This window comes from Pecten maximus, chromosome 11 (assembly GCF_902652985.1).
Source record: "Pecten maximus chromosome 11, xPecMax1.1, whole genome shotgun sequence".
In the NCBI taxonomy this organism is placed as follows: domain Eukaryota; kingdom Metazoa; phylum Mollusca; class Bivalvia; order Pectinida; family Pectinidae; genus Pecten; species Pecten maximus.
The window spans coordinates 8,204,431-8,492,788 of record NC_047025.1 but is presented as its reverse complement, the minus strand read 5'-3'; the positions used below and the strand labels follow the sequence as shown (position 1 = coordinate 8,492,788).

The 288,358-nt window shown below is 37.0% G+C and overlaps 9 protein-coding genes across 12 annotated transcripts; 3 read left to right on the top strand and 6 right to left on the bottom strand.

The window, feature by feature from the left end:
• Positions 1–4,829: 4,829 nt before the first annotated feature.
• LOC117337838 lies at positions 4,830–5,933 on the bottom strand. Its single transcript, XM_033898964.1, has one exon. The coding sequence runs from the start codon at positions 5,931–5,933 to the stop codon at positions 4,830–4,832; it is 1,104 nt and encodes a 367-aa protein (XP_033754855.1).
• Positions 5,934–13,961: 8,028 nt separating this feature from the next.
• Positions 13,962–18,269, bottom strand: LOC117337619. 2 transcript variants are annotated; one of them, XM_033898684.1, is made up of 3 exons: positions 18,188–18,269; positions 15,915–15,974; positions 13,962–15,269 (listed from the first exon to the last, which is right to left on the bottom strand). In XM_033898684.1, the coding sequence occupies exons 2-3, from the start codon at positions 15,915–15,917 to the stop codon at positions 14,070–14,072; spliced, it is 1,203 nt and encodes a 400-aa protein (XP_033754575.1). In that variant the 5' UTR covers positions 15,918–15,974; positions 18,188–18,269; the 3' UTR covers positions 13,962–14,069. The 2 variants fall into 2 exon arrangements, with proteins under 2 accessions (XP_033754575.1, XP_033754576.1); XM_033898685.1 differs by lacking the exon at positions 18,188–18,269 and having other exon boundaries at positions 15,915–16,016.
• Positions 18,270–42,833: 24,564 nt separating this feature from the next.
• Positions 42,834–43,460, bottom strand: LOC117337835 (zinc finger MYM-type protein 1-like). Its single transcript, XM_033898961.1, has one exon. The coding sequence runs from the start codon at positions 43,458–43,460 to the stop codon at positions 42,834–42,836; it is 627 nt and encodes a 208-aa protein (XP_033754852.1).
• Positions 43,461–69,674: 26,214 nt separating this feature from the next.
• LOC117338228 (sodium- and chloride-dependent creatine transporter 1-like) lies at positions 69,675–99,938 on the top strand. 2 transcript variants are annotated; one of them, XM_033899490.1, is made up of 14 exons: positions 69,675–69,822; positions 75,690–75,821; positions 84,309–84,453; positions 84,959–85,105; positions 85,654–85,786; positions 87,677–87,811; positions 93,233–93,336; positions 94,108–94,232; positions 95,444–95,556; positions 97,040–97,177; positions 97,494–97,596; positions 98,160–98,260; positions 98,459–98,629; positions 99,000–99,938. In XM_033899490.1, exons 1-14 carry the CDS (start codon positions 69,708–69,710, stop codon positions 99,123–99,125), a joined length of 1,788 nt encoding a protein of 595 aa, XP_033755381.1. In that variant the 5' UTR covers positions 69,675–69,707; the 3' UTR covers positions 99,126–99,938. The 2 variants fall into 2 exon arrangements, with proteins under 2 accessions (XP_033755381.1, XP_033755382.1); XM_033899491.1 differs by lacking the exons at positions 69,675–69,822; positions 75,690–75,821 and adding an exon at positions 83,995–84,146.
• Positions 99,686–192,421, bottom strand: LOC117337832. The gene is given in 78 exon segments (XM_033898960.1): positions 99,686–99,893; positions 100,330–100,444; positions 100,786–100,904; positions 101,679–101,796; positions 102,128–102,166; positions 102,984–103,028; positions 103,630–103,799; positions 104,046–104,200; positions 104,679–104,869; positions 105,128–105,163; positions 106,085–106,246; positions 107,690–107,830; positions 108,704–108,978; positions 109,865–109,979; positions 110,486–110,706; positions 111,430–111,544; positions 112,035–112,333; positions 113,053–113,167; positions 113,638–113,867; positions 114,310–114,427; positions 114,940–115,121; positions 115,760–115,874; positions 116,410–116,639; positions 116,956–117,070; positions 117,834–118,268; positions 122,685–122,941; positions 123,301–123,418; positions 124,106–124,278; positions 124,878–124,992; positions 125,460–125,647; positions 126,039–126,156; positions 126,488–126,736; positions 127,499–127,731; positions 128,150–128,264; positions 129,304–129,491; positions 129,838–129,952; positions 131,571–131,809; positions 132,288–132,402; positions 132,816–132,973; positions 134,101–134,215; positions 134,802–135,064; positions 136,518–136,632; positions 136,818–136,999; positions 137,850–137,964; positions 138,319–139,126; positions 139,128–144,567; positions 144,918–145,202; positions 145,807–145,921; positions 147,050–147,321; positions 158,403–158,517; positions 159,350–159,564; positions 160,320–160,434; positions 160,963–161,192; positions 162,100–162,214; positions 162,671–162,849; positions 163,145–163,259; positions 163,992–164,158; positions 164,503–164,617; positions 167,180–167,325; positions 167,574–167,688; positions 168,330–168,610; positions 169,379–169,493; positions 170,289–170,539; positions 171,380–171,494; positions 173,778–173,804; positions 174,340–174,468; positions 175,000–175,139; positions 175,617–175,731; positions 176,570–176,712; positions 177,536–177,653; positions 179,460–179,483; positions 180,137–180,265; positions 180,639–180,767; positions 181,365–181,403; positions 181,813–182,379; positions 183,644–183,682; positions 185,716–186,267; positions 192,346–192,421. Coding segments are annotated over 78 exon segments (18,690 nt in total). The 3' UTR covers positions 99,686–99,766.
• Positions 192,422–205,089: 12,668 nt separating this feature from the next.
• On the bottom strand, positions 205,090–260,852 carry LOC117338660 (pre-mRNA-splicing factor ATP-dependent RNA helicase PRP16-like). Its single transcript, XM_033900030.1, has 25 exons — positions 260,187–260,852; positions 258,460–258,653; positions 257,580–257,735; positions 256,183–256,324; positions 255,500–255,615; positions 254,624–254,844; positions 253,624–253,809; positions 252,464–252,622; positions 249,350–249,508; positions 248,032–248,112; positions 246,739–246,900; positions 244,301–244,447; positions 242,361–242,634; positions 241,519–241,674; positions 240,849–240,949; positions 238,985–239,031; positions 238,332–238,494; positions 235,439–235,603; positions 210,258–210,406; positions 209,647–209,701; positions 208,971–209,105; positions 207,941–208,066; positions 207,510–207,605; positions 206,827–206,945; positions 205,090–206,099 (listed from the first exon to the last, which is right to left on the bottom strand). Exons 1-25 carry the CDS (start codon positions 260,516–260,518, stop codon positions 206,015–206,017), a joined length of 3,726 nt encoding a protein of 1,241 aa, XP_033755921.1. The 5' UTR covers positions 260,519–260,852; the 3' UTR covers positions 205,090–206,014.
• LOC117338662 lies at positions 225,949–235,015 on the top strand. The gene is made up of 2 exons (XM_033900031.1): positions 225,949–226,134; positions 229,907–235,015. Exon 2 carries the CDS (start codon positions 229,917–229,919, stop codon positions 231,585–231,587), a length of 1,671 nt encoding a protein of 556 aa, XP_033755922.1. The 5' UTR covers positions 225,949–226,134; positions 229,907–229,916; the 3' UTR covers positions 231,588–235,015.
• Positions 260,853–261,022: 170 nt separating the features above from the next.
• Positions 261,023–269,671, top strand: LOC117338664 (leucine-rich repeat-containing protein 69-like). The gene is made up of 9 exons (XM_033900035.1): positions 261,023–261,228; positions 261,814–261,940; positions 262,220–262,292; positions 263,491–263,686; positions 264,089–264,160; positions 264,565–264,666; positions 265,475–265,515; positions 267,712–267,850; positions 268,339–269,671. Exons 1-9 carry the CDS (start codon positions 261,052–261,054, stop codon positions 268,447–268,449), a joined length of 1,038 nt encoding a protein of 345 aa, XP_033755926.1. The 5' UTR covers positions 261,023–261,051; the 3' UTR covers positions 268,450–269,671.
• A 2-nt stretch (positions 269,672–269,673) lies between these two features.
• LOC117338663 (T-cell activation inhibitor, mitochondrial-like) lies at positions 269,674–285,047 on the bottom strand. Of its 2 annotated transcripts, none has more exons than XM_033900032.1 (9): positions 284,944–285,047; positions 282,968–283,100; positions 281,660–281,774; positions 281,005–281,224; positions 275,460–275,683; positions 274,610–274,701; positions 274,065–274,300; positions 272,819–272,950; positions 269,674–272,338 (listed from the first exon to the last, which is right to left on the bottom strand). In XM_033900032.1, the coding sequence occupies exons 1-9, from the start codon at positions 285,000–285,002 to the stop codon at positions 272,098–272,100; spliced, it is 1,452 nt and encodes a 483-aa protein (XP_033755923.1). In that variant the 5' UTR covers positions 285,003–285,047; the 3' UTR covers positions 269,674–272,097. The 2 variants fall into 2 exon arrangements, with proteins under 2 accessions (XP_033755923.1, XP_033755924.1); XM_033900033.1 differs by having other exon boundaries at positions 281,005–281,191.
• Between the last annotated feature and the right edge of the window lie 3,311 nt (positions 285,048–288,358).

Below are 288,358 nucleotides of genomic sequence, written 5' to 3'. Positions count from 1 at the left end.
TTTTTAACAGAAAATGATGGTCCAGACAACTTTCATTGGCGATCCTCTTCGAAATCTCCCTAGATCTTACTCTTTAAATCCAGTAGGTATTTGTATATCCACAAGAACGATGTATGATTTATAAAATTTAACACTTTAATCCGAATAGAATTTGTGAATAGATCAATAATTCAACACATTAATCCGAATGGAATTTGTGAATTCCCACATAATTTTTTTTCCTTTTAATTCCTCAAGAATGACTTCACCATACTAAAATCAGAAACTTTTACATTCCACGTCTATAAGGGCACTGGTAACACAAATTCTATCGAAAAAACACAATATTACTTTTAACAATAATTATAATCACACCAATAGAATTTTACCACAAATTCTATAACACACGCGGATTTTACTATAAAATCACATACTGAACTGATAAATCCAAGAATATAGGACCACTGATAGAATTTCACTACAAATTCTATAACACACGCGGATTTTACTATAAAATCACATACTGAACTGATAAATCCAAGAATATAGGACCACTGATAGAATTTCACTACAAATTCTATAACACACGCGGATTTTACTATAAAATCACATACTGAACGCAAAATATTAAACAAATAATATTCACACTACCACAAATTCTATAACACACTTCAATATGACCTTCTGGAGTATCAAACACACCTAAATATCTCCTCAGAAATTCAGAATAGACTTTAATAATCCTAACATTATTCCATCCAGTTAAACACGTTTACACTAATTGGTTGAGTTGTTGATCTCTGGACACTCTCTTGTGACTTGGGCAGATGATTTGGGTCTTCCCCCAAGTTGATTGAGGTGGGCCGTTGTTTGATCCACCATGCTCCACAGATGTGTCATTAATTCTGGTGAGACGGGAGGCTTCATGGGTATCTTTTTAACATTGCTGGATACTTTGTGCAAATCTTTCAATATGGTGTTTGTAACCACCTGCTGATAATTCAGGATACGATTTTCTGAAGTTTTCCCTTGCTGCAACAACTCAGTCTGGGTAGTCTCAATTTGCACTATTTTTGTCTCCAGTGCTGTCATCCGGAGTGAAAACCCCTCCAAGAACTTTGCTAGCGTCACCACTGGCATATCAGGTGCTGGTACTGTTACCTGTGGTTCGCTAGCAAATGTTGGTTCTGGAGCCACACAAAAGTTGCTGTCAGTGTCTGACACTGGTGAAAAGGGACACACAATTTCATCCTGAACTGGAGTTCCCAAAGACTGTTGTAATATATCCATACTAACAGTTAAGTTCCACAACACTTTGGAATTAAGGAGAAAGAAATGTTAAGTTAATTTCACTAATTTTGGTATACTATTTAAGTTTTAGGTTCCAGGTCCAAAAAAAAAAAAAAAAATACTACAAGTTACTCCTAGGCCGAATGTTTCTAAACTCACTCTACCAAAGTCGACTAGTGTATATCTCTTCCCAATAATTCTCCGTTTAACCAATCAAATCACAAATGACATCATTTTTAACCAATGAAAATCACAGTACCTACAATGTCTACATATCCCCCATGACCTGTGCATGTACCTTAGCTTTGATAGCAAAGGGACTCATAAACACAATTAATTGTTTTCAGTGCTTGATGGATTTCAAACAGAATATGGCACATCAAGGAATGGACCAAACACCATCCTGTCATGTACCCTGAAATTCTCATTAAACATTTCTTTGGTTATCTACTTGTCCACTCCTAATCTATCAGGTTGTCGCCGATTTCTAGTTCCCCTTCTCAAGTCCTCACCACCAGGTCCTCTCAATGGCCCATTGACCACATCTGGTGTTTTTCTAACACCTTTGGTTGAACGGGCTGTCTGCCCATCATTCCTAATGTTCCTTTTGATGGGCTTCTCAACCCAACTTAAATCGCTCAGTTTTCCACGGATTGCTGATATCCAGTCAGGAATGGTGTCTCCCCGATAAGGCTTAAGTCTGTCATGATGAATGACTTTTGCCGGTTTTGATGCAGCAAATTGTACCTTATACAATATATCTGACAATTTTTCTGTTATTACGAGAGGTCCCTTCCAAATTGTGGGCAAAAGTTTTTTACTCTTTCCTACTGCAGCCAGACCACTATAACAGTACACTAAATCCCCTGGTTTATACAGATGTTGGGTAATCCTTGTGTCATAGTCACGTTTCTGCCTTTTTGCGCTGTTACCTAAGTGCTGTCGTACAAGTTCATATACGAATGTTAGGTTTTCTTTTAAAGTTATAACATACTCCGTCTCATCCCCACAGGAATCGGGTGGTAAAAATCCTACTGACATTTGTATAGGGAGATTAACCTCTCTCCCAAACATTAACATGTTAGGGGTATAACCTGTAGTGTCATGAACAGAACTTCGATAAGCTGAGGTAACAAATGGTAAATATACATCCCAGTTATTCTGTTCCTCGTTAACATATGTTGCCAACATATCCACCAGAGATTTGTTAAACCTCTCAACCATCCCGTTTGAGGAAGGATGATATGGAGTTGTCCTTGTTTTGTTAATTTCTAATAATCGGCAAACTTCTTGGAATAAATGTGACTCATAATTCCTGCCTTGGTCAGAATGTAGCTCCCATGGGATTCCATAACGGGATATAAAATCAAAGACTATCCTGTTTGCTGTTGTCTCCGCGGTTTGGTCAGGTATAGCATAGGCCTCCACAAACTTAGTAAACTGATCCATTACCACAAGAATGTACTTATTCCCATTTTCTGTCACAGGAAATGGCCCTAGTATGTCAGTAGCTACCCTATCCATAGGTGCTCCCACTACATAGCTACCTAACTTCGCTTTTGGTTTTGCCTTTGGTCGTTTTCTAGCACCACAAAATTCACATTTCTTTACAAAATCCCTGATATCTTGTTTCATTTTATACCAAAAGAAATAAGTTCCAGCTTTCTTCAGTGTTTTCTTGAATCCTAAATGTCCTGACATAATAGATCCATGAATAGATTTAATTACTCGTGATACTAATATTCGGGGCAGCACTAATTGTAATTTCACTTGTTTATCTTTGCCTATCCATTTCTTATAGAGTACACCTTCTCTGAGTTGTAAAAGGTCCCATAATAACCACAGATTTCTAGTGACTGGACTTGCAGCAGTTACAACATTCCTCTCAGGTCGTTCTCCCTTATTGATACCATCTAGAATAAGTGCAATACCTGGATCTTCACTCTGCATCTTTCTCATATCAGCATTTGTATATCCTCCAACCCACTCTAAGGGTGTAAAACATTCTACATTTGTTTTGGGTGTCAGATCAGTAAGAGTTTTGTCTAAGGATCTCCCGCTAAGATTAGTCCCACCGGGGTCCCACTGCTGGTGTATATCCGTCACCTCTGGTTCATCCGTAACATTGTCCCTACATCCATATCTTAATCTCCGCACACCCACCACTTGATGACACAATGCAACATGTTTTCCCACATACATAAAAAGGTAACTAAAAATGGTACCAGCCACCAGGATTAACCACCAGGGTTTAAACCATGTTTGAGTGGCATCGTCACTAGATTGGCTGTTAATATCAATATTCCTAACTGGTTTTGTCAGCAATGGGACGACCACACTGTCCTCCATATAACTAGACCATTGTCCATGTTTTTTTAAACATTTGTCACAACCACCACAGGGTAGATTCTCCAGTATTGTTTCACCGTCATAACAGTCACACTCCTCAGGATCACAAGGATACCTAGACAATGCGTCAGCATTTTGATGTTTAATCCCAGCACGATGTTCAATTACAAAGTCAAACTGGGCCAATATTTCTAGCCACCTTGCTGTCTGGTCTGTAGGATCCTTAAATGACATAATCCATCGTAATGAACTGTGGTCAGTGCGTATGAGGAATTTACGTCCCAACAGATAATGACGAAACTGTTGGGCAAAAGTTATTACAGCTAAGAGTTCACGTTTCGTTACACAATAGCGACGCTGTGACTTGGTGAGTGATTTACTAGCGAATATTATGGGGCGCTCAACATCTTTCCCTGCACGAGATGACCACTGCATCTGACTAAGTGTTGCTCCGATTCCCTTATCTGAAGCATCAGTATCTAGGATATACAATCCATCATCGCTGGGATATGCCATTACCTCATCCCCTGTCAATGCAGCTTTTAAATCTTGATACGAATTTTCACATTCATCACTCCAAACGAATTCCTGTCCGGCCTCCAACAGGCGATTCATTGGACTAGCTTTGTTAGAAAATCCCTTAATGAACCGTCGATAATATGAACACAAACCAAGGAATGAACGAATATCTGTCTGGGACTTTGGTGTTGGCCAGTTCTTTATTGCTTCTATCTTTTTGGGATCAGGTTTAACACCCTCCCCCGTAACTATATGTCCTAAAAATTTCACTTCCGTCTGAAATAGGTGACACTTACTCGGCTTAAGTTTCAATCCCGCACTACCAAGTTTTGTAAAAACCTGGCCAAGTCGATCAAAGTGTGAATCAACACTATCACTGAAAATGATAATATCATCCAAATATATCAGTAATGTGTGAAACTGTAGCCCTCGAAGTATAAGCTCAATACCTCGTTGACAGGTGGCAGGGGCATTGCATAACCCAAATGGCATCTTTTGATATTCAAACAATCCCCTTTTTGTCACAAATGCTGTTTTAGGTCTATCTTCGGGAGCCACCGGAAACTGCCAGTAACCCGATTGTAAATCCAAACTGGAAAATACACAAGCCTTACTTAAACTATCCAAACAATCGTCCATTCTTGGTAGAGGGTAGGCATCTTTTCTGGTCAGCTCATGTAATCTACGATAATCTACACAAGGACGAGTGGTACCATCAGACTTTCGGACATAAACCATAGGGCTGGCCCAGGGGGATTTGGATTCCTTAATAAACCCTGTTTTAATTGCTTCTCTAAGATTATCTCCTCGTCTTTAGCAAAGGCCATAGGAGGTCGCCGAGGGGCTTGTTTCACAGGGGCAGCTGTACCAGTGTCAATTTTGTGTTCCACTACATTAGTAAATCCCAAGTCCTCAGATGAACTGGCGAATACAGACACATGATTCTTTAACAGTCTCTTAAGTTTCAGTATGTGGTCTGCTGTCAAGGTCACACTAGATTCGTCACATAACTTTTGTACACCTTCTGGCCAGGTCTCTGTACTGGACACATTGTTCACCTGTCTATTGAACTGAGCATTGTCGCAAGGGTCTAACGGTCTAAAGTCAACAATTTCCTGAACACTAGCTATTGACTGTCCGGAATGTATGATAATATCCTCATCCGATAAATTCATCACCGGGATAGGAATATTATCCCCAGGGGTCACAAGGGCATGCCCTATAAGTAAACCATCATTATCTTTTAGTAATGGTCCCACAACACACGGTTTCAAAAATGTTAGACTAGAATCTACCTGTCCATAAAGAACACGCTCACAGTTTGCTGGTATAATAGTCTCTGTAACACATGAAACCCTTGACACACCAAAGGGAGCTCGGTGAATGAAAGTTTCATATTTCTTTCCATTTAACCGTAGACCAGTATCAGTTCCACACATATATTGATTATTATATAAGAAATCTAGTCCTAGAAGCCCATCCTCTCGAATGTCTGTAACATACATGTCCCACTCGAATTTGGTGTTTTTCAATATGAATTTGAAAGTAGCTATCCCCTCTACAGATAGGAGACCATCATTGGCTACTTCTAGTTTTAGCCTAGGATCTGACTTATTAAGTTCCGGTCTAAATTCCATGGGAATACTATAGTAAAATCCAACAGACATGAGTGTCACTGCTGCACCTGTATCAACGACAAAATTACCTTTGACACCATAAAAATTCATAGGTAAAAACATGGTAACACCATCACGAATGTGTCTTATTGTCTCACAAGCTAACTTGTTCTCTTTCATGACCGAGGCAGGGCCGTTTGTCTCGGTCAATCCTAGTTTTCCACCTGTGGTGCTTCTGAAGACCCGTCCTTCTTACGAGGACACTCCCTTGCGAAGTGACCCATCTCATGACAATTGTAACACTCAACTTCTGCCATGTTGCGTTTTTGCTTAGGACGATTGTTTTTCTGAGCTTTGTCTCTGTCTGACTTAATCTCCTCAACAACACTTGTTATCTTATCCAATTTAGATGTCATACATGCCATGATTGAATCACTGACCATGTTAAGTTCCTCTACAGTAACAAACCGACTTTCACCATTGTTACCGTTCCCGACAGACCTAACTTTTCCCTTACTGGATATTTCATCCTGCAGACTTCTATATGTCTCCAGGTCTTGCCGTGCTTCCTCTATAGTTTTGGGATTTTTCATTCCCACAGCCACTGCCATTTGTTGATCACTTAGGCCTTTAAGGAAGTACCTCAAATTAATTGTCTCGCGAGTGCGTTCATCTGCTGTGGGGAAACTCTTGAGGACCAGACGCTTAATATCGGACACATACTCTGCCAGTTTTTCCCGGTCACGTAATTTTCTCCCCTCCAACTCACCCAAGTATGAAGCTAAGGTCCTCTGGTCTTTAAACCGTACCTCGAGGGCATTCAACAACTGCTGGAAAGAAGCTGTAGACTCGGGTCCGAGTTGAGTGAAAGCGTATTCCGCTGCAATACCACGAAGTGAATTAGTAAGTCGGAACAACTTTTCATCCTCTCCCCAGTGGCAGGCCCCTGCCATTGAAAGAAATGGTTGAATAAATCCTTCCCAAGAGGACTGTCCATCAAACATACTTGGAGCAGGCATTGGCACAGAATATCGCTGATATAATTGTGGACTTGATGCCTGTGACCTTGGTTGAAACCCATGGTTACCTTGTAATGGACGCGATAATGAAGGGTTAAACATAGGATGTTGGCCATTAGGAGGTCTCCGTCCGCCACCAAAACCTGGGCTTATGAACATACCTGGGTTTGGTGGAGATCTCACATGAGGACCATCCAAGTCAACAACTGGGCGTGTATGGAGCCTTGAGAGTTCGTCCCTCAAGTGTTGAATTTCATCATCCTTTTCCTCAATTCGTTTCTTTGCTCGAATTTCAACTCTATCTTTTTCCCTCTCCGCATCCTCGGCAAGACGTTGTAGCCGATCACCCTGATGCTTAACATCATCTGCATTTAAGAGTGCATGCTGTAGTTCTTCCTTCAAACGAATTATTTCCTCCATTCCCTGTGGTGATGGGGTACCTCCATCTGTCCGAATGACAACCTCTTCGTCCTCAGACATTCTGTCATCCATATCTTCCATTAAAAACTTAATTAATGGATGTAGGTGAAACTGCTTGATTCACACACAAAAACAACAAAATTAATCAACTTAATTTGACAGCTCGTGGAGTGGTTCCAAGACTGGGCAATTATGGGACACCTGTCCAATTTTCACAAATGAATAACAATGCTCACATTCAAAATACTCACTGATGTTCACGTATTTTATAACAACATTATTTCCAGAATTATCAAATCCATAAACAGGAACCAGCTTAGCTTCCTCCGTCATAGTGAAATGCAAATGATAAGGTGAGGGCTAAACCTCCAGAGATGGTTTTGCTTTAACACGATGTAATCCAGTCATAAACAAGGCACATGTATAAGTTTAAATCCCACTTCTGACACCAATTTGTTGCGTTTCTGCTAACTCTTTATTTCTTCTGACACCACACCGTTACGTTAATCGATGAAATTCAAAACAAAACATACACAGGTATGTAAAATTCCTTCAGTTTTATTAAGATATGACTTTCATTCAAAGTATTTGCCAATCAAGATATATCAAATTCCAATCCAATATGTACTCCAGGAGTAGAACGTATAAATTCACAAATAATTCACAAAGTAAATAAGAAAGCCTGAAGTTGAATAAATTCCAGCAGTATCTAAATAAAATCCACTCCAATTCCTTTTAGAAGTAACCAAGATGAAGAAAATAATTGCACAATAAAAGGTTCTGTAAAGTTCCTAATTACATATCACTAAACTATGACTCAAAACCATAAACTAAACTACTCTACACATTTCTATACTTTCTATCTAAAACTAAGATAATAAAATCCAAAGTCTCTCTGTTAATAAGACCAACTCCAAACACTAGCCCTAAAAACTCTCTAAAACTAACTCCTTGTTCCAGACTCACTCTGAAAACTCCTCTAACCACTCGATGTCCAAAAAGCCCCTACTCTAAGTTAACAGCCCTTTATATATGGCCAGCAAACTATTCTTGACCAGTGACATCACTTACTTAACCCCACTACCCTACACAATAGATGCTAAACTTAAACACCAACACAGTCTAATAAAAGAATGACATCATGGTCAAGTTCTAAATATACAACCTCTAGGAACCGACTATAAACAGATCATAACCTCATACCTATTTATACCTCAGCATGCATATCTATTTTAAGGCAGTCCACCCAATGACCACATACCTATTTATACCACAGCCTGGGAAGCTATTTTAAGGCAGTCCACCCAATGACCACATACCTATTTATATACCAGAGCTGAGAATCTATTTCAATGTAGCCCCGCCCCCTGGATGATCGCATACCTATTTATAAACCAGTCCTCCAGACTGACCAGGCGGCAATGCATATACCAGTCCTGGAGACTGACCACGAGTCTATTTATAAACCACCCATACGGACCTAACCCAGCCTCTGATAATATATACACACCAGCCTCTGAGAATGACCACCAAGGTACAATATATCATCCCCAGAAGGGACTGACAACTATTCACATCTAACATACTTAAGACCTAATAATTACACTACAGGCTTAAACAACCTCGACTGGTGTTAACTCTATCAATTACTACTTTAAACCTTATCTCTGATCTTCACAGTCGCCAAGGCTAATTAGAGGCCAATTCCCTACTACCACTAAACTGACCATCTACAATTAACCACTTACTCACCTTAAAAATAAGAAACCAAGAAAAATCCAAATAAATGAAAATGAGAACCTCACATAGGTCTCAAAATGTAATATGCATAATAGGCACCAAGGGGAACCTACATATGAAATTTGAGAAAGATTCCTTCAGTACTTTCTCAGAAATAGCGATAACAAACTTCAATTGTCAAAATCCAAGATGGCTGCCTGTCGGCCATGTTGTTTTCCGATAGGTCTCAAAATGCAATATGCATAACTAGGCACCAAGGGAATCCTACATATGAAATTTGAGAAAGATCCCTTCAGTACCTTCTCAGAAATAGCGATAACAAACTTCAATTGTCAAAATCCAAGATGGCTGCCTGTCGGCCATGTTGTTTTCTGATTGGTCTCAAAATGGAATATGCATAACTAGGCACCAAGGGGAATCTAAATATGAAATTTGAGAAAGATTCCTTCAGTACATTCTCAGAAATAGCGATAACAAACTTCAATTGTCAAAATCCAAGATGGCTACCTGTCGGCCATGTTGTTTTCCGATAGGTCTCAAAATGTAATATGCATAACTAGGCACCAAGGGAAACATACATATGAAATTTGAGAAAGATCCCTTCAGTACTTTCTCAGAAATAGCAATAACAAACTTCAATTGTCAAAATCCAAGATGGCTGCCTGTCGGCCATGTTGTTTTCCGATTGGTCTCAAAATGCAATATGCATAACTAGGCACCAAGGGGAATCTACAAATGAAATTTGAGAAAGATCCCTTTAGTACTTTCTAAGAAATAGCGATAACAAACTTCAATTGTCAAAATCCAAGATGGCTGCCTGTCGGCCATGTTGTTTTCCGATTGGTCTCAAAATGCAATATGCATAACTAGGCACCAAGGGGAGCCTACATATGAAATTTCAGAAAGATCCCTTCAGTACTTTCTCAGAAATAGCGATAACAAACTTCAATTGTCAAAATCCAAGATGGCTGCCTGTCGGCCATGTTGTTTTCCTATTGGTCTCAAAATGCAATATGCATAACTAGACACCAAGGGGAGCCTACATATGAAATTTGAGAAAGATCCCTTCAGTACTTTCTCAGAAATAGCGATAACAAACTTCAATTGTCAAAATCCAAGATGGCTGCCTGTCGGCCATGTTGTTTTCCGATTGGTCTCAAAATGCAATATGCATAACTAGACACCAAGGGGAACCCACATATGAAATTTGAGAAAGATCCCTTCAGTACTTTCTGAGGATTAGCGATAACAAGAATTGTTTACGGACGGACGGACGGACGACGGACCTCGGACGCAGGGCGATTTGAATAGCCCACCATCTGATGATGGTGGGCTAAAAATCGAGCAAAAATGCCTAAATTTGTTTCAGCTCCTTCATATAGAACATACAGACTTGATATTTGGCACAACCATAGAACGTAAGAGTGGCTACAAAAGAAGTTATTTTTCACTGACCTTGAATAATCAAAAAAAAAAAATTAAACAAAAGTTCTTTTGAATCAGGTTCTTGATTCGTTCGTTTTTCCCTTAAACAATCAATGCATGTTGTAGTTCATTGGCGGGGCTCACTTTTCTCCGCGATATGTTATCAGAAAATATGTCAAGGTCAAGGTCTAAGCGCGAGGTCAAATCAAGGTCCAAAATTCAAAATGAGTTAATTTTTTGACTGCATTGCAAAGTGCATTAATAATAAAGACGAACGGTGCAAGTTTTATGGTCGTGCGATAAAAAATGTTTGTTTTCCCGCCAAAATTCAAAGTTTCCCCAAAATGCACTTAATTACCCTCTGCTCCAAAATCGTTACATACACAGATATTATATTTGGCACAGTGATAACATGTACGGATGCCTACAAACTTGATTGCTTTTCAATGACCTTGACCTTCGTTCAAGGTCACAGAGGTCAAATGATCAAAAATCGAAAATTTCAAATTCTCTTTCAAACGGTTAATTTTTATTAAGAAAACGTTTGTTTGAAGATTTTTGCAACGTTTCCAGGTCAAAACGTCAACTTTGTCTCAGAAAAAATACATAGGAAAACATTTAACTGCCAAAATTAACTATTATCCTACAATTACACTTGAAATGTTTTTCCTCCAATACTCTGACACCAACAGACATGATAATTGGCACATATAAAGCATTAATGACTGGCTACAAAAGGTATGCACATATTTGACTTTGTCCTTCGAAGTTCAAGGTCACAGAGAGGGTTGAAAGTCAATTGATCGGTTAAAGAAGGGAAACGAAGAGAAAACGAAGAGAAATCGTAGGTAAAACGTACAAAAGCGTTCGTCAGAACGAGAGCACGTCTGCAATCATTTTCTAGTTGGAAATCCCGTGTTTTGATCTTGATCAAATCTAGTTTTGTTTGTTGTTCTGTCTATTTGTCAGCCAATGTCTTCATCCACTTGTGAAGTAGCCATCTTGGATTTTTTTTTATGAAAAGTGTTTCTCTCACTTTTTTCATATCTGTGTACATATTCTCAACATACCGAGCAAATACTCTTGTGTTTTTGTTAATTATCTAAAGAAAGTCGAAAATCGGCAATTCAACCATAGGCTAATTCAACCCAAGATTTGAAAATGTTCCACCACTTACATGTTGATGATTTTTTCCTCTCATCAATAGCATATTACGTACTGTTTAATAGGATAAAAATAAAAGGGTATATTCTCTAAAAAAAACACAGTTTTTGTGTCTAAAATGTTATCATCAAAAATGGCATTTTTGAGATTGTTTCTTCCATAAAACAGCCAAATGGCGCGATGGAAACATGGTTTTTTGTCACAATCATGCCATGAATGTATTCTTTACGGTGACCATCATTTGATTAGATTTTCATTAATATTTTACATAACATGCACATTTTATCAACACTTAGACAGCTTCTGAAAGGTACAACTTTGAGGAGCCATAAAAAACAAACCAAGTGACCTAAATCTTTATACTTTATAGATTTGTGACCACAACGGCATGGGCAATGCACCACCAACAGGAAATTTGAATCAGAGAAGGGGCCATTTTGGAAACAGGCCCTTTTACTTTTTTTCGTTTCCGTACTATAAATACATTGCATCACCACACACTCACACTTACACCTGCCCTGCAGGTAGAGCGTACGAATTTTACCTGCTGCCCCATTGCATGATCGTAAGAGGCGACTAAATTTGGGATCTTATCTTTTCTCTTCTTTCTGAACAACTTTCTTCTTCCTAATGTCTCCCTTGACAATGCCTCACTTTTTGCCTTTAGTTGAGCGTTCGCCCCTGTGAGGAAGGCTTTGGGTTCTGTCCCCTATCCGAGACATACCATTTTTTTTAAACTCTTAGTTGCTACTCCTGCTAAGCGCTGAGCATATTTGGAGTTGGACGACTAGTTCGCCCGTTGTCAGTATAATGTGACTGGGTGGGGTGTGCTGCTGGGTGTCTTCGCAAGTATGCTTCAGTGAGGTAGCACTCTAAATCGGCAAAAGTTCCGGCCTATCACAAAGAGACTTAACACGAACATACCACAGCCTCCCAAAACACACATACGCACTCACCACACGCATGCATGTCGCACGCACGGGAGGCCGTCCTTAAATGACCTTAGCTGTTAATAGGACGTTAAACAAAATAAACCAAACCAAACCCAATCACACTTACACATGTATCATTTCTGTACTATATATGTTTCTTTTCTTATTTTCAATTTTTAAATTTTAAACACATTTTTAATACATAAATACACACACAAAAACACATATCACCAACAAAATATCCTCCTCCTCCTCCTCCTCATCATCATCTTCATCTTCATCATCATCATCATCATCATCTTTTCGTCATACTACTAATAATAATAATCATCATCATCATCTTCAATTAATCTACAACAATAAGTACATAGAAAACCATACATATATACACCCTCACTCACACATACATACATATGTATTCAGATTCCTGGTAGCCTGATCAATCCTGTCGAGGGCTCAGTTTCCGTGTTGGTCAAATCAACTCTAGCCACGTCAACTGAGTCATTGGCACGATTACCCACGCTCCACTCTGATAAATACCAGTTACATCTAGCATATACAAAAAACAAACATACATACACATTCAAAACAATCTCATGCATCATCATCATTATCATCATCCGCATTTTTAAGCAACATAGTTTTTTCAGTAATAAATTATTAGACTTGTTTTTTTTTAATATAACAGGGAAGAAAATAAAGTTATCAGAAATATAACTTTGAGATGATTTCTTTTTTCTCTTTTTGATCCTAAGACTAAAACGTTTAAAACAATATAACGGAAAATATGTAAACCAAAATTATAGAATTTGGATGTGCGAATAGTGTAAATTACATAATGTAAATAAAAGAACAACAAAAATATAGCAGTAGAGCTAATACTGAAATTAGCTGGTATGTATTGCATATAATGCACAAAATAACCACGCCATTCTGCCAAATGTCTGTGCCTCCCTTTATGCCATACCATGTAAAATTATTCAAAGCCGCCATGTTCATGTCAAGGCCAAAACATAATAATTGTTCATATGTACGTAAAATGAAATCCGGTCAAACAAATGCTCCTATTTTGTGCTATAGATACTTGTGAGCATAACGGCAAGGCTATTTTGGGGGTTTGATTATCTGTGTAACTGGCGATTACTCCCTGCTATATCTTACCGTTACAGCTCCACAAAAGAAACTTTTAGCATCTATAGCAAATAATTTTGAGGAACTACATATAGCAGACAAAGCTTTTGGTATAATACATGACTCGATTTGCATAAATTTTGAGATATTAATTCGTTTTTAAAATTCCTCATTATTTTCCTATATAGATGACCATTAATTATGCACCGATGGCAAGCGTGTCATCAGAGATGACCACATGTGAAATTTACACTAATAATGATTTACATAAATATGATAAGTGATTGCAATGAAATCATGGATAAACATTTTCACTTGCGATTGTTCTTCATAAATAATGCAATATAATGATCTGAAATCATTGACTGACAAATACATTCGATACGGTGTTTTTTATTTTTCTCCTTTTTCTTTTTTTTTCTTTCTTTTTTTCTGTTTCTTTTTTTCTCTCTTTTTTTTAATGCTTCCTTTGTTACCCGCCTACGTTAATTTAGTTTTAATCGAGTAGGTGCAAGCATGTTGCCCGGATATACATCTTCCAGCGTGTTTCGTGAACAAGGAAATATGTCAAGCTTCCCCGTGCAATATAGGTTGTCAGAGGTACCCCTAACATATGCCGATATCATACTGAATCCACTGTCTGTGATTACCAGTAGATCACACTTGGTTAGAGTGTAAAAGTCCACCATACTCGTCATAAAGGCGTCACACCCGACCTCACTGAAGTCTATGTTCCCTAATCGGCCCGACATGGTTATGACGTCATATCCATGGAGATATTTAATGCCAGCATCACGAACATATTGTTGGTCTGATGCTAGGTAAATATCATATTTTGAACTGTCCAAGTTCGATAAAAACTTCCAAATCCTTGTAAAATCTGCATTACGATTATCCCCGGCACGTGCATGAGAACATGCTAAAAGTCCGTGCTTTCTTCTTTTTTCAATGTCGGCGAATTTGTCTAAAACTATTTTACCGGGCTTGAAAAGGTAGTGATATAATTCGGAATATATATCAGCATACTGGAGTTTTGTGATCCATGGAAAATCATCTGTGATATTCGGTCGCAACCTAAAGTCCTGCGTCATATCCCAATTCATCCGTATCAGTGTGACGTCATTACGAAAAACATTGTCAAGATGATTAGTTTTAACAGCACTGACCCTGAGATGGTATGAGTTGTTGTCAATCAAATTCATGAATTGAGCAGTTATAGGTATTATAGACTCGTTTAGCTTCCAGTCATATTTGTGAGGTTCAAGGTAGTTGTCAAGCGCACACGGTTTGTCATGTCTGATTTTAAAATGGCGACGCGATATGATTGCTAAGCCAAATGTACTCAGTATGCCGGATAATCTGTCTGCCAATCCGCCACACATCCCAGCATATTTTATGCTACAGTCGTACACTATATACCCACTCAGAGGGCGATTCTCCGGGAACATAATTTGTCCTCCATTCACATTAGCCGACTTTGAATCTTCTTTTGCCGAATCTATTTTGATCACCAAATTGTTTTGAGGAATCCCAGCTTTTTTGTCATGGAATGAAGTTCTTTGAAACGGAGTTATATTGTTTGTCTTTAAGAACATATTAACACTTCTCGAGATGTTTAGTAGAACTACCACAACGATAATGAGGATTATAATATTAAATATCCGCAACATCCATTGTCGAAGAAACTAAATAAAAAAAAACAAATTAAACTACAAAGCATATTCTTAACCAAAAATTATCATTATTTTCTCAATCTAATTAAAATTTAGATGATCCTTCACACTACGTTACATGAACATCTAACAACATCCCATGAGGGGTCATGTTCTGATGACCTTTGAGATGTGTTTATTTCACTTTCAGGGCGAATTGTCAATTTGTCTTGGAAGCAAACGATTTCGCCACAGCATGCATCTGAAGCAAACCATTTCGGCACATGTATATAGCTATATCCTATGTAGGACGAAATGACTTGAAACAAATTGACATATAATTCAATGTGTGTACTCTAGTCATGCCAATTCGGACATATGAAATTCACTTCCAAGATTCTGGAAGAAGTCATTTGATTGGCGAATCCAAAAGGTCACCTCGACGTGACCCCTCATGGGATGTTGTTAGATGTATATGTAACGTAGTGTGAATGACCATCTAGATTTTAATTAGATTGTTATTTTCTATGCATATGTCAGATAAGAAAGAATATCAAATTATGCAAAATAAATGAGATATCTAGGAAAATAAATCTTGTTTTAAGGTAGCAGTCATTGAATATTTTCCCGAAACGTTCCCTGTGTTATCATGCCCCTTTGTCACTCGATCAAACTTACCATGATTATTGTTTAGGCTTTTGTGCGATGTGGTCGTAACAGCGTAGCACTTGTTCTTATCTTAAAAAAAACGTACACTGTTTAATCAAAATGATAATTGATGAACGAATAATTAAATACAGAGAGAAATAAAGAGAAATAGCAAATAAAAGTCTCGGAAAAAATTAATGCTATTCAACGAGCAGAATAAGGAACAAAAGTCTCAGAAAGCTAGTCAACAAGCAAAATAACAAACAAAGGTCTCAGAAGGCTATTCAACTAGCAAAATAACAAACAAAAGTCTCGGAATGATATTCAACAAGCAAAATAACAAACAAAAGTCTAAGAAGGCTATTCAACAAGCAAAATAACAAACAAAAGTCTCAGAAAGCTATTAAACAAGCAAAATAACAAACAAAAGTCTCAGAAGGCTATTCAACAAGCAAAATAAGGAACAAAAGTCACAGAAGGCTATTCAACAAGCAGAATAACAAACAAAAGTCTCAAAAGGCTATTCAACAGGCAAAATAACAAACAAAAGTCTCAGAAGGCTATTCAACAAGCAAAATAACAAACAAAAGTCTCAGAAGGCTATTCAACAAGCAGAATTAGGAACAAAAGTCCCAAATGGCTATTAAACAAGCAAAATAACAAACAAAAGTCTAAGAAGGCTATTCAACAAGCAGAATAACAAACAAACGTCTCAGAAAGCTACTCAACAAGCAAACTAACAAACAAAAGTCTCTGAAGGCTATTAAACAAGCAAAATAAGGAACAAAAATCTGAAGGCTATTCAACAAGCAAAATAACAAATAAAAGTCTTTGAAGGCTATTAAACAAGGAAATTAAAAAAGTCTCGGGAACCATTCAAAATCATCTTTACACATTTTGCTTTTAGTATATGTACATTTACTATATATTCAAACCAATAACATCACTTTTCATAGAAATAGTGCTAGATTGTTCATAATTTGAACATTGTAAATTAAGATTCAGCAGACGGTCTCATTTGAGAGCGGTTGGATTATTCAGAAAGTAGTGAGCCATATATGTTTTTATCTAATACCAGTGGATTTCTTCATTTTGACATTTAACCAAATAGTGAAATTCGTCCCCGAGACCATTAAAACATACATTCCACTGGCAAAAATACAATAAATATATATATGTACACAGGTATAGTCAAACCAGAATGACCTGTCGCGTTGGCCTTTTCGTGGACTATTCAAAGTGGGTAGTCCATTTGTGCACAGGTGTGTTAACAAAGCATATTGATTAGGAATACTACTGTGTCCAGCAGGGTGCTGTTTTGGACCATTCGTTTTTGTTACAATTTTATATTGACAACACAGGGAATGATTTTTTTTTTTTTTTTGATGCATGGTTTAAACATATTCAAGTAACTATGTTCACATGCGAACTGTTTTGTCACTAAATCTAAACCAGTATACATACAAATGATGCAGCTGATGATTAAGGTTTGTTACATTATAAACAACTAACATATATACTTATATATACAAAGCACATATTTCCCCTAAATTACTATAGACTCGTCTGTAATCAATATGCTAATTAAAGTTCAACACGACGGGTTATTCTTGCCGGGACTATAGTTACTTGTGTTTTGCTTATTGCAAGCTTTTTTTCTTTTGTTTGTCAAAAATGTTCTCATGTAACACATTTTCATGTGTGTGAGTGAACAATAAAAAAACTTGAAACTTGATAACTAAAATGCACTGTGTTGACAAAGCGCGATAGACGATAATGTAATGACGTAATTCTTATTGTGTGTAAAATAGAACATTACCCTTCTCTGAAAATAGATAGATCGAAACGAGGATAATACAATATAATACAATCGGGTAGGCGTGTATGTGACACAGCAACACACCCTGGTCTCACGATTTAGCTATACGGGTAAAACATGTGTATGTCACTCTATAAATAGAGAATCCTTCCTCACTTGCCATTATCATTATCAGTAAACTCACCTGATATCAACCACTGTGTACTCCATACCCTTATGTTTCCAATGCCAAAAGTTTCCCATTTAACCCCTAACAGTGTAATAATTAACATTCCACATAATTCAGTTATATAATATCATAGCTACTGTTGAAGTGGGGGGAAACCACTTAACATTTATCAAATGTCAAGTGCTTTCCCGCTACAACAGTTGTTGAGATTTATTTCATAATCTATGTACATGGGTACATACACATTCTGGCTTCTACATATTAAAATTAGCTTGTGATAGGTCAAGGGAACAAGTCAATGACAAAGACACTCACCTGTAATTTAGCATTAGCTGTGCTTAACTGTTCCCCGAGTACATACGAGTACTACACGCACTCTTGCAAATTAGACTTGAGGTGTACGCCACTGCACGGGTTAGATGCAATATATACATGTACGTATATATATGCTACTACGGCAGCCCGTATGGTCACTTCAGCATTTTTAGCCCACTACCTGTATGATGGACTTTTCAAATTGCCTCGTAATCGCGATATCTTGAAAAGTACTGGAATGATTTTTCCCAAACTTCACATGTAGGTTTCTCTTGCTCTGTAGTTGTGACCATTTGATTTTAAGTCTGATCGCGTATATAAATGGCCGACAGGCAGCCATCTTTGATTTTGACAGTTGAAATGTCTTGAGAATCGCTTGAAGGATTTTTCTCAAACATCATACGTACCCTTTGGTCCCTAGTTTTACACATTTGATTTTGAGTCGGATCCAGAAAACAAAATATCCGCCAGGCGGCCATCTTTGATTTTAACAGTTGAAGTAAAAAAGTTAAAATCGCTATTTCTTGAGAAGTACTGGAAAGATTTTTCCCAAACTTAATATGTAGGTTTCCCATGACCCATAATTATATTCATTTGATTTTGAATATGAAAGAAAATAAAATGGCTGACCGTTGAAGTTTAGTTTTTTGCTTTTTGTTTTGTTTGTTTTGTTGTTGTTTTGTTTTTCTATATTTCACAGAAAATTCTTCTTAAGATCTCAAAATATTTCATATGTAGGTTTTCCTTGATTGAATCTTTAAAGTGGAACATACCACCAATAAAGATCACTCAATAGTGAGATCCCATTTTGATCTCTTGCACAGATTTGAATGGAGTGGTCTAGCTCCAAATGTACAGTAAAGGAGTTACTCCCCTTCATTGTAATTCTTTTTTTATAAATAACATGAAACTGAACATACAATGTTCCTCCTTAAACTCCAAACCACTGTACAATACTAAAAAAAAATGCACTGAGCTCCAGGATGACCTAAACAATATGTGCAACTGGACCGATACATGGCTTCTTAAAATGCACCCAGACAAATGTAAGCACATGAGAATAGGTAAAGGAATAACAAAGGATCAAGATCACCAAGATGTCACATACAACCTTAAAGGAAACCCACTTCAAACAACAACACAGGAAAAAGATATTGGCGTTATAATAGATTCTGATCTCTCATTTGAAGCCCACATCAGCGAAAAAGTTAAAAAAAGCAAATTCCATGTTTCCTCTCCTAAGAAGAACATTCCAATTTATGGATACAAAAAACATTTGTTCCTCTTTACAAATGCCTTGTACGTTCCCACCTTGATTATGCTAGCCCAGTATGGTATGCATACCGAAGCAAACATATACATATGATAGAGGGCGTCCAACGCAGGGTGTCTTCCGAGTGTCTTCCGAGGATGAAAAACCTCAGCTACAGCGAAAGATTGGAAAAACTTAAACTTCCAACACTGTCCTATCGACGAGTTAGAGGAGATATGATTGAGTTATACAAAATACTCAATGGTACATACAACAAGGAATGTTGTAATACCGTGGTGTTATGGGAAGACGCGTCACAGAGACACAGCGGAAGAGGAAACTCTAAGAAAATCAACCGAAGCGAGTAACATCAGCACCTAGGAAAAGTACTTTCTCAATAAGTAAACTATTGGAACAGTCTACCTGAAATAATCGTATCCGCGCCCAGTATAAACGCTTTCAAAAACGCTTCGGACAATCACTGGAAAAAAAAAATCTTCTATAGCTATACAGCTGAAATAACCATATAAAACATAATGTAATATACTGGACTGAAATTCAATCTTAATGTATTTTTGTGCATGTTTTTGATATGTGTTATGCATATATGTATATTAATATCGGGATTTTTTTTTTGAGTCTGGTATTAAGGACTATAAAATGTCCTGAACCAGAAATAAACTTATCTTATCTTATCTTATCTCAAATACACCGACACGAAAACATATATATATTGGGAAATCCATGTCTCTTACATCAAAGTGTATTATATATACAAAGCGAAAGTAGGAAATCCAACCCGTACAAATAATGATGTCGTTAAAACTGTAATACAGTACGAGTATATATATATATGTATCAATGACTGTCAGTAGACAGTTCATAGGAGAGCCAATGTGTACAGGGACAATGTCTGTCTGTCGATCGTGTTTATTTACAACAGGACAATAGCAAAAACAAGACAATGGTATTTGTTGTAAACCTTTTAAACGTCTTATTCCAAAAGTAGTTATAATCGGCCTACCCGAGAAAAACCAACTATTAGACGGTTTTGATATTCAAGAGACAATGTCCGGAATAATCATACGACAACAAACGTGACAAAGACATATTCCGACAACATCCATAGTGTACAAAGCAAAAGTAGGAAAGCCGAATTTTCGGACTGGATACATAGGAATCTAGCCCGAGTTTCCTCTGACCCTGTCACCATGTCTGGTGTAGAGGCAGAGCGCACTACTATATGAAAACGTGGAATTATCCGACACCGTTTGGTGTCGGGCCGAATTTGGTGCAAATACAATAAAATCGGGTGTGACATAACACCTACCTTACATATGTAGATAAATTAGATATCTATTTACCCCAGAACACCCATTTAGTCCCATCTAGGTGTTTTATTCTGTCCGTATAGACCCTCGCAGTGGTCATTTTAATGTCAGGAGAGCATGAATGAGCATCTTGGATTGCCATTCATACACGTGTGCAAAAAGACTTTTAGGTTGTTTAGGGGTAGATGGCTTTAAGATTGCAACGAAGAAAGAAGCGTTATATCGTAGGCAAGTATGGACTAGGGCAAACGGGAATGCAAAGTAACAACAAATATTACGTTAGAATAAATATAAATTAGAATGATATATAAGCATAAGGAATTAAAAATAGCCGGTAAGAATAAGAAATTAGGAATTGGACTGAAATATAAGCATTAGGAATGCAGAATAGCAAACAAGGATAAAAAAAAAAGAATAAACAGTTCGCATTTTGACCCTGTCGGCGTTCCATACAAGTTACCGGTTTACTTTTCAAGGTTCTGCTTGAGTGAGGTTTCCACAGGGAAGATGCATTTATGCAATACTAGGTTCAATACTAGATCTATACCGGTAGCAGATGTTTTGCACCCCGCTCATATTGATTTTACGAGTCGTATAAACGATTATTTATATGAAAGCACAAAATGTTTTGATTCAAATTTCAAGTTTTATTCAAAACTTCAGGCCATTGCCACATCAGTATAACAGAGCAAAAATACAGCAGAGATTCAATGCAGAATAATTTAAAGAGAACGAATCCCTTATGACATACAACATACAATACACAATTATATAAGATCAAAACATATTCAAGCAGTTCTTAACTTATTTGATTCGAAAATTTATTTACCTAATGCACATAGTTCATTAATACTTTGCTAATTTAGAAGCTGGATAATCTTAAAAGCTAAAGCATTCTTCCAGTAATATTTTTTTTATATTCAACTCTAAGAGTCTGAAATTTGCTACAAATTAGTAAAAGTGATATTCATCTTCCACATCAAAGGAGTTACATTCGAAATGTTTCTGTATCTTTCTGTCTCAATATCCAGTGAATGAGCTGAAATACGTTATTAAATAAGACATATTCTATATTTGACAGACTTGAAATTCCAAGTGTTGTAAAATGTAAAGTTGTGACCACGGCGAACAAATATCTTCATTGCTTCCATGTGTCCGTCTGCCCTGCAGGTAGGGCGTAAGAATTGTACCTGCTGCCCCCATTGCATGATCGTAAGAGGCGACTGAATTTGGGATCTTATCTTTTTTTCTTTCTGAACAACTTTCTTCTTCCTAATGTGTCCCTTGACAATGCCTCACTTTTGGCCTTTTGATCAGCGTTCGCCGCTGTGAGGAAGGCTTTGGGTTCTGTCCCCCTAGCCGAGACATACCAGAGTCTTTAAAAATGGTAGTTGCTGCTCCTGCTTAGCGCTCAGCATATTAGGAGTGGGACGACTGGTTCGCCCGTTGTCAGTATAATGTGACCGGGTGGGGTGTCCTGCTGGGTGTCTTCGGCAGTATGCTTCAGTGAGGTAGCACTATAAATCGGCAAATGTTCCGGCCTATCACAAGGAGACTGAACACGAACATACCGCAGCCTCCAAAAACACACATACGCACTCACCACACGCATACATGTCGCACACACAGGAGGCCATCCTTAAATGACCTTAGCTGTTAATAGGACGTTAAACAAAATAAACCAAACCAAACCAAACCATGTGTCCGTTATTGTTTTGAACTTGATGTTAATAAGACAGGTCAGTGGTAATCCGCTATAATAGCTATATATAAATATGTAAACACTCGCAAATCGCGTTACTTCCGCCGGAAAAGGTATACGCGAGTAAAAGTGAGAGTCATGGTGAGTATATGCATGATCCAAGTACTCGGTTGTTTCGAGAACGACGTTTAATTGAAAATGTCACCTGTGCATTTTGCTGTAAAATCACCCTTTTTCTAACGGGAAATTGCTATTTTTGTTTCTTTGGCTTATTCTTTAATGTTTAACTCACCTTAGCCAAGCAACCGCCTCACCACCCTCTACCCGTCACTTCTCCTAATGCAAAATGGTCGCTGCAGCCGGAAATTGAGTAACACAGTACCTGAAACCAACCGTTTTCTTGGGATTCCGGAGAGATGCTAACTACGGTAGCCCGTACTAATCATACCTAATTTGTTTTGGCGGGACAATTCAAAATTTCTTACCGCTATCATATAATATTTAATGTTACATATTCATTTTTATCAACAATTCCACATATATTTCAAACATACCAAATTCTTTTCTATTTGTACTTAATGAATTGAAAATTTGTCAATTTCTTCTATGGATCTTCCGAACCTGACATTATCCAGACGTTCTTTCAAAAGTACATGGTAACATTTATGGAATATAATTATCATAGTACTCACTTTACTCATCATCAGATTCCTCGTTATCTGGCAACGGAAAAAAAAACGTACGAAAAGTAAGTACATTTTGCTATTAAATATTTCCTTGTGTACCATTTGATTAATGCTGCGTTTCGGCATGAACAAAAGTCGGACAGCAGATAATCTTACACCATTTACTCAGAGCTTACTAATAGGTATCAGGCTTCAAACATCAAAGAACATGATAAGGGCCACAATCCTGGAAATAACATTAAAGGCCAACAATGTAGAGGACGGAGACAAGGCAGTGTATTAATGGAATACGTCCAGGACCCACAAAAACGGTCACAGACACTGAGGAACAGGCGATTGGGTATTGTAAAACAGGTATATTTGTTATTCGACAGATGGGTTCTCATTTCAATTCGCTAGACCATGAGCAGTGATGGTCTTGCAAAAGAAACTGCAAGCATGATACTTCCTGCAAAGCTACTACAACCTCCTTGTAAAAAGATAGGATATTGTCCTTTTTAGCTGTCGCGAGCTTTTCCCTTCTCCGTGTATCCTGGAGCATGTCGGCAATATCTTCCGAACCCATATTCCTTATTTCATCGATGGAAGAGGTGATCATCTGAATTGGATCTGATTTGGTTTTCCTCTCCACCGAATGAAATAATGTACGGTCTTCGGGAAGAACAAAAACTGGAATGAGCTTTGTTCATTTCCCTTGGAATACAAATTGGAAAATGGAATAATTTGCAACCAACAATCTAAAGTATATTTAAGCATTGAACTGCTTTTAGTTGGAAGTTATGGGCTGATGAATGCCAACCGGACAAAGGCAAATTTAATGAAACGCGCTAGCGCTTTATGTTGAATTTGCCTTTTTCCAGTTGGCATTCATCAGCCAATAACATTCCAATGGACATCGCCAGTATTTCCTCCTCCTTGCTAGCTCCCCAGCCTCTGGTCCTCGTAGTGGCGAAGTATTTCCCCTCTTGGTCCCTATGATAACGGATCTCATGGTCCCTACTCTGGTGCACCGGAGGAGCTTGGGGCACCCCTAGGCCAGATGACGCAGCCATACGCCTTTGGCGCGACACACTCTCCCTATAGGCTGCCACCCGCTCAGTCACGGGCCTCAGGGGGATCAAAATCCTCCGGTGGGGACATATTTGTTGTTGGGTCCCGCCACTCCCTCTGTATCACTGACCAGGCCCTTGGCCTCCTGTAGGTTTACTTTGTGTCTCCTCACATAATGCCTGGTGAGCTGTTGCTTACAGTATTGCCCAAATGAGCACACCTGACACCGGTACTTGACCACTTCTTCTCTGTGCACCTCTACCCAATGGGTTCGCACCTGTTTGTATGTCTCATAAACCTTGTCTGAACATGCCTGGACCGGACATGGCATCCCTCCCTCTGTCCATCATACTCGCATATCGCTGTCCAGTTCCTCCCTCTCCTCCTTGTCTTCAAACAATTGGACAACATCCATCTTTGATGGCAAAGTGACAAAACTGTGTTACATACAATGACAAAATCCAATGTAATATTATGTATTTAATTAAGTATTTAGCTCTAACCAAAAGTTTTTTTTTATTCCGGTGTAAATATTTTCTTTGGTTTAATAATCCTTCCAGCCCTGGTCCTCAAAAGTGTAGTTACCTCCCCTGGACTATGGTACTCATACTCTCCTCCTCCCTCATAATCTGTACCTCCTCCTAATGGTTCCTTCTCATTCTGCTCTACATCACTTTGTAGCCATACATCTGGTGTTTTATTGCCTTGATAGGGTTTAGCATGGTCTACATGAATTGTTATTGGATTGTGACCTGGGGCTTTCTGAATCTGGTATGCTACTTCTAACAGTTTTTTAACTATTTTATAGGGTCCTGACCAACCAAGCCCAAGTTTGTTCTGTAGCCCTGGGGGGTACCATCTCCAGATATAATCCCCTTCCTTATACTGACGGGCCTTTAGACCTCTATCATAATAATTTTTCTGCCGAGATGCAGCTATTCCTAGATTTTCTCTAGCTGTCATAAAAGCCTCTCTCATTGCACTCTGGAGCCAGTCCACATGCAGGTTATGACACCGGACTTCAGCTTCCCCAGGGGGCATCCCTACTATTACATCTATGGGAAGATTTATCTCCCTTCCTAACATTAGGAGATTTGGGCTACACCCAATGCTAACAGGCGGAGTTGCTGTGTATGCTGTTAGAATATAAGGGAGATGATCGTCCCAATCGTTATAGTGGTCATTCACATACATAGATAGCATTTGTAAGAGGGTTCTAATCAGGCATTCAACTAGACCATCAGACTGCGGACGATAAGGGGTTGTTCTCGTTTTTTCTATTCCCAGCTTTTCACAAACTAGTTTGAATAATTCACTCTTAAATTCTCTACCCTGGTCTGAGTGTACTTGCTTTGATACCCCAATTCTACTGAATAATTCTGAACATAACTTGCCCGCAACCGTGAGGGCAGTATGGTCTCTTACTGGATATGCTTCCGCCCATTTGGTGAAATAGTCACCAGCTGTTTTCGAGTCATGTAACTGTAACAGGATTTGCCTTCTGATCTTCTCAGGTGCTACTACCCTATATATTTCATGATGAGTTAAGGTACTATCCCTGACACACAATACTCCCTCCCTAGTAGTGAGCCTATCCCATAGCTGGCAATATACCCTAACCTCATAGGGGTATGTATGCATGCTTCGTCTACTTGGGATGTGAGTAAGGTGAGCCTTAAGATTCTTAACCTGTCCTATATACTGGTCTTCGTCCTGCCATTCTCTGATCTGGTCTGTACCCCAACTATCTACCCAGTTACTTGTTGTAACCTGTTCATCCCTTTCTACGTCTACTGTATTCACTTCAACAGATGGGCAAACCATAAAGATTTGGAAGTTATGGACTCGTAACCTTCAAGTGAGCTTGGTTAAGTTATATAGTGGGGCTGCAGTGTAAATGTAAATATTAATCAATACTCATGCAAACAGCTCTACAAAATAATGATTACATACTATAATTAATGCTGACGCGGTTGTTATATCTGTTTCATTGATTTTTCACAAGCAATTTGGCCGTTAAGGATACTTGTACATTATTTTACGCAAAATATATACATTGTACATCATATTACTATTTATTCACCTGGCGTTCCCCCAGTGGCAATGTGGTCCAAGTATTTCTGTCGGTTGGCCTTACAATGGCCACTGAAGTTTACCAGCGTGGCATCCAGAACGCAACCACCCAACGCTGTATGCTTTCCGGGAACGTTCGCAGAGGAAAGATACCCAGACTGTCGGAGTTTGCGGCGCCATTGCAAAATGTCTTGACTCAGGTCAACCTCCTCGACTCGGGTCAACCTCTTCGACTCGGGTCAACCTCCTCGACTCGGGTCAACTTCCTCGACTCGGGTCAACTTCCTCGACTCGGGTCAACCTCCTCGACTCAGGTCAGCCTCCTTCGTGACTTCAGATACTTCTTTACTGATGAAGTTGTCTCGGATCTGATGTAAATATAATGTTTTATCGTTACATACATTGCTAATATACTTAACTGTTTTAGTTGCGGGAGTTGAATACGCTCGCGAAAACTGACTATTGGCTGAAGATGCAAACAGAGTTGGGAAGGTCCTTTGAGGAGGTTAGTGAGAATTTTCCAAGGGTAAACACTGTTTATTAGATCGTCATCATAACTCAATCGAGTTTTATTTAATTTGTTTTTCATGTATTATTTTGGTTATTTTTGTGTGGTTTTGTTGTGATTTGTATTTTTTCGGTGGATACCTTTTTATATAGCATTGTAATATCATTTAAGCTCTACCAGAGAAACCATTACCCGAGAGTGAACCCCAAACTTTGGCGGGCTCGTCAACTCTATTTCCTAAAACACAAAGGGGACCAGGGAAATGAGGTGTGGGTCGGCTGAAGTAGAGCTGGATGCCAACATTGGTACCATGCACGCTGTACTGGGTACAATGTGCCGGATTCTAAATTGTTAAAAAAAAATACTATTGCCCGGACCATCGTACTTTTAGAAAATAAATAAATGTCCTTGAATCATTCTACTTGTTTGTATTATATAAGGAACATGTTTGTAGTGTGTTTGCATGTAAAGTGTAGGTCTTGTCGCTATTTGCCGTATAAGAATGTCTATCATCGGATCGGTGATTAGTGTGACATAGTAAGAATTATGGGTAATAAAAGCACACGTTCACTCACATGTTGAGACCGCCATATTTGTGTTTGTCAGTCATGATGTTGTTAGATTTGCAACAATGATGTGACTATTTAAGGTAGCTGGCTCATCAATTTTGAAATAACTTACTTTTTTTCGTTTGTACTTTTTCATGTCCGTATGGATGCCTAGTGTCCATAAATGATGAAAAAACCATAGGTCATTGAGCTTATTTTTTCGCTAGCGCCAGTTAAAAAGCGTCTCCTTGACAACGACCCTGGCAAAAAATTGCACAGATATTTAGCATACTGGGATAACCAGTCGGTCATTAAAGACGAAGAAAAATGAATGGAATGATACTTTATTTTTTTTTCTGGTTGATACATTTTTGTATCCATATGTAATATACAGCAAAATAAAATATCAAATTAAACATGATAGGAAATAATGAAGGAATAACTAACTTTTCTCCGTTCATGTTTTTTTGCACCTTAATGGATCAATTGTATCAATAAATGAACAAAAAACCATAGGTCATTGAGCTTATTTTTTCGCTAGGCTTAGTTTAAAAAGTGTCTCCTTGATAACGGGCCCTAAAATACCAGAATAGATGTACAGCGAAATGAGATACATACTCGCTGACTAAACATAATCAAAAATAATGCAATAATAGCTAATTTGTTTTCATTGGTGTTTTTTTGTGCACCTATGGATGTCTTTTGTCAAAATATTAACAAAAACACATAGGTCATTGAGCTTATTTTGGTTCTAGACTTAGTTCAAAAATTATCTCCTTGACAACGATTTTCCAAAATATTTGTACAAGTATACATGTAATTAGCCTTATTATATGTCAATTTAAAAGTGATATAAAAAAGGGATATATAATTTGTTTCTAAAAGATTCGTAGAGGAGATTCAAATCTTCATGAAAATACAAATGGAAGGTATGTCAGTTGTCAAACAAAACAGAAAATGATATTTACTTCAGAAGCCATAGCAACATTATGCCTTAGCAACATTTTTGTAAAGTATTTGTAAAGGAACCAATTTTCTATGTTTAGTAACAGTGACCTTGACAAATGACCTTTAAACAAGAAAAGCAATCTCAATCAAGCACTTTTGGTAAGGAAGCACCTATGAAGTTTGAGTTTAATTCTACTTTTCAAACTTTCAAATGTTTTTTTCAAGCTCGAAATATGAAGTTTACTACATGGAAAATGGTAAATATTCAGCAGAATTTTGCCATTATATCACTGATAGCCATCTAATGTAGGCATTAATAAAATAAGAATGGTGTTGATTGTATAATTTGTATTTAGCTAGCTTATCCAAATACTTAGTGAGTTTGTAGAAAAATTGCAACAAGTATATATTGACACATTATTCTGCCATAATATCACTTCCACTTTTAGATTTATAAGGTTTCCAAAAACTTGCACAAAGCTAAAAACTTGTTGATTGGCATATCAAAGAATGACAGACATATTTTTTTTTAACAGCATATATCTAGAGCTATAAATCAAAACATTTTGAATTGATCTTTGATCATACATTGTCAGTTTTGCTTATACTTCATTTACACACACTTGCAGCTCTGAAAAATATCGCCCAACAGTGTCAGCAATTTTTGAAGATCAGGTCACTCTTACCCCTTTCATACCTCACTTCTCTCCAAAAACATTTCTTATAACATCCACTCCATTCCTCGTGTATGCTAATTTCAAACAACTATAGTTCAGTCCACTGCCTGCAGCTTTCCTAGCCATAGCTTCGCTTAAAATCTTTCTCCCTACCAAACCTTTCAAAGAAGGTAGGTTCACTCGTACTCTCTTTGCATATCCATGACTCTCTTTTGCTGAATCAACTGAAAATGTAGCATTAGCATAACTCTCATCAGATACTTCTAATTTACTCTCACGCACCAGCTTTTGTAAAAAAATAACATCTTGTACAGCCTCATGAGCTTCGTAGTTAGATTTGGTTATTACTTTGAACAGATTTGGTTGTGAATATGAAGAAAGGCCAGGCATCCCAATCTTAAACAGTAATTTAGTATCAAGAAATCCTGACACACATTCTAGAAATTCGTCTGTTTTACCAACAGCCTCCAATGCATTCAAAAGCAGTGGACAATAAAATATTTTAATATTGTGTCCTGCAAGAAACACGGGTGGCGTTTGTTTCTTCAAATATGTAATGAAATGTTGTATGGCTACAGAAATTGAAACAGAATTAACAGGATGGCCTTTATAAAAAAAAGTGTCCTGTTGATGCTGTAGGCGATATCTGGATACGTGGCATCACATAGGTGTCAAAGCTTTCCTCACCAAATACTGCTGCAATTTGAGTGATGTGAGAAGTCCTAGCTGCAAAAAATAGGAGTGTTATTCATTTAAATGCATATTAATAAAGTCTTACACCAGATAAAGTGTATATAGGATATAGGATGTGTTTATGAGTTTATATCACAAAAAAGTCAAAATGATAACTTCAGTGCAATAGACACACAAGTATGGCAGAAACTGTCTATATCACTGTATAATCAATAGGGTGGGAAATTATAATGCCTGCATGTAGCATACCTTTAAATTGAAGAATAAATTTGGGAATTGCTTAAATTGTGTCAAATTATAATTGTATGATAAATGTAGAACTTGAAATGACAGCTAGTGCATGCATCATGTATTGTTGGTATAAAATTGCAATACCCAGGTATTCACTTTTTATTTTTGAGTTTTTTTCAGTTTTCAATAATAATGTATAACTAGAAAGTATCACTACACTATACTGTTTTACATATTGTATATTAGATACTACAATACAGTTAAAAAATTGTGCAACAGCTCCACAGCACACCGTACATTATAAACTTTTATATACATGTGCATGTATTTACTGAATATGACACTAAGTTAAACTTTAAGTGAACAATATGTATTGATATATATGTACATGTAGCTCAGAGGTTTATCTATAAAGAGTGTCCTACTGCAAATTGCCATGTAGACTGTAAGCATCATATAGTTAAAAAATGAACACTAAGAATATTTTAATGTGATTTAAAATTTTGTTCATACTTTAGTTTATTTATTATTTATACATGTAAAAGTTCAAGGAATAGTAGAGAGCAGCCAGTCTGGACCAAACATGTGACCCTCAATTTACTGGCCCATGACTGAGCTAAGGGAAACTCCTCTAAAGTCAAATTAGAAAGTGACCGTACCATTATGTACAGTATCTACAATTACAACCTGCTACATATAAAATATAGTGAATGTTTTTGTTTCCAAAATAGAGGAATAATATAATATTACCAGCTATATATATCCTGGTCTAAAGAGATAACATTATGCAAATTCTTTAAAATCCTTCTTCTTCTGTAGAAATGAAGGGATTTGATTCATATTTGGTCTGAAGCATCCTTGGGTGAAGGGGAACCAATTTTGTATAAACGGTGGGTCTGGCCCCTCAGGGGCCTTAGGGGCGGGGCCCGATAGGAGAAATATAGCAAATTCTTTAAAATCCTTCTTCTTCTGTAGAAATAAAGGGATTTGATTCATATTTGGTTTGAAGCATCCTTGGGTGAAGGGGAACCAATTTTGTATAAACGGTGGGTCTGGCCCCCCAGGGGCCTTAGGGGCGGGGCCCAATAGGGGAAATATAGCAAATTCTTTAAAATCCTTCTTCTTCTGTAGAAATGAAGGGATTTGATTCATATTTGGTCTGAAGCATCCTTGGGTGAAGGGGAACCAATTTTGTATAAACGGTGGGTCTGGCCCCCCAGGGGCCTTAGGGGCGGGGCCCAATAGGAGAAATATAGCAAATTCTTTAAAATCCTTCTTCTTCTGTAGAAATGAAGGGATTTGATTCATATTTGGTTTGAAGCATCCTTGGGTGAAGGGGAACCATTTTTTTATAAACGGTGGGTCTGGCCCCCCAGGGGCCTGGGGGGTGGGGCCCAATAGGGGAACATAGCATATTCTTTAAAATCCTTCTTCTTCTGCAGGAATAAAAGGATTTGATCCATGTTTGGTCTGAAGCATCCTTGGGTGAAGGGGAACCAATTTTGTATAAACGGTGGGTCTGGCCCCCCAGGGGCCTGGGGGGGTGGGGCCCAATAGGGGAACATAGCATATTCTTTAAAATCCTTCTTCTTCTGTAGAATTGAAGGGATTTGATTCATATTTGGTTTGAAGCATCCTTGGGTGAAGGGGAACCAATTTTGTATAAACGGTGGGTCTGGCCCCCCAGGGGCCTGAGGGGCGGGGCCCAATAGGGGAAATACAGCAAATTCTTTGAAATCCTTCTTCTTCTGTAGGAATAAAGGGATTTGATCCACGTTTAATCTGAAGCATCCTTGGGTGAAGGGGAACCAATTTTGTATAAACGGTGGGTCTGGCCCCCCAGGGGCCTGGGGGGGGGGGGTAGGGGGGGGGGGGCCCAATAGGGGAACATAGCATATTCTTTAAAATCCTTCTTCTTCTGCAGGAATAAAAGGATTTGATCCACGTTTAATCTGAAGCATCCTTGGGTGAAGGGGAACCAATTTTGTATAAACGGTGGGTCTGGCCCCCCAGGGGCCTGGGGGGGGGGGGGGGGGGGTAGGGGGGGGGGGGGGCCCAATAGGGGAACATAGCATATTCTTTAAAATCCTTCTTCTTCTGCAGGAATAAAAGGATTTGATCCATGTTTGGTCTGAAGCATCCTTGGGTGAAGGGAAACCAATTTTGTATAAACGGTTGGTCTGGCCCCCAGGGGCCTGAGGGGTGGGGCCCGATAGGGGAAATAGGGTTAATCCTTTAAATCGCTACTAGTCATAAAGTTATAAATGAATTTGAACCAAATTTGGTCAGTAACATTCTTGGGAGAAGGGGAACAGAGTTTGTATACATTTTTACTCTGAATCCCCAGGGGCCTGAGGGGTGGAGCCAAATAGGGAAAATAGATATTAGTCTTTAAATCGCTACTAGTCATAAAGTTTTTAATGGATTTTAACTAGATTTGGTCAGGAACATCCTTGGGGGAAGGGGAACAGAGTTTGTATAAATTTTTACTCTGAACCCCCAGGGGCCTGAGGGGCGGGGCCAAATAGGGGAAATAGGGTTAATCCTTTAAATCGCTACTAGTTATAAAGTTATGAATGAATTTGAACCAAATTTGGTCAGGAACATCATTGGGAGAGGGGAACAGAGTTTGTATAATTTTTTACTCTGAATCTCCAGGGGCCTGAGGGGCGGGGCCAAATAGAGGAAATAGGGTTAATCATTTAAATCGCTACTAGTCATAAAGTTATGGATGAATTTGAACCAAATTTGATCAGGAACATCCTTGGGAGAAGGGGGAACAGAGTTTCAACTTGCATTATAGATATTATATGGTTCAATAATTCTAAGCTTATACTGCTAGACTAAATTAAGAGGGATTTTTTTTCAAATGATGAAATTTAATTTTAAAAAATCCAATATTCAATTCAATTACCTAATTTATTTGATAAATTCTACTGTTCGAAATTGAATTGTAACGTGCCCCTATGTAGTCTACACATGCTTCCTGACCTACGTAGAAACTTCTCAAACCCCAAAACTTACAGATCGCATATTCAACTACACTGTAGCTAGATTATCCGACTGGTGATAAACGTTAGGTGTCTGTTTTGATATGTCAGTTTTGCAAGAATCAGACATATAGTGTAAAATAGGCACTTGGCAGCAAATTATTTGAAAATCAATATATGTTCAGGTGAAATTAAAATAAAAAAATGAAAATTTTCTTGAGCTAATGAAATCATCGTAAATAGTCTGCAGTATAAGCTAGATATGAGATTAGTCTTAATTAAGCCTCGTGTATATGTAATACATGTATATGGATGGTAATCTGCAGGCTAACCCCTACTGCAGGTTGCTGTTATGAAAAAAATACACACACACACACACTTACCTGTGGCTAATTTTGTATGCATGTCAAACACTTGATGGTCGTGTCTTTTCCCTGTTGGAATAGTATTCACAGCTCTACACAAAGTGTTGTCGCAGGGAATTTTTAATAAAGCTCCGAGTTCATAGTTCAATATGTGCGTCGTATGTTATAGAGTTAGGGGTATTCCACACGGCTTACAACCAGACAAACCATCGGCAAGTGCCCCTAACTCCACAACACGTCTCCCGTCCCTCCACCTATCATCATCACCGACATCGATTACCTGTCCAACACACGACGTCGACAGGTCCGGTGAAATTACGCCAGCACAGTAACTATGGTCTTCTTTGACTCTCTCCGCGTACAATCGCCTTCTTTGTCCCGTCAAAATCTTCTCTCGTCTACTTTTAAAACTTGACGAACGATAATGTCCTAACTTGCGTCCCATACCTACATGCTATCTTTACCTTTACGTAAATGATTCCAAACTGCAGACCGTTGCTAGCATCTGTCAGCGCAGCTGTCAACAAGCCCAGAGTGTAACCGGAAGTGCATCCGGTTGTCGTGAAATATTATTATTTAACTTAAATTACGTGATTAAACCCATGTTGCTCAAAAACCGAAAATTTCAACAACTATGTTAATTTAAATACAAACCTTTTTTTTTTATCCCGAGAAGATATGACAACAACGTTTTTTTACGATGCGCAGGCGCATTCAAAAACGGCCGAGCCAGCTACCTTGATATTTATATTTAGGAACACATATTACCTTGGCAAGCCTGTCGATGTTACACACCGAACGGAGCCAGCGTCTTTCGTCTGGAATTCCAGAAGGCATCCTGTTCTTGGTTTTCCTGTTGTAGGATTCGAGAACGAAGTCTCCGCCTTCTCCACGCAAGTGATTCCCTGACACTGAAAACGACTCGTTTGCCTTCATGAGCGCACTGACACTGTCGGGTGCAAGTACATGTACCCTTGTTCGTAAGTCTCTGAATTCTATTTCCTGATAATAGAGCTGATTGAGACCATAAAACAAAGGTTTCGACGAATTCCACAGCGAAATAACATGAACGCAAAGCAGTACGTGAAAATAACATCTTTGAGGAAACAATAATTTGGGTTGGTTGCAGACGCGAGGAAATTATAAAATTCATGAAGTGAAGGCTGGTTTGATTTAAGAATGTACGTTCTAGCATACGGTATGATGAGTTCGTCTATTGTTCCAAAAAAGAAAATACAAAGTGCCTGAAAGGATTTATGATGGTCAAAAGCATTTTTAAATGAAGACATGGCTTTCGCAGACTTGAAATTTCAAGGATTGACAACGTCGACCAAGATGACATCAAACAACAATTTAAAAATACCTAATCATGTTAATCTCATTATGCCCTAATTCGGAAACCATGAGTATGTTATGCAATATAGTGTCGGTCTGAATGACACGGGACCCTAACACATACGGAAGACCATCACAGCCTACAATGGTCCACATTCTGTCCTCAGCGATGCACGTTTGCTGTATATCATGGAGAACTGTCTTAACGGCACTGTATGAACAGGGATTAACGAACGAGGGTTCCCCCATTATCACAGGAGGAGAGGGATCAGAATGGCCACCGGGGATCGTACTATACAGACCAAGTAACGAGTTACGGTTCATTTTCACGTTGGATTCCTTGTCGACAAAATCGTTTATCATTTCGCCGTCCAAAACTTGATCCTCAAACACAGACACGAGTCTTTTCGATATAAAATCGTCTCTGAACTTGTCAAACAAGTTTGAGCAGCTGTGAAGGAGACTGTTAATGAGATTAACCTGTTCCTCATCTGACAGTTTGGTATTGTACAGCCAATTTTCGGGAGAAAGGGGTTTCTGTCGCTGAAGGTCAAAATTGCTCGTTGGGAAGATGTGTATTAATGTGGTGATAACACTAACAAAAAGTTTTGACTCAAACCGCACCCTCCAATTCCTGCACAGCACCTGATTGTTGTCAAAAAACGGTATAGTATCGAACTTCTGTGGACAACGAATCTTTGTGCAACTGTTAGAGTCGAGTCATTTTAGAACAGTTGAATATGACCCAGCCGGTGCCATTTCGTTGAAAAGATCGCATATCACCCGGCTACCAGACACATGGTAATTGATAACATTTTTTGCGAATGCCAGGGTAGTTATCAGGCCAACAAATCTTGCTTTGTATAAGGAATCGACGCTAGATACTAGGGCCAACAGGTTGTTGTTTTTTTTATTTCCGACGAAGACGAAACGCCAGCTGCCGCTTTCAGAAAATTTACAACGACTTTATTTCGGTTGTTTAACCAACAGTCCAGTTTGAAATTCACCAAGCTGTCCTCACTTGCATAAACGTTGGAAATATCGCATGAATCTTGGTAGATGCAATCTGTGACAGTTCACATTGGTCGAAACAACCCGTTTGGATAGAGTGAATAATGTCCTGAACACTGGGACTAGTCCTAAATGATTTTGGTATTTTAGATGGTTTTAATGAATCTATACACGCAGTACAGAGAAAATGACCACGTTTCTGGCCCACTAAACGCTCAACAGTGTCTTTGGGAATTTTTTATGCCGAATGTCTTTTAAATTGAAAGTTTTGCCTTGCGAGTTCTTATCGTGGTTGTCACACACGGGACAAATTGGGACGCCTGAAAAATTACGATTTAGGAAATCATTATTCTAATTAACTTTCATGTTAAACTTGGCTATTATTATGAAATATAATTGAGGTATTGATATTTCGGGTGTAAACAAATTGTTTAAATAAAAATGAATTAATAAGTATTCCCACGTTAAATAGACCTTAAGATGTACATTTGTATATAAGGTTCATGCGATTAAAACACTCATTGAAATATAATTTATCATATGTACAGTTGTAATATTCAATTTGAAATTATATTTAATAAAAAAAGGTTTTGTTAATGAAAAAAAATAATATTTTGTGTTTTACTTTCATAAATTTAAACCTTCCCACCAAAACAAATTAGGTATGATTAGTATGGGCTACCGTAGTTGGCATCTCTCCGGAATCACAAGGAAACGGGTGGTTTCAGGTACTGTGTTACTCAACTTCCGGCTGCAGCGACCATTTTGCATTGGGAGAAGTGGCGGGTAGAGGGTGGTGAGGCAGTTGCTTGGCTAAGGCACAGGGGCTAGTAACGATATGAATGGGAAAAAAATGAAAAATAAGAAAAAAAACGTACGCAATACATATAACATAACACAAGGGAAGACACAGACAATCCTACCGGGTTTTTTTTAAATCTCTCGTCATTTTCTTATGCGTCGACCAATTTTACGCTGGTTTTCTCAGAAATGTCAATAAATAGCTATATTTAACGCTTACCGACATAGATTGGCGATTGCGTCCAGTCTTTAGCTATCACAAGTCCTTAAAGCAGACGAATGCAAGAGTCCGCCATTTCTTTACAACTAGTCTACGGCTTCTAATGGCGGTTTCCGGAAGTAGAGTGCAGGCGAGAAGTCTACTCGGAAACTTTTGTTTACATGTTCCCGTAACCTCTCGGATGTCATCCAATCACAGGTAAGTGAAACGGCGCCAATTTTCAAAAAAGATATCTCAACGTGCTCTACGATAAGTTCAAAAATATTTTTTTCAACATCGCCTTACGACAAATGACTCAATATCTTCCAATTAGCAACAATCGTCAAGTCAGTAATGGAGAACCAATAGTAACATGGTATGTTAGTAATTTTTCATAATTTAAAAAACTTCTTGTAGATTTGAAAGACATCAAACTTGTTAGTGGCAGAGAGATCACTGACATGTAGACTCCACAGGACGTCTTGTACACACAGTGACATATAGTTATAGTGCAACAATGTTCCTTATATAGGCCTATGTCTTAGTTTTTTGTGATGTAGGCGGACAATGCAACTAGTTTCAGTACCCTAAAAACTATATTTATATTGTAATAGCGAGACAGTTAAGGCGAACTTAAATTTTCACAATTTGTTTATGTAACTACTGAACAAGTTTATTTATACATTATAAGTATGGAATTAAATGTAAGTTCCCCTTTGTATTCTTGCTCGGTTCTATTAGTTGACATCATTTAAACTTTCTTTAATATCATCAGTAATTTAATAATCATAAGTTAAATTATGATCATTTTATTACTTATGAACTTAAAACTAACAATGACAGCTGCGCCCATTTACACATATTAAATTCATATTTTCAATTGCAACACTAAGATAAAAGGCATGATTTTAAAGCATATACTTTATCATAATTATTGGTATTATGAATACATGGAATAAGAGGCATGCTTTTCAAGTGTAGCCTACTGTATAATCTGTATTGCATTCACCAGGTCAGGTTCCTGCTGTCGGTGGATGCTTGTCAAGTTGACATGATGAAAGCATGTCTTCACTAAAAGGTGTGAGTGGACATATTTCCCCTCGTCATCATACTCAGGGGATGGCACAGGTGGCAACTGGAAGAAGTCTCCAGTGAGAATCACTTGAACCCCAGCAGCACCACTTCAACTTTATCCAAAATTCTAGCGCTGATCATACTGACTTCGTCAATAACAAGTACATCAATAGACTTAATACTAGATCGCTGCTTATACTCATCCCCATTGTTTAAAGTAATGAGCTCTTCTTTTGAAAACCGCCCATCCATAAGTCCAAAACAACTATGTAGTGTTGAACACCTCATTGGGACATTCAGTTTGTTATGCAGTACAAGGGCTGCCTTTCCTGTTGATGCCGTTAACATTACTTTCTTATATCAACGAGCATGCAATCTATCATTTTCCCTAATAAAAATGTTTTTCCTGTCCCTGGCATACCTGTGATGAGACAGTTATGTCAAGTTCTTGCGATTTTTAAGGCTGACAGTTGCGAGTCGTCCATATTGTTTACAAAATGTAAGCACGTGGTTACAATGACATCCGAGAGGTTACGGGAACATTTAAACAAAAGTTTCCGAGTAGACTTCTCGCTTGCACTCTACTTCCGGAAACCGCCATTAGAAGCCTAGACTAGTTGTAAAGAAATGGCGGACTCTTGCATTCGTCTGCTTTAAGGACTTGTGATAGCTAAAGACTGGACGCAATCGCCAATCTATGTCGGTAAGCGTTAAATATAGCTATGTATTGACAGTTCTGAGAAGACCAGTGTAAAATTGGTCGACGCATCAGAAAATGACGAGAGATTTAAAAAAAAAAAAAACCGGTAGGATTGTCTGTGTCTTCCCTTGTGTTATGTTATATGTATTGCGTACGTTTTTTCTTATTTTCATTTTTTCCCATTTATATCGTTACTAGCCCCTGTGGCTAAGGTGAGTTAAACATTAAAGAATAAGCCAAAGAAACAAAAATAGCAATTTCCCGTTAGAAAAGTGTGATTTTACAGCAAAATGCACAGGTGACATTTTCAATTAAACGTCGTTCTCGAAACAACCGAGTACTTGGATCACGCATGTACTCGCCATGACTCTCACTTTTACTCGCGTATACCTTTTCCGGCGGAAGTAACGCGATTTGCGAGTGTTTACAAAGTTATATATAGCTATTATAGCGGAATACCGCTATAATAGTGAAATCAGGACTTATCTTCAACCTGTAAGATCCAGTTCTATTTGTATGACATATGACGTTTTATTTGTTCATTACGTGACAATGACCAGTCATCTGTAAGTAAACATGAGTACAATTATTAATGTTGACAAGCAATGGAAATTTACATAATTAAGAGTTAAAATGTCTACACGAACACATGATCACATAACAATTGATACGAATGTCTACACGAACACATGATCACAGAACAATTGATACGAATGTCTACACGAACACGTGATCACAGAACAATTGATACGAATGTCTACACGAACACATGATCACAGAACAATTGATACGAATGTCTACACGAACACATGATCACAGAACAATTGATACGAATGTCTACACGAACACATGATCACATAACAATTGATACGAATGTCTACATGATCACATAACAATTGATACGAATGTCTACACGAACACATGATCACATAACAATTGATACGAATGTCTACACGAACACATGATCACAGAACAATTGATACGAATGTCTACACGAACACATTATCACATAACAATTGATACGACGTACCTACGAGTCTTAATTGAATAAGCCGGATGTTATCTGACATATCCTAGTAACCAAAACGGCACACTAATAAAGTCCGGAATTAACTGATCGCTCAGTCTAAGGGCGATAATCCTCTAGATGTGTATAGTTTTGTTTAAATTATTTTGCTGCGTGGCATATCGGTGTATTTTATTTATATCGGGTGGTGAGACTACTTTGCTATGTAGCAAATCGCGAGATTGATACATGTTTACACTGCATTACGAGATAGATAAACGTTCAGGCAACATGTCGAGATAGATATGCATGTATATTTACATTTACACTGCAGCCCCACTATATCACTTTACCAGGCTCAGTAAGAAGCTATGAGTCCATAACTTCCAAATCTTTATTATGACGTCATTCATATAGTGACGTCATAATTGTCACGTCGGCGATAACGAAAGATGGCTGTTGAAAAGGCTGTTCCGTCTTTGACGATAATAATTTGTTCATTTATCGTCGGAGCAAAATTCATGGATATAGTCTTTAAAAATCGTTGTCAAATGTAAATATAAGCATCGAACTGCTTTTAGTTGGAAGTTACGGGCTGATGAATGCCAACTGGACAAAGGCAAATTCAACATGAAGGGCTAGCGCGCTTCATTAAATTTGCCTTTGTCCAGTTGGCATTCATCAGCCCATAACTTCCAACTGAAAGAAGTTCAATGCTTAAATGTCGCGTGACGAGATTGATACATGTTTATGCAACATCGTGATATTGATAACTTTTCATGCCACGTGGCGAGATAGATACATTTTTATGTCACATGGTGAGATTGATAAATGTTCATACGGAAACGTAAATGGACCTCTACTTGATGTGTTAAGTATCTTGCGATTGATAAATGTTAACGCCACATGACGATAAAGATACATGTATACATGCCGCATGATGAGATTGGTAAATAGAATAGTTTACCCCTTGGGTGTGAGACAGGGGAATCTCACCCCGAGGGGGAAGATTCTTAAGTTGCCAAACACGAGGCTTGCCGAGTGTTTGGCAGCTTAAGTATCTTACCCTCAGGGTTGAGATTCCCCTGTCTCATGTCCATGGGGTTGAATGATATTTTTTTCTCTTACCCTGTTTACCCTCTTATGTATCTAATATGGACATTACGTCAATGCAAGGAAATTTTGACGTGACGTCATTGAATTGTCGCCGTGTAGTCATGGTATTGTTGACGTGACGAAATGCAATTGTTGTAGCTTGTCTTAACCTTGGGTGAGACAAGAAATTTTCTTTCTTTTTTCAGTTTTAAAATTTTTGTATTCATCCATGCATATTATAAGTACATGAAATACATAGAAAAAACATCAATTATAGATACAGTTTTACAGTAACACAATATCATTTTTTGAGAAGAGCATCAAGGGTGACAATGACTTGGTATACATAATAGTAACATTTTAGAAAATGCGTACATGTATATATATTGAAACAATGTTTAATGGCTAATAGAAATAAAGTATGTATTGAACAATTAAGATTAAGATGTACCATTGTTGAATTATATAAAGCTTACAGTATTAAGAGGTTGATATGTGTACATATATAATATTGAAGAGTTATGACATATATATGTATAGTAAGTTGACCATCACTTGCATAAACTGGCGATGTTGCATGATTGTATAGTATAGAATATATATAATGGTTTTAAGAAACCTCAGAAATGCAAGCTACCTCACTATTATATTCAGACTTGTCTCCCTTTGATTAAAAGCTATATCTGGATCTGCATATAATATAAAAAGGCTATTGAAAGTAGCTATTGTTAATTATTGATTTTATGGCATGTACTTATATAAGGCAAGTAGCGAATAGAGTAATTAAACAAGAAATAAAGGATTTTTTTTCTTATTATTTACAACATTTAATACAGCTTTCACACTCACTTTCACAATTTACTGAATGCATATATATATATATATATATACTTCTACAAATAAAAGGTGTATAAGAAATTTTCTTACCCTGGACAAGGATATCCGCAGTTTTACCGAGTTAAGATTTTCTTATCTCACCCTAGGAAAAAGACAAGCTACGCGTGCCCTTTTCACGTTCTCAACAATTGTATTTCGTCACGTCAACAGTACAATGACGTCACGTCGACAATTCAATCACGTCACGTTAACATTTCCTTGCATTGATGTAACGTCCATATTAGATACATAAGAGGGTAAACAGGGTAAGGGAAAAATAATCATTCACCCCCATGGAAGTGAGACAGGGGAATCTTAACCCTCAGGGTAAGATAATTAAGCTGCCAAACACTCGGCAAGCCTCGTGTTTGGCAACTTCAGAATCTTCCCCTCGGGTTGAGATTCCCCTGTCTCACCCCCAAGTATCAATGACTCAAACTGCTCATAAAACCGTAGTTTAAAGTGATTTCATGATTTGTATATAGACTCTCCTACCAATTTTAGATTGGTAACGAAACGTATAAGAGGCTTCCGTGTGAAGATTGGCTAAACCGGATATAAAAATTAAACGTATGACTGTATGACTGTTCATGTACAAAAGTAAGTTCATTTTGGGTAATTTGAAAAAATGGAGAATTATTTGCGCGTGTTTCGATATGGTGGAGTTTTGAGAAGTTATAAGCTACGTCTACGTATCAGATTTTCATATTCAGATTTTGATTTCAAATGTATTCATTCAATCGGTCACGCGTATATTAAACATGGCTGACAAAAGATTTGACTTAAATTTGTGACAAGCACATTATCAACTATCCAGCTATAGCGCTGTTTGTTTATGTGTACATAAGTTATACAGTTCATTATGTTACAATACTGCTTTACTTCCGTGTTTTGATACAACTGTCAATAATAAGCTTGTAGCATGGCGTGATTAGCGCGCATACCTTTCAAACAGTATATAGACAAAGATGTAAGATCGGAAAGTTCCGGCGGGAACATAGACGGCGCTACCTTCGGTCTTCAGACGGTATATAAAGCCGTCTGTTAGCATGTCAGCTGGACCAGATTTAGATTACTGGCCAAGAAACAGCGTAGGTCAGGTACGGTATATACTACGAGACGAAGTGAGTAAGCAGACTGTAGATGTAGCTGAAATAGTGCTTTCCTAAGTCGGGCTCTCTTCACGTTTATTTAGTAGGTTAGGGTGGTCGTATAGAGATATACGGGCTCTGCTGTGGTGAGGAGACGCTGTAACGCGTGCTCTGGAGTGTTCTTTGTTGAGCACTGGTACCTGAAGCTGGACTGTGACAGGCGCGTAGGCTAGGCCTGTTTGGATGTGTACGCCGACTTGATGCCTGCGAGGGGGTGGGCACGGGAGGGGGATACTTTGATTTATAGAAGGCCTAAGGAGTAATCTCCAGTATTCTGGTGGCAGTTTCATTAGTCCAACTAAACAAGAAATACGTCTATTTTGTGAGTGATAATCGGTTTTTATTCAACTTTCAATTTCCATGAGATATTGCTTGATGGACAATGCATATCCTCTAGCTTTGGAGTCGCCGTCACCTCCTAATTCCTCTAATGACTCAACAACAACTGCGAAACATTTCAAAAAGGTGTTAAGTGCGTCAACTCGGCTGAACCAGCGTGTTTCACAAAGTGTTTTTAGTTTGGTCTTCCTGTTCATGGCCATCCTTGCTTCATCATCATTTGCCAGGCATTCTTCGAAGTTCAGGAGACGCTTTGCTGAATAGTCAAAGGCGAAAGCAGCAGTCTGAACAGTGTCCATCATGTTCCTGACAATGGTCTCTTTGCATGAATGTGCTCTGCAATGTGTGTATAGAGCCAACGGAACGCGTTCTCGAATCCGTGCCTGCACACCACGATGGACCCCTGCCATATTGGCGGCACCATCATACCCTTGACCTCGCATTTGGTCGATATTGATACCATATTCGTCCAATGCTTCTAAAAATGTTTCTGCTAGTGCTTGTCCGGTTGTACTTGACGCCTCTCTGTAACCAAGGAACTCTTCACAGACCTCTCCCTGCTGACGGTTGAAGTAGCGGACATACAACGCGATCTGCTCCTTTGTCGAACAATCGGTCGCTTCGTCTGCCATAAATGCAAACACCCCGCGTTGTTGCAGGCATCGACTAACGATTTCCTAATCTGATCCGTGCACAACTCAATCAACTCGTTTTGTATATGTGACGATGTATATTTCGCTCTTGGGTCAGAGTTGGCCAAATGCTCAGTCAGGATATGGTCATTCTTTGCACTAAATCGTAAAAGAGCATGGAAATTTCCTTTTTGGTCTTCATGACCACGGAGGGCAATATTTTGTTTGCCACAAAATAAGATCACTTTTAAAATGGCTTTCAGAATATGCTTATTTTTTTCAACGTTGTCACGATTATGAGATAAGACATGGCTGAGGATGTCGGGTTTCCCGTCCTTTGCAATACGCACAAACTCCTCGCCGACAGAGACATTGTGGTGGTGGACGGAATTGCCAGAAGTGTGCCGAGCCACAAACTTACTGATGTTACTCCAATCGGTAACTGGCGATGTCTTACCAAACGTTGTGCGTTCTTGTGCATCCTCTCGTTGACTTCTAAAAAATACACAGTATGCACAGTATACTGAATCCTGTGACAGAGAATACCGCATCCATGGATATTTTTTAGCCAAATTTCTTGGAATTGCCTTTTTTTCCCATGAATGTCCCTACAAAAAATATCGGTAACTAATGATCTATCAGATTATCCCTTTCCCGAGGGAACTTATTCTTTATTATAATAGTTCTTGTCTGATACTACCCGAGCCGTTATACCTCCCCAGACAACACAATAAGATTATAAGACTCTTTCATATGTGTATATGTAGGATAGGGATATTCAACCCGAGGGGTCACAAAATGTGGTGAAACCCGAGGCTTGCCGAGGGTTTTACCACATTTTGTGATCCCGAGGGTGGAGTATCCCTATCCTACATACACACATAATGAAAGAGTCTTTTTCTCTCATATCATTACCGAATTTCTGGCGAAAGTGTCCCTCAGCCATCCATTTTCTTCAATTTTTTAATTTCTTTATTTGACGTTTTTACTAAATATACTTGTGATATTCTGAAAGATCATACCCTATTTTGACAAACTATGTTTGAACACAAATTTCATGCATTTTGTGGTTAAGTGATGAACGAATGAACTATTCGCCGATAAAAATTACCGTAACTTGACCGACTTTTACGTGGCCGTGATCAAATTGTCAACATCCGAGAAAAAGAAGTTCTATCAACAATACTGAAAGCCAACGCTGAAATGAGTTTTCCAACTTCACATATAATTTGATTTGCACCTCGACATATTTAATCATTTCACAGAACACACTACTTTTAAATGTCAAGTCAATTTTTTTTTTATAAAATACTACCTCACTGCATGACGTCACGACTGTCATTGGAATTCCATTCATAGTTCAAGGATATTGAGAGTGATGTCGATCTCGATCGCCATGACGCGGCGATGTTTCGTGGCTGGTAATTTTAAATTCACTGTGATTTTGGCAACTTCGTGTGTGAACCAGCGAACAGTGACTCTATACGAGTATTCGATCTTTTCTGTGACATAGGATTATATGTGTTTAACCGGTTGTCTTGATGGAATGACGAAGGTAGGTCAGTCGATAGGCTAACGATGATCATATTGAAAGGCTAGGATGGCAGTTAGTTTCATGGTTACTCTACACAAATATAGACTCTGAGTTACAATTAAAATAAATATTTTTATATGAACATCGAGGGGTGTCATTTTTACCGAATGTTCGTTCATTTAAGAGCCAATTCCCAACTTCCAAATACACAGGTTACTGAGTAGGCCTAACAGTTACTGACAGTACAGTACAGTAGGCCTAGAGTAAACAAATTCCAGGGCCCCCTGCTGACGCAAACGGAATCATTTCATAGGTTGTGACGTTTGACATTTTCTTTTTTATATTTTTTTATGTATGGCTTTTATTTTACTTCCTGTCTTTGCCAGGTGATTGTGTGTGTTTACATGTTTTTAATGACAAATGACAATTCTGGCGGGTAGGCAAGTCTGTATTGTACTGTACTGTAACTGTTACAACAGGCCTGTAGGCGTAGTCTAACTGTTTGTTACAGTAACGGAGTTATATGTTCGCTCAGATGAAATGTCTAATCGTTTAACCGTGTAGCCCTATTGATTTACTGCTGATATGATATATATTTATCTAAGAATGTATATATTTTTATAGTTAAGTCCAACGTTTCAAAACCGACACCGACGAAAAGGACTGTCGGATGTGAACACAAGCAGACGACGTTGTGAGAGTTGTCCCCCTTGAACGCAGATTAATCCGCGCGCGTGAAATGCTATGTAAGATAGATTTATCTTACATAGCTATCTTACATGGGCAAACTCTATCCAACATGGCGAGATATGAGAGAAAATTGTTTCTTCGGGAAAAGGGACAAAATTATTTTAGTACATCATATGACTGTCGTTTGACAATAAAAAGACAACAAACTTATATGTTGTGTTGCTGATATAGAGAATCTAGCACCAGATCTAGCAATATTGAATTTTTTTAACGAGTTTATCAAAGAGACATTCTTTCGTTTTAATAGAGTTTATGTCGTCAAAATGAAACAAAATAAAAAAAAAATGCGTATTTTTCCCTTGGAGTACATTAACACGGCAGTTAATTCTCAAGGTAAACCGGAGTTTTTTAAGTAGCAAGTCTCGAAAATTTATAATTCGCCCCGAAGTATCACAAATACCGCAAAGACAGACGATATTTGTGTATGACTTATCATTTTTCGGTACATTTCGGCGTTAATTCCATTACTATTGGACACAAACACTCATATAATCCTAATTCGGACATACATATGTATGTTTATTTCATCAATAGAAATTTTGCATGTTTCTGATGTCCGAACGAAGGAATGTCCCTTTAATTCTTTGACGACTATATTCTATTTATCATAAATGTAACTCGAGAAACATGCTTACTAAAGGTTTTTCAATGATACTCCTCTATATACCGACGTTTAAGGAAGCCATAGTTTTCACTACAGCGAAGTCCACTAAAAAAAAATTTTTTCAATAGATGTTAAATATGATAACAACAACCCCCCTGTAGTTTTTTCTATGACTGGACTGTCATTTACAAAATCAGTGATCTTTTTTTTGCTTCGACATTTCGTTATAACCATGTGGACTGACGTCACGGAAGTATATAATTGCTGAATCGGAATGCCTGGCAGGGATTTCAACAATCCGGAAGAAATAAAAACAAAAAAAACAAAAACAAAACAAAAAAATAAATAAATAAACGGGATACACGCTTGACCCGGAGATTAAAAAGACTATTTCGAAAAAAAAATGAGGTGGACGCCCGGGCGTACGAGCGTACGCCTGGCTACGCGCCTGAGTGAGCAGCGGTGCTTTCTAGCTGCTGTGCGTGTGTTGGTCGGTGTTGTAGGAGTTATGTCCCTTTGAGCGGGCAGGCGTACAGGCATAGTAGTCCGGTGTTGAGAGTACTCGTAGAGTACTGGGTCCCTAAGAGAGCTGTACATTACATGCTCCTATATACTTTATATATTGATAGTTGATATCTAGTGTTGCTTAAGTAGTGAGCAGATATAGGTAGAGACGTTTTGTCCCTTGCTCTACATTAGGCCTAGTTGGTATCTGTAATCATTGTTAGTCAGCTCTGCTCAGTAAGGGTGTGTATATATATTATTGCTACCATTCTTTGAGCAAGGCATGCTCAGAATATATTTTTGTAAATATCGGCACTTTTGAGAACCCGGTTGGAGCACCTATCAAGGATCCCAAGAAGTAACTTGGGTACGGACCCCCGACACGTTACATATATTATACAATACATGCATGGGTGATATAGTAATGTAATATAAAATAAATTCATAATTAGATATGGTTCCTTGAATTTTTGATGACAATAGACTTTATGAAATATTATATCACATATTATATCTTTCTGATTAAAAATGTTGGCCCAGAAATGTTCAGTCGAAGGGGAGTAACTCAATGCAAGGTTCATCTTTATATAGGACTGAGACCACAATTAAGTACTTCCGGGTTCAGGCCCCACGAATGAAATCCCCTCAAAAATGTATGTATTTCAGGAAAACAAATCAAATGCCTCTTTGAACTTGATTTTTGTTGATGAATTTAATGTGGATTTATAGTAGAGATGTCAATCTAGGTTTTGTGATGTAAAATAGTAATATTGATCATTTATTATGTGCGCCAGGACCCTGTGTGATGATTCTTGATTTGACCTCTACCCCTGACCCGGATGTATATAATCCATATACATCCACGTTGGTGACACATTTTGACAGCTATCTCCAGAAAATGCCCAACATGCTGGGTTGAAACTTTCATATTTTGCTTCTCAGATGTTGGTCTTGGCCAGGTGAGATGGAAAGTTGCATATGAGATTTTGGGAATTTATTATGAATTTAATGTTACAATGAAACATATAGCGAAGCTAATTGTGGTCTCGGTCCATATAGACAGTATTTGTAAGAAAGGGGAGTAACTCTGATCAATAGAAGCATTTTGTGTTATAAATTATGTTGTAACACAGAAAGACACTATCAATGAATCCCTTAATAAGTTCAACTTTTTTCTAGAAATCTACAAACTTATATAAAGTTAAATGCAAATTGAAAATAGCAAATATTAAATATTCTTTCATCTTGATAAAACTTGGATACTTTTGTATGTCATTACATTTGTATAGATAATAACTTCGCTGGTACATTATGTACACACCTTTTTGACGTGCAATACCTTTCTAGCGTGCTGTTTCTACAGGAAATTTCATATTGGAAGTTCGAAAAGTCATCGGCAAACATCCAATCTCTCCATTTACAAAGATATGTTGAATATCATTTTTATAACACCTAATAATTGTTTGCAAAACCTAAATATAACTTTTCAACTGGTAAGGCTGTGTTATATTTCACAGCTTTCAATATCCATTTTTGTTGTTTTTAACTATACATATGGATGTGTTTTTTTTTTATTTCAGTCATACATGTATTAAGGGAATTGGATCCCATCGGAGTAGGTTTCCAGCATAGAATCTCTGATCTGCCGGATAATGTTTCATACATTATAAATTACAAAAGGCCGTTTGAATTATTTCACAAGTGTAGATGATGAGTAATTTGAATCAAAATTTTTTTTGGTAGTGAAATGGCTTTTGAAAGCGATAAAGTTGATTAATTATCACATTAATTTAATACCAATATAGACACACCATCTTGTTCATAATAAAATTGTACAAATTCAATTTGGGAAAGGGCTATATATAAGTTGGATAACTTGTGCCCAATCCTATTGTATACATGGATACAAATAGAATATGTTTGAATCAATTAAACACACCAGTTTTGTTTCTCTAACGACATTTAAGCGGTTCTAAAGATCTGCCGTATTGGAATACTAAACATATTTCCATGAAACGACACTTCGCCCAAAATGATGTGTTTCTTTCTATCATTACACTCTAGTGTATCATAACACCAGAGATTTTCGTGTGATGCTCTTTATTGTAAAACAGTGTGCAAAACTTTCTTTTGTGTAGAATTTTGCGTCGTGATGTTTTGTACAAATATCAGGACTCGTTTACTTTACAAAAGATTTTTCTATCAGGATGTTTTGTACAAAATATAGGGACGAATTTTCTTTTGGGGAGGTTTTTGTGTCATGATGTTTTGTACAAAATATCGGGACATATTTTCTTTTGTGGACAGTTTTGTAGCATCTTTTGTTCAAAATATCGTGACACATTTTATTTTTAGGAGATGTATGAGTCCTGATGTTTTGTACAAAGTATCGTGACATATTTAATTTACTTAAGATTTCTGTGTCATGATAGTGCTGTTAAACACCTTGACACATTCACTTTACTATAAATTTGTGTCAGGCTATTAGCGGTCATCGTAGTTTATGATGTCTATGTACAGACCAGCATTTGTTGACCCGAAAGACCTTTTTCGTGTTGATCGCCCGTCAAGACTTCAATATTAATACTTTTCCTACTAATATTTCTTTCTGATCCCTTTATCTTCGGTTGTTGTCTCCTTGTGACATGTATCATATAACCGTGGATGTTGTAAGGACACTAATCCCGTAAAAAAAAATACAAAGGAAAAATACTATGTTCAACTTTTTGTGCAATTTGCATTAAAGCGACTTAATCTGGTTAAAACACTATATAAGATATTATTAAACTTATATCACCATAATGACTATGATATTATGATAGTGATAACTGATGATGATTGATAACATCTCTCTGTACGGAAGGAAAGAAGGGACGAGTGAGCATGAGTGATGCTTCCTTTTGTATTTGTCTAATATTAAAATGATTAAAAAAATTAAACTGTATATCATAAATTCCCCTTTTTGTTTCGAATTTTTAAAATGTACAGGATCATGTTTGAGAGTAACTAAAAAGAAAACAAAATATTGAGGTAAGTCCTACTTTTTGCATCAATAACTGCTATTAAGTGTCTCTCGGGAAAGAATCATGATCTTGGTCTAAACAAGAAAGAGAGGAAAAGGTAATTCCCGACGGGCACTCTATATACATGTAGTTACTGTCGCTTTAAATCCCAGAGTAGTCCGCCTTATCGGCGCCGAGGGAGTAAGCTGATAGGTGCGCAAACTAAACTTCTTGTGTATCAAAATGACATCATTAAAGATGACATATATGATCTCTGCGTGACAGGAATGCAGCGTTAGGTTATCCTGTCACCAAATCTTTTTTTATATTGACACACATGCTTCGGGTACAGCAATTATATCTCAAATCTCAACTGGCAATAGTATGGTGTTCCGTTAGGGCCAAATTTCCAATACCGCTTCCTCGCTCCCTCGACCTTAAACGTGAAGGAACGAAAACACGATGGTGAAGGAGCGAAGGAGAGGAGGAGAGAAGAAGCGAAGGAGCGAAAACACGACAGCCATCGCGTTTTTGTTCCTTGGCTCCTTCGCGTTTAGATCGACGGAGCGAAGGAGCAATTTTGCAAATTTGGCCCTAACGGAACACCATACAATAGGCTGTTGATGTTATTGTAAACCATGACGCATTTTAAGATATCGTCTACAAAACGAAGGTGAGGACCAAAGTCATTCCCGACGGAAACTGTATATAGAGTAATCACAGGGCAGGGAGTATGCTGTTACATATATGTTTGTGTTACACTACTATCGCATCCCAGATTTATTTTGACAATATTAAATAAGGCTAGCAACGTGACATACACATATTTATTCCTGTGTATGAATCCGAGCATGGCGTTGGGGAAAAAATTACAAAAACGATATCCAAATTCAACGTCGCTTCTTAAGTTCATGTCGCTTTAAACCCTACAGGTAAGGGTGCACGGACAAAGACTTCTTGTGTTATCTAATTGCGTTATAAAAAAAATAATATATACAATCTCTTCGAGGGAGGACTGTAACGTTGAATAAACATACTCCATTATGGCATTGTTCAGGCAATGAATTCTGTCGCCAAAAAAATTGTTTGTAAGGTTTTCGCACATGCTTCCGGTTACAGTTATTATGATTTAAAATCTCAAAGTACAAAAGGCGACGGGCTGTTGATATTTAAGCAAAGCGCGACGCATTTTAAGATATTATGTAATCAGTAATGATAAGGGTTGTTCCCTGTCAAATATTGTTCTGTGTTGTATACAACTTATTGTAAGTACGGTGGCAAATGTTCAAAGCACTTCAAACTCAATAAGTTGAAATTAACTTGAAGTCGTGTCCCTGTATTCTGTGAACGTGATTTAATGTAATTCCATTGAATGTATTAAAGCCCGTTTCCAAAACAGGAGTGTAGCGAATGGCTCTCTTGGTAGCATAGATTCCGCTACCCTTAATCTATGCTATCGGAACACCTCGCCTCCGTAAGATATAGGGTAGCGGAATCTGCCGAGGTGTGCAGAATGCATATTATGCTGTTGCAACTTATCATTTTGTATTCATTGCGCGATCAGTTGTTAATTGTATCCATAGCTTACGTTTTATTATCTTGACTGGTAGGCAGTGCCAGGATTGATTAGTCCCCTACCGGTGAAACCAGGGGTGGGGGTGGGGGAGGGGGGTAATGTACGTAGCACCGAAGTTTGTCAGCACTCCTGTGGTTTCATTCCTTGAGGGATTTTGATCAATCTTCTCACAGTTATAAAGAATCATAATAACTAGAGCACTTTTGACTTTCAAGATTGTTAAGTCAAGGTCACCGTTCCTATTTTTAGAAAACCCATTACCAGCACTCTTTATTCATCGAGAGATTCTTATCAAACTTCACACAACTACAATAGGTCATAATATCTCGGACAGGTCCGGGTTTTAGGGTTGTTTGAGAGCTCGGAACTTTAAGTGTTTACAGGAAAAATAATTAGCAATCATAGCATAACATTAATGATATCCGAATACAAAAATTAGATATATAAAAACAAAAACGGAAAATGGTGTTGCTAATAAGACGTAGCTAGTAGCATTAACCTGCAAACACTTATGATAGGTTTAAGCGATTATAATGTTAAAAACAACTTGCAGAAAAAGATATGAATCGTGATATTTTCCTAGCGTTTCTTACAAAATTAACACTGTCTATTTATTACTGAAATTAAAAGTGACTGCAACAATCCTTGGTTGATATCTGAAATATTAAAAAAACATAAACAGAGTGGTCTTGATATAATTCATATATTATTGATCTTAACCCAATCGGAAAACTACTCGTGCTATTCCGTCATATCTTCTGAAAAAAACACGTATGTCCTTTTTAACGAAAGTAAATGACCTCGTTACGTGACGAACCATATGGCTATCTATAGGGAGTAATTTCAATAATCAAAAATGCCCTTATTAGATACCTCAAACTCTGCGATTGAACTATTATTCCTAAAACAGTCTTCTTGCTTTATGCAGAATTTGTCATATTGTCTAATAAGAACATTTTTGATGATTGAAATGCCTCCCAGATTCTATATGCCATATTTGTTTGATATTATTCACAGCCACCGTTTGCATTTCAAAGACAAAATCGGCAAGGGTTAGTGTTAGGGTGAAAGAGTCTGTTACTGTCATGTGTGTATTTATTGAGCATCCGCCTTACTCACCTGATCTTGCTCCATCAGACTTTCATCTATTTCCAAAACTGAAAACATCTATTTCAGACACCCTAACCATAACCCTAACATGCAGTGGATGACTTTCTGAACAGCCAAGAAAAGGAGTTCTATAAAAGTGGCATTGAGGCCCTTAAACACTGCTGGCACAAGTGTATAGATACTGAAGGGGATTATGTTGAAAAATAATGCATATGTCCCGACAAAATTCAAATCCTTCAATATGAGGCTCACAACTTATCAATCAGTCCTCGTATATCGTATCTGTGACAAAATAATGCTATTTTTTCGTTTATTTTCAAATTTATTTTATTTTTAAAAGTAAAACCATAATAAAGCAAACAAACAGACAAGCATATTCAGTTTTCTATATGGATTTTCCCCTTCCGTTAGAAGAAACATGGTTGGAATTATGGAAATATTTCATTTTGATGTATTTGTGAAAAATGTATGGAAAGTGAATTACTATAAGCATTATCATGTCGTCGTCGTCACCATCACCACCACCACCACCGCCACCACCATCATCATCATCACCATCACCATCATCATCATCATCATCATCGGAAACGAAATAGTGAGAAGACCAAAGGAATTATTCTAGTTACACCCTCGCCTCGCTCGGTTGTTATACGTCCTGAGTGACGAGAAATCGTGCAATACCTGATTTTAGCGAGTGAGAAGAAATCACTCAGCTAGTCCCCATACCTCACTTCTTCATTGTGTTCTGAAAACGTTACCTGTACCCGTATACGTACCAGGGATTTTTGACTAACAACGTTAACACAGTCGGCCAGTATGCATCCTGAAGGACACAAGAATTTTCATTAGTGCTAATTGAACATTAAGTATGACGAGAGGTTTGGGAGAAATTCAACGTTAGGGAAGTTTTGGATTACTATCCAGATCCGGGGTCCGGGAAGGTAAGGAGTGTCTGTTATGGCAAGCATAGATCACATAGAGTAAAATCCATTGTAAATTTACACTCTACAGCATTATTGACGTCACACAGTATGCTTCAGTGAGGTAGCACTATAAATCGGCAAAAGTTCCGGCCTATCACAAGGAGACTTATCACGATCAAACAGCAGCCTCCCAAAACACACATATACACTCATCACACGCATGCATGTCGCAGGCACGGGGGGCGTCCTTAAATGACCTTAACTGTTAATAGGACGTTAAACAAAATAAACCAAACCAAACCAGTCACATATCATGATTAATTTCAATTTGAGATATTTATCCTTTCAACTAATCATTTAAGATATTTATCCTTTCCACTTACTCTTGCTTAGCGCTCAGCATATTAGGAGTGGGACGACTGGTTCGCCCATTGTCAGTAAAATGTGACCAGGTGGGGTGGCCTGCTGGGTGTCTTCGACAGTATGCTTCAGTGAGGTAGCACTATAAATCGGCAAAAGGTCCGGCCTATCACAAGGAGACTTAACACGTACATACCGCAGCCTCCAAATATACACATACGCACTCAACACACGCATGCATATCGCACGCACGGGAGGCCGTCCTTAAATGACCTTTGATGTTGATAGGACGTTAAACAAATAAAACCAAACCTTTCCACTTTATTGACTAATTATTGACTATCTCCCCTTTCTCACATTGCCACTGCACATACATCATCACTGGCCATGAAAGGGGTTGTGTGTTCAGCGAAGTGCGGTAGTAAGAGATGTATTAGCCGCACTTGTCCATTGTCTGGTGTAGGAAGTATTCAGTAACAGGGTGTATTAAGACTTTTCTATTTCCGACAATTCAGCTCGAGCTCACCAACAGATGATCGCGAGGTGTAATCTAAATCTGAGTAGGTGAGTCGGAACAGTAAGTCACACATCATGTACCGCCATAAAATGTTAATATCTTTATAACTGTTATTGTGAAATATATATAGACAGATATAAGAAAAACACTTCCTTGATAGTATCCAGTCCTGATATTTGTCTCATTCTCCCTTTCCCTCTTCTCGTACTCTCTCTCAATCAAGAGAGCCTCCTATTTATACCTCATGTGAACGTGCCGCCAGAACTTAAGAAACCCCAGCCCGTCACAAAACTGTCAAAACTTTCCATTTTTGTCTCTAAAACCGGACTCATTGGCGTCTCCTCGAATCAAATGAAAATACCATTATTTTATTTGACCACAGGTGTTGACAGATAACTTAGTCCATTCTGGTTCTAACCGGAACATCCTAACTGAGACCAGCTTCGATATCTGATTATTTAACCATGACTTTACGTTATTTAAATGATGACATAAGCCTTTCAAAATATGTAAATTCGGTCAAAATACAAAGACGAGACTATGAAATACCAATGATGTCTAATTATAACTTCAGCTGACAACTTATGTCAACGATGATGTTATGCGCTGACTTTCAAATCATGCAAACTTCATCATATATTGTGGCATGATGACAATGACGACGACGACGACGATTATTATTATTATTATTATTATTACAAGCTAACCGGTAATAAGTATTTATATATTAAAGTATTTAAAAGGTAAAAATTGTAGTAATCCAGACGATTCTGCCGTTGATACATTTATTATGAGTGTTTAGGCGTATAATTCCCTATGGCGTATTTTAGTGTGGCCCGTGGTCGGGGTCAGCTGAGGGAGTCAGATCAGACCTGTAGACCAGTCAATTTTAAACAAAGATGCACTGTACATGAGAAGTACAAATATTCTTAATAGAAAAATCCCGCGGATAAGTAATTAGATCGACTATCGTTGAGAAGATGAATTATTTAATATGACCATATCTGTAAACTGGAAAACGAAAGTAGGTCTAGCCCAACTAGGTGAAGCAAATACTGCTATTTCCGCAATAACTGTTCGTTTTACTTGATATGATAACTATGAACAAAATCAGTGTTACCTTCAGTTGTATTTTAGCACATTGGTGTCTCAAAAAAATGCGAAAATAATCCGGTAATGTTCAAGATGTTCTGTTTTTATTATCGTCATGTTTTCCGGGTCACGTTCTAATAGCATGTGAGCTTCCGGTTACGTCATCAAATTCATTTCCCGCGAATTTATTGGGAAATCTAAATCAACACTTAAAATGAAATGAAGTGAAAGAAATAAAAAATGCATGAATAAAAATATTGGGATCAGTTTAAAGTGCAACATTAAATTTTCATCGTAAATAATTGCTACGATTTGCTAACCTAAAGCATAAGTAATTGAAATCAAATTATTTTAAAATTCATATTTCGTTTCTATTATAATCTTAAAATTTGCATCACAAGATCGTTTAGAAGCTTTGCAATACTGACTCTTTCAAACGCACAGATGCTTTGATTTGAACAAAGATGGCGACCTGAAGCTGTGAGGCGGTTTGGATTGGAATTAAATTGCGTATATTTCGGCAAGTAAACATCGTACAATGTTCCCGTGTGGTCAGATCATCTAGTTTTTCCAATATGTATTCAGAACAGTTGTTGTTTAGTCGCTACGGTCATTAACATAAAAATTCGGATTATTATATAAATACTTATTTAATTACTTCTATCATCTAATTTCTTAAGTTATTTCGTTTCCTCAATTTACCTAGCGTGAATATTCCATCACTTGTTGTATAGGTTTGAAATTAAGCTACCCACCTGCTAGCCCCTATGAGGTTACGTGTGTATCGGACATCGCTATATATTCGTGCACACCCCCTCCCCGTATATACTTATACCTACACATGTATACCCTGGGGCAAGAGCGATGTCAATTCCCATACTTGTGAAATCACCCCTATGTCTACCTGGGAAATATGTCTTGATACTGTTGTTATGTAAGATAGGTGTATGATATAGATCGACCAATGTGTTACACTCGCAATAACATTTTTTTTGTACGTTCTAGACCTAATTAAGCCCTTGTCCCCACAGGTATATGTCTGCCAAACTATTAGAGTCGTGTTGCCAAAATCTAGGCCTAAACTGTTTGCACAAAACCTGGTTTTCAGAGTCTCGGTAATGTGTATAGGTTCCGGACTAGATTTCAGAGTCTCGGTAATGTGTATAGGTTCCGGACTAGATTTCAGAGTCTCGGTAATGTGTATAGGTTCCGGACTAGATTTCAGAGTCTCGGTAATGTGTAAAAGTTCCGGACTAAATTTCAGAGTCTCGGTAACGTGTATAGGTTCCGGACTAAATTTCAGAGTCTCGGTAATGTGTATAGGTTCAAGACTAGACTTCAGAGTCTCGGTAATGTGTATAGGTTCCGGACTAGACTTCAGAGTCTCGGTAATGTGTATAGTTTTCGGACTAGATTTCAGAGTCTCGGTAATGTGTATAGGTTCCGGACTAGATTTCAGAGTCTCGGTAAAGTGTATAGGTTCCGGACAAGATTTCAGAGTCTCGGTAATGTGTATAGGTTCCTGACTAGATTTCAGGGTCTCGGTAATGTGTAAAGGTTCCGGACTAGATTTCAGAGTCTCGGTAATGTGTAAAGGTTCCGGACTAGATTTCAGAGTCTCGGTAATGTGTATTGGTTCCGGACTAGATTTCAGAGTCTCGGTAATGTGTATATGTTCCGGACTAGATTTCAGAGTCTCGGTAATGTGTATAGGCTCCGGACTAGATTTCAGAGTCTCGGTAATGTGTATAGCTTCCCGACTAGATTTCAGAGTCTCGGTAATGTGTATATGTTCCGGACTAGATTTCAGAGTCTCGGTAATGTGTGTAGCTTCCGGACTAGATTTCAGAGTCTCGGTAATGTGTATAGGTTCCGGACTAGATTTCAGAGTCTCGGTAATGTGTGTAGGTTCCAGACCAGATTTCAGAGTCTCGGTAATGTGTATAGGCTCCGGACTAGATTTCAGAGTCTCGGTAATGTGTATAGGTTCCGGACTAGATTTCAGAGTCTCGGTAATGTGTATATGTTCCGGACTAGATTTCAGAGTCTCGGTAATGTGTATAGGTTCCGGACTAGATTTCAGAGTCTCGGTAATGTGTATAGGCTCCGGACTAGATTTCAGAGTCTCGGTAATGTGTATAGGTTATGGACTAGATTTCAGAGTCTCGGTAATGTGTATAGGTTCCTGACTAGATTTCAGAGTCTCGGTAATGTGTATAGATTCCCGACTAGATTTCAGAGTCTCGGTAATGTGTATAGGTTCCTGACTAGATTTCAGGGTCTCGGTAATGTGTATAGGTTCCGGACTAGATTTCAGAGTCTCGGTAATGTGTATAGGTTCCGGACTAGATTTCAGAGTCTCGGTAATGTGTATAGGTTCCGGACTAGATTTCAGAGTCTCGGTAATGTGTATAGGCTCCGGACTAGATTTCAGAGTCTCGGTAATGTGTATAGGTTATGGACTAGATTTCAGAGTCTCGGTAATGTGTATAGGTTCCTGACTAGATTTCAGAGTCTCGGTAATGTGTATAGGTTCCGGACTAGATTTCAGAGTCTCGGTAATGTGTATAGGTTCCTGACTAGATTTCAGAGTCTCGGTAATGTGTATAGGTTCCGGACTAGATTTCAGAGTCTCGGTAATGTGTATAGGTTCCTGACTAGATTTCAGGGTCTCGGTAATGTGTATAGGTTCCGGACTAGATTTCAGAGTCTCGGTAATGTGTATAGGTTCCGGACTAGATTTCAGAGTCTCGGTAATGTGTATAGGTTCCGGACTAGATTTCAGAGTCTCGGTAATGTGTATAGGTTCCCGACTAGATTTCGGAGTCTCGGTAATGTGTATAGGTTCCGGACTAGATTTCAGAGTCTCGGTAATGTGTATAGGTTCCGGACTAGATTTCAGAGTCTCGGTAATGTATTTAGGTTCCGGGCTAGATTTCAGAGTCTCGGTAATGTATTTAGGTTCCGGGCTAGATTTCAGAGTCTCGGTAATGTGTATAGGTTCCGGACTAGATTTCAGAGTCTCGGTAATGTGTATAGGTTCCGGACTAGATTTCAGAGTCTCGGTAATGTGTAAAAGTTCCGGACTAAATTTCAGAGTCTCGGTAACGTGTATAGGTTCCGGACTAAATTTCAGAGTCTCGGTAATGTGTATAGGTTCAAGACTAGACTTCAGAGTCTCGGTAATGTGTATAGGTTCCGGACTAGACTTCAGAGTCTCGGTAATGTGTATAGTTTTCGGACTAGATTTCAGAGTCTCGGTAATGTGTATAGGTTCCGGACTAGATTTCAGAGTCTCGGTAAAGTGTATAGGTTCCGGACAAGATTTCAGAGTCTCGGTAATGTGTATAGGTTCCTGACTAGATTTCAGGGTCTCGGTAATGTGTAAAGGTTCCGGACTAGATTTCAGAGTCTCGGTAATGTGTAAAGGTTCCGGACTAGATTTCAGAGTCTCGGTAATGTGTATTGGTTCCGGACTAGATTTCAGAGTCTCGGTAATGTGTATATGTTCCGGACTAGATTTCAGAGTCTCGGTAATGTGTATAGGCTCCGGACTAGATTTCAGAGTCTCGGTAATGTGTATAGCTTCCCGACTAGATTTCAGAGTCTCGGTAATGTGTATATGTTCCGGACTAGATTTCAGAGTCTCGGTAATGTGTGTAGCTTCCGGACTAGATTTCAGAGTCTCGGTAATGTGTATAGGTTCCGGACTAGATTTCAGAGTCTCGGTAATGTGTGTAGGTTCCAGACCAGATTTCAGAGTCTCGGTAATGTGTATAGGCTCCGGACTAGATTTCAGAGTCTCGGTAATGTGTATAGGTTCCGGACTAGATTTCAGAGTCTCGGTAATGTGTATATGTTCCGGACTAGATTTCAGAGTCTCGGTAATGTGTATAGGTTCCGGACTAGATTTCAGAGTCTCGGTAATGTGTATAGGCTCCGGACTAGATTTCAGAGTCTCGGTAATGTGTATAGGTTATGGACTAGATTTCAGAGTCTCGGTAATGTGTATAGGTTCCTGACTAGATTTCAGAGTCTCGGTAATGTGTATAGATTCCCGACTAGATTTCAGAGTCTCGGTAATGTGTATAGGTTCCGGACTAGATTTCAGGGTCTCGGTAATGTGTATAGGTTCCGGACTAGATTTCAGAGTCTCGGTAATGTGTATAGGTTCCGGACTAGATTTCAGAGTCTCGGTAATGTGTATAGGTTCCGGACTAGATTTCAGAGTCTCGGTAATGTGTATAGGTTCCGGACTAGATTTCAGAGTCTCGGTAATGTGTATAGGTTATGGACTAGATTTCAGAGTCTCGGTAATGTGTATAGGTTCCTGACTAGATTTCAGAGTCTCGGTAATGTGTATAGGTTCCGGACTAGATTTCAGAGTCTCGGTAATGTGTATAGGTTCCGGACTAGATTTCAGAGTCTCGGTAATGTGTATAGGTTCCGGACTAGATTTCAGAGTCTCGGTAATGTGTATAGGTTCCTGACTAGATTTCAGAGTCTCGGTAATGTGTATAGGTTCCGGACTAGATTTCAGAGTCTCGGTAATGTGTATAGGTTCCGGACTAGATTTCAGAGTCTCGGTAATGTGTATAGGTTCCGGACTAGATTTCAGAGTCTCGGTAATGTGTATAGGTTCCGGACTAGATTTCAGAGTCTCGGTAATGTGTATAGGTTCCGGACTAGATTTCAGAGTCTCGGTAATGTGTATAGGTTCCGGACTAGATTTCAGAGTCTCGGTAATGTATTTAGGTTCCGGACTAGATTTCAGAGTCTCGGTAATGTATTTAGGTTCCGGGCTAGATTTCAGAGTCTCGGTAATGTGTATAGGTTCCGGACTAGATTTCAGAGTCTCGGTAATGTGTATAGGTTCCGGACTAGATTTCAGAGTCTCGGTAATGTGTATAGGTTCCGGACTAGATTTCAGAGTCTCGGTAATGTGTATAGGCTCCGGACTAGATTTCAGAATCTCGGTAATGTGTATAGGTTCCGGACTAGATTTCAGAGTCTCGGTAATGTGTATAGGTTCCGGACTAGATTTCAGAGTCTCGGTTATGTGTATAGGTTCCGGACTAGACTTCAGAGTCTCGGTAATGTGTATAGGTTCCGGACTAGATTTCAGAGTATCGGTAATGTGTATAGGTTCCGGACTAGATTTCAGAGTCTCGGTAATGTGTATAGGTTCCCGACTAGATTTCAGAGTCTCGGTAATGTGTATAGGTTCCTGACTAGATTTCAGAGTCTCGGTAATATGTATAGGCTCCGGACTAGATTTCAGAGTATCGGTAATGTGTATAGGCTCCGGACTAGATTTCAGAGTCTCGGTAATATGTATAGGCTCCGGACTAGATTTCAGAGTTTCGGTAATGTATAGGTTCCGGACTAGATTTCAGAGTCTCGGTAATATGTATAGGTTCCGGACTAGATTTCAGAGTCTCGGTAATGTGTATAGGTTCCGGACTAGATTTCAGAGTCTCGGTAATGTGTATAGGTTCCGGACTAGATTTCAGAGTCTCGGTACAGTAGTAATGTGTTGGTCAGGTCTCGGAAACAGCAATGAAATAAGTTATGATTTGCATAGAACTTATATACAAAATGTATTGTGTTGAATTTGATGACATCATAATAATAATGAATGATTGTTTGGCGGGAACTCAAGGCAATATTACATTTCTGAGTCCTTGTCATATTGCTTTGGCCTGCACAGACTACCAAAGTATTTTGTTCGTTCGCCAACAAGTCGAAGCGCCAACACGACGTTTCGAACACTAATAAGCGTGAAAAGAATGGTGTATTTACGCTTCGGCGTGTTTGCAACAATGTGACTTTGGCGCAATGGCGCATTGGCGCTTTCTCAAAACGCGCGAAAATGATATTAAAGATCTAAAATGCTGTCTTGTCACGTTATAAGACCGCGCCAAAGCCCCATTTTATTGTAAAAACACGCCAACGCGCCAGCATGCCATTCTGTACACGCTAAGAGTGTTCAAAATTTGTTGACGTTTTGGCGCGGTTTGCAAACGCGATAAGACGACAGTTAAACATAAATAATTTGAAATAGACTATAATCCTTGTAACAGCATCCCTCTCCTGTCGCGGGCCAGGTAGTTATCACAGTCAACGATTTCAATGTTATATCATCATTTACTATTCATCAACACAACGCTCCATTCATTGTAGTTTGTCGCGTGTTTTAACGTTGATTGTTGAGTGTATACCCTCCAGGGAATACTCGGTGTGACTTTTCTATGGTACATCCGACATTTCACTCCTCGATGGCGAGAGATTATAAATAAGATATGATCACAAGCCGCTGCTAACTGGGTAGGAAAAAAATTGCAAAAGGCCCAATAGGTCTGTATATCTCATCAGGCATTAGTCCGAGAAACATGTATTTGCTAAGCATCATGAATTTTGTTTAGTGGATGTCATCGATAGTTGTTTATTTTGGGGTTTATTTCCAGATAAATTGTATATATAGGATAATATATATTGATGAAATATTCGATTGACGCGAATGCAGTTGACAACAAACCTTGGTCATTTTGTTTATCTAAAAGAAATTGTTAAAATATTTAAAACATGCATTAAGGTCATTCATTTGAATATCAACATCCTAGGTTGGTAGCCGTTCATCCTAGTACTAAGTATATTACTGGCAAAATGCCATCACTCTATGAGCTGTTTTGAATTTTCAGTACTGATTTAAACAAATTTGACCCCTATGACCCTGCATATATGTCAAGGTCATTCTTTGTACCCAATGATAACACTTCATCCCATCATACTACAGGCTCAATATAAGATCACCTGCCTCCTGAGTATTGAGAAAAGGTCATTTAATGATTAAAGCAAATTTGACCTCTCTGATTTTAAAGTAGGTCAAGGTCATTCATATGAACAATTATATATTCGCGCAAATTTGACCCTGTTATATTTAAAGTAGATTAAATTCATCCCTTTTAACAAGATTGGTAGCTTCTAATCCCAGCACACTGCAGGCACGATATCAGGTATCTGGGCATCTTGGTTACAGAAAAGTTGTTTGAAAAAAAATATGATACTTGATCCCCGTGACCTTGAAAGTAGGTCAAGGTAATTCATTTGAACAAACTCGGTAGCCTTTAACCGCACATACTACAGACCCAATATCAAGCCTCTGGGCTTATTGAGAAGTCGTGTTTAAAGATTTATGCATATTTGACCCCTGTGACTATGAACGTAGGTCTAGGTCAGTCATTTGAACAAACTCTGAAGTCCGTCACCTAGCCAAGCATGCTACAAGCCCATATTGAGAAAAAAGTGTTGTTTGGATGAAAACGTTGACAACGGACGCCGCACCGCGGCATAAGGTCACTTAGTACTACGGGATAGTTGAGCTAATGACAACATTTAATGGTATGTCTTACTTATATGTAGAGTCCAAGATGAATGAGGTCACATATATAATTCAATGTAGGATATTACAGAAACGATGTATATACCATATTTTTATCAAAATCTTCCCGAACGTTTTTGAAATATTTGTAATTTTGTAAACTATTCCTTTTATATTAACCAAGAGAGCGTTTCGATCGCCCACAGTGCGTACATTCGCCTGCACTGATACAATCACACATTTATTTTATCGCGCATACGCTGTGAGGACTTCGTGCATTTATCGTGCAACATTGTGGGGTCGATTTTGCAATGAAATAAAAATGTATGTAGACAGTGCGCTTTATAATGGACTCTCGATGAAAATTGACCCAGGTTCTATTTTCAACGTTGAATATTGACCCTGGATGTCATTGAAAATTAAACCATCAGCGCATTCTTCACTCCGATCCGTGGAATATGGACCACGGTGAAAACTGTCCCCATTACAAATGGTTTACCATCCCGTCCTGTCGACTCGATTAATATGGCCGAATCGACCACACCAAATGTCATGGGCACCAGGTCAAAGTTCAAGGTCAAGCGCTGAGTTATTCATTTATCGAATTTCGGGGAACTTTTGAATGTCATGCAGCTCGACGTATACGACATTCACCATTTAGAAATGAATGTTGTGTAACACGGCATACGACATGAGACATTCAGATATTGAATGTTGTGCAGCTCCACATTCAACATTCAACATTCAAATGTAATAACTGGCCAACGTGGGGACATACGACATTTCGTAATTTGTGACTATGTGGTACTTCAATGGCCACAATAAGGGGGTTCTTTCTGATCTGTCAGTGTTCTAGTTACATTTCGTTAGATATGTCCCCTTGTAGCATGGAGGGTTTGTGGAACGTTAAACTAGGCCTCCCCCACCCACCAAGTATAGGTCTCGGGCTTGTACGGTATATACGTATAAATGGGTATAGCTCTATATTTCCAATGTTAATTGTGTCCATTTTAAGGTTAAACAAAAGCACACGCGCTGCCATTTTCTGATATAAAAAATATCTTCCGATATTAGATACATATAACAGTTTTTGTTTTATTTCAAAATATAAGTTTTGATCTCGAAAAATTGATTTTCTGTTATCAAGCAAAAGTTTCTGATACCATGAAATCAAAATGAATTCTTGATTTCTGAAATCAAAAAAAAAAAGGAAAATTGCTGATATCAGAAAACAGTGAAAATAACGAATTTTGGACCACATGGTACTAACGTTATTAGGAATTACAGACGTCTGTACATCAAAATGTCACGACAGGCCACGACCACGTGACGTCATTCGATGAATGTTGACGTATACAATATGAAGTCTGCGGACCAATCATATGGCTCCAGGGTCATAAACAACGGGAGTTTACTGCGAACAATATTCATACAGGAGCTTTGGGATAGTGAAAATGACGTCATATTTTGGTGGGAAAATCTTACTCGAACCACATGTCAAATGGAGACCAGTCAAGCTTGTGTTGAACGGTCAATTTTCAACAGACCATCCGTTGAGAATTGACCTTTGAGAGCTTTGTCACAATCACTGAAATATTCAAGTGAGAGGGCCCCTATGGGCCTCCTGTTCATATTTCATATGTACTTCAATACAAATGTATGTAAATTGTAAGATTAACAGAACATCATTATCACCTGCACCTATCAAGAAAACTGAAATTCAAGAAAATGGATAATTTTTATAATTTTTATGAAAAATTTTCAGCAAAATGTTATTAATATGCAATAGCTTTTAGCATTTAATGTCTGTTCTAATGGTAGATATACGTTTTTGTGACATTTATCAATGCTCCATACATCACAGCATTAATATACGTCCGAGGTAACACATGCATAAAATGAGTTGATTGACATTCTTTGCATGGCCGCATACGAAGTACCCTACCCTGAATTATAGAGTTTAGTTGGTGTTTATGTAAATAAATTACAATTCAGAGTCTAGACATCAACCAAATCCAGTCCAGTCAACGGGGTGTTCTTTTCCCAACTTTGTTTATGACAAACATGACAGCAGTTACTGTATAGTCCATTTCATAAATCTTAACTGTTATTTCCGGACCATTTTATCTGTATCTACCACTTAGATATTGTCTTTTTTCTCAATATTTTAACGGATTTTTTAAAAATTATTATTTTGGTATTAAGCACTGTTGAGATAACTATCACGTGACATCCTAAAATATATATATTATATACAAAATTACCAAAGTGATTACCAAAAGGATTAATATCGATACCAAACACTCTTTAAACATTTTAAACTGTGTATCGGTCATAAAATATCAGCTGCCTGTTCCAATTTTTATTGAAATTCTACGGTAGATCATAAAAAATCTTCTTCTGATTACCAGCAACCAATTCTTCTCCTCCTTATTTTAATCTTCTTGGTAATTACATTTTTTATCGATTTTGATGAATTTATGGTTTATACATCTTTTCTGTAATATCCTACATGGAATTATACATGTCACCTCATCCATATTGGATTATACACGTATTTCAGAACATAAAATCATTATCTCCAGACGAAGGTATCAAGTCTCTAGGCCTCTTGGATATCGAGAGGTCGTTTCAAGATGTAAGCATATTCGGTCCCTCTGACCTTGAAAGTAGGTCAAGGTCATTCATTTGAACAAATTTGGTAGCCCTTCAAACTAGCATACCACAGACCGAAAGTCGAGTTTCTGGACCTCTTGGTTATTGAGCAGTCGTTTCAAGATTTAAGCATATTTGACCCCCGTGACTAGGAATGTAGGTCTAGGTCATTAATTTGAGCAAGTCCAATATCAAGTCTATAGGGCTCTTGGTTATTGAGAAAAAATGTAGTTTGGATGAAAACATTGACGACGGACGACAGACGACGGACGCCGCACCACGACATAAGGTCACTTAGCACTTGGGGATAGTTGAACTTATGCATGATGAAATACTTACCATAACTTTAGTATGCAAATACACTACTAACACTCATCTTTGTAGTTCCAAAAACAAAATATTCAAAAATCCCGCCCTCCCTATCGTCACGTGACCAGTATCTTGACGATCAGGCCTCAGAGTGATCTAACTTCCTGAAAACATTAATAGAGACGAAAGGGGTAGCCAGTATGAGGAGTTAACTCAGGGGAGGATAAATGGTGGGATTCCATAAAGTTATGGTAAGTATTACATCATGAAAATTTGTTTTACTGAAAAAATCTGTTTTATTTCAGTAATAATTACCATAGCTTTAGTATGTGAATTCGTTTGACCATATTGGAGACTCGAAGCCAGGCAGCCCAGGGATACGGCAAAACAACCCGGAGGCAAACTTCAGGTAGGTAGGAAGACAACATAGGTTCAAGGAACCATCCAAAAAGAGCCGACAAGGATGAAAAAATGGTTAATCATATGTGTACCTCCCCGTGTGAAGAGCAGCAGCACACCCCACCCTGTCACATTATACTGATAACGGGCGAACCAGTCGTTCCACTCCAAATATGCTGAGCGCTAAGCAGGAGTAGCAACTACCATTTTTAAAGACTCTGGTATGTCTCGGCTACGGGACAGAACAGAAAGCCTTCCTCACAGGGGCGAACGCTCAACTAAAGGCCAAAAGTGAGGCATTGTCAAGGGAGACATTAGGAAGAAGAAAGTTGTTTAGAAAGAAGAGAAAAGATAATATCCCAAGTTTAGTCGCCTCTTACGATCATGCAATGGGGGCAGCAGGTACAATTCTTACGCCCTACCTGCAGGGAAGTTAACATACTGTGCAACCACCACAACCCGTCCGAATGAGGTGCTAAGGACCGAAGATAAAAATCCATGAAAGTATTCCGTCCCCACCAGAAAGCAGCGGACATCCTGGAAGGAGGAGCCATTGAGAAGGCCCCATTAACAAGCAAGGGCCCTGACTACATGAGCTTTCACATTGATAAGTGCCCGAACCTGATCATCAGAATAGTCATCCATCTGAAAGTGGACTAGGAGGAGATATCCTGATTACCCTGTTTAAAAGACAAGAACATACCCCCCCCCCTGGCTTTTGGTTTTATTGAAGAAAGACCTACGTGAGCGACAGGGACAGATCACTTTACACATGTATCTCGCTTCTAAGAAACCATCGATCCATCCAAGGATGGAATCTTGATAGGATCGGACGAGAAACCAGGAACCTGATTCTTAGCCAAAAATGCAGGATCATTGAGAAGGGCTCCTACAGCAGAAAAAAATCCCAGACCGAGACAGAAAAGATCCTAGACCAACGGAGGCAATAGGAATGAGAGAGCAAAGCATGGATCTTACTTCTCCTACGACCTGAAGCCATATGTAGCAATGAGATACTATGAATGAAATTCCAATTACAGTCGTGACGTCATGCAGTGACGTAGTGTTTTTTAAGTGTCTGAACAATAAAAAGTACCAGTGTATTCCGTAAAATGGTCAAATTGAGGAATTATGAATGGAATTCCAAAGACAGTCATGACGTCATGCAGTGACGTAGTTGTTTTTTAAGTGACTGAACAATAAAAGTACCGGTATATTCCGTAAAATGATCAAACATGTGGAAGTTCAAAACAAATTTTATGTAAAATTATAAAATTCATTCCTCGATTGTTTTTCAAATTGTTGTTGACAAGACTTCTTTTTCTCGGATATTGAAAATTTGATCACGAACACGTCGAAAGTCGGTCAAAGTTTCGCCAATTTTAACATCGCTGAACAATAAAAGGAATGAAATTCGTGTGCAAACTTATAGTTTGCTAAAAAAAATGGGTATGATATTTCAGAATATCATGGTACCGTGGTTTTGGTAAAAACCTAAAATAAAGACATTAATTAAGGACTGATTGTCAATTTTGTTGCTTGCATGGACTGATGAAGGGAAGTGAGCCTCGTGCAAATGGTACATGAACTGCGAATCAGTCCATGCAAGCAACAAAATTGGCAATCAATCCTTATATTTACGTTAACCAAATTAAAAACTTCGCTACCAGATTGAAAAATTCGGTCGCAACAGTGTGACGTACTGTAAGTGCGTCACTTTGTAACATTGTTATACTTATCGTACATGTGTGCACAGTAGTGGAACAGCAGGCAGTCAGCTATTCTCGTCGCCAAGGCAACACAAAATATAGTGCCATACACGTTTTGACTATTACGATGTTGTTACACATAAATACGTTATTTTCAAGGTAAAATATTCATTCATAACAAATATCTATGATATTGTATAATAAAAACTTAGCAATACCCATATAAATACGAATTTAAAGTGCAGTGTTGACAGTATAGTATGTGTGTGATTTGGTCACTCGAGACGACAGTTCAGTGAAATATCACATTAAAAAAAGTGTTTATATACTCTCTAATACGAAAGCCGAGAGAAGTCAAATTTGAAGTGGCGAAAAAAAAATAAAAGTCGTTATTACGAAAAAAAAGTCGAAATTACGAGAAAATAAGTCGTAATAACGACTTATTTTCTCGTAATAACGACTTTTTATATTTTTTTTGCCACTTCAAATTTGACCTCTCTCGGCTTTCGTACTCTAAAGCATTGAAAAAATAAATTTTGTAAGGTTTTATAATTAAAATGAATGTTAGATTTTTAGTCTTTCGATTATTTCTAGATGTCATGTGTTACTCAAAAGTTAACGCCGAACCCCTGTGACCGTGTGTGATGCAGTCTAATAGCCGGGATAAATGTGGATTTTAGTCGCAGATTAGCTGATGATGTACATGGTGTTCTTGAAATATTGGATTTCATTGTCGCACTGGCATTTTGGGATGTAAATTCTGATAATAGTAAGTAAAGAAACATTGATTTGAAAATTGGCGGTATTCGACGGCCGGAAACTTGTGTTCTCCATATGTTTAGATCGAGTCAAACTACGGCACTAATGTGTCCCTGTTCTCGATATAGCATATTTCTGCTACCAGTCTGTTTTGTGTTGTTAAATAGTGTTTGAATTAATTTGAAGTTTATCTTCTGTGACTACTGAAATGGTATCAAGCATGGCATTCGAGATACAGCTAACGTTAGACCTACTGCGCTTATACGTTTATAACAATGTTACACAATTCACAAAGTGAAAGTGCATCAAGTCTGAGGCGGTACAGAACTCGATCGCCATTGTAAACTCGGTGAATGTATTCACACGCCGGCAAGAAAGTGATTCATCTCTCAGAACAGAAGCACGCGACCCAAACAACGGGAAATTAAGTGATCTGATTTACTATGTTCATTGAGGCGGAGCGAAGTGAAAATGTCAATATAAGAAAATATATGAAAGAGTCTTATATCATTTGCTTATCCTTCTCAATACAACTGAGCTATTGTTATGCAAATTAATAAACAACACTGTGTCTGTCTATATATGTATTTAGTAGTTTTTTATAATGATATTGTTAGATAATGCGCACTGGCCTTTCACAAACGTTTCAGTTTTTTATCCAAGGCCTATATAGCTAGTATCCATGTATACTACTACGTTATACAAATATACAGTTGTTACGTGGTGTGTTATATGAATAGTAACCTGTGCTGGTCTCGAATCATGTAAGTTGCATGTAAAAAAATCTTAATATGTTTATAATGAAATCAGATAGCTGGTTCTATAGAGAAGTATCCCAAGTCAAAATTAACTTTTTGATTTTATTAAATCATTGTCCTATGTGCATATGATATATAATGTATTTGACGTGTAACCCGTTAATAAAAAAAGTCTTGGAACTTTAACTGGTTTTTATCATTGAACAGCACGCCCACGTGTAGTTTATTGAAATAGATTATAGGTCCGGGATCGCTAACGCATGAATGTCATGCTCCTTACACACAGTTGCTGTTGTAGTATCGCTATGGCGCGGGTAACGTGGGCTAGGAATTCCGAGTTTTTGCTGTCCTGTGTTGGATATGCTGTCGGGTTGGGAAATATCTGGAGATTCCCTTCTCTTTGTTACAAGAATGGCGGAGGTAAGATATAAAAATCTCCATTTTAGAAATATCAGTTTTCTCTCAATTCTAGGTATAGGCCTATCTCTTGGTTTGTCGCATATCCTACCGTAAATTTAATCAACAATTTGGACCCAGTCACCACTGACGACCAAAAAAAGAGGAAATAGCTGTAAGATTATTTTTTCAAATTCACTTCGACTTAACTGTATCTAAATTTCAATATGTATTATGATATGTATTGTGTGTATTTTGTACATGTACAACTGCAGTGATTCCTCGAATTTGTTTTAATGAAGTACGAGTTTGCGGGTAAAGGTCGTTCCGAAGTTTTATTGATTTGTAAATAAATAATATTTATTTTACGTAGGAAGATTTTTAAATTTTCATTTCATGTATGTCATGCATAATTAGATGTAGATAGTTTTTCATAAAGCTAGATACAGATTTTTCTTCATAATTAGATAATGAAATGGCTGTATTGGATGTAGTCCTATTTTCCTTGAGTGTGTTTTTTATAAGCCACCATTAGAATAATAATGTATTGTAACTTTATCAAAAACAACCGTAGATAAGTGAATCTTAACCATTTCATCTCATCGGCCCAAAGACAGACCAGCAGATTATTACAACTTAGTTTAAACAATAGTTTTAATCAAATACACTTACACACTACATTATTGAAGAAATCCTCGAGTCATAGTAAATGTTATATATGGGGCATGATACAAACTATACCAGAGTCATTCCTTTCCTTTTTTTTGGAATGTGAATTTAAGAGACAAAATGGACCACCTACAATGTCATATATGAGAAGAGATTCTTGCATGGCTGGTTTCATTGAATATTACTTGATAATTACTTAGAGCACCTGTCCTACTAGCCCGAGTTTCCTCTGGCCCTGACACCATGTCTGGTGTCAGGGCCAGATGAAACTCGGGCTACATTAATATCGGGAAAATCGGGCATATATTTCACTAGATATGGACGGAAAGATGATGATGATGATGATGATGATGGTGGTGGTGGTGGTGGTGGTGGTGGTGATGATGATGATGATGATGATGATGATGATGATGATGATGATCTTGATGATGATGATGACGACGACGACGATGATGGAAGCTAGATTCTGTGGGAGACGTCCTTACAAAAGAAAAATATCGAAATCCCTGCAATTCATTTACAGACACGTGTACAGATGTTGAGGAACAAATATAATCTAGGTTTTTCTCTATACATCTTGTCAGTATGTGAAAAGAGAATAAAATGAATTTGAATTTTACAATTTAGATCGACAAAAGGTCTTAACTTGCAAGAATGCTAATTTGGTAGCTTTGGCACGTTAGCTAGCTTCCTTGGTCTATTCGTTGTGGCTGAAAGGTATGAACTAGCTGAAGTCACCTTTATATCTGCTGTAATTGTCCTTTTTACTCATCTATAAAAAAATATTTTAACATATTAATCGATCTTAACTTATTGTACGTGGCGAGCTGCTTTCATTAAGCGAAGGTGTTTATGTCGGCTCGTCCCGCAGGTGATGTTCGGCCGTGCGTGACTACAATTCAGTTCTATTCAAATCAATTCATTTGATTGACTTTTGACGTAAACGGCCCATTAGTACAATGTATACACAATATACATACATGTATAATATATAAGTGAGACGTATTGCTCTTATCGTATTAGCTTCAAACAAGAAATTTCAAAAACATTTTAATTCTTTACGCCAGTAATGTTATAAATATATATAACTTAGCGACACAAATGACGAAGGAAGACTACTTTTTGACTCGTGCCCTGACCGGGCCTCGAACTCACGATCTACGGCACCCAATCGCCTAGCCAGAAATACCCGCAGCCTATACCGCTGCGCCACATATATATATATAACGAAGTCTTATAAGTCCCTGTACATATCACAAATTAACACAAAATGATAGAAGGTAGAAGAATTACAAATCTGACAATATCTTCTACCCGTAGTCAACACTTGGTCAAGCCCGAGAACGGACATCCATGGTTGGAGAAACCGCCAACTGGCGTATAATATGTGAATTCGCGCATGCTACGCCAGTTCGAGTATCGATTTATTAACAAAAATAGACAAAATCGAATAAACAGTGAATTTTTTAATATATTATTTGAAGGCGATTTAATTTACGACAAGGTGAATACAATTTTGCTAAAATATGTTCACTGAAAGTGTTGTCAACATAAAAGATTGATGTTACACTACCGGAAGTATTGCATAATATTTGATACTGTCCATCGTGCAGATACTTTTCCTTTTTGCATTTGTATGATATTTCATGAGTAAATAAATGCGACATGGACGAACATTTAAAAAAAAGTTAACTTTAAGTGATTTTGGCTATTTTTAGTTCACGTTCACATACCTATACACTTACCATTGTCGTCATACTTTACTCAGGTAACATTATATAATCTCGCTCGTTATTCACAACACGGGTGTCATTTACATCAGATGATTTTTTTCCTTAATGGAACTTTCCGACACTAATGTCCCATTTTAAAAATGCGAGAACGTGATATTAAATCTGGTCACGCGCATACCAATAATGTATTCAAAAAGGGTTTAACTGCTTTATTTACATGCTTCGTTTAACTTTTATTTCATTAACTTAAAGTTTATATATATATTTACATATTCATCAATACTTATATTTAAATTTGTATTCTTACGTTAACGGGACGTTGATAATAGCCCACAGCATTAGACGTTTATGTCAATAGATATATGTAGTGTCATTTATTTCGTACATTGAACATAGATAAATGAAAATAAGTTAAGTTTAGAATTGAACACGGATATGACGGTAACCAGATGTTAAGTCGGAATGCAATAGGTTATGGGCTTAGGAGCTTAGCCTAAACTGAGATCGTAGACCCGACAAAAACACGAATAGTCAATGTCTGGAATTATAAGCTGTTTTTTATGGCTCGGGACGGAAAGACAAAAAGACAGCTTATATTTTAGACACTGATCATTGATCACCAAAGAACCAGCTACTTTACCAAAACAGACTATAGCCTTACCTGTAATTAAGATATGCATGTACTGTTATCACCTTGTAACAAAGGAAGACCCCCCATGAAGGCAATGTAGGAAGGCAATCAGTTATTAATGTTGAGTGGATTTCCGCTTTTAATCTTCTTTGGGACAAGAAATCGAATTGCTGCTTTGTTTTTAAAAAAGGACACACGGGATTTTAGCACCGTTTTAAGATATTGAGTTAGATACATACAGCCAAATTAAACTACATCACACAGCTGGTTTATCCTTCTAGGACTCGTCAATGATGCCGAGGGAAAGTGATCATATAAGAGACAACCAAAAACTCGAAACTAGCCAATATATGTAATTAAAATCTACTTGAGTAGGTGCAAAATGCTCTTTATTTTTTTTTTTATCATTTTCAGTATTGACTTTCAAACGAACTCTGTGTACACGTATATACTGTGACCGTGTCATTATTCAAATGAATTCAAACGTGACAACCAGGTTACGATAACTGACCGATAAATCCACAGGCAGTATCTACTACATTTACCTGCAATCGACACGCAATATTTGGACACCTTTCAAAATATATTGTTAGTAAGAAACAGTACAATCCAAATGAACTAAACTGCCCCATACACCTTTAAAGGAATGATGCCTCTTATGCATGGATACGGGGGCCGCGGTGGCCGAGTGGTTAAGGTGTCCCGACACTTTAACACTAGCCCTCCACCTCTGGGTTGCGAGTTCGAAACCTACGTGGGGCAGTTGCCAGGTACTGACCGTAGGCCGGTGGTTTTTCACCGGGTAGTCCGGCTTTCGTCCACTTCCAAAACCTGGCACGTTCTTAGATGGCCCTGGCTGTTAATAGGACGTTAAACAAAAATAAACAAACAAGCATGGTACTGAGATATCGGAGAAAGATCACGACAAAAATGTAATTTTAAGTGTTTTGCCTTATTATCCAGGTGAGCGATGCATCGAACGAGCCTCTTGGTTTTCTAGCCCACTATCATCAAATATATTGGAAGGATTTTTCTCAAATATCGTATATAATTCACATATAGTTCACATATAATTGAATACACATCAGATAATTGCAAAATACAGGTGGCACGTTGACATTTCTCCGAGGGAGTCGCACAGTTATAACGAGCGTATAGCGACCTGACCTGGCCGAATGCCTTACACCGTTATACCTGACCCGGCCGAATGACGTACACCGTTATGCCGAGCGTTATCTCGAGTCGGAGACTTGACTCCTCCGAATGACGTTCACCGGTATACCGAGCGTTATCTCGAGTCGGAGACTTGACCCGGCCGAATGACGTACACCGTTATACCGAGCATCATCTCAAGAGTCGGAGACCTGACTCTTCCGAATGACGTAACAACAGTTCAACTCTGATATTGTCCGATACTACCCTGACCACTGTAAGGGAACCAATAGGAAGAGGATTATAAAGAGCACAGTCACGAAGATGGAAAAAATGGAGAGAGGAGAAAACAAGAGCAGGAAAAGATCAGGCAACAGTAAGAGGAAGGTGTGAGCAGTGATGGAGTCGAGGGGTATGGACCCAGGGGGAGACGGAAGAGAGGAACATTAAATGACACAGATCTAGGGATACACACTATGGCAGATGCAGTTCATTCCCAGGGCATAATTATAATGTGTGTCCTACACCAATACATCATCCTACATGTCACCAATGTGGAAAGCCTGGAATTCCAGAACATATCCTATCTTTCTGCGAGATGGCATTGCCACTAGGCCGATACACGTAGATATGACCAGGTGCCGGGGTAACTTCCTCACCAACATTGGAGGGAAAGAAAGAATTGGGTTCGGAACACTGGAGACTAATGACAATATTTTATTCTCATAAACATATAAAGTGTAGAGAATTATATACATACAAAATTTGTACAGGACATATGATATAATACATCGGTACATTTGTTAAGCAAGATATTATCTTAAATATTCGTATACATTGTAACACAGGTAAACACCCGGGGCTATGACCTGGCAGCGGTCGCTATGACTACGACAGTGTCAAGCGATAGTCTGTACAGCTGTCGACACGGGTGACTTGCCCCGACATTTTTCTCTCCGCGAGGTGAAAAATTTGTCCGGATTATTGCGGGATATTTACTAATGACAAGTACATTCCGTTCCCAAAATAGAGTTCCGGAATCGGAATCCGAATTTCCGGACTGGTGAGTACAAATAACGTTACGGAAATCCGTTCCCGTGCATTTCCGTCCGGACTGTGAGTTTTCCGGACTATCGGCGTCCGGATTATCGCGGGTCCACTGTACTTATTTCTAATTAATTTCACGATGATCCGGTTCAGGGAAGGATAAACACCACCGGTACAATTTTAAGGAATGCCATCCTGGGTATTCTTTGATGGGCATCGGCTGTAGGAAAAAACGCTGTTACACTAAGGAATCACTATTTTCATTTATTGATATTAAGTACTCCCTTTAAACTGTATTCACGTGAGAAATATGTAAAGTTTCCAGGCAAACGAATCTCAAGTTGAATAAATGAATCTAAAAAATATCATATATTGTTTTGTTTTCACTGTAATTATCGTTATTAAAGAGATATGGACAATTGTTTTCCGCCTTAATTATCGTAACGATAATAATAACTTACCGATTTTCAACATACAAAAACCACTTCATATTCAAGGTTAGATAAAGCTTCATCTTGTTTTTTATTCCACATAGTTACCGACGTTTTTGTTAGAAAAAATATCTGATTCGTGCGTTTAATAACTTATCCTTTGATGTTCTGCATTTTAGATGCTTCAGGTTGCGTTTAGATTTCAATCTCTATTGATTTTATTTACAGGTGCGTTTCTCATCCCGTATCTCATCTCCTTGATCCTTGGAGCGGCCCCTGTGATGATTATGGAGCTAGCGTTAGGCCAATATATGAGCCAAGGCGCTGTTGGTATATGGAAGATATGTCCCCTATTCCAAGGTAAATTTATTGTATATTTTTTACCCTTTTTCTGAAACATTTTATATCCAAATACATACCGTTGTTTGAAGATGTACCTTAAAGCATTGCTATTAAAGATTTAGAATCAAATCCAAGAATGACACATCAGAGTTTGGTTGGTGTTAATTATTGGATTTGGTTATTGGATTGGTTTAACGTCCTATGAACAGACGTGGTGATTTAGGGACGGTCTGTCATGTATATGAACTGCACGCGCGTCGTGAACGTGTATTTTGGGAGGCTGCGGTTTGTTGGTGTTCCGTCTCCTAGCGATAGCCCAGGAATGATGCCGAATTTTTATAGTGCTACCTCACTGAAACATACTGCCGAAGACACCCGACAGGACACCGTACCGGGTTACATTATGCTGACAACTAAAGGTCAAAAGCGAGGCAGTGACAAAGGAGACATTGGGAAGAGGAACGTTGCTTAGACAGAAGGGACATTATAGAATCCCGAATTAATCACTTCGTACGAATCATACAATTAAGTGATGATAATATTTGTGATCTTCATGAACTCGCTGGATATATACTTGATGCTAATAAGGTACGAGTGATGTAAAATATGTTCATTTGTATATCGATATGATATATGTAAATTTATTTGATGATGATGATGATGATGATGACGATGACGATGATGATGGCGAAGACGACGAAGGTGAATTGTATGTGAGATCTGTGTGTTTATTAGCTACTTTTTTCTGTCTTGTATGTACTGTATATACCTGTACTGATAAACCGTACGTTTTAAAGTAATAATTGAATAAGGACAGTGAGTCAGGCTCTAACGCCCTGCCTACATGATGTGGCACATCTCGGAAATAGTAATACCAGGCCATAAAACGCATTCATTATAATATAAGTCGTTAGTATAGTTAGTTAAATATCAATACGACTGATTCATTTGTCATTAGCTATCATCTTCTATCTTCATTCTAGACGGTTTAAATGTATTTGCTTTGTTTACCAATGTTCTGTGAAACTCTTTGTATTTAACGGGTATTTTTCAGACACTACTTTCGAATTTCTTATAGGTTCGTTGATTTCGGCTCTAAAGCCACGTTTTGAATTTTTGAAAGCTATTATCACCTCGCGACGGAGTCTTGACATGTACTCTAGCGTTCCGTCGGTACATGCCTCTAGTGACTTTCATTTTAAGTGGCTTTTGATCAAACTAAGTGTAATGGTCTAATATGACGTGTCCAGGGTGCCAATCTCAAGGAGGTCACTGTTACTATTTATAAAGATGTTTTTGGTTAGCGTTCGAGCGCCTGTAGTTTTAAACCGATTTTTATCAAACTTTACGCAAACGACTTTGTGTTTCAGGGTGTCAAGATAAAGGACAGCACACAAATTCTATTAATAGAAAATCGTATTTTCTGTCAGCGCTCTAGTGACTTCATCATTTGATGCGTTTTAATCAAACTTATATATTAGTAAAATATGCGTATAAATTATTTTACGAAATAGCTGTATTCCATGTATCCATTCAACTGGATTTCCACCCCGGGCTAACCACTTTAGCAGTCAATTCGATGGTACCCAACCTGAAAGAGAAACAATCCGTTATTTCATGAACATTTTGGTACAGTATCTTATTTTATCTAAACCGGCGAACCGAATATTTCCTTTGAAATTTTAAATTATTATTTAAAGTAAATTGGTAATTTTTCATTTTGGTCCAATCTAATACTGTTTAATATATTTTCGGAGACTTTCCGGCAATTACCCGTCATGCAAATGTGAATTATCACACGCACAAACACATCCTCGGACGCAATCATGCGATACCCACATATAAAATATATAAGAAGATAATGTGTTACATTTGGAACAGAAACAAGTGGACTTAATAATAAATTTCTTTTATAAATGTGGGCTTTGTAGACAGGTTTTGTTATACAGATGGCCATTATAGAGTTTTTTGTTATAAGTATCTCGCTGTTGTAGACTTTTTTTTGTTATATACAGGATCCGTTTTGGAGGGGTTTTAAAGAGAAGTCGAGACTTAAAACGCGGTTTTATGAACGGGGAATAAACAATCTTATATCATTTATATTTTGTAAGAAGTAAGAAGTATATAAAACCATATTTTTATCGCCGACCATCGGTTTTCAAGATGACTGAACTGTTCTCCACTAATAACATTAAGATATTAAGGAGTTTAGGTAGATATTTAATCCACGCCACGGCGAAGAGGAAGTCACTGTTAAATAGGTAATTTATGTACATGTTTTGAAAGTAGTAAATTGTCTAAGATGAATTATCATCAAAAACTATATGAAAAACACGATATTCATGAATATATATATATATAGAATAAAGTTGAAATGTCCATGTGACGGTAATAATAATAAAATAAAAAGCCAAACACAGATCTGCTGTCTCCCTAGTACTTTCGCGGCTACATTCTGCCGCTCTTCAGGAGATCTGTGTTTGGCTTTTTATTTTATATATATATATATATATATATATATATTCTTCATGATTTTTGCATGTATATATGCATGTACTTATTTAATTTCTAACTAGTAGTTATGTTCGTACATCTGATGAATTATGTTGTATTTTAATGTCATCTTTTTTGATGTCATATCTTTATCATGAATAGTATTACTATTGATAGGCTGGTTGTGTTTCTCCGCCATCTTGAAAATAATATATATGTTTTATTATGTATGTATATAATAATCCTATGTACTGTTGCACACGGAATAAAACTAAATTGAAATTGAAGAAATAAACACAATGAGAAAACGCTGACTTGAGCTATCGTTCGTACATCTCACTCTAACCGACCGACCAAACCATGCGAGAACATTCCTCCCACCATTGAACTACCAGTACACTGGGTAACCCACCCGGATCTATACTGCCGTCATTATGACAAGCCAAGCTGTCATTTATATTGATCAAGTACTGAACGGAAATACAAAACAAACTCTATAACATGAAACGTTGATTGTGTATACATTGTTTTTTTGTGGTTGCTATGGAACTACGGATAAAAAGTACAATGGGTTTTGTTGTATGTATTATTGTTATATTATTATTGTATGGGCTTACCACGGAATTTTGTCCCCACGAAAAAATCTCAATTAATCCATCTTGCGTAATATGAGTCGGTAGTAGATCGATATTTCTTCATCAATAAATACCTAGATAACTTGGCTTGCCATATTTCATACCCATGCTGTACTCTATTACCATATCTCGGGAGTTTTTTCTGATCCGTCACCTTCTTCTGACGATTTTATTGGTTTGTCTTTCGTTTGTTAATGGGAAATTGGGAACCATCTCTATTAATTTAAAGTCAAATAAACGTTAGTCCATATCAACATTAGCATATGGTTGAACATTAGCTATCAAATGTTTTTTTTTAAGTAGTCTAGTCACATTAGCCATACAAGTTTTAATTTATAAGATTTAAACAACCGACCCTATCTTGGATTTCGTCATTTCTAGGTGTAAATGCCGTTCCACTTGGTCCGATCTTCAGAAAAAGTATTGCGAAGTTTAAAGAATCTACATCCTATTAAACGTCTATTACTTATTTACAGTCTTTTAAATCCCAGGTGTTAGACACTACTGGTGTTTTTTCAGCCCTAGAGTTTTGTTATAGCCTGCTTGCCACGTTTGAATTAGTTTGAATGGTGACACGGTTCAGAATATACGCATGTGCTTAATATTCTTTTGAAACGAAATATTGAAAAAAATATTAAATCTATTAAAGCTGTGGGTCGTTTACACCTCCCCATCCAGATTTCGACATTTCTTTTTACCTTATTAGAAATTTTGGAGTATTTAAGGCCCTTAGTATCACTGACATGGTCTTAACCTCCCGATAATTTTTAAGAGTTTCAACGCAAATTAATATGTTGATCATATCTCGCCCGCGTTTTATAAATGGTGAATTTGAATCACGGTTTCGTTTTTATGTTAGTATAGTATAGTATAGTAATCACTCGATTTTATTCGTTCATGAATACAACTCGAGTCCTGGATCCAACATTGTCGTGAGTGATCGAATGAGGCGACTAAATTTGGGATATTATCTTTTCTCTTCCTTCGGTCTTTCCTACCTTCAATTTTCAATTTTTATTTTCCTTCTAGACAAATTCTTCCTAATGTCTCCATGGACACAGATGCATTCTGTCTTTAGTTGAGCGTTCGGTCCTGTGAGGAAGACTTTGAATTCTGTCCCCTAGCCGAGACATACCAGTCTCTGATGTGTTGAAAAACACAAAGAAATAAAATAATCTGAATCTGACTCTCAAACTTGGTAGTTGCTACTCATACTTAGCGCTCAGCATTTTTGGAGTAGGATGACTGGTTTTCCCGTTGTAAGTATAATGTGACCGGGTGGGGTGTCCTGCTTGGTGTTCTACTGGGTGTCTGCGACAGTATGCTAGAGTAAGGTGGTACTTTAACATCTACATCTTTTCTGCGCTATCACAAGCAGACAAACATGAGCACAACGCAACCTCGCAAAACACACACTCTCATCACACGCTCTCGTCACACTCTCTCGTCACACGCTCTCATCACACGCTCCCGTCACACGCTCTCATCACACGCTCATCACTCGCTCTCATTACACGCTCTCATAACACGCTCTCATCACTCGCTCTCATCACACGCTCTCATCACACGCTCTCGTCACACGCTCCCATTACACGCTCTCATCACTCGCTCTCGTCTTTCAAACTGGGAGGACCGTCATTAATACTCCACATACGTTAAGAGGACGTTAACCAATACAATACCAAACTAAACCCAACAGGAAACTGATCTAGATAATCTTGTCGGTTAAGACTCAAATAAAAAAAACTTCCTGTCGTCATGACCCCATAAATAGCGTCACTTCTATATAAATTATATTTCTAGGTACATATGAGTAATTCGTGCAGGGTTTCTTCAGTTAATGATCCCTGCCTTGTCATTTCACTCTCGGGGATCTGATACTATCTGATTTGATCTGGTACAACGCATAAACTTAATACGTCACTCGAAGAATGCAGGACAGGGCAGGACAGGGCAGGGCAGGGCAGGACAGGGCAGGGCAGGACAGGACAGGGCGAAGGGTAATAGGGCGCGAGGGGCAATAAGGGACAAGGGACACTAGGAAACGAGGGGCAATAAGGGGCGAGGGGCAATAGATGAATGGCAATAGGGGACACTGATTTGATCTGGTACAACGCATGAACTTAACTCGAAGAATGTAGGACAGGGCAGGGCGAGGGGCAAAAGGGGACGAGGGGCAATAGGGATCGAGAGACAAAAGAGGACGAATGGCAAAAGGGGACGCGGGGCAATAGGGATCGAGAGACAAAAGAGGACGAATGGCAAAAGGGGACGCGGGGCAATAGGGGACGAGAGACAATAGGGGGCAAGCAGGCAACAGCTCCATCTATTATATACAACATAATGCTAATTTTGCGTACTTCGCCTTTTATTATAACCCCATAAATTTCATATTTTACAATTTCAGAAATAGGTAACAGTCTCTATGAATAATAAGGTTGTATTCTGGTCAGGCTGTCTACAAACTTGGTACTGCCTGTTCTCTGCTTGATGTTTTTTCATTGGTGATACTAACTTAGTTTGTCCGTTGACAGTTTACTGGAACCGGCTGCTATATTCCGCTATCATCTCTAGGATGGCATTTCAGTGTGATGGGAATATCAGTGTGAATATCAATCTATAACCCCATAATCCACGGACAAAGACATGGACAATTCTAAGTTTATTAAGCGTTAAATAATACAAAACTAAGCTACATTGTCATCAGTTCACCCGGTCCCCGTTAACATTGCTCCCTCGATGCACTGGAAGAGATTCATAAATATTGTATCCAGCTACAAGTACATTTAGTACTTAGCCAGAAGCGTACCGTACCTAGCGAAGCGTCCATGCAATACAAAGCCAAGGGTCATCACTTTTTAATATTATCTTAACGATTTGTTTATTTTAGTTTAATGCCATTGGTATACTACTCAACCATCTGTTAACAAGACTGACCGCTCTTACTTTTAATTTTACGACTAGGCCACCTCAGAAACCGCAGATAAACAGCTTACGACTTTGTTGGGCTATTGATCAGTTCACATGCTTCTGTCGATTCAATGATATCAATAATTTACTGGGGCGATATCAATCAATACTTGGAGTCATTAGTGAATTGATGGTACATAAACTGTACCAAAGGCTTCTGAACTTTCGATGGAATCAGCAGGTCACGCCTGTTTGGAGTTTCGCGCATGAATAAATGCAATAAACCGAACAGGTGACAGGCGTAGACTTGCACATGTACACGCAAACATGTGATTATTATGATCATGTGTACTTGTACAAAAACTGTTAACTGTCTGCCGGCTACCGCCACGTGTGACGCAGGATGCGTAACGCGAAGTCGGTTTTGTTTTGTTTGTATGCGTTTGACATCCTCGCAACAGTCATAGTCATAAAAAAAAAAAAAAAAAAAACAGAGAAAGAAAGACAGAGCAGTGAGGAAAGAAAGGAAATATATCTGATTCCAATATCGATATGCGAAGTAACCTCTCTTTGATCATTTCTTAACAATTTTATCATTTTCGTTAAATGCAAAGGGTATAATATATCAACTGCTTCGTAAGACTTTACAGCTGCTAAATAATTCAATGCTCATCAATTTCGAGATACAACAGTATCATTAGCGGTATTCCTACGTTCACACGATTCTGAAGGTGAATCGATATTCATCATTTACTGGTGCTTATAATCGATTGATAACACGACTGGGCTGGTATATTTTTATACAATACTAACAGTTAGCGAAAATATGATATACTCTGACATTTACGTCAACCATAAATGCCATATCAAGACATTCAATATTTATTTTTTTCTATTTCTCTTTTAAAAATGAATAAATTAAATTTGACGATTTCAAATCCCAGCTTTACTCATAGGTCTGACATTTTGAGATTCAACAACTGAAACAGCCTGTTGTAGCTAGCCCGAGTTTCCTCTGGCCCTGTCATCATGTCTGGTGTAGGGCCAGAGCGCACTACTATATGAAAACGTGGAATTCTCCGACACCGTTTGGTGTCGCTAAGAATCTGGTGCAATACAATAAAATCGGGAGTGACATAACACCTACCTTACATATATAGATAAGTGAGATATTTATTTACCCCAGAACACCCATTTAGTCCCACCTAGGTGTTTTATTCCTATTGGCCCCTTCACCAGACATGGTGACAGGGCCAGAGGAAACTCGGGCTAGTTGTAGCGTGCTTATTGGTAATCAAAATAGTGAATGAAATGGAATAAACATGCGAGTTTTTCACATCAGCAGAGTCGTGTTATTAATTTGCTTGTGCGTTATGGAACGACCCACTCCCCCGGAAACAAATTTCGCACATGGATAAATTCACTTTCCACCTTCAACCGCATTGATTTTAGAATTGAAAGTGAAGTTTTGTTAAGTTGAAATATTCATCAACAGTATAGAAACCTAACGCTAGTTGGCAGTTGTACAATATGGTTCCATTTTAAACATCCGGTCAGGAACAAAACGTTGCTGACTGGTGTAAACCAGCGTTTGATCGTAATGGAATCAGAACCAAGTGTTACACAGGATGAATTAAACATAAAAGTGCACATCTCAATTATTTCTTAATGGGGTGTTGTACATGTTGATACAGTCTGTTATCTATACGACCTGAGAAATTGTTCATCTTTGTGCTTGGATATTAAGATGTGCCGCGCCTCGATTTTTTGATTTTTCAAAGATTGACTAGCGCGTAGATATATATCATTTATTCATACGCATGGAATTTATCTCAAAGATCGCAAATCTATCTTGTTAGGTTATATGGGGACTTTGCCATTCAAATGTTAATACTTAGATCTGTATTCGTTACAGCGATATGATTTTTAGATTAGACATTTTGGAGGTGGCCGCAGGATAACTGCACTGGATATCCGTATACATTTATCATAACGCGGAGTTGTATTTTCTACACTCGTCGTAGTCACGCCGTGAAAACGGTTCTGTGTGACCTTACGTTGGTCGTACGGTGACCTCACGTTTACCAACCAGTCTGGCCGCACGACATTTGTAACTACCTGGCCGATTCCGTACCTTCCAGATGACCGTAGAGAATCGGCCGAGGTGTTCCGAGTGGCCGCACGGTCGCCGTATGGTTCCTATGGTGGCCGAATGGGCGCTTTGCGCAGCTTCCTTGGTATAAACAAGCCACCACAGGAACGCTGTGTGGAAAGCGTGTGTCATCACTTCAAAAGGCAGTCACAGGTTTTCTGCCAAAAATACAAAATACGTCATGCGCCTACTCTAACATGTGTATATATTGACCCCACGACCGCCGTAAATGTGACGAGAGTAAACAGTAACGTACAAACGAATAACATCCCCGCTTAATTAGCATTCAACTACGTCACTTCCGGTATGTTTCAGGTGTTGGAGTAGCCACCATGGTGATTCTGACGTACTACAACATCTACTATATGCTGATCTTGGCCTGGGGCGGATACTACATGGTCATGAGTATGCAAGCTGTGCTTCCCTGGACACACTGCAATAACGCTTGGAATACTGACAGGTATTTTAGAGATAACCACCCAGATTTAAATGGCGCGTTTTGTCGGTGAAGCAGACGACGCTGACACTTCCGAACCTTCATAGACTGATCACCTTGTCATTAAAAGGGCAAATATGAGTACCATTTAGAACGTACTAGAAGCGTTTTCTAGTATGGATAACGGTTCATAGGTTGATGAATGCCATAGCTTGCAACCATCAGAAGAAAAATGCTGAGAGGATGTTAGGGCCTACAGTCTTAAAAAGGCCCACTTTGTCACTGATTAGGTCATTAAGACAGAGAGATTATTTTAGTTTTGAAGAAAGTAGATGATATATTCTTATATAAAATTGATAGTATGCATTTCAAAATTGAAATCTCGTCCATTATTTATCCTCGCACGCAGATGTCTATCATTGCTTTGACTAGAAGCTTTCTTCTAAGAAAGAAAATACAGATAAATGAGTAGAATCGAAGATCAATTTAACTTTGTTTTCAACATCTCTTTCTCCATATATATCAACAGATGCAGAGTTTCAAAGGAGTCCACCATAGCTACCTGCCTTAGCAAACTGAATGTGTCGCAGGACGTTTACAATGTGTCCAGACTCATGTGTTTAGATGGAAACTCCTCCGACCCTCTCCCCGTGGACCCAACTGTGGAATTCTGGGAGTAAGCAATTCTTATGCAGCCGCACTTTCGAATATAATTGAAAAAAACAATGCAAATGATATTCATGGAAAACTAATATTTTAATGAAATAGATAATCGCGATAATTGCATTGTTAATATATAAGACCGAGAATAGTATGATGTGTTTAACATCTGGTGACATTTTTATGGACACAAGATGTGTAGACGAGAAAAAATATGACAGAATATGTGACACATTTGCTGACGATACCAGATGTGGGTAGGGGCAATAATATGACGGGTACCACACGTGGTCCAAGGGACATTTTGACAGATATCATTTGTGGGGACGGGATATATGACGGTTACCACACGTGGCTACGAGAGACATTATGATAGAAACAATTTGTGGGGAGGGGAGATATGACGGGTACCACACGTGGTTACAAGAGACATTATGATAGATTCTATTTTTGGGGACGTCTATCCAGGGGTTCGCGGATTTCTAATTTTTTGGTCTTTCTTTGTCGACTCCTAACGGTATAGTTCATACCGTGTATCAATACGGAGATCTGATATATTTACAGACGTGGTGTTATCCAGATGTCCAGCGGGATAGAGGAGAGTGGTGGAGTGGTGTGGCAAATCGCCCTTAGCTTACTGATCGTATGGATTATAATTTACTTTTGTGTGTGGCGAGGTGTTAAATGGAGCGGAAAGGTTGGTTCATAATCTGGGAGAAATGTTTTGCTTTATTTTGGGGCTCTTGTGTAATCGGAGATTTTCCTTCGCTGTTGAAAAGCAGTGAATAGATATTATCATTTCTTTATCTCTTTGCTTTTTTCTGCTGGTGTTGTCTCCTTGACGCAATTCTTCAATCTTTCATAGATCTTAATCCGCGCTCCGTTTTTAGCTCGTCTCTTCGAAGAAGAGTGAGAGCTTATGTCGTCACTCCGGCGTCGGCGTTGCTTTTCCAAATATTAAATTTTTGGTGCAAGTGTTGAAAGGCATAGTAATTTATGGTAATATGGTCCCTGTGGGGGTCAAACTATCCCCTGCCGGAGTTAAACTAAAAGATTTTAGGAAAAAAAAAAAAGATTTTTGAAAGTTTTTGGACTTAGAAAATGTTTGCGTTAAGTTTTTGGTGCAAGTGTTAAGATGTTTTAATACATCACTTTATAATTGTACTAGGGTGCTGATATTTGGCAATAGAGTCCCTATGGAGTAAGACAATCCCTTCCTGGAGTAAAAAAAATGGATTTTTTCTTTTTAAATCTGTGTTTTTTTGTTTTTGTTTTTAAATCTTTGGACTTTGTGTTAAGTTTATATTGTGAGTGTTGAAAGGCACAGTAATACATGGTATTAGGTTCCCTGTGGGGGTTAAACTATCCCTTGCCGGAGTTAAACTGAAATATTATTTTGGGGAAAAAACACATTTTTTAAAAAATTTTGTGCAAATGTTGAAAGCTATTTAACACATCACTTTATGATTGTACTAGGGTGCTGATATTTGGTAAAAGAGTCCCTATGGAGTTACACTATCCCTTCTTGGGGTGAAACTGAAAATAAAACAATGTGAAAATGCTCACAATAGACAATTTATACCGGTCCACATTTTTCAAGGGAGACAACTCTCATAAGGATAATATTTTGTCAAAAAATTGAAGAAATATGTCCAAAAGCAATTACATTTGTATTTAGTATATTCATTTAATCTACAACAGCATAGCTTGTCTCCCGAATGTTTGTCAATAAATAATTTATATATATATAAATTGGTATGGTTTTGAAAATTGCATGAATTCACAAAGCATAATCTGATCGAGTAAACAATATAAATATTATTAATGCAATTTGCGAAACCATTCCAATTAATATATTTTAATTATGTATTGACAAACATTTGCGAGACGAGCTATGCTGTTCTCCAACAGCTCTTGTTAGCTCACCGGTTACGAGTTTTTGGGGTAAGTTTTTGGAAAGCTTGTAAGTCCAAAAGTATACACCTCATGCCCTTCTAATTTGGTTTATACATTCATTAGAGGTCTAGGAGTGATGTCATGGCAAAATCATGCAGGAAAAAATTGTGATTTTTTCGCATTTTACCATTTTGTGGACTTAACGTTTTGGGCACCAAAACCCACTTTAAAGATTTTGGGGGTTAGTTTTGGAAAGCTTGTAAGTCCACACCCTTCTTATTTGGGTTATGCATCCATTAGAGGTCTAGGAGCGATATTATTTGACATACAATTTCAAAATGACATGCTTATATATACATGCATAAAAAATGAATGCATAGTGTGATTGCTGCCGCCGGTGAGCTTTCGCAATCATTGATTGCACATGTTACACTAAGCTGCGTCCATCCCCAATCGGAACCCCTCGTCATTTTCTACGAAACTAGACCGTTCGAAGACGGAGGCGAGGCGTCCCGATTGCGTCCATCCCTTCACGTAGCGGAGTGTACTTCACCGAAAAAAGGCACTGATCAAGATATATTTTAAATTATTACAATCAGGTTAAATAAAGAGATATATATTTGATATAAATTGAACAGTTTTCATGTTTAAAAGAGAAACAATCCATTGTACAAATGATTCGCTGTTTCAGGTGGTATATTTTACAGCTGTTTTCCCCTACGTTGTTCTGACCTGCTTGTTGGTGAGAGGCCTAACTCTGGACGGAGCTGTGGACGGCATAATATACTTCCTCATCCCTGATTTCAATAGGCTTGCTGATGTACAGGTAATTTTACTGTTTGGTTTCAAAACCCACTGTATCATAATTCAAGATTCTTATAACACTTAACCCGGATAATGTGACCAAGATTTGTATGGCTTGTTTCCTTGGTGAGGCAGGAGCGTTCACTCTGCCGGAGCACCTGGTTTTTACAGAGGCGTTAATGCCTGCCATATTGCGATCGCCTACAGGACGTGACGTCACCACCTCTCACTTTCATTTCCATTTTATTTCCTTCCACAGTTATTTTGCACTTTCTTTGGATTCACTGATGACGTATTTGAACTGTATATTTATAAATGCAAAATATCAAGGCTAAAAATGACACGGATATTGATTTTCTGTAATTTTTTTCCCAAAGGAAACTTCGGTTACTATGCGGTGACTACTTTAAAATAAAGTAAGCAATAATAATTTATTATCTCACCTGGTCCGAAGGGCCAAGGTGAGCTTATGCCATACCGTGGCGTCCGTCCGTCGTCCGTTCCGTCGTCCGTCCCGTCGTCCGTCCGTCCATCAACAATTGACTTCTTCTTCATAACCACATATCGGAATTTGACCAATTTGGTCAGAAACATCCCTATGGGGTGGGGACTCAAAATTGTACAAATTGTCAAATGGTAGGGCTGATCCCCCAGGGGGCTGAGGGGCGGGGCCAAAAGGGGTTAATTTGGCTAAATTGACAAAAACAACTTCTCTGAAACTAAGCAATGACATCTCTCATATTTGACTGGTAGCACCCTCTTGGAGTAGGGATTCAAAATTGTACAAATGACTGGGCTAACCCCACCCCCCCAGGGGGCTGAGGGGCGGGGCCAAAAGGGGTTAATTTGGCTAAATTGACAAAAACAACTTCTCTGAAACTAAGCAATGACATCTCTCATATTTGACTGGTAGCACCCTCTTGGAGTAGGGATTCAAAATTGTACAAATGACTGGGCTAACCCCCCCCCAGGGGGCTGAGGGGCGGGGCCAAAAGGGGTTAATTTGGCTAAATTGACAAAAACAACTTCTCTGAAACTAAGCAATGACATCTCTCATATTTGACTGGTAGCACCCTCTTGGAGTAGGGATTCAAAATTGTACAAATGACTGGGCTAACCCCCCCCCCCCCCCCCCAACAACAACTTCTTCTCTGAACTAAGCAATTGATATCGCTCATATTTGCCTGGTAGCATCCCTTTGGGATGGGGATAAAAATTATACAAATGGTGGGACTGACCCCCCCCGGGGTCCTGAGGGGCAGGGCCAAAAGCGGTCAATTTGTTTAAACAACTTCTCTGAAACTAAGCAATGGATATCATTCACATTTGTATGGTAGCATGGTTATTGGGTGGGGATTCAAAATTGTACAAATGTTGGGGTTGACCCCCTGGGGGACTGAGTGGTGGGGCCAAAAGGGGTCAATTTGGCTAAATTGATAAAAAAAACTTCTTCTCTGAAACTTAGCAATAGGTTTAGCTTATTTTGACTGGAAGCATCCTTTTGGGGTAGGGATCCAAAAGGGATCATTTGGTTTAAACAACTTCTTTTCTGAAACTAAGCAATGGATATCATTCACATTTGTGTGGTAGCATCCCTATGGGATTGCGCCAAAAGTCAATTTCATTTCATGGATTAATTCACTTTTTGGCATAAAAACCACACATTTTAGAATTACAATAAAACCAATGTACATGTACCCATATAAAATGCTTATGATATATTAACATAGCATTACCAGCGACAAATATACTTAAGCATCATTCTTGTTTTGAAAACAAATTGCCAATGACAATAATAATATTGATTATTTCCGAAGAATGGACTTAACATTGAACGGCCTTAGTAGCCATTGCAACAATCTAATTAAAATCTAGATCGTCATTCTCACTACGTTACATAAACATCTAACAACATCCCATTAGGGGTCATGTTCTGATGACCTTTGAGATATGTGTATTTCACTTTCAGGTCGAATCGTCAATTTGTCGATGTCATCGAAGCAAACGATTTCGTCACAGATTGCATCTGAAGCAAACCATTTCGGCACAGCATGTATATAGCTATATGCTTTGTGCGACGAAATGACTTTAAACAAATTGACAGATTAAATAAGTTATGCACTAGATCTAGTCAAGCTTATTCGGACATATAAAATTCACTTCCAAGATTCTGGAAGTAGTAATTTGATTGGTTAATCCAAAAGGTCAACCTGACGTGACCCCTTATGCGATGTTGTTAGATGTTCATGTAACGTAGTGAGAATGACCATCTAGATTTTAATTAGATTGTCATTGCAATAAACTAATTACTGTGGTAAGGGAGATAACAACAAGATATAAGAAAACGAAAGTAGAATCATTTTGATTGGCCCTGACGACAACACCTTCGGTAAACACCGGTGCTGACAGTCGTGCCGCTGATAGTCGAAGTTATACACTGCCTTTCATGCACAGTTGAAAGTAACACAATTTCAACCGATATCAACCAATAACAATAAATTGCATATGTAAGGTTAGATAAATAAAGTTGAATATATATACTCTGACACAACCTATAAGTGTGGAAGACTCCCAATCTTTGTTGACACAAAGATGGATATGGATAACAAAATTAGAAAGTCATCTGCCGAAAGCTTAATGAGGTTTTGGATGAGTCACAAACGGCAAAGTCTGCTCCTACTTTTCTACTTTCGGCATAAACATAGCTTTGTTTCTTGTTAGCGCTATATCTCAGAAAGAACTGAAGGGATCTTTCTCAAATTTCATATTATGTTCCCCTTGGTCCGTGGTTATGCATATTGCATTTTAGGACCAATCAGAAAAGAACATGGCCGACAGGCAGCCATCTTGGATTTTGACAATTGAAGTTTGTTATCGCTATTTCTCAGTAAGTACTGAAGGGACCTTTCTGAAATTTCATATGTAGGTTCCCCTTGGTCCCTAATTATGGTTACTTTATTTTCGGACCAGTCGAAAAACAACATGGCCGACAGGCAGCCATCTTGGATTTTGACAATTGAAGTTTGTTGTCGCTATTTCTCAGAAAGCACTGAAGGGATCTTTCTCAAAATCCTTATGTAGGTTCCCCTTGATTCCTCGTATTGCATTTTCGTGACCAATCTGAAAACAACATGGCAAACAGACAGTCAATATCGCTAAATCTCAAAATTCATACATAGGTTCCCCTTGCTTAAAAAGTACTAGAGGGATGTTTAGATGCAGATAAGTAAGAGGAATGGAACAATAGAGAGAAGATCAATCTCGGCTTCGCAACTTTTCAACGATCTCACCAACACAATGTTCACGATAAAGATAAGAGAGGATAATTCGTTAGGTATGATATCATATCAAAATCTGTAATTCATTTTATTCCTTTTTTGGCCAAAACGTCGGAATTGGCAAGTGAGCTTATACCATAGTGCAGTGTTTGTCTATCCGTCCGACATCATTTTTTTTCTGTAAACAACATTTTTGTCAAAACCTAAGAAATATGCAGTGATGCTATTGGCTCAATAGTTTCCTTGTATGCAGCCCCCATATTGTGAAGAAGTCAGGGCCAACATGTACATACCATCAAACCGTTATCCAATGCTGATAATGTTAACCAAATAAGAATGATTTCCCTATATAAACTATAGTTAAGTTCACTCCCTCCCCGGGGGCAAACGTAACGTCTCAGGGTCATGAAGTTCACAATTTTGGTAGAGCACCATAAGACCCTTCCATCTATGAAGAGTGTTTGATTCCAGCATATCTGAGAGTGGAGAAGTAGATTTTTGAAGTCAAATTGACCATTTTTGGCCCAACCCCTCGGGGCCCCTGGGGGGTGGGGACCATATGATTCACATTTTGGTTGACCTTTAGCCATAAAAGCCTCCTGCCAAATTTCATTGAGTTTGGTTCAGCGGTTTTGGAGAAAAAGTCGAAAATGTAAAATTGTTTACGGACGCACGACGGACGACGACGGACCAAAAGGCGATTAGAATAGGTCACTTGAGACTTCGTCTCATGTGACCTAAAATACGTCAATCGATTTGTGTGAAGTGCACAAGCGGCAGCTATCACTAAATATTTACACTAAAATTTAGGACATTTATTATACAATGTAAATGTTCCTATGCCAGATTGATATATTTTATAGATATTATAAAACATGTTCGTCCGGTTGGTAAGTAAGAACGTATTGGGAATGAGGATTGGGAAACTTTACGTTACATCGTTAGTTCACACCAAATCACAAACACTTCTGCTCAGTTCCAAGTCTTTCATCTGACTCCTAAACTGTATCTTACAAGCAAACAAGAATTACAATAAAGGGGAATAACTCATGTGTATTTGGGAGTTGGATAATCTCTTTATGTACACAACATAAGTGAATAGACTTTGATATATCACCACAGGTATTGGATTTACTTAGCTCCTCACTGTACATAAACGTCATTTGTCCCCTGATGAAGGTGACAGCTAGAGTGTAGTCACCACGACGCCACATTGAAATCCTACACTAGTTACCAAAGTTCATTCATATTTATGTGGATTTAAAATAAATTCCAAAGGTTATCTTAACAAATTCGTTCTGGACTAACAGCGATTTAAAAGATTAACCTAAATTTCCCCTATTGGGTCCCTCCCCTTCGGCCCTAACAGAGCCACACCCTCCGTACATTAAATATACTTTGCCCAATAATGCTCCAGATGAAATTTCATCAAAATCTATTCAGTTGTTCAGGACTAGTAGCGATTTAAAGGAAATGTTGACGGAAGACGGACGCTATGCCATAGCATAAGCTCTCCGGTCGTTCATGCCAGGTGGGCTAAAAAATAAGAATTGCACCCGGAAGAAAGTCTATCGTGCTCGACCTGCCTTCTGTATTTGGCACGTTAATTTCGGTCGGAAAAAACTACAGTTTTTAAGATGTATAAATTAGATATATACCATGGGTGCAACTTTATTCATTTTAAATGACATACTTTGTATGCGCTGTCGGTTGTGCAGTAACTAAAAGTTTATGAACCAAGTACAAACGAGACGGGAACACATCCATATGACATTAACCGATTTCTGAAAGATAAAACATGATTAGCAAGTACGGTGTATTTCGTTCATAAAAAATGGAACATTAAATATATTTCCTTTTGGGGAGAAAGCAAGTCAGCTAGATCTCCATTAAAAGCAGATTGATGACTGGGACTACGGAGTCTAAACCTTTTAAGAAATACCGATTACTAACTGAGTTATCAGATACAATATGTACCTTATTTCAGCTTGTATTAACAGTAAATAAAAGGCAACCAAGAATAAAGAAATACGAGACCTACAAATGTAACATTTTAAAACGTTAAGTATTCTTATGAATATTCATTTAATTAATCTCTTTACTGTGGAATTGATATCCGAATTTGTTGCTGTTCAATTTTTTCAAGAAGTGTGTCATTCTAACAGGTATGGATAGACGGGGGAACACAGATATTCTTCTCTCTGGCTGTGGCGTTTGGAGGTTTGATGACACTCGGAAGCTACAAGAAGTTCAACGACAACTTTTACAGGTACAGCCAATCTCTGTGATGACCAAATATGCCAACATTAGAATTTACATATTCATGAGGTTTACCATCCTCGGTTCTCCAGGGGTTACGTTCACGTTCACTGTGTACAGAATGAAAATGAACATTACGCCTGAAGTATGGAGGTTGGGAGTTAACTTAAAATCGTGGTTAAGTTAGCGGGAAAATATGTCAGCCTAAATGTACATCAGTATACTTATACGCCTCGTGTTATATATACAAGAAGGTAGTGACCTTTTTACCATGTAAATGTCATAAGAGATTTATTTACTATTGCTGTTGTTGATATACCTCGTCATTTAGGAGGCTGACATATTATATTACAAACCTAAATATATATGCATGTATATATATCCTCAACAGAGACGTGTAGTCTTCAGTTAATTTTAAAAATGTCCCTTTTGATGTCCTTGTGTTGGCCGTTTTCATGGTACTAGATACGATGCAGGTCATTTTGGCCTCTTGTTGTTTCAATGGAAAAATATGCAGAGAACGTAGCAACACGAGAACATTTAATTAAAGTGAAAATATACATCTAGTTAAGGAGTGTCGCGCCGTTTGATAAGCCAGCCAAACGAAAAAGCAACCTTCTTCAAAAAATACTTCATTTAAATCATCCTTTATCATGTATCTAAACGAATAAAAGTTAAACGAATCAAAACGTTACACCTAATAACATTTGCATGTTAGAATTGAGTTGTGCAATTCCTTTTCAGGATACGTAATTGTTGGTTGGTCCGGTTTTTATTTTAGAGACAGTATCGTCATCATGTGTATCAACAGTGGCACCAGTATTCTAGGGGGATTCGCAGTATTCTCAGTTCTCGGGTTCATGGCACGGGAACAGGGCGTTGACATTTCAGATATATCGACCTCAGGTACAGGAAGCCACCGTCTCTTTCAGCTCAGCAGAATGGTATTGCCATGCTCGTTATCTCGTTTATGAAAGCGATATTGATGTTCTTACATGTTATAAATCCAGGTCAGCAGAAAGTATCATACGCAGCATTTTTATACCAACAGTTCACGATTTTTAAATAATGAAAACTTTTATTTTGCAGTTGATATTCTCTTCAGATGTGCACCTTATAAACCTGAAAATCTAACAATGAATATATTGAAAATAAATCTGATCTAGAATGTTAGAAGGCAATGCATTCTTGTCAATTCTTAAATCGGAATTTTGTAAAATGAGCATGTCTTTACTTATGACATATTTGTTTGTGAGGTGATATGACAAAACGAAAGATCCAGTGTGTAATTGTATACAAAGATATACCATATTGCATTGGTTGATATAAAGTATAGTAGATAGTTAGAGATGAATTTGTTTGTCATATCAATCTATAAGATAACTGACAACCAGTGACCAGACAGACATTGCCTCCGCGCCTGAAGCATGGTATTGACCAGATTTGACATAGAAAAAACCCCTTTAATTTTGGAGCATGGTAGGTATAAAAGTTCAGAGTAGGCCATTTTCGAAATCGAAGGATATCCACAACCAAAATCCCATATCTACTAAAGATGTCGTCATGATAGCCAGTGGCACCAGGAGAAATACCACCCTGCGCCACCTTGCACATAACACAGTTGACTTGAATGAAATTGTAACAGAATCCGAATATACACATGTGATTCGACCTTCCAGGACTCGTTAGTTAAACTTGTGACCAAATATGTGAAATTCCAGAGGAAGATTAGCCAAACTCCTTAATAATCGTTTGGATATTTTCACTTACTTTCAGATAAGTCGACGAGGTGATGATTCAAAGACAAAAATATATAAATTGACCACATGGATGTTCTTGACCTTCCTGAGCTTGAACGTTTTCAGCCGCTAATCCCGCTCTTTACTTACAATATGACCGACTAACACGGAATGATGGAACAAGATGCTTTTCCTTACATCGGCTGTGTCCCTAAGTGACGTGTTCGATTCTTAGACACATATGTTCGGATAGAATATGATTTGTTTCTTCTGCAGGATTTTCCAATTAATGGCAACTCGTGACATTTAATTTGACTTTATTCCAATACAAACTTAGTCTGAAGCTTAGTATATCAATAAAACCCTGACAATTTACAGGTACAGCACTAGCTTTCCTTACCTACCCGAAAGCCGTTTCCTTGATGCCAGGAGCCAGCTTTTGGGCAGTACTGTTCTTCTTCATGTTGTTTCTGGTCGGTATGGATAGCTTGGTAAGTACGCCAATAATTATCCATTATATATACTTATTAATAGGTCTTTGGGGAGGTCAACATGGTGTTGTACCAACCTGGTAGAAATTCGCAGTGGTCGAGTGGTTGAGGTGTCCCCGACACTTTATCACTAACCCTTCATCTGTGGGTTGTTCGAAACCTACACGGGACAGTTGCCAGGTACCGTAGGCCGGTGGTTTTTCTCCGGGTAGTGCGGCTTTCGTCCACCTCCAAAACCTGGCACGTCCTTAAATGGCCCTGGCTGTTAATAGGACGTTAAACAAAACACACCAAATGTAGAAATTTTGAATCAGTATCAGATTGTACCAGGTTGGTATAACACCATATTGACCTCTCCAAAGGTCCATTACCTGTATATATCATATATAAAACTTGTTTGCAAAAGGTGGAACTGAATTGTATTGGCTTATACGTGATCATATAGATGGAGAATCAGTTCAGATCAATTATATTTATGGCAATGCCTCCGCCAGTGTAAAGAGAAGTTCTTAACATCGGTGAATTGTACCATGTTACAGTAATCTAACTTAATATCACCAGGAATAAAACTTAATATCACCAGGAATAATTGGTATCTATATTCATAATAATATACTGATGTCATATTTTGCAGAACCATGCAATTTATTCTTCATTTGTTCATAATCTAAAGTTCTTTTCTCATTTTATGGCATACCGCAGCGTCCATCGTTGTCTCCTTATTCAAATGAGCATCACCAGGGCGTGACGATCTGAATTAGGTCTTAAACATCCTTGGGTAAAATGGGAAATCAATTCTGTATAAATGGTTAGTCTTGGCTTCCTGTGGCCTTAGGGACGGCACCCTGAAGGCGAATTATATCCGATTCTCTGAAATCCTTCTTCTGTATGAATGCAAGGATTCCGTCCATATTTGGTGTGAAGCATCCTTTGGTGAAGGGGAACCAATTTTGTAAACTGAAAATGACCTCCCAGGGGTGTTATATAGAAAATTCTCAAAAATCCTTCTAGTGTAGGGATAAACGGTTTCGGTCAGATGCGTCCTTGAGTGAAGGGGAACCAATTTTGTGTAAACAGTGAAAATGACCACCCAGGGGCGAAATAGGGGAAATATAGAAAATTCTTAAAATCCTTCTACTGTAAGGATTAACGGTTTCGGTCTGAAGCATCCTTGATTGAAGGGAAATCAATCATGTATAAAGTATGAATCTAGCTCCTCACTGGTTGGAAGGGAAGGGCCCAAAAGGGAAAATAATAATAATCCTTTGAATCTTAAAGGAATATGTTGACTGCAATGCACGGTACTGATTGGTAGATCCCAAACTTAAAAGTATTTGTAATATAACTTATAGTGTTGCGACATGAAATGCAAATGAGCGATTCAGACCCCATGGGACTCTTGTGTTTCGTTTTGTATTTCGTGTGTTGGTGTTTGCGCACACAAGTACTAAATATAGTTGTAAACGTTCACATTGTGTTGTAGTTCCTCGGAGTTGAGGTAGCGGTGACCATGATGGTGGACGCCCTCCCCGTGCGTTACCAGAAAAGTCGGAGTCGTATGGTATTGACCGCCGTATACTGTTTTGTTCTCTTCCTGGTAGGATTGTCCATGACCACACGCGTAAGTTTGGCGAGGGAAGAATTTTCGAAATGTATATATACCAGATATAAGTAATCTTGTTTAAATGAGGTGAAATATAAAACATTTTCATTTTTTCTTATAAACATTAGGCCGTGATGTGTATTAAAATATGAGAAGATCAATGAACGAGCTGTAAAACTATGCACTACATGTTTCCATGTTATCTATGAATAGATCAAACATTTTATTGCAGAACATGACTTAAGTCAACACTAAAACCGATATAGTAATTCCCCAATTAAAAGAAAAAAATAAGAAATTTTAACCATTCTGTGTACTTCGTTTTCCCTTCAAGGGTGGAATTTACATCTGGATCCTGTTTGACAATTTCTCCGCAAGTGGCATGGTGTTGCTCTGGGTCTGCTTTTGGGAGTGTATTGCGATCGGATGGGTTTTTGGTAGGTATCATTATGATAAAGCGAGTATATTGGTATGGTTTTATCCGCCCATGAGATCGATTTAAAACAGGGCCAGAAGATATTGTGAAACATACTCTTCAGGTTGGTAATGATAGCCATATAAAAGGTTATCTAACACAATCAATAAGTTATTGCTAGTGACGTTTCGACAACAGCTGTGTTACCTTCCTCAGACTTAAATGACCGGTAGGAACAACATGTTGCCTCATATTTTTGCCCTGAAACTTCCAGGGGAAAATCATTACTAAGGTTAAATATGTATTTACACAGAGGCCATTGAAAAGTACAAAAAGAAACATTCTCAAGATGAGATATTAGATGGTGACAACGGCGCCACATGCGTATAAACATGGTAGGTAGGTAGGGGAAGCTGGAATGTTACTATCTAGAAATAGGAACAAATTATCAATAAGGGAAATTGAAGTCTTCGTGCTAATTATACCGACATGATTTCACTACAACAGTAAAGTACTTGTCATTTCCAAAATATTATCCATAAATGGTACAAGCAATCATGTTAAATTAGAAAACATTTATTACAGGCGCCGATAGATTTGATGATATCCTGTACACGATGCTGGGGTTTAAGATCAACAGATTATTCTGGATTTGCTTGAAGTTCATCACTCCCATCATGACAACGGTAATGCATGAAAAAAGGACACAGAAGAAGTAAAGCAATATATATATACGATAAAAATCGTTTTATATTCAAAGATAAATGTATTATATCATAATTGATGGTTAATTCATTTAAATTATTTTATATGAAGTTTGTAGAAAATAGCTATATTGAATTATTTCAGGATCAATGAAGGTAATGTTTACTTTCGGTTTCCAGGCACTATTCATATCGCAACTGACGTCGTTACGACTGAATAATTTAGGATCCTCGTATTCATATCCGCCCCTCGCTCAAGCTTTTGGTTTGATGCTGTCCTTGTCATCAATGGTGTGTGTCCCAATCGTCATGGTCTATAAATTAATGGGGATTTCCGGTTCGCTTGTGGAGGTAAGCCAACTTTGAATATAAAATACGTTTAAACCCTCGAAAATTCAACGACACCCAACTCTTTTTGTTTCTTTCTGAATACTTTGTTTTATCATCATAATATCTGATTTCTTAATATCTATCGCATATCATTCTATTATGTTTTAGTAAAAAATGTAACTTTGTAGATATTTTCACTATTGAATCATAAGGCAAGTCATATTAAAAAGCTACATTCATTATAGAAAACAAGTTATACGAGTTCCTATTTTTGATGCGTCATTGAATCTTTTAAATAAAATCATTAACATTTATGGTAAAACCTATATATTGATTTATGTTTGTATACGCTTACAATGCATGGCAAACCTTAATAATTGGATTTTTTCAGCGACTAAAAATATTGACAACACCAATTATAGAAGAAAGCCGGATACCCAGTTCATGGGATTTGAAAACGAGCTCCGTAATAAAAATTCCTCAAGACAAGAAAGAAGAGGAACATCAAATGCTGTAAATGATTTTGACAATAAAATTAATATCACAAGATATTCTAAAACATTAAGGATAATATTACCAATGCCATTTAATAGACATATCAGGAAATCAGTTTTTCTTCTAAACATTGGCAACAGAGCTTCATAATGTAAAAAGCCTGATTATTTATCTCAAGCGTTCTCTCTCTGATGTACACATACATACTGAGTAAGCTGATAATATTCACGAGGGATTTAACTTCGTTATTCGCGATCATTAAATAACGAGCGAAAATAAATACAAACAAATATATAGAGGTGTTTAATACTGTGGCTGCGCAAAATTTAATATCGGCAAATTATTAGCCTGTGAAATTTAACAACTATGCAGTACTTGAAAAACAGAATATGTAACTGTCTTTATTCAACCGATATTTATTATGTAATAACGGCTGAAGTGTCGCGATCAGCTGATCTGGATGTGCCAGGAAAGACTGCCTAGATTAGTTGGTATGTTTGATAATCTTAATTTATTAAGCTTGATTACGCTTATGTGATCGGCAGCGTGCATTTGTGAGGCCAGACAATATATACATCTGTCAATATTTAGTTTTGATTTTATTGAAAAAAGAGAACAGTAATATAAAAACAACAGGAAAGCTATCCAGTAAGGTGAATGGTCTCACTCTTCTTTGTAATTCGGTGGATAATTGATAACTACAAAAGCAGGACAGTTTGGAGTCTTGCAGCATTTGCCAGGAGCTGGATTGTTCAAATGACAGATGGGAGGCAAGTTCCATGTAACACACCTGTAACGCAAGTAAAATAAAATAAATATCACAAGTCAACATGGGTATGCTGTGTTTCTGTCCATTCTATTTTCTACATATTGTTAAGCTGGGCACCTAAACAGAGCGGTTGGAAAAGGCAGCATTCTTTTTCATCAAAGAGTCTTCTATTTCACGAAGAATAATTAACTTTTACACAAGAATATCATTGAATAACAGTCTTTGTTGACACTTCAGCTGTTTTATCGATACAACCATTGATAAATCTATCTATGTTATGCTGGAAGCTATGTAAGTATTGTAGTTTTGAGGAAACGAACAAATCTCACTCTTTAAAAATCCTTTGATTTGGTGTGGATTTTGTTTTGTTTTTGTTTAAAAAAAAAAAAAGATTTTCTAATGGTCTGTTAGGATTTACAAAACACCAAGTTATGATACTAAGCCAATGTATACTTACTTCTGTGTACACCTGTATTTACCCGTGGCAGCATCCTCACAGGTACATTTATAATCACAGCCATCGTCCCAGGTCTCACCAGTACCGTACGAATTACCCTTATAATAGCACATGTCTGCAATCAAAGAATTGAAGAATGCGTTTAACTATAAACATCAGCAAGATATTTTTTCATCACTTTAACATTCCTTTTACAGAGTTCGTATCCACCGTAGTTTAAGTATTTTCTATTTTGCACAAAGTGTGACATTTTGCAACAGAAATTTGGGAATGTAAGAAAGTATACATACAACAATATTGGGACGATTTAAAGATGTGTTCAGTCATAAAATGTGTTCCTTTGCCGGAGCTTTTTATTTTTATTTAGTTCACATTAAAGACAATGAAGATTATTTGCAACTACAAAATAGGGGTAATCATTGAACATATAATATGAGAATAGTTGTTAATACGTACTGGGAGGAGCAGTGAAGGTTATGATTGTCCCAGTGAAAACAAACACGACTTTCGGGCAGCACTGTCCAGGAACCTTCTCCAATTTCAAACTGCTTGGTAGATTCGTGTAGATTGGACACCTTTGTAAACAAATACGGAAATCAGTTGCAGAAATCCAAACATATATGCGACTAAATTTGGGATCTTATCTTTTCTTTTCTTTCTTAACAACTTTCTTCTTCCTAATGTCTCCATTGACAATGCCTCACTTTTGGCCTTTAGTTGAGCGTTTGCCCCTGTGAGGAAGGCTTTGGGTTCTGTCCCCTGGCCGGAGACATACCAGAGTCTTTAAAAATGGTAGTTGCTGCTCCTGCTTAGCGCTCAGCATATTAGGAGTGGGACGACTGCTTCGCCCGTTGTCAATATAATGTGACCGGGCGGGGTGTCCTGCTGGGTGTCTTCGGCAGAATGCTTCAGTGAGGTAGCACTATAAATCGGCAAAAGTTCCGCAAGGAGACATAACACAAACATACCGCAGCCTCCCAAAACACGCATACGCATTCACTACACGCATGCATATCGCACGCTTAAATGACTTTAGCTGTTAATAGGACGTTAAACAAATAAAACCAAACCAAACCAAACATGTATGTGAAATAACGAGCACAAAATCGTTCTTATTTGAAGTAATTTCTGAAACAAATTTGTTCAAATATGACTACACATCTAAAAAAAAAAAATACATAGAAACATATAGAAAAAATCATTGGTAATATTATTTTTAGCGGTAATGTCATTTTATCGCTTTTCTATTAAAACTTAATACTGGTTGTGATGAAGCAATCCTAACACTCAAGTGGAATACAAGCTATGATATTATAAACAGGTGTTATGTGGACCATGAATATACTTACATGTCGTTACACGTGTAGTGTCCAGTGACATCATCGTCACAAGTACAGTTATATTTACAGTCATCCACCCAGTTGTCTCCAGCTTTGTAGGTTTGGCCCTTGTATGTGCAGCCGTTTCCTACAGAAGGAAGGGAAATAATGTATGGCCTCGGCTCCATAACGATTGACAAGTCAACATAAGTATGAGAAACAGAGAATTTTGTTTTATTTTGCTTACAAAGCTTCATATAAACAGTTCAAGATTTTCCATTTCTATTGGCGATTAAATGCAAGGAGAAACATCTTGGGCAATGTATGGAACTGGGCTGAACTGACCTAGTTTTTAAAGTTTTAATTAACTCCATATATTGTTTGATACCGTGTTTTAACAATCTATATCTTTTTTAAATATTGTCAGTTTTGACACTTGAAGACAAAAGGAGCATTCAAAACATCACTGATAAACTTACTTGATCCTGCGTTAGTTGGAACAACAAGTGTTGTTGGACCTGTAAAGAATAAACTCATTAGTAAACCATTTCACTGTAAACTGATTAAAAGGATTAATTATTCCAACCCTAAACTTTATTGCATCCACATCAAGTGCTGATTTCAATGAATAAATGAGACATTGGGACAATAAAACTTAGATCTGACCTATATTTACATGACGGCTAACCGATATAACCTGGATCTGACCTACATTTACATGACTAACACGATATAACCTGGATCTGACCTACATTTACATGACGACTAACACAATATAACCTGGATCTGACCTACATTTACATGACTTACACGATATAACCTGGATCTGACCTACATTTACATGACTCACACGATATAACCTGGATCTGACCTATATTTACATCACGACTAACAATATAACCTGGATCTGACCTACATTTACATGACTTACACGATATAACCTGGATCTGACCTACATTTACATGACGACTAACACGATATAACCTGGATCTGACCTACATTTACATGACGACTAACAATATAACCTGGATCTGACCTACATTTACATGACGACTATCATTGATGAAGTAGAAGAGGTGCCTACCTTAGGCTGTAACACCTGGTCCTTGGTAGTTTGTCAAGACTTGTCAATCTACTTATATTTTGTTCAAACTGTCCTTGGTTTATCTCTTTTATTGATTTATCATTCCTGTGCACTGAACTGTAGTATAAGTTAGCACAACACCATGTTCATCAATTTAACAATTAGTGAAAGTGTAATAATGAACCTGTGTATTCATGCTGAAGTTACTAACTGTGGTATACATGATTCAGTGACTAATCAAAGGTACTTACATGTGCTGTGGCCCTGGATGGCAAACACATCACCAGTACCTTTAGCTGTGAGGAAACAAAATGAACTTGTTATTATGCACGTCTAGGTTTTTTTTATGTATTAATTGAAGTTGTGAAATAAATTTGAGAAAATAGAACACCTTGTCTGTGGTTGCAACAATGAATTAATGCAAATTAATTCTGACCTAGATCATAAAATTCAGGATACATATAGTTCTGGTCGTCCAAATTCAAGGCCATTTCAAAGCCCTTCATATTTTTTCAAAGAAACTTTCACAATATATTGAACACATTTTACATTATATTAATTGTTGTCCATGCCTCATGCTGCATGCTTTCCATACAATGCTGATTCGCCCATTTTTCTTCAGGTAATTTGAGACAAATTAAATGCAACTAAGATGTAAAGGTAGATTCATTCATTATATTATATTATATTATATTTGGATTGAAATTACATTCCCCCAAATACATGTCTTTGTTCAATTGCAGACTATATTATTAAAACTTTCAAAGACTTTTTCAAGGACATGTGGCCGGGATTCAAGTGTTTTTGAGGTTGAAAGTAAATAATCCAGATTTAACAATGCCATACAGCCAACTTGATTATTCAGGACTCGACAAAAATCGTATTAGGAAGACTTACTGAAGCCCCATCTTGCTTGTGTCTGTCCTGGAGCATAGTAGAAAGCTGGTTTGCTGCCCGATTCAAAGAAACAAGGGTTAGATGTTGTTGTTGAAACCATCATCCACCCACTTGAATCGCATCCATTGGAATTTCCACTGGCATAGAATTGTCGGCCAACTGTTGGGTCTCTGTTGATGAGAATGCTTAAGTTCAGTTTAATGGCTTAACACAATAGATTTGTGCAACATATTTAATATGTCTGAAGGTCCCACCGCGCTAAATTAGGATTTTCATTAATTTGAGAATCTGACATTTTCTGAATTCGAACTAGATGTACATGAAAATTTTGCACCTCATCTTATTCTCTCTGACTTTCTAAAGAGCCACGGTATGATCTCGGATTGGGAGAGAGTCTGTTAACACATTGTACATACCCTGGCATTGAAAACTGGCTGGCAGCAGTCTTGATATCTGACCAACTGGAATCAATAATTCGGTCCTTGGTGAACCAGTTCATCTTGTCAGCTCCTGTGGTGTTGAAGACAATCCAAGCTTTTTCTACACCCTTGTTGTAGATAGATACCTTCACCTATATACATAAAAAATAAAACAAAGATTTACATATACCAAAATGAAGTTTGCATACAGTAGAGAAAAAGATTGGTTCCTGTCCCCGAGCATGAGTAACACATCTACACACTACACAAAACTGCCATAGATTTCAATCAACGCCACAAGTCCAGGTGCACAGTGTATGCTGACTACATCCGTGATATTTAGAAAAGTTCATATGAAAGCTGTAGGAGTTGTTCAGAAAAGATTCTGTCAACAAAGGGGCATAACTGTTATAAAAAAAGTCTTAAGTACAGGTGAAAATTTCAGTGTGTGCTGACTACATCACTGATGCTTTGAAACATTGGGGAAAAAACAGGAAGGGGTAGAAACATAGTGAAAATAGTCGGATCCACAAAGTTTTTGAAGAAAACTGTCTGGAAAAAATCATTACACAGACAAACTGATTTAAGTATAACCCCTCCCCTCTTTTATTAAATGATGCTAGATCTAACCTTGTCCAGACAGAGAGTGCCCCAGTGGTTGGAGAGGTCTGGTTTGTAGTGACCTGGATACTGAGCGGTCAGATACGAAGCCTCAGGGACATTAGGGTTGAGGGTACCAGTTCCAGACCACAGCTGGTAGAGGTCACCAGGTACTCCGGCCACTCCCTTCATCAGTAGTAGCCATCCATTACCAGAGGTCACTGTCATAATAAGATAACATTCAATCTTACCCTTAGTATCACTCTGTCATTTTCATCGCCGTTATCATCGATTGTCCTCGTTCCGCAACATCCTAATCACATTTCATTATCATCAAAAATCCAAATTTAAAAATTTGGAAATATTTCAAGTCAAAACCATATTGGTAAATTTCATGTCATTTCTTGACCAGTGAATTTCATGTATTATTTACTAAACATTATTTATTTTACCGGTATAGAAAACAACACGATACATACTTGACCCAACAGTAGATGTTGGTCCCTGTGCACCGCCTGAAAAAACAAAATAGAAAATTATCTAAAGTCATAGGACCTAGGATGTGCATATGCAAATTAGATGTCCAGATTTCAGGGAAATGACTCATTGAGAATAAATGAATTGAAAAAAAAAAAACTTAAACCACTTTGTTTTCACCGTATAACCAAAATTAAGAAGATATTGATGATTTTTTTTTCTACCTACATCTTTTGAACATACAGGAATCGCATTCTCAGGAAAGATTCATTATACATTATATAGTTTTATTTATTCATACAGAGAATGTTTCTGTGAGGAAATATTGTTTGCATTAAACATCACTCTAAAGAGGTATCATATATCATTTACTGCTGGTACATAAATACTTTAGGGACCACAGAACTGAATCAAAAATAGATTGTGGGTTTTCCCCGTTTGGGCAGAAGATTTAATAGGAAGGTGAATGCATTGGGGCCTACTGATTGCATATTTAGGTGAGAGAAGTTTTATGTGTGGGCTGGGCAATACATTTTTGGTGCTGAATTCAATACAAGATGGTGGCCCCCATATAAAAAAAAGTTCAAGTTGGTAGAATTTTTAAACATTCTATTTACAGGTTTCCGAGATGACATTCTTCAAAATTAAGGCTATTGGACCAGTGTTGAAAACTCCATTTAAGCAGGACAGTGGTAAACGTTTTAACATTATCGTCTATGGGAAATCATTTGGTTCCGTGGTTCCTTTAGCTAAGCCGCATGCAACCCAAATTTCCCTATCTAAGACTCATTTTTGTTTGTTAAAAAGACGATATATAGAAGTAATCATTCTTCCCTTGCTCATTCACTTAATATGTCACTGCGATCTTTTTACCCATATAATAAACACATGAGTCTGTTATCGTGGGAAAGGTTTTAGTTCATTTTACCCACTTGATCATTACTGAAGATAATACACACCGTTACACAAGCCACAAGTCTTAGCACAGTTAGTCATAGACCAATTTCCATAGGCCGGATCATTACAGAAGTTGGCGGCCACAAAGTCTTGGCAGTTGGGAAGGACGTCCACACAAGGCAGGCCAGTGGTGGTAGTGACAGTGGATGTTGGGTAGTGTGTGGCTTAATAAGAAGGAAAATACATTAAATTTTTTATATTTACTTAAACAATGACTTGCATAAATATTTATTACATTTTGGCCGGAGAAATATAATAGAAAATTATCATAACTGATAAAACTGATATTTTCACTGCAGTGATGAGAAGTGAAAATATAAGGTTTCACTTTGGCATGGGTGCATGCTTTGCACTCCTGAAAATAAAAAATCTGCTATATGCTCATGAAATATATTTAATATTAAACGGCAAACAATTGAAAATCCCCTGTATATTAAATGAAATGGATACATTTACTATACACAATTTAATCAGATGTATCATCACTCATGCTATGCACTCTTGAAAATATAAAAAAAAACTCGCATATGGCCATTAAATATATTTGATATTAAACAACAAACCATTGAATATCCTATGTATTAATGAAATGGATACATTTACTAAACACAATTTAATCAGGGCTGTTCCAGTAAAACATATATGGGACTGAGGAAGGCACTTTGAAATTAGGGGACCCACCTTTATAATAGAAACAATTTAAAATTTTGATGACTCTCCCACATATCCACTTTTTTGTGAATGGTACCCTGGTATAGAGGCAATTTCATGTCAAGAATGGTACAAACACACTAAATACACCCAACATCAGAATTAATTTATATCAAACATCACCAACCTATTAATAGAATTAATTTATATCAAACATCACCAACCCATAGATGTTTTTTCTTGAACAGCCCTCAGATGGATTGTCATTATATATCACTGCTTTCGGTATTTTTTTTTATTATTTGTCCTCCAATAACTTTTTTTTTTCATTATTTGTCCTCCAATAACTCCAGGTGACAACACAGAGTTCTAACATAAGTGGATACATTATATGAAATATATTTAACATGTTTACTAAATTCAATGTTACATAGTGACGAGTGTAAGATTCTGTTCATCACATAACTCATATTTAAGTCAAATATTTAAAGATAATAATTTCTATATAAGGCATGTGAATTTGTAGTCTGATGACTTGGGGTAAAAGTATACAGAAAAAAAACTGAATTCCATATCATAACACTTTTATGTAGAAACACTGATATCACTTCAAGTGAAAAGTCGTCATATGGAAATACGTTAATTCCTTTCTTTTCTTCCCATAGAATACTTTGAACAGTACTGAACATCCCTGTCCAGAATATGATCAACACTTGTGTACACTTTGAAGGGGGACTACAGTTTTGCATTGGCTTAACATTCAATTAATTCATTGCTTAAGACTGCTTACATAATACGTTTTATCTAGACTTGTTATTATTTTTCTTTTTTTTTCAAAATTGCCTTTTTTTAAGAGCACTTGAGAGTAAGCTTCATGAATAGTTTTGAATGTTATATAACAACAGAAACCATCAATTGCCATTAATCTATAGAAATATTATGTTTAGTATACTGACCTCCTGGACACAGACCACAATAATCAGCACAATTGTCCTTGGCCCAAACAGTGTAGATACCAGAACACTGAGAATAGCCAAACTCGTGACAGTTGGGCAGTTTGTTAGCACATGTTAGTGGTGTTGTGGAGCTTTGAGAAGCTGAAACAAGTGTAGGTTAATTCAAAATAAAGCTACTCTGGATTGTCTTATTATAATTATAAATGTACAGAAAACGTTGGTGTAAATTATGAGTGTCCTTTCCAAGGTCGAGAGCAGCTGAATGTTAAAAAGTCTGAAGTCCCAATTTTTATTAATTCAGTATTTTCTATGAAGAAATATTAAAATTAACATTACAGCAAACATGAGAAAAAACTAAATCAGACTTTTAGCTGAAAATTCATATGCCTGAATTTTGAAAGCTTTTTTTTTTTTGGACAATTTTTTAAAATATATTTGCTAATATCTAAAATTATATATTTCAATGTCAGGTAACACTGATTTCAAATAGAGTTGTTTAGATCACAGTCCTTTTTTTTTTTTTTTTTCATCTTGAAGACATATTGATTTCTGAAATCTTATTTTCATGACAAATGGAAGACACCAGACACCCTGAACAAATAACTGAGACAAAATATTCTTTATATTATTTGGGGTTTAATTAGCCCTAAAATATACTGAATATAATGTTAATAGCAGATCTACATGTCAGCTAAAATGTTGGGAGACAACTGGTAATAGGATATCCTCCCAGACTCAATAGCCGATACTAATTCCTGATATAAATTAATAAGGCTTAAGTTCCAAAAATAAACTAGCAATGTTGATGAAGAGATTATTTTCTTTAAGCAGATACATGCACAATTATATCGAAAAGTCTTATAACGAATGTTAATATGAAGAACTCACATCACAATAACATGATTGTATCTGAAAAATTGTATAAATTAAACATGTGAAAAGAAAGATGTTAAAACTCTTAAAATAATTTTTTTTTAAAGGTGATACATGTTGGATAAAAATTAAACTACATACCACACAAGCCACAATACGCCTGGCAGTTACGCTTGGCCCAACTGCTATATTGGGAGCAGGATGTTCTTCCGTAGGTATTACAGTTGTCTATGGCATCAACACAATGGGAGTTGGGGTCGGGGGTTGGAGTCGGAGGGTAGGGGGTAGGAGTAAGAGTAACAGGTGTAGTAGTTGATATTTTAAGCAGACTAGTATCACAATTAACCTTCTTACAGCAGTCTCCTGGTTTAGTTACCAAAGAACAATACCATGGGAACTTGGTAAAGGTTGGACATCTGAAAAACAAAATTTTCAGAAAAACTTTTAACAATCTCAAACAAACAAGACTACCGCAAACGGTACATAATACGCCCGCCATGAAAATCGACGCACATTTTATTTGAAGGAAAGAATTAACTATAAGCATGCATGTTGGATACAGTGTGGTTACCTTTATTTACCGAGAGATATCCAAATGGCTTTGTGTGGGGAGTAGTAAGGTTGTTGCAAGGAAACTCCGAAACCTCCGCACAAGGAAACTTATAGAAAATTTCTAAAAATAGTCTCAGGAACATGATGCAAGGAAACTCTGAAACCTCTGCACAAGGAAGGTTATAGATAATTTCTAAAAATAGTAACAGTAACCTAGATTCACAAACCACGACCTTGAAATCCATTCAGTACTTTGACGGGAAATCTCTGGACAATGTAAATGTTGACATATGAACGGACGGACGTACAGGGTGACACCAATATATGCCCCGCCTTCCCGCCTTCCCGGCGGGCGTATAAAACCCATATCTGATTCATAACTTATTTAGTTCATTATGCCAAAAGATCTTGATTTTCTTGGTGGGGCATTTTGAAACAATGCATTCACTTTGTAGCTGGTGACTACCACTCTGAACAATACATGGGGTGTTGTCACCAAGTTCGTATATTTTAGCATTAGTCTTATTTTAGAGATTTTCTGGCGTACAGCATTAATTCTGCTATTATAATATTATGATTGCACTAATTGCAGTTTCTGTACATTGTTATCAATGGTAAGCATTGAGGTAGCACCGATTCATGAAGGTATTATTTTAAAATTCGTATTAATTTTGTGCTTCAATATGAGTGAACGAAAGCAAGTATGCTATCAGTATTAGAATAGACACGGTAGATGTATGACACACATACTTGGTGTTACATTGATAGTGACCAGTACTGGCGTCATCACACATACAGGTGAAGTCACAGCCATCATCCCACTTGTCGTTCTGCTGGTAGATTACTCCCTTATAGACACAAACATCTGCAAACAAATTAATGAAGATCTCAAACTTGCTGTGTTAATTTTTATTGAGATTTGGAAGACATAGATACAACATTGACAGTGTTGTTCAACATAAGCCATTCTGAATGAGGTCCTGATCGATTATCAATTTAAAGAAATGGACAGGTGTAAAAAGGACATTTATATGTTAATCACCGAAATAAAAATAGAGCTATACAATTATTATCATTTGATGATGTCAACATTTGGTTTCATCAACCTGTGAAGAAATATTAAACAAAAAAAAAAACATGAAATTTTATAGTCAAACAATAGTTATTATAATAGTCATTTCAAGAGGTAAATATTTGGTTTACATTTATCAACCTACAAGAAGGAAATAAATACATTTAATAGAGTCATTATACTACCTAAAGTTAACCAAAACAATTTATCATTATGTATAATAATTATTACAGTCATTTAAAGAGGTCAATATTTGGTTTTATCAACCTGAGAAGAAAGATTATAAACGAGCATTATACCTCTTGTGTTGTTGAATGATGGGAAATTCTGTGTGAAGTTTACTCCTGGTTTGAAGCCTGTAAACCCGCCAGAATACTGTCCCACGACCGGGATACCTACAGACGGGTGAGCCACTGGGTCGACTACCATGCCATAATAAGTACACTGTGGAATTCTACAGCAGCTTCCTGATGCCTTGATGAGGAAACATGTAGCTGGTAGGTCAGGATAAGCTGGACATCTACCAAAGAATTGAAGATTAATAACTAAATTGTCATACAGGGTCAAAGGGTACTTGACAATATCAATGACAACTGGACAGGTGAATTATAGACCAAACTAAATTATTCTCAACTACTCACTTCAAAAGATACAACTACTGGACAGAATGTTTGTGAAACATGCATCATAACAAAATAAACTTTAACAAAATTCAAAATATGTCAAAGTTTGAAAGAAAAAATAAGAAAGAAAATTAATTAAAACAGTAATTTGTCAATTGATAGAGCATTCATGTCTAGCCCCCCATCCTCACTAAAAAAACAAATTCTTCACTCCCATTATTGTAGTGATGACTGAAGGAAAGTATTAAATTGAGTCTGACCACCTGGTGGCAGAATGTCCCAAGAAAAAAAAAATCAAACAATTTGTATGACAATATATATTAAACAATTACACATTCACCTTCATTAAAACCACTGGGGACAGATTCTCCATTCAGACAAAAAAAAGGGAGGTATGTGGCCACCTGCCTGATCATGTGGGTTTTATTTCAGATACTCTGTATTGCTTTTCATCCAGACCCCGAAAAAGTGATGAAAATGCAAGCAAATTAGGTATGTTTCATAGATATTGTAATATCAAGAAAAGGTTAAGGTCTTAATTGGATCTACATTTAATTACGCCATATTAAATACCTATATAAAGCAAGATTCCATTAAAGAATAATATGATCCAGACTTACTTAGGGTTACATTCGTAGTATCCTGTTCGCCCATCAATACATTTACAAGAATAGTCGCAGTCATCATCCCAAGACTCGCCTTGATTGTACACTTTGTTCTTGTATATACACTGGCCTGTTGGGATGAAATGAAAAAAAAATTATAGTGAAATTTAATATTTATGATAGGGGAATGTTCACCTTTTTTCCAGGAAAAAGAAATTCAGGAATTTAAAGGTGGAAATATTTTGTCAATGATTAATTTCAAATACAGTAAGAAAATGTGAATTTGGCAAGGTGCATCCCTCAAACGCACGTTTTTGTTCAGTTAATTTTCTATATTGGCAGCAAATGGAATGCTATACACTAAATACTTGCGTAGAATGACAAAATACTGAAAAGTAAGAAGATCCTATAATCATTCTTTAAAATTAACACATATACAGCCAACTTTGCCAACAACTATGTCAGAAACAACTATTACATTATATTTCTGCATTTTTAGGCTTGATTTGCTCAATTTTTCACATGATTTAAGTTGAAAATAACAAATTCTTGATATAACAAAGTGAATTTCCTGTTCTCTAGAAATTTGTAATAAATGACTTTGATGATAGAGAACTCACTTGTGATACCAGAGATCTGGTTGTTTGTGATTGGATAACCGCCTCCAGGGAGCGGAGCGAATCCACCGGTTGTATTACCCTTGGAGGTACTGGGGATAACATGAATGACAGGGGGTAGACCCGACGGCCTGGGGGTGGGGGAAACACCCGGCTGTGGGGTAGGGGCCATTACTGGAATTAACTGTGGAACTGGGTTGTAGTTGCCATAGCCTGGTACATCACATGACAGTGATGGACAACACTGGCCTGGGACTGTGATTTTGTGGCAGTAGTTCGGGATCGCAGGATAGGCTGGGCACCTGTCAAGACAATAGAGAAAATGTAGATTTCTTGGTGCTGAAATGTTAAGAAGTTAGTTGAAACAGTTAGCAAATCTAGAATTGTTTCCTGTTTTTAGAACTCATCAGTCAATGAAAAGTACACATTAATACTATGTGTAAAACTTAGAACCAGATTGACCTACATTTTATGGTGTAAAAGTATATAGGTTTTAGTTTTATTTAGCTTAAAAGCAAAACTTTTGATCCAGAGGTCAAAATATTTCATTACAAAATATGCACCAAATCTGTCCAGAGGGTCATGATTTTGAAAGTGGCCAATGCAGCAGAGACCTTTAATCGTTAACCTTGACTGACGCTCACCAAAATTTAATCTGGTGACAGAGCATAATGTTGATTTTCGTAAGTTAGCTTTTTGTTGAAATATTTTACAGCAGCTGTCATACGACCTGGAAAATTTACTGACAATCACCAAACTTTAATCTGGTTTGAGAGCGTGATGTTAATTTTCATAAAAGAGTGAGCTTTTTAAAATTATTTTACAGCAGCCGTCATATTACCTGGAAACCAGGATCCTCCAACACGACTAAACTTATGAGATATATGATACCCACATGACAACGAGACTGCTCAACAAGACAATGAGAAGGTTGAAAGTCATTGAAATACAATCAATTTTAAGATGATGCCGTAATGTTAACTATACAAAACATTTCTTCATAGCAGTTGATAGGACTTACTTGGACAAGCATCTGTATACACCCTTCACAGCGTCCTCACAAGAACACACGAACTGACAGCCGTCGTTCCAGGACTGGCCCTGTGAGTAGGCCTGACCCTTGTATATACACTTATCTGAAGAGAAGAGACATAACAGTTATCAAAGGCCAACAAGAATAGTGTTCCTTATAACTATTGTCATTATTACAATACTGCCTATACTTTGAATATAAATACCGTATCAAGAATGTATATCAAGTCTAAATACTATGTTGGTTTACTACTTGCCTAATAAACCATAAAATAAAGCAGAATTGAATTAGCCCTTACAAGATAGGGAAAAAATAAATTAGGGGCAGTAATTCCATTAAAAATTATTGGAAAAGATTGATAATTTTGTCCCATGTGTTGACGCAAAAATCTTTCCCTGACACCTTCACAACAGATTGTAAATAGCTTACTAATCTCTCGACTCAATTAACATTAAAAACAATTCATATTGATAATCCTAGACTTTTACCTCATTTAACATATCCTCTGGGTTGAAGTTTTTTTATTTGATAGGATTATGGTAATTAAATCTATAATAATTCCGCCATTCCTACCCCGTTTTCCTGTGACAGGATGTGTTCCTGAGCCTGGTCCCCAACTGGATCCTGCGAACACGTCGTGAGTTCCCACCGGCAACACATTGAGAGAGTTTGGTGGTGGTGTGGATGTTCCGTTGATGACCGTAACCGGTGTGTATGAACCACAGCTGGGCACTTCACAACACTTATCACTGGGATCAGGTATGAGACTACACACAGAAGGCAGGCTAGCAAATACCTGGCATCTACAAAAGGACAATTAATTAAACTTCAATTCTGTCCAATACCAATGAGTAATACACAAAACAGCATGCAATTTTAACTAAAAATACATACAATGCTAAAATTTGAACAAAATAAAGAAATTCTTGAAAATATGGCAGGGAGAGATTTCTGCTTAATTGATGATACTCATCGCCAATGATTAATATAAATATGTCAAACCAGAAGTCCATAGAAAGTCAAATGCAAAAATACAAAAGATGTTGGATCACAGGTTTCCTTAGAGTCAATGAAGTGCTTGGTCTCACATCAAATGTGTCATAATGAAGGATGTCCAAAAAGCAAGGAAAATTGACCGAGATGAGTCAAGAAACATTTCTCCTCTCATTGTGTTTATATCGATGAGGAAATAGACTCTTGACTGCCACAAAAATACAGGTAATTGAAGGACAATGGAGATCTTACCTGGCAGTACAATTGTATTTGTTCTGGCTCGGATCTTCACAAACACAGCGGAAGTCACAGCCGACATCCCAGGTCTGGCCCTTGGTGTAGGTTGTGTTGTCAATGTACATACATACATCTGAAGTAACCAAAACACAGTGAAGTTTATCCCTTTACGACACGCCTGCCACTATAGTTATTAGTTATATCCCCCTAGGGATACAAATATGCCACCTAACATTATAGCCTGAAAATGTCCCTCTGAGTTCTTTACCCCAAATGAAATTTGCTGAAAGTGAAACTTGGCATTTTAATAACAAATCATGGCCTCCTAGTCTGAATGAAACCACCTTAGACCTGATAAAATCAAGAGAAATTGAAATTTCAACATGGAGAAAGAATGATGACATTCACTCAATAGGGATCCAGTTATAGAAATATTATCATAGGGACTAGGGTGGTAGGTGCCAGGATCAGGCTTAGGTTCACAAAAATCAAGAACTGCTACCACATTTATAATCTTACTCAAAGGTTTGACAGAAGTCCAGCCATGAGGAGTTAGGGCTGTTGGACTCCCGTGAGAGGAGGCCGGGAGTTGGGATCAGACTTAGGTCCATAAAAATCCTGAACTTCTATCATTTTTATTCTTACCAAGAGGTTTAACAGTAGGGCCAGTCCAGCCGTGAGGAGTTGGAGCCATGGTGATGGGAGCTGGTGTGGATGGAGCAGGGGTAGGGCTCAGGTTGAAGTCACACTTAGCTATCTGACAGCAGGTGTCCTTGGGATCCTTTTCGTAGTGGCACTGCCAGGGCAGCTGGTAGTACTGGGGACATCTATAACACACAAGATAAAAGTTTGTGATTTACAATGTTTTGGATATGATTGATGCAAACAATTTTATATACTTTCTGAAATTTATGATAAATTTTAGATGGAATCTTAAAGTGTACGATTTTACCATTTCTTACATCTGTACAGACCACGGCTGGCATCCACAATCCTACACAGTACCTACCTGTCGTCACACCTGTACAGACCACGACTGACATCCACAGTCCTACACAGTACCTACCTGTCGTCACACCTGTACAGACCAGGACTGAAATCCTCACTTGTACACAGTACCTACCAGTCGTCACACCTGTACAGACCACGACTGACATCCTCACTCGTACACAGTACTCACCTGTCGTTACACCAGTACAGACCACGACTGACATCCTCACTCCTACACAGTACTTACCTGTCGTCACACCTGTACAGACCACGACTGACATCCTCACTCTGTCACAGTACTCACCTGTCGTCACACCTGTACAGACCACGACTGGCATCCTCACTCCTACACAGTACTCACCTGTCGTCACACCTGTACAGACCACGACTGACATCCTCACTACTACACAGTACTCACCTGTCGTCACACCTGTATAGACCACGACTGACATCCTCACTCCTACACAGTACTTACCTGTCGTTACACTTGTACAGGCCACGACTGGCATCCTCACATGTACACTTGTAGTTGCAGCCATCATCCCATGTCATTCCTTGACTGTAGACTTTACCCTTGTACACACAGTAATCTGCGAATAAAAAAAACATCATGAACAGTCTAATTACCATTTAATTTTAGTGGTAAGAATCATCTTTACTAATACCGAGTAAAATCACATCTGATTGCATATTTTCCACTTCTATACAGATATTTGCATAATGAAATGAATGTGAAGAAAAATAATTAGTTTAGGTAATACTGAAATTATATGTAATATCAATACCTGAAAATTTAACTTGCTAATTAAAGATCAATCATTACTAAAAGTATTCCTATAAAATTACAAATTCAGTATGTTTAATCTGTTCCGGTGAATTACGATAGCTATACTAGCAAGGGTAATAATGATAAGTAATAAGCTTGACCTATGACCACAAAAAAGTGACCTTTGACCTTTTAATCTAAACCAATGACTACCAAATGTATAATCAGGTGTTCGTTTATAATATGCTGTAAATACAAATCTAACGTGTTTGGGGTTCTCAAGATATGACATTAATTCAGAATGTTACAAGACAGACTTAAAAGTCCCCCGTAACATGGTAGGGGACTAAAATACTAACTGATTCCTCCTCCTGTGATTCCGTTGGGATTCTGTGCCGAGCCTATGAAGCTGCCAGTGACAGCAGACGGGACAAAGATAGGTAAGGGGGTGGTAGGTGATGCACCAGGTACAGGAGGTAGGTCTGGGCGGGGTGTCGGGTACTGGTTACAGTCGGGGGCCAGACAGCACGGGTCGGCAGGGTTGGTCTTCAGTACACAAGAATTGCTCAGATTGCTGTATCTGGGGCATCTAAAACATTAGAGAACAAGACGACTTGATATGTAGTAGAAACAAGAGGGGATTCATACGAGACAAAACAATAAGAAAATGTATTGGACCAAAATCTTTTGTACTTAATTACCCAAAAAAAATTTATTGCCAAATTTCAAGAATTCCTTATCCTACACCAAAAGCTTGTAAAAATATTTTCAAAAGTAGAATCTTTTATGTTACCTACCAAAAGCTGCTCTTAATCTAATGTAACAATTTTGTCTGCCTAAATCAACAAGGAGGGTTATCAACTCTTCCAAATTTCAAGGTGCTCTGTAAGCATTATTATATTTACCTGGATGAACACTGGAAGTATCCCTTTTCAGGAGCCTCACAGCGACACACCTTCTGGCAGCCATCAGTCCAGGTCTGTCCCTGTGTGTAGTACACTCCCTTGTACTCACAGAATCCTGTTTTGTAGCAATTAGAATGATTTTATTAGGAGAAATATTTCATAAGAGTTACCTCCCTTAATCAGGGGTACCACTCTACATCACCATCTAGGATTATTTTTCTGGAGAGGAGGCAACCATTTTTGTACGATTTTGTCATATTAATTACAATTAGAAGTCCCCAATGTTAAGAGTTGCATAAAAGAAATTTGATAATACTGGGGTCATCTAAGGACGTGCCTGGGGTTGGAGGTGGAGGAAAGCCGTAGTACCCGGAGAAAAACTGACCAATGTGGGTTTCGAACTCGCAACCCAGAGGTGGAGGGCTAGTGCTAAAGTGTCGGGACACCTGAACCACTCGGCCACCGTGGCCCCTGATAAAACTACCAGTTAGGTGGTACAAAATGGCTAATTCCATGTCAAAACAACAATAACTAGGATGATGATGCAATAATGTCAAAACAACAATAATCGCGATGATGCAATAACGTCAAAACAACAATAATCGCGATGATGATGCAGATTGATACCCATATTAATGTCTATTCTTTAAGGCATTATCTACAAATTGTAAAGTAGTATAAGTTCAAACTATTCCATCTAAAGAAATTTTACAGATTTCTCATTTTGTAACTTTTCTGGAAAAGAAGATGTCTGATAAAAAAAAGATGGCATACATCCTAAATGATAAGTTGCTTTCATTTTAGACAGACAGAAAAATTATATTGAAGATTGGAAAACTAGTTCTGAAGAACAGAAAAATTCTGATAGGTAGACTTGCCTTTCTGTTGAGGAATAAGGCCTGGATTAATTCCATTAGGAGAGGGCGTGATACTTGGTGATTTGGTAGGATAGCGGACAGGCACCAGGAAGGGATTCGCTGGAGTGGCTCCATTTGGACCCAGGGTTGGCTGAACATTTGGTTTTGGAGTAGGTGATACACCAGGTATAGCACTTGGTGCCATTATTGGGCGAGGTGTTGGGGCTCCGTTGGGGAACGGTGTGGGATTGAGGAAGTCACAATAAGGAACCTGGCAGCATTTGTCCTTGGGATCCTCGATCAGGACACATTTATCCTTCGGGATGTTGTTGTACCTCTGGCAGCGCTGAGAACACTGGTAACGCCCAGACATACCGTCCATACATTCACATTTGTAATTACAGCCATCATCCCACTTAATGCCCGTTCCGTATACCTGTCCTTTGTACAGGCATCCTGTAACACAAAACAACAATGTCTATACAATATCTATACCACAAACATAAATAAATCCTTTATTCTGTACCACAAAGCAACAATATCTATACCACAAACATAAATAAATCCTTTAGTCCAAATTTTACACTAAAACATTATCTTACTCACTGTGAAGTAGATATACGTCACATACCAAATCTAAGAAGGGCCAAAGTTGGTGATGCAAACATGTAGGGAAAAGTCAATTTTAATTCTGCTAGCAAAGTTTCTTTTTTTTAAAAGACCAAAGTAAGTAATACAAGCTTCTGGGTAAAGTCCATTTTAATTCTGCTAGCAAACATTCTTTTATTTGGTTACAAACTTGTAGAAATTATAGCTTAATCTTGATGCAAAATTTTATAATATGCCTAAAAGATATTAATCCTACACTAAAATTTTTGGCATGATATACCTTATTTATATCCCTATATAAAATCTTTGGTAAGGTGCCTTGGCTAAAAATAGAACACACAAGGCTCTGTCACCTAGATTATTCTCAGTACGGGCAAACATAGTACCTCAGCTACCAAATGAAAACCTATGTAGGACAAGTTTGATCATCGACCATTTACTAATGCCAGGGATGTTCTATCTAATGTTATCACATTATAATGGATACATAGATACCCAATCACTGCCATGCTTCAAAATGGTGACACATGCGTAAATGATATCTAGTTGAATCTGGTGGTTGAGACATCAGTCAATTAGTCCTGAACACTGTAACTTCTTGTTTCTCTACACATGAGTATTGTAACCAATGCAAGTTCCCACCTTTTTATCATGATAGTACAAACACAGTAACTAGTTTCTGATTGAACACTCATGGAAAGGAAATATCACAGAGATAGCACTTCCAGGAAACTCATTGAGGTGAGAGTGAAAACTAAATCATTATTCTCAAGAGCACATTAGGGCTGTTTCAGGAAAACATATATGAGACGGGGGAGGCACTTTAATGAATTACATGTGTTGGGGTTGGACTCAAATTAAAATCACATCTATGGGTTGGTGGGGTTTGAAATAAATTGATTATTTTGTTGGGTGTATGTGATGTGTTTGTACCATTTTTACATTAAAATTCCTTCTATATACCAGGGTACCATTCACAAAAAAGTGGATATGTGGGAGGGTCATCAAAATTTTCAATTGCTTCTATAGGTTGGTCCCCTATCTTCAAAGTGTCTTCCCTCCATCCAATATGTCTTCCTGGAACAGCCCTTACTTCTTTAGGTATAAAGATGCAGTTGAATATGAACAGGTTGAAAGGTAGGGGTTAATTATTACTTCAGACAACTTCAGACCACAGACAGACACCCTGATTACTTCAGACAACTTCAGACCACAGACAGACACCTTGATTCCTTCAGACAACTTCATACCACAGACAGACACCTTGATTACTTCAGACAACTTCAGACCACAGACAGACACCTTGATTACTTCAGACAACTTCAGACCACAGACAGACACCTTGATTACTTCAGACAACTTCAGACCACAGACAGACACCTTGATTCCTTCAGACAACTTCAGACCACAGACAGACACCTTGATTACTTCAGACAACTTCATACCACAGACAGACACCTTGATTACTTCAGACAACTTCAGACCACAGACAGACACCTTGATTACTTCAGACAACTTCAGACCACAGATAGACACCCTGATTACATCAGACAACTTCAGACCACAGACAGACACCCTGATTACTTCAGACCACAGACAGACACCTTGATTACTTCAGACAACTTCAGACCAGACAGACACCTTGATTACTTCAGACAACTTCAGACCAGACAGACACCCTGATTACTTCAGACAACTTCATACCACAGACAGACACCTTGATTACTTCAGACAACTTCAGACCACAGACAGACACCCTGATTACTTCAGACAACTTCAGACCACAGACAGACACCCTGATTACTTCAGACCACAGACAGACACCTTGATTCCTTCAGACCACAGACAGACACCCTGATTACTTCAGACCACAGACAGACACCTTGATTCCTTCAGACCACAGACAGACACCTTGATTACTTCAGACCACAGACAGACACCTTGATTACTTCAGACAACTTCAGACCACAGACAGACACCTTGATTACTTCAGACCACAGACAGACACCTTGATTACTTCAGACCACAGACAGACACCCTGATTACTTCAGACCACAGACAGACACCCTGATTACTTCAGACCACAGACAGACACCTTGATTACTTCAGACCACAGACAGACACCCTGATTACTTCAGACCACAGACAGACACCTTGATTACTTCAGACCACAGACAGACAGACACCGATCTTGATACTTCAGACCACAGACAGACACCTGATTACTTCAGACAAACTCAGACACAGACAGACACCCTGATACTTCACTTCAGACCACAGACAGACCCCCTGATTACTTCAGACCACAGACAGACACCCTGATTACTTCAGACCACAGACAGACACCCTGATTACTTCAGACCACAGACAGACACCCTGATTACTTCAGACCACAGACAGACACCCTGATTACTTCAGACCACAGACAGACACCTTGATTCCTTCAGACCACAGACAGACACCCTGATTACTTCAGACAACTTCAGACCACAGACAGACACCCTGATTACTTCAGACCACAGACAGACACCTTGATTCCTTCAGACCACAGACAGACACCCTGATTACTTCAGACCACAGACAGACACCTTGATTACTTCAGACCACAGACAGACACCCTGATTACTTCAGACCACAGACAGACACCCTGATTACTTCAGACCACAGACAGACACCTTGATTACTTTAGACAACTTCATACCACAGACAGACACCCTGATTACTTCAGACCACAGACAGACACCCTGATTACTTCAGACCACAGACATACACCTTGATTCCTTCAGACCACAGACAGACACCTTGATTACTTCAGACCACAGACAGACACCCTGATTACTTCAGACCACAGACAGACACCCTGATTACTTCAGACCACAGACAGACACCTTGATTACTTTAGACCACAGACAGACACCCTGATTTACTTCAGACCACAGACGACACCCTTGATTACTTCGCACCAACAGACCTACACCTTGATACTTCAGACCACGACCGACACCTGATTCCCTTCAGACCACAGACAGACACCTTGATTACTTCAGACAACTTCAGACCACCAGACGACACCCGATTACTCAGACCACAGACAGACACCTGATTACTTCAGACAAACTTCAGACCACAGACAGGACACCTTGATTACTTCAGACAACTTCAGACCACAGACAGGCCACCTTGATTACTTCAGACAACTTCAGACCAGACAGACACCCTGATTACTTCATACCACAGACAGACACCTTGATTACTTCAGACCACAGACGGACACCTTGATTCCGTCAGACCACAGACAGACACCCTGATTACTTCAGACAACTTCAGACCACAGACAGACACCCTGATTACTTCAGACCACAGACAGACACCTTGATTCCTTCAGACCACAGACAGACACCCTGATTACTTCAGACCACAGACAGACACCTTGATTACTTCAGACAACTTCATACCACAGACAGACACCCTGATTACTTCAGACCACAGACAGACACCTTGATTACTTCAGACAACTTCAGACCACAGACAGACACCTTGATTACTTCAGACCACAGACAGACACCTTGATTACTTCAGACAACTTCAGACCACAGACAGACACCTTGATTACTTCAGACAACTTCAGACCACAGACAGACACCTTGATTACTTCAGACAACTTCAGACCACAGACAGACACCCTGATTACTTCAGACAACTTCAGACCACAGACAGGCACCTTGATTACTTTAGACAACTTCATACCACAGACAGACACCTTGATTACTTTAGACAACTTCATACCACAGACAGACACCTTGATTACTTCAGACCACAGACAGACACCTTGATTACTTCAGACAACTTCAGACCACAGACAGACACCCTGATTACTTCAGACAACTTCAGACCACAGACAGACACCTTGATTACTTCAGACAACTTCAGACCACAGACAGACACCTTGATTACTTCAGACAACTTCAGACCACAGACAGACACCTTGATTACTTCAGACAACTTCAGACCACAGACAGACACCTTGATTACTTCAGACAACTTCAGACAACAGACAGACACCTTGATTACTTCAGACAACTTCAGACCACAGACAGACACCTTGATTACTTCAGACAACTTCAGACAACAGACAGACACCTTGATTACTTCAGACAACTTCAGACCACAGACACCTTGTTTCAAGTATCCAACTAACTTTGTTGCCGTTGGGTATGTGTAATGAGTTAATAACTTACCTATAGTACAGGACTTGGTACGTACCTGGCACAGGTGTAATATTGACAGGTTTAAGTGTGGATACTCCTGGCTGTGGTACAGGTGTAGGTTGTGGAGCTGGAGTAGGTACCTTGCCATATCCGTTGACAATACCTGGGGGTGAGGGGACAGGTGTGTAGATCCCTGGGGTAGGGGGCACACTTGGAGTTACCAGAGGACAACTTGGTACCTTACAGCATGCTGGGTCCCTAGAGTCTGGCACCATTGTACAACCAGCCCCTATTGTGTTGAACTTGGCACATCTGAGCAAAATTTATTATTAAACAGTCAGGTCAAACCAAAAGGGATAATACAATTTTCATATTCCTTTTATGTTTAGAACATTGTTATATGTCTTAATTATATTCTTATTAACTTAAGATAAACATGTATCTTCAGCCACTTTACAATCATAGCTGGACATAATTCAGGCATTCAACATAACACTAAACAGTTGGGTAATTAATTTTTAAGTTGTGATAGAAGATCAACCATTCTGTGGTATGAAACTTGAGAAATAGAGAAAAAAATATTGAATTCAAAATAAAAATGGTAAGGCACAAGGGAGACAATTATGTTATGCTGCAGGTGAGTTCTTCATGTCATCAACAATTGTTCTCACCTGTCTTGGCAGCGGTAGAAGTTGGTCACTCCATTTTCACACAAACAGATCTTACTGCAGCCATCATACCACAGTTGTCCTTGCTGGAAAGTCTGACCATGGTAGTCACAACCCTTATCTGTAAATTTAGAATTTACTCAAATTCTGAATCATCTTCCAACTGGTTTCTCTTTAAAAAAACTAGTATCGTTATATATCATCAAATAAGCAGCATCATTAATGGCAAAAACATATGCAAAACGAAGAAAACATTTCTAAGAGCCATAATCTGTCCTTTAGGCTTTGTTTTGTAACTTTTACAACCCATTGAATTTAAAATCATTTTAAAGCCAACATATGTCAGGTTATGGTCATATCATGTTGATACATACTGCTGAGTAAAGTTAGTGAAAAGTGACTTAAAATTGGGTCAAGACTGAGAGTTGTGGAGATATAGATGTCTTTCATATTTAAAGATCAGTTGATGTGAGAGGCGAATTACTGCCGAGTTGAGGGGTGAGAGGTGTGGGGTCACAGATGGCTCATATAAATACTGGTGTCATTTGAGGCTTTGAAAAATGACTTACTGAGTTGAGACGAAAAGACAACTTACTGAGTTGTTGTGGTGAGAGGGGACTTTCCCACGTACATATTCTTATCACTGAGTTGAGGTCACAGTTGAGAGCAAGAACTTAGAGAGATGGCAGGTCACAGATGTCTATATCACAATTACTAAAGAGTTGAGGTAGTGAAAGATGAGGGGGGTAACAAAAATCTTTCTTGAGGCAGTGAAAGATGAGGGTAATTAAATATCTTTCCTACTTACTCATGAGTTGAGGTGGTGCGAGGGGTGACACAGTGGGTGGAGTTTGACCTGGAGCCAGGGACGGCTGAGGAGCTGGGGTCTTCAGGGGTGTACAGTAAGGCTTCTCACAGCACTGGTTGGCTGGATCTTGTACCATGGTACAATAGGATGGGATCCTGGCATATCGTGGACACCTGGGGAAGGACGTAGCATTGTGTCAATAAATAATACAATGGCAAGGAATTGCTTATAAGATACTGAATCACTGGAAGATTTTTTATAAGAAATTTTACTTTTAACTTTAATATTTTAATCTTACGCTTTAGGTTGTTCTAGTGAAGAAAACCAGGATGAAAAAAAAAAAATCCTTAACTGTATTTTGATTTTATGTCTCTGACAATTCGACCCCTGTGATGTGATAAGTATTACTGTTCAATATATCCATGCTAGATATAATATCAATGAAATGTATTTTTTTGTGATTTGTGTTAAAACGAAAGAAATACTAACAATAATAACTGTATTACAGTCTACCAGGTACCTTGAAACACAAAATGTTACTGTGTATACAAATTCAGTTTTCATGATTGATTTTGATTTTTTGTCTTTGATCAAATTATCAGAGACATAGATGGGATAGATATTTTGCTGTAAAGTAGGATAAATGCGCTTGAGGAACAGACCTTAACTAAGCCTGGAGTTTGATGGATTTTTCACAGGAATACACCTTTTTATTCCCCTCCCCTAGAATCAATAATCTACGTTTTCCACGAAGAGCAAATTGATGACATACTTCTCTGTACATCTGTACACGCCGGAAGTGGCGTCATCACAAGAACAGTGGTAGGAACAGCCATCATCCCACTGCTGGCCCTGGGTATAGTATTTACCCTTGTATACACAACCGTCTGAAACAAGCAGGAAACATGTCGTAAAGACCATACAGGAATTAATTATTCAATGAAAATATATCATCCAAGTTCAATCTGAAAATACATATTGTCAGAATTCAATAAATACTTAGAACAAGAAACACTATATATATGCTTGTGAAGCATGTTTGTCCTCTGCTCCCACTTTGATGGAAATTAATTTAAATTCAAATTTAGTAAAGTCCAAAACAGGTCAAAGCTTTTAAAAGAATTTTCCCCATGATTTGAATGCAAAACACTGATGTAACCGTCAAAAAAATATACACAAAATATTATGAATCATCCTAATAATAAGAGAGCATCATTTTCAAAGACTGCATGTCAAATTCTGCAAAATTTTTAATCAAATAAGAATAGAAAGACGGAAGGTAACAATGTTAGGGGTATAAAAAAGCAAAATAAGGACAAAATTGCAAAGTAGAAGATAATAGTGTAAAGCTAACTTCGAGTGCCAGTGTTGGGGTTCGGGACCATTCCATGTCCTCCGTTAGTGATGGTGCCGGGAACGCCAATGATCACCTGGTCTGGATTTGTAGTGTTGGTGTTGACACACTTCGGTACCTGACAACAGTTGTCATTAGGGTCAGTTACCAGGGAACAAGTACCGGTCAGAACAGGGAAGGATGGACACCTGCAACAGACACCATTTTTTATGAAAAAATAATAACAAAATTTTGGTTCCAGCTGATCAGAACAAATTGAGAGATAAGAAAAAATGTCTACAATTTGGCTTAAACTAGTCAATACAAAAGAGATTTGATACTGATTTTTCAAGAAAAGGAGCAATAAGTGATTATTTATGAAACTAATGTCAAACATAAATTGACCGTATTGTTGGGATATTTACAAACACAAACACTCTCTGCTAAATTTACATTATGCTACTTGCAACCAATAAAAAACAACGAAAACATAATTCTTATTAGCACTTTGCTAATAAATAATGCAAAAAAGTATAACCTAATTCAATTAACTTGATATAAAAGATATAATGTTCCTCTGATTATTTAGAGAAATTTTACCTGTCATCACAATTGATACGGCCTATCTTGGCGTCGTCACATCGGCAGACCTTCTCACAGCCAACCTTCCATGTCTGACCCTGTTTGTAAGGGATTCCATTGTACACACAGAACTCATCTGAAAATCATTAACTTATCATTTAATCGAAAATCAATATTCAACTAAAATGGATTCAAAATAAAATTCTAAGAAAAACTGAAGCTCCAGCTTATCCTTTTAGCAGTTTTTGTGTTTAAAGTTTCAAAATTTACCTGTTTTTAATATTTTCTACTTTTAGTGAAGTTAAGATATGATTGTCAGTTAGCTTGTCTAAGAGTGATGTTATACAGTACTGAACTCAAATATCCTGAAGGAATTATCCTATCATTTTGAAAATATTCAACATTCAAAATTAATTAAAACATTATATAGTTGATCTATTTTGATAAATCAGAAAACGATGAATTACTTGGATTGGGTGTGGTCTGGCCAGGTCGGAGAGTTGGTGCGGCGTTGGGTGTACAGTTTGGTTTCTCACAACAGGGGTCCATGGGATCAAACTCCAGTCTACAAGTGAGTGGCAAGTTGGGGTAGCGAGGGCATCTGTCAGTGCAGATGAACCTTCCAGCATCTGCGTTCATACACTCACACTTGTAAGCACAGCCATCTTGCCATTTCTGCCCTTGGCTATACTGTGTACCCTTGTAGACACACACCTCTGTAAACAAAATCACAAAAACGAGTCAACAAATGTAATGTTCAAACAAAGTGAACATTGATCCAAACTACTTGAAGGAGTGGCATTAAATTGGGTTTTTTTCGGCAGATATTTGTTGCCTAATTTCATAACAAATGACAAATGTAAATGTTGAGGATGCAGCAGAATTCAGATATCTCTCAGTTTCTGTGAACCATACTTGATAAAAACTTAACTACTATTTCTCTCATACTTGTGGATGTAATATCCAAAGATGATTTCAGTATTGTAATTATGTATGTAGACTGTTTCCCACAGTGTATGATTTTAGGATGAGTACATTAAAAATTCTTGCTATAGCCACATGGAGAGTGTACACCAGATGTAAAATCCTTAAAAAGAATGTTTTCATGTGTGTTTGTGAAATGTAAGAGAATTAAAAAGAATGTTTTTCTTGTGTGTTTGTGAAATGTAAGAGAATTAAAAAGAATGTTTTTCTTGTGTGTTTGTGAAATGTAAGAGAATTTAAAAGAACATTTTTCGTGTGTGTTTGTGAAATGTTAGAGAATTAAAAAGAATGTTTTTCGTGTGTGTTTGTGAAATGTCAGAGAATTAAAAAGAATGTTTTTCGTGTGTTTTTATGAAATGTAAGAGAATTAAAAAGAATGTTTTTCGTGTGTGTTTGTGAAATGTAAGAGAATTAAAAAGAATGTTTTTCGTGTTTGTTTGTAAAATGTAAGAGAATTAAAACTATAAATGCCAGAAAACTTTCTGTTATCATACTTGGCATGGGTGTTGGTGATGGTGCATTGGGGTCCGGACTTGCCCCAGGTGCAAGGGTTGGAGCCAAAAATGGTGCTGGAGTTGGAGGGCGCCCACTTCCGACGATTGAACCGTATACGCCAGTAGGGTTGGTAGAGTTGGCATTGTCACACTGAGGAGCTGTACAGCAATCAGGGTCGTTGGGATCAGGGACCATAACACATGTAGGAGTAAGGTTGGTATAACTTGGACACCTGTGATGTTATAAGCATTATTATTAAATATGTCTAAAAGAAAAGACTACAAATTATTTTATAGGGAATAGCCATGAAGGTTTGAGACCTAAAACTGTCTAAAAAGCTTGAAACTGTGCAAGGAACTACTCACAGACATTTAATATCATACAAACAGTAATGCTCATCAGGAGAATTTACCATACAGTAAGATATATCACTAACATGTATACAAACCACAAGTCTGTTGATAAAAGGAAAATAAATATCATTTTGACATTCTAACTTCAAATGAAATGAATTTTTTTTTTTTAATCTTATAATAATTATATACAACATGCAATCATCCTGTCAAACAACTGCAGATTTAAAACGGAATCAGAATTTTTTTCATATCATCAAATTATTCCGAATCATTAAAATGTACACTTTTTTTTACCTGTCTGTACATGTGTAGTATCCGATCTTGGCATTCTCACATGTACATTTCTTGTCACAGCCATTAAACCACTTCTGGCCCTGTGTGTAGGGGTGGCCCTGGTATATACATACATCTGTAATGATGGGAAAATGTAACTTTATTACAGCGGACCAGTGACAGTTGGAGAATACAGAAAAATAACCTCAATTTTCCATATTTACTCTGTATTTGAACTAATATGTGCACTGTACACTTACAAAAACATGAAAGGGGCACGCTTAATAAAACCACATACAACGAAAGTTTCTAGGTGAAAACTGGGTAAAATATAAGTTTTCATTTAATACATATCTTTATAAAAATGAATCTAGTTTGAAGAGTCTTTGGTAAAGGCTGAAGATAATATTGGCAGATAAGTGAGGTAAGGATCTTATTATAAATTTCAATTAGTACACACATCCTCCTATCCTGAAATATTGGTGAACCTCTCCTATCCTGAAATATTGGTGAGGGTTCACCTACAGGCTGGTGGGATAATTAGGTCCCTTATGATACTTGAAAACAATTGATTGCATTCAGTCTAATTTGAGAAGAAAAAAATTATTAGGTATAATAAATGAAATGCAAGTTCCCATACTTAAACATCAACATGTCAAAAGCCTCGAAAAATGGCAGGCTGTGGAATTACTCAATCCAAACATTGAATAGTGCTCAAATAAGAACACCATCTAACTTAAAGTTACTTTGACAGCGACTTCACTTTTGACCCAAGGTAGTCCAGTAAGTTCATACAAAAAGGTTGGGACAATCAGATGAAAATATAAGTTGGTAGAAGGAGGACATAAACATTCTTAATATGGTAACAGTGACCTTATTTTGACTCCAGGTAGTTGACCTCCAAACTGATACAAGACACAATGGCTGTAAACAAATCCATGAATTTTCCATTACAACTGAATGAAAAATGAAATTGGTACAGCAAGGATATACGATTACATAGAAGATGATTCCTTTATTCCCTTTTTGACCATCAACATGATAAAAATGTCTGTTCCGAAGAGGAATCTAGGTCCTATATAATAGTGAAGTGTATAGTTTTATCAAACATGAATCAAAAAAGCCTCTTTTTTAAACAAGATGATCAGTTTTTATGGTGTTGTTGTATTTCCTACCCTTGCTTTGTGGGGCAGGCGTGGGCGAGATAAAGGGATTCTGAGTCGGAGAGAGGGTGTATCCTGGAGCTGGTGTAGGGGCCAGACCAGGGGCAGCGGTAGGGGGACACGATGGAATCTTGCAGCATGTATCTTTTGGATCTGTTGCCATGAAGCAATGTGCTGGTAACTTGGCGAATCGTGGACACCTGGAAAAAATATTAACATCTGAAGCACATACAACGAAAAAAGAGGAAAGAAAAATCACTAAACATAAATTACATAATAATAAACTTTAATATTTTATTAGACTAGAAAAATGTCTGTAAGATATAAATGCCCCCGCTGCCAGTTCGACACCCAGAAACACAGTTTGGTGAGGATCGCATCAGCAGTTCCTGAGATTAGCTAGTTAAACTGCATCTTGATGGGTTGTGACAGGACAGACTTGGTACGTAATACCACATGCCCCCATAACCTCATTTCCTGGCAGGGGCATAAAAAAGAAACTTTAACAACTGCCTAGCCTCATGATGAGTATTTACCACTACATACCTTTCATTACAGGTAAATGTTCCTGTTGTCTCCTCTATGCACTGACACTTGTAGTTACAGCCGTCGTCCCAAGTGTCGCCCTTGTGGTATTGTACACCCTTGTACTCACAGAAACCTACACACAACAGTGTTACAGTTAATTACTGATAGACGGTACATTGATAGAAACCTACACACAACAGTGTTACAGTTAATTACTGATAGATGGTACATTGACCGGAACCTACATATAACAGTGTTACAGTTAATTACCGATAGACGGTACATTGATAGAAACCTACACACAACAGTGTTACAGTTAATTACTGATAGATGGTATACTGACAGAAACCTACACACAACAGTGTTACAGTTAATTACTGATAGATGGTAAATTGACCGGACCCTACATACAACAGTGATACAGTTAATTACTGATAGATGGTACATTGACAGAAACCTACACACAACAGTGATACAGTTAATTACTGATAGATGGTACATTGTCAGAAACCTACACACACAACAGTGTTACAGTTAATTACTGATAGATGGTACATTGACAGAAACCTACACACACAACAGTGATACAGTTAATTACTGATAGATGGTACATTGACAGAAACCTACACACACAACAGTGATACAGTTAATTACTGATAGATGGTACATTGACAGAAACCTACACACAACCGTGATACAGTTAATTGCTGATAGACAGTACATTGACAGAAACCTACACACACAACAGTGATACAGTTAATTACTGATAGACGGTACATTGACAGAAACCTACACACACAACGGTGATACAGTTAATTACTGATAGATGGTACATTGACAGAAACCTACACACACAACAGTGATACAGTTAATTACTGATAGATGGTAAATTGACAGAAAACTACATAAAATACATTTAGTAAATTACAAACAAATCCCGATAAGAGACCAGATTATGTGCAACCAGTCAAAATGATTAAACCTTCTTAGCACAGACTAGGGCCAAGACTGACCATAGGGAAGCCCATAACGACCAACTGAAGGGTTCATCTATGTCTGTCCAAGACTAGATGACTTGGCGCACAAATAAATACATGTATATGTTTTATCAAAAATGATCAAATGCAACAAATGCAAGAAACAAGTTATTTTAACTTAATACTGTATGCTAATCGCTCGACTTGTTAGCCTGGATGAGACTGAGGCTGGTTCTATTGATTAACGACATCAATAAGATGAATTCAGCAGTGTCTATCCAAAACAATTTTTTTAATTTCTCATTCTATATATGACAGACAAGCGGCCTAGATATTGCAGTGAATATGGTCAAACACTCTTCATATCTACAGAAGAATTTTATCGAATCTCCCTCTGAGGCCCCTGGGGGAGGGGGAAAGATTTGTATTTAAGAATTTGCTATATTTCCCCATGCCTCAGGTCCCTGTGGAGCCAGACCCACCTTTTAAACCAAATGGGTTACCCTTCACTCAGGGATTCTCTACACCAAATTTGGTTGAAATCCTGTAAGGTGGTTCATGACTTATAGTGGGTTTTGCAAAATAAAAAATAAAGATGGCGCCGCAGGACGACAAGCTATGGCATCAACTTCCCTAAACACCATGCATTTTCAGTTCAGAAAAACAAACACACATCTGGTACATGTGCATAATTATGTTCATTGCAGAATGACACAAACCGTTTCATGAAAGCAGTCTCAGGGAAGCAACAAGGTTGAGCTGTACATAACTCACCGACTGTCTGTGGCAGTCCTGTGTTGGGGTTGACTTGTGGACCAGACCCTGTGATCTTTCCGGGTGGAAGGGTCGGGACAAGGTAAGGGTTTGGAATTGGTGTGCCTCCTGGTACGAGGGTTGGCTGCATGTTGGGTGCAGGCGTTGGAGAGTTCAGACACTCTGGAATCTGGCAGCATGGATCGTTGGGATTTGTCTTCATGATACAACTGGAGTCCAGGTTGCTAAAGGATGGGCACCTGAGAGAAATGTCAGAATTTGCTTCAAATCATTCTTTTTCAGGATCAGATCATGTTTTATTAGGTACATATCTGGATATCTACCATTGCAAAGAAATGAGCACTAAAGGAAATATCTTAGCAAGAAATTTGTTGAAATTTTTTCCTTCAATGACAATTTTGTAAAAAGTGTTTCATTGACAATCTTAGGTATTCAGTGTTTCTTAAACAAGAAATTTGCTGAAATCATTTCGTATCTGGAACAGAAGCTTGTCACAATTGTTCAGTCAGCGACACAGTCTTTCGGGATATTCAATTCAATCATATTTTAATGTTCAAAATTCCCAAATATTAATCTTAAGCAGAATTAAAGTTCTATATGTATGATACGTCTCTAGTATAAGATATGTACATTGGACTGAATTCTAACAACATAGACATTTTATATCAGTAGTAGTCTGCTATACTAATTTTACAATTATCCGTATCCGACTCCTACCTGTCAAAGCAGGAGTAGTAATTGGTGAGGGCATTGTCACAGCGACATTGCTTTGAACATCCCTCCTCCCAGACTTGTCCCTGTTTAAATGGTAGGCCGTTGTACACACAGAATGCTGAAATATTCATATGAATATTTGAAGTAATGCTAAAACATTTTTTAACATGTTGCCATTGCTAAACAGTAATTAATTTTGTTTTAATATGAAGGTGATGCTCAGAACAACACTAGACTAGACAATTGAAATTAAATATTTAGTGGCTTGTTGTTGGCTGGGTTTATTACCCTGTAAACAGCCTTCTAACAAGAGTCTTCTTGTAGTAGGTGGTGACCACCTCATTGGACATCATAATTAGGGTAAATTACCAATACACAGCCATGACAGCACAATCAACTGAAAATAATCTCATCTTCCTGAGAAACATAAACTGCAAAGTGAAGAGATTTATAAACAATCATATGACGTTCGACTGGCGGAGCCATCAGACCCATGCTACTTACTTGTTGAGATATATAGAAGTTACTCACCAGTGGATGGAATGTTGGAAGCCCCAGGTACTGGAGAAACCTGTGGTGCTGGAGTAGGCACAGTCTGGTTGAAGTCGCAATGAGGAACAAAACAACAGTAGTCATTGGTGTCTCTCTGTAGGGTGCACTGTGGTGGTACGACTGGGAAGGTGGGGCACCTGTTACAGCATAATACTGATGTTATGTCTTCCTTAACTTATCTCTGATCAAATTCAGATTAAACTTCATCAAGTTGATCCTAAAAATATGCCACCCTATACCAAATTTTGAGCCACATCTCATTTTCTCACTTCCAAATAAAAGAAATTTATAATAATGAAAAAAATAACTTGATTTTGAAATTGAAATTTTTACAATGTACTGTTGAAATTCATTCTTTAATAGTAGGATTTATAAATAAAAATTGAACAATGAGCAGCATACATTGAAAAGACCACAAATCAATGAACATATTATTTTTACATTTGTCATAAATCCCCCAATAAATTGAATATTCTTACAAAGTCTTATCAAACAAGCATGCTAGGTATTTCTAAAGCAAAACATATCCCCAACCGGCCCCTGCTAACTATAGTTAACTGTGACCTCGACCTAAAAGCGCTGAAACTCAAACTTGATCCGTAGCTACTCATACTGAAGTTAAATTCGAACTTCACCATTATAACTTGAAGCATGGCCGAGAATAGAGCAGAAAACTGAGTGGATGGACAGACAGACAGACAGACAGATGGACGGGAATAGACCTTTAATCCTCCTGGTTTCACCAGTAAGGGACCAATAAACTAGATTCATCAATTTGGAATGACCAGATGATACTATTGTCACGTTAATGTAACCCTGGCTAATATAGAACTTCTGTATAGATTGATTGGTAGAATGGAAGACTAATAATCTGGAGGTACCAAGTTTAATCTCTAGTAGAAGCATTGAAACAAATTACAATGTACTCTGTAACATTATCAATGACATGTCACCAATTTAAAGTTGTATTACCGATACAATCAAGACAGTAACATCTTGCATTCACATGCAAAATTTATTTTATAGTGAGAATAGCATGAAAATACTACAATCATACAATACATCAATCTCAAATAGTGCCTATACTATGCCCCTAGATCAAAACGCTTCTTTTAGATTTTGTCAAAATTTTATACTCATAGCCTTTTAATGTAAATCTTAGCAGCAACAGATGATTCAAATGTTGGCCAAGATTATAGTTTCAGGATCCCGGCACGAACCTGAAATCTTTGCTGAAGCCTTAGGGTAAAATAATTACTCCTACCTTTCTGTACACTGGTATTTGCCCATCTTGCCATCGATGCACTCGCACTTGTAGTCACAGCCATCCTGCCATTTCTGGCCCTGGTGGTAAGCTTGACCCTTATAGACACATTCGTCTGCAACATAGACCATAATGATATGTCATAACCAACAACTTTTCTACCGAAGTGACTTCTCACGGTTAAACAGTAACCAATGCATCAAGCTCAAGGCTTTTCAAGGTTGTTATTTTATAACTTAGATATTTTCCACACGGCAGTTGAAAAGGTAAACATAGAACAGCTGCAGGTTCAGTTTTTGTTTTTTTTAGTGTTATTCTTTTTTTAAAATTTATTTTACAGCATATTTACCCATTTTTACCAATTTGATTTTCTTTTAAACAATTGTTTTTTATATAAAAGTTCCAAATGTTTTTTCGGGTGTCAATTCAATATTGAGCTCTATCCACATTTCGGGAAGTATAAAGATCAATCTATTATCAATATATGAATGTATGCAATGTGCCAAAGGCTATTCCAGTAAAACATATCCCACAGGAGGGCTCCAGACACAAATACTATGCATGGATGCAAGAGAAAATCTGGCTCAGTATATTATGGTACTGTTTAAATTAAAGCGATTGTGTCAATGGTTTTTGTTAGATAAACCTGGCGTACTCCCGTTGAGTAGATATTTTGCTGGATTACAATGGTAGTGTCATACTTTTAGGCAGAGGAGAGCTGGTGGTTGGTGGCGATTGTCCTGGAGGTAGAATGGGGGTCACGTATGGGTGTGGCACAGGTGTACCTCCCACACCGATGATTACTCCCGGTACTCCTGTTACAACAACTGGCTGTCCTGAGGGGTTCACAGTGTTACCGTTCACGCCTGGGATCGGGATACACTGGGGCACCTTACAGCACTGTGGGTCCTTCGGGTCGGCTGTCAGAGTGCATGTATTGGGCAGGTTGGGGTACTTGGCACACCTGAAACAAGTCAGCCAAGTTAATTATCAAAGTTCTCATAAATCAATTATGATAGGTCCACTTTCCTTGGTTATAATCTCAGCACCACGACAAACATATATAATCATATAGATTACACTAGTCTTGTATCTGTTATTTAGGAACATTTAAGACTAAATTTTCAACTTAGAAAGGAGTTGGATATCCATTAAATTCTGGTTGCATTGAAAACTTCCAAAATCAGTTTGGCAATCAAAGTCAATAAAACTCTTGTTACGTAGAGAAATATGGGGTTCTAAGTTGTAAATCACCCCATATGACATCATTGAGTTTTGAATTATCATAAAGAAGAATATTGGCTGTACTCTAAGAATCTACTTGTCGCCAATAAGATTCATTCATCTGTGAGCAAACTCTACTTCACAGGATGAACAGGTGTTTTTGGTGTCATGAGATCTAGATCTAGGTCAGACATGTTTGATGCTTGTTGGCATGCCTAGTAGTTATGTTGTCACCAACCTAACTCTTATTCGAGATTCTGATTTAACCCCCTTTGACTTAGATTTGTATGGTGGGTGTTGTCAATGAGTACCTGGTCTTGCCATCCTTGTACTTTTTTAGGAGTCTCCAAGCAAATCTATATTTTGGTTCATATTTTCGCCTTGTTATATCAATGTTGAGTTTATTTCCCCCCTTATTTCATCAATTTTGATGTTATTTTCCCCTCATTTCATCAATTTTGAGGTTATTTTCCCCTCATTTCATTGATGTTGAGGTTATTTTCCCCTCATTTCATTGATGTTGAGGTTATTTTCCCCTCATTTCATTGATGTTGAGGCTATTTTCCCCTCATTTCATCGATGTTGAGGTTATTTTCCCCTCATTTCATCAATTTTGAGGTTATTTTCCCCTCATTTCATTGATGTTGAGGTTATTTTCCCCTCATTTCATTGATGTTGAGGTTATTTTCCCCTCATTTCATTGATGTTGAGGCTATTTTCTTTCCCCTCATTTCATCGATGTTGAGGTTATTTTCCCCTCATTTCATTGATGTTGAGGTTATTTTCCCCTCATTTCATTGATGTTGAGGTTATTTTCCCCTCATTTCATCAATTTTGAGGTTATTTTCCCCTCATTTCATTGATGTTGAGGTTATTTTCCCCTCATTTCATCGATGTTGAGGTTATTTTCCCCTCATTTCATCGATGTTGAGGTTATTTTCCCCCTCAAGTTTATTGATTTTGAGTTTGAATGATGTAAGTTTTCTTAGTTGCTCTAATACTGTTAAGCTGATTAGGGCATAGTGGCACACATAATACCTGTCCAGTGCCAAAGTGATAAACATTTTTATAACAAATTTCAAAATGCGCAGACGAATTTCCAAATCAAAATCATAATAAGAAAGCACAAACACATGTCCTGGTTATGATACCCGAATGGCTATATATACAATGCTTCAAGATGTGTTAATTACCTATCATCACAGCGGTAGTAGCCAATGTGAGCATCCTCACACACACATGTTCTGTCACAGCCATCGTACCATTGCTGGCCCTGGGTGTAGGACTTCCCATTAAATACACATGTCTCTGCAAATTAAAATAACTTCAATTATCATTTCACTTCAAAATCTGTAGTTTCTGACGTTTATAATGTAAGCATTGCTTGTACTTTCTGACGTTTATAATATAAGCTTTGTCTTATATATAAATCCCAAACTGCAAGCAAATTTTTTTTCTTTCATTCATTTTTTTTTTAAATCCACTACATGTACCTTTCAGAGTGGGTGCTAATGTCTGTGGTCCAGTGTGTGGGGTGGGGGATACCCCAGGGATCTGTTGAGGGCCAGGTGTGGGGCGCAGAGTGGGTTCAACACACTGAGGAACCTTACAACAGGCATCGTTTGGATCAACCACCAGGCGACAGTAGCTTGGTACATTGAGGAACAGAGGACACCTGTCAACAGAACATCAACATCAATACACGACTCAACATTACATTTGTACATACAGTATAAAGTAAGTCGGCAAGCCTCGGGTTGGACATTCATGAATTCCCCTTGGGTTGAAATTACTTTGTCACACCCCTAAGGTAGGGAACGATTCTATTATTCTCACATACTTCACAGGGTTATCCGACCGTTGCTAGGGAAAAGATAAATCGATATTACACAGGGTGTAAATTTTGACGCACATTCCAAGGAGCATTGAAGATGGCGCGATGAAAAACTTTCATAAAATCTTATGTTTGGTTGCAAGAATGTGAGAAAAATAATCAATCATGGGTCTGTTCCGCGAACAAGGATATCTTAACCCTCGTGTAAGAGTTTGGCTGGCCAGCACTCGGCAAGCCTCGTGCTGACTGGCCAAACTCTTGAAAGAGGGTTGAGATATCCCTGTTCACAGAACAGACCCATGTTAGATTCTATTATTCTCTTACCATACCAAGCTGGCATACATTTTAAGCCAATGATTTCCGACTACATTGAGTTACAAAACGATTAAAAATATATAACAAGGTATTGCTGAACAACACTGATCTCCATGATTGATCCATTGACCAGGGACTATTTTGTCATTTTCAGTAGTGGTGACATTGACATCTGGCCTTTGACCTTTTGATATTGAACTCGTTAAATAAATTCCACATGACATTGCCAGTCATGCAAGATCCTAATAGACTATTTCTATTTATAACAACGGTGACCTAGCTCTTGGATTAGGGGATACAAAATGTATCAATTACGGAAAGAGACAAAAAACATCGGTGAAGCAGATAACTGTAACATCAGACAATAAGAACTCACTTTTCTTTACACCTGTATCTGCCTATGGACTCATCAATACATTCACAATTGTAAGCACAGCCATCCTGCCACTTCTCTCCTTGTTTGTATGCTACACCTTCATACATACACACCTCTGAAAAAATGTAAAGAGCCAATCTCTGTGATAAGTCCATACAATGCTGTATACATCCTTATTGTTCACTTGTTTACATTTCCACTGAATTGGCCAAAATTGAATATAATGTCTAAACAGCTGACTCAGAACCTGGTCATACATTTTGCTTTGTATCTACTTTCAAACTGGTACCAGGCAGAATTTTTTCAAAACAGGTTAATCTAATTATCAGATCATTTCAACTATTATGTTTATTGTAATTTGATACAAAATTATTTTTTCATATTTCTTTCAGAAAATAGAAGGGAGATAACTACCATTAAGTATCAAGGGAGCTAACTCTACCACAAAACATAATATAATGTGACTTACTTCCTTGTCCGTTGACTCCCTTGCCTTCAAAGATACCCGGGATAGCAGTAGGTACTGGGTATGGTGATGGGGTGACAGCTGGTGTTGGTGGAACAAATGGATATGGAGTGTACGCCAGGGGAGGCACAAGTGTAGCACCGCCTGGAAGAGTTGGGTACAAGCCTGGCTGGTACATGACACCAGGTTGAGGGGTCAGCATCATTCCTGGCATAAGAGTTTCACCACCCGGGATTGTTGGGTACAAGTATGGTGCGTAGGTCTTGCCTGGTGATGGTGTGTAGGTCTGACCTGGTATACCTGGAGCTGTTGGGATAGGGGCGTTGGTGTACCCTGGGTATGGAGTGTTAGCAAATGGTGGTACAAGTGTGGCTCCACCTGGAAGAGTTGGGTACAAGCCTGGCTGGTAGATAAAACCAGGTTGAGGGGTCAGCATCATTCCTGGCATAAGAGTTTCACCACCCGGGATTGTTGGGTACAAGTATGGTGCGTAGGTCTTGCCTGGTGATGGTGTGTAGGTCTGACCTAGTATACCTGGAGCTGTTGGGATAGGAGCGTTGGTGTACCTTGGATATGGAGTGTTGGCAAATGGTGGTACAAGTGTGGCACCGCCTGGAAGAGTTGGGTACAAGCCTGGCTGGTACATGACACCAGGTTGAGGGGTCAGCATCATTCCTGGCATAAGAGTTTCACCACCCGGGATTGTTGGGTACAAGTATGGTGCGTAGGTCTTGCCTGGTGATGGTGTGTAGGTCTGACCTGGTATACCTGGAGCTGTTGGGATAGGAGCGTTGGTGTACCCTGGATATGGAGTGTTAGGCAAATGGTGGTACAAGTGTGGCTCCACCTGGAAGAGTTGGGTACAAACCTGACTGGTAGATAAGACCTGGTTGTGGGGTCAGCATCATTCCTGGCATGAGGGTTTCACCACCCGGGATTGTTGGGTATAAGTCAGGTCTGTAGGTCTTGCCCGGTGATGGTGTGTAGGTCTGACCTGGTATACCTGGAGCTGTTGGGATAGGAGCGTTGGTGTACCTTGGATATGGAGTGATGGCCAGGGAAGGCACAAGTGTAGCACCGCCTGGAAGAGTTGGGTATAAGCCTGGCTGGTACATGACACCAGGTTGTGGGGTGAGAATCATTCCTGGCATGAGGGTTTCACCACCTGGTATTGTTGGGTACAAGTATGGTGCGTAGGTCTTGCCTGGTGATGGTGTGTAGGTCTGACCTGGTATACCTGGAGCTGTTGGGATAGGAGCGTTGGTGTACCCTGGATATGGAGTGTTGGCTAATGGTGGTATTAGTGTGGCTCCGCCTGGAAGGGTTGGGTACAAACCAGGAGCATAAGTCTGGCCCGGCTTTGGGGTGAGCATCATTCCTGGTACAAGAGGCTGTCCTCCAGGAATTGTAGGGTACAGGTTTGGTGCATATGTCTTTCCCGGAGCAGGTGTGTACAATTGTCCTGGAACTCCAGGAGCAGTAGGTATCGGAGCAGGATATGTATAACCAGGATATGGAGTGTTGGCCAATGGTGGGACTAGTGTAGCACCACCAGGGAGAGTTGGGAACAGTCCTGGGGCGTACGTCTTTCCTGGCTCTGGAGTCAGCATCATGCCTGGCACAAGAGGTATACCACCTGGAGCCGTTGGATAAAGGTATGGTGCATAAGTATGTCCCGGTGAAGGGGTGTAAATTTGACCTGGGACACCAGGGGCGGTAGGAATTGGTGCAAATGTGTAACCTGCAAATGGTGGCACTAAAGTGGCGCCACTTGGCAGAGTCGGGTAAAGTCCAGGAGCATAGGTCTGGCCAGGAGCAGGTGTCAGAATCATACCAGGAACAAGAGCCTGTCCGCCTGGTACAGTCGGGTAGAGTCCTGGGGCGTACGTCTTTCCTGGTGATGGTGTGTAAATTTGTCCTGGAATACCCGGAGCAGTCGGAATGGGTGGAGCGTAGGTATATCCTGGGAAGGGTGTGTACATAAGTGGTGGAATCAAGGTCGCTCCTCCAGGAAGAGTTGGATAGAGTCCTGGAGCATAGGTCTGGCCAGGTCGTGGGGTGAGCATCATACCAGGTACAAGGGGTTGTCCTCCTGGTACAGTTGGGTACAGGTTTGGTGCAAATGTCTTTCCTGGTGATGGAGTGTATGTCTGTCCAATAATTCCAGGTGCTGTGGGGACAGGAGCAGCATAGGTGTATTTAGGGTATGGAGTACTAGCAAGAGGAGGTACAAGTGTAGCACCACCAGGTAGAGTAGGATAAAGACCTGGTTGGTACATCACTCCTGGTTCTGGAGTCAGCATCATCCCCGGCATCAGTGTTTCTCCGCCCGGTACTGTCGGGTATAAGTATGGTGCATAAGTCTTGCCTGGTGATGGTGTGTATGTCTGCCCTGGTATACCTGGAGCTGTGGGGACAGGCGGTGAAAAGGTAAACCCTGGGTAGGGAGTGGGTGCATATGGAGGCACAAGAGTAGCTCCTCCAGGAAGAGTTGGGTACAGTCCTGGTGCATAGGTCTTCCCTGGTTGTGGCGTGAGCATCATTCCTGGCACAAGAGTCTGTCCTCCTGGTATTGTTGGGTAGAGACCTGGGGCAAATGTTTTTCCTGGTGAGGGTGTGTACATCTGACCGGGAATGCCAGGCGCTGTAGGAATGGGTGGAGAAAATGTGAACCCAGGATAAGGTGTATATGCCAATGGTGGCATTAATGTTACACCTCCAGGCAGAGTTGGTAGCAATCCTGGAGCATATGTCTTTCCTGGTTGTGGCGTGAGCATCATTCCTGGAACAAGAGTCTGTCCTCCTGGTAATGTTGGGTAGAGTCCTGGAGCGAATGTTTTTCCTGGTGATGGTGTGTATGTTTGTCCTGGAACACCTGGAGCAGTCGGAATGGCTGTTGTACTAAAGGGTGGAATCAGAGTAGCTCCTCCAGGAAGAGTTGGGTACAATCCAGGAGCGTAAGTCTGGCCAGGCTGTGGGGTTAGCATCATTCCTGGTACGAGTGGCTGTCCTCCTGGTACTGTTGGGTAGAGTCCTGGGGCAAATGTATGTCCCGGGGATGGTGTGTATGTCTGACCAGGGATACCTGGAGCTGTGGGAATAGGTGGACTAAATGTGTATCCTGGGTAAGGCGTGTAAGCAAATGGAGGCACAAGAGTTGCTCCGCCAGGAAGGGTTGGGTATAGCCCTGGTGCATATGTCTTTCCTGGTTGTGGCGTGAGCATCATTCCTGGCACAAGTGTCTGTCCTCCTGGTACAGTTGGATAGAGCCCTGGGGCATATGTTTTTCCTGGAGCTGGTGTATAGATTTGTCCAGGGACACCAGGAGCAGTGGGAATCGGTGCAAAGGTGTAACCAGCAAATGGTGGAACAATAGTTGCTCCCCCTGGTAATGTTGGGTAAAAACCAGGTGCATAGGTCTTGCCCGGAAGTGGAGTAAGTATCATTCCTGGAACAAGCATCTGTCCTCCTGGAATTGTCGGGTACAGGTTCGGTGCATATGTAAGTCCTGGAGCAGGTGTGTACGTCTGTCCTGGGATACCTGGAGCAGTGGGGATGGGTGGAGCATAGGTGAATCCAGGATAAGGAGTGTACATCAGAGGGGGGATCAAAGTCTGGCCACCTGGTAGTGTAGGGTATAACCCAGGAGCATACGTCTGTCCTGGTTTCGGGGTCAGCATCATGCCCGGAACAAGAGTCTGGCCTCCGGGAACAGTTGGGTAAAGTCCTGGTGCGTATGTTTTACCAGGAGAAGGAGTGTATGTCTGACCAGGAATGCCTGGAGCTGTAGGAATTGGTGGCTTGTTGGTGTATCCTGGATATGGTGTGTATATCATTGGTGGAACAAGCGTAGCTCCTCCTGGAAGAGTAGGATACAGACCTGGAATGTAAACCTCGCCTGGTTTTGGCGTCAGCATCATGCCCGGCATCAATGTCTCTCCACCTGGTACTGTTGGGTATAAGTTAGGTGGGTAGGTCTTGCCTGGTGATGGTGTGTAGGTCTGACCTGGTATACCTGGAGCTGTGGGGACAGGTGCGAAAGTGTAACCAGGACGTGGTGTGTTCGCCAATGGTGGTACAAGGGTGGCTCCACCTGGAAGGGTTGGGTACAAGCCAGGAGCATAAGTCTGGCCCGGTTGTGGGGTGAGTATCATCCCTGGTTTAAGAGGCTGTCCTCCAGGAACTGTAGGGTACAGGTTTGGTGCATAGGTCTTCCCAGGAGCAGGTGTGTACAATTGTCCTGGAACTCCTGGAGCGGTTGGGATGGGTGTTGGATACGTAAAGCCAGGGTATGGTGTATTGGCCAAAGGAGGCACAAGAGTTGCTCCACCAGGCAGAGTTGGGTACAGCCCGGGAGCATAGGTCTTTCCTGGTTGTGGCGTGAGCATCATACCTGGCACAAGTGTCTGTCCTCCTGGTACAGTTGGGTAGAGTCCTGGGGCATACGTCTTTCCCGGAGCAGGTGTGTAAATTTGTCCGGGAACACCAGGAGCAGTTGGAATGGGTGCAAATGTGTATCCAGCAAACGGTGGAACAAGAGTTGCTCCCCCTGGTAATGTGGGGTACAGCAATGGAGAGTAGGTCTGGCCAGGAGCAGGTGTCAGAATCATACCAGGAACAAGAGTCTGTCCACCTGGTACAGTCGGGTAGAGTCCTGGGGCATATGTCTTTCCTGGAGCAGGTGTGTAAATTTGTCCTGGAATACCCGGAGCAGTCGGAATGGGTGGAGCGTAGGTATATCCTGGGAAGGGTGTGTACATAAGTGGTGGAATCAAGGTCGCTCCTCCAGGAAGAGTTGGATAGAGTCCTGGAGCATAGGTCTGGCCAGGTCGTGGGGTGAGCATCATACCAGGTACAAGGGGTTGTCCTCCTGGTATAGTTGGGTACAGGTTTGGTGCAAATGTCTTTCCTGGTGATGGAGTATATGTCTGTCCGATAATTCCAGGTGCTGTTGGGATTTGAGGAGCAACAGTGTAAACTGGATGTGGAGTGTTAGCAAATGGGGGAACAAGGGTAGCTCCGCCTGGAAGGGTTGGGTACAATCCAGGAGCGTAGGTCTGGCCTGGCTGTGGGGTGAGCATCATTCCAGGTACAAGAGGTTGTCCTCCAGGAATTGTTGGATACAAGTTTGGCGCATATGTTTTTCCTGGTGATGGAGTGTACGTCTGTCCAATAATTCCTGGTGCAGTTGGGATTGGTGGAGCAACAGTATAGGTAGAGGGTGGTGTGTAAGCCAAGGGGGGAACAAGTGTAGCTCCTCCTGGGAGTGTCGGGTAGAATCCTGGAATGTAGACTTGTCCTGGTCTTGGGGTCAGCATCATTCCCGGCATCAATGTCTCTCCTCCTGGTATTGTTGGGTATAAGTTAGGTGCGTAGGTCTTGCCTGGTGATGGTGTGTAGGTCTGACCTGGTATACCCGGAGCTGTGGGGACAGGTGCGAAGGTGTAACCTGGACGTGGTGTGTACGCTAATGGTGGTATAAGGGTGGCTCCACCTGGAAGGGTTGGGTACAAGCCAGGAGCATATGTGTAGCCAGGCTGTGGAGTGAGCATCATCCCTGGTTTAAGAGGCTGTCCTCCAGGAACTGTAGGGTACAGGTTTGGTGCATAGGTCTTCCCAGGAGCAGGTGTGTACAATTGTCCTGGAACCCCTGGAGCAGTAGGTATCGGAGCAGGATATGTAAAGCCAGGGTATGGGGTGTTGACAAACGGTGGCACAAGAGTTGCTCCACCAGGCAGAGTTGGGTACAGCCCGGGAGCATATGTCTGTCCTGGTGCGGGAGTGATCATCATACCAGGCATGAGAGTAATTCCTCCAGGAAGTGTGGGGTACAAATATGGTGCGTATGTCTTCCCTGGAGAAGGTGTGTATGTCTGTCCTGGTATGCCTGGAGCTGTGGGAATAGGTGGTGCATAGGTATATCCTGGGTATGGAGTTTGTGCCATTGGCGGCACAAGAGTTGCTCCACCAGGCAGAGTAGGATACAACCCAGGAGCATATGTCTGCCCAGGAGCGGGTGTTAGCATCATTCCAGGCATCAGAGTTATTCCTCCAGGAAGAGTGGGATAGAGACCTGGAGCAAAGGTCTTGCCTGGCTGTGGTGTATAGGTCTGACCTGGAACTCCTGGGGCAGTTGGGATGGCCGGAGCAGGAGTAGGTGTGATTCTTGGGTCACAGTAAGGTCTCACACAGCAAGAGTCTCGTGGATCAGTGATCATTGTACAGCCAGGAGTCAAGTCATAATGTGGACACCTAAAAATAAGTTTAATTCATTAAAAAAAGAATCATCAAAACTTATAAAATCTTATTTTATTTTTCCTTAATAATTTTATCAAGAAAAAAGTATGCTTTTTTTTTTTTAAATGTTAATGAAATTTGCTTGATTCTTAAGAATATTTCCATCTATAATAATTCATGTTAATAAATATTTCAACAGAATATTTTACTTAACAAATTAAGCAATAAATGTTTTGAAAGCTTTCACAGTACAATAATGACAGCAGATGTTTTAAAAAGCTACAATTTTTTCTTTTCAACTTCCAGTCTGATCACAATTCTCCTCTCTAGTGAACCTCTGAACCTAAGGAGACTGAGAAACTCACCGGTCGTTACATCTGAAGTATCCTGTAGTGGCATTTTCACACACACATTTCAGCTCGCAGCCATCTGACCAGGACTGTCCCTGGGTGAAGGGTACACCATTATACATACACACAGGGTTAGGCGATGCATTGGGTGTAAGGGATGGAGTCTGGCCAGGTCCTAGGGATGGAGTAACTGCCGGCTTTGCTGTGGGTTTGAGGACGCAGTAAGGTTTCATACAACATGGGTTCAGATAGTCCCTCTGTAGGGTACAGCCATCAGGCAAGTTCACAAATCTGGAGCATCTATAAAAAAAGACAATCATATAGTAACATTATCAGAAACACAAGAAATTGAACAGAAATCAAGAATATTACATTATACAGAAAAGCAATGTTAATCAGTTCCTTGAAAAAATGATATATATGACTCCTAAATATCAAAATGGCTGTAACAGAATTATTAATGGTTTTTCAAACTTCCCATTTACAAACCAGGCAGCAAGCGTAATAATTCATGCAGAAAATAGTTCGGAACACTCAATAAAACAGAACATGTCTATCATTTTAATTTTTTTTCTATAATTTATTTATTTGAAACAGGTGTCTTCCACCAAATAAAGGATGAATCATATTAGGAAATTACAAACAATATTTTGTGGAAGGAGACAGTGTGTTGTTGGGCCTTTTTTAAATTTTTTTGAGAACAAATTATTCGGTCCAATCCGGTTTTTTTTGTGTTTTTTTTTGAGAAAAAATTTGGTCCCATCCGGAATATATCAGGATAGCAGAAATACACAACATTTGAATTCCTTATATGTTCTCAATGATTGATTTGGTCTTCACTGGGGTCGGTGATGACCACTGTAGGTGGCAAAGCACCTAAAAGGGTGAAAAATAAAACATTTACCGTTCTGAACACTGGTAGAATCCAGTCTTGGCATCCACACACTCACAGTTGTAGTCGCAGCCATCCTCCCACTTCTGGCCCTGAGTGTACTGTTGGCCCTTATACACACATACATCTAGAAACATATCAACATTATTCTTGTTACTGATAGACATTATCTTGTATGAACGTGGGTTTTGAACTCACCCAGAGGTGGAGGGCTAGTGATAAAGTGTCAGAACACCTTAACCACTCAGCCACCATGGCCCTTGCAAGAAGAAGACATGGTCCTCGTATTTGATCATGACTTGCTCATGAAATAAGGAGCTATTAAGAATACAGAAACAGGGTAAAATGAATCAAATGTTTCCTCAAAAGAGGAGAAAGGAGAAAACAGCTCAGTATAAATTATGCTAATCATAACTACTGGCAATGTTATTACAAGATAGAATCCATCAAATTCTCTCAACAACTAGAAAATATATGCAAGACAGGAATGCACCTGCTCCTTTAAATAATCATTTAAGTTGATGTTAAGGGTCTATGGTGTAAATAGAGGTTACACAACGAGTGGCTGTTTGATATGGAATTTATTTCACACGAGTAAGTTATTTCTTAAAAGTTTTAAGAAATAACTTACGAGTGTGAAATAAATTCCATATCCAAAAATCACAAGTCATGTGACCTGTTTCTACCACAATAATATCGGCTTGAATCAAAGGGAAACGTGGCCAAGTATGCAAATAGGGTGTTACAGGTGATGGCCAGGACCCGATGATGTGACGTAATTCGATTATTGATGACGTCAATAACAATTGCAGCTCGGGTCTAAGTTTAAAGTCTTGACCAATCAAAAGACTGGAAGGTCATATACCACTAGTGGTATATAACATATATATATATCCAACAGTTGGCACATTTATACCAATGACTTGAGAGTGGAATAACACAGCATATTGTGGTAGAAACATGCCAACCAAATCTGCTGGAGTGGTTCTCGAGGAATAATATTGATTTAGATAGGGACAGGACGCATTTTTGTCGCATTCAGAAGAGATCAAATTTGACGAGACCCTTTAACCCAACCGATGACTACAAGAATATGATCATGCAAGTATGGAGCTTGATGTTATGATACTACAATGTAAATATTATATGCTGTAAATATAAACTAAATCAGAGGGGCTCTCCAGATATTTTATTGATGCAGAACAGGATGCCATGTGAGGAATGGACGTCGGCAATACTTTACACCTTTACTTACCTTTGAATGTGGGACCTTGGGAGGGGGCTGGCGTGGGAGCCAGAGTGGACACCCCGGGGAGGGGCTGAGCTGTGGGTACAACATTAGGTCGTGGTGTAGGCTTGACGACACTTCCTCCATTGATGACTCCAGGAGCCGCTGTTGGGTAGCCGTAGCCAGAGTAAGTGCCATTAGTAGGGGTGAAGGAACATTCAGGTACCTTACAACAGAATGGGTCCTTAGGATCAGACACAAGCTTGCAGCTGGCTGATAGTTTTGGAAACGCAGCACATCTGAAACAGAATTTTTGAGGTATAAGTTTTTTGGCCCCTCAAAACTTCAAGATGTGTATTATTTATTTAATGATTGTTTGTAATTTAAGATAGATCCCCTCTCATTTTTGAAAGCGTCTGAAAACTGGAGAAATTGGGGTGTATTGCAGGTCCCTGAAAAACACACAAGGCAGACATAACGATTATATTTTTCTGTAGTAGGAATGTACACTTTCATTAAAACAAACCGGAAGATATGTTTTATAATCACTATAATTATCTAATAATAATGATTTAGGACACAAGACCAAAACCTAAATTTTGACCCAAATTACGGGATGTCTGTTCTTTTACATTTGTTGGCAGCAGCAATAGACATTATTGAGTCTATTAGAGAACTGTTTACTGTACCGGGAGTCAGTCTATTAGTAAGAGTATTGTTTAATATACAGGGAGTCAGCCTATTAGAGAATTGTTTACTGTACAGGGAGTCAGTCTATTAGAGTACTGTTTACTATACAGGGAGTCAGTCTATTAGAGAACTGTTTACTATACAGGGAGTCAGTCTATTAGAGTACTGTTTACTATACAGGGAGTCAGTCTATTAGAGAACTGTTTACTATACTGGGAGTCAGTCTATTAGAGAACTGTTTACTATACAGGGAGTCAGTCTATTAGAGAACTGTTTACTATACAGGGAGTCAGTCTATTAGAGAATTGTTTACTATACAGGGAGTCAGTCTATTAGAGAATTTTTTAATATACAGGGAGTCAGCCTATTAGAGAACTGTTTACTATACAGGGAGTCAGCCTATTAGACAACTGTTTACTATACAGGGAGTCAGTCTATTAGAGAACTGTTTAATATACAGGGAGTCAGCCTATTAGAGTATTTTTTAATATACAGGGAGTCAGCCTATTAGATAACTGTTTACTGTACAGTGAGTCAGTCTATTAGAGAACTGTTTAATATACAGTGAGTGAGCCTATTAGAGAACTGTTTATAACACAGGGAGTCAGTCTATTAGAGAACTGTTTAATATACAGTGAGTCAGTCTATTAGAGTACTGTTTACTATACAGGGATTCAGTCTATTAGAGAACTGTTTATTATACAGGGAGTCAGTCTATTAGAGAACTGTTTACTATACAGGGAGTCAGTCTATTAGAGTACTGTTTACTATACAGGGAGTCAGTCTATTAGAGAACTGTTTATTATACAGGGAGTCAGTCTATTAGAGTACTGTTTACTATACAGGGAGTCAGTCTATTAGAGAACTGTTTACTATACAGGGAGTCAGTCTATTAGAGAATTGTTTACTATACAGGGAGTCAGTCTATTAGAGAATTTTTTAATATACAGGGAGTCAGCCTATTAGAGAACTGTTTACTATACAGGGAGTCAGCCTATTAGATAACTGTTTACTATACAGGGAGTCAGTCTATTAGAGAACTGTTTAATATACAGTGAGTGAGCCTATTAGAGTATTTTTTAATATACAGGGAGTCAGCCTATTAGATAACTGTTTACTGTACAGTGAGTCAGTCTATTAGAGAACTGTTTAATATACAGGGAGTCAGTCTATTAGAGAACTGTTTATTATACAGGGAGTCAGTCTATTAGAGAACTGTTTACTATACAGGGAGTCAGTCTATTAGAGAACTGTTTACTGTACAGGGAGTCAGTCTATTAGAGAACTGTTTACTATACAGGGAGTCAGTCTATTAGAGAACTGTTTACTATACAGGGAGTCAGTCTATTAGAGAACTGTTTATAACACAGGGAGTCAGTCTATTAGAGAACTGTTTACTATACAGGGAGTCAGTCTATTAGAGAACTGTTTACTATACAGGGAGTCAGTCTATTAGAGAACTGTTTAATATACAGTGAGTCAGTCTATTAGAGTACTGTTTACTATACAGGGATTCAGTCTATTAGAGAACTGTTTATTATACAGGGAGTCAGTCTATTAGAGAACTGTTTACTATACAGGGAGTCAGTCTATTAGAGTACTGTTTACTATACAGGGAGTCAGTCTATTAGAGAATTGTTTACTATACAGGGAGTCAGTCTATTAGAGTACTGTTTACTATACAGGGAGTCAGTCTATTAAAGAACTGTTTACTATACAGGGAGTCAGTCTATTAGAGAATTGTTTACTATACAGGGAGTCAGTCTATTAGAGAACTGTTTATTATACAGGGAGTCAGTCTATTAGAGTACTGTTTACTATACAGAGTCAGTCTATTAGAGAATTGTTTACCAACAGGGAGTCAGTCTATTAGAGTACTGTTTACTATACAGGGAGTCAGTCTATTAGAGAACTGTTTAATATACAGTGAGTGAGCCTATTAGAGAACTGTTTATCAACAGGGAGTCAGTCTATTAGAGAACTGTTTACTATACAGTCAGTCTATTAGAGAACTGTTTACCAACAGGGAGTCAGTCTATTAGAGAACTGTTTAATATACAGGGAGTCAGTCTATTAGAGTACTGTTTACTATACAGGGAGTCAGTCTATTAGAGTACTGTTTACTATACAGGGAGTCAGTCTATTAGAGAACTGTTTATTATACAGGGAGTCAGTCTATTAGAGTACTGTTTATTATACAGGGAGTCAGTCTATTAGAGAACTGTTTACTATACAGGGAGTCAGTCTATTAGAGAACTGTTTACTATACAGGGAGTCAGTCTATTAGAGAACTGTTTACTATACAGGGAGTCAGTCTATTAGAGAACTGTTTACTATACAGGGAGTCAGTCTATTAGAGAACTGTTTATTATACAGGGAGTCAGTCTATTAGAGAACTGTTTACTATACAGGGAGTCAGTCTATTAGAGAACTGTTTACTATACAGGGAGTCAGTCTATTAGAGAACTGTTTACTATACAGGGAGTCAGTCTATTAGAGAACTGTTTACTATACAGGGAGTCAGTCTATTAGAGTACTGTTTACTATACAGGGAGTCAGTCTATTAGAGAACTGTTTATTATACAGGGAGTCAGTCTATTAGAGTACTGTTTATTATACAGGGAGTCAGTCTATTAGAGAACTGTTTACTATACAGGGAGTCAGTCTATTAGAGAACTGTTTACTATACAGGGAGTCAGTCTATTAGAGAACTGTTTACTATACAGGGAGTCAGCCTATTAGAGTACTGTTTATTATACAGGGAGTCAGTCTATTAGAGAACTGTTTACTATACAGGGAGTCAGTCTATTAGAGAACTGTTTACTATACAGGGAGTCAGTCTATTAGAGAACTGTTTACTATACAGGGAGTCAGCCTATTAGAGTACTGTTTATTATACAGGGAGTCAGTCTATTAGAGAACTGTTTATTATACAGGGAGTCAGTCTATTAGAGAACTGTTTATTATACAGTGTCAGTCTATTAGATAACTGTTTACTGTACAGGGAGTCAGTCTATTAGAGTACTGTTTATTATACAGGGAGTCAGCCTATTAGATAACTGTTTACTATACAGGGAGTCAGTCTATTAGAGTACTGTTTATAACACAGGGAGTCAGTCTATTAGAGAACTGTTTATTATACAGTGTCAGTCTATTAGATAACTGTTTACTGTACAGGGAGTCAGTCTATTAGAGTACTGTTTACTATACAGGGAGTCAGTCTATTAGAGAACTGTTTACTATACAGGGAGTCAGTCTATTAGAGAACTGTTTACTATACAGTGTCAGTCTATTAGATAACTGTTTACTGTACAGGGAGTCAGTCTATTAGAGTACTGTTTACTATACAGGGAGTCAGTCTATTAGAGAACTGTTTACTATACAGGGAGTCAGTCTATTAGAGAATTGTTTACTATACAGGGAGTCAGCCTATTAGAGAACTGTTTACTATACAGGGAGTCAGTCTATTAGAGAACTGTTTACTATACAGGGAGTCAGTCTATTAGAGAACTGTTTACTATACAGGGAGTCAGTCTATTAGAGAATTGTTTACTATACAGGGAGTGAGCCTATTAGAGAACTGTTTACTATACAGGGAGTCAGTCTATTAGAGAACTGTTTATAACACAGGGAGTCAGTCTATTAGAGAACTGTTTATTATACAGGGAGTCAGTCTATTAGAGAACTGTTTACTATACAGTGTCAGTCTATTAGATAACTGTTTACTGTACAGGGAGTCAGTCTATTAGAGTACTGTTTACTATACAGGGAGTCAGTCTATTAGAGAACTGTTTACTATACAGGGAGTCAGTCTATTAGAGAACTGTTTACTATACAGGGAGTCAGTCTATTAGAGAACTGTTTATTATACAGGGAGTCAGTCTATTAGAGAACTGTTTACTATACAGGGAGTCAGTCTATTAGAGTATTGTTTATTATACAGGGAGTCAGTCTATTAGAGAACTGTTTACTATACAGGGAGTCAGTCTATTAGAGAACTGTTTACTATACAGGGAGTCAGTCTATTAGAGAACTGTTTATTATACAGGGAGTCAGTCTATTAGAGAACTGTTTACTATACAGGGAGTCAGTCTATTAGAGTACTGTTTACTATACAGGGAGTCAGCCTATTAGAGAACTGTTTACTATACAGGGAGTGAGCCTATTAGAGAACTGTTGATCAACAGGGAGTCAGTCTATTAGAGAACTGTTTACTATACAGTCAGTCTATTAGAGAACTGTTTACCAACAGGGAGTCAGTCTATTAGAGAACTGTTTAATATACAGGGAGTCAGTCTATTAGAGTACTGTTTACTATACAGGGAGTCAGTCTATTAGAGTACTGTTTACTATACAGGGAGTCAGTCTATTAGAGAACTGTTTATTATACAGGGAGTCAGTCTATTAGAGTACTGTTTATTATACAGGGAGTCAGTCTATTAGAGAACTGTTTACTATACAGGGAGTCAGTCTATTAGAGAACTGTTTACTATACAGGGAGTCAGTCTATTAGAGAACTGTTTACTATACAGGGAGTCAGTTTATTAGAGAACTGTTTACTATACAGGGAGTCAGTCTATTAGAGAACTGTTTATTATACAGGGAGTCAGTCTATTAGAGAACTGTTTACTATACAGGGAGTCAGTCTATTAGAGAACTGTTTACTATACAGGGAGTCAGTCTATTAGAGAACTGTTTACTATACAGGGAGTCAGTCTATTAGAGAACTGTTTACTATACAGGGAGTCAGTCTATTAGAGAACTGTTTACTATACAGGGAGTCAGTCTATTAGAGTACTGTTTACTATACAGGGAGTCAGTCTATTAGAGAACTGTTTATTATACAGGGAGTCAGTCTATTAGAGAACTGTTTACTATACAGGGAGTCAGTCTATTAGAGAACTGTTTACTATACAGGGAGTCAGCCTATTAGAGTACTGTTTATTATACAGGGAGTCAGTCTATTAGAGAACTGTTTACTATACAGGGAGTCAGTCTATTAGAGAATTGTTTACTATACAGGGAGTCAGTCTATTAGAGAACTGTTTACTATACAGGGAGTGAGCCTATTAGAGAACTGTTTACTATACAGGGAGTCAGTCTATTAGAGAACTGTTTATAACACAGGGAGTCAGTCTATTAGAGAACTGTTTATTATACAGGGAGTCAGTCTATTAGAGAACTGTTTACTATACAGTGTCAGTCTATTAGATAACTGTTTACTGTACAGGGAGTCAGTCTATTAGAGTACTGTTTACTATACAGGGAGTCAGTCTATTAGAGAACTGTTTACTATACAGGGAGTCAGTCTATTAGAGAACTGTTTACTATACAGGGAGTCAGTCTATTAGAGAACTGTTTATTATACAGGGAGTCAGTCTATTAGAGAACTGTTTACTATACAGGGAGTCAGTCTATTAGAGAACTGTTTACTATACAGGGAGTCAGTCTATTAGAGAACTGTTTACTATACAGGGAGTCAGTCTATTAGAGTACTGTTTACTATACAGGGAGTCAGCCTATTAGAGAACTGTTTACTATACAGGGAGTCAGTCTATTAGAGTACTGTTTACTATACAGGGAGTCAGTCTATTAGAGAACTGTTTATTATACAGGGAGTCAGTCTATTAGAGTATTGTTTACTATACAGGGAGTCAGTCTATTAGAGAACTGTTTACTATACAGGGAGTAGCCTATTAGAGTATTGTTTACTATACAGGGAGTTAGTCTATTAGAGAACTGTTTACTATACAGGGAGTAGCCTATTAGAGTATTGTTTACTATACAGGGAGTCAGCCTATTAGAGAACTGTTTACTATACAGGGAGTGAGCCTATTAGAGAACTGTTTACTATACAGGGAGTCAGCCTATTAGAGAACTGTTTACTGTACAGGGAGTCAGTCTATTAGAGAACTGTTTATTATACAGGGAGTCAGTCTATTAGAGTACTGTTTATTATACAGGGAGTCAGTCTATTAGAGAACTGTTTACTATACAGGGAGTCAGTCTATTAGAGAACTGTTTACTATACAGGGAGTCAGTCTATTAGAGAACTGTTTACTATACAGGGAGTCAGCCTATTAGAGTACTGTTTATTATACAGGGAGTCAGTCTATTAGAGAACTGTTTACTATACAGGGAGTCAGTCTATTAGAGAACTGTTTACTATACAGGGAGTCAGTCTATTAGAGAACTGTTTACTATACAGGGAGTCAGCCTATTAGAGTACTGTTTATTATACAGGGAGTCAGTCTATTAGAGAACTGTTTATTATACAGGGAGTCAGTCTATTAGAGAACTGTTTATTATACAGTGTCAGTCTATTAGATAACTGTTTACTGTACAGGGAGTCAGTCTATTAGAGTACTGTTTATTATACAGGGAGTCAGCCTATTAGATAACTGTTTACTATACAGGGAGTCAGTCTATTAGAGTACTGTTTATAACACAGGGAGTCAGTCTATTAGAGAACTGTTTATTATACAGTGTCAGTCTATTAGATAACTGTTTACTGTACAGGGAGTCAGTCTATTAGAGTACTGTTTACTATACAGGGAGTCAGTCTATTAGAGAACTGTTTACTATACAGGGAGTCAGTCTATTAGAGAACTGTTTACTATACAGTGTCAGTCTATTAGATAACTGTTTACTGTACAGGGAGTCAGTCTATTAGAGTACTGTTTACTATACAGGGAGTCAGTCTATTAGAGAACTGTTTACTATACAGGGAGTCAGTCTATTAGAGAATTGTTTACTATACAGGGAGTCAGCCTATTAGAGAACTGTTTACTATACAGGGAGTCAGTCTATTAGAGAACTGTTTACTATACAGGGAGTCAGTCTATTAGAGAACTGTTTACTATACAGGGAGTCAGTCTATTAGAGAATTGTTTACTATACAGGGAGTGAGCCTATTAGAGAACTGTTTACTATACAGGGAGTCAGTCTATTAGAGAACTGTTTATAACACAGGGAGTCAGTCTATTAGAGAACTGTTTATTATACAGGGAGTCAGTCTATTAGAGAACTGTTTACTATACAGTGTCAGTCTATTAGATAACTGTTTACTGTACAGGGAGTCAGTCTATTAGAGTACTGTTTACTATACAGGGAGTCAGTCTATTAGAGAACTGTTTACTATACAGGGAGTCAGTCTATTAGAGAACTGTTTACTATACAGGGAGTCAGTCTATTAGAGAACTGTTTATTATACAGGGAGTCAGTCTATTAGAGAACTGTTTACTATACAGGGAGTCAGTCTATTAGAGTATTGTTTATTATACAGGGAGTCAGTCTATTAGAGAACTGTTTACTATACAGGGAGTCAGTCTATTAGAGAACTGTTTACTATACAGGGAGTCAGTCTATTAGAGAACTGTTTATTATACAGGGAGTCAGTCTATTAGAGAACTGTTTACTATACAGGGAGTCAGTCTATTAGAGTACTGTTTACTATACAGGGAGTCAGCCTATTAGAGAACTGTTTACTATACAGGGAGTGAGCCTATTAGAGAACTGTTTATCAACAGGGAGTCAGTCTATTAGAGAACTGTTTACTATACAGTCAGTCTATTAGAGAACTGTTTACCAACAGGGAGTCAGTCTATTAGAGAACTGTTTAATATACAGGGAGTCAGTCTATTAGAGTACTGTTTACTATACAGGGAGTCAGTCTATTAGAGTACTGTTTACTATACAGGGAGTCAGTCTATTAGAGAACTGTTTACTATACAGGGAGTCAGTCTATTAGAGTACTGTTTATTATACAGGGAGTCAGTCTATTAGAGAACTGTTTACTATACAGGGAGTCAGTCTATTAGAGAACTGTTTACTATACAGGGAGTCAGTCTATTAGAGAACTGTTTACTATACAGGGAGTCAGTTTATTAGAGAACTGTTTACTATACAGGGAGTCAGTCTATTAGAGAACTGTTTATTATACAGGGAGTCAGTCTATTAGAGAACTGTTTACTATACAGGGAGTCAGTCTATTAGAGAACTGTTTACTATACAGGGAGTCAGTCTATTAGAGAACTGTTTACTATACAGGGAGTCAGTCTATTAGAGAACTGTTTACTATACAGGGAGTCAGTCTATTAGAGAACTGTTTACTATACAGGGAGTCAGTCTATTAGAGTACTGTTTACTATACAGGGAGTCAGTCTATTAGAGAACTGTTTATTATACAGGGAGTCAGTCTATTAGAGTACTGTTTATTATACAGGGAGTCAGTCTATTAGAGAACTGTTTACTATACAGGGAGTCAGTCTATTAGAGAACTGTTTACTATACAGGGAGTCAGTCTATTAGAGAACTGTTTACTATACAGGGAGTCAGCCTATTAGAGTACTGTTTATTATACAGGGAGTCAGTCTATTAGAGAACTGTTTACTATACAGGGAGTCAGTCTATTAGAGAATTGTTTACTATACAGGGAGTCAGTCTATTAGAGAACTGTTTACTATACAGGGAGTGAGCCTATTAGAGAACTGTTTACTATACAGGGAGTCAGTCTATTAGAGAACTGTTTATAACACAGGGAGTCAGTCTATTAGAGAACTGTTTATTATACAGGGAGTCAGTCTATTAGAGTATTGTTTACTATACAGGGAGTCAGTCTATTAGAGAACTGTTTACTATACAGGGAGTAGCCTATTAGAGTATTGTTTACTATACAGGGAGTTAGTCTATTAGAGAACTGTTTACTATACAGGGAGTAGCCTATTAGAGTATTGTTTACTATACAGGGAGTCAGCCTATTAGAGAACTGTTTACTATACAGGGAGTGAGCCTATTAGAGAACTGTTTACTATACAGGGAGTCAGCCTATTAGAGAACTGTTTACTGTACAGGGAGTCAGTCTATTAGAGTACTGTTTACTATACAGGGAGTCAGTCTATTAGAGTACTGTTTACTATACAGGGAGTCAGCCTATTAGAGTACTGTTTACTATACAGGGAGTCAGCCTATTAGAGTACTGTTTACTATACAGGGAGTAGCCTATTAGAGTATTGTTTACTATACAGGGAGTCAGTCTATTAGAGTACTGTTTACTGTACAGGGAGTCAGTCTATTAGAGAACTGTTTATTATACAGGGAGTCAGTCTATTAGAGAACTGTTTACTATACAGGGAGTCAGTCTATTAGAGAACTGTTTACTATACAGGGAGTCAGTCTATTAGAGAACTGTTTATTATACAGGGAGTCAGTCTATTAGAGAACTGTTTACTATACAGGGAGTCAGTCTATTAGAGTACTGTTTACTATACAGGGAGTCAGTCTATTAGAGTATTGTTTAATATACAGGGAGTCAGTCTATTAGAGAACTGTTTACTATACTGGGAGTCAGTCTATTAGAGAACTGTTTACTATACAGGGAGTCAGTCTATTAGAGAACTGTTTACTATACAGGGAGTCAGTCTATTAGAGTACTGTTTACTATACAGGGAGTCAGTCTATTAGAGAACTGTTTACTATACAGGGAGTCAGTCTATTAGAGAACTGTTTACTATACAGGGAGTCAGTCTATTAGAGTACTGTTTACTATACAGGGAGTCAGTCTATTAGAGAACTGTTTACTATACAGGGAGTCAGTCTATTAGAGTACTGTTTACTACACAGGGAGTCAGTCTATTAGAGTACTGTTTACCAACAGGGAGTCAGTCTATTAGAGAACTGTTTACTATACAGTGAGTGAGCCTATTAGAGAACTGTTTACCAACAGGGAGTCAGTCTATTAGAGAACTGTTTACTATACAGTCAGTCTATTAGAGAACTGTTTACCAACAGGGAGTCAGCCTATTAGAGTACTGTTTACTATACAGGGAGTCAGTCTATTAGAGAACTGTTTAATATACAGTGAGTGAGCCTATTAGAGAACTGTTTACCAACAGGGAGTCAGTCTATTAGAGAACTGTTTACTATACAGGGAGTCAGTCTATTAGAGAACTGTTTACTATACAGGGAGTCAGTCTATTAGAGTACTGTTTACTATACAGGGAGTCAGTCTATTAGAGAACTGTTTACTATACAGGGAGTCAGTCTATTAGAGAACTGTTTAATATACAGGGAGTCAGTCTATTAGAGTACTGTTTACTATACAGGGAGTCAGTCTATTAGAGAACTGTTTATAACACAGGGAGTCAGTCTATTAGAGTACTGTTTATAACACAGGGAGTCAGTCTATTAGAGTACTGTTTACTATACAGAGTCAGTCTATTAGAGAACTGTTTACTATACAGAGTCAGTCTATTAGAGAACTGTTTACTATACAGGGAGTCAGTCTATTAGAGAACTGTTTATAACACAGGGAGTCAGTCTATTAGAGTACTGTTTACTATACAGGGAGTCAGTCTATTAGAGTACTGTTTACTATACAGGGAGTTAGTCTATTAGAGTACTGTCTACTGTACAGAGTCAGTCTATTAGAGAACTGTTTACTATACAGGGAGTCAGTCTATTAGAGAACTGTTTACTATACAGGGAGTGAGCCTATTAGAGTACTGTTTATAACACAGTGAGTCAGTCTATTAGAGTACTGTTTATAACACAGTGAGTCAGTCTATTAGAATCCTCTCTATTACAGTGATTCAGTCTATTAGAATCCTCTCTATTACACAGTGAGTCAGTCTATTAGAATCCTCTCTTTTACACAGTGAGCCAGCCTATTAGAGAAATGTTCAACAGTTACCTCTCGCTACACCTATAGACTCCAGCAGGTCCGTTTTCACAGTAACACACATAATCACAGCCATCGTACCACTGCTGACCTTGGTTGTAATCCTTCCCCTTGTATACACACGTATCTTAACAGATAAAAAGATATATTTAGTTACACCCAAAAACATTTTCTCTGTCAAAAATATACAATTTTCATTCCTTGCATGGGATATATATGTAACAATTATTTAAATGCCAGCTTTCTCAACAGGTTGTTGGCCAGTATGAAAGCATGAGGGGTATTTATTACTGGCAGGGCTCAAAGTGGACATTTTTACCAGGTGGCTTATTTGGCTACCAAGTCATAAAATCTAGGCGCCAATTGGAAAAGTTAGTTGCCTGGCCTAGATGTTTATAATACAGAAAAAAAAAATCTTTTAATTCTTTAGTTCAGTAAAACATCTCTCTCTAACTTTTTCGATGGTGAACATCATTTTAGCATTGACTGCAACCTTTGAAAGATTAACCAAATTACGGTTTACACAATTTTTTTAGTGGCCATGCTTGTGCCTTATAGGTCAATAACTGGTCGCCAATGGTGAATTTAAGGCCCCATGGCCACTAAAATAACCGCCACTTGCAATGTACAGTGTACTGGGTTTGCCATAACTACAGGTTAGGTCAGTAGAAATTGTCAAAGCCTGCCTGCAGTCAAGCAGTCTAAAATCAAAATATTTAAATTCTATTATTACATATGGACAAAATAGAATAATTACTTGATTCTCATGCAGGCCCTCCCTCATCTGCTTTGAGGTAAAATTCAAGATTTTATAAAGCATCATTTATAGTCTAAGTGTGTGTAATGAAAAACCAGCAAAAACCTAGGACAAATATATCAAGTTTCTCTTAATTCTCCCAATTAATGTAACAAAACAACCTCTGTGATGTACCAGCAACATTTCAGGCTCATGGCCTTACCTTTTGGTTTGGGTGCTGGAGTGGGGTTGTAATTGGGAGTGGGTACTGGAGTAGGACCAATTCCTGGTCCTAAAGTGGGGCCCACGGGAGGAGTTGGGAAGTTAGTGATGCCCTGAGTCACTCCTTGGAAGTCACACTCGGGAGTTTTACAACAGGGGTTCGCAGGATCCTTCACAAGGCGGCACTGAGGGGGAAGATTTAAGTATCTTCGGCACCTGGAAAATGTTTAAAGAAAACAGTGACTATGTAACAATACTAAAACACTTAAGCTTTGTTCTCATTACTGTCCCACATCACTATAGTCAGGTCATTTATGTATCTTATTTCTATGTAAGTATTATCTTGTAAATTCTTAAAGTGTGTTGTTGTACCTTGTATATATATGTCTTTTACAGGGCCATATAGAAAACTAGACGAATGTCTAAATATGTAACCCTGACTAAAGAAAAGAATTTATCATTATTATTATCAACATCAAAATCAATAAACAAATTAATGCAAACATTTTGACTTATCTTTCCACAAACAAATGAATTTACCTATTGGGGAAAATATTTGAATTTACTGAAGTTACCTTTCAATAAATTTCAAAATGCCTATTAACAAACATTTGCACAAATAGTTAAATTTGTGCCACTTACCTTTCCACACATTAAAAATCATTTTACCTGACTTATCTTTCCATTCATTCAAATCCACCGGACTTACCTTTCCATTCATTCAAATTTACCTGGGATACCTTTCCACAAACTCAAATTTACCTGACTTACATTTCAACAAATTCTAATTTGCCTAACGGACCTTTCCAAAATCATTTGAACATACTTGACTTACTGTATCACAAGTTTGAATTTACCTGACTTATATTTCAACAAAGTTAAATTCACCTGACTTATCTTGCGACTAATTTGTATTTTATTTATCATTTACCTGACTTACCTTTCAAACACCTTGAATGCACATGACTTACCTTTCCACACATTTGAATTTGCCGGTTGAAGCTGTCACACACTCACACTCGAAGTCACAGCCGTCGTACCATTTCTCCCCCTGACCGTAACGTGCTCCTTTGTATTCACACCATTCTAGTAAAGATATTGTTATAAATGGGATAATGTTCAAGGAGAAAAGTATGACTGTAAATTTAAGCTGCAAAAACGGGATATCACATCTATTGATAGTAATATATGTTCATTTTTTCCCCCTCTTTTTTATTGTCTATACATCAGTGGGTATTTCCCTACTTGATAGACTCGTGTGTGTAATTCTCTTTTAACTTTATTGATAGTACAAATCTCTTAGCTTTATGGCGAACACATCTCAAGACCACATTGACACAAAAACTAAAATTGCTAGTATATAATTATCATGCTTCTGTGGTAGGGTACATTCATGAATTCAAAATATGAATCATGATCAATAATGGGGCCCCTGTTGAACCCCCAGGGAGAGGAGCCGGGTTGGGTATGTAGATACTTACTGATAAGGGGTGGGGCCACTGTTGGACCCCCAGGGACAGGAGCTGGGGTGGGTATGTAGATATTTACTGATAAGGGGTGGGGCCACTGTTGCACCCCCAGGGACAGGAGCTGGGTGGGTAAGTTGATACTTACTGATAATGGGTGGGGCCACTGTTGCACCCCCTGGGACAGGAGCTGGGGTGGGTATGTTGATACTTCCGCTGATAACTCCTGGGGCAGCAGTTGGGATCTGGTCTGGATTAAAGCTGCCAGTGGCGTTTCCAGTCAGCGGTGGGAAATTACACCGTGGGGCAAGGCAACAAGGATCATTATTGTCAACTACTAGACTGCATTCACTGCCCAAGTTGTTATATTTCGGGCACCTGAAAATATTTTCAAAAATATTTTAGAAAACCTGACAGTGTGTAAAAGGTATATTCATAATTGAAGTAAATGAAGCTTAACTCTTTCCTTACTTTGTGTTCCTCCTGGGTTCCATACCAGGAGTAGTTATTAGGCTTGCAAACCAACAAGTGCTTTTTTTGGTATGTCATATTAATACGCCATCGACAGTAAGACAGGAAGAGTAGCTTCCCTTGGATCGATAACGATAAGATAAGTGTTAAAAATATTGAATGATTGTATTTAAAATTATTTTTACTTTAATACTTCTTTCTTTTTGTTTTATACAAAATTGAACAAAAAAGACCGGAAAATGCGGAATCGACATTAAAACAATGGCGTGGTGCATAGGCAGGATCTCCCCGCTGTTCTAATAATTTGGCGTTTCGTCGTATACATGACAAATTTTTCTTTTTAATAAAATTTCTCGTTTTCTCGATATAAATTTTTTAAATCAAGGCGCGCCACAGGGATATGTAGCTAGCTACTGGTATTCATAGCCGCAATGAAAATTAAAAAAATCTATTCAATCCATATATGGATATTATGGGAACATCAACATAGCCTGTTGACTTTAGTCAACAAGGGGGAAGAGGGAGCACATTTTTATGTTGACTATACTACAATGGTACAGAAAAGTACAATGCAAATCTTATAAAACTCAAGAGAAGCAGAAAACAGTTGAGCGATCAAATTTCAACGCAAGGATGTAACATAAATGTACCTACCACAGAATACTCCATAAATATTTTTGCATATAAAGTTTGATGAATGGGAGACTTATAGTTGTTTTAGATAAATTCATCTAAATGGGCAAGTAAGCAACGTCAACCTCAATTTTTCCTAACTTGGGGAATTTAAAACAAGACTCAATATCAATATATCTACCTTTCATTACAGATGTAGACTCCTCTACTGGCATCGTCACATCGACATTTGTACTGACAGGCAACCTCCCATTCCTGCCCCTGGACGTAATTGGCATTCTCATACACACAGTACTCTGTAAAAGAAATTTTATAATTCTGCCTAAATCAATTTTACAGGACCTATTATTGTTTGCAGTCAAAACTTTTAATGTTTTTCTAATAAATTAATAGTTTCATATTACTCTGACACAATAATTAGATTCTATCTATCATCAGGGCTTTTTCTCACTGGTTTGGGATGCAGCTTTTTTGTCTCATTTTGAGAAGAAAATTGGTGAATTGGGAAACATTTTTCAGGAGTAGAACTACAAATATTGATAATTCGGCTTAAATATGATATAATTTCATTAGGGAATGGGGCCCATTAACAGCCCCAAAAAGTTCTCGGAAAAAAAACCCTGATCACATAACTGATATTGATGGGTAAACAAGTGAAAAAACTCAAAATGATTTCAGATTGCACAACGTTAACTATCGAGACAATTGTTAGACGGGTCTCATGGTGTGCCTAATCTCCAGGGCCGACTCACGAGCATTAGGTGCCAGGGTTGGTATTGGATTTGGTGCAGCTGTAGTTCCACCTATGACAGGATTCAAACCGGTAACTACTGACCCTGGCTGGCTGTCACAGACTGGCCTCTCACAGCAAGGGTTTGTGAAGTCAGAAATCAGTCGGCAATTAGAAGGTAGGCCAGGGTATTTGGGACACCTGAAAACAAATCACATTTAATATATATCTTGTAATACACAAGGTGCCTACCAAAAGCAATATTTCATTAATGCAAAGTATAAAAGAGGGAAACATGCAAAACATTTCATGTGGGATTAATAGTTTGCTAAACTCTAATAGCATGGATGGGCTTATTACCAGACATGGGGTTAGGACGAGACAAATACGGTACATACCGTATGTGGAAATCCAACATATAAATACATAGATATCTCTCAAGGTATTGAAACATATTTCAGATATTATAAAAAGGGCCTGATGTAAATGTTCTTACTTGTCGGTACAAGAGTAATGTCCCTTGCCTGCCTCCACACATTCACAGTTGTAGTCACATCCATCTGACCACGTCTCACCCTGAACATAACTATCTCCTTTGTATATACACTTTCCTGAAAATCAATCAGAATTTTAGTTACTATTTTCTAGTTACTTTTAATAAAAGTACAAATTACTTGGAAGAAAAGATTTAAGATTGAGTAAGTTTCTTCAGCATTTAGTGTAGGTACGTATCTACGTTTTAAGAATGTTTTACATGGGTTATACAGGAAGATGATCTTTCAACAATTTCAACAGCAATTAAAAATTCAGAGAAGGCACAAAACTATTGGGTAAGAGTAACAAGAACAGTAAGTGTTGTTATTGATACCGTCACTATTTGACAACAAAAAAAGGAACAAAAAGTACCTTAAATTTTGGTATTAATGTCACTATTTCACAAAAAAATGTCAAAAACTGCCTATTACTAGGTTTTGTCTAACTGACTAAAGTCAATATTCTGTTGGCCTTAGTTAACTGGTTTACCACCTACATGACTCCACCTATTACTAGGTTTTGTCTCACTGACTATAGTCAGTGTTCTGTTGGCCTTAGTTAACTGGTTTACCACCTACATGACTCCACCTATTACTAGGTTTTGTCTAACTGACTAAAGTCAATATTCTGTTGGCCTTAGTTAACTGGTTTACCACCTACATGACTCCACCTATTACTAGGTTTTGTCTCACTGACTATAGTCAGTGTTCTGTCGGCTTTAGTTAGTTACTGGTTTAGCACCTACATGACTCCACCTTTTACTAGGTTTTGTCTCACTGTTGGTGCAAGGAAAAACATCATTAACTAACCGACATTGGCGCCCTGGTAACCAGTATAATAACCAGTAGGAGCAGGTGTAGGGATGGCCGAGGCACTGCCAGTCTGGTTCTGGGCTGGACAGCTGGGGATGCTACAGCAGTAGGGGTCATTAGGGTCAGGCACCAAGGTACAGTTGTTATTTGGGTATGTTGGACATCTGAAATAAACATGCAATACAAAATTTAATGACAAAAAGATGATGCGTTGAATTTTGGAGTGAAATATTGACTTTGATAACGAAACACTGGCCTTTAACGTGAGACAGGAAGGAAGATACTGACCTTGGTAGTAAGATTCTGACCTTGAACGTGACATTTATGACATTGGGGCAAGATATTGACTTTGGTAGTAAGTTGCCTGCCTTAAATGTGACATTTATGACATTGGGGCAAGATACTGACATTGAGAGCGAGATGCTGACCTTGACAGTGAGAGTCAGACATTGGGAGTGAGATAATGACCTTGAGAGTAAGATATTAACCTTGGGGGCAAGACACTGACCTTGAAAGACAGTTGTAGGTTCCTGACAAAGCATCATTACAGGTACACTTGCGGTCACATCCAATAAACCAGGTCTGATCCTGTTTGTACTGGGTACCCTGGAATTCACAGTGATCTACAACCAGAAGTTAACATAAACTTGAGATATATCACATGGATCAATGATTATGTACCACAAGTTACCTAATATGTATGGATCAATGATTATGTACCAGAAGTTACCTAACATGTATCTCGCGGATCAATGATTATGTACCAGAAGTTACCTAACATGTATAACATGGATCAATGATTATGTACCCGAAGTTACCCAACATGTATCTCGCGGATCAATGATTATGTACCACAAGTTACCTAACATGTATTACACGGATCAATGATTATGTACCACAAGTTACCTAACATGTATCTCACGGATCAATGATTATGTACCAGAAGTTACCTAACATGTATAACATGGATCAATGATTATGTACCACAAGTTACCCAACATGTATGGATCAATGATTATGTACCAGAAGCTACCTAACATGTATGGATCAATGATTATGTACCACAAGTTACCTAACATGTATCAAACGGATCAATGATTATGTACCACAAGTTACCCGACATGTATCACACGGATCAATGATTATGTACCACAAGTTACCCGACATGTATCACACGGATCAATGATTATGTACCACAAGTTACCGAACATGTATCTCACGGATCAATGATTATGTACCAGAAGTTACCTAACATGTATCACACGGATCAATGATTATGTACCACAAGTTACCAAACATGTATCTCACGGATCAATGATTATGTACCACAAGTTACCCGACATGTATAACATGGATCAATGATTATGTACCACAAGTTACCTAACATGTATGGATCAATGATTATGTACCACAAGTTACCCAACATGTATCACACGGATCAATGATTATGTACCACAAGTTACCCAACATGTATCACACGGATCAATGATTATGTACCACAAGTTACCCAACATGTATCACACGGATCAATGATTATGTACCACAAGTTACCTAACATGTATCACACGGATCAATGATTATGTACCACAAGTTACCCAACATGTATTACACGGATCAATGATTATGTACCACAAGTTACCTAACATGTATCACACGGATCAATGATTATGTACCTAAAGTTACCTAACATGTATTACACGGATCAATGATTATGTACCACAAGTTACCCAACATGTATCACACGGATCAATGATTATGTACCACAAGTTACCCAACATGTATCACACGGATCAATGATTATGTACCACAAGTTACCTAACATGTATCTCACGGATCAATGATTATGTACCACAAGCTACCGGAAATGTATCACACAGATCAATGATTATGTACCACAAGTTACCCGACATGTACAACATGGATCAATGATTATGTACCATAAGTAACCTGACATCTATGGATCAATGATTATGTACCCGAAGTTACCCAACATGTATGGATCAATGATTATGTACCCGAAGTTACCTAACATGTATGGATCAATGATTATGTACCCGAAGTTACCTAACATGTATGGATCAATGATTATGTACCATAAGTTACCTAACATGTATGGATCAATGATTATGTACCATAAGTTACCTGACATGTATCAGATGGATTATACTTTAGACACATAATTATTCTCATCTTTATAGAAAAAAAAAAGAGTTCCCACTGGAATAATGTGAATGGTCTTCATTGGTTCTATGTTAGACTGATCTTTTCTCTACTTTTCATTCTTTACCTTTTCCCCTTAATAATTTGTAAACAAGGAAAATCTTTATGGCTTCATATGACATTTAAGGGTTGAAGAAGATCTTTCTGAGAAATAATCATAACAAACTATCAAAATCCAAGATGCCTACTTGTTGGCCATTTTGTTTTCCCCATCAGACTCAAAATTGAATGGGCACAACTAGGCACCAGGGAAATCAAAATCTGAAGTTTGACCCTACATCAAAACAACAACACTACAATATCTAGTCAGCTACTTTTGGCATCAACAGCAGTCAATTCCTCATCTTTGAGAACCCTGAGGAGGGATACTAAAACTTTTCATTAAATCAGCTTTAATATTAAAGCTAGTTATTAATAATCATAAAGTTTATTATGTCTTTGTTGATAATATTTGAGTGGAAAGAGCAAGGGAGATAATTAACTTATGTCTTTGTTGATGATATTTGAATGGAAAGAGCAAGGGAGATAATTACTTTATGTCTTTGTTGATAATATTTGAGTGGAAAGAACAAGGGAGATAATTAACTTATGTCTTTGTTGATAATATTTGAATGGAAAGAACAAGGGAGATAATTAACTTATGTCTTTGTTGATAATATTTGAATGGAAAGAGCAAGGGAGATAATTAACTTATGTCTTTGTTGATGATATTTGAATGGAAAGAGCAAGGGAGATAATTACTTTATGTCTTTGTTGATAATATTTGAGTGGAAAGAGCAAGGGAGATAATTTACTTATGTCTTTTTTGATAATATTTGAGTGGAAAGAACAAGGGAGATAATTAACTTATGTCTTTGTTGATAATATTTGAATGGAAAGAACAAGGGAGATAATTAACTTATGTCTTTGTTGATAATATTTGAATGGAAAGAGCAAGGGAGATAATTAACTTATGTCAAACTTACCAGATGGCGGTTTAGCGGTACTGATGTATCCAGTGTTGGTGACGTAGTTGACAGGAAAATCACAATATGGAATTTTACAACATGGGTTGGCTGGGTCTTGTTTGAGGTAACAGTAAGGCTGTGGTAGATTCCCAAAGTGGTTGCATCTATACACAAAGAGTAAGCAGGACAATTATAGAAACAACATTTATTTTGGAGGGATAAATTAAAAAGATACAGTGGGGCGGAATAATATGCAAATGTTCAGGATCCGTAATTCCAATCAAGATACTTAAATATGGGCAGAAGTAAACATCAAAATTTTTATGAAAAGCTGAATTCCATTTTAAAGCAGAAAATAATCATGTCTTGATAATGATCTAAAGTTCCAAGTAAAACCTGACATGAAACTGACTTTTCAATACATCGGTACAGCCCACTTCTGGAGTCCTCGCACACACAGTTGTAGTCACACCCATCCTCCCAGGTCTGACCTTGGCTGTATAGGGTACCCCGGTATACACAGTGACCTGTACAATAGTTGTTTTTAATGCACATTTAACATAAATTCAAATATACGTAATGACAATGGTAAACATATTTTTAACAAACAACACTAATATACATATTTAATAACACTAGCCAAAGGCCAAATTATGTAAAGTTGTCATTCATATTTCTAACTACAATAGACAAGAAACTCTGTGAAGGAAGTTGAAAGGAAGGAATTATAATTCTTTAACACAGATAACTTTGTACAAACTTTAAGGTTATTTGAATTATTCATGAATATGGTTGTATATACAACAAAATAGGAAAACAGAAATTAAAAAAAAAATATCGGATGTGGAAAATACAGAAGATTGCAATAGAAAGGTTCAAGAAATAAGAAAAAGAAAATATAAGTGTAGTTGGAAATATATTTGTAATGAACACAGCTAAAAAAAAAAGGGAAAATTCCACTTTTCCTATTTTGTACACCTTGATGCATTTCTGTGCATTTTTAGGCATAAATTGCTTATCTTGGGGAACTGGCCCTGACAATGTAGTAAATTGGCTACATCATCAGGCCATGATAGGAGCTGACTAGTACCAGTAAATATCTGGCTTTCTGTAATACCAGGTAACAAATTCAGAAATGTAATCTATATTACATCCAAATGAACTATACCTATGCCTCCGGTGACGTTGGCTCTCTCAGTGGGTGGGGCAGGTGTAAGGTTGGTTCCGAAAATCAAAACACTACCAGTGTACTCCTTTTGGTTGTACAATTCTCCGGTTGTTGGGGGCCTCACCAGACCATGGTACTGTACAGCCGGTTGGAATGCTGGGATAGGAATGAATGTACTTCCTGTTATTGGGTCATATCGGCACCTGGGTGCCTGGCAACATGGGTCGTTGGGGTCGGTCTCCATGTGGCACGAGGATGGAAGATTTTTGTACATTGGACACCTTAAAACATAGGCAAGGTTCAAATTTTACTTGATTTTTTACATGTTTCATCCCAACAGGTTATTAGAAATAGTGACATTCTGTCATATTCATGAAATTTATGCTATTGTCAATGAGAAACCATCTAAGTCATTTTGTTATCATTTCGATAAAAGAAAGAAAAAAACTACAGGTTCATAAACAGTGCAGGAATGAGTAGAATATGTGACGTCATACACTTATGAAGTTATGCTTCTCAATAGGACAGCTCCATATTGAATGGGCTGCTCAACACAATTTAAATGTTTTCTATTGTTACTCGGTAAAGTTTGCTTACAAAATTGTTGTGAAATGTGTTTCTTATCAAAAGCAGTGACAAAATAAGATTCTTGAATCATCACAGTGATGATATAAGCACTGATAATAAAGTTTTTATCAAGTCGATAATTTCTTATATTTCACATTAAAATGTAATGAATATTCTTAATTAATTAAATATTGAATTCTTCTTTCTGAGCAGACCATGAGAAAAGTTGCCATGTAAAAGGTTGTAAGTGACCCAATGGATGCTTGATTTGTTGGACGTGATGAATATATGCAATTGGCATCGAGCGACAGCTCTGCTACACAAAGCCAGGATCCTCCATGGATGAAACTACTGCTGGTAACTTACCAAGTGTATGCCTGATTACCCAATCTCTCAACATTGGGAGTAACCTACTGTAACTTATCAAATAATGGGATTAATAGATTGGCATTCATATTACTATAACCCTACTAATGTCATACTTAGGCCTGCAGGAGTAGACTCCCTTGGAGCTGTCTGTACATTGACAGGAATAACTGCATCCATCTTCCCATGTCTGGTCCTGTACGTACAGCTGACCCTTGAACAGGCAGCCATCTGTATTGGAACAAATCCAGCAATTAGACAGATCAAACAAACTTTTTACTTGTGACAATTACTTAAGAAAGATGACACAAATTTTATATTGAATTTGGTGGATATGTCACCTGTTCCATTTCTAGATAGATGGCTGGAGTAAATTAGTACTTTCTTCAGAAAGATCATGTAAGCATTCTAAAAAAATTGCTATAGACTGAAAAACAGATCAAAACAAGAAATATATATCTAAAGTGTGAGGGACAGCCTGAGTCAATCTAATTAAAATCTAGATGGTCATTCTCACTACGTTACATGAACATCTAACAACATTGTGTATATTTCACTTTCAGGGCGAATTGTCAATTTGGCGATGTTATGGAAGCAAACGATTTCGCCACAGCATGCATCTGAAGCAAATCATTTCGGCACAACATGTATATAGCTCTATACTATGTAGGACAAAATGACTTGAACAAATTGACAGATTATGCAAGCTATTATGCACTCTCTAGTCATGCTAATTCGGACATATAAAATTCACTTCCAAGATTTTGGAAGTAGTCATTTGATTGGCTAATCCAAAAGGTCATCCCGACGTGACCCCTTATGGGATTTTGTTAGATGTTCATCCAACTCAGTGAGAATGACCATCTAGATTTTAATTAGATTGAGCCTAAGTATAAACACTATATCAATGTCCATGATCTTTCATGATATAACTTAAAAAGGACAAATATTTCAAATTGAAAGACCTATGTAAGTAAAGTGCTACCTCTAGATGCTATCCATTTCTGCAAAGTCTAATATACATACTGAGTGTCGGGGCAATAAATCCTGTTCCGCCTGTTCCAGGGGCTACAGTAGCTCCCGATGGCTGGGTAGGGGAGACAACTTGTTGTCCTCCGCTGGGGTTGAGGACATGGATTAGACCACCACTTCCGATGGAGTTGGGATCCGTGGTAGACCCAATGAAGTTTCCAGAGTCACATTGTACTGTTGTGCAGCAGTCAGCGATATGTTTTGTCTCAAAACAGCCAGCAGGCAGATTGTTGTATTTTGGACAACTATAAAATTCATGATGTTTTTAATTAAAACAAGTTTTGTAATCATACAGTAAGGGTTATTCAAGGGAAATACCCCATAGGATGACCCCAGTCTTTCTAATGGGAAGGTTATTTATTGGAACAGTCCTAACTGTTTTACTTCGTAGTGCTTACTGCGCTGTTCCTGTCATCTAGACGCTTGTATTTTAAATTATATAAGCAACAACCACAATCCAGCAATCTGTTGTGACAAGTTTTTCTCACATGCTATACCAATCAGCTAATATTCTTTCATTTATCAGGATGTCGGGCATTTCTGATGAAACTCGATTACAGATTTCTATCTTGATTAATTGGTCAAACATTTCAAACAAGTGATACTCGATAAATTTGATTAATCATCTTTCAGTAAATAAAATATCTTTAATTTGAAAAAAAGACTGAATGCCAAATCAGAGATGTGAATATTGTGTTTGACCTATGATAATTCTCTTTTCATCTAATAAGCGACCCATTTCTAGCCTATTATACAGTCAAGTCCCTGAACCATAATTTACTGACCCACCATACTTGACCTAATCAGCACTGTGTGTGTCTATCAAAACACAAAATCGATGCTGTGTGCTAAATAAAAGAACAAATAATCACCAGAAATTTAACAGTAAGTCATTTTTATTTGGATTTCCCAAGGGAAATCGTGAGCCGTGAGGTAAGCAACCTTTTTACAGGTTTTGAGAATAAGCTAACCATCCTCTTCTCTTGAAGAAGGTAAGGATGTGTTTAAGGGTCAAGCGCACTTATTAGATAGAATATATATGGTACTTTAAATTAAAATGTTTAGGTTGTGAGAATTGTACTTACGTATTGTCACATCTGTAGTATCCATAGACAGCATTTTCACAAGTACACTGGGTGTCACAACCGATCGTCCAGGACTTGCCCTGTCCATATGACTGACCCTGGTACACACACTTATCTGTCACAAAATACAGCATTATGGGTCATCTCCTACATAACTGGTAGTATGTTGTACATAAATTCTTAAAGTCTGTGTACATTACGCCCAACTTAACATACATCATTATGGGTTATCTCCTACATATATGATAGTATGTTGTACATAAATTCTTAGTCCATACATGTATACATTACGTCCAACTTAAAATAGAGCATTCTCGGTTATCTCCTACATATAAGTTGTACATAAATTCTTAAATTCTATGTACATTACATCCGACTTAAAATACAGCATTCTCATTTCCTACATACCCACCTGGTATAATTTTGTCAAAAAGGAACTCTTTCTCTTGATTAAAGCAAATCTTAACAGCTAAGACAAAAAATATTTTGACATTTTTTTCATTTTGCTTAGACTAATATTGGATAGCATATATGTTGGTTATGTTAGTGAGCAGGAATGTCTATGGGTGGACTAGATAAAGCTGGTGAGATATTGGTCTATCAACCAAAATGCTTTTATTCAAGTGCTGAAGCACTGTATTTATCGGGGGAAAAACCATGCCTGGTATTAAGCCCACCTATGTCTATTGCTGAGAGCATAACACTCCTTTGTCCTTCGATAAGATACCCACCCATGGTTTGGTTTTGTTTGCTTTTGTTTAACGTCCTATTAACAGCCAGTGTCATTTTAGGATGTGCCAGGTTTTGGAGGTGGAGGAAAGCCGAAGTACCCGGAGAAAAACCACCGACCTACAGTCAGTACCTGGCAACTGCCCCACGTAGGTTTCGAACTCACAACCCAGAGGTGGAGGGCTAGTGATAAAGTGTTGGGACACCTTAACCACTCTGCCACCGCCGCCCCTACCTACCCATGTCTATTGCTGATAACATACTGCTTCATGGTCCTTCAATAAGACCTCCATCCCTTACTTTGAGTCATAGTTTATAAGTTGGCAGTCTGAGCTTATTATATAAAGAGTGTGCTGCATAATATCTCATGGCTGTTCCAGTCAAAAATTTATTTTAATAAACATTCTGTAGTAAACAAGTGAATGCTTCAATTGGTTAATAATTCACTGTATGAATATTTACTGGGCATGTATTTTCACGCTGCATACAGTATAGCTTTTAAATTTCACAGGGCTTATATTTAACGACTGTTCCAGTATGACATAATTCACGGGTATAAATTTCACACAACCACACCTTGTAACACTTCTATATATTTTTGTTCATATATAAATATTTGCAGGTTATTTATTTTCAAGCTATAATTTATGACTGCAATTATAGCAAATTAAATTACCTACGAATATTACTATATATATACAGTCGAATCTGTCCAAACGACCATCTCTATTTAGCGACCCTCTGTTCTAAGCGACCATTTCAATTCCTCCCGAGCGTTTTCGCTATATATTTTAACTCTATTAAGCGACTCTCTCTTTACGCGACCAGCGACCACAATTTTTCGTTCCCGTAATAAAAATAACTCTCCAATAAGCGACCAGAAGTCTCCAAAACGCCTTACATTACCATTTTCGCCTTAATAACACCCAAGTAGTTTTACTTTATGACAAATTATGTGCAAAAGGAAGGGAGATGAGACGAAGTCACCGTCTAGAATTCTGACGATTTTCAGACGTTTTAAATACGATATATCAATTTGCATGCGAAATATAACAATGAAGGAATGCATAAACAGTTAACTTACTGTTAAATCGTGATTTGTTATCTTTTTTGAGACATTACAACAGAAATTTGCCAGTGAAAAAGTCGCCGTTTTTAAAGTAGGAAATGCAGGAATGTAAATAATAATCGGAGCGGAAATCCGGACCAAGATTTCAGGAATTAAAAAAATATATAAAAATAATTTAAAAGTAATCTAATTAACAAATGAAATATATTTCTCATGTTAAATCGATGTATTTTGCTATGCTGAAAGAATTTCAAAAATACATATAGTGATGAAAAATTAGCAGAGTAATAATTATTAAAAAAAAAATACAAAAAAAAAAAATTTGTTTTATTCAAAGTGGTGGTTCATTTTTCATATATATTATAAATCATTATTGCCAATTTATAAAGCGAATAATAAGCTTATGAACATTTATCAAATTTAAGATACCATCTCTATTAAGAGACCACTCTCCATTAAGAGACCGTTTTTCAACTTCCCTTGACTGGTCGCTTAATACAGATTCGACTGTAGTATGAAGACTGCTAATTTAGCAAATTTAAACCCCGGCAAAAATATTACCAACTACTCAGTATGGAGAGAGATAAAAAGATATATTACCTTGAGAGTTGGGGGTTGGTTCTCCACCTACAGAAATAATAATTCAGTCAATCCATACATCATCATCAAGCAAGCCAGAGAAAATACAAGCACATGCAACATTAAGTTTATTTCTGATATATGTATCATTACATATATTTCTTAAGACAAGACATTTCTATTTCTTGGGATATTGGACCAAATTTGTTTATGTTAAAAGTTTAGTAAAAATTACCAATTAACACATGCACAATGTCTAATATCAAATCATTGAATATTTTTGGAATGGTCAACTTTAAGTTTAAATTCATTATTACAAATTTCAAATTATTGTTTAACTATATAAATGCTTTCATTATAATACTGAAAATACTAATTAATTAAAATAAAAAAGGTGTCATTTTCAAAACAAAAATGCAAGATACATGAAACTATCTGTTTATTGAAAAGTGACTGGTTGTCAGTCACACACTTTAATCATATCTGATTATAACCATTATGAAATTTCCATATACTAAGTTCTACTTTTGAACTATCAAATCATGATCAGTATTTGGGAAACTACCAAGCACAAACCACTCACCACAGATACCGCAGAACTTGCCACAGTTGTCAGTGGCCCAGCCGTGGAAGTTCTTACAAACGTCTTTTCCATATTGGGCACAAGTATTTATCCGGTCAATGCAAGGAAGGGGAGTAGTCGGGTTTGATCCTTAAATTATATTTTATTCAGTGGGTCATTGAGATATCTTGTACACAATTGAAATATTAGTATTAGTTGATGATAATCAACAGTAGGAAATAACCTGAATATCACCATCCAATTCCAATTACTAGTTAATACATAATGATGATCTGCAAGTATATTGCATAATATATCACTGGCTTTAAGATGTCTTAATACTAACAAAATTGATTGAACTACATGATAGTTTCCAAAGATATTGAAACAAGTAGTTCAATTTATTTCAAAATTTGCTTATTGTTTTTCCCATTAGCTTTTTTTGACGTAATTGAAAAAAAAGAAACCATCTCATGTTAAAAGGCTCTATATACGACAAATTTAATATATTGATTCAAAACAAACATGTGTTAATGACTTAAATCTAGAAATACACCATATATTAAATTTGTGATACAGATTTAATACATTGTACATGGACTCATGCCGCTATTCTGAACGTCATATTTCTCTCAACAACCAATATAAATCTGGAGTCTGCTGTCCAAGACTTAAACTGACCTATTCCTTGTCCACTAACAGTGCCGATTCCTGTGAAACTTCCATGCTGCTGATCGTATTCGCAAATTGGTTTCTGGCAGCAATCGCCAGGTTTCTGGTCCAGATGACAATTAGATGGAATGCTGTTATAGGATGGACATCTGGAGAAAGAGACCAATACATCATATGGATGAAGACTGATCAAGTTTTCATAGCACTTTTCAGCTAGATTAATAGTTCTCCATATCCAGAGTCATTTTCATGTATTTTCATAAAAGTTGAAAAAAAAAATGTAATAAATTTAGGCTTTTGGAGATATCTACCTCACAGGAATAATATTGTAATATAATATAAAACAAATAACTTTCAAAAAAAAAGGTCTTCCAATGCCCCATCAAAGAACAGATTCTTTTATAAATCCATTTCAAATCAACTTTCTATTGTATCATGTTTATTCTTGAATTGTTAACTCATTCTTAGTTCATTTTAAAACATATTCCTTTCTTATATCAAAGGAAAAGGTTTAAAAATGAAATAACTCAGTCAATTTCTATTTATTTTAATGATGCATTATTCAACACTCCCCCGTAATTACCATACCAATTTAAATGTGTAGCTTTAATTAGCTATAACCTTACATGGCATCACAAGTGTAGAGTCCTTCAGTTGAGTTGGCACATACACACTGCTTAGAACAGCCGTCCTCCCAGGTCTGACCCTGGAAATACTGCTTACCGTTCGCTACACACACCTCTGTAAACACATATCAGAACTATAAATATGTTTCAAGTCGTGATGGGTTGATGATTGAAAAATAATTGAAAATCAGTATAACTATAACCTTACATGGCATGTACATGTAATAGTGAAAACAATGACGAAATTGAAGAAACAATTACTGTTAAAAGACATCCACTTGAGACTAGATTTTCAGCAATTTCTGAACTCAAATGATCATTTTGCAGAAATCTGAAGGGTCATAACATAATTCATGTTCCTTCCAATTCAAATTTCATTTTGGGGAGCTTGAAAGCATACTCTCAAGGGTCTAATCGAAGCCCTCCATACTAGTTCAGGAAAGATATTACAAGACCTTTGCCTACCTCAGACAAGTAGAATTTTTTCAGGAACATATGAACTGGCCTATTTATTGGTAATTTTCAACAAGTAAATTAGCAATATGTTTATTTTTTTAAAATTATACAGACCATGCTTGATTTTGTATTGTTTAACATGTTATCATGAACTGCCAATGTTATCATGAACTGCCATGCTCATTTATAATTAACATGCTTCAAGACACCTGTAAATAATGCATTTTTTCCAAAATATTCTATAGATGTTTCAATAGATATATAAGACTATTCTAAAGACAACAAAACAAATATAATTGAAAACACATCCATTATGTGTATTTCCCCACCAGTATTCTTCAGTTACAATTATTTTATAAAGGGTTTCTTACATAAATGAATAAAGTTAGATATTTAGGTTCAGTATAATACATTTTTGTGGAAATATAGCACGATGCATAGCAGGATGATAATAAATGGACATGTCCCTTCAAACCAGAGTAAAATCTCATACTTACTTATTCCTGTTGCTGTCTGTCCTTTCCCTGTACTTTCAAATTTCTGTATAGTTTGATGGAAGTTACACACCGGTTGTAAACAGCATTCTCCATCCTTTTTGATCAATGTGCAGTCTTTCGGCAGACCATGGTACAATGGGCATCTAAATGATGAAATTTAAAGGTAAATCAAATCAGACAACGATTTAGAAAGCTGAAACAAAATACATGTACACTAATATCTTCCAAATAAACAAAAAAAGATATCCAAAAAGAATTAAAATTGACATAGAAGTTAAAATAAAACAGATAAAAAATAGGTCCTGTACAGTAGGCCTACACATTTATGAAATGTGAAAATCATGCTGCCCTTCGATTCTCTATTGATGAATGTATCCAGATTCCTATTGTCAGTGATAATTCTTGGTCACGAATAAATAATTTTTAGTTTTAAACTAACTTGATATTAAACAGTAAAGGTATTAAAACAACAAAAACAACATTTTACTATCCATTCTGTGTCTACAGTTGTGTCCACTATTGCCAAACCTTTATATATGTGTAGGATCATCTACATGACAAGAAACTTGAGACAAAATTTATTCAGGTAACTCATGATCAGCCAGGCTAACTTTCTGTACTCCTATAACATAAGAGGCCACTGGTCGGCCCTTTTTCTATCGGATATGATTTTGCCGACGGTTACACGGCGCTTGTCAAAAGTATCTGTCGTGTAAAACCTCTAACATTGTTAGAGTACCAGGCGTACCAGCCAGCCACCCCATGGGTACTTGTGGACAGGAGTGTGATTTGTCAAAATGACGAGTAAGAAGTAAACAAACCATTCCATATCAATTAGACGCTTAATTCGGAAATTTCACAGAATTCACTGGTACCCCTCGCGGCTTCTTACATAATTATTCATACTCATAGAGAGGTTGTACTATATATTCAGAGAGAGTACAGAAATATTGCGCTGAAATTTACTTGTTGAAGCATTTGTAACGTCCTGCGTTTCCATCCTCACAGATACAGTCATAGTCACAGGCGTCGGACCATTTGGCACCTGTCTGGTACGTCTGACCCTTGTAAGAACACTTTCCATCTGCAATTACAAACTGGCAAATGTAAACAGAAATATGTGATTGGAATATTCGTTCTCTGTAAAACTGAAATGCCGTTATGTTGTGAACATGTTTTTGTCAGTCTAAGCCGGTTGTGTAACCTTACAAACCAATTACTAGGAGAGAACGCGAGTGAAATAGCCTAACTGTATGACTGTGACAACACAAAATGGCGGGATACTGCTCTTCCTTACTGGAGACGCCGATCAAGGGAGATAACCGAGTCCGTGCCCTATACTGTATAGAGTACCGGAATCAACCGTGGTTAGGCAAATTCTGTTGTTCACTTAAATTATTAAAGGATCATGTTTAAAATAGGAAAACATATTTTTCTGTAACTATATTCTATCAGAAAATAACAGACATTTCCTTGTATCATTTTCTTCATTACAAAGCGTTTTCAAGCTTTTGGATTAGATCTAGAATCTAGCTACTTTTTACACTTTGGGTACATACATGTAATACTATTTTGCTGCCTCACGGTAGGCCTACTCTACTATTTTCTATATTTTCAACATTTTTTTTTTTACATTTGGCTGATACACAACATAGGACACAAACAAGAGGCCCTGGGACCGGGATCTGACTTTAGATCCTCAAAAGCAGAAGAAGTTTGTAATGTGTATTTCAAAACCGCAGCCATGATTGCAGCTATTAATTATATCTTGGATTTCGGACCGAACAAGAGAACAACACTTGGCCAAGCCTATGCCAGGAACATTTTAAGTAAGTTTGAACTGAATCCCACTAATGGAAGTTCGGAAGACGTACAAAAAAAAAAGATATTTGTTCACGAAAACCATGTTTGCTATGGCGCGGGAAGGATGTCATCATTAAATATTTTTGCCCTAAGCAAAAATAATTTTGCGTTCGATTTTTGCCTAGGCAAAAATCGAATATTGACTAGGCTGAAATATTTTTGCCTAAGTAGATTAATATTCGATTTTTGCCTAGGCAGAAATAATTTTGCCAAGGCAATATTTTATTTTTGCCTAGGCAAAAATATTTAATTATGACATCCTTCCCGCGCCATAGTTTGCGAAATCATGTTACACAGTTTTTACAAGACTGAAAAATTACAACACTTTATTAGCCTTCCTTTCTTAACATCCCCACCAATTTCCAGCTTAAAGTTGTTGTTTTTTTTCAAAGTGGCGGCCATCTTTGATTTCGGACTGACCCGAAAGTACCAACACTTGGTAAGGACTATCTCAGGGTCATTTCAGGTGAGTATGAGTTAAATGCTACCGATGCAACTTGAGAAGATGTTTGAATTGTGGAAAGTTGGCGCATAGCGCACGTAGACGATGACGGATGTAGCACGATGGCTAGGCCTATAGGTCATCAGACCTAAACAGGTTATCCTCTAGGAGCACAAGGCAGGAACGTGGTGGGCTTTTTTTTTTATTTCTTAGATATTTCATTTACATTTTTCATTATTTTTTCGTTTTCATTTTCCTTCGAAATAGATTTATATCAACGAGAACTTTGGAAAACTGAAATTGATTGTTTTCTTTCGATTAATAAAAATTTACTGCCCGTCATCACATTAAAGCCACATACTCCCGAACAACCTAAAATTCTAGTTGCACACGTGTATTTAAGGCAATCCAAGTTGCTTGACCACTGGCCTGGACGCTTGACCGGGGGAGTCCTTCAGACATCAGTGTATAAAAATAACTCGCCGTATTTATATCTATAGCGAGATTTGTCACGGAGCCGAGAACGAGGCTATAACAATTAACGTGCACTAAACATAAACTACGCAACGAATTGTAGATACTTACAGAATCCAGTTGAGCTAATGGCACCTGAAACACAAATCATATCAATTATACACTTTGATCTTTATGGTGAAATAAACCTATGTATTTTAACACGAAATGTGAGGGGGGGGGGGGGGGGGGGGGGGGGGGGGTCAATAAAGAAATACATGTAATCCAAGAATAAGTATGCTATATCGCTATCAGCTTTTAACATATGCTTAAAATAACAAATATAACATGGAAATATATATCTAAGTAATATTTACAAATGAAAAAAAAAAAAAAAAAGCATTATAATAATAATCACATGAAAATATAAGACCGAAAATAATACAAAATCAATATAGAGGCGGAGCACAATAGATTTTCTCTGGGATGAAAATTATCATCTGTCCACTTTACATTAAAAGTATAAGAACTTTTTTATGGTGGTAAAGCATGTAACATTTTTGTGTGTTAAAGTGTACAACAGTGGGTTCTTGTATTCCGACAGTAACTATACTCTCTGTCAGAGATACAAGAACAAAAGTTTAATACGCAAATTAGTTGAAGTTTGTTATAAATTATTAATTAAAGCATTATCATTTCATTATTATCAATAATTCATCATAAATGTTTTCCCCCCAATGTGGGTCTTTAAATAGGGCTGTATGTATTTAATGTCGTATATACTTATTATACAGTATAAGTTTGTTTACCCGAACATAATCCACAGAAACGCTGACAGTTTGCTTTAGCCCATTCTGGAAACTGTGTACATGCAGAAAGTCCATAGGATGAACATGTTGCTAGGGAATCTTGACAAGCAGCAGGAGTCGTGTATATTGCTAATGGAAACAGAAAGTAGATATGTATAAAGTTAAGGGAAATAGAAAGTAGACTTGTATAACGATAAGCGAGATGGAAAGTAGTAAAGAAGATTTATATAAAGTTAAGAGAAATAAAAAGTAATGTATTTTCCACCAAACTATACTGTAATACATTGTTCCAACAATTCATACTGTAATGCATTGTTAGAACAACGCGTATTGAATACATTGTTAAGACAAACATAATTATATTAAACTGTGATTATAAACAATACAATAATAAATTTCTGTGATACATTGTTCGCCCTGTAATAATACGATATACTGCATTGCATTATTTATAGTTTCAGCATACTCTTATATCATTACAGAATACTTCAGCTATACTTACGCGTGCAGACGCCACAGTAGCGGGCGCAATTGTCATTGGCCCAAGGACCGTAATCGGTACACACTTTCCGACCGTAGTTTGCGCAGTTGGTCACTTTATCAACGCACGAGTCAGGGGGAAGAGTGCCACCTGCATGCAAAAGTCCAAGCGTATATTTAAATGTTTTATATCTGATGTCTGGTCAATACATAATCAAACAGGAACCGAAACAAAACATGGATTACAAGGTCAACAGGTAAAGGAAATAAATGAATTTTGATTTTGGCGGTTAACTCCATATATCACATTAGACGACTTATTACAGCATACAATTTTGTATGCATGCTCCAAAGACACTTTCAACATAAATGCGTTTCATCATCTCGAAGTGTTTTTATCGAGGATGAAAAATGAATTATCTTCCTCGTCCTTCCGATCGTTACCTTCCCGTTTGCTCTCATTGGATGTTTAACCCCAGGGGTATCGAGGACGGCGACTTAGATCTATACAACCTGCTTTGAGAAGAAATTAATCAATTTTCTTGGTATATGTCATCTCCACAATCTTCTTCCCAAAAACGAATTCTATGTCGCAAAGTTGTAACTGAGTCTCAAAGAAACTAAACGTGTTTAAGAAAGGGAATTCACGGTTGTTTAGCAACAGGAGATTTTTAGTTTTCGTTTTTCTCCTCAGGAAATATGACTTGCGGTGCTTGGTATTTCATACTTTTATTTGACCAAATCTTACCTGGCGCGGCAGTAACCATTGGTTTGATGGTAGGAGTAACTGCAATGCAATTTTAATTCTAATTAGTGTTGATGCAAGTTTCGATGAACAAAGTACAATCTCAAATATTCAGGAGTTCATTAAACTAACTATATCCGACCAGAACCGACATTTTTTGTTCAATTACTAGTCATAAATATAACTCCACAATTCAAAATGGCGGTCATTACAGAGTATCTTGGGTTTCAGACAGGTCTTGAAAATAACAAAACCTGGTCAAGACTATCTCGGAATCATTTCAGGAAAGTTAGCGCTGAATCCCACTGATGGAACTTGAGAAGAGATTCCAAAACTAACACAAAAACTAACTATACCGATCAGAACCGACATTTTTTGTTCAATTATTAAGCATGAATGTAACTGCAAAATTCAAAATAATGACTATGTACCGAACCAGTACTTAACTTACTTGTGCATGTCTTGGCCAACAACTGGTCAACGATTTGGTCAAGCTGGTCATAACTGCTAACTGTGATGACATTTTGTGATGCTGGACTGTTAGCAATACTGTCAAGTTCGTTCTTGTTGACATTGCTTCCCACCCCAACAGCAATGAGACCAATATTGTTCGTCTGCTTTGCCTGGTCAGCTTGGTAGGTAGTGGAAGCACCGTTGATCGAACCACCATCGGTCACGACGATGGCAATACGCGGAACATTTCCACGCGCGCCACTGTTCAAAGAGAACATGTGCTCGCGCATGTATTTGATGGCGTCGGCTGTGTTGGTACCTCCAGACATGTAGTGAACGTTCTCGACAGCTTTGAGAGCATCTATACGGTCAGTGTACATGTTAAGGGGAAACTCCATATTTGGGTAGCTACTGTATTGCATCAAGCCAACATGTACCTTGTCTGGACCGACGTCTAGTTTTGAGATAGACTGCTTTAGGAAGTTTTCCATTTTTTGGAAATTTGCCGGACCAACACTGGTAGATGAATCGATCAGAAAGGCTAAGTCAGCTTTGTGGAGACAACCTGTGTAGAAGAGTGACAAAAATGTATTATCCGCAAAGTATTTAACAACGAATCTTAGGATTCCACATTGCAGAAAGCATAGTTTGTTTTTGGCTTTGTATTACGTGTATTTCTAAATGACGATCTCCCCTGATGTCTGTGTTGAGAGGCTGTAGTATGTTCATTATTTCTTATAGGAAAAAAGAAGTTGTTTAGAAAGAAGAGAAAATAGATAATATCCAAAGTTTAGCCGCCTCTTAAGATCATGCAATGGGGGAAGCAGGTACAATTATTACACCATACATACAAGGAGCGTCTAAACTCCAACAAGCGGGGAAATCTCAAACCGGTTTCATAAAACAATAGTTTATAGAGGTAGAGTATGATATAATTTCTTCGAGATCCAATAAATTATTTTTCAATTACAATTTGAAAGAACGAACGAGGAGCTTCAGCCTTTGGAGGGTGGTTATAGTGTAAAGTATGCAACTTTTGATATTGCATGGTATATGCAAAAAGCCTACTTTTGTTTTCAATCGACCAAAGGTACTTCCACTTAATGTCATTCTTACGTCATGTGATACACGGTTAATCCTTCTAAGAACTTCAAATATGTTTTTTTCTGTAAGCATGTTTTAGTATTTGTTTTTATAAGGCTTCACATTTGCAGTTAGTATGCTTGCAATGCATTGCCTCTGCTGTTAAAACAAATTCATAGAAAAGCAATAGAGATTTTAAGGATAAATCCTTAACTGTGAACTTTTCATTAAGGAACATTGATGAAATCGGGGTCAGATGTATGACTTAATAATTTTCATCATTATTGTTATTTAGCTTGGTATTTATATCCATTTTACGATATTGTCAACTGATGTATCTAAGCGGCAAACTTATGTGTACATATATAGATTGCAGAAAATAATTATCGTGTTCACATAGCAGCACATGTATATCGTTACCTATTACATTTAAAAACATAATTTTATGGTGATCTTAATGTATTTAGGCCTACGTGTAAACACACGAATATGAAGCATTTAGCATAGGTCTGTCAATATATCATTGCCACGCTTTGATGTTGCGCTTAATTATGACATTGTCAAATTATTTAAGATTTCAGTTTAGGTATAGATCTGTAATGTAATTACTAATGATGATATTATTGGTGCATTGATATATTTTTTTATTAATGTGTTTTTATATATGTTCCTTTGTTTTGATTTGTTATGCTCCATATTGTTTCCAGAGTTAATGACTAACAGGTATACAACATGAAACTACTTACTTGTTGGGGCTGACAAGGATGCCGATGTACTTGGAAGTTCTGAAAAATGAGAATAAGACATTGATCCTTACTAAGTGATTGCTATTATGCGCCCTAAGTCGTATAACTAATCGATGAGCCATGAATCAAACTATTTCGTGTTTTGTTAACTGAGCTACTGTTAAATTATATATCGTTTTCGCTACGTTAACTGTTAAATGTCATGTTTGATAAACTAGTCTACATCTGGTATGATATGATACCTTATGCACTTACCAGAATTCAACCGCGTTCAATTAATGCGAACCGACTACAGATATCAAACCGTAGTCATATGGATGATTGATTGACCTTGGTGGTATCTGAATTATCATGCATTATTAATAATGATAAATGCTATATGTGTGTTTTGTCAGTAGACTATAATTTAATTGTGATTTTAACAAAACATTTTCGTTGACTTAAAATATATAATTATTAGCTCATAACGTAAAAAATAACGCTACCATTTGAAACATCGCTTTTAATTGGATAATACAATTAAAAGACATTTGTATGTATCACATTTAAAGGGGCATTCCTTCGTTTGAATAAAGTTTAGGTCGTCAATATTAAATTTAGTCAAAAATATGTATTTTTCTCAAGTAGTAAAAGTTAAAATCTTTCTATTAACAAGGCAGTTTTACTCTCAAGATAAACCAAAGTTCTTCGAGTATTAAGTCCTGAAAATTTCTAATTCGACCCGAAGTATCTCTAATTACCGCAAGGACATACGGTTCTTGTATACGATACGCCTTTTCCTTGTACATTTCGGCGTTAATTTCATTATATGTAGGCACAAACCCTCATATAATCATCGTTCAGACATAGATTTCATCAATAGAAATTATGCATGTTTCTGATGAGCGAACGAAGGAATGCACCTTTAAGAAACAGACTTAGCATGAGACTTTCAATCACGAATGGAATGTATAACACGGAGCCCACTAAACCAGGTTAACTAACGTAGGCTATTAAGTGGACAATGATTAACATTGGTTGTTTATGCCTGTTTTGTTTGGATTATTCAAGTCATCATTTTCTACAATATAACAAAGTTCTGTTCTATTTTCATTATATTACCAAAACTGAAGAAAACATACGTCATTGCTAACACCATCGTCGGGAAACCACGAGATTCTACTCTGTTGTTTGAGTGTCGTGGGCTTCCGATGATAGCGAACATTCGATGAAAAAAATACTTAAAAGATACAACATACTAGAAATGCTAATATATTTAAGTTGAAAATGGTTTCAGAACTTTGATGTGATATTTGGCAGATTTTGGAGTAATATTACAGTAGTAATATTAGTTATATGTTAAACTCGGTACAAATACAGAGTTATAAATAGTTCGTTCAAAGAAAATTTATTTGCATATAGCTTTCACACAAGGCAGGTACTGTTTTTACATAAACAAGTATTAGCCGAACACAGCAATAGAATCGTATGGAGTAAGTTATTATCGTCATTTGACTACTCACCCTAGGTATGAAATAGCTATGACATCAGATTTCATGCTGAATTGATGAAATATCGGCCTTGAAAATAATTGACTTATCCCTCATCAGAAAAGTGGCCTTTTTCTTAAGCATGGCCCTTATAAAAATACATTGACAAAGATAACATTGATATTACACGTTAACTGAAACAATGCTAATATAAAATTCCGACGCTTAGTCTAAATCTCAGGGCACGTCAAGCCATACGTGGAAATAGAAATTGGAACAGTCATTTTGATTAATACATTCGGAAGTTCACCTATATATTTCCGCATCGCGTGAATTAAGAAAATGGTTCAGATGGTCAAAATCATCAAGTCCTGTATACAATTTAAGAAACGTATTACAATGAAATACTCGATCAAATAAACAATGAAATAAACAATGAAATAAACAATGAAATGAATAAACGATGACATGAATAAACAATGAAATGAATAAACAAAGAAATAAATAATGAAATAAACAATGAAATTAACAAACATGCCTTTTACCCCAGACTATGAGTTGTGCAGGTTATTGTTTTCAATGCTTGTGTCCAATGTAACTTACCGTTGCAGAGTTTAGTTGCAAGAGATCCTGAGACACTTCCGAGAGCACCAAAATTCTGCGTCGATATGTAGTAACGAGAGTCGGGATCACTGGCGACGGCTTGTAACTCGTCCTTGTCGACACCACTGCCGACGCCGACTGAATACATAATGATGTTATTATCCTTCGCCGACTGAGCTTCGATCTTTGTGACTTGCTTATACGAAGACGGGCCATTTGTTACCAAAACAGCTATATGGGGCACATTATTCCGCGCCCCATGGACTGGGTTGAATGATGTTTGGGTAACATAGCGAATGGCATCCGCAGTATGAGTTCGTCCACCCCTGAATGGGATGTGCCTAATCTCATTCCTGGTCGGATTCGCCTTCAGGAAGAACTGGTTATACACCCCAGAACTGTAAGTCACAATACTGACTTTAGTTTTACCAGGAGAGGTATCCATTTGTGACACTGTGTCGGCTATGAATGCCAGCTCCTTGTCGAAATTGTCTTTTCCGACGATGTCGGAGGAATCAAGCACAAAGGTAACATCAGCTTGAGTTTCACATCCTAAAACAAAAAAACAGAGTTAAATCATCTCGTCAGAGCACAGGGAACCATATGAATACACCTATATACACAAACAAAAACTGAAAAGATCACTTTTTTTCATATAATTATTCCTTATTAAACTAATTAGATTAATTAAATCAAGTTTCGACAATATTTCATTTTTAGGATTTTAAACACCGAAATTATTATATGTATTACTAAATTTCATTGAATAACGGAATATCATTCTAAAAATAAACCATAGAATATAAAAAAAAAAATCTTCGGCCCGTATATGAATTCGTTAAAATAAATATATTCATGTAGCTAAATAACTTCTCGTGACAATAACGTCATCTTTTCGAGTGTAGTGGTTTGTGTGTGGATGTACCAACCAGGAAAACAAGGTAAACCCTTGGAATAAAATTTAAAAGTACACGACACATAGTAATGTGTAACAAGTTAGAATATCAATCCACCTGGGTGTAGTGGGATATCTTCATTACATGATACAGTACTTCCATTTGGAAGAATGCTAAAATGCCAAATAATCTTTTTTTGTGAAACCTAAATTAAACTCCAAGCTTGATCTAGAACACAAGGAGCAGTAGATTTATAATACAGAATTATAGCTAACAAAATGTATAGAAATAAAAATATCATAAAAATGTATATTCTATATTACAATTGTGTATATATTTGTTTTGTTACAGAAGGTTTTCTATGGTATTTTTGCCATATGTTAAAGGAACAATGTTGATTTTCTTTGATATATTCCTTTCCTTATTATGTAAGAATGGGTTTTATGTGTATTGTTTTCTTTCAGTTAAGCAGCATTATGTAATAGTTTTGTGTATTATATAATGTTACGTAAATGCACGTATAGGAAATTGTTGCTATATATACATAACAGGTGTTGGGATGGACTGTATTACTTAAGCTAGATTTGATATTCACAAGGACACCTTCACAATAGAAACGGAAGACGAAGATCTTATCTGAGAAGTGGGAACGACCACATGGTGCCAGGACAGAAGTGGGACAACAGAAGGGAGTGGAACCAAAGGAAGTATTCTATAATAAGCGATAGGACACGTTTCAAATGTAACATACATGTATATATTATTTATATATATGTTGATGACTATACTTAGAAATTAATACCCTAAATAAATGTGCAGGGTATATATATATATATTGATATATATGTTGATGACTATACTTAGAAATTAATACCCTAAATAAATGTGCAGGGTATATATATATATATTGATATATATGTTGATGACTATACTTAGAAATTAATACCCCAAAATAAATATGAAATGTGCGGGGTATATATATATTTATATATATGTGGATGACTATACTTAAAAAGTAAATCCCTAAAATAAATGATGAAATGTGCGGGGTATACATACTGTATAAATATTTATATATATGTTGATGACTATACTTAAAAATTAAAACCCTAAAATAAATGATGAAATGTGTGGGGTTTACATATATTTATATATTTGTTGATGACTATACTTAAAAATTGAAACCCTAAAATAAATGATGAAATGTGTGGGGTATACATATATTTACATGTATATATATGTTGATTACTATACCTGAAAATTAAAACCCTACAATAAATGATGAAATGTGCGGGGTACTATGTTACCATAAGTCTAGGTGTGGTAATGATAGGGAAGTGCCGACTAAGCTTCTCCCTCCCCTAATTTATATCTCCTTCTTCTGGATCATGGACACGTGGTATAATGATACAAATGTATATTGTATCTACATATACAGTATGTATATACAATAGATAATGGCTAAGCAGTTTAAGACATTAATTGCTAGTTATTTTTTATTTATTGCTCGATGTTTATGTACAACGGAAATTAAGTATAGTAAAATGGTATTTTCGAGGGGAAATGAGCAAAGGAAAAATGAAACTACATCTGCATGTATAATTTTACTGCAAATGAAAGATTAAACTATATCCCTATGTATTGTCTTACTGAAAAGGAAAGATGAAATCATATCCCTATGTATTGGTAATGTATTTTACTGCTAAGGAAAGGCGAAACACTATATTTCTATATATTGTTTTACTGCAAGGGAAAGAAGTAACTATATCCACACGTATTGTTTTACTGCAAGGGGAGATCAAACTATATCCATATATATTGTTATACTGCAAGGAAATGTGAAACTATACCTTTATGTATTGTTTTACTGCAAAGGAAATGTGAAACCATACCCCTATGTATTGTTTTACTGCTAGGAAAAGGTGAAACTATACCCATATGTATTGTTTGACAGCAAAGAAAAGGTGAAACTATACCACTATGGATTTTTTTTCTGTAAAGGAAAGATGAAACGATTTCCCTATGTATTGTTATTCTGCAAGGAAATGCGAAACTATACCTCTATGTATTGTTTAACTGCAAGGGAAAGGTGAAACTATATCCCTTTTTATTGTTTAACTGCAAAGGAAATGTTAAACTTAATCCACATACATATGTATATTGTTTCACTGCAAAAGGAATGTGAAACTATACCCCTTTGTATTGCTTTACTGCAAAGTAAATGTGAAACCATATACACATGTATTGTTTTACTACAAAGGAAATGTGAAACTATACCCATATGTGTTGTTTTACTGCAACGGAAATGTGAAACCCTATAAAATTTTTTTCTGTGAAGGAAAGGCGAAACTATCTCTATATATTGTTTAGCTGCAAGTGAAAGGTGAAACGTTATCCCTATTTATTGTTTTACTGCAAAGGAAAGGTGAAATCATATCCCTTAGTATTGTAACTGTTTTTTACTTTGTGCTTGCTCAAGCCATTTACTATCAATTGCATCCAGATGTTTTAAATGTATTAGTTGGGCAAAAAATGCAATAAATTGATGAAATACATTAAAAATGTTAAGATTTTCATAACAATTTGTTGAAACATATGATGTAACATGTATTTTCTATGTATCATAACGGTTTTATTTTTAAATATTTACTTATATACTGATTACAGTAGATTTTTACAGGTTCGTTTAGTAGTTATATTTGAATTATTTCTGGGGTAAGTTATGTAATTATTATATGAAGTACACTAAATAAACATTATTATATCATAATAATTATAATATATCATAATTATAACTAATAATACAATGTATAACTATTTTTTCATCCAATTTCAGATACTGACATTATAAATTCATCAATGCATATATTTGTAAACACGTATTATGATGTCACCAGTTTCTGTTAAATACTACGTCATCAACCTGTATATAATCTTTTGCTGACATAGTTAATTCATAGCCTACCTGATAACTTTTCATATACAATTATTAAGACGTTTCTGAATCAAGCTACGTCATCGGTGTGTGTGTGACGTATTTTGCTACCTCATCAATTGTCATGATGTTAATCAATTGCAGGCAGAGATTTTCTAATTTTAGATAAGTTATGATTATTGTCGAAAAATAATGCTTAAGATACATTGTTTTTTGATCCATGGTTTATTTCGAAGCCCCTTTTCATCAACATATGATTCATATAAAGCAAAACAAAATTATACTGAGTAGACATGGGAAAGTGATATCTTATTGTAATGTTCCGTCGTAGTTTTCAATGTTTTTCAGCTATGAAATAAAAGAAAGTTATAATTCGTTCATATTTTCCGCAAAAAATGCACCAGTTTGGCTTCAAACATCCGGTAAAGCTTTGAACTATCGAAAAGAAAAGTGAGACTAACACGACCTGCAGCAAATTTTAAAATATATCTGTAGAATTGTGAGACAAACATAATTTTTACCAGTGGTTTACTTGCTATCACACTGACCATCCTTGGCCTGAATCTTGGACAGTGTATGAATGTCAGCAGCCAAGATATTGCTCATCTTCTTTTAACTCGACATGCAGTAAATGACAGTTCAGTCATGTAAAATCTAAGCTAGTTTGGTTATATTTTATTTCTAATTTATATCTGACGTCTTATCAATTACACAAAAAAAATCCAAACCAACTAATGATTTAATGGTCAGAAGGGGTGATTTGTATAAGATGTTTGACCGTCGAAACATTATCTAATCTACAAGAGGTGTTTTTGTATAAGATGTTTTAAAGGTGACACCAACTCTAATCTACAAGAGGTGTTTTTGTATAAGATGTTTTACAGGTGAAACCTACTCTAATCTACAAGAGGTGTTTTTGTATAAGATGTTTTAAAGGTGACACCAACTCTAATCTACAAGAGGTGTTTTTGTATAACATGTTTTACAGGTGAAACCTACTCAAGTCTACATGAGATTTTTTTGTGTGAAGGATGTTTGCCTGGTGAATTTACACAAATCGTCATGAAATGTTTCTGTATAAGATCTTTGACTAGTGAATCCTACTCAAATCTACTCGCGCTTTCACTTCATTTATGTCATTTCCATTGTTGACCTGTACCTGTTTACTGTAAACTCCGTTTTATTTGTTCATACATGGTATTATGTAATTTGCGATGTAGTTTTCTCATTTCTCTGTTTCGAAATTTTTATGTCAATATCGTAAACACATCAATAGGGTGCTATGACATGGATAATTACGTGTGCGTGCATTATCTTATGTGCATCGTATATTTCAAATCAATTTCTAACAACTGTTATCACATTTAAAATGATAATGTGAGTTATGGAATAAGCAAAAATGAATGAATGAATAAATGATTAGTGTTCCATTACAGTAACAGTGTCAGGCAGTAAATCAAGATCTGAAAGATTTACAAATGTATCAGTTGTGTACAACTAAAATCGTGTGTACGTATATAGGAGATATAATTCAGATGTTCTTTTAAATAAGATGTTTGAGTGGTGAAACCTTCTCAAATCTACATGAGATGTTTTCATATCAGATATTTGACTGGTGAAACTTATTGTGTGTACGTAAATGGGGATATAATAGTCCGAAAGAGAAGAGAAATCAAAGACGTAAGTGGACATTAATTAATTGGACAGACATTTATGAATTGGACATTAATTAATTGGACAGACATTTATGAATTGGACATTAATTAAGTAGACAATGAGTGAGTGGACAAAGAAGAATGAACCTATTTCATATTATGTAATGTTACCTTATACATATTCTCTTAGTTATCAGGTTACCAAGATATCAGGTTGAAGTATCGAGACAGTTGAAAATTATTTTCAGGAAGATATTTCTCTGTTTTTTAATACATGAATCTAGATGAGCTTATATAACACAATACTGCTGTCAATAAAATACATTTGAAATGGCAAAGCCATGGCTAATGAGCACCATATTGTAAGTGAATACTATCTCTAAAGACAAATGACGTAGCTGTAAGTCATGGTATATCAGTAACTAAATATAGTCCTTGGTTCCTTTTCATGATAAGCTGTCATTGTTCATGTGCCTGATCATTTCAATAACACGTGTCACCTTTTATTTTACATCGTATCTAGAGTAAGTAGCATCTAGAATTACAACATTTAGTAAAAGTATATAGCTATGAAATTATAATTCTTTTTAGAGTGTTGTATCTTTGTTCGTTTTTATCTAATAGTGTGTACTGAATATCAAAGTTATTCTCTTATCTAAGATTGGATTTTGAAGAACATCGGTCAAGAATTTTAGCTGTTTTTTGTTGTGACGTCACAATTTTAATGACGTCACGATTATTACTGCTAAAACTCATAGCTCACACATGACTTTTTGTATGGTAATTCATTCACTGTTTAAAAGTTACATATATATATCTGTGTAACATAAAACTCAGTTAATGAAAAACTAAGATGTAGACATATTCATTATTTTTCAAGTTTGTTTATTTGAATATGCAATTTACATTAAAGTTTCACTTAAAGTTACGTTTCATATCTAACAAAAGTTTTGGTATCGAGGGAAGCTGAATATTTCCATTAGCATCACTTCTATCATTATCATAAATTAAAGATTAAAAAGCAACAACATTTTTTTCGTTTGTTTGCACATCCATTCACACTAGAAAATGATTAAGAGTGTGGTTTACATTTTTACAGGTAAATGTTCATAATTAGTTAATTAAAATTTGTATTGTTACTCACCTCCCGTAGCTCTCTTCGAAAACGTTGCCGCCCTGTTGGCGACAACTAGAGTAAGAATGATCGCGGCGAAGCGCATCATTCTTCCGAAACGAAAATTGACAATATCCTGTCTTGTTCAAGGTAATATAGATATTCGGCACTCTATATGATCACGTGACAAAACTACATTAGACATCCAGAGGCTCCGAGGGGGAGTTATCAATCAAATATATACAGTTGGTTACCATAAATACATTTGATTTAACTCGAAATATTTATTACGAAAATGATGCACTAATTATGACGCTAAAATATTTCACAAATTAAATATTATTTAAATATTGATTAACTTTCCCCTTGTTGGGCCTCGGGAAATGAAACAGATAAGACGACTTCTTGTAGGATAGTTCTAGAGTGACCCCCACCTACAGGCACCCATTCTTTGAAAGCAATTCCTAGATAACCATTGCTCTAACACTATGAAAGGTCACAACCCGGGACATATGTTTGGACCTTTCCACTATCTTTATACTGCCCGATGCTTATATCATAACATTAGTTATTTTTACTTGGTGATTTACCTTCAGAAATACATTAACTTCTAGACTAGCTGGTCATAATGCCTCCACACAAATCATTTGGAAGGACGTGCTTCCACGAGGAGGTGTTTTGTGTCCGTTAACTTCATTTGATCATGTCATAATCGAATGACTAGCTTGCTTACACAAGCATGTACTAATTAGTATTCATTTTTTTTGGATTTGGTGGTTGATCGGAGAACGGACAAACAAGGGAAATACAAGAATTACATTTGGACAACGCTATAGGATACATGATCGATATAATGCCCTTTAAAAGGAGATTGAACTTCATGTGACAAACATAATAACATAACCATATACTGTTAACTTAATATTTAAGCGGTAATCCTATTTTGGCGCTTTTCGCGGTGAAAGCTCTCCGCTGATATATGATTGCCCTAATTGCAATTTCTGTATGTTGTCTTTCTACGTAAAGTAATGTGGATGTACCAATTAATCACTGCGCTAATCTACTTAAATTCATTTATCCGCTAAAACTGGAGTGCGCCAAAAGTATGTACGTTTACAGTATTTTCATTTCCGAAAAAAAGTACACACAAACGTTTGAAAATAGTTTTCTATTTCTTCTAGTGCTACGGTATGTTTTACTTTATTAATAATTTTCTACAATATATATGGAATTTTGATCCACTTCTCCATTTTCCCCCCATTTACCTGAATATTTATATAACATTATAAAAGAAATCCGCTGGGCTTACATCATAAGCTACTCTTACATTTTCCTCGTGATGACCTCCATCATGTATCTGTCTGATGTTTGCAATTTACGTCTTTATACGTAATTTATAAGCGTTCTGTCTGTTCTGTTTCTGCTAAATATTCGATTCCACTAGTCAGCCATATTGCGGTCATGAGACTGCTGTGCATTTATGCTCACTCATTGTGTCCTGAATTGGTAACAACCAAAATGCGTCGCCGAAATACGCCGATATTTTTGAAGTGTGTCATAGATAAGAAAAAAGACAATCACTTGACTCAACCCAAACAACAATCACATTTGGACGGTATTACAAATATGACTTCTTTGCGTTTTTGATTTACAGTCTAATTAAGATTAGATCTTCATTATCATTTCCGTAAAATCCGTATACTGGATAATGAACACACAATCTTCATTTGATCTACTACTTATGATGGTTAAATTTCTGTATTTTTTATTCCAAATTAATTAAACCCTAAGCCATAAGAAATATTGCATTCTATCGGCAAGGTAATCTATCCAAAATAGTATATTGTAATAAAGACTGTTATTTCCAGTAATTAATGCAAAAAGAGGATCGAAATACATTCTTGTGTATTAAAATACATTATTTTTATAGATACAATTCGTTAACGATCATATCAAGAACCAGAACCAGAAAACTAATCGTAGCTATGATTATTCTCTACAAAGAAAAATAAATAAAATGATATTGACGGCTTTTATGGCTCTCTAGCATGCCACACTTCAAAAGTAAAGCACATATATAAATCTTTATGTGTGTCATGTAGAAATACTAACAGATACATTGTGAAGCGTTTTCTATAGACTGGGTAGAATATTATGTACTAGGTAGAGTTTTTAAGGTAGGAAGAAAAAAATATGTGTGATGGTCCGATGGCTGAACATTTGTCACCTTCATCATGCAAAACTATAGATATTGTAACATGTTAATGAGTCAAGTTAATTACCTATTTTCTGGATATGTACTAGTCTGATTATGTCACACATCTTAACACGTTGATAACATATTTGTCATTAGCATGAATTTGTTTTCTCCTTAGCTGTGGTATTTTCTTGATAGTTGCTGTTGTTCTTATATAAATTACACGTATTATTAAAGATGATTTTAGAGTATTTACTTAGTATTTTGACATGTTCATTTCGATTGAAATCTCCAAAACTTACATATATTCTAAAGATAATATCTGAACCAATGCTACATTAAAAGACTACAATACTAGTGATCACACCGAATAACTTAAGGTGATGTATAACAAAGTCATATCCGAAATATAAAGTACATTTTATGAAACATATTTCTCGGGTACATAAGTAACAGTATGAATGGACATTTTTTTTAATTCATTTTTTATTCATTTTCAAATTTTGTTGACAAAATATGACATATAACATATATGAATAGCGACAAACATTCACATTTATAAGTCCACAATTACACCTACAATTACACTTTACTACTATATTATGTGGTCCTTATATTAATTTCACTTTATTAAAATGGCATTAAACAAAACCAACAGAAAACAAAAACAGAAAAGGACACAATATGAATGGACTTTGGTATATCACAACCAATACAGTATTTAAACCTAACGTTTCGGTCTGCACCCTGGCAACGTCACCATCATTTAGTATATTACTCCATTTTTGGCATGTAACTTTTAATCTGAATGCGACTCTCTGTAGAACGCTGTTTGTTGGTGGTTTGCATTTCTACATCATGGATGTCATTTTATGAATGTTTGGGACAAGCTCTGTTTACGCTTTCAGCGACATATAGCATCTCTAAAATATATGATATTTATTCAATATATATCGATAAATAATAACGTCGAAAAATTCTCATCCGGCGAATCAAGATAACGGATACGCAGGAAGCGGGGGCGAAACTTTTAATTCACATATGGTATCGGATACTTCCTGGATAGTCAGCACGCGCTATCCTCACGCCCATCCCAGGAACGTGCTGACGTTCCCATTTTAAAGATTTTCATTCAAGGTAGGTATTCATGATACTGTTCTCGAAACCAGTTAGAATTTATCATAGACGTTCATGTTCCGTCGTAGATTTTCACTTGAAATGAGTTAAATGTTTCTGTTATAATTATCGTTTAGTGCCATAATATTAATCGGCATGCTCCAACATATTTCTTGCAAAACAAAAGTAAATAACTATAAAGTGAATATGTCAACATACAACATTTAAAAAGCGGAGACATGTCCAAAACAGAAGACATAACATGTGCTCTTAATCATAAATCAGCAATTTGTCAACTGAAACCGCAGTAGTTAAATTACCATGGATATTTGATATTTTCTTAATAAACATTTCTTAACAATATATATTCGATTTACGTAACTATTTCAGTATGCTATATACCTTCTTGTGAAAAACAGCTAAATGGTATTTCTAAAAGTTCAAGACAATTTATTGTTAACAAGCGTACATTGGAATCAATTGTTAGAAGAAGAAAATACGCTAATAACGGTATACATTTATCAGTAGTCGTCCTAACACCTATACCGTAGACCTTCACTTTAACTAGCGAAGAGAGAGTATGGAACAGGGACATGTGCCTAGTAAGTTGTTATTGTATACCTTGGGTGGTAGACACTGCTGGTGGACTTTTTAGTCCCGAGTTTTACCGTAACCTGATTGACACGTTTTGATTCATCTGAATCGTGACACTGTTCAGAATACTGTAACCCTATGCGGGTTATTGACCCCTGTTATATAATTAAATGTACATGTACCTTAAAGATGTATTTTTATACTGCATCGTTTATATATTATGTCATATAATAGTTTTATGTTTAACTATATTGAGTAATGGTTTTATTTAGTGTGGTATAATGTATTGATGCATATGAGCGCCTGAAGAAAGCCGAAAGGCTTGAAAACGTTGGCGATTATAATACGGAATTTCAGTTGCCGTGCTATTTCATTTTTATATTTATATACTCTTAATTGAAATGCAATCGCCTGAAAATTACCGCAAGGCTTGAAAACGTTAGCGATTATAATATTGAGTTTCAATTGCCATGTAAATATTTCGTTTATATGTAGTTTACAGTGTAGAGGTGGCTTTGTATATGTTATAGAGTTTATTGGCCACGTAGTAATAACAACAGTACAGACATGTATAAATTGTAGGATTTTTTAGGGCACCCGCCACATGATCAAGACACATTACACACGGTCACATAGAGAGATAGATAATGAAATAGTTATATAAGTTTACAATATGTGTACACACACAGTGATAACGAAAACAAAACAAAACAAAATATACGTAAAGAAAAATAACAGATTTGATATACCGGATCAAATATAGGTATACTAGATTATGATACATATTACTTAGTGTGAAGGGGTCAAGTAAGTAGGGGCCGCGGTGGCCGAGTGGTTCAGGTGTCCCGACACTTTAACACTAGCCCTCCACCTCTGGGTTGCGAGTTCGAAACCTACGTGGGGCAGTTGCCAAGTACTGACCGTAGGCCGGCGGTTTTTCTCCGGGTACTCTGGCTTTCCTCCACCTCCAAAACCTGGCACGTCCTGAAATGACCCTGGCTGTTAATAGGACGTTAAACAAAAACAAACCAAATCAAGTTTTAAGTATTAGCGACGATTTTATCACAGATGTGTTATATACTGTTTATTATAGAAATCATAGGGTATGTTACTGTGTTGTGGGAATACATGGATATTTCATGTGTAGTGATATTAGTCATGGTAATTTGCGCTCATAAACTACACAATATATAATTCTAATTGTGCTGTCAAATGTTTATGTGGCTGAATGAGTTTTGTTTACAAGGTGACAAAGTTAATTCTTGTATAGTGTAACATTCATCAGGTATAGCCAAACTGCAGGCCTTACATTCTGATAAGACACCTTTCGTACCAGAATGTCTGGAACTAAATTTAATATTGGGAATAATTTGACAGTATTAGCAGTCACGTCCGCGCTTACATAACACAGCTAGCTTTGAACCCCCATCATTGGGAGTACTGCTGAGGACATAGGACGTTTGACTGATAAAACACTTGGGCCCTGGTAGGAAACGATTGAAATTTAAGCTAAGCTAGGCTAGAAGTTAGTGAAGTTCAAATTTACCACTTTGCGATCAAGAGCTGTAGGCCAGGCCAGAAGGGGAGAGAACACGTTTCGTCTTTATATCTTCTTATTGTACCGTCAAGAGTTCGCAAGAGCTGAAGAGGTCTTCGTCTTTGTGACCTTGGTCAACCACCACCACTGGGGTCACAATTCACACATGTACTTGTTCTAATTCTTTATTTATTTAATGAGGATCACAAACAGCCCTAGGGCTACGAGATGCTCTCCTCAACACATAAAACAATACAGTATGTACAAGACGTAATCATAACACACGTATTGAATTATGGGTCGTTTTACCTACCCATCTAGATGTTGCATCTCTTTTGGCATGTTTCGCGATTTTGATCGCCTCTCTTGCATCACTGACGAGTCCTACAATGACGAAACAGTGTTAAGGCAGTTCAATTCATTTTAGTTCTGCTATGTATAACTCGCAATTACTTTTGAAAGGTGGTGATAAGTTTTGAATTAGAAACACATTTTGTATAAGGTAATGGGCTATTTACGGGTTGTAAGTAAATTAACTACTCTTCCTTTTCACTCACGGTTTTCAACAACCGTTTCACGGTTATATCGCTGATTTCTTTTCTAGTCGCCCACCTTCCATTCTCATTATACTGTAATTACGTTTCTGCATTGAAGTTTCTGGCTATTATTTGGTAACGCGGCTCATCTCCTAGGATCAATTACCCAATACTTGGACAGCGCCCGTCCGTGAAACTCCAGCAAACTGGACTTGGATAATAGTTATCACAGTATTCGGGAACTTTGCTCGAGATCCTATCAGGTTTCATTCAACCATTCACGACCTCAGTGGCTAGCTAGACAACAGTTCATGGCCTACATATATATTAACCCATTTGTACTGAGATACCCTGAAATACTGTCATATATAAGGATTTCACAGAAGAATAAAGTGGCTAGCTGGACAACAGTTCATGGCCTACATATATATTAACCCATTTGTACTGAGATACTCTGAAATACTGTCACATACATGTATAAGGATTTCACAGAAGAATAAAGTGGCTAGCTGGACAACAGTTCATGGCCTACATATATATTAACCCATTTGTACCGAGATACCCTTAAATACTGTCACATATAAGGATTTCACAGAAGAATAAAGTGGCTAGCTGGACAACAGTTCATGGCCTACATATATATTAACCCATTTGTACTGAGATACCCTGAAATACTGTCACATACAAGGACTTCACAGAAGAATAAAGTAACTTTACTTCAGTCAGAGGAAACAAAAGTATGATCAATAATCTGAAATGCACCTCATACCACTGATCAAGGGCAGAAATCTGAAGAACTGTAATATACCCAGGAAATCGTACCTTCAAATGTGTGTATTTTGTTAAAAAAAAACTTTCGGACTAGTTTTTTTTTAACAGCCGTTTTGATGGTCATACATATTTTCATTAGAATTAATGAAAATATGTATGACCATCAAAACGGCTGTGTATCCAAAACTAGAAACGGCAAACCCGGGAGAATCAAATGACCAAGAATTGACAGTTTCATACCGGTCAGATATAGAAACTTTGCACTCGGTGGCGTAACGTTACGTATAAGAAAATTCCCCAAAATTCAACGTTTAATGAAAAGATTAACAAGGCTTATGAAAACAAGATAATTCAACGAATTACAGTCCCCCACCGGGTTGTTATCTCGAGATCCAATAGCAATGAGTGTGAATCTCGAGATGCAATAAGGTCATGTATTTTCTTCAATGTATTGAAAGGTGAAGATGTAGTTTACAGAGACCCGCTTCTATACAGGAACCATCCCATTCTCACTAAATACATGTACACTGTAGGTATACTCTATAAATGATCTCTATATAAAGGACATAAGTCTATGAAGGACACCTTTAGTTTTTCTATTGGGTATCCTTTATAGACAGGTTTTACTGCAATAGACATGAAATTGTAATAATAATAACAAGATGTTGTTTGTTATGCTTACATTGAATTCAACAGTACTGTATATTGATTAAATGGTGATCTGAGAAGAACACAGGTTTGTTTGTCACTGGGAATAATTTGGATGAGAAGACCAAGTCAAGAATTCCTCCAAGGCAATGGGTAGGCGTGGTCAGTAGTTGGTGAAGTTTACAAGATTTTTGAAGGCTGTCCATCTTTGCGAAGTCCATGTTGAAATCTCCAACAACAAGAATGTTTGTACACTTATGTAACTTTGCTTGTGTTGTGCATAGCTTGAATAACTGTAATATAGCTGAATTTAAATGGTTATAAGATGTGTTAGGAGGTATATATATGCATCCAAGCAGCAAATTGCCAGTGATGATTCCAACTGCTTCTATTTGTGGTATGTTGATTTCCAATATGGTTTGGATGGGAATTGCAGAGTAGATGACACAGTTTTGGTACGCGACACACCGCCTTCCCACAGGGAACTATACTACCAAGTATAAAGTTCTAATCCTTAATAGTGTAGGAGATAGAACCTGGACAAATTTTTCTTTCTTTAATGTAGGTCAGAGGTCAAAATATAGGTCACAGTGACCCGGTTTTGGTACGCGACACACCGCCTTCCCATGGGGAACCATACTACCAAGTATTAAGTTCTAGTGCTTTATAGTGTAGGAGATAGAGCCCGGACAAGCTTTTTCTTTAATGTAGGTCAGAGGTCAAAATATAGGTCACAGTGACCCGGTTTTTTGTACGCGACACACCGCCTTCCCACAAGGAACCATACTACCAAGTATTAAGTTCTAGTCCTTTATAGTGTAGGAGATAGAGCCCGGACAAACTTTTACTTTAATGTAGGTCAGAGGTCAAAATATAGCAAAATAAAGGTCACAGTGACCCGGTTTTGGTACGCGACACACCGCCTTCCCACAAGGAACCATACTACCAAGTATTAAGTTCTAGTCCTTTATAGTGTAGGAGATAGAGCCCGGACAAACTTTTACTTTAATGTAGGTCAGAGGTCAAAAAATAGCAAAATATAGGTCACATTGACCCGGTTTTTGTACGCGACACACTGCCTTCCCACAGAGAACAATACTACTAAGTATTAAGTTCTAGTGCTTTATAGTGTAGGAGATAGAGCCCGGACAAGCTTTTTCTTTAATGTAGGTCAGAGGTCAAAATATAGGTCACAGTGACCCGGTTTTTGTATGCGACACACCGCCTTCCCACAGGGAACCCACACACTAAGTATGAAGTTCCAGTGTCTTATAGTATGGGAGATAGAGCCCGGACAAATAGTGTGCGGAAGGACGGACGGACAGACGGACGGCCGGACAGACGGACAGACGGACGGACACAACGCAAACCTATAGTCCCCCCCCGGATTCCGGTGGGGGACTAATAACCTTTTAAATGTAAGGTCACCCTGACGTGACCCCCTTATGGGATGTTGTTAGATGTCCATGTAACGTAGTGAGAATGACCATCTAGATTTTAATTAGATTGTTTGACTGATAAAACACTTGGGCCCTGGTAGGAAATTTTTACAATCTATGTAGACGTGCTAGGCTAGAAGTTAGTGAAGTTCAAATTTACCACTTTGGGAACAAGAGCTGTAGGCCAGGTCAGAAGGGGAGAGAACACGTTTCGTCTTTATCTTCTTATTGTACCGTCAAGAGTTCGCAAGAGCTAAAGAGGTCTTCGTCTTTGTGACCTTTGTCAACCACCACCACGGGGGTCACAATTCACACATGTACTTGTTCTAATTCTTTATTTATTTAATGAGGATCACAAACAACCCTAGGGCTACGAGATGCTCTCCTCAACACATAAAACAATACAGTATGTACAAGACGTAATCATAACACACGTATTGAATTATGGGTCGTTTTACCTACCCATCTAGATGTTGCGTCTCTTTTGGCCTGTTTCGCGATTTTGATCGCCTCTCTTACATCACTGACGAGTCCTACAATGACGAAACAGTGTTAAGGCAGTTCAATTCATTTTAGTTCTGCTATGTATATCTCGCAATTACTTTTGAAAGGTGGTGATATGTTTTGAATCAGAAACACATTTTGTATAGGGTAAAGGACTACTTACGGGTTGTAAGTAAATTAACTACTCTTCATTTTCACTCACGGTTTTCAACAACCGTTTCACGGTTATATCGCTGATTTCTTTTCTAGTCGCCCACCTTCCATTCTCATTATACTGTAATTTACGTTTCTGCATTGAAGTTTCTGGCTATTATTTGGTAACGCGGCTCATCTCCTAGGATCAATTACCCAATACTTGGACAGCGCCCATCCGTGAAACTCCGCAAACTGGACTTGGATAATAGTTATCACAGTATTCGGGAACTTTGGTCGAGATCCCATCAGGTTTCATTCAACCATTCACGACCTCAGTGGCTAGGTGGACAACAGTTCCTGACCTACATATATATTAACCCATTTGTACTGAGATACCCTGAAATACTGTCACATATAAGGATTTCACAGAAGAATAAAGTGGCTAGCTGGACAACAGTTCATGGCCTACATATATATTAACCCATTTGTACCGAGATACCCTGAAATACTATCACATACAAGGATTTCACAGAAGAATAAAGTAACTTTACTTCAGTCAGAGGAAACAAAAGTATGATCAATAATCTGAAATGCACCTCATACCACGGATCAAGGGCAGAAATCTGAAGAACTGTAATAGACCTAGGAAATCGTACCTTCAAATGTCTGTATTTTGTTCAAAAAACTTTCGGAATAGGTTTTTTTAACAGATTCTAATGAAAATATGTATGACCATCAAAACGGCTGTGTATCCAAACTAGAAACAGCAAACCCAGGAGAATCAAATGACCAAGAATTGACAGTTTCGTATCGGTCATATATAGAAACTTTGCACTCAGTGGCGTAACTTTACGTATAAGAAAATTTCCCAAAAGTCAACGTTTAATGAAAAGATTAACAAGGCTTATGAAAATAACCTTTTAAATGTAACGGGGTCTAAGTAAAACCATTCCAGGCTCCAGAGTCACCAACGTTCCTTAACTTAGATATATCAGCAACGATGAAAAATGAAAGGTCGGTGTGAATTACGTCCACTGGAACAGTTCAAATGTGAAGTCCATGTCTGATATACATATATGGAAAACCTGTTTAACATAGAGAAGATATGAGACTGGGTCATGGGAGTACCGCCCCGACGGAAGCACAATATACACTAATATTACCAGGTGAGTTAAATATTGGCGAGTGTAATATCAGTATTGAGAGTGTAGTTAGTCTGTTCCAGGGATCGGATATATCAGTCTGACTAGATTTACCTGTCGCGTTGACCTTTTCGTGAAATAATCAAAGTAGGCGATCCTATTAGTGCATAGGTAGGTCAGAGTACATAACTCCCGTGGAGTAACTTGGCCGCAAAATAGTCTGTACGTAGAACGGATATTCATACCCTGCCTACACTGCTCTCCGACGACCATCTGTCAGAAATTGTCCGTCCGTCGTCCAGAGCTACGTTATCGCAGCTAGTCTGTGTAGCTGCGATAACGTAGCTCTGGACGACGGACGGACAATTTCTGACAGATGGTCGTCGGAGAGCAGTGTAGGCAGGGTATGAATATTCGTTCTAGGTGCGATATTGCAAATTGTATTCAAATTATTCTCAATATGCAAGCTATCTGAGGCGACCAACGGCGAACAGCCTTACACAAAACATACAATACAATTAAGCTTAGAACCTGGTCTTGATTTATTTTATTTTGATTATCAAAATTTTTAAAACGGTCGTTGGGGTATCTCGTTGAACGTTGTACGATATGTCATATATAGTTAAATATCCAAGTTGCCCGCAAGAACGACGACGAAAGAGTAGAATTGAAAAAAAAAATCAAATGTAGAAAAAAAAAAAAAAAAAATATGATCGCAACAAAATACACACATGAAACAATCGCAAAAATACTGTCACCATCAACTGTGTAACATAACCAATTAGCGAACACGCGTACGGCTAATTCGTCAATGCGAACGGCCTCAGGGCCTTGTACATCATTTTAAACTGTTGCATATACAAGTATGCAATGCACCTTGATTCCCTATATGATTATCGACTCGTCTATAATCAATATGCATTCTGATCAGACTATATATACGTTGGCCTGGCGTGGTGTGGTGAGTGGAATAGGATTTCTGGTGAGTATTACAGATTTATAGTATTGACAAACAGATATTCCAGAGTTTCATTGGATTCTTGTATTGAACATCATGTCAATGTTTGGAATTCTTAGACTTCATTATCTACATACTTTACTATATATAGCTTTGTAATGATATTTTTACATTATCTACACACTAGTTTTGATAGATTGCAGCACTGATTTAAATGTAGAGATAGATATGTATGTCCTTATATGGGAGACAATGTGAATACCATCTTTCATTGTGACCTTAATAATATATTCAAGCAAGGCATCTTACACCAACTGGGAGGAGGATGTTTTTTTTGATTTTGTTACCATATGATGGATGAAATAAGGTACCACACTACATATGATCAAGAACATTTTTCAATATCGAAAACTGCAGTAAAAATTTTGACATCAAAGATTTAAATACCGATCATTAGAAACCTAGGCCGTTTTCGTTTTTGGGTCCAGACGGTTGGACCAATTGGACTGGTGTTGTTCGTTTATGAAATAAAGACGGACCTGGTGATTTTATATTGTTTTCAGACGAGCCTTGACAAAGACTTCCAAGGTATGTATTAACATTTGCAGGTCTGTCAAGATATATGTGTTTGAAATATTACACTTAAAAACTGACGAACCGATGTGTACGCATAAATGAACAGGCCCCTACATGTATGAATTTTAAATACTGTATAGTTTTAAATTTGGTAATATTTGGTTATTAAAGATAGCGCGAAAATAGATGTCCATAGAGTTATAGAGTGAATTATCAATATACATGTACATGCATATTTGAATTAATATATACATACATATATAAATTTGTGCGCCTGTTTACAGCAACATGTTTACAAGGCCATGTTGCACATAAATTAATACTGTGAAATATCGATTTTCGAAATACAGTCCATTTCCGTCCTCAAACTTACATTCAAAATAACAAAGAAAATCGTTTATATCTTCATCTGTGGTTTATTTTTCGAATTTCCATTACAAAATAAATTACCTATTTGGTGGAGCAACAATATTTGCATGAACAAAACAGTGACTTATCATCATCACCAAAAGTCAATCAGAAATCAACCAAGGAGTCCAAACATGGTCTAATGCTATCTAAGTGGACATATTCATTGTGAGTCCATATACATGTAATCAAATACAACCATAACACAATAAGTTAAAAATCGACTTTTATTGTTTATTCTCCCTCTCCACCTGTTTTGAGTCACACTGACGCAACATTATTATAGACATACATTGAATTTTATAGTGCGAGACTTAACCCTTTCACCCCTACTGACCATATTAGACTTCATATTATGAATGAATGGCAGAGTCCACTAATGTTTCTTAGGGTTGAAAGGGTTAATAAAAACTAAACACAATTATTTTCCATGAATAAGAAAAATGTCTACCGAATGTAAATAATCTAAAAGTTATATGTTTATATAAAATCAGGACGACATGTTCCTGTGGATTAATTCTGACCTCAATTGGACCAGCCAATACTTCTCTCCACAGGCTCACAAATGATGAAAGTTATTATGTCTAGATGTATCTTGAATGTTTTATCTAAAATTAATGATAATTTCGATAACATGAACCCTGTAGATGTCTGTAAATTGAAATGAGACAGCAGTCTCTACATCACAGTGGTAGTAGAGGGAATGAAGTAATGAATGGTTGCTCTGCTTTAGCGGCCTGACCTGCCAACATTCACAGGTTTCCAGAGAACACAATTTTCTTAAAAATAACACTGGTTGAATTTTTATTTCTTATTTGAACGATAGCTGTCATAATCACAGATATGTAGTCCCCTGGTGAATCAAAACCAAATTACACGACCTTTTGAAGTAAGCTTATATTCTAAGACTGATCATTAAAAGGACACATTTTCTTGTTTTTGACCATGCGCAATCACCCTTTTTGCATAAATTTGCATGCAAACAGACCTCATCATTATTTATACACAAGCGTAAACAGTCGATACACAATGTGTTATGGGTTGTGGTCAGTTGTTAATTGCACATATGTACAGTCTATCCTCCAATCGTATTCCTAGATGATATTTTCAATGAAACACAGGTTTGGATATGTGTAGATCAAATGCCAAACTTGGCGGGAGTCCGTCGAGGTGTATAGGCAGGCGTGGCGGGGTCTCTCAGGCCAGGCGTGGCGATGTTGTTTCTATAAACAACAGAAAATATCTTATATTACAAACTATACAATTTTTGGTGAACCATGTATACTCCTGCTTTGATAGAATTGAAGCTAAATCCAAAATTAGATCAAAAGTTCAAAATGGACATCAAAAACTGGAGAAACATAATTTCACTGCACATGAATGATGTTTGATTCACAAAAGACCTTATAATGTGAAACATCAGGATCCTAAAGTTGTCAATACATTAATCTGTGAGTGACAGAACGACCAATGGATAAAAAAAGGAGGCTATTATTTGGTTTATGTTGTTTAACGTCCTATTAACAGCCAGGGTCATTTAAGGACGGGCCAGGTTTTGGAGGTGGAGGAAAGCCAGAGTACCCGAAAAAAAAACCCACAGGCCTATGGTCAGTACCTGGCAATTGCCCCCATATAGGTTTCGAACTCGCAACCCAGAGGTGTAGGGTTAGTGATAAAGTGTCGGGATACCTTTACCACTCTGACACTGAGGCCCCATGTGGCTATTAACACTTAACAGACTTAAAAGGGGCCTAATAACACTGTTACCAAACCTATATGAAGATCATTGGAGAATTAACTTAAAATGATTATTATGACACAGGGGGACAGTATATCCTTGGCGTAATTCCTTAAAATTTGGAGAAAGACAGTGACATCTGCTATCAGACTGATGCTGAATCTTATCTTCAAAATTGAAAATATTTCAGTTGATATTTAAATCCATCTTACCCTTTGCCAGTGAGGTTTTTTGCGTCTTGGTGTTCCTTTCGAGCACGGATCAATTCCTCTGCACGTCTCATTTCCTCCTCCATAGCATTCATTTCTTCTACTGCCACCTTCTTCCTTTCCTGTGAAGATATTAATGTATGATTCACTGTGCTTCTTTCTTCCTTTTCTTATACAGCACCTCAGATGATTTCTCAAAATTATTTTTTTCTTTTAAAAGCACAGATGCATATTAAGTTAATCTTAAATGAATGTCAATGTTATACTCAGTAATTAAACCAATTCAATAATTTGAAGGAAATGATGTGTGTAAGCTGTTAGCTCTGAAATGGCAGCTCCCCAGGATGTTGGTTGATAAAGACATTGGCTTGATGCTAATGGCCCAATAGCCACTATAATAATTTGGAAACCACTCTGGGACCTCTATATTGCTGTGATATACAGACATTCAAATTATTAATCGATTATTATTATTAAGATAGGCTTGTGTTAGAACATAAGTAATATCCGAGGATAGTTAACGGAAGGGTAAAATTGTTTGAGTTGATATATCGTGTTAGAACAGTAGTAATATCCGAGGCCAGTTAACGGAAGGGTAAAAATGTTTGAGTTGATATATCTTGTTAGAACAGTAGTAATATCCGAGGCCAGTTAAAGGAAGGGTAAAAATGTTTGAGTTGATATACATGTCTGGTTTTTGATGGATCTTTGATGCTATAGAACATGGGTCCAAGCTCGGCTAACCACTGGCCATCCACAGACGTTACACACTGCATGTACTCCTGTATCAAACAAACAATAGGTTTTATTATCATAGGGAATCGTCCTGTCAGAATATTTCAATACTTTAAATGAATTACTAAATTTTGTTTTCCTGTTGAATTCAAACAATGAGATTTTGGGAAATGCTTTCCTTTGCCAGACAGTTTATGATTTATATTCATGACCTGAAATCTTGTTACTAAATTTTTTATTTCTATTGAATTCAAACAATGAGATTTTGGAAACGCTTTCCCTTTCCAGACAGTTTATGATTTATATTCATGACCTGAAATCTTCAGGAATAATTATAAAGATATTATACATTGTTTATCAATTAAGACTCAGTTGAACTTACCTTGGAGGTCATGACGAGTTCGTGATACACAATATAGTCTGGAGTGTACCCCATCCCAAACAGGGCACTGGTCGGATGGAGGTGGCACGGCATTCCTGTTCTCACATTTACATACTCTCCTATACCCTGTAAAAACATCCATCTTGTTCATTCTCGAGTAGGACATTACAGCGAAAAATATCATAAAGTAAAAAAAAAAAAAAAAAAATACCTCTTATGATCATGTCTCTCTGGCAATAAGGCCAGCTTTATCTAAGTTAAAATACGAACAAATGGCATTTCATTTTACTGCAAAAGGTCCACTCATTACTTTGAGTCATTGTCTATGTTTCTGGGCTTATAGCAAGTCGGAACACATTTGTATGATGATCTGAGATTGAAGCCGTGTAAGGGGCGACTCACAGATACAACCTTTATTTCCCCTATTGGGCTCCGCCTGTCGGGCCCCTTAGGGGCCAGATCCACAGATTATACAAAATTGGTTCCCCTTCACCCAAGGATGCTTCAGACCAAATTTGGCCAAAATCCATTACGTTGCTCATGACTATTTTTATGAAAAGTTGATTGACAGGGACAGATGACAGACGACCGGTAACAGGCAGGTGAGCTAACAATGTGATAGGCGGCTAACCACCCTCATGAAGAAATAGTGCAAATTGGGAGTAATTGTCTATCATTCATTACTTGTACAGATTTTTCCAAAGTGGTAAAATATGTGACCTTTGACCATTTAACCATGACAGATAACCACCACAATTTAATCAGGATAAACTTGATGCAATATCTTGTACACAAATTATCTTATTACAAAAATGGTCAAGCATGACCTTCAATAACCCTTTAGTCACAAAATGACCACTAAAATCTAATCAGGTGTACGGTATATATAAATCTATGTTATGATACAACGTTGAGGATATCAACTTAATCTGTTATGAAAAATCTAGCTTTTGTTCTACAGATTGACCGATGGACTCGTGTAAGAACCGATTCACAAAGTGATAATTACTCCTCGTTATTGTTAGCTAACCTTGAGGCGGGCAGCCTGATGGAAGTAGGAGGAACATATACACTTCCTCACGATGTCCCATTCATTGCCGGTTGAGATAAGCTCCATTTTCTGCTGGTCCATGATCTCCTTCAACTGCTGACGTACCTCACGTACCTAGAAATAAAGTTGTACATTTATGACCAATTCACCAATTAAGATATATTTAACAGTTAAACAACTTAGTGACTTTATATTACATTTTGCATTTATTAGAAATTTGACCTTCTGAAAATGACGTTGAAGATTCTTTGCAGTACTTTGAATGAGTTACAATATTAACCTCTGCCAAAGGAACAAATGTTGCCACTGAGGCACCAAATTTACAATCATTTTAAGGAGAGACATCAAACAAGCTTTAAGTCAATTTTACATATATAAATGTACCTACACCTTAGAATTTCCAAGGGAATATTGTGCATAGATATTTAAAGGCTTCCTCTATAACCTAATCCCTGTATATCTCACATATATGGAGTTACAATTTTTTTGTATTTCTGTCAAATAAATATTTTTTTAAACATGAGTAATGAACCTGTCGAGACTTTCTGCACAATGGAGCTGCAGAAGATGATCATTAACTTTGACCTATGACCTTGAAAATGGGTCAAAGTTTGCTGATAGCTTTTTACTTCAACAGGGATTATTTACTACACACCTTTCTCATGGCTTTGATATGGATGAAGTGCTCATTACACCAGCTGGCTGAATATCTGGAAAAGAAACAAGAAATCTGAAACCACTTTTATCGTCACTCTTGATAAATTACTTAAATATTTGTTTTTAGACTGATGACCAAAAAATGTGAATTGATTAAAAGTTAACCATAACCATGGACTTCTTATTCAGGTACCTAGATAGATGGTTAGATATGTGGCACATAGTCCAAGTGTCCTCTGAACTTCACACCTCCCACAGATTTCAGGTAGATATACATGTACCTTATAATAGTACATATAATATGTACTAGGCATAGTGGAAAAGAGGAGATTGTGACTGAGGGCTTCGAATTGTAACTTTCAATGATTATGCACTCAATATATATATATACACATGTACAGTCAATGGATATTATATATAATATAACAATTCTGTCATTCATTTGGGTTTCTATCAGAAGATGTGGTATCAGAGGGAAAAGTCTGGATAGCCCAAATTCACTTAAACTCTTATGACTGTGAATATTAACCAACTACATACAGTAATTAAGCTCATTTAATGTTTTAAGTGGTTTTATATTCAAATTGTTTATTTGTTATTTTCCCTTACGCATTTCGTTTCCACTGTTCATAAACATTGAGGAAAGTGAGATGGTCAGACTCCGGGACCTGGAACTTCTCCCTAGCAGCATCCGAGTCCTCTTCTCGGCCTTTGGGGCGGTAGAATATTGCAGGAACTGATAACATGGACACGATGATCTGTAACAATATTCAGAATACTTCATCAAATATTTCTGTACAATAGACGTCGTAAAATAATGCTGCATAATATACTTCATCAAATAATGCTGTACAATATTTTTTGAAAAATAATGCATAAATAAAGTGCTTTATTGGATAGGTGTAATGTCCCTCGAACTGTCTAGTCATTTTGAGGCAGGGTCTCCAATGTAGTAGCTGGTGGCTACTCCACTGAACACCATACTTGGAGGTATACGTTGAATGCTATCTGGGGCAGTTGAGGCTGAAGGACATTAATCATAACAGCACAGGACTATAAGTCCCAGTGACCTAGGGTCTCTGAGAAAGGTAAAACTGTTCAGGTTAAGAACCACACACCTTGTATCTTCACAAGAGGTCTATTTCTCCAATACCATTGGTCTGGTGACATAGTACTTGCTTTTCACTACCCAAATCAAATGTGAAGAGACACAGTCACCTGCCTGACTTTCTGGATATTCCCTAGGTACTCCCTCCCTCGTTAAGACCTCCAGTTCACACAAATATCAGTTTGTATCTCGTTTCAAAATTATTGTGAAATACATTGCGTTCAATCAAATTAATAATTATGAAAATTTTGATGATCAACCAGCTTAGCTACCACAGCTCATCTGTACGTACGACAATGATAAACAGTTCTAATTTTAAAGAGGACCTCTAATTAATTAAGTTTGCTGTGAGTACTGTTGTATTGATTTATTCAACCTTGCCGAAATTTTTAGGATACACAAATTTTGACCAACTAGAGGAGGAGGAGGAGGAGCAGGAGGAGTTAAAAATCAGATTGTCAAAAACATTTTATATACAGTAGTCCCCCGTTAAACCGCCACCTTTTGTCCAATGCCGATTTTGGCGGTATAACGGGGGTGGCGGTACAACAGGGTTTCAGTAGGATGGCAATACATTATAAGTATAATTATAACGTTGCTAGAGTCTAGTCAAGTAACACAAACGTAACGTCATGTTAATAGATCTATTTACAAATTCATTTCAATTTTAAAAAAAGGTCCAAAGTGGGTTGCTTTTTTGGGATAATTTTGGGATAATTTTGGTCTTCAAGTCATTTAATAATTTGCCAGTGAACGATCGGGAAGCATGCGGTAAAATAATCCGGTCTCGTCGACATTGAACACATCTTTCAAGTCATAACTTTCCATAGCGGTTATCGCCCTTTGTCTGCCATCTTTAATCAAATTGGTGTCAACACCTGCGCTCTCTCCGGAAATAACATGTTATGTGATTTCATGGCGATTTAGCCACCCGTTTGAATATTGGAAGTCAGTTATTCCAAGTTCATCGCCGAATCGACGGGCCTTTTCCTTAAGAATCTCTTGTTGAGAACATTTTGGATGAGTCCCGGCATATTCTCTGATATCTCGTTTCTGTTCCAAGCTGAGTAGGGTGCGTGTTTTCTTTGGTGTGTCCATTTCAATAATGAAAAGCAAACTGGACAAACAACCACAAAACACATTCAAATATTTCAGGTGAGTAGTATTTACTTTGTACTCGAGGAAACTTACCTGTGTACACCTGTATGTGTGGATTATACACGCATGACTGACGACTCGACGGACACGTGAGTGACAGCAAAAACAATGGCGATAATTTCGGGGGATATGGCAGTTTGGTATTTGAAATTAGTTGGCGGATGGCGATATGCGGGGGATGGCGATATTAACGGGGTTTTATATAGCAGGGAAATCCGTTCCTAACAAAATTGTGGTGGTATGCGGGGTGGCATTTGAAACGGGGGGCGGTATACCGGGGGACTACTGTATTAATAAATAACATACACTTACTTTGCCTTCAGGACAGCTCACAAACTTTTATGTAACATTAAAACTCACGTAAGTTAATAAGTTATGTCTGTTCATATCACTTCCCGACCAATTAGAGAATGCTTTTCATTCATTAAGACTTTCACTCAAAGTATTTTAAACATTTTGACTGACCGCAGTTCAACACTTTTAGTAAGAAATTGCAAGTTGAACTGTCCCAACAACTTTCACTTTCATCAGTAAATTAGGGTGATATGAAAAGACATCAAAACATTTTATTTTCCTAAATCATTCAAGCTCACATCTACTTTCCTTAAAGGCATTATCATTTAATCACCAGGCCTAGGGCTGATAGATAAATACGGTAACATAGTGTATATTTTAGATGAGGGTTTTCAGCAAATCCACTTTATATGCAAATAATATCAGCAATGAGGTATAAAAACTCAGGTAAAATAAAGAGCGTGAACAGATCAATTTAATATTATAATCTTAAGGCTTTAATTAAACAAGCCAGAACAACAGTTTATAAATGAACCACCTGACTTTCTCTGGTATCAAAGTTCAGAAGGTGGTGGAAGTACAAAATCCAGACGGGTAATGAGAACATATCTCCTGCTTCAAACCTCCATAACAAATGTGTCATACTGCAAAATCTATTTTAAATGAAAACTAATGAATATCAATTAACCACAATGATATTTTTTATTTAACAAAACAATTGTTGAAGTAATGCTGGTATTTTTGCATAAAAGTTGTCTGTTGTGTTACAGACGAAACATATAGATTCAGCTATTACTGTGGGAGTTAATGCTCTCTGCACCTCACTTTATATTACCTACATGTGACCTTATACTACCTGCATGTAACCTGGATATATTACCTGTGTGTGACCTTATATCACCTGCGTGTAACCTGATTATACTACCTTTGTGTGACCTTATACTACCTACATGTGACCTTATACTACCTGTGTGTGACCTTATATTACCAGTATGTGACCTTATATTACCAGTACGTGACCTTATATTACCTGTGTGTGACTTTATATTACCAGTACGTGACCTTATATTACAGTATGTGACCTTATATAACATGTGGAGAACTGGAATATAGAAAAGCACAATTGCTTTTGATTTTCTTTTGCAGCATACCAAATGTATATATTGTCTGGTGGTTCTGTTGTTGATCACTACCCTGGTTCAATTTTTGAGAAGGTGACAATATAAAACCTGGATTTTACCTAAGATTTAAATGGCGGGTGTCATCAATGAACCAGAAGACACTTACCCTTCCCGAATACCTGGTCAGATTATTTTGTATTTTTCAAAGGAATGTGATTAAGAATTTTGATTATATATACATGTCAGTATTCTGTTGTTCTGCATCTTAAGACACAGAAAGATAGACACTTGACTATATACTCCAATACACAAGTTTACAGTGTAATGGTGTCCTCGGAGAGAGACTTATGAGTAGTAACATTTGGGTACTAGGATAACCGTCTGTATCATCATTAAACCACTTGACCCGTTGGTAATTAAAGAATACAACTTGTCAGTGGTGAAATTTTAGTGTACCATACTATGTCAATATCTGGATAGGATTAACTTGACTAAACTAGCCATAATGATCACCAAGGAACAAACAGTCTGATTAACCTAAACATACAGATAATACCTTGGACAAGGCTAACTTAAAGCAGGCTAACCTAGTTAAAGCAGGCTAACCTAATTAAAGCAGGCTTACCTAGTTAAAGCAGGCTAACCTAATTAAAGCAGGCTAACCTAGTTAAAGCAGGCTAACCTAATTAAAGCAGGCTAACCTAGTTAAAGCAGGCTAACCTAGTTAAAACAGACTAAAAGAATTAAAGCAGGGTAATAGTAAGCATACTAACCTAATTAAAGCAGGCTAACCTAGTTAAAACAGACTAAAAGAATTAAATCATGGTAATAGTAAGCAGGCTAACCAAGTTAAAACAGGCAATTCTAGTTAAAACTGTCTATTTCCCTTTACTGACCATGTCTCTCTGCCCCAAGGGGTCAGACCTGACTCATTTATAAATATAAATTTGATTGTCACCTCCCACTGATGTTTCATGAAGATTAGGAGGAGTAGAGTTTTAAAGCAAAATTTCAGCAAAGTTCTGTTGGAGCCCCATCCCAGTGGCCCCAGGTGTCATACCAGCCTCAGTTATGTAAAATATGATTGGCCTCCCCTAATGCTGTTTCACACCAAATTTGGATGTAATCCACCCAAGAGTTAAGAAAGAGTAGTTTTTTTTAAACAAAAGATTCACTAAAATTTCCTTTTTGTTGCCCAGCCCTTCTGACCCGAGGGGTCACATCAGCCTCAGTTATATAAAATATGATTGCTCTCCCTCAAGGATGTGTTTCAAACCAAATTTGGTTGTAATCCACTTCAGGGTTAAGAAGGAGTTGGGTTTTAAAGTAAATTTCCCCTTTGTGGACCCCATCCCTCTGTTCCCAGGGGTCGGACCAGCTTCATATTTATATTTATTTAAAATATTATCGCCTATGCCCCAATGATCTTTCACACTAATTTTAGTAGTAATCGAATATGGGATTAAGGAGTAGCGTTTTGAAAGTAAACGTGTAACGGGCGGACAATGACGGACACAGCATGATGGCTATAGGTCATCCTGACCCTTTGGGTCAGAAGAGCAGGAGAACAGATTTGAAGCTAGTTAAAACAGAGCAGGAGAACAGATTTAAAGCTAGTTAAAACAGGCTAACCTAGTTAAAATAGGCTAACCTTAAGTTAAAACAGGCTAACCTAGTTAAAACGGTCTAACCTAGTTAAAACAGGCTAACCTAGTTAAAACGGTCTAACCTAGTTAAAACAGGCTAACAGACTTAAAGCAGGCTAACCTAGTTAAAACAGTCTAACCTAGTTAAAACAGGCTAACCAAGTTATATCAATCTCATTAAGCACACCAGTCTTTTTGTAATTGTCAACTGTATACACATAACTCTTATTGCTATCCACATCCACCTTAAAGTTAAAGAACATCAATATATAGACACAGTGTTAGAGGAGATACTTCAGTATATACCCCAGCCATATATACACCGGGACACACTCTAAGGTCCTGCTGTGACGGATTAGTGACAGGGCCAGGGTACCTTTTACATTTATATTTTAAGTCTAAAGTCACATATATGCTTGAACCTTTTTCTAGTATATGTTTACTTTAGGCACGTTTAAACATGTAGTAATTTACATTTTAATGTTTGAAGATTAGGATCAATTGACACTCAAGACTTTTTATGACCTAAATACTCATCAAATTCAACAACTTTTCCACAGTTCACATAATATAGATTGACATCTATTCAGTTACACATGAAATGACTGCCTTTTAGTTTTTCAACAAAGTGATACCCCTGTAAAATTGGAAATTTACATGAGGGGAGAGATTTATGCTAAATGTACAAAGGTCATTTGGCTACAACAGTTTCCCCTAAGCATATTGTTTTATATTTACATTCTGAGTGTTGTTTCTTTATATGAAGTGAAAACAACAAACATTTGACCATGAAAACACTATGAATAGTTTTCTTTACCATCTATTCAGGTAAAATAAATCTAATACAACACAAATTTTACATTTTGTTTTATTTGATGTATTTTTGCTTTGAATGAAAAGAGAGAAAAAAATGATAAACTGCAGTAGGACATGGTAAACAATGGCATGGTGCATTGGTGGGATCACCTGGTTGTTCCATTTAGTTCGCATCTTTTCGTAAATAGCTATCAAAAGCATCTTTTCGTAAATAGCTATTAAAAGCTAAAAATTTAAAATTGACACTGTTCTTTATGTTTTTATTCCAAATCACCCTAATTTGAATATACATGTATGAATGGAATGGATTTTCATTGTGGCTATGAAAAGCAGTAGCTATATATCTACACTATATGATGCATGTGGTATTTATGGAACATGTGAAGAAGAAAGTTAAGGTATATTGATTGTGGAAATAACCCCATCACATGTACTTTACCTAACAAAATCATGAAATTGAACCCCGTAGAAATGATCATGGTTACAGTATTATTGACCCCAGTTTTCCATACTTGAGTCCACCCCTAAAATCCTAAAACTTTTCAAGTTTTATTTAACAAAATATTGAATATCTCTGGCCCTAGACAGCCTTAATGATGTTTTATGCAAACATTTATAAACAAGAGGCCCAGAGGGCCTGTATCGCTTACCTGGTTTCATGAGATATGAAACAAGAATGATGCTTGAGTATATTTGTCGCTGGTATTGCTGTCAATATATATCATAAGCATTTTATATGGGTACATGTACATTGGTTTAATTTTAATACTAACAAGAGATCCCAGAGGGATCTTGGCGCCCACCATTGAATGATCTTTATAGGTTCCATGTCAGATTGATCTTTTCTCTACTTTTCCCTTCCTCTAAGTCTTACTAATCTGTGTAATTTCAGAAACAGCCCTCTAGTACTTTTCAAACAAGGGAAACCTATATATAAAATTTAAGATTTAGCGATAATGGCCGTCTGTCGGCCATGTTGTTTTCGGATTGGTCCCAAAATGCAACACCAGGGACCAAGGGGAACCTACATATGAAATTTGAGAAAGATCCCTTCAGTACCTTCTGTAAAATAGCGATAACAAACTTCAATTGTCAAAATACAAGATGGCTGCCTGTCGGCCAGGTTGTTTTCTGACTGGTCTCAAAATGCAATATGCATAACTAGGCACCGAGGGAAACCTACATATGAAGTTTGAGAACGATCCCTTCATTACTTTCTGAGAAATAGCGATAACAAACTTCAATTGTCAAAATCCAAGATCGCTGCCTGTCGGCCATGTTATTTTCCGTTTGGTCTCAAAAATGCAATATGCATAACTAGGCACCAAGAGGAACCTATATATGAAATTTGAGAAAGATCTCTTCAGTACATTCTGAGAAATAGCGATAACAAACTTCAATTGTCAAAATCCAAGATGGCTGCCTGTCGGCCATGTTGTTTTCCAATAGGTCTCAAAATGCGATATGCATAACTAGGCACCAAGGGAAACATACATATGAAATTTGAGAAAGATCTCTTCAGTACATTCTGAGAAATAGCGATAACAATCTTCAATTGTCAAAATCCAAGATGGCTGCCTGTCGGCCATGTTGTTTTCCGATTGGTCTCAAAATGCAATATGCATAACTTGGTACCAAGGGGAACCTACATATGAAATTTGAGAAAGATCCCTTCAGTACTTTCTGAGAAATAGCAATAACAAACTTCAATTGTCAAAATCCAAGATGGCTGCCTGTCGGCCATGTTGTTTTCCGATTGGTCCCAAAATGCAATATGCATAACTAGGCACCAAGGGGATGCTACATATGAAATGTGAGAAAGATCCCGTCAGTGCATTCTGAGAAATAGCGATAACAAACTTCAATTGTCAAAATCCAAGATGGCTGCCTGTCGGCCATGTTGTTTTTTTGATTGGTCTCAAAATGCAATATGCATAACTTGGTACCAAGGGGAACCTACATATGAAATTTGAGAAAGATCCCTTCAGTACTTTCTGAGAAATAGCAATAACAAACTTCAATTGTCAAAATCCAAGATGGCTGCCTGTCGGCCATGTTGTTTTCCGATTGGTCCCAAAATGCAATATGCATAACTAGGCACCAAGGGGATGCTACATATGAAATGTGAGAAAGATCTCGTCAGTGCATTCTGAGAAATAGCAATAACAAACTTCAATTGTCAAAATCCAAAATGGCTGCCTGTCGGCCATGTTGTTTTTTTGATTGGTCTCAAAATGCAATATGCATAACTTGGTACCAAGGGGAACCTACATATGAAATTTGAGAAAGATCCCTTCAGTACTTTCTGCGAAATAGCAATAACAAACTTCAATTGTCAAAATCCAAGATGGCTGCCTGTCGGCCATGTTGTTTTCCGATTGGTCCCAAAATGCAATATGCATAACTAGGCACCAAGGGGATGCTACATATGAAATGTGAGAAAGATCTCGTCAGTGCATTCTGAGAAATAGCGATAACAAACTTCAATTGTCAAAATCCAAGATGGCTGCCTGTCGGCCATGTTGTTTTTTTGATTGGTCTCAAAATGCAATATGCATAACTTGGTACCAAGGGGAACCTACATATGAAATTTGAGAAAGATCCCTTCAGTACTTTCTGCGAAATAGCAATAACAAATTTCAATTGTCAAAATCCAAGATGGCTGCCTGTCGGCCATGTTGTTTTCCGATTGGTCCCAAAATGCAATATGCATAACTAGGCACCAAGGGGATGCTACATATGAAATGTGAGAAAGATCTCGTCAGTGCATTCTGAGAAATAGCGATAACAAACTTCAATTGTCAAAATCCAAGATGGCTGCCTGTCGGCCATGTTGTTTTTTTGATTGGTCTCAAAATGCAATATGCATAACTTGGTACCAAGGGGAACCTACATATGAAATTTGAGAAAGATCCCTTCAGTACATTCTGAGAAATAGCAATAACAAACTTCAATTGTCAAAATCCAAGATGGCTGCCTGTCGGCCATGTTGTTTTGCGATTGGTCTCAAAATGCGATATGCATAACTAGGCACCAAGGGGAACCTACATATGAAATTTGAGAAAGATCCCTTCAGTACTTTCTGAGAAATAGCGATAACAAACTTCAATTGTCAAAATCCAAGATGGCTGCCTGTCGGCCATGTTGTTTTCAGATTGGTCTCAAAATGCAATATGCATAACTAGACACCAAGGGGAACATACATCTGAAATTTGAGAAAGATCCCTTCAGTACTTTCTGAGAAATAGCGATAACAAACTTCAATTGTCAAAATCCAAGATGGCTGCCTGTCGGCCATGTTGTTTTCCGATAGGTCTCAAAATGCGATATGCATAACTAGGTACCAAGGGGAACCTACATATGAAATTTGAGAAAGATCCCTTCAGCACTTTCTGAGAAATAGCGATAACAAGAATTGTTTACGGACGGACGGACGGACGGACGGAGGGACGGACGGACGGAGGGACGGACGGACGGACGACGGACCACGGACGCAGGGCGATTTGAATAGCCCACCATCTGATGATGGTGGGCTAAAAATGCCACAAAGTGCATTAATTCATGAAATGAAATTGACTTTTGGCGCGACCCCATAGGGATGCTACCACACAAATGTGAGTGATATCCATTGCTTAGTTTCAGAGAAGAACTTGTTTAGACCAATTGATTCCATTTGACCCTACCCTCTAGATCTGTCCCCTGGGGGGTCAGCTCCTTCCTTTATACTATTTTGAATCCCTACCCCAATAGGATGCTACCAGTCAAACCATTGCTAAGTTTCAGAGAATAAGTTGTTTAAATCAATTCAGCCAAATTGACCCCTTTTGGCCCAACCCCTCAGCCCCCTGGCGGCCTGGTTCAACCCCAACATTTGTACAATTTTGAATCCCTACCCCATAACCATGCTACCATACAAATGTGAGTAATATCCATTGCTTAGTTTCAGAGAAGAAGTTGTTTAAACAAATTGACCAATTTTGACCCCGCCCTCAGGCCCCTGGGGGGTCAGCCCCACTATTTGTACAATTTGGAATCCCCACCCCATAGGGATGTTACCAGGCAAATATGAGCAATATCCATTACTTAGTTTCAGAGCAGAAGTCGTTTATATCAATTCTGCAAAACTGACCCCTTTTGGCCCCACCCCTCAGCCCCCAGGGGGGTCGGCCCCGTCATTTGTACAATTTCAAATTCCTACCCGAAGGTGATGCTATACCAGTAAAATATGAGAGATATCCATTGCTTGGTTCCAGAGAAGAAGTCAATTATATGAATATAGCCTGATTGACCACATTTGGCTCCGCCCCTCAGGCCCCTGGGGGGTCAGCCCCATCATTTGTACAATTTTGAATCCCCACCCCATAGTGATGCTACCAGGCAAATATAAGCGACAGCCATTGCTCGATTTCAGAGAAGTCGTTTATACAGTGGAACTTCGTTAACTCGAACTCGGATAACTTGAATACCCCGCTTAACTCGAAGTACCTTGCCGGTCCCGGCCGAATTCTCTCTTCATCTTAGTAAAAAAAACTCGGAAAATTCGAATTCGGATAACTCGAAAAACTCAGATAATACGAAGTAAAAATTTGGTCCCAACAATAAAAATCCTACTTGAAATGTTCGAATAACTCGAAGTATAATTTTCGCCGATCGGTGGCAAACGCCGACATTTTTTAAGAGCTAAACTCCGTTTGTAATACTGAACATATCGGCACTACTAACCTACATGCTATTATAAGTGTTTCATAAATTCATAAAAGAAATTGTCGGTTAAATAACAACAAGTCTTGGTGATAAAAAGTACTGCTTTACTTACATCAGGTAATTTCCCAAGGCGGTCGCCGATATCAGTACACACGATAGTCAACAACTCATCTACCCGTTCGCTCAAGCGGAACTAATCTCCGACACACCGGTAGATCTACCTGGCTGATGTTTTTACAGGTGTAGAAATGACACAGTCACCGGCGCCTATTAAATCTTTAAACTGCTGAAACAATAGCGTAATTACTGCCGAGGTGTTCAGAGTACAACTATAACGGTCAGTGCTGTCTATTAAATCGGATAAAACGCCAACTCAGTTACAGTAACATTTTATATGCACATGCGCAGCCCAACTTCCGGTGCTAATACACATGGAAATGGCGTGGTTATCAATAAAAAGTAAGTAGGCCGATCAAACAGTATTTTATATATGTCCAATAAAAGGTAATAGTTCTGTTACGTTTTGTATGCAATCTGTGTTAAACTTAAACGGTTATTTGTTTTGACATTAATAACTTGTTATTTTGTCGAATTCCGTTTTATCGTTTCCTTTTTGCAAACATGACTTGCACATCAGATCGTTATTGAAGTGACTAAGTGAAAGAAACTTTATCGTGACTGTATATCGGCAAAACTACACCAAATTACAAGTGACATAACGAAACATTACATATATATTTACATGTATTGACCAGTCTTCACACTAAACTGATGAGTGACAGAGCGAAGTTATAATGATTATATAATGTTGACAAATATTGACCAAACTTTTCACCAAAAACGATAACTCGCTTAATTCGAACACTCGGATAACTCGAAGTTTTTTCGTGGTCCCGTCGACTTCGAGTTAACGAAGTTCCACTGTATCAATATAGCCCAATTGACCACATTTGCCCCGCCACTCAGGCCCCTGGGGGGTCAGCCCCATCATTTGTACAATTTTGAGTCCCCACCCCATAGGGATGCTTCTGACCAAATTTGGTCAAATTCTGATCAGTAGTTATGAAGAAGAAGTCAATTGTTGACGGACGGACGGACGACGGACGCTACGGTATGGCATAAGCTCACCTTGGTCCTTCGGACCAGGTGAGCTAATAATACAGTAGTAAAGTATAGTAGGGAGAATATTGAAAAATATATACATGTACTTATCTCAAACTAACACATAATATATGAACTTTGAATTATTTGTACTTCTCACATGTCCTACACACAATAAGTTTACCCCAATGTTGTAGCATTAGTGTGTCCCCCAAGTAGTTAAAATAAACAACTGAGTAAGGAGATCTCTGGACAAGATAACATTAAATGCTTATCGATGGTAAATTGGGTTAAAAACATTCCAACCAAAAATTCTGTTCAGGAAAGCACACCAGCATGTCATTGTAATAAAGCCTACCAAGTTTTAGAAGATCTCCGGACAGAAAAAAGGTAACAAATTATGGACATTACACTGGGCAGTGTCCTAATATAAATCCTGTCGGTACTGTGTTACCTGTACACAAGTCCTAAATAAGAATGTTGTATATAGAGGTTACACAACAAGTGGTTGTTGGATATGGAATTTATTTCACCCGAGTAAGTTATTTTTTAAAAGTTACAAAAGACACGAGCTTTAGCAAGTGTTTTTTGCAACTTTTAAAAAATAACTTACTCGTGTGAAATAAATTCCATGTCCAACAATTTCGAGTCGTGTAACCTGTTTCTACCACAATAATATCGGGTCAAAGTTCACCATGTTAGCCAATCAAAATGCGTACAGAGTTCATACCACGTGTGATATAAACAGATTGTTAATCAACAGCTGTAATGATTAACTGATGGTCTGAGAGTTGAATAACACAGCGTATTGTGGTAGAAACTGTTTTAACTACTATGTGCCTATCTCTGCATATCCACATGTTTAAGAGATCTAAGTATATCCTTGAATGAAACTGATGTTGAATGTCAATATTTTTTTTTCATGAGCATGCCTGTTCATCACAAAGTATATCCTTGAATGAAATAGATGTTGAATGTTGGAACTTTTTATTTTTCCCTTTATATTTAGAAGAAAACTGGGCACTTTAGGAAAATTGCAAATTTGTTAAAAATGACACCCAAAAAGTTCCCCAAAGTTATGTTTATCTGTTCAAACATCCAGACAAGATTTTTAAAAAACTGTTTGAAAAACCATAAAATGAAGTGCAAACCTAGCTCCATGACCTTGAATATCAATAAGCTAGCCTGTCATGCTGATGTGTGTGATAAAACAGTCTTTACTGTGTAATACGGTCGTAATTATCACAGAGCCAAAGCGATAATGAAATTGGAAGTTTTATATAAAGAGAGATTATGCACAACAGTAAACTGTAGGTAACCTGAGTGCATAAGGGAGGATGTTTCGTCATAATACTATTTAGCAACAGGAAGTTAAAACTTGCTGAATTCCATTGTATTCACTGTTTATCATGCATGGCATGTGCACATGTTCTTGTCAAATAACTCCACATTTCACATGTATTTCCATATCTTAAAACATTTCAATACTCCCATTAACAGTAGGTTAAATGCATACAATTCTCACCCGAGCTATAATCTTCCATACTACAGTTTCAAATAACCTGATTAGCATATTAAGTTAGTGAAGAAAGTTTACTATCCACCAACTCCCTGCTATTAAATGATACAAACTCTTCGTGGGTTACATATAGATCACACCTATCATGCACCATTACAAGCACAAATAAATTCCGATTTCATTATTAACTTTTTCAGTATACATTAAAAATTAATCTGATTTCATTATCAACTTTTTCAGTATACATTAAAAATGAATCTGATTTCATTATTAACTTTTTCAGTATACATTAAAAATGAATTTGATTTCATTATCAACTTTTTCAGTATACATTAAAAATGAATCCGATTTCATTATCAACTTTTTCAGTATACATTAAAAATTAATCTGATTTCATTAACTTTTTCAGTATACATTAAAAATGAATCTGATTTCATTATCAACTTTTTCAGTATACATTAAAAATTAATCTGATTTCATTATTAACTTTTTCAGTATACATTAAAAATGAATCTGATTTCATTATTAACTTTTTCAGTATACATTAAAAATGAATCTGATTTCATTATTAACTTTTTCAGTATACATTAAAAATGAATCCGATTTCATTATTAACTTTTTCAGCATATACATTAAAAATTAATCTGATTTCATTATTAACTTTTTCAGTATACATTAAAAATGAATCTGATTTCATTATTAACTTTTTCAGTATACATTAAAAATGAATCTGATTTCATTATTAACTTTTTCAGTATACATTAAAAATGAATCTGATTTCATAATCAACTTTTTTAGTATACATTAAAAATGAATCTGATTTCATTATTAACTTTTTCAGTATATACATTAAAAATGAATTTGATTTCATTATTAACTTTTTCAGTATACATTAAAAATGAATCTGATTTCATTATCAACTTTTTCAGTATACATCAAAAATGAATCTGATTTCATTATCAACTTTTTCAGTATACAAAATTAAACATATCTGATTTCATTAGTAAGTTACTTATGAAATCAGATCCGTAGAGTTCTAATAGTAACAAATGAATCTGATGTCAATGGTAAATTTTTTTCAGTAGGAAGGAATCTTATTTCATAAGTAACTTTTTCATTATACACAAAGGAAGCTGATTTCATTATTAACCTTTTCATTACAAAGGAATCTGATTTCATTAGTAAGTTTTTCAGTACATACATTTTGTAAAGGAAGCCGATTTCATTAGTAACTTTTTCAGTACACAAAGGAAGCTGATTTCATTAGTAACAAAGGAAGCCGATTTCATTAGTAACTTTTTCAGTACACAAAGGAAGCCGATTTCATTAGTAACTTTTTCAGTACACAAAGGAAGCTGATTTCATTAGTAACAAAGGAAGCCGATTTCATTAGTTACTTTTTCAGTACACAAAGGAAGCTGATTTCATTAGTTACTTTTTCAGTACACAAAGGAAGCCGATTTCATTAGTTACTTTTTCAGTACACAAAGGAAGCTGATTTCTTAGTTACTTTTTCAGTACACAAAGGAAGCTGATTTCATTAGTTACTTTTTCAGTATACACAAAGGAAGCTGATTTCATTAGTTACTTTTTCAGTATACACAAAGGAAGCTGATTTCATTAGTTACTTTTTCAGTACACAAAGGAAGCCGATTTCATTAGTTACTTTTTCAGTACACAAAGGAAGCCGATTTCATTAGTTACTTTTTCAGTATACACAAAGGAAGCTGATTTCATTAGTTACTTTTTCAGTACACAAAGGAAGCTGATTTCATTAGTTACTTTTTCAGTACACAAAGGAAGCTGATTTCTTAGTTACTTTTTCAGTACACAAAGGAAGCTGATTTCATTAGTAACAAAGGAATCTGATATGTCAATAGTAACTTTTTTCAGTACACTAAGGAAATGTCTTTGTTAATAATCAATAAAATATGCATCATAAGAGCAGTTGAACATCTGGAAGTTCATAATTTAAAAAAAGAAATATCTGTATTACCAAATGAAGTTAACATCGAAAGAATATTTGTGTTGATGGTTTAAAACACATCCATTAAAACAGGTTAAATATAAAATTATTTTCTAAACAGCCAAGAAGTCTTTTAGTGCTAACATTGCATTTATGTTGGCATGCACATGCAGAAGATAAAGTAACCCCAGCCTATTCTCAGAACGAATTCTCATCATACCTCAGTAAATGTTGGAGGAGGGTGGATGGGGTTGTGAGCATTGTGATATCTCTTTTTATGTTTGCCAATTACCAGTAACATAATTATCTGCTGTTCATTACAAATTAAAGTATCAATTACCATTTAAGAAATAAACCTTTTAGTCTTGATATTTGACCTATAGCATGATCATCAAGAAATGTTTAGATGAACTGGCCACAACTACACAATATGTCTACTTCATACGAGACATCAATAACTGATAATAAATCACAATCAAATATGATATTGTAATGAAGTGGTTATCTTAACAAAAGTATCGAAATTAACAGTCTAATTAAATGATTATATCTATGAAATATCAAAAAAATATTAACACAATTTAATGTTCATATTAAATGTTTTACATTGATGAGAAAAATGAAAATCTGTTTTGAAATTATCCTGTGAAATCCTCCAGGTGTTAGAATGGAAAAGGTTCGCCTGCATGTGAGGCTGCTTTATCAGATATAGATGATCGAAATTGAACCATCAGTGTACTTAAAAACATCTAATCCTTGTATATACCTGTCAATACAGTAGAGTCAGCTACGCATGGGCCTATACATTAACACGACACACATGAAAGGTCCCTCTATAAACATTCCAGGGAATGTACAAATATATTTTGCACACCACTTTAAGATCTCCAGTTTTGAACACTGCCCTTAGCTTTTTGCAGCCTTTCTATCTTCAGATCTATATCATTATACATACATAGGACTGAAAGTGAGAAAAACGCTGGTGGGGAACGTTGGTCAATTGGAAATCTAATGCTTGTCATACAGACAAAATTTGAAATCAAGCAAGGCAGGGTAAGTGTCATCCTCATTACATATAAGCATCCTACTGTCAGTTAATCATTTATTCATTTTCAAAAATATTAATACAAAATTTAAAAAAACAAAAATTCAAAAAGGCAGCAAGCAAAATTTTCAGGACGATTATATAAACTCAAGGTAGTTAATACAATGCTGAGATTTAACTTGTCGTAAGTAGTCACAATTACAAAATCAAAACTTAAGGGTCTGCTGTGGGTATTTCATAAATGGGTTCTTCTCAGATTATGGGATCCGTCAGTATAATTCATATGGACTTTCAGAATGTCGGTGGAGTCCTCTACGCTTTCTACGTATCAAGTTCAAAAGGCTACGACGTAAAAGGAGACTTTCAAGGCCAAATCTGTGAAATACGGCTTACAAATTTTCCTAAACTACTGCCAATAACTAGAAATGGTGTCAGACAATTTTTGTTCTTAAGATCTGAAACATTAAGACATCAAACTTCAATTTAAACTGATCGTAAATGTAAAATATAATTTGGAGGACAATACAAAATTGTTTAGGTAAATGCTTCAAGCACTCTTCGTGTATATATACACACAGTTAAATGTTGATGTCTTACATTTCTACCCAAACCTGTATAAAGTTCAATTGTTACATTGCACACCACCCCACATACGACATATCTATACCCAGATACCACTCCCTGACTTTGAACACCACCCGTAACCAAAACACACACGGCACCCATCGGACTGACACACCACCCTCAACTAACAGGCACACGACACCAATCATAGCTACATGCCTACAAAGAAACCTTCCTTTTACACTGTAACATCACCACCTGTATTGTATCCTTCGATAGATATGTTAATGACTAGGTGGAAATACTAAGGAAATTAAAAACAAACAACCTGAGGTGAATCATTAGATATAAAAACATGTCAGATCGTCTGATTAAGACACAAATGTGGTTTTCTCCATTTACTGGGTTAGTAAAGCTAATTCCTTCATAAGATACGATGGATGGCCAATTTAAAAGCTGCTCTTTACTTTCGATAAAAACAACTCCACATATCGAAATGGGAGCCTATTTCAAGGCATGTTATTTAAAATGTACCATTATTTCCTGAGGACTGGCCGTTATACTGTTCCTGAAGCCCATACACTTTTAACTCTTTGAAGAAAAAACATTAATAGTTAGCCTGCAGCATTTACATTAAAATAAGTACATATTTAATACCAAAAGTTAGTTTAACTATATTTGTACAAACATGACAGAAAATAAAATGATTACAGACATTTTCCATATTATTTATGCACAATTTCTATTATCTAATTGTAATTCTTTTAGCTACCATTTGTGTGTCTGTAGTTTTTTCTTGGCATACAGGCTACATCTGGAGGAACACTTTGATTAAACTGAGGTCTGCTTTGATTTCCTGTTTTGCTGTTTGTTACGATCGTAATCTTTGGAGTCAATTTATTCTGTTTTTATAGCTGTTCGTAATGTCATCAAACGTTAACACTAGTTGACTTAGACACCTGTCAATGAACTGGTCCATGGCACAGTCAACCCCGACATCTCAGGCTGCATCCAATCACAAAATCAGGGTCATCTTTGTATAAATTGTATTGAAGAAATAAAATTGCTGAGATAAGCGTTTGCATATACATATAGTTGTGTTACAAGTTATGTCAGTGTCAAAATTGAGGTAAAACTGTAACAAACGGTGGTGAATTGTACTAAATATTTCAACAAAAAGGAAGCAACTAATTTGTAAAACCTTAATTTTATTTTAAAGCAAATCATGTGAAAAAGGTTATTGATTATTCTTTTGGCCTGTTTGGAAGTGTGTGAGGGGGTTTGTGTGTAGCTGTATTTGGTGAGGTGAACAAATTGGTACAAATGTAATATGTAAATTAACCTGACATACTTATGTACAATGAAACAAGCATACTAAGTATTGCTAAAGCAATATATGTCTGTACCCTAATGACCCTTGCTGGCTATTATACACCGTAATGATTTTCAATGAAACTTGGATCTTCTAAAAATAGTAACGATGACCTTGACCTTAACCAAAAATCTCTGAAGCCGAAAGATAGGATAGTTCTTTATTATTGTGTGAAGTTTATCAAAATCCCTCAAGGAATGAAGCCGCTAAAGCACTGACAAACTCCCACGTTATGTACATACTGGTAATTACCTACGTATAATAAAACAAGGACACAAAGGTCACACTGGAAAGTGTATGGTAAACAAGTTGAGATTTCAAACTTTTAGGTTTTTTTGTTTGTTTTTAATTCCCTCTGGAGTTATGCAAGGCTCTCTAATTTTGTTCCTACCATTTTATTTATTTTTTTGTTTTGTTTTTTTAAATTTTTTTCTTCCTGAATCTTCTAAATATCTAAGAATTTTAACCGGTAAATGGCCACATCTCTTGAAAAAATTAATTGACCATAACTAAATCCAAACTTGACCTGCACAATACAACTACACATACATCTATATACAAATGACATATCTGTACCCACTACGTAAACAGTAAATGTGATTAAACAAAATGATGACAGATTATGACAGTATAACAGAATAATGCCCCATGCTAACAACAACCCAAGTTAACAGACTTATTACCCGACCATGAAATTAAGAATGGGGACTTATTTGTGAGCAGGGGCTTATTTACAGATAAAATAGGTAAACAGCTTCTGATTTTTTTTTTAACATTTGAAACCTGCGATCTTGAAAAGGAATGAATTTCCTTTATTTGAGAAAACTTGATAGCTACTCTGTACTCCAGAAAAAAAAACAGGACAGATACGAAAGCAAACATCTAATCCTTGATAAGTAATTCTTGGTTTATAACCATGTGACATTCAAAATTGGTGACGGTTATTCACTTGATTACCTAACCTGCATGCTACAGGCCAAATGTTATGATTCTTTTCCTTGCAATTGGCAATAATGAAGTTGTCTTACAGGTTGTGATATATTTAGTTTGTGACTTTGTGATATATTTAGTTTGTGACTTTGTGATATATTTAGTTTGTGACTTTTTACCAAGCCAGAGCCCACTTGCCTCTGCTAGAATTTAACAACTGTAATCGCTGAAAGCCAACTGAAAAAAAATTGCTATTTCTGCAGTGTTTTATTTTCTGCTGAATGAAATTGGATCATACATACAGAATCCATTTGTATGCTTATGATTGATATAAGATCTACTCATTATCTCACAAAAGCATTCAAATTATGTACAAAATAGGCCTGGGCCATGATAGCTCAGTCGGTTACAGAGCCAGCCACGTAACCTCAGGTGAAAATCTGAGATGCATGGTTTTACGCTCCCTATCCGTGTCAGTTTGTTTCTCGGAAAGCTGAGAAATGGGTTGGTCTGTACTGTTGTGGTTGTGCCCTGGGGAAAGACTCTATACCCTAATTGCTCTGGATGGCATGCGAAAGGCATCCTGTATGTTTTTCAGTTAGGTAGTCACCAACTACTACAAGAAGACCCCACCTCAAAATGACCTTGGCTGTTCACTGGGAGATAAACCCAGCATTCATACAAACAAACTGGGAGTCTAAAGTCTAATTTCAGAAGGTCTTGAAGCTTTCTAATATAATAGACTGAAGATCAGGTAAATCAAGACCATCGTTTCATTGAAACCAGATCATATATATGATTATGTAGAAAATAGATATATCATATCATTCTTATAAGCAAGTTATTTCCAGTGTAGAATATCAACACATTAACCAAAGACAGATTTAAAATAACATTAATTTTTTTTTTTTTAGGTAAGCCAAGATGAAGTTTGAACTGGAGATACTCTTCATTCTACTTGGAAGTCAAATAGTAATGTCCGATCAAATCTGCCCAAATGATTTGTCTGCAAATTGTGAATGTAAACGTCAATCAAAGAAAGCCTTTGTCACTTGTCTATATTCAGATCCTTCAAACATTGCAAAGATACTTTCTACACAAGCAGGACAATTACAGCCATCATGGATCATTCACTATTTCGGAATACCAAACAACAATTTGACATATCTACCAAACAATTACTTTGATGGCTTTGATGTGATATCCCTTGTAAATGTCAGTGGCAACCATTTTAAGTCAGTGCCAGCTGCAATGAAGCAACTATCGAAAACCACGGAGATAGATTTATCATCCAATCAGCTGGATTCTCTAAACATTACAGACTTATCTAGATTTAAAAATCTAAGAAAATTAGATCTGTCAGACAACAAAATCACAGAGGTAGTTTCAACTTACACTGGAGCAAGAATACCAACAGTACGAGAAATTAATCTGAGTTCTAACGACATAGCCAGTATCGAACCAAAAGCCCTACTCTCTTTTCCAAATCTGAGGAATCTGATCATGTCTGGAAATCGAAATTTTGAAGCCATCAGTGCCGTCCAGTTCCCAGAACACATTTCTGCTATGAGATTGGAGTCCACCGGGATAAAGACGATTGATATGTGTAAATTCAAGCATTTGAATGACCTTGAAAGCCTGAATCTTGATGACAATGATTTAGATTGTACCTGTGATTTGTTTACATTGTTTTACTGGGTGGAAAGTAACCGTGACGACGGTTTAGTACACGAAGTACATGGAGATGATCCAAAATGGGATTGTCTGGAAAACGGTGTAACTGTCAATATATCAGAATTTGGAGCTAGAATGTGTAATGCTACCAGTTCTTTACTTCAAACTGACATATGTACAGAAATAATGCACAATATTAACATTAATTTTTCACTGCCCAACATCTCAAACATTGAACTCATAGTTGAATCAGCTGAAAGCGAAGAAATTGTCCTTGAATGGGATTCACCGAACACTACAATTTTGTACGGCTTCATTATTGTTGCTTCTCTGGTCGGCTCCGAAGAAGAGCCGTTTTACAAGTCAGCGATTCTACATCCAGACACATTTTCTCATACTGTGCAAGGTTCCGATGTAAAGTCTGGAAACTTCAAGGTGTGTGTACAGGTATTGCTGTATAATGAAACCACTGTTGGTACAGAAGACTGCAAGACAGTCTACATCTTCTCGACACAAATCATTGTTGGAATTCTAGCTGGAGTGGTCTTCATTGTACCGTTCATGGGCATACTGTTCTGTATCATACGACTCGATCGAAAAAACAGTAGAAAAGAAAAATATTTTTACATCCAAAATGAACTGGATGTGGAAGCAAAGAAAATTGCAGAAGTTAGTAATGAAAAGCAAGAACAGTCTTCTGATCAGAAAAAATCTGCGGCTCTTTCCTTTACAGCGTCTAAGACATTACCACCAGTTACAGCTCAGGGATCAAGTCCCGTAGGATCCAAGTCAGGGAACGAGAACCAGGGTTTTGCAGATGGAGATAAAATTGAAGTGAAGATTACTGAATCATCCAAAGACAAGGATCCTAAACCTACAACACAGGGACAGCAATACGGTGCTATCTCATCAAATTTGTAGACAGCACCAAGCAGGGACCACAATACGGTGCTATCTCGTCACATTTGTAGACAGCACCCAGCAGGGTCCACAATACGGTGCTATCTCGTCACATTTGTAGACAGCACCCAGCAGGGTCCACAACACGGTGCTATCTCGTCACATTTGTAGACAGTACCCAACAGGGACCACAATACGGTGCTATCTCGTCACATTTGTAGACAGCACCAAGCAGGGACCACAATACGGTGCTATCTCATCACGCTTGTAAACTCCACCCAGCAGGCACCACAATACTGTGATATCTCGTCAGGCACCACAATACAGTGCTATCTTGCAGGCAACACAATACCGTGCTATCTCATCAGACACCACAATACAGTGCTATCTCGTCAGGCACCACGATATAGTGCTATCTCGTCAGGCATCACAATATAGTGCTATCTCGTCAGGCACCACAATACAGTGCTATCTCGTCAGGCACCACAACAAAGTGCTATCTCGTCAGGCACCACAATACGGTGCTATCTCGTCAGGCACCACAATACAGTGCTATCTCGTCAGGCACCACAATACGGTGCTATCTCGTCAGGCACCACAATACGGTGCTATCTCGTCACGTTTGTAAACTCCACCCAGCAGTGTCTGTGTAAACGCACTAATAACTACAATAGGTTTGGATTTTCAAGTGCCATTCTCATTTTAAAGTTAATGTTTGAGGAAAATGATGAACTTGTACTTTGCTATGTCTTTCATCAATGTGGGATTTTTGTATAATATAAATATTTTAAAGTGTATTTACCTATAATCTGTACTTACCTAATTATCATAATCATGTATATCATTAAACCTAGAGACCGGAGTTTTTGCCAACATATCACTTCAAATAGTAGATAGGCTCATTTCAGGACTACGAAATAGCACTTGTTGAATTCTAATGAACAACAATGGATACACGTATGGGTGGGCTTGATTTAATAGTACATGTATTTATGAATAATTCCTCTGAACAGCAATATATATTGGTTGGCTTGTTATTAGGTAGTGGCTTATTGCCCGATAAATATGGAATATGATCATAATAATGAAAAAAAAAATATGTGTAGAGGATGAATGATTTTTCACTTTTTGCCAGTTTTTGCTTATGACTTTACTGAACACTAGCACTGTGTAATTAATCAAATATATGATATTCTTGTAAAGGGCATTTGGGTTATTCAAATAATATATACTTTGGGAGGATTCCAGAAATACAGAAATTCTTTTATATACATGGTGGGCACAAAAGTGTACCTTTATAATATATATTATATGGTGTTGTTTTACTTAAATCACTGCAGCAGTAGGTGGTTTCTGTTAGACAAAACTGGAGTCCTTTCGTTGGGTAGATATTTGACAAAATGTCCCTTATCCAGCACCCATACAAAAACCATGGCTCTCAATGCCGTTATTGTCCAGTAGGGCCTTTCAAGTTAAAACTTTAGCTAAAACTTTTCCACTTTGTTGTTTAATGTTGCAATCATTAATTATGCATCTACATTTTGATTTTAACATAGCCATTGTGTCTCGCGTATTTCTACAAAACAAATTAATGATTTTATTTGAATTGTTCATTGAATCCATGGCTAGATTAGAATCAGGCTTTAGTACAGATAACTCAATATGTTTGCTCTCCATTTCAAAATTTAATATTCTATCCTATATACTATCCTAGATATAGACTGTCAAAATAAATGAACACCATTAAAAAAACTGTAAACACTTTTAAAATCAAATAGGCTGGATAATCACAGGAAAATCAAGAATTATTTTAAAGCTAAAAATTCAGTGATGTAGCAAAATCTGCATCCATAAAATTTATGTATTGAGTCTGAAAAAGAGGATTTCCATATCCTGCACCAGAAAATAAATCCAATCTAATATAACTTAAAATATTATAAACTTCAACAGCTTTTTTTCAGCTTCAAACAACCTTTTTTTAGCTGCAGTATCTTTTTTTATAGCTTCAGCATCTTTTTTTATAGCTTCAACAACCTTTTTTTAGCTTCAGTATCTTTTTTTTATAGCTTCAGCATCTTTTTTCATGCTCCTGATGTTGTGGTTTTGTAAGATGTCTAACTGTAACCTAACATTCAACAGACTCCAGCTTACTATGCGGACAGTAATACTCTCGACTCCAAATTAAGAGACTTACTATGCGGACAGTAATACTCTCGACTCCAAATTAGGAGACTTACTATGCGGACAGTAATACTCTCGACTCCAAATTAGGAGACTTACTATGCAGACAGTAATACTCTCGACTCCAAATTAAGAGATAACCGTTTTCCAAATCATTATCATTTAATACCTTATTTGATAAAATATGATGTAAACTGTTAATGTTTATGTGTTCATGTGTCAAGGATAAAGGTGCAGATTGCTCCAAACTTAAAACTGTCCAACACTGGATTTACTTAATATTTGTCCCAAAAATAAATAAATTAATATCAAAGATATATTTCTTACTTTGCTCAGGATATATACAATATACATTCTTTGTAGATTTACAAGATTTTCCAGTATATAAAGGATATTGAATTGTTTTTCTATTTCAAACCTTTACAGTGAAGATTTTTCCTGAATAAAATGAGAAAGTTTTACACATTCAATATAACAATATTCCAGTTTCCATAAACTTTGAAAGATATTCTTATTTCTTCTTAAGAATTTTATTTTTTTAGAAATTAACACAAGGATATTGTTATTGACCACTTGTTTGTGTTAATGTTTTGTTTTTTTTGTGATTATCACCCTATGAACATCATTTTGAGGCACATTCTGTATGCAGTAAATGTTTCTGGTTACCTCACTTGATTACATATATAAGTGCTATTGGGAACAATTGGTAGGAGTTAAGTGTCTTCAATGGCTAAGAATACAACCAAAACAACATCAGATGGTCCATGACCTCAGCTTCCTGAGAGTCACAAACATCTCTGATTTGAGATCAAAAACACACATCTCAGAATGCCGCCTCAGGTTACTTATTGCCCGATACACGAGGACGGATATTGCTGCTACAATTGTCTGTGTAGTACAATTCTAATATCTTGTTACCTACATGATGAACCTTGCATAATACCAACTTAACTTTAAAGAGATTTATTAAAATCTATATGCAGTACATAGTATAGACTTTTTTCATGTAAAGGGGAACAACTCCCCGGAATTGAAAAGCAAATCCTCGATTAAGTTAAAACTAAATACAATTTGAAAATATTTAGGCTGTTTTGTTTTGTTTTTTTACATTAGGCTGGTATTTTATTTGAAAACATTGTGGCTTGTGTTTTATTGTTTTATTGTTTTGATGTAATTACATTACAGAGTATTTAATAAATGTTGTTTTTAATGATCATAACATGAAATGTATTTTTATTATGTAAATAAAAGTTATATAAAAATTGTTATCCCTTGTTTATGTCTACATTTTCATTGATGTTTCATCTGTTGGACTTTTACATTCTCATTTGACAATTCAGGCAAAGAAAAGTCTTTTATTCATATTAGATAAAAGTGTCAGATTCATAAATTACTGAAATAGCTGTAAAAAAAATTTACACCAACATATATGGGGGATTTTCCCCCCCAAAAATACTGAATTCAGTACAAAAACTGAAAATTTTCACCAATGCTTTTTTATCGTTCAAGGAGATTAACAACACCAGATATGTTAAGGGGAGAATTTATCTACAGAATTCATTCATATGGTTTTACATTTGCTTCACAACGGAATATTTTAATTTTCCAGCAGACAAATCAAACCAGTCTCCTTATTCTGGAATGTATATTCATATATATGTTACATATTAAAAAAGCTAATGACTACTCACCAAAATTTCAGCACTGCAGCACATTTCAAGGGAGATAATCAACATCTTTGAAAGGGCTGGGTCGAGGGGAAACTCCACCATTTGTCGGCCAAGGGGTGTCAGGGAACCAGTGTTGTCTAGAGCACCAAGGATCCATAACTGGTACATGGAGTTCAGAATATTGTCCTGTAAAACAATGTATAACAGAGTAACTATGATTGTTGAATAAAACATGTATTATACCCTGTTCCGATTATAACAGAAATTCAGCTCAACACACAATTCAAGCAAGTTCAAAGTATCATAAAAAAGTATATATATGTGAAAGCAAAATACAAAAAGATATTAAGTAAATTTTCACACACAGCATTGATATTTGAGTCCGAAAGATTTCTTTACCAAATTTGTACAAAAAACAAGAGGCCCATAGGCCTAAACGGTCATCTGACAAACACAGCAGGGACACACCCCTCAATCCGAAGGGCTCAAACCAGCATTGTTACCTTGAATTTTCTGTTCGCAAACAGTAATGTTTCAGATCAAATTGAATTTTTATAAATTTTGGCTTAAAGGAGGAGTAGCATCTTAAAGCAAAACTTCAGTCAAGTTACTGTTTTGGGCCTCACCCCTCTGTCCCCCAAGGGTTGGACCAGCCTCATTTATATAAAATATGATTGCCCTCCCCAAATGATGTTTCACACTAAATTTGGTTGTAATCCAATTTGGGGTTAAGGAGGAGTAGCATTTTGAAAGAAAAATTTTTAAGAGCACATGGTTCACAGTGGACGGCGTACGACGACGGACAGAGCACCTGGGCTACAGGTCATCCTGACCCTTGGGGTATGATGACCTAACAATTTTAGGTATCTTAACTATCTTTTTGATATGTGTACCTGGTGATGATAGGTTCAATTCAGACTTGGATGATAAATCTACATAGGAACGACTGGGAAGCATCTCGGTGTGATGTAAGCAAGAAGTTGGAGATCATTTTCAAAGTTACCCTTTTTAGGAGAAGATATATGTTTGTCATTAAGCAACTTAATAAAAACATGTGTTAGTAATCATTAAACTTAAAGGTAGATTATGTGAAATTCATAAAATTTGGAAATGCACAAAAATTAGAACTAGCTGAAAAAGATTTTATAGTATATGTAGAATGAATATGTGAGAAATACCTCGGAGGATAGACTAGTACATCACAACTATTATTGGATTTTAAGCATGACATATCGGTGACTAGACTCTCAAATGTCATGTGGTAAACTGACATTTGTAAGTTAACATTTTAAACTATGTTACCAAGTTTGATGATAATCGGATAATATTTGTGGGAGATATTGCATGGAAACTGCAGAAAACAATATTTTTTTCTGGTAATTAAGGGGCCATAACTATGCCAAATAATGCCTGGAAAAATGTCTTTTAAACTTAATCTAGCTCGTAAAGCATTTAACCTTGTAATCAAGTTTTAAGACAATCTGATTGACGGCCATCGACAAATGTATTTCATTCCAGCACAGGTGTCTGTGTTGATATTCCGACCCTCCCTCTTATATTATATCGATACGCATTTGCAAAAGACCTAGTTACTGTTCCAGTTATTTCACAGAAACAGCAGAAAATTATGTTTTCAGTTAATCACGGCCTTTCAGGCTTTAAACCTTGTCACCAATTTTGAATAAAAATTCGCTTACATTTCGTGCAATTACTGCATGGAAATTAAACATGATAGACAGTGAGGTTAGAAATAGCTGGTGAGGGTTTAAGTTAACACGTACCTGGTGAGGGTTTAAGTTAACAAGTACCTGGTGAGGGTTTAAGTTAACATGTACCTGGTGAGGGTTTAAGTTAACAAGTACCTGGTGAGGGTTTAAGTTAACATGTACCTGGGGAGGGTTTAAGTTAACACATACCTGGTGAGGGTTTAAGTTAACACATACCTGGGGAGGGTTTAAGTTAACAAGTACCTGGTGAGGGTTTAAGTTAACACTACCTGGTGAGGGTTTAAGTTAACACATACCTGGTGAGGGTTTAAGTTAACAAGTTCTTGGTGAGGGTTTAAGTTAACACATACCTGGTGAGGGTTTAAGTTAACACGTTCCTGGTGAGGGTTTAAGTTAACACGTACCTGGGGAGGGTTTAAGTTAACACATACCTGGGGAGGGTTTAAGTTAACACGTACCTGGTGAGGGTTTAAGTTAACACGTACCTGGGGAGGGTTTAAGTTAACACATACCTGGGGAGGGTTTAAGTTAACACGTACCTGGTGAGGGTTTAAGTTAACACGTACCTGGTGAGGGTTTAAGTTAACACGTTCCTGGTGAGGGTTTAAGTTAACAAGTACCTGGGGAGGTTTTAAGTTAATACGTACCTAGTGAGGGTTTAAGCTAACAAGTACCTGGGGAGGGTTTAAGTTAACACGTACCTGGTGAGGGTTTAAGTTAACACATACCTGGGGAGGGTTTAAGTGAACACGTTCCTGGTGAGGGTTTAAGTTAACATGTTCCTGGTGAGGGTTTAAGTTAACACGTTCCTGGGGAGGGTTTAAGTTAACACGTACCTGGGGAGGGTTTAAGTTAACACGTACCTGGTGAGGGTTTAAGTTAACACGTTCCTGGTGAGGGTTTAAGTTAACATGTTCCTGGTGAGGGTTTAAGTTAACAAGTACCTGGTGAGGTTTTAAGTTAACAAGTACCTGGGGAGGTTTTAAGTTAATACGTACCTGGTGAGGGTTTAAGTTAACATGTTCCTGGTGAGGGTTTAAGTTAACATGTTCCTGGTGAGGGTTTAAGGTAATATGTACCTGGTGAGGGTTTAAGTTAACACGTACCTGGTGAGGGTTTAAGTTAACACGTTCCTGGGGAGGGTTTAAGTTAACACGTTCCTGGTGAGGGTTTAAGTTAACACGTACCTGGGGAGGAGGATCCATGAAGTGGAACTGAAGCAGGTTTTGTACTCCCAGGGACTTGAGGAGAAGGACAACATTAGCCAGGTTTGTTCTCTGGATCTCAGGCACTGTTGAGGTCAACATCTCATTCTTATACTGTCTCTGGGTGTACAGACGGTAGCAGTGGCTGTAAAACAACAAGACATGTCAAACCCTAGGTATAACATACATCATACCCCTTCTGGCCATGTATAATCATTCTATTTCTACTGATAACACAAAAATATGTATTTTGTGTTAACCAGCAAAATAGGTATATTGTGGGGTGTACAGTGCTATTTACCTTAATAATTAAGGGCGGGATATGGGCCCCATTAGCAGTAATTTTATATTAATTTTTTATATTGTAGTTAAGCAGTTTTTTAAAATAATCTGAATGGTACCGCCCCATGTACAACTTGTTGAAAATTAGCTGTGGGTTTACATGATTGCGTATTTGATTCAGCAACGTATATTAGGTATATATGAGAGAAATAAACGTATTAATTCAGATTTAATTTATTGATAAATTCTTTGTGATTGATTAATTTCCCAAAATGTTTTTCCAAAACTTAATATGTCACGTTTTCCCCCGTTAAATTTGAAGCCTCTGTCCGCCTTAAGTGTCATGTACATACCCTGGGCCTGTTCTTCCAGCTCTGCCTGATCTCTGGTTAGCATTAGCCTACAACAGAAATGGTGTAAATCTAAGTCTCACTTTGATATAATATCAATAATACAAATTGTATATGAATCTGGAACCACAGCTTTAAATAAACACTTCTTCATTATCCTGCTTCTCACTTTCATAATATGGGTAGGCTCCCTACCCGTGTCAGTTTGTGTTTCTCGGGAAGCTAAGAAACGGGCAAATCTGTCATGGTTGAGTCTTTGGGCAAGACACTTTACCCTTATTGCTCTAGATAGCATTCCATAGGCCTCCCATATGTTGTTCAGTGAGGTAGTCACCAACTACTACAATGAGACCCGCCTCAAAATGACCTTGGCTCTTCATGGGGTGATAAACTCAGCAAGCAAACATTTTGATAACCTGACATGACTGTAGCCTGATGAATAGGAAGCAAAAGATGTTTCTTCTAACTGGTACCTACGTCGTCCATATGACACAATTCTCATCGATACGTTCAAACACCAAATCTTTACTCAATCCAACTTTCTTTAAACTCTCTTAAATCATAAAATAACAATTTAATTAAAAGAAAAGACTACACATTGAAAATGATATCCCACTTGAAGAAGCCTTTCCAAAATTCCTTCACATCATTGAAAAAAATATTAATTCAAATATCTATCCATGGTTGGATTTCGTTTCTATCACCTCTATGTAATTCATTTAAAAACTTCTAAGGGTGCAGGTACCCCTTAACAAAACCTGGAGTCCTGGGGTGGGGTAGATGTTTTACTTGAATAATCCTAAGGATTTAGCAAACAAAATGTGTTTGAGTATGAGTATGGTTTTGTGAATACAAGCTCTGGTTTCATACTCTGTAATATATTTTAAATGATCGCCATTTAAGTTTTCTTTTATTAATATCTAAGTCTGCCCCTGCTTTATTGACTTGAAGTTGAAGAAGAAAAAGAGTAATTTTAAAGTCAATATTTTCTTGCCATTTTGACATTCTTAACAAACATCTGTTTTTACCTGCCAATTCTATAAATCAAGAAATTGTTTTGACATTCTTAACAAACAAATCAAGAAATTAATCAAAGATACAGATACAGTGCAACTTCCGAAAACCGAACCTTCTAAAAACCGAACATCTCTGAATACCGAACGAATTGTCATTATATGGAATTGGTCCTTCTTTATTATAGTATTAAAAAACTTCCAAATACCGATCCCTCTGAATTCCGAACATCGGACTGATTTTGTGTCTGGTTCCTGTTAAAATATACCAAAAATTACTTCTGAAAACCGGCCTTACCTGAGCGATTATGACACGAGGTCAGGCCAGTCAACCGTGAAACAACACCTGTGACGGTTATTGTGTGAAGCCTTATTGTCTCGGGACCTACGTAGGTGATTTGAACAGGTATCCAGTATATACCCCAAGGGGACATTATGACGGTAGGCTTAGTGTATAATCAACACGATAATTATGAAACAATGCCACACTTCATTGAATCGATCATAAAGTGTAGTTGTACATGTGAAAATACTGTTTAAAACTATAGTTATAGTCATTTGCCTTTCTTATATATTCTGCAATATATACATTGATTAACTTTCATAATATGCATATTATTCAAGCAAACCAAATTGTCTACGTACATGTATGTATGTGCCGGTTTGTAATCGGGTGCATTCTAATAAAACATCGTCTGACCAATTATATCTGGAATTCGACCGGTCATTTTTCGATCAACTTCCTCAAACCAAACCCTCTGTAAACCGAACAAATATTCATGTCCCATGCATGTTCGGTTTATAGAGGTTCCACTGTACCTCTGTTATAAAAATAACGACAGTATTATAATTACCTGACTGATGGGGTAGATGGACAGAGCGTCCATACCAATCTTAGGGTTGAAAACCTTCAGTTTACAATATCCAGCGTCCACCACAAACATGATACCGTCAACTGAGGAGACACAAAGAAAGGCTCTGTCACATACTCTATAGGAGGAAAATCAGATACAACATTTTCATTCTTGGAATTTCATAAGGCATGTAGTGTGTAATATTTGAAAATATGTAAAAATGACTTAAGAAACAAAAGTTGGTGATTTATAATTTGTTGTGACTTTTCAATGATTTATGACGGAGGTTTCTACTTTTTAAGCCAAAACTGCTGGAAATGAGGTCAGTTGCAAGGTTGCCTTGTAGTGTTGTTGCCTTTGTTTCTCTGGGGACTGTGATAGCTCAGTCTGTTAGAGTGCCGGCCACATTATCTCAGGTGAAGAATCAAGGTGCGTGGCTCAGTGTCAGTTTGTGTTTTCACAGGAGGCTAAGAAACAGGCCGGTCTGTGCTGTAATGGTTGTGTCCGTGGGCAAGACACTTTACCCTAATTGCTCTTGATGGCATGCAATGAGCCTCCCATTCTTCAGTGAAGTAGACACCAACTACTACAAGGAGAACCTGCCTCAAAATGACCCAGTTTCTGATATTACAGTTTTCATTCAATAATTTCTATTTTTGTTTGTCTGTACCTGTGAGGGAAGTCTCTGCTATATTTGTGGCGACCACACATTTTCTGACACCATCTGGGGCCTTCTGGAATATCTTGGCCTGAAGGTCACTAGGGAGTTGGGAATAAATTGGTAGGATGGCCAGTGGAGGAGCATCGTCCAGCTCACCAAGACGCTCTACAACAGGCAGATAACAAAGTTAACAGTTATTAGGATATACAACATGAAACATTTTTAGGTGATTGTACAAATTTTTTTATACTGTTACTGGCAGATTTTTTTGACAGACATAAAGTGTTTTGTCCACAAATTAATAAAGTGTGGTTGTGAAGGTATTTTCACACCTGTGGTACACTAGGAGTATCAAAACATGTATGTACATTACATAAAGAGGATTTCAGTAAATTTCCTGGGTGCTATCAATCCATAAAAATCAATGACATGTGCATGGTACTAAAAGAATTTTTTTTTTTTTTTTTTGGAAAACCATAAATTCTAAATTTTGAAAATAACAGGTTTTACAAATAATGTTACAAAATTTGAAAAATCAAAACATGAATTCTTCTTATAAAGCACTTTTTTTCTCCATTCACAAATTTATTCAGATAAACATCACATAGTGACACTTTCTAACAAAACTGATTGTAACAGATTAGTACCAATAGATTACTACTATGATATAATCCATTGTAGCAGATCAATTAATCCTTTTGACCGTGTAAACTAAACAAAAACCCACTGCCCTTTAAAATGTACTTTTCCCTAAGTTTGACTCTCTCAAACCATCACAGAGAAAGCCATGATAAAGAGTGTAAATACCTGTAATTAATTCACATGTTACCTGTAATTAATTCACATGTTACCTGTAATTAATTCACATGTTACTTCAATGTCCTCTTGTCCAGGCATGAAGATCAGTATATCTCCATCCATACCCTGGAGGTGGACCTGCAGTGCCTGTTTTACGGCTGAATCTACGTAATCCTCCACTGTGTTCTTACTGAAGAAAAGTTCCACAGGAAAGGTCCTGCCAGGAATCTCAAAAACTGGCACATTGCCAAAGAAACTTGCAAACTTGCTTGCATTCATTGTGGCTGAGGTGACAATTAACTTCAAATCATGGCGTCTGGAAATGACCTGTAAAATACAACAGGGAAAAAATATAAATTTACATGAAAGTTTTTTAATAAACTTATTATAATAATAAAGCATAGATCTTGTATGGTTTAATACATTCCAAAGAACTCTCCCCCAAAGTGAACACATTTTCATCGTATTTTGAAGTGTATAATACGATGCACTGACAATGGCACGATTAATTTTTCTTTTTAAGACAAGAGGAACCTACATTATGAATCTGAGAAAGAGCCATCAAGAACTCTCTGGGAAATGGGAATAACAAACTTCAACTAATGAGAGGAATTTAAATGAACTTCAATAAATATCTACGTCAAAATATAACATGCACAACTAGGAACCTAGAGGAATATACATGTGAAATTTGACAAAGATCCATTGAGAGCTTTCTGAGAATTAAGACAACAAACTTTAACTGTCAAAATTCAAAATGGTCGCCTGTTGGCCATCTTGTTTCCAGATCAGTCTCGAAATAGAATATGCACATGTAACTAGGAACCAAGGGGAAACTACATTTGAAATTTGAGAAATATTCAAGAAGAACTTTCTGAGATAGAGTATAACATGAATTGTTTAAGGATGGACTGACGGTGGACAAAGAGCAATTGGATTAGCCCTCCATCTGATAATGAAGCATTGATGGTAATATATCATTTGATTGGCCGATATGGTATCTACCTCACCACAAGGTGCTATTATAACGAAGGATCCTGAAATCGTACTAAATTTTATGGCATTTTGATTGTGTACCATCTGTGTTAATGATAAACCTTTTATCAATCTTATGGCATAATTAAAGACGCAGAATATGAGATAGAGATAATGCCATTGAAACACAGGCTTGGTTGTTTTTGTTTAATGCCCTATTAACAGCCAGGGTAATTTAAGGACGTGCCAGGTTTCGGAGGTGGAGGAAGTCGGGGTACCAGGAGAACAACCATCATCCTACAATCAGCACCAGGCAACTGCCCCACTTGGGTTTCGAACTCGCCACCCAGAGGTGAAAGACTAGTGATAAAGTGTCAGACAACTTAACCACTCGGCCACCACTCTGCCCCTTGAAACACAGGTACTTCAATACAGGAAATTGAATAGTGCTGAATATTTTGAAAGCGATTCCTAATAAAAACATCCATTTTCTTGCTCTGTTAATGATTTCGGCAAAAATTGAAAGAAAAATTACATGGTTCTCAGGCCAATTTTTTTTTCAAAAGAGATGTGAAAATTATAAATTTCAAACAAGATTTGGTATCATGCTATAAAAATAATATATTTAATTTTAAGTAATTTAATAATAAAGCGTGTTTTACTTCTTAATCAGTTTTGATGTCTTCTGCTCAATGAGTTCAATTCTCCGTGCAGTCTTCTGCATTTAACATGAGATGAAAAAAATAATAATCATATAAATGCTTGCTTAAGATTATTTATCGCTTATTATTCAAACATTCTTGTGACTAACCAGTAAAACATGCGGGCCAATTTTCCCGATTTTTTTCTCAAGATTAAAGCTGGTCTATTTCCAATGTTTATAATTACTTTTACAGCAAAATTGGCAATGCGGCACCCTTAAATGAGATGGGCGTGGGCCAGAGAACCAAGTAATTACTTTTTTTTGGGCCTTATTCCCTTTTAAATGACCAGCATTTGTAACAGAAACGTGAACTACCTCTCGTAACAAACCAAACAGGACATCAGTACTGAGTGATCTCTCGTGAGCTTCGTCCATGATAATGGCACTGTAATGGTCTAGATCAGATTCTCGTAGTGATTCCCTCAGTAGGATACCGTCTGTCATGTACTTTATAATGGTTTTCTGTAAAAAAAAAAAAACTTGTTAAAATTAATTATTACAGAACTACCCAGTTATCAGTACCATAACAACTATTACATACCCACAGCTTCCACGTAACCTGCCAGTGGACAAAACAGTCCAGTTGGTATGGAACTAAATACATGATAAATAATTCCGTAAATTTGCACGTATTGGGTATTGGTAACGTAACAGATTGAGTTCAAAATTTATTGTTTCAGAGTTTTCTGTCATTTATCAAACAATAAACTAAAATTGATGTTATAACAATATTGTAACATTTTCTGAAGTATGTGTGTTCCTCAATGCAATCTAATTAAAATCTAAATGGTTATTCTCACTACGTTATATGAACATCTACCGACATTGCATAAAGGGTCACATTCTGGTGACCTTTGTTATCTCAATATTTCACATTCAGGGTGAATTGTCAATTTTTCGATGTCATCGATCTCACCCATTCGTCACGTCATGCATCTGAAGCTAACCATTTCGGTACAGCACGTATATAGCTATATGGTTCATTGGACAAAATGACATGAAACAGATTGACAGATTATGCAAGCTATGCACTCTAGTCATTCTGCACATACGAAATTCACTTCAAAGATTATGTAAGTAGTAATTTGATTGGTTACGGTAAACCTCTGGTTAGTTCGAACAAAATTAAATAAATATTGACGAACCTGTTCCAATTATTCGAAATTATTCTTCAGAAAATATGCGTGAGTTCAAACTATTCGAGACAATATCGGCGAAAATCTCTGCAGAGTAAAATCATTAGACACAAACACATCCATCGTAAATCTGATACGTAACAACGGCGGCCTGAACAATGGCACATTGATAAGTAAGTAAAATGATAGTTTTTCATTTAATTCAATATTAATTGATCGTTAACGTTCTTCATTTCGCGATAATTATGATGGTTTTTGCGCGAAGCCGCTCGCGGATCGGGCAATGCGTAGCTACAGTAGGCCCCAAAACAGTACAGTACACTTTTCATTTGTGACACAAAAGTTAAACATTTGTACAGTATAATCTTTGCATGATTATATTTTTTATCTGAATGAGAAACTATCACTTCATTATTGTAATAAATGGTCTCTTAAATACATCAAAAGCAGTCTTCATAACCTGTTCCGTTTACGAAACCACTACTGTAAAAATAGGCGATATGTGTTGGTAAAATTAGGTCAGAACATCAACATGTCTGCTTTTAAATATGCCCAGTCGTATTATCTACAAAACATAGTTGATACCTGCAAAATTATCCATCACTGATTGGGACACCTGTGGATTGTTTTGACTGGATATGAATGCTCTTCACGTCACTCGGCACGATCGGGCGGCCGATCCTTTCAACTTTACCGCAAGCGACACCTCGCGTGGCCTGCTTACCTAGCGTGAGGTCGCAGGTTTTCAGGTAATACCTTGATTGGCAATACTTAAGAGATTGTCCAGTCACAATTAAATCATCATAATGCTAAGTTAACACTAGTTATATGTGAAAATACACAGACGATTTCTTAGTTTGCCATACACAGCGCGAATACAAATATCGCATGTTATTTATACATTGTCGGGGCCTAAATTTTGCAATCAGCTGTCTCGTGCGTGGTGTATTTTGCAATGTAACAAAAACTGAATTAAAGCTAAAATATGTGGCATATATTAAATCACAGACGCATTCTAATGATCACGCATACAATCTTATAACCTAAACGTGCTTGTTGATCAAATTTAAATCTTGGCATTTTTTCTTGGCCGGTCATCGGGGCCGGGTCGTCGCGAGCTTTCAATTGAGTTTGCCGATAAAAAAAACCTTACTTTACGTTCTTCATTTAACAAGTTCGAACTATCCGAAATGGTGTCAGTTATCAACAGCCAGAGTTCGAACTATTACTAGCTAAAAAATTACTGTTTTTCTAGAAAAAAATGTGTGTTCGAACTATCCGCGTGTTCAAATTAATCGGAGGTTTACCGTAATCCAAAATACTGAAGTGACCCATTATGAAATGTTGTTAGATGTTAAAGTAATGAGAATGACCATCTTGATTCTAATAAGATTGTTCACTGATGTTGAATGTAAAAAAAATCCTAAATATAGTGATGGCATGCCTGGACACCCCAATCTGTGTGTCCCGAACACAAGTCTCGTTCTTGATCTGTCCATGCTGGTCATTATTCAAGTTCAAAGACCAATGTGTCATAATTGTGTCATTGACCCACTTAGGGTATTCTCTGTTTCCTTCATAAAATTCCAAAACAACTGTCATAGGACAATTACTTACTTCCGTAGTGCAGTCCTCAAATCGTATAGCGTACCCAACATCATCACCAAGCTTGGACTTCATCTCCTCGGAGACACGCTTGGCTACTGACATAGCAGCTACTCTACGCGGCTGTGTGCAGCCAACCAAACCATAGTTGGTGTAGCCATCCTCATGAAGGTACTGGAAACAAACAGGAAGTCACTGAGTAAATGGTTTGGTTTGGTTTGGTTTATTTTGTTTAACGTCCTATTAACAGTTAAGGTCATTTAAGGACGGCCTCCCGTGCGTACGACATGCATGTGTGTGGTGAGTGCGTATGTGTGTTTTGGGAGGCTGCGGTATGTTGGTGTTAAGTCTCCTTGTGATAGGCCGGAACTTTTGTCGATTTATAGTGCTACCTCATTGAAGCATACTGCCGAAGACACCCAGCAGGACACTCAGCAGGACACCCCACCCGTTCACATTATACTGACAACGGGGGAATAAGTCGTCCCACTCCAAATATGCTGAGCGCTAAACAAGAGTAGCAACTACCATTTTTAAAGACTCTGGTATGTCTTGGCTAGGGGACAGAACCCAAAGCCTTCCTCACAGGGGCGAACGCTCAACTAAAGGCCAAAAGTGAGGCATTGTCAAGGGAGACATTAGGAAGAAGAAAGTTGCTAAGAAAGAAGAGAAAAGATAAGATCCCAAATTTACTCGCCTATTACGATCATGCAACGGGGGCAGCAGGTACAATTCTTACGCCCTACCTGCAGGGCAGCACTGAGTAAATAGGTCAATAATTACACATACTAGCTGAATATCTCGGTAGACAATTTTGTGAATGATTTGTAAAGGAATTAATTCTACACACGGAATGTTTACCAGACCCACCATTTTCAATAGTTCAATGAATGTGAATGAATTCAGGAATATCACTGATTTTAGTAGGCTGTATCAGAAGTTCAATGCAAGTGCAGCCATAACTCAAGTAAGATGAACTGGAAATTGTTGACTTCACAGTGTAGGGAAATCATGGAAATATCACTGCCATCAAAATAAACCCGGATAAAGTAATGTCTAAAATCTGTCTGGAGTTATAAATGCCAAGCTACGAGTTCATCATCTTTGATATTTCTTTTACAAAAGATATCTTCATAATCTACTCTAGAGATTCCACAATTAAGTCTTCAGATAATTATTAAAATGTGGTCCTATTATTGAGTAATTCATTAGCATGAAATCATCCAAAATTCATTGAGAAATCTATATCCACAGACAAAAATACAGGGACTAGATAATTTGTGACTTGTAGATCTGATGTGATACCTGAGTAAGCTGGGTTGTCTTTCCAGATCCTGTTTCTCCGACAATGATGATTATACTGTTGTCCCGAATCACATTCAACAACTGAAAGAAAAGTAAACATACAGATACAAGATATGAATAATCGAATACAACTGAACCACTTTCTAGTCTTTCCAATTAGGGTTTATCAAACAAGACAACTTGTCTCCTAACAGTCTCCTACTAAATGTGTAATTATATGTCAGAAATGGACATATTACCTCCCTCCTCCCCACCATATACCACAGGCGACTGCTTCTGGTTAGAATTTACAGAAACAAATATTAGCCCCTACTCTTACCATATCTATCAACACTCGAAAAGTCAGAAGTGGGGGTGAGCTTTGATTCACTTAAAATTTCAGTTCAATCTGACTAAATTTTCAAATGCACGCAAACTTCAGTAGTGTACTTTGGATTATAATCCTTAAATATCAATACATGTTATTCTTTTGTGGTGTGACAATGATTTAAAGATGAGAAAATGGACCAAAAGCAGCTGTGATAGCTGAAGATGCATCGACTGTGGAACAGAAGTAGTCCGTTTTTTTAAAGTGGTATGAAAAGGGCCAATCTGATTGGTTGACAGTTCTGTAAACAATACTAACTATGAGTCTATGATTATCAACCAATCAATAGCCTACTTCCGTTCCACAGTTGATAAATCGTCTGATCTTCAAGTGTTACACCTTGTTGATAGTGTATTAGTAGGGGCTAATGTTTTTTTCTATAAATACTATCCAGAAGCAGATGCCTGTGACTATAACCACAAGACTTGTCTTTGCATAGTTCCAATTGATCCTGTTAAGGCAGTTACTAGTGTTAAATTGATGAACCAAATCCAGTAATCTTTATCATTTTGAGAAAATTTATTTCGAAAAATAGGACATGTCAGAAACAGTCAGCATTTCATTTGCTTTTTGGTTTGTTGTTAAGCGACATGATTCAGTTAAATTAATTAAATCCCTTTGTATTATCCATTTAAAGGAGATTTTTTTTTTATAAGAAGCAATTTAATTGGTTGATAAAAATTCAATGAAATACATTACATTCCAGTTAATCGGGTAACGCTTAATCAGGTATTTCGTTTAATTGGGTAAAATTTCAAAAACCAAAACTATTTTCTCTTAAATCATGTTAAAAAAATTCGTTTAATTGGGTTGGAAAAGTCGTATAAACAAATGGTTTTGAAGACAGTACTTCTATGGGTCAAACATATGCAGAGAAGATTCTGTGGGGGCTGATGATGTCTCCACCCCCCTCTTCCTTAATACATGAAAGTTGAAAACTCGTTTTCCTACCTCATTTCGTACTGCATATATGGGTAGGTATTTCCTTTGCTCAGACAGTGTCTTGGCCTTGGCAAAATCACTGACTGCTTCGGTTTTGTCTTGTAAAAGATCTGCAAACTTGTGGTCAGCTTTATAATCAATTTCTCCCTTTTCATCCAACTTGTCTTCCTAAAAACGCAGCAAAACTTAATTTTATAGTCAGAATAACAATGTGTTTATGGAAATAACAATGTGTTTATGGAAATAACAATGTGTTTATGGATCATGGGTTATAAGGCAAGAAATTGTCTGAGCTTTAACAATAGTATAATCATATATTCAAACATTCTCAGCAGCTTTTCAAATCAACAAAACTCAGTAGATTTAACTATTTTTTTGATGCATTGGAGTAGACTTTTCCACATCTATTTTTAGTGTTTGAATATTGCTCTGATGTGTATAATACACGAGTTTCGATGGTATGTTAAAAAGTTGTGTGATACTACTATCTGTGGAAATACATGTAGTGTCAGAGATAATATTAGACAAACAAACTTTAATAAGAAAGTAATTCTTCAGACTAGCTCGTACTTATGCTATGATTTTTTTTATTTAAAATGTAGGAAATAAAGCAAGAATTTAATGTTATAATTTTTTGAATTTTATAACAAAGCTTATGATGATGATGATTGATGATTATGATGCTGATGGTGGTGGTGGTGGTGGTGATAGTGATGGTGATGGTGGTGATGATGGTAATGGTGATGGTGGTGGTGGTGGTGGTGATAGTGATGGTGGTGGTGGTGATGATGGTGATGATGATGATGATGTAGCATGGGTGGATGTGTGAATGTCATGAATGAAAGTGTGTGTCTTGTCCTAAATGTATTTGCATTATCTAAAAATCTGGTAAAAATGAAATAAATATAAAAAACAAGAGGCCCATGGGCCTTAACAGTCACCTGATTTTTGAAATATTTCAGTAAATTTGAATGAAAGAATGAATTTCAAAACAAATAAAACAAATGATAGTCAAAAATGTGATTTCCCTATAACTATAGTAAAGTTTATCCCCTCCCATGGGGCAAACGCAAGACCCCAGGGCTAGGAAATTCACAATTATGGTAAAGCACCTTACGCAAGACCCCAGGGCTAGGAAATTCACAATTATGGTAAAGCACCTTAAGACCCTTCGATCTGTGAAGAGTATTTAATTCTACCTTATTTGGGCTGTAAGAAGAAGATTTTCAAAATTTCTGTTAATTTGACCCTTTTTTTGCCCCGCCCATCAGCCCCTGGGGGTCAGTCAGGGCCAACATGTACATACCATCAAACTGTCATCCCAAGCTGATAATGTTAACGAAGTTAGAATGAATTCCAATAAAAATTCAACAAATAATAGTCAAAAATGTGATTTCCCTATATAAAGGAGGGATGTTGCCAGGGGCAAACATGAGACCCTAGGGTCAAGAAATTCACAACTTTGGTAAAGCACCTGAAGATCCTTCCATCTATGTAGAGTATTTGATTCTACCATATCTGAGAGTAGAGAAGAAGATTTTTGAAATTTTAGTCAATTTGACCCTTTTTGGCCCCGCCCACCAGCCCCTGGGGGTCAACTAGGGCCAACATGTACATACCATCAAAGTGTCATCCCATGCTGATAATTTCATACAAGTTAGAATGAATTCCAATACAAATCCAACAAATAATAGTCAAAAATGTGATTTCCCTATATAAACTATAGTAAAGTTTACCCCCTCCCCAGGAGCAAACGTGAGACCCCAGGGTCATGAAATTCACAATTTTGGTAAAGCACCTTAAGATCCTTCTATCTATGAAGAGTATTTGATTCTACCATATCTAAGAGTAGAGAAGAAGATTTTTGAAATTTTTGTAAATTTTACCCTGTTGGCCCCGCCCACCAGCCCCTGGGGGTCAACTAGGGCCAACATGTACATACCATCAAAGTGTCATCCCATGCTGATAATTTCATACAAGTTAGAATGAATTCCAATACAAATCCAACAAATAATAGTCAAAAATGTGATTTCCCTATATAAACTATAGTAAAGTTTACCCCCTCCCCAGGGGCAAACATGAGACCCTAGGGTCATGAAATTCACAATTTTGGTAAAGCACCTTAAGATCCTTCCATCTATGTAGAGTATTTGATTCTACCATATCTGAGAGTAGAGAAGAAGATTTTTGAAATTTTAGTCAATTTGACCCTTTTTGGCCCCGCCCACCAGCCCCTGGGGGTCAACTAGGGCCAACATGTACATACCATCAAAGTGTCATCCCATGCTGATAAGTTCATACAAGTTAGAATGAATTCCAATACAAATCCAACAAATAATAGTCAAAAATGTGATTTCCCTATATAAACTATAGTAAAGTTTACTCCCTCCCCAGGGGCAAACGTGAGACCCCAGGGTCATGAAATTCACAATTTTAGTAAAGCACCTTAAGACCCTTCCATCTATGAAGAGTATTTGATTCTACCATATCTGAGAGTAGAGAAGAAGATTTTTGAAATTTCAGTGAATTTGGCCCTTTTTAGCCCCGCCCATCAGCCCCTGGGGGTCAGTCAGGGCCAACATGTGCATACCAACAAACTGCCATCACAACCTGATAATATTAACCAAGTTAGAATTAATTCCAATAGAAATCAAACAAATTATAGTCAAAAATGTGATTTCCCTATATAAACTATAGTAAAGTTTACCCCCTCCCCAGGGGCAAACGCAAGACCCCAGGGTCATGAAATTCACAATTTTGGTAAAGCACCTTAAGACCCTTTCATCTATGAAGAGTGTTTGATTCCACCTTATCTGAGAGTAGAGAAGAAGATTTTTGAAGTTTTAGTCAATTTGACCCTTTTTGGCCCCGCCCCTCAGGCCCCTGGGGGGTGGGGACCATATAATTCACAATTTTGGTTCACCCTCAGCCATGGAAGCTTCCTGTAAAATTTCATTGAATTTAGTTCAGCAGTTTTTAAGAAGAAGTTAAAAATGTAAATTGTTTACGACGCACGACGCCGGACAAAAGGCGATTGCAATAGGTCAACTGAGACTTCGTCTCAGGTGACCTAAAAAGTAACGGAATAAATACACAAATATTTCATTGACAGGTTGACCATACCTCTTCCTCTTTCTTCTTTATCCCCATAATATCTCCAATCCTGGTGCCGGCTACTTCCCAGTGTTTCTGCTGAGCTTTCCGCTTCTCCTTTTGTTCTCTGAATTTTCTCACAACCAAGCTTCCCTTCCTGGCCACCTGAGCCAAATCTGATGTTGGATCCTAAAAAAAGAATTTGCAATATACAGAGAACGGTTGATGAATGACAGACAGATAAACAAATTTTGTTATTCTGGCTATAATAGTAAAACATACTGTTAACTCTAAAACGTACAAATTTCAGTGAAATGTATACCTAGTGGCATGGATGATAAGAAATAAAGAAGTTCTATATACAGTGGACACAGGATTAAAATGTATCTTATTTAGGGCTATATCAAGGTACTATTTTAATAGTCCTGGGTCCTCCTATTGGGTAAATATTTTACAGCCCTTACAGAAAATTTAAAACTAGATTTATTTTTATTTTTCATAAGATATCCTCAGATTTTATAGAAGGGAAGACTCAACTCATTTACAAATGAAATATTTTGCCAGATATCCAGGTCAATTGGGTTAAAGTTTCCTGCCTAAGGACACAGCCATGTTAGTACACAATGGTCAGTATCTTGATTTCCTGAGAAATATAAATCGTCCCAATTAAGGATGGAACTACCTCTCACATCTTCACCTGAGATCTATTAGTCTGATGCTTAACAGAGGGAGCTTTTGTGATGGAAATCAAATATTTTCTGTGCAAATACAGTCAAACCTTGTATCTCGAACTCTGGAAACTTGATATCTCCAACTCTTAAAACTCATTATCTGAACTCCGACAACATGTTATCGCAAACTATGAAAACTTGTTGTTTTGAACTCTGAAAACTTGTTGTTTTGAACTCTGAAAACTCGTTTCAAATTCTGACAACTTATTATCTCAAACTCTGAAAATTCTAAATGAAATTCAGTTCTGACAGTAAAAAAATTATATATAAAATAAACTTAGTTACCTGGAATACTCAGGCCATTGCAAAGTTTTTTTTACAGCATCATTAACTTTGACATAACAGGTTTGATACTTCGTTTACAAATATGATGTGTTACACGACATAATGAGAATTTAAACATAAAATCTTAATATCTATTTCTTCATAATCAATCTAACTTGTTTATATGTTCCCCACCTTAACAGGAACAACCGGCTCTGGTTGTTTGGTGAAAACAATACGTCCATCGAGAAATGGAGGCACAATATTATGGACTAGAAGATGCACTTTCGCCTCGTTTTCATCGTCAAAATCTTCATCATAGTCAGTCTTTGTAACAACTCCACTTCTGAGCATTCTGTTTGTTTCCCAGAGTTCGATATCCTGGTAAAATGTAAACAGATACTTTGCAAACACAACAAAATACATAAGCTCTATTTACAGTGACTATCAAAACTGTGTTGAATACCACATGTTCTAATTAAACTTTGATATACAATTTGTATTATAATGTTCAAGTTAATTTCATATAAACTTCCTGTTCAGGGCAGTTGACTGCAATATATATTTATCAAAAACCGTTTCATTTGCTCAAATTAATTTTCTTTAAGTTTAACTTATTACTTAGGTCTAGAACATCTCAAATCATGGCTTTTACATCAAAAAGAGAATATTAATTTATTTTTGTTTTTTTTGTTGTTGATACGGTATGTATTGATATCATTTACATGTCATTAAAAGAGGACAGAATTTCTATATTCCCCATATCTAGATAATGATAGAGTATTTTAAGAGCAGTTAGGTTATACATTTAATTCTATTGCAATTTTTGTACACAGATAAAAATTTCTCTCACAATTGTGTAATCGGACATAATGATTAATTGGTCTAACTACATCAAAACTAGTCAAATTATTATTATATAAAAACTGCACTTTCTTGTAACAGTTTCACATTCCTAAGTTCTATTTCAGAAAAATGTATATCCTATGGAAGGACTGCAGAAATAAAGAAACTCTATCCATGGAAAAAATGTGTCTTATTATTACGAGACATTTAACTGTTTTAATTACATCAATTCATTCAGTAGTTCTCATTTGATAAACCTGAAGTCCTTCTGTTGGGTAGGTATTTTGCTGGAACAGCCCTAATTAATTTAGTACGGCCAATATTACTATTAATGACACTAGGTTCGGACCTTATTGATCTGTCTCTGTCTGGCAGTCATTCGCTTTTTCTTCTTCTTTTCCATCTCCTCTTCCTTCTTGCGAGTGTACTCGTCAGACGTGTCCGAGAATGGGTTGTGGTTATCATCGTAGCCTTCATCCATACTATACCACTCTCGGTCAAGTCTCTTCTGTTCTTGTTCCCAATCTAACCTTGCTTCTTCCGACTCGAATTCAAGGTCCTGTCGGTTATCTATGAATGTCAGTGTGAAAAGACATTACAATTACAGCTTTTCTTTATTGTAGAAATTAATTTTATGACCATAAATAAGAGAATGGTCTGTTATGTTAGGTGAGGTTTATTTGAAAATTCTATCAAATGACTTGTTTCTGTTTTTTTAATGGTTTTGGGGATTTTTCTTTTTCATGCTATGCATACACATGGTTTGTACAAATTTTTTCATATCAAATGCCTTTCCAAGCTTATGTCCAGCCCCTTCTCTAAATTGCACCAGGTGCATTTTGTCCAAACTTGTAGGGAATTGAGGTACGTTTCTTCTTTAATATGATAAAAATTGTGTAAGTAAAGCGCTCAAAAGACTGCATTTGTAATTAATAACCAAACACAGGAATACAAAATTATCTAAAACCTAATATTATGCTGATGATTATTAGTAAAGTCTTTTGATAATTTTCTTATGATTAATTACTCATTTTTAAGGAATCTGAAAAAGCATGTTTATAAAAAGTAAGCACTTTTCAAGCAGTGACCCCAAATTCCAGCCTTTTTCATCATCTGTACAACCATGGTTCAGAATATATACTGATCTTCATATCAGGTACTGTTAGTATTGTTAAGAAAACTAAAAAATTCTTCCTATATTTAACAGTTAGCATTAGGGTCATACCTCGCCTACTTCCAGCATCCCTTGGAGTATACTGTATCTTCTTCTTGCCCTCCATCCATTCATTGTACTTGTAACTCGGGGTTGGTAGAGGAGTTTCTTTAGGACCTCGCTTACTTCTGTAATAGATATGTCATATATTTCAATATGTTCACAAGACCATAATTTTGTATAGATACAATTTCTTTAGGGTTATTCTAGAAGTAAGTATATATAGGAGACAGGAAAGCACAGTGAATTTAATCTTGTATACTGTATATTCTTGGTCCTTACAATTTTATGTTAAAGCATCTATCTGTAGTAAGCTTCTTCATAATTATGATCAGTGCTTTCCTGACCATTTTGGGAAGTTGCCACCTGGTAGAAGTTGAGAATTTAATGTGCAGTAGAAGTGTAGAATTAGGAGGTAAATGGAAGTCATAGATTGCTGGATTTTACATCATCACTTAAAAACATCCACCAGATTTTAAGGTGAGAATTCTGATGACTTCATTGGGAAAAATAAACAGCATACCAGGTACATAATCTGGAACGGGGCCTGTATTTGTACTCAAATTAACGAGAAGGAAAAAACAGCAATACTTACAATTATTGCTTTTCTGCTAAATGTATTCTAAAATCAGAAGTCTTTATTCATCAAAATTGTAAATAGAGTCACAGACAGGATTCATGTTAATGAATTATACCTTTTATCATAGGATGAGCGATGACTTCTCACGCTGCTGTCACCATCATTACCACTGTTAACTCTGGGTGTGGGAAGGTCCCAAGAGGATCGCTTTAGGGGTGTAACATCATCGTCATCCCAACCATACTCGGAGGGAGTATCTGTAAAATTTACGACATTATTATCAAATCTAAAATTAAACAATACCTATACCTATCTATCACAAGATTCATTTCAGTGCTGTTTTTCATTGTTTTTTAAATAATGTGATCTGTGAAATACTTATCATTGAAATTTGTTGATATGACATTTACAGCCACATAAACATCATTTTACAGACTAATGTGATATCATAAGAAAAATGCATGAAGCAAATCTTTATTATCATTTGTATACAATACCACATCAACAACATTCAATTTAGTATATACATTTTTCTATACTTTTTGCAGTTTGTTTTAGATTCCAATCCCCAATCTCAAAATAACTCTTTGTTAGTGACATCTTGATCCATCAAAATAAACAGCCACTGACCAATGTACTCTCACAGACCCCATAATGTAATTATCACCTACAACTGCCATACAGTGGGTGGTATTTACAGCCTGATGAATGCCACCTCTGTGTGGTGGATCTATATTAGGTATGCGGTGAGGTCATGTAACATTATTGTATGCCAAAGTTGATTTAATGTTTCTGACACAGTAAGTATCTAATACTGGGTATGATAACAATTAATTTTAAGATCTGGAATTATCTTTGAATTCAAGACCTGACATAGTAAGTATCTAATACTGGGTATGATAACAATTAATTTTAAGATCTGGAATTTTCTTTGAATTCAAAACATCTTGTTTTTTATTTTTATTAATCATCCTAAGTCACGTATAACTTCATAAGTATTACTAATAGGCTAGATAAAAAAATTACTTGGTTTTCAGGCCAATTTTTCTTAAAACAGATTTTTTTTTTTTATTTATTGGGGAAAAAAGACTAGGGTATGTTTTTTATTCAATTTTTCAAACAAATGATTATCCATTTTCATATACTGCTGCAAAATGTGGTTCCTTGCAATTGTCTTTGTTCCACATTAATGAACATGTCCTCTAATTTTTTGGCTATGTACAATGGATAAATTACAAAAGAAAGGTTTGCAGGTGATGCCTTTTTCCACACATTCTTGACATTCTTCTCCTGAAGAAAATGAGAGAATATTTGCTTATTCAACCAGAAAGAATATATAACATGCAGGGTCCTTTTTTCGCCTCAGGGCAGATTAGGGGAGGGCCTGAGAACCAAGTAAATTTATTTTTGGCCTTATGCAAATACACAGTAAAATATTTGAAAAGGGAAAATGATAAAACAAATCTAGTAGATATAACACAACTATAAAATGAACCGTCACTGCCAATTTACCTTTAACACCCAAGTCAGGAGTAGGAGGCGCATCCCTGAATCTGTCTGGAGTTTCGTCCCATTCTCTGTAACTACGACGACTTCTATCTGAATCCCTGTCACTCCGACGACTCCTGTCCCCTCTCTCACTTCTGTCATCTCTCCTTTGTCTCCTATCTATCAGACACCAAAATATTTCATCAATATCTAAATGAGAAATAAGAACAAAACTTTTATGAATAACTTAAGCTATAGTTTTTACTGCATTTTTTTTCTAATTCTAACACAGACACAGTCACCTTTTTTAAGTTTCAATTAGAACAGTGAGCCTACCATATTCATAATATACATATAAAATTTCATAATTGAAGAGTTTATTTTGGTATTGTACAATTTAATCATTCAAGAATGTCTGTCATTTGCACAGATGTTGAATAAGGGTTGCTTTACTTTCTACTTCCTGCTCAACTTGTGTTTCACAAAAGACTGTTTTGTTTGTCAATGGTTTACTTGTCATTTACTTCATAGCACTGGTACATTAATTGAAACATTTAAAATGTTTAAAAAAATTCTGTGTTTGCTTATTGTTAAAGTGCTGCATAACTACAACAAAGGACAGATACATGTATAATATATTTAAGTGATATTTTCAGAAATTTGATAGTGAAGAAAATGCTGCAACAATGAATGAATGAATGAATCTTTTGAAAAGTACATCTTTGTAGTTGCAAATTGTAAATGTTTCAATTACCAGGTATATATATATATATACATTAATTACGAGCAAACCTGCATGCAGCATTTATTCACATGATCACAAATTATGAATTCAAAAATATGGTAGTATGGACACAAAAGTATATATGACCACACAATTACTTGCTTCTATATATAGATGTACCTTTGTCTCTATGTCTATGACGATCTTTGTCTCTGCTGTGTCTGTCTTCCCTACGTTCCCTTCTGTCTTTGTCTTTAGAAGAACTAGAGGCATAAACTCCTCTGTCTCTATGTCGTTGTTTTTGTCTATCTCTTGCCTCCCTGCTCACACCTCCTGGATGGGATGGTGTTTCAATTTTAGATTGACGGTAATTTCTACAAATACAAATTAAGCCAATTATATATGAAGTTTCCAACAAGTACAAAAATGTTATGTATCTCCTTCATCAACGGATACCGCATATTGGCTATCACTGCCACTTATATAGAGTTACAACAGAAGAAATGGATCAGCTGCCTAAGTGGCTTAAAAAATAATTTTATGGACTAGGCTTTAATAACACATGCACTATGTGAAAAAATTGCCAAGTCCGCAATTTCACTAACTAAACATAAAGTATACAAGTAATTCTAGAGACAATAATTATTTTTCTTTTATTTACAACAAAGTATATATACTGCAGATAGGCTGAAAATGAAATTACCCGTTTTTCACAATCAACAAAAGCTCTGTAGAGCTTTTATTAAGATGCTGCCATGCATTGGAACAAATGTTGTTCGGATTGTTGGAGGAAAACCCACTGGGGAAAACAATGTTACATCGGCAAGGGAAACAACTAATTTTAACCCAACTGACATCATACCCTGTCGCCAGTGCATCTCATACCCATATTCTTGGGGAGATTGGTGTATACATGCTAGACTGCACTCACCAAGACAGCATTAATTATATTCTGCTGTCAGCAGTACACATCAGTGATCATGGCTAACCTACAAAGGCACTGTTATCAGAATGGTGTCGGCTGAAAAATATTTACATTGCAGCCCATGAACAATATAACTTTACCAAGCTTTCTAAAAGCTTGAAGGCTACGAGTCCATGAACTTCCAAACTTTTATCATGATGTCATTATATTATCATTGTTATGTCATAACTGCCACGTCGGCAATAATGAAAGATGGCTGTTGAAAAGGCTGTTCCATCTTTCAACGATAATAATTTGTTCATTCATCCTAGGAGGAAAACTCCTGGATAAAGTCTTTATATATAATTATAAACCATTGAAGGTTATATAATTATGGGCTGATGAATGCCACCTGGACAAAGGGAAATTCAACATGAAGTGCTAACACGCTTCATTAAAATTGATTTTGTCCAGTTGGCATTCATCAGCATTTTATTTTATCAGCCCATAACTTCCAACTGAAAGCAGTTAAATGCTTAATCAAACAATACATACCGTATTTGACCTAATAAGGGCGCCCCTATCTTTTTTCAAGGAAATAAATCTTTGACTGAGTGTCAAAATGGTGTTCAAAAGTAATAATTCATGTGAAAAGTTTTGCTACTTGATGTGTTCAATTTTCTTCAGGTAATTAAGTAGCTGGAACACACAAGTTTTTCGCCACATTTTGTCTATTCCTACAAATGACATGTCAGTGCAAAGAGCACCCGAAACTAAACACACATACAAATAATAACTAATCTTAATAAGGGCGCCCCCACTGTCAATTACCCGCGCCCTGCGCCCTTATTAGGTCAAATACTGTATCAATGTTATAATCATGACATTGTACCAAACTGTTCTTTCGGTATATATGCATTAGCACAAAAAGGATTCAAATATATTAATCCCAAAGACCTGTCAATCATTCCAGATCCTCTTCAATACACATACTGTACAGTACCTGTCTTTATGTCCTTTATGATGATCTTTTCTAGATCTAGACCCGTCCTTGTTTTCATCAAGATCTTCATCGCTGTCACTGTCATCATAATCTTGGTAAGACATTATTCTAGATTTTTTCCTCGAATCATCATCTGATGAATCTCCTAGACGTTTGGCAGCTGCTAATCTGTCCAAACCTAACAGAGATACTCTTGGGCTCGCTACTTGTTTTGGTTTGGTGAATTCATGATTCGATTTCTTCTTAATAATTAGTCCGCCCTTTTCCCTCCCCGTTGACCCCTCCAATCTGTGTAATGAAGGGTCGTCATCGGGCTCAACAAACGAAGACATGGTTATAAAGTCGAGTTATTCCATTTTGAGGATCTTGTCGATTTAAAATAGAAAATGAAACAAAGCCTACATAGTTTCTTTTCAGATGTGTTGTTGAAGCAGACGAATTTCTGGATTCACATGTTGGACGACACAATATCTACTCAGCCGAACAGAATAATTCGGTTCTTATCGATTTCTAAGAGTCTTGTGCGTATGTTAACAGCTTTACAATAAAATCGAAGATACCAAATTCAACGTAACTTGTTAAATAACGACGACTACATTTGTGCTGTTTTGAAACGTATTTCCCTCGTCCATTAACCGGAAGCACCTTGGCTTTTACTTTAGTTCAACATTGCCACAGTTTCGTAAAAAAAAACTATATTTACTTGAAAAAATACCAGAAAGAGTCAAAGGGGTAGTAAAATATACAATATTGAATAAAAATCATTAAACTGGTTCAATTAACTTTCGTAGATTTTATCATAAAATTCTGTATTTACATATAATAAATGCTAGCTCTGCATGTCTGTAGCAACAAAAGCGTCAAAATGGCGGACACCTTGCTCGTTCGAGCACTGAAAGGAAAACCAAAGACTTTGAACCTCTGTAACAAAAAGTTAAACAAAGTACCAAGAGCTATAGGAAAATTGGACTGTGTTTTACATCTGCAGCTTCGCGGAAACAAGCTAAAAGATCTGCCAAATGAATTAAGTCACCTCTTTCAGGTAATTTGATTCCTTGGAAGAACTAACGTACTGGAGTTTGCGAATATTTTTGTTTCAACATAAAGTTATAAGTCAGTGCAATTCACCTTTGTTTAGTGTCGACTCAATACTCACAGAATTTGTTACAGTCATCGTGTATTTAGATATTCCCTATAGTGTATATAACTCATTTTCATACGTTTTTTGGGACTTGGATTACATTTTTTTTCAAAATGACACATCTCTTAATATGTGAAAATACAACTGTGGGAAGGATTCTTAAAATGCCATATGTGCATTTTAAAGATGACAAAAATAAATAAATAAACAGCCAAACAGATTGTAACAGATCACATAATAAAACTGTTTAATAAAAACGTTAAATAAAATATTCTATCTAAGATTTTTTCTTTCAAAGCCTGTGTATTATAAAGTTCTACTGTAACATACTCTCTACTGATATTTGATAATATTATTACATATTTGATGCATTTCCTGTATGTGTTCTTTGATACAATATATGTTACATACAGGAATAATTCTCTTTCACTATTTCTTTGTGCTTTAATATTTTCATATAAATAGTACATTTATTTTTTTTTTCAGCTGCAGATCTTGAACTTGGGGAATAATGAATTAGAAGATTTACCTGAAGTTCTAGAATATCTTACCATGCTGGAGAAACTCCATTTATTCAACAACCAATTACAGAACTTGTCTCCTAAAGTTTTGTGTAAGTACACTAGAAACACGAGAGATCTATGTTAATTGTTTTGATTGACATCAAGTTTGTGCAACAACATTAACAATAACCAATTTAGCTATGGACATTGATTACTAGTGTATTTTCTATTTGTGTTAAAGTTGTAATTAGTCATCATTTTCTTTTGAACTGAAAAAACTCAAGGATATACAATTTTGATTAATTTATATTCTTAATTATGTTATTCAACTGAAATTACTGTTTTACGTAATATCCTTTCGATATGATCTTTTTCTTTGTCTTTTGTAGCAAGTATGAGGAATCTCACATTTTTGAATTTGAATTCAAATCAGTTAAAAACTTTTCCTCCAGAAATATGCAGGTAAGATTTCAAATACACCCGTATTGTATAAATACTACTGTAAATACTTGTCATCCTCCTGATACATTTAGCATTGGTCATTACAAAGGTTAACACATATTATTCTAGGAAGGAGAAACACAGATCTTATTTGATAGATTTTACCTCTTGACTTTTTTATGATGTATAATTTGTCAATGATTAAGGGTTGGTGTACCATAGTTAAGGCCATGCCAAATTAATCAGTTGTTCTTCAGGAAAGTGGAAAAATAAAAGGGAGCGAGCAAGCGAAATTTTTTTTATTGCTGGAAATTCCATTTAGAAATTTTAAGAGGCGAGGGGGTCCTGATGTCGTGCAAGCAATATTCCCCCCCCCCTCCCCCCCCCCCCCCCCCCCCCCCCCCCCCCCCCCCCCCCCCCCCTTTAAAAAATTTTTTTTACTTGTATATTAATCATTAATTTACACAAGATTTCATGCACAGATAACTTATTTGGTGTGGCCTAAGGACTTGAGATTGTATACCTGGTAGGTGCACTGCTTGTTTCCAATGGTGCATTTATATAAATGCCATACAACTTGCTACCCAGCATATACCGAAAAAATCCTATTGAAGGTTAACATTTCTTGTGTTTTATCAGCCTTTTACAAATCTGATATGAGCTGACTAACAGATTTTTAAATGGCAGATAAAATATCAGAAACTTTCCATATCAGATTTTTAAAGGCTGATAAAACATCAAACCTTCGGAGTAATACAGAAAGTGCACAATACCCAATATAGTAAACTACTGGTATTTAGCCAGGCCATGTAAATTACATAATATATTACACGTATTAGATAAATTGACTTTGATTTTATGAATATGAGAATGAAAATTCAGGTTGAATAGTGTTGATCAAGTACATGATTCACATGCATATCAACAGGTAGTCAATGTATCAATGCCTTATGCAATCCCTTATAAAGTCAGAAACATTATGGGATAATTTCAGGACTTCATAAAGAATTGGTAAGGGACTTTGAGTCTTTCTTGTAAAAAAAACATGTATATTTAAGTACCTTCTGAAATTATTAGTAAGAATTGGAGCAAAATTTTGGTTAAAAAATTTAAAAAATCTTGCAATGAATTTCTGAAATCATCCTTGGACATAATTTGATTGATGATCACCTGATCACTGCCATAAATGCAGTAAAATCTGAATGCATTTTATTTGTAGACTTTCAAGCCTGCAGCATCTGAGTGTGGACTATAACAAACTTACAGAGTTACCAGTGGAGATATGTGCCTTGCTTCGTCTTGAAGAGTTCAGAGCTGCAGGGAATCAGCTCACTAGTCTTCCTTTGGAGTTTGGATTCCTGGTGAATTTGGAAAAACTTTATCTACAGAAAAATAAAATCAGAGAACTACCAGAGGTAAAGTACTAGTACAATGTTTATTCTATAAATACCATAAGGTTTTTGATTAGTAATGAATATTTGTGTATAATATACCGTAAGTTGCTGACCTGTTCATAATTATCATCTGCAGCTATGGAGAGCATGTTTCTTTAAATTTCAAAATACATGTTGTAATTAATGTGTTACCTGTTTTACTGAATTTAAGGTACCAAGATTAAGTTTAGTTTAGTATATTATCCTTTTCATCAATTATCAGTTTTAAACATTGAAATGTGAAAAATCTGTTTGAGGTGCTGTATATTGTTTTATTTAGAATTGTTTGAATGATAAAAAATAATAGATGAATTAAAACTAGTATTCACAATTACTAGAAAGCAGAGATGGCACATAGTATAATTTATGTACATTTTTTTCCAGAGCCTTGGAAAATGCTACAAATTAAGAATATTAGATATTGCAGCCAATGAGCTGAGGATTTTCCCCACAGAGGTAACCATAGAATTAACTTGGTCACCATTATGTATATCATAAATCATGTAGCTATGTTCATGTCAAGATTCATAATTGTTATTGTTTCAGAATATTATAACATTGCTGTTCTTTTTTCTAAATAAGTAATTTGCACTCAGTTTGCCAAAATAAAGATAAATGTAATTTTAAATACATTCTTCAAACGTAATGAAAAACTCAAAAAACATACATAATATTTTTTTTCTATTGATTATTCTTAACATATATATATATATATGTTAATTAAGTAATAATATTTGTACTACATATATATAACATGTTCATGCATAGTGTAGATTACAGCAAAATAAAAAAAAATGTCACAAAGTTATAGTGTTATTTTAAGATTTTGTTTTTAAGGTTATTTACAATTTTATTTTTAGTTAGGGGATCTGCCCCTAAAGGAAATGTACTGTGAAGAGAACCCCTTACTACAACACATCCCTGTACACTCTGTACAGGAAGAGGAAGTCCTCTCGCTCAAAGTATGTATCTACGGGACGGTCAGAAGTTCTGATTCAACAGGGTTCACAAAGCACATTTTGTTAGGTCAAATGATAGATAAACATACCCCGGTTACTTTTACGAGACTTGAATTTTTTTATGACTGCAGTCTCCTCATGAAAATTAAATACCAGCAATAAAACATTATTTTGCGATATTCTATTTTTGCAGTAATTTTTCAAAATAATTAATTAGCAATGATTTTGGTTTCTTACATGAGTAATTGAAGAATGTTTTTAATTGTTGCCCGCCATGAAATCGGGGGCATATAGTGTTACCTATGTCCATCCTGTCCCTTTGCATGGCGTTGCATCCTAACTGTCCCTTCCCCCGTCCCGTTATGTCCCGTCCCGTCCCGTCGCGATGCAATGTAACTAGCTAATCTCAGGAACTGCTGAGGTTTTGGGTGTGCCGAGTGGCAGCAGGGGCATTTATGTCTTACGGACATTTTTAAGTTTATAAAAATTTACAAAATAATTGAATGCATGATTATGTCCATGAAAATTAGATAAAATTTTATTTATACTCAGGCACAAATTTCCAACCCACATACAGTCCATAAAAGATTACATGTATAATACATATGGTCCTGGACAATTAATGTGAGCTAAGCTCCTGTGTATGAACATAATTATATATATATTCATCACAGTACAACTACAGCAGGAAATTCAAGTCTAACAACACAGTGCATATGATACATTCATCGGTCAGTTGCCCACCACCAACCCCAACCGCATCGCCTGTTTTATTTTATTGTGTGCATTTATTCACATTTTCTTTTTACAGGAAATAACAGCCAGATATGTAATGAAGGAATTAAAAGACAGGTATGTAAAAATATTCACAATATTAAAACAATGCTGCAGATAAATTTTGAGCCCTGTTATCTGTATTATCAAAATTTCACAATTTAAGTAACCTACCCGGGTACAGCTTGACAAAATTTTCTGTTTCAGTTTCTGTTTTTTTTTCCATTTTTTTTTTTTTGTAATATATCTTGACTTTAATAATTTTTACAATGGTGGTACATTTTTGAAATTATATCTTAAAATTCAGCAACACATTGAAAATTTATCATAAAAATGGTGTAAATTATGTAAATCGTTGTAATTCCATTGTAATTCACTCCGAGTCTATCATTGATAATTGTTATGCAATTTTATATGGAAAATATAGGCATCCAGACAAGAGGTATACTTCATTAATTTAGATCCACAACTCACTACATGTATCAGCATGGCAATATTTCCTCAGAATTATAAATAGACATAGTCACAATCGTTACGGATTCAATGGTGTTAACTCTTGGATTTTAGCTAAATCGCTTATTGTAAAGTTTTCCTTCAAAATCTCATGTAGATTAAACCTACATATGCCACACTGTATGTATAAACAAAACTGGAAGTAAAATAGAATAAAAAAAATATTTAAATTTAGAAATTTTAAATTTTAGCAAAGTATTAGAAACTTGTTAGTGTTCATGTATAGCATGTTTAAAACAACAAAGTGAAACACATTGTTACAATGATTTGTTTAAAATCTTCAACAGATCAATTTAATTCCCCTGAATGTAAGGTTAATTTACATGATAATGCATTTTTATTCTGTGTATTCCAATCCATGAAATACAATTCCTCAAATGCTCTTTGGAATTCATTCAGAGTTTGTGTTTACACATTAAGTAATTTATTACAACAGATAATATCTAAATAGGTTCAAGTTACATCGATAGAAAATCATAGCAGGGTTTTATAGTTTTATATTTATTTTTGGATAACTATATATGATCTTATAATAAATCCATATTGAATGATGACATTACTTGTACATGTACTTACAATACACTTTACTTTCTTATCTAAAAAAAAATTGTGTTGGTTTTTTTTTGCATTTTTTTCATGGAGGGGGCATTAAAAAACATTGATCTTTTTAATCATGATTCTTATTATTATTATTATTTTTATTAATTATTTTTTTTTAGTTTCTCTCTCAGACCTTCAAAAATCAAATCAAAATAGCTAGGATGTTAATGGATTATTTTTGCTGGATAAAAACAACATTAACACATCCTGAACCCCATTTAATCTACCTTGAAGTGTCAAATAGTGTTGGATGATGGCTCTTTAGGTTTTCCTCTGCAAATTTACTATATTAGTGCCAGACTTATTGTATAACTACTTTCTAATTTGTTGTGTGCTGTGAAGAAGTATCTCAAATAAATAGAAAAAAAAATTGAGCTGGGTTGTTATGGGCTATGCTTTCCTCCTAAAGACACAGTTTGATGAGGACTTGAAGATATACATGTAGAGGATAGAAATATCTATTTACTTAGTATGCATGGCCTTACTTTTCTATCACTGACATAAAATATATTTCACAATGTCTTATGTACATGTCACATTTTAGCTGTGTGTAGTGCCAGTGTGAGGCAAACATACTTGCATGTTATTTGTAGAATTCAAACTGATGTCTATCCCCGTGTTCTTCTCAACTCAAATATTGATAAATTAGTTAAAGATATTTTTAAAAGTTGTCCAAGACATGAGAAAAGATAACTTGCTTTTTTAATATAGATATATGAGTACATGTTTATATTTTTTTAATTAATATAATTAAGGTATAGAATTTTTATTACTATGTACATGTTCATGACAGGTAAATATTTGGCCTCAAACATATGTAAAATAATGTTTTTCTTTTCATGCACTTGGACAAAATTTTATTATATGAAATACATGTAAATGTTGTTCATATATTTTACTTTTAATTCTTCTGTAAATTTTACCAGTCTTTTAATTTTCCATGGAAATACACTGTCTGAATATAGAATACATTCCTTTAAATTTATTTACCTGGTACCTTACCCGTATGTATTTTCCAACATCATCCCTAGTGAATCCTGTACAACTGATACAAAACTGGTGGTTTTCCTACAGTTATACATCAAGATTTATACATGCATTTTCTGCCATTTCAATGAATATATACAAAAATCCTTACTTGTCTCCATACCTGTATTACAGGTGGTCATATCTGCGACGTGCTATCCGTCACTACCCACAGATAAAGGACATGTTGGCCCAAGCCAGCAAATGTTCCGTGTGTGGCGAGTCTTTCCTCAACACCTGGCTGGAGTGTGTACGATTTGTGGATGCCAAATCTGTGAGTAACTTAAGAATCTAGCAGGGTTGGAGATTTTAGTTAGACAGCTTCATTTTTAGGGATACCTCAGAATTATCAAGGGAAACCCAAGGGAGATAATTTTTTATCAACCAACTACATATACAAAAAGAATTAGGTTTTGTGATATTCTTCTCTGCCAAATCTGTGAGTAATTCAAAGACTCCGAAGGGTTTGACACCTTCAGGAGGCAATAAATCTCCTCAGGTCCAGTTTTGAGTAGACTTTGAAAATATCAATGGCACCATCAAGGGAGATAACTTTCACCAACCAACTCTATGTATAATGCAAAGAAAACAAAAGGGCTTCCTTTAGAAGGGGAGATTTTTAAGAGCCTGTATGCCTACCAGTATATTCAATACTGAATGAGCTGGCCTCATTAAATATTGGTCTCATACCTCATTTTGATATATTCGTGCACAACTTTGCAAAGAGAAGAATTTTAACTATTTTTTTTTGTCTTATTTTAGGACCTTCACCTGACCAATATCACTGGACTTGTACCTGTCAGAGCTCTTCTATGTTCTTACAAATGTTTTAATTCAGCTGGACATCAATATTACGGCGTTGCCTTCCCTTGATAAGCTGCAGACCAAAAATACATCTTTTTGAGCAGTGAACAGTTTCACTGTTTTATGCTGATAGCTGTACAAGTCAGTTTTGATGAACTTGTACATGAACAGTTCTTAACCTCCAGGTTGGACGAAGACATCATATTTGACATATATGTATGATATGATGGGTGATTTTGTAGTCATCTAATACATTAAAATTCTGCAGTCATTTAATATGTTGAAAGTGATATATGGCCATGATGTATCTTGCAGATGTTGACATCTTCAAGATTGCATTAACGAGGTGATATTTGTTTACTTGGGGTTAAATGCAATTAGGAGATCAACCTCAAAATATTTTTATTGACCATAAGCATTGAACTGTAACCTACAAAATTAATCTTTCCAGTACCTGTCAAAATAATCACCAACGTATCTGACTAGCAATATTACTATTTCATTGTGTCTAAATTACAATTGTATACTACAAAATTTACCAATTGTACAATATGTAGTAGAAAACTGTTTGATTTAAAATGTCATATTTATCCTGTAATAAGCTCATGTGCCAATATACAATCAACAAAACAGTAAGGGGTGGGCTGATTGTAAGATAATAAATCATTATCATTTTATTTAACTGGAAATAGACATGGGTGGGCTTATGAAGACATGGGATTATTATATGATAATTACGGTACCAAAGTACCATGTGCAATGTATCATTGTAACACTGAAATAACAGGTGTATCAGTGAGGCATTGTTTATTGTAAAAGTATTTTCATAAATGATTAAGCAATCTGTGATATTAACTACCTAACCTGTATCTGTCAATTATGAATACCAGGGTTCTGTATATTTACTTTCGTTTGCCCTAGATGTCTAAAATATTTGTTATTATAAGGTGTTAAAGAAGTTTTAAAACAGCAGAACAGAAACAAGCATTGAATAAATACAATAATGTTGTATTATATATCACTTCATCTCCCCCAAAATGGCGGATGTTTTGTTTCATATTGCTGTAAATACATAATTGTAAATATGAACAGTTACATATAATTGTTTCAACTCAAATAATGTATTCTGACATTTATCAGAGTACTAATATAGCCTAAAATATGCATTTGAGTTTGTACTTTGAATCTTTTAAACATAAGCATACAGCATTTTTGAATGTCATCAAATTTCATTGAATTTTTTTATTCATTTTGTTATGTCATTGACCATTAAATAAAACCAAAACTTCAACCTTCTGGTTTGTTTTGTTTATTCAATCAATATTCACAAAATATAATTTTATCTTCATTCTGGAAAATGATGTTTTAGGAATAATACCTCGATCAGCATAATATCATTTGTGAATTACATAATATGCATATTAATGCTTTCTTGATAAAAGCACTACATTTCACTTACTGGCACTGGTACGTTCAAAGGGCCATAACTCTGTGATTTGTAACATGCACAAAGCCTCATATCAGATTTCTATGCACCTTAGATAAAACAGGTGGGGTGGACAGACAAACAGACAAAACTTTCTTGTCAGACAAGTACACAAGTGGTAAAATACAAAAAAAATACTCACCCCACAAGTGAAATACATGAAATGGTTTCATTAATCATAAAACAAATATTCTGTTAATATTTTTGCTATGAATTTCTGTGGGTTAATTCTAAAGATATCCCATCTACAGGTAATTGAAGAATATCCTCTAATTACAGTATAAAAAATTCTCTACCAACAGTATCACACAGCAAAACACTTTGAGGAATAAAACAAAACAAAGAGGAATAAAACAATAACAAAACAAAACATCCAAACAACTATAAAACGGCCATCATCTTACTTAACAGTCTCTATAAGTTCTCTAATTCAATTGTCTAATTGAACAGGTGTAGCTACATCCCTTTTCATTCAATTGTTTTAGATTTTCTGTTGACACAGAAAAGATCCTCATAGTAGAATTGAATGCAGTTGATGATCTGTACTTACTTAAGGCAGCTGTACAATGTACACTTAATGCTCTATATACAATTTATATTGACATATACCTAAATACACAAAAAAAATCATGTTTAAAAAAAAACCGTCTTTAGACGAGTAATATTCCATATCGAGCTTAGTTTTATCGCCTAATTAACTGTAGAATGAAGGTTTTTGAAAGCCCTATACATGTATGCATATGAAAAAAAAAGAATCATAAAAAGTTCAAATTAAAATATCTATAAACAAGAATGTTTAATTCATTCAATACCCAATTATATAAATATCACAAAAAAAAAAATAATGAAATAAATATAATCACATGCACAGGGACTTGGCATGAGTTCCCAACTCCAATGTACAGTTATTAGATTATGTATTCTATGTAGACTGTGGCTTTGGAACTCAAGTCCCTGTGATTAATCATATGTGCCCTATTCAATCAATATAATATCAGTTTGGCGCTGTTTCCTCATTTAGCACTGTTCACATCAGATTCTATAACTGTACTAACAGAGCGCATGATTAATTAAATTTAAATCACTGCCCCCGCTAGGGATCGAACCCGGGACCTCTGGCTTACTATAAGTCTTACGCTCAACCAATTGAGCTAAAGAGAAGATCTCTCTAGCCGAGCAGTATATTGCGGCTAGTATTTACCAGGGTTACATATACACAGCGCATTGCCATGTAAACTTTCAGAAATTTTAAATTCTGTATTCTACTTTAATCTACCAGGGTATATCATGCTGACTATGTACTAATGGTCATCTCTGACAGGGGTTTAGGTAATCACAGTACTCCAGGGTATATCATGTGGACTACTCATGGGTGATTCCATCTCTGACACGGGGAGTAGGTAATCACAGTACTCCAGGGTATATCATGTGGACTACTAATGGGTGATTCCATCTCTGACACGGGAATAGGTAATCACAGTACTCCAGGGTATATCATGTGGACTACTAATGGGTGATTCCATCTCTGACAAGGGAATAGGTAATCACAGTACTCCAGGGTATAATTATCATGTGGACTACTAATGGGTGATTCCATCTCTGACACGGGAATAGGTAATCACAGTACTCCTGGGTATATCATGTGGTAACTCATGGGTGATTCCATCTCTGACACGGGAATAGGTAATCACAGTACTCCAGGGTATATCATGTTGACTACTCATGGGTGATTCCATCTCTGACACGGGAATAGGTAATCACAATACTCCAGGATATATCATGTGGACTACTCATGGGTGATTCCATCTCTGACACGGGGAGTAGGTAATCACAGTACTCCAGGGTATATCATGTGGACTACTCATGGGTGATTCCATCTCTGACTCGGGGAGTAGGTAATCACAGTACTCCAGGGTATATCATGTGGACTACTCATGGGTGATTCCATCTCTGACTCGGGGAGTAGGTAATCACAGTACTCCAGGGTATATCATGTGGACTACTAATGGGTGATTCCATCTCTGACTCGGGGAGTAGGTAATCACAGTACTTCAGAGAATAGAAGAATTAAAATTTTAAGGATCATGAAAAATCAAATATAAGGTTCAGTGAAAATTAACTGAAACAGTTCAGATGATGGAAAAATTATTTAATTAAAGGGGGCGAGTCAAATAATCCTAGTCACTGTTTGAATAATGTTCATCCTATAAATTTGTTAAAAGTAATAAATACTATGATATATCACTTTTCCAGTTCCACGGTATTGAAACACCTCCGTCCTTCATAACTGCATAGTAATTTGAAACACGAACACTGCCCCCGGACATTGCCGACAAGTAAACTGCATCTTCTAAAAGTCTCTCACAGCATGAGATCATCTGTTTTGGAGTAACACTCTCGTCTCGGCTAATTGAAGTCAATTCAAGGCGATCCTTGCATTGCTCTTGTACAACATTCTCCATTTTCAACAACCTTCAGGCAAACAAAACAAAACAAAAATTGTTTCTTCTGATGCAAGCTTGTAAATGGTATTGTGTAAAGATTAAATGAGTTTCTTTTGTACAGCTTCTAATATCATAGTGCTTTCAAAAGCTACAGAAATGGTTTGAATACTAATTCATTGAACTTATAAACATTATATTTTAATTGATCATTTTGAAAATTACATCTTTAGACTTCATTCTGACAAACATATTAGTTTAAATACATATTTTAAGCCTTCCTCTTTTGTAAGACTTACTACCAGGTAGATGCTTGAAATATTTAATAACTATAAAAAATTTCAACTTGGAGGTAAATTTGTAATTTATGTCCAAATGTTATAAGCTTCTAAATGCAAACACTGCAACAAAACATTTGGAACCCTCTTTCCAAAAATACCTTTCCATATTTTGAGTATATATATAATTAATTTTTACACAAACTCTATATATATCCAAACTTTATACTCACAATTCCACATCTTGGAGCACTGTAAAGGCCATTTCTTTGTTGTCAGCGATAAACTTCACAATCATGGACCCTGGTACTGTAGCTGGTACAATAAATTGACCACTGCTGGACAATGTCAGTGGGGCCTCACCTCTACAAACAAGTCAGAAACATTGAAATACTCACTGGGAACAGAAATTTACACCTAGTCTACCTTTGTGGCCTATTATCAATTAAAATATTAGATAATTTAAGGGTTAAAAGTAATCAATAATTTGTGAATCAGATTTAAAAGTTATCAATAATTTGTGAATCAGATATGAAAATCCACAATTGTATGACAAAGTAGGAAATTCTGCAAAAAAATAAAATAAAATAAAACACGCTGGAGGAGGTATTATGAGAAGGTTGTGTAGAAACTAAAATATATTACATGTACTGTGAAATGAAGACCACAGAAATGTATGAAAAATATTTTGATAATATTGTTCAGAAGTGAAGAAATAATATCAATGTATCCAATCTCAACTAGAACTGTCGCCGGGATGGCTGACTAATACCCCCGCAATCTGCACGAGTCAATGGTGAATTGGAACCGTTAATTAGAGGCTAACTAAGATAACCTGTGCATTCCAATATTTCTGAAATTTGTTGACATCAGTCCACAGGTTTTGGGAGAGTTGTCTGGACATTAAAACCCTGTTTACAGTGACCAGTTACCATAGCAACCATAATTTTGAGAAAAATAAAGTGAGATGCACATCTTCACTTGATCATTAATATTTGTGTGAAGTTTCATTGGAATCGGTCGTTCGGTTTAGGAGGAGTTGTCCAGACAAACTTAAAGTTATGGTTCTTATCGGAAAACATGTTGATAGTGACCAGTTGCCATAGCAACCATTATTTTGAGAAAAAGAAAGTGGCATGCACATCTTCACATGGTCCTTTATATTTGTGTGAAGTTTCATTGAAATCGGCCCATTGGTTTAGGAGGAGTTGTCCGAACAAACTTAAAGTTATGGTTCTTATCGGAAAACATGTTGATAGTGACCAGTTGCCATAGCAACCATTATTTTGAGAAAAAGAAAGTGGCATGCACATCTTCACATGGTCCTTTATATTTGTGTGAAGTTTCATTGAAATCGGCCCATCGGTTTAGGAGGAGTTGTCCGGACAAAATGTGTCTACAGAAAGACTGACAGACGGACGGACAACCTGATTCCAGTATACCCCCCCTAACTTCGTTGCAGGGGTATAACTACCTTACCCTTCCACTATCAGCTGTAAATGGGAGAGATCTCCATCATGCAAGTAATAGTCAACATCTGCCTGACTTCGGCGTAGGATGTTAAGAATTTGGTTCAGTAGAAGTTCATACTCCTCAGCCATAATAAGCGTATCTTGACGGATGACACGGATGTTCGCAAGCAGACCTGATAGCTTACTTTCCATGTAGGGTAATCTGTTGACCATCGGCTTGTAGGCATCAACAAGGGACAACATCTGTTAAGAGTATACAGGAACAAGTTTAACATCTATGTTATCTGTAAAAAAGTACACAAACATGTACATGTACTCTAACCCAATCAGAACCACCAACTGAACGAAATTACTGCATTTTGATTACAAGGCAATACTGAAAATTTATCAAAACTTGTTGTCGTTTTCTTTCTGTTTTAATAATTATGATAATTTGTTGTCATAATATTTTTCTTAATATGCAAATCCATAAATAATTTTATTGGCAATTTTGCTGAAAATGTTCTAATTCATTAACTTGTATAAGGTAGTATTCGCACACTTGGTACGAACCTTCAGCCAATCAGTAGGGACAGCCTCCATACTCAACACAATATCTCCTTGTGCAGTGACTCCTGTCTGCTTACTAAACACCAGTGTTTTATCTAGAAGAAAAAACACTTTATTCTTTACGTACATCAACACTCCGATATTTTTCAGAAGGTTCTTGATGGATAATTATCAGATTTCATACCTAGTATGTAGGTTTCCCTTGGTCCCAAGTTGTGCATATTCTATTTTGATACTGATCAGAAAACAAGATATGGCCATTTTGAATTTTAACATTTGAAGTTTGTTATCGCTATTTCTCAGAAAGTTCCCGATGGATATTTCTCATATTTCATATGAAGGTTTCCTTCAGTCCCAAGTTGTGCATTGACCAAGTTTTAATTCATAACATATTATACTGAAATGTTACACAATTACATGTATTTTGTTCATTTCTCGTCAAAATTTAATTTATCGCTACTTCATGTGTGCAGTCACCAAAACTTTTATCTCAGCTAGTAATCTGTTGAGGGGGAGACTAATATTTTCGACAGACAAGTCTTTTAACATATGTGAACCTATTGCTTCTTTTGTCCAATACAAATGTATAATCAATTTTCAATTATTTGTATGCAGAATGCAGCTTTCTAATTGGTTGTGTTTTTCTTTTCATACCTCTATGAAAAATAAATAAATGGCATGAAAAGCATGACGTCACAATACGGCCATTGTGTTGCATATTGACTTGATCAAAATAACCCCTTATTGAATAAGTAAAATTGTACATAAAACGTGTTTTAAATTTGAAATACAGTCTTAGAAATTAATTATATTAAGCATTGAAGTATCATTCACTCATTAACATCATACTGACCTTTGAGAGCATGGCAAGTTATGCCTGGATGTTCGTGGAACAGTCGTTGAAAAGATTTAAGAGAAGCCAAGCAGTGGATAAAACCCCAATCATTCTTCCAGACGAGTTTCTTCAGTCCAATCTGAGAGATGACTTCCTGCTCCATAACAGCAATTTCCTGTTGAATTTGCTGGCACAGCTGTCGCTTAGCAACAGCTTTGTTGGTGTTCTTCTGCAACCAATCCCTGTACCACAAAAGTAAGTAAAACCTACATGAACTAACATTAAAATTAGTTTTGTTACATACATGTAAGAGCTAGGTTAAGCTGGAGACAGTTTTTTTTCTCTCATCTTTTGGTCAGACTTATTTGAACATAGATGTATGGTTTCTCTCTCTCTCATCTTTTGGTCAGACTTATTTGAACATAGATGTATGATTTTCTCTCATATCTCGCCATGTTGGATAGAGTTTGCCCATGAAAGATAGCTATGTAAGATAAATCTATCTTACATAGCATTTCACGCGCGCGGATTAATCCGCGTTCAAGGGGGACAACTCTCACAACGTCGTCTGCTTGTGTTCACATCCGACAGTCCTTTTCGTCGGTGTCGGTTTTGAAACGTTGGACTTAACTATAAAAATACATACATTCTTAGATAAATATATATCATATCAGCAGTAAATCAATAGGGCTACACGGTTAAACGATTAGACATTTCATCTGAGCGAACATATAACTCCGTTACTGTAACAAACAGTTAGACTACGCCTACAGGCCTGTTGTAACAGTTACCTACCCGACAGAATTGTCATTTGTCATTAAAAACATGTAAACACACACAATCACCTGGCAATGACAGGAAGTAAAATAAAAGCCATACATAAAAAAAAACTATAAAAAAGACAAGAGGCCCAAAGGGCCTTAACGGTCACCTGAGATTTGAAATATTTCGGCCAACTAAATTGACCCTTTTTGGCCCCACCCATCAGTCCTAATGGGGTCAGTCTATGAAGAGTATTTGATTCTAACATATAGTAGATAAGAAGATTTTTGAAATTTCAGTCAATTTGACCCTTTTTGGCCCCGCCCACCAGCCCCTGGGGGTCAACCAGGGCCAACATGTACATAACATTAAACTGTAATCCCATGCTGATAATTTGAACCAAGTTAGAATGAATTCCAATAGAAATCCAACAAATAATAGTCAAAAATGTGATTTCCCTATATAAACTATAGTAAAGTTTACCCCCTCCCCAGGGGCAAACGTGAGACCCCAGGGTCATGAAATTCACAATTTTGGTAAAGCACCTAAAGAGCCTTCCATCTATGAAGAGTATTTGATTCTAACATATCTGAGAGTAGAGAAGAAGATTTTTGAAATTTCAGTCAATTTGACCCTTTTTGGCCCCGCCCACCAGCCCCTTGGTGTCAACCAGGGCCAATATGTACATAACATCAAACTGTAATCCCATGCTGATAATTTGAACCAAGTTAGAATGAATTCCAATACAAATCTAACAAATAATAGTCAAAAATGTGATTTCCCTATATAAACTATAGTAAAGTTTACCCCCTCCCCAGGGGCAAACGTGAGACCCCAGGGTCATGAAATTCACAATTTTGGTAAAGCACCTTAAGACCCTTCCATCTATGAAGAGTATTTGATTCTACCGTATCTGAGAGTAGAGAAGAAGATTTTTGAAATTTTAGTCAATTTGACCCTTTTTGGCCCCGCCCACCAGCCCCTGGGGGTCAACCAGGGCCAACATGTACATACCATCAAACTGTCATCCCATGCTGATAATTTGAACCAAGTTAGAATGAATTCCAATAGAAATCCAACAAATAATAGTCAAAAATGTGATTTCCCTATATAAACTATAGTAAAGTTTACCCCCTCCCCAGGGGCAAACCTGAGACCCCAGGTTCATGAAATTCACAATTTTGGTAAAGCACCTTAAGACCCTTCCATCTATGAAGAGTATTTGATTCTACCATATCTGAGAGTAGAGAAGAAGATATTTGGAATTTTAGTCAATTTGACCCTTTTTGGCCCCGCCCACCAGCCCCTGGGGGTCAATTAGGGCCAATATGTACATACCATCAAACTGTCATCCCATGCTGATAATTTGAACCAAGTTAGAATGAATTCCAATAGAAATCCAACAAATAATAGTCAAAAATGTGATTTCCCTATATAAACTATAGTAAAGTTTACCCCCTCCCCAGGGGCAAACCTGAGACCCCAGGTTCATGAAATTCACAATTTTGGTAAAGCACCTTAAGACCCTTCCATCTATGAAGAGTATTTGATTCTACCATATCTGAGAGTAGAGAAGAAGATATTTGGAATTTTAGTCAATTTGACCCTTTTTGGCCCCGCCCACCAGCCCCTGGGGGTCAATTAGGGCCAATATGTACATAACATCAAACTGTCATCCCATGCTGATAATTTGATACAAGTTAGAATGAATTCCAATAGAAATCCAACAAATAATAGTCAAAAATGTGATTTCCCTATATAAACTATAGTAAAGTTTACCCCCTCCCCAGGGGCAAACGTGAGACCCCAGGGTCATGAAATTCACAATTTTGGTAAAGCACCTTAAGACCCTTCTATCTATGAAGAGTATTTGATTCTACCATATCTGAGATTAGAGGAGAAGATTTTTGAAATTTTAGTCAATTTGACCCTTTTTGGCCCCGCCCACCAGCCCCTGGGGGTCAATTAGGGCCAATATGTACATAACATCAAACTGTCATCCCATGCTGATAATTTGATACAAGTTAGAATGAATTCCAATAGAAATCCAACAAATAATAGTCAAAAATGTGATTTCCCTATATAAACTATAGTAAAGTTTACCCCCTCCCCAGGGGCAAACGTGAGACCCCAGGGTCATGAAATTCACAATTTTGGTAAAGCACCTTAAGACCCTTCTATCTATGAAGAGTATTTGATTCTACCATATCTGAGATTAGAGAAGAAGATTTTTGAAATTTTAGTCAATTTGACCCTTTTTGGCCCCGCCCACCAGCCCCTGGGGGTCAATTAGGGCCAACATGTACATACCATCAAAGTGTCATCCCATGCTGATAATTTGATACAAGTTAGAATGAATTCCAATAGAAATCCAACAAATAATAGTCAAAAATGTGATTTCCCTATATAAACTATAGTAAAGTTTACCCCCTCCCCAGGGGCAAACGTGAGACCCCAGGGTCATGAAATTCACAATTTTGGTAAAGCACCTTAAGACCCTTCTATCTATGAAGAGTATTTGATTCTACCATATCTGAGATTAGAGAAGAAGATTTTTGAAATTTTAGTCAATTTGACCCTTTTTGGCCCCGCCCACCAGCCCCTGGGGGTCAATTAGGGCCAACATGTACATACCATCAAAGTGTCATCCCATGCTGATAATTTGATACAAGTTAGAATGAATTCCAATAGAAATCCAACAAATAATAGTCAAAAATGTGATTTCCCTATATAAACTATAGTAAAGTTTACCCCCTCCCCAGGGGCAAACGTGAGACCCCAGGGTCATGCAATTCACAATTTTGGTAAAGCACCACAAGACCCTTTCATCTATAAAGAGTGTTTGACTCCACCATATCTGAGAGTAGAGAAGAAGATTTTTGAAGTTTTAGTCAATTTGACCCTTTTTGGCCCCACCCCTCAGGCCCCTGGGGGGTGGGGACCATATAATTCACAATTTTGGTTGACCTTCAGCCATAGAAACTTTCTGCCAAATTTCATTGAATTTTGTTAAGTGGTTTTGGAGAAGAAGTCGAAAATGTAAAAAGTTTACGGACGCACGACGGACGACGCACGACGGACGACGGACGACGACGGACAAAAGGCGATTAGAATAGGTCACTTGAGACTTCGTCTCAGGTGACCTAAAAATGTCAAACGTCACAACCTATGAAATGATTCCGTTTGCGTCAGCAGGGGGCCCTGGAATTTGTTTACTCTACTGTACTGTACTGTCAGTAACTGTTAGGCCTACTCAGTAACCTGTGTATTTGGAAGTTGGGAATTGGCTCTTAAATGAACGAACATTCGGTAAAAATGACACCCCTCGATGTTCATATAAAAATATTTATTTTAATTGTAACTCAGAGTCTATATTTGTGTAGAGTAACCATGAAACTAACTGCCATCCTAGCCTTTCAATATGATCATCGTTAGCCTATCGACTGACCTACCTTCGTCATTCCATCAAGACAACCGGTTAAACACATATAATCCTATGTCACAGAAAAGATCGAATACTCGTATAGAGTCACTGTTCGCTGGTTCGCACACGAAGTTGCCAAAATCACAGTGAATTTAAAATTACCAGCCACGAAACATCGCCGCGTCATGGCGATCGAGATCGACATCACTCTCAATATCCTTGAACTATGAATGGAATTCCAATGACAGTCGTGACGTCATGCAGTGACGTAGTATTTTATAAAAAAAAATTTGACTTGACATTTAAAAGTACAGTGTGTTCTGTGAAATGATTAAATATGTCGAGGTGCAAATCAAATTATATGTGAAGTTGGAAAACTCATTTCAGCGTTGGCTTTCAGTATTGTTGATAGAACTTCTTTTTCTCGGATGTTGACAATTTGATCACGGCCACGTAAAAGTCGGTCAAGTTACGGTAATTTTTATCGGCGATTAATTCATTCGTTCATCACTTAACCACAAAATGAATGAAATTTGTGTTCAAACATAGTTTGGCAAAATAGGGTATGATCTTTCAGAATATCACAAGTATATTTAGTAAAAACGTCAAATAAAGAAATTAAGAAATTGAAGAAAATGGATGGCTGAGGGACACTTTCGCCAGAAATTCGGTAATGATATGAGAGAAAAAGACTCTTTCATTATGTGTGTATGTAGGATAGGGATATTCCACCCTCGGGATCACAAAATGTGGTAAAACCCTCGGCAAGCCTCGGGTTTCACCACATTTTGTGACCCCTCGGGTGGAATATCCCTATCCTACATATACACATATGAAAGAGTCTTATATTATTCCCTCTTGATCAGCTGTGAGCCAGTTGTTCTAAGCAGGCTTTTATATGTGTGTAAAGTTGGGTGGCTTTGTTATTTTTTGGTTTGGTTTTATTTTGTTTAACGTCCTATTAACAGCAAGGGTCATTTAAGGATGTGCCAGGTTTTGGAGGTGGATGAAAGCCAGGGTACCCAGAGAAAAACCACCGGCCTACAGTCATTACCAGGCAACTGTCCCGCATGAGTTTCGAACTTGCAACCCAGAGGTGGAGGGCTAGTGATAAAGTGTCGGGACACCTTAACAATTTGGCCATCACGGTCTCAGTTGGGTGGCATAATACTAGCTATCAAGACTTCCATGTCAATTAGTCAACTCAAGTTTGATTTGCCAATTACAGTAGACAAGAAAAGTGCTTTTCGACTTCAACGGAAACTGTTTAGCAGATTGAATGTGGTTTGAATATTACATTTATTACCAAACCTGAGCCATATATATATATAACTAGTAAAACTTGTAACTCTGACATCATGTATCTCTAAAACTCACAGCAAAGTCCAGTCTTTTTTCCTCCTGTAGTATTCCTTGTAAGGATTTTTCTTTCCTGTGGCATGGTAGTAGCTTGGGTCCCAGCGAATTTCTACAGGTTTGTAGCGCTTTTTTGGAATATTGTGAACAAAGTCCAAAGGAAGATGAACAGAAGAAAGAACGGATGTGACTGTTGTTCTTAGACTCTCTGAATGTAGATGAACTTTTACGCTACTTAAATCTGAAAATCCATCAACACAAGCAAAATGCTATGATAGTTACCATACTCCTTCATATAAATTATGTAATATTTGACATAAATATATTTTAGAAATATTTCTTTATCAACTGCCTTCAATATGTTAAACACAGCAAAATCTTGGTTCTAATAGCTCAATTAACCAATGACTGAAATTTCGAAATAAATTTTTTCAATGTATTTGAAAAAAAAAGAAGAATAATCAAATGTTACTGCATACTGCATTGAACTGATGTATGATACCAAAATAATTTGCGTCAAAAATTAATATCAGCATCATAATCAATACATGTTTAACAATTAATTGTACAAAATGTCTTAACCTTTGTGAGAAATGGACTAACAAACATTTCATGCCTTCAACAATCTCAACACAGATGGAATGCCTATCAAACAAAGTCATTCTATAAAGATTACCTTCATTCCGTTGTGGTCGTACAAAGAAAACCAGTTCTGTTGGTGTAGCCTTTCCTGTTTTCTGTAACGATGTCAAATACTCATGTAGTCTCTTCAATGACTCTTCGTTAACTTCCTGGAAATACACAACATTCTTTGTAAAAGAACCAGTAAACCCCCCCACCCCCTATGAAATCAAAATGCAACAATAATTTGTGACAGAACAAGTAAAGACATGTATTTCTTCTATCCAGCACTCTGAAAGGAATTTGATCAAGACCTTTGGTTTGGAATTACATCTTAGGTTACAAGTTCCACCTTTGTGAAAGCGACAAAGAATGTATTGAAGAAACACAAATTTGTTCCTTTTACACATCAATTTCTCAAAACAAAATTTCAGTTATGACATATTCTGATTTTGTTCATACTTCAAAGTTGTTTTTGAATTATTTTTTTAATTAAATTACAAGGGACTTTGCATCCACAATTGGATGATCTTTATCTGGTCCATGAAAGTGACCTTTTCTCTACTTTTCCCTTCTTTCCTCTCTTCCTCTTAAAAATATTTGATAATAACGAGAACCAATTTATAAAATCTAAGACAGACATGTATAAGAACTTTTTCAGGAAAATGGTGATAACAGATTTTAGCTGATAAAATCTAAGACGGCTGCATGTCAGCCATTGTTTGTTTAAAATTCCTTATCAGTCTCAAAATTGACATGCACATACAAGGGACCAAAGGAAATTTAAAGCTCAAATTGAGAAAGATCCATATTTTATTGCTGAAAAGTACTGGAGGAATTACATTTTAAAACTTCATTCTATAGATCATGATCAGAACCTTTAATTACTGTACAATATTAAATTATGCAGCAAATCAATTTATTTTTATCTAGTTCGATTCCTTTATATATAACTAGCTGTCTCAGAACTTGTATCCAAGCTCCTTATACCTTTTCAGTTGTCTCTGTGCAAATATTTATCAATAATTTGAGATAAAATTGCAATTTAAATTTTGTTCACATCACATCAACATTCTCATGTGCCTTTAATGGCCCGACGCAAAACTCTAGAAATTCTTATATATATATCATGTCTACCGGATGCAGGTGTCAAGGAAACTTGGACCAAACCTCATTTTTATTATTACTATTTTTTTTTTTTTTTGCTTTTTTATTGCATCATGTGTTAATGTAGACTAATTTCCTGCTGTGATGACAATTTCTAAAACTGCTGACAAAATCTTGACAAATCTGTAATTTCTGCCATGTTATCCTGATTTTTTAATTTTCAACAAGTCAAATACGAATGTACATTGATCATTACCCGTTCCTTTGGATGCTGGCCAAACAGGTCTGGATGAACCACAAAATAGAACGGACGTAATGCTGTAGCTGTCTCGTTGATACTGAGGCTGCGATTAACTGTTGTCACACTCTCAGCTATCTTCAAGACGTCCCTGCAAACACACATCATTAAAATGAGGTTATTATTTTATCAGAGGTGGAATCATTAAAGGCCTGTTGATGCAGACCTGTGGCGATACATCTTAGGTTGTTCAATATTAATATTGCAACACACATAATGTATATATATCTGGTTGCACACTTTGCTAACTTAATGAATTAAGTTTCAATGTCGTCCATGGTCAAATCCACAAATTTAAAGTGAATAAGTGTTCAAATGCATAATCTGTCCTTATTGTATAAGATATTTTTTGTTGTTGTTGTTTGTTTTTCCTATTTCTTCCAGAATCTACCAGAAGCAGACCCCTTATGAACTTATGGGGATGGTCTCACCAGTGTTGACTCAGTCTCTCCGTGAAACTATTGACACTAATGATCGGTGTTAAAATCACACTTTCTGGAATCACATTCCATTGACCGATGACACTGGCTGAACAAATGGCCACAACTTTGTCTGCAGAATGGTCGACGTCTCTTGAACATTAGTTTTTGCCTAATGATCAGTGTCACAATAAACTTGTTATTTTAAATTATTTTAAAATTAATTTCATGATTTTGTCCGAATGAAGTATAAAGATATGTTAGCTGTAAAAGATAAATAAGTTAGTGATGAACTGGGAATTCCATTTCAGGTCTTGTTGGATTAATATTGTGATGTAGTCTGCATGCAAGTATTTGGCTTGACCAGTATGTTGGAGACGGTTGTAGTGAAGATAATATTTGAGGAACTACGAATGACTAAAACAAAACATGACTTTACATGTGTTATTGATGTCTACATAGGGAAGGCACTAAACCTTTGATAACAACTTGTGTCTAATCCGACTTGGGGGGGGGGGGGGGGTGTACCTTTTTCACAGCACAGTATACTTGGGGGGGGGGGGGGGGGGGTTACCTTTTTCACAGCACAGGATACAGTCATTTATCCTGCAACTGCCACCGCATTGTCGGAATACACCCACCGTATATATTTTTGCTGTATACGGCAGTGACGGAAAACAGCTGTATTTTGGAATCCTAGCACGCGCGTCAGTTCGACTGACCTACTTCAAAGTGAAACTACGTTTGAAAGGTGAACATATTTCTGTCATTTTTGACACCGTTTCACTTAAAAATGATTATTTTTGATGATTATTTTTATGACTGTTGCAGGATAAATAGAATACATGGTCAGTGTCTTAAAATATAAGCTGTATTTTTGGCTCGGGACAGAAAGACAAAAGTGGCTCGCCAAGGCTCGCCACTTTTGTCTTTCTTTACCCTCGCCAAAATACAGCTTATATTTTAAGACACTGACCATGTACTCTCTATGTATATTGCCCAACTTCAACAAATTGAAGCTTAAGGTAACTGGTAAAGAAGAGAGCTAAAAACGCTGGTTTAATATGAATAAGATAATTTGGTTTACAAAAAAAGCCGATTTAAAAGAATCTAAAAAAAAACAAGGAAACAATTTGTGGTGATAATGCATTCCAGTCGGTGATTGTTCTGGGAAAGAATGAGAATTGTCTAATATGTGTTCAACGTGATTGAATTTGATATGGATTAGAGTGGGAATTTCGAGAGAAACGGTTCGGTGGAATGAGGGAGTTTTTTTCTATGAATGTGTGATTACTGAATATTAGCGAACTATACTGTTTCAGTAGTAAGATAACGTTCCCGTGAATGTTTGTCAAATTATATGCACACGATAAACGAGTAAGATACAGTAAACATTGATAAACCTTGTCGGTCAGTGTCACCTTAAACAGCAGAGCAGACGTCGAATGCAGGAAAAAAACTGTCATGACATTTCATTGTAGGAATAAGATGGTATTTTTTCGTAAATTGCGTTACCTGTTGATTGTTTTCAAACTTCCTGCGGCTCTAAAACAGCTCCAGTAAAGTTTATGCATCACTTGTACCTAACCTCCCTGCTCAGGAAGCAGACATGTTTACGTAGTACTAAATAGAGTCAAGGACTAACAAAGTCGACAGAGAACGAAAACAGGTAATAATAAAACCCGACGTTTTACTCGGCCACCATAACTATCGTCAACAGAACTAAATATCGACTTTAATAAAAAGTTCAAAGACCTGGTGGTGTGATTAGTATATAGAATAATTCATTAACTGAATGTTGATAAATAGTTTTATGTCAGCATTACTCGAAATTATCACTTAAATCATAATAGATAATATTAAAATTCTTATTTAAAAAAGAAATAGTAATTAGCTTATTAAAGATTCAATATCAAATGCTTCAAACGAAACTTTCATAGATGAAGTCTTGGCACAAAATAAATTCCATGTCACTATGGGATCACACTCTCTATATACTTATGTGACATGGAATCCCTGTCATACTGCAAGGATTTCCATGTCACTATGGTGTCCTACTCTCTATATACTTATGTGACATGGAATCCCTGTCATACTGCAAGGATTTCCATGTCACTATGGTGTCCTACTCTCTATATAATTATGTGACATGGAATCCCTGTCATACTGCAAGGATTTCCATGTCACTATGGTGCCCTACTCTCTATATAATTATGTGACATGGAATCCCTGTCATACTGAGAGATAAAATAATGCACAGCATGTGCAGAAAGAGGTTTTGGCGCGAAAACACAAAAAGTAAAATGGCACACCTTAATTTTACTCAACGACGAATATAGATACATTTGTATAAAAAAATCGCGAGACGGGAAGGAAAATCAACTAGAGATGCTAGAGGAAATAATGCCCCCCCCCCCCCCCCCCCCCCCCCCCCGACATCTCATTTGTTCGATGTCGACGATGAAAACGACAACATCAACATTTTTTAGGTATTCAACAAAAGTACATTTAATAATCGATATATGAAATGAATACATTTAACATTATCGTAAATTGACATTGAACCAACAATGTACTTACCTAAATTATCATGTGTTATTAGTGTCAAATATAATTTACTCTATTCCTGACGGCCTACAATATCAAAGGTCAGACAGAAATGTGCAACTGAATGTGACATCGTACAATAAATAAAATATCAGAACACAAACAAACAGAATCATACGTGTCGATTTTGATATAAAAAGTGGAAACGATCTTATTACATGATCGATATTTCGACGTTTTGGAAAAAGATTTCCACGCAAAAACTATGGCGCGGGAAGGATGTCATAATTAAATATTTTTGCCTAGGAGGGCCAACAAGTTGCCGACCGCGTGGGAGATGAGTTTTTACGCGACACATGTGCATCGTACACACTGACAGGTTTTTTTCACTCGCAAGAATTGCCGACATTTTTTTGCTTTTGGACGTTGTTGAACAGACGGTAATTATTTAATGTTTGAGGGTTTTTATGTCCAGTTATGTCAACAGCTTGTGTGTCTGGAACTCCCGTCTCCAGTAATTTCTGGCACAATTGTTTTCGCACACTTGTGTTCGTCAGCCGTTTGTTTTCCACCTCGAGATGTGCAATGGAAGCCATGGATTTTAGTAAATATGAAAGTTTATTCTTCCCCACAGGACCTCTCAAAAACCATCGTTGGGTGTCTCTGGGTTTGGTTTGGTTTGTGACTGGGGCTAGATAGAAGGGGTGGTTGGGACTTGAAATAAAATTCCGGTTGTTTGTCACAAAACACTTTGTAAGTTTGTATCGGACATCTTTCAGGATTGTTTCGTGTGGCGTACATCGTAGGCTTACTATCCCTTATGTTTGTTACGTCAACTTCCGTTTTGGTCATTGTCTGTCTTTCATTATAGGATAAGTATTCCATGTTTATGTCCCCCCAACACACGGCCCTATGCTCTTCTCCCCCTCCCCTCATCCCGAAGTGAAGTTTGTTGTTAAGCCAGAGAGTATTTAACAAGCTCTGGGGAGGATCTGTTCACAGTTGTCCACACTTATACAGTTTATCGATATCGGTATCACTGATACTGTGTGCGGCTATCGGTCTATTGCCAAGTCCCTGGTTTTTTTTTTTTTTAGATCTTTTTGTTTACAGCGTAATGCTTCACGTGTACCGGCAAATGTGTATCCAGCTATTACACTTGTTTCATATTTGTGTCGTTTTAGGTGTCGTTCTATCGACCCTAGTATACCCCTCAGATAGCTTGGTTGGTATTGCGATCCATCCTTCTGTCTTACACATACGAAAAAGTTTGCGAGAAACGTGTTAAGTTTATTTTCGGGAATTTTATGAATTTCACGGTTTTCATTTTGAGAGTTTAGAAATTTCCGTACGAGACTGATGTGGGACAGGGTTTTTCTCAGTGTGCTTTTGTTTTCATTTTCGGCTATGGAATCATCCATATCGTCATCATTCATACTAATAAATCTACTATCCTTTTTTGAAGTGTCATGTTGTTTATTTTGTTCGCTCGGTGCGGTCACAGTTACACAATGAGCTACCGGTACACGTGTCACTTCTTGTAACAACACAATTGGAGTCTTGACGCGCGGTATTAAGTAAGGGATGACAAAATTGTGGAGGGATTTGTGTGATATCTGAAGAGAAGTCATTCTCTGCATTGAATACATTACCAAAGTCAAATTCGTCGTCGGCCAAACCTCTGACGAGTTGATGTTTGCTGGCACTTACAACTTCGCCGGTACTACACAAACGTACTTTAAACATGGCAAGTTCCGATTGGTTTAAATGTACCCTGAATAACACCTTGTTTTCCATTCGACCCAGCAAAACTGCCCTGCAGGTAGGGCGTAAGAATTGTACCTGCTGCCCCCATTGCATGATCGTAAGAGGCGACTAAAGGGATCTTATCTTTTCTCTTCTTTCTGAACAACTGTATTCTTCCTAATGTCTCCCTTGACAATGCCTCACTTTTGGCCTTTAGTTGAGCGTTCGCCGCTGTGAGGAAGGCTTTGGGTTCTGTCCCCTGGCCGAGACATACCAGAGTCTCTAAAAAAGGAGTGGGACGACTGGTTCGCCCGTTGTCAGTATAATGTGACCGGGTGGGGTGTGCGGCTGGGTGTCTTCGGCAGTATGCTTCAGTGAGGTAGAACTATAAATCGGCAAAAGTTCCGGCCTATCACAAGGAGACTTAACACCAACATACCGCAGCCTCCCAAAACACACATACGCACTCAACACACGCTTGCATGTCGCACGCACGGGAGGCCGTCCTTGAATGACCATGGCTGTTAATAGGACGTTAAACAAAATAAACCAAACAAAACCAAACCCTTTTAAAATCTTCCTGAAATAAAATGCCCATTGGTAAACAAGCAGACGAACATATGGTTGTGTGTGATCC

Bases quoted from the DNA above. Each gene is read 5' to 3' on its own strand.
- LOC117338660 (XM_033900030.1), bottom strand. From the start codon at position 260,518: ATGTCTTCGTTTGTTGAGCCCGATGACGACCCTTCATTACACAGATTG. The intron at 257,736-258,459 runs GTACATCTATAT...GGTGTCTGATAG, and splicing joins TCATAGACATAGAGACAAAG to ATAGGAGACAAAGGAGAGAT. The intron at 249,509-252,463 runs GTATGGTCAACC...CTGCGTTTTTAG, and splicing joins TAAAGAAGAAAGAGGAAGAG to GAAGACAAGTTGGATGAAAA.
- LOC117338664 (XM_033900035.1), top strand. From the start codon at position 261,052: ATGGCGGACACCTTGCTCGTTCGAGCACTGAAAGGAAAACCAAAGACT. The intron at 261,941-262,219 runs GTAAGTACACTA...TGTCTTTTGTAG, and splicing joins CTTGTCTCCTAAAGTTTTGT to CAAGTATGAGGAATCTCACA. The intron at 267,851-268,338 runs GTGAGTAACTTA...GTCTTATTTTAG, and splicing joins GATTTGTGGATGCCAAATCT to GACCTTCACCTGACCAATAT.
- LOC117338663 (XM_033900032.1), bottom strand. From the start codon at position 285,002: ATGCATAAACTTTACTGGAGCTGTTTTAGAGCCGCAGGAAGTTTGAAA. The intron at 283,101-284,943 runs GTAACGCAATTT...GTGTGTTTGCAG, and splicing joins AGTTTGAAAACAATCAACAG to GGACGTCTTGAAGATAGCTG. The intron at 274,301-274,609 runs GTTCGTACCAAG...TACTCTTAACAG, and splicing joins TCCCTACTGATTGGCTGAAG to ATGTTGTCCCTTGTTGATGC.
- LOC117337835 (XM_033898961.1), bottom strand. From the start codon at position 43,460: ATGGCAGACGAAGCGACCGATTGTTCGACAAAGGAGCAGATCGCGTTG.
- LOC117337838 (XM_033898964.1), bottom strand. From the start codon at position 5,933: ATGAAAGAGAACAAGTTAGCTTGTGAGACAATAAGACACATTCGTGAT.
- LOC117338228 (XM_033899490.1), top strand. From the start codon at position 69,708: ATGGCGCGGGTAACGTGGGCTAGGAATTCCGAGTTTTTGCTGTCCTGT. The intron at 85,787-87,676 runs GTTGGTTCATAA...TCGCTGTTTCAG, and splicing joins GTGTTAAATGGAGCGGAAAG to GTGGTATATTTTACAGCTGT. The intron at 93,337-94,107 runs GTACAGCCAATC...TTTTTATTTTAG, and splicing joins TTCAACGACAACTTTTACAG to AGACAGTATCGTCATCATGT.
- LOC117338662 (XM_033900031.1), top strand. From the start codon at position 229,917: ATGAAGTTTGAACTGGAGATACTCTTCATTCTACTTGGAAGTCAAATA.